Source organism: Phlebotomus argentipes, unplaced genomic scaffold (genome assembly GCF_947086385.1).
Source record: "Phlebotomus argentipes unplaced genomic scaffold, Phlebotomus argentipes genome assembly scaffold_4, whole genome shotgun sequence".
Taxonomy (NCBI): Eukaryota; Metazoa; Arthropoda; class Insecta; order Diptera; family Psychodidae; genus Phlebotomus; species Phlebotomus argentipes.
The window spans coordinates 1,600-281,210 of NW_026776174.1; the positions used below are offsets into that span (position 1 = coordinate 1,600).

The following is a 279,611-nucleotide window of genomic DNA, read 5'->3' on the forward strand; positions in this document are numbered from 1 at the left end:
CAACTGCGAACCCAACATCTGCTAGCCTGACGCACCAACCACTCAAGGACCTGTGGTGACTGATGCGCCAACCACTCAAGGACCTGTGGTGACTGATGCGCCCAACCACTCAAGGACCTGTGGTGACTGACGCGCCAACCACTCAAGGACCTGTGTGACTGACGCGCCAACCACTCAGGACCTGTGGTGACTGATGCCCAGGTAAGGAATAAATCAACAGAAATCGCGGGACAAATGTAATAGCAAGAAATGTTTTTAAATTGCACAGGAGCAACGCAATCCCCATCTCAGGCTCCAGGCGAAACAACTGCGAACCCAACATCTGCTAGCCCTGACGCACCAACCACTCAAGGACCTGTGTGACTGACGCGCCAACCATCAAGGACCTGTGGTACCGACGCGCCAACCACTCAAGGACCTGTGTGACTGACGCGCCAACCACTCAAGGACCTGTGGTGACTGACGCGCCAACCACTCAAGGACCTGTGGTGACTGATGCTCCAGGTAAGGAATAAATCAAAGAGAAATCGCGAGGACAAATGTAATAAGCAAGAAATGTTTTTAAATTGCACAGGAGCAACGCAACCCACTCAGGCTCCAGGCGAAACAACTGCGAACCCAACATCTGCTAGCCCTGACGCACCAACCACTCAAGGACCTGTGGTGACTGATGCGCCAACCACTCAAGGACCTGTGGTGACTGACGCGCCAACCACTCAAGGACCTGTGGTGACTGACGCGCCAACCACTCAAGGACCTGTGGTGACTGACGCGCCAACCACTCAAGGACCTGTGGTGACTGATGCTCCAGGTAAGGAATAAATCAACGAGAAATCGCGAGGACAAATGTAATAAGCAAGAAATGTTTTTAAATTGCACAGGAGCAACGCATCCCCATCTCAGGCTCCAGGCGAAACAATGCGAACCCAACATCTGCTAGCCCTGACGCACCACCATCAAGGACCTGTGGTGACTGATGCGCCAACCACTCAAGGACCTGTGGTGACTGACGCGCCAACCACTCAAGGACCTGTGGTGACTGACGCGCCAACCACTCAAGGACCTGTGGTGACTGATGCTCCAGGTAAGGAATAAATCAACGAGAAATCGCGAGGACAAATGTAATAAGCACGAATTGTTTTTAAATTGCACAGGAGCAACGCAATCCCCATCTCAGGCTCCAGGCGAAACAACTGCGAACCCAACATCTGCTAGCCCTGACGCACCAACCACTCAAGGACCTGTGGTGACTGACGCGCCAACCACTCAAGGACCTGTGGTGACTGATGCGCCAACCACTCAAGGACCTGTGGTGACTGACGCGCCAACCACTCAAGGACCTGTGGTGACTGACGCGCCAACCACTCAAGGACCTGTGGTGACTGATGCTCCAGGTAAGGAATAATCAACGAGAAATCGCGAGGACAAATGTAATAAGCAAGAAATGTTTTTAAATTGCACAGGAGCAACGCAATCCCCATCTCAGGCTCCAGGCGAAACAACTGCGAACCCAACATCGCTAGCCCTGACGCACCAACCACTCAAGGCCTGTGTACTGATGCGCCAACCACTCAAGGACCTGTGGTGACTGACGCGCCAACCACTCAAGGACCTGTGGTGACTGACGCGCCAACCACTCAAGACCTGTACGCCAACCATCAAGGACCTGTGGTGACTGATGCTCCAGGTAAGGAATAAATCAACGAGAAATCGCGAGGACAAATGTAATAAGCAAGAAATGTTTTTAAATTGCACAGGAGCAACGCAATCCCCATCTCAGGCTCCAGGCGAAACAACTGCGAACCCAACATCTGCTAGCCCTGACGCACCAACCACTCAAGGACCTGTGGTGACTGACGCGCCAACCACTCAAGGACCTGTGGTGACTGACGCGCCAACCACTCAAGGACCTGTGGTGACTGACGCGCCAACCACTCAAGGACCTGTGGTGACTGATGCTCCAGGTAAGGAATAAATCAACGAGAATCGCGAGACAAATGTAATAAGCACGAATTGTTTTTAAATTGCACGAGCAACGCAATCCCCATCTCAGGCTCCAGGCGAAACAACTGCGAACCCAACATCTGCTAGCCCTGACGCACCAACCACTCAAGGACCTGTGGTGACTGACGCGCCAACCACTCAAGGACCTGTGGTGACTGATGCTCCAGGTAAGGAATAAATCAACGAGAAATCGCGAGGACAAATGTAATAAGCACGAATTGTTTTTAAATTGCACAGGAGCAACGCAATCCCCATCTCAGGCTCCAGGCGAAACAACTGCGAACCCAACATCTGCTAGCCCTGACGCGCCAACCACTCAAGGACCTGTGGTGACTGATGCGCCAACAACGCAAGGCCCTCCGTCAACAGAAGCTTCTTCTGTTGTAGTATCTGAATTGCCGACATCGGAGGCTCCGCCTGTGACACAAACGGAACCATCAGTTCCTTCGTCCGAGCCCTTAGTTTCCAGTGTATCGACATTGCAGCCAACTCCAAATACGGTGATCCCTACAAGCCCGGCCCCTGACGCTCCTGCTCAAACTGAAGCTGTTTTCTAAACGTTCAGTTTTTAGTTGTAGAAAACTGAGTAATGTGTTTAGAGGATAGAATTTTGTAGCGAATTAAAGTAGCAAGCAAGCAATACAATAGAAAAATTGTTCAATTGTTGTTTCAAATTTATACTTTGTGCGATTACAAGTACAGTGGGCTACGCCCAGCTAGAATTGCATGAAAAATCATAGTGTGTATTGCCTCGCGAAAAAACAAAAGCTCAGTTTTTCACTAAAGCCTTTAATAAGATGGAAAATCTGGACAATTTGATAATGGAGCTTGATTATATACAAAATTCAATGTCTGACCAAATTCCGAGTACATCCATGGAGCCGACAAATGGAAATAACAACGTACAGGTGAGAAAGTTCAAAAGCTTGTCCAAGAGGTTAAGGACTTGGATAACAGTCGAGTTGACTGCATTTTTTCGAGTTGTTTGCGCCAAGATAACCATAAGCGTTTACTTATCACATTTTCTTTCTCCTTTTTCACATAAGAATGAAAAATCGTGGCCATCAAACTCTACAAGCGATCCCTCTCGACTCCTTCCTGGATCGGAAGTGTACCAGCAGCGAAAATATGAATGTGGCATATGTTCAAAGCGATTCCACAGGCGAGAAGGGCTTCAGGCCCACAAAACGACTCATACAGGCGAAAAACCTTTCGCCTGTAAGTACTGTGGGAAACAATTTTCCAGAAAAAGCTATGTGAAACACCACATGAAAATTCATACAGGCGAAAAACCTTTCGCCTGTAAACACTGTGGAAAAAGTTTTACCAGCGAAAGTTATCGCAAAGTACATGAAAGAATGCACACAGGCGAAAAACCATTCGCATGTACACACTGCCCGAAACGCTTCATCAGAGGCAGCTACCTGAAAGATCACATGAAGACGCATACAGGCGAAAAACCGTTCGCCTGTAAATACTGTGGGAAACTATTCTCCAGAGGAATCGCTCTGAAGGAACATATAAAAACTCACACAGGTGAAAAGACGCTGGCCTGCAAATATTGCGGTAAAGTTTTTCGGACCTACACAACTCGACACAGACATTGCCGTGAAATCCATGGCCATCGATCAACTAAAAATTGATAAAACACGCTGTCAGTCTGTTATTTTAGTAATATTTCAAATTTTTGTATTCCAAATTCCATCCAAAACCAAATTTAATAAATGCCTAAATGTGCGCCTGATTGAGAATAACTATCAACCAGAATCATGTACTTTATCTCTTGCTCTTCGAATTCCTAAACAATATTTGTGGTTTTCACACATAAAAAACGACATGGTAAAAAGCGTATCAAGCTAATGTATTCCAATATTTTAAGAATTTCTCGCCTCTCGGAATCTCATATAACTTCCATGATATTCACAGCTGAAACATGTGAAAATTTGTGGATTTTCCTCTTCAATGCTTAAATGTGAAATATTCACCAAATATATAACATAAAAAAAACATATGCGAAACATTATATGTAACCAATTTGCAAAATTCTCGTACTGCGTTGTAAATTTGATAAATAAAAGCGCTTTCGTTTTTCCCAAAGCATGAATACGTGACAGATATATTGAGGAAAGAAAATTAATTTGTTCAGAGAAAGATTCTCCTTTTTTTTATCTCGAGTAATTAAGAAACATCCATTGAATTGATTTAGTCCAATTAATTCCAAGAGGCAGACGAACTTTTCCTCCTTTTCTCATTCAATAACAGTTTGCAATCCTTTCAATTTGAATTTATTATGTTTGTCCTCTGCTGTAATTTTTTTTGCCAAAATTTTGAATTCTCCTCTTTTCCCAAATCGAACTCATTCAATGAATTTAGGAAGAAAGTCAATTAAAAGTTTAAAATTTATTATGCTTAATTTAGAGAAAGGATTTCCATTTGCATACTGCGCACTTTCTTCACTTCTGAATCTTGGAGTCTACAGCATTATGTTGCTCTTTGGAGATTTCTAAGAGGGGTTTTCTGTTAGTCAAAAAATAAATTTTCATCTATATTTTCACCATTTATAATTTAATTGCAAACTAACCATCAATTAAAGGGCTTCACATAATGTATAATTTTAATTATCGACTTGCAATTCAATTTGGACACACAGTCGTCAAAGCAAAGCCTTTGATGAACTGCGCAAAATCAATTTTTCACGGGAAATTTCACCATTTCACTGCGTCCAAATAAATGTATTCCCAGATAGAAAAATAAAATCCCTCTAATTATTATTGAATGTTGAGTTACTGCACTAATTACAGTCTGTCACATCAATCGCCAAAGTTAGAGCAACACAGCGAATATGCTGGGCAAAAGTATGCACAAGCATATTGAATGTGAGTGAGGTTGAATTAATTTAGTAAAGAGGATTGATGGGAGGGAAAATCATGGATGGAAGGAAGTAATTCAATAAAATACGACATGTTATTTGAAATAATCACAATAATTTCCTATTTGCCTATGGCTTCACTGAAAAATCACAGAGAGAGAGAGTGAGTGAATTGAATTAAAAGCTTCCCTTGAGCTTCACTCAGTCTTGTGTCGCAGGAAAGCTCGGGGGTGATTTGGGAGATCGTGTGCGAGGGTGCTGAGATTTTTTGGCAAAAGAGTGCGGTTAATTGGCAAACAATGGAGATGAATTTACTGAGAAATTATTCACTGTGCGCCTCCTTTGTGCTCCTTCTTGCGCTCGTGTCGGCAAAAGTTCTTCCCGTTGAGGAGAACAACTGCGAAATCATTCGTCATCTCAACAGTGTGTTTGACAATGAAGATCGATGTGTAGTGATCTTTCATGATATTCACGACGCCATGAATTGTCCACTGTCCTTCAACATGACAAAGAGTGTTCGCGTGACTCACGATGTCATCATGAATAGGCGCGCTTTTCGCTATCAAGACAGATTTGTGTGCAAACGATATCTCATTGGAACATCCAATGCGTCACACTTTCAGGAATTCTTCACGAAGAAGAGCAATAATGCCAGATTTCTACCATTCACGAAAATCATTCTATTCAACTCCAGTTCAGCCGAAGAGGTAGTTTTAACACAAAGCCAATTGACCTACTCCTACTTCAGTGGACTGTTCATAATATCGGCGTTCTTAGACACCCAAAAGAGACTCAATCTAGTAAATTTACTGACTCATCAAATGTCTACCGAGCCTAATGCTGCCTTGGAAGATATTTATAGCCACCAACACCCACTATTTGACGGTAGTCTCTACCCACGCGAGATCAATATAAGCCTATTTCACTGTCCACCCTTCGTGATAATCAATAAGAATAATGTAACCAACGTCACGACCTTCGACGGAGTGGAATATAACCTGGTGGATTCTATAACTGAAGGCTGGCGGAAGGGAATAACTATTCGATACTTCGACGATCACAAGGTAGAAATTCCCTTCATATCAAGAGTGTGGCTAGTTTGAACCCAAATTCATACCCCAAAGGTCAGTCCATGGACGAAGATTGTGGACGATGTGCGCGACGGTGTTTCCAACATAGGACTCTGCTCACCCTGGCTGAACCTCAAGCACTATCGCGTTGTGGATCTCTCGCACAGTTACGATCTTCAGTGTCTCACATTCCTCGTGCCCAGGCCACAAATTGTCACCCCAGCTTCCTACATCTATCTACCCTTCAGCGGAGCTGTGTGGATTGTCTACATCAGTTGCCTTATCGGCACAGCCTTCCTCATTCACTACTTCGTTAATCGCGACTTCATTCGCGCCACCCAGTTGACATCACTTGAAGTGGTCTTTCTGGAGGTCATCAACATAGCCACATCACACGGAGCCACGAGATTTCCACACCAAGTACCCATAAAGATCCTACTAGTTAGCTGGACTGCAATCAGTTTGCTCTTGAGCACGGCTTACTGCACTGGATATACATCGCTGTTGACCACACCAAGATACTCCAAACCCATCGACACTATCAAAGACTTCCTCGAGCAAGGTGAGCTAATTCGTGTAGACTTTACAGGTGTAACACATTCTCTTCACAAATTGCACTCCTAAATATGAAGATATTGGCCGTATTTATGGTTCTATTTGACAAGCACATGCACAGTAAAAGAGAATTGGCAACACACTCTAGTTATTCCAAATTCAATGCTTTTAGAATTCACAATATAGTAGGAAAAATATGCTATCGTCGAAACATCAGAATTCATATATTTACTTGATGAGACCATACACATACACAACCCCAATTATCTTGTGGGAAACAATGCAAATGACAGTGAAATCATCAGTCAGACCATAAATACGGACCATTACGAATTTGGCGTAGGATTACAGCACACTATTCGATCCTCTTAGGAATAACTTGGGGATCGCCAACGGATTATCATAGCATGCGCGAAGATATGTTAACATCTGAGAATAAGGATTTTATTGAAATTGCCAAACGATATAGTCGTGAAAGGGACACTATCGAAGAACATGACAGAATAGTGTCCAGTAAGTACGGAAAATTCGTCAAGGTACACCCAGAAATTACCAACATCGATGTGCGTTACTACAAACAAGTTTCTTTCGATTTAAGATCTTATCCAACAAGTTCGTCACTAACACAGAAACCTTTCCGAACGATGCTCATCATCTGCGACGGATGAAAAATTGCATCGGCAACTACTACACTGCGCTGATGCTTGTCAAAAAGTCTCCCTATACGAATTTCATAAGTCGCGACATAGATAAGTACTTAGAAGGTGGCTTTATTGATTATTGGTTTGAGCGCATGAATGAAAAATACGGCCAGAATTACATGGAACACTTTTTCGATGAGGACAAACAGCAGTTTGCAGAAGCGAAGAGCCTTAAAATGGAGAACCTTTCAGGAGCTTTTTACCTTTTAATCGCTGGATTTCTTCTGGGTTTTGTAGACCTTCTTCTGGAGCTGCGATACTATAGAAACTCATCAATTTAATGTTAATTACGCTAAAAATTGACTGTTAGCTTCAAGCACGAGTAATTTAAAGATTCCTGCACGAATGGATAATTTTTAAAATACTTTTTAATATGTAATGCAAGTAGTTTAAAAATAAAAAAAAAACCACAAATAAGGCTTATATTACCAATAAATCATTTAGTAATAGTGATAAGGAGATTCTAAATATTGCGATAAGAAATTTGTCGCTAAGATTTTTTAGAACGCAATGCAAAAAAGTCATTTTATGTGCAAGTTTTCATGTAAAATGAGTAGCAGATATGAGCAGAGTTTCACCTGAACACGACAAACATAAGTTACGCAATTTCCTTATCATCTTATCTGCATTGTTCAGTACATTGTGAATCACTATTACCATTTTAGGGATAACTTGGGGCGACAGGGGCCTTCGGACTGGAATGTATGATGATTTCGTGGCATCAGACAATGTTGACGTCTTAACTTTAGCGGAAAGATATATTCGCGAGCGCAATGCAACCAAGCAGTTGCGTTTAATTGAAACTAACAAGTTTGCAAAAATTACAAAGGTAATAAAGACGAATACTTTTGCGATTTCAATCTACTAAAACGATTTGCCTCGAACAGATTCTATCCAACAGATATGCAACGGACACAGATTCATTCGGAAGTCATGCTCATTACTTGCGTCGCATGAAAGAATGCGTTTACAGATATTATGCTGTCTTCCTGTTGAGGAAAAGATCTCCTTACACAGTTTTCATTAGTTACGGAATGGAAAGACATCTTGAATCTGGCATTATAAGTCACTGGTTTTCAGAAATGTTTGCTAAAGACAAAAAGAGTTACTTAGCATCCTTCTTCGAGGATCGCATTCAACGTTTTGGCGATGCTTTAAGTCTTCAAATAGACAATATAATAGCAGCATTTTATATCTTAATAATTGGATTCATTTTCTCTATTATTATATTTATAACTGAAATCTACGCGAAGAACAACACAAGAAAAGAAATCATTGTAGATCAAGTGAAGATCACAAGCAGCGTTATTTGAAATATATTATAGATTAAGTATTTTCATTTTTAGGAAAATTGTGAAACAACAAAATAGATTTGTATTCTCAAATTTTGGGGTTTAAGACATAAGAATTTGCATAAGTATTTATATGTTAACACTATGTGGATTAATTTGCACGAATTTATATTTGTGTAGTTGAGAAGACAAACCATAAATACGGCTGCTTCGCTATCTGTAAAATCCAAAATCGATATTTTACAAAATCCCGCCGATTTTCTAAAAAGTTAAAAAATTTGTGTGCAACACTTGATGAGCAAAGCAGACATGGCCAGAACTTCATCTTCGCGACATAGAAGTTAAGCATTTGCTTACCTTCTCTATGTTGGCTATTATAAATCATTGACATTTTTAGGGATATTCTGGGGCGACTTGAGCAAAGAAAAAGGAATGCAAAGGGATTTCATGGCATCGGATAATATTGATATTATAAATTTCGCCAAGAGATACATCTTAGAAACTGATCTTGCTCATCAGTTGCGCTTGATAGAAACTCACAAGTATGCAAAATTTACAAAGGTATTTCCGTAAATTTCCGTTTTTAGACTAATTACTAAATCTGTCCACCGAAGATTCTTTCCAACAGATATGCAACGGACACAGATCAATTCGGCGGAAGTCATGCTCAATACTTACGTCGCATGAAAGAATGCATGTATAGATATTATGCTGTCTTCCTGTTGAGGAAAAAATCTCCTTACACTACTTTTATGAGTACCGGAATGGACAAACATCTCGAATCCGGAATTATCAATCACTGGTTTTCAGAAATGAACTCAATATACGGCCAAGGATACATAGCGTCCTTCTTTGAGGATCACTTTCAGCGCATTGGAAATGCTCAAAGTATTTCCATGGAGAATTTAGTAGGAGCATTTTACCTGTTATCCTTGGGATTTCTTCTGTCTCTCCTGATATTTATAACTGAGATGTTCATAAGGAAGAAACCAGTAAAAACGATGGAACAGTGAAGATTATCAACTGTAAATAACACAATAAAAAATTAATATTATGTACGCATTCTATTTTTGTAAATATTAATACAATTTTCAATAATAACATTTTCAGAAAATAGTGTAAGATTGCAGTCATTTTTATATTTTTCAGGAATTGAATGGAGTGACAAAACAGCCGTTTATGATTTATTTGACGACTTTGAATCATCAGAAAATAAGGATCTCATGAAATTACCACATATTTATGTAATCCAGAAGGAAGGGGAAGAAGAATTCAAAAGAATAGCTTCAGGACGAGTTGGAAAGTTCGTCAAGGTGAGCAATTTTGCACTATCTAAAGAAATATTCAAAATATTAATCCTTATTTGTATTTTTAGATCTTATCCAACAACTATGTCACAGACACTGAAGCATTTCCCAGTCATGCTCACTATTTCAGGAGGATGAAGGAGTGCATTTATCGCTACTATGCCGTGATGCTTTTGAGAAAACGTTCTCCTTACACCGTCTTTATGAGTCACCAATTGGACAGATATTTCGAAGCAGGAATCATTCGCTATTGGTTCATGGAGATGAACATAAAATACGGCGAAAGCTACATGTCGACATTCTTTGACGATGAGATTCGTCGATACGGTCACGGTCGTGGTCTTGAACTGAAAAACATGATGGGAGCTTTTTGTGTTCTAGGCTTTGGATTTATTCTGTCTTTCGTGGTTTTTGTGTGGGAAATTCGCGGAAAACATTTGCTAAAGCGCAAAAAGAAAGTGCAAAATGACACAAAGTAGAAAATAAGCAAACACTTGAGTCTGTAAATGTACAAAAATCAGTCAACAATTTCACAATTTCACTGATTCTAGGAACAATGTGGTTTGGAAGGATGGAAGAACACGCTTTGAGAGAGGAATTCACATCGTCGGACAATCAAGACTTGATCACATTGCTAAAAAGATACGTCTTGATAACAGATCTTCAAGAACAGTTGAATAAATTAGCATCTGGAAGATTTGCCAAGCCTATTCAGGTATAGAAAGAATTAATTAATTCACTCACCAACTCTCTGACCTCGCTTTCTGTCCTCTCAAGATCATGTCCAATAACTTCGTAACCGGAACAGAAGCTCTTGAAGATCATTCTCATCACTTGCGACGAATGAAGGATTGCTATCTTCGCTACTACTCTGTCTTGGTTCTGGGGAAAAACTCACCCTTTTCCGACCACGTCAGCCGAAGAGTGGAGAAACACTTCGAGTCGGGCTTCATCGAGCACTGGTTCAAGAGGATGAACAAAATCTACGGAAAAAGTTACATGTCTTCGTTCTTCGACGACAACCACGATCACCTTTGGCACTTTAGACAAGCACAGAGTTTCACGCTAAGCGACTTGATAGGCGCTTTTTATGTCCTCCTGGTTGGATTGATTGCAGCCTTTCTTGGGTTTCTTGTAGAGATTTGTGTGTGGCGAAATAGACGTTAAAACAATCACAGAGCAGTTTTTCTTTTGTTTGTCACAAATTCAGATCGATTCCTTGGTTTTATTCTCATTTTTTTTACAGTTGTGTGATTTTTACAGGAATTCTTTGGTATGGCAAAACCGAAGAACATTCCTTATTTGATGAAATCAGATCGTCAGAAAACAAAGATCTTCTGGCGATGATGCGCAAATACGTGATTGACAGAGATTATGAGAATGAACTTAAGCACATAGCTTCACTGAGATTCGCCAAGTTTGTGCAGGTATAAAAAAAAGCTCCAAATATTCCACGGAGTTCTGCAATCAATTTCCCTTTTGCTCTATAGATTCTATCCAATAAATTCATCACTGGCACTGGTGAACTTGGCAATCATGCGTACTTCTTGCGTCGGATGAAAGAGTGTCTCTTCAATTACTACTCCGTGCTGTTCCTGGAGAAGGATTCGCCTTACACGGCATTCACAAGCTTCGCCGTGGACAGACACTTCGAGGCCGGAATGATTAGTCATTGGTTCATGAAGATGAACACAAACTATGGCAAAAGTCACATGAATTCATTCTTCGACGATGACATTTGGCCCTACGGAGATGCGCGTGAACTCGCGCTGGAAAACATCTTGGGAGCTTTCTATCTCTTAGCAATTGGTCTGACTTTGTCAGCTGTTGTATTCTTTCTGGAAATCTACAAGAAGATGGCAAAGAATGGGGCAAAAAGTCAGAAATTAAGAGCTCTTTTTCAGCTAAAATCTTACTTGAAGAAGAAGAAATAGTAAAACTACCAGTCAATTATCATTAATTGAAAAGAAAAATTATAAAACACAACAATATTAAATTATTCAATAAATCGTAGACCAAAAATAGGACTTCTTGAAGTTACTTTCATTGACTCACAGCCAGCATAAAATCCATTATAAGTAGAAGTATGTTCACAGTAGGAAAACACAATTTTTGAGAGACACGAAAAATGTCCAACGCTTTGTAAAACAAATAATTCACAGACACTTTCTTGTAGGGCTTCGCTGGGGTTGGATTGGTAAGGATGAAGGCTTGTTGAGGGAGTTAAGACACACGGAGAATCACGACATCAACATGTTGGCCAAAAGATATGTCTATGAGAAGGACAATGATCTTGTGCTTCAGTGGATTGCTTCTGGCAAATTTGCCAAATTCACAATTGTAAGGGCTTCAAGACAAAACACTCTTTGGAAACTCTTTCAAAATTATGTGCATTCTTTCAGATTTTATCCAACAATTATCTCACGTCAACTGAAAGTTTTGCAAGTCACGCACGCTATTTGCGACGCATGAAGAATTGCGCCCTAAAATACTATTCTGGGTTGATTATGGAAAAGAAATCGCCGTACAAAAACTTTCTGAGCTACAGAATTGATAGACATTTCGAAGCTGGACTCATAAAACATTGGTTTATGAAGATGAGCACACAATTCGGCAATAGTTACATGTCGTCCTTCTTCGATGACGACTTGATGCGCTTCGGCGAGGCGAAAGGACTCGACTTGGATAATTTGCAAGGAGCTTTCTATCTCTTAATCGTTGGCTTGATTTTGTCACTTGTTGTATTTATTTTGGAAATTTTTAGGAAGATTGCAAGACAATAGAAGTTTGAAAAAAAACCATAAAATTATATTTAAAAAAAAAAGATAATAATTGAATAAATATTAATTGGATATTTGAACTTTAAAAATTCTTTCCCTCAATCACAAGAGCTTAATTGGAATTTCACAGTAGAAAACCACAATTTTTGACAAACACTTAATTTTAATTCTTTATAGAAAATAATTTCTTAAAGATAGAAATAGTTAAAGTTCACATTTCCACTCACTTTTGCTATATTTTAGGAATTCTCTGGGGCGGAATTGGTCAAGATGAAGTCTTGTTGGAGGAGTTGAAACATGTGGAAAATCGTGATCTCAACATGTTGGCCAAGAAATACGACAATGAAGAGGACAATGATGTTATTCTTCAGAGAATTGCTGCTGGAAAATTTGCTAAATTTTCAATCGTAAGCAATTAAATACCAAACAGTGAAATTATCTATCTAATTTTTATTTTCTACCCTCAGATTTTATCCAACAACTTTGTCACAACAACTGAAAGCTTCGCAACTCATGCTCACTATTTGCGACGCATGAAAGATTGCGCCCTTAAATACTATTCCGTGATGATGTTGGAGAAAGATTCGCCTTACAAGACGTTTGTCAGCTACAAAGTGGACAGACACTTCGAAGCTGGATTTGTGAATTATTGGTTTATGAAGATGAACACTCAATACGGCAATAGTTATATGTCGTCCTTCTTCGATGACGACTTGATGCGCTTTGGGGAGGCGAAAGGACTCAAGCTGGAAAACTTGGAGGGAGCTTTCTATCTCATTGCACTTGGATTGTGTCTGGCCATTGTTGTTTTTCTCGTGGAAATTTATGTGCGACGCATAAGAAAATAGAAAGTCACATTCTAATCATGTCTTCAATTGGCGATAAACCCGATAAACCTATTGATTTTATCCTTGCAAATACAAATCATTCAAATTACCTTCCTTTTTAGACACAATGTGGTTCGACAAATCTACTCATCACAACTTGAACTACGAATTCGCAGCATCGGAAAATGAGGATCTCGTGAAATTAATTGACAGATATGTTGTGGAGAAAAATGACACTGAAGCACTTAGAAAGGTTGAATCAGGGAAATTTGGCACTTTCATAAAGGTAAATCGAGCATTTAAAGCCTTTGAAAACATATTGAAAGCCTTCTTTTCTCCATCTTCAAGATCTTGTCGAACAATTTCGTGACTGAAACTGAGAAAATAGGAAATCACACGTACTTTCTGCGACGAATGAAGCAATGTCTCATGAAGTACTACTCAGTGTTGCTCGTGCAGAAGAACTCTCCTTACACTGCCGAACTGAGCAAGAAAGTCGACAGACACTTTGAGGCTGGAATCGTCAGCTTCTGGTACTCAAGGATCAACACTCTTTATGGCAAAAGCTACACAAAGTGGATCTTTAGTGATCATTTGTCAGATTTCGGAGAGGCGAAAAGTCTCAATCTCAGAAACGTGTCAGGAGCTTTTTATCTCCTCGCAATTGGATTGTCTTTGTCGATTTTTGTGTTTGCCTTGGAAATGCGAATAGGAGGAAATAAAAACAGATAGAAAAGCTTGAAAAAATGTCTTTCAGAAATTGAATTTGTCAATTAATTGTCCGCGATATTCGCGCAAGTCAAAAGCTTTCAAAATGCTTCCTTTTCTAACTAAAGCGTTGAAATGATTATTTGAATCTTATAAAATTTGCCTAATATTTTAGGAATCTCATGGTTTGACAGATCCACTTATCACAGTCTTAATGAGGAATTTGCAGCATCGGGAAATGCAGATCTTATCAAATTGATTGATAAATATGTTATAGAGAAAAATGACACTGAATCTCTTCGAAAGGTTGCTTCAGGCAAATTCGGTACTTTTGCACAGGTAATTTCTTTGAAATTACCATCAATAGATTCAAATAAAAGCATTTTCCGCATTCATTTAAGATCTTGTCCAACAATTTTGTCACGAAAACCGACAGATTCGGCGATCACACTTACTTTCTGCGGCGCATGAAGCAATGTCTCATCAACTATTACTCTGTGATGCTTCTGCAGAGGAAATCTCCGTACACAAAGCATGTCAGCTTCCAAGTGGACAGACACTTTGAGGCAGGACTCATAAGTCACTGGTTCACTAAGATAAACACAGTTTATGGCAAGAGTTTCATGTCTTCGGTCTTCATTGATGACACATCGACTTTCGGAGATGCGCAAAGACTCAACTTCAGCAACGTTTCCGGAGCTTTCTATCTCCTATCAATTGGCTTGATTGCCGCTGTTTTTGTGTTTCTTTCAGAGATGAAAAGAAGACGTTAGAATTTTCTTATAAGCTCTGTTGTGTGAAGGAATAAAGATGACTTCAAATTAATGAAGATTTTTATTAATCAACGTTTAAAAACGATTATTAGTTTGTAGAATATTTTATTGATGTATTTGCACTATTTCTTCAAAAGCTTTTGTGTGAAGTACTGAAAATATGTCTCACAATCGTCTTCCAAACTCTTTCATGACTTCTTCATATTTTTTAGGAATGCTTTGGGTTGACAGAAGCGATCATCATAACTTAAACGACGAATTTGCAACTTCAGACAATAAAGATCTCATCAAATTAGTTGATCGATACGTCATAGAGAAAAATGCCACGGAAACTCTCAATAAGATTGCTTCTGGCAAATTTGCCGTTTACGCCCAAGTAAGGAGCTTTTACCCACTGTAAAAGGCTTTAATAAACTACAAATTGTCTTTCTTTCTCTTCAAGATCCTCTCCAACAACTTCGTGACGAGAACCGAGCGATATGGCAACCACACTTACTTGCTGCGACGAATGAAGCGATGCGCTTTAAAGCTCTACTCGGTGATGCTTTTGGAAAAGGATTCGCCATTGACGAAGCAATTGAGTGACAAAGTGGATAGATTTTTCGAGGCTGGCATCATAAGTTACTGGTTCACGAAGATAAACACACTTTATGGCAACACTTTCATGTCTTCGGTCTTCATTGACAACATTTCTCACTTTGGCGATGCAAAAAGTCTCACAATTAGCAATTTGTCTGGAGCTTTTTATCTTCTAATAATCGGATTTGGTTTGTCTTTGCTGGTGTTTCTCATTGAGAAGTTCATATGGTGGAAATATATTTAAATTCTGTTCAATATTTTCCAGCAGATTCACTGCATAAAGTGTATTTTGAAAAATTGTGAATAATTCTATCACGCAAGTGATTCAGAAGTGACATAAATTATTAAGCGACCAGCAAAAGTGCCCGGAATCACGTAAGAGAGCAATTTTTCACGCCACAGTTGCACAATTCCGTCGAGAGTGAACAATGGCGGGAAGAGTGTTTGCATTCCTCCTCCTCGCAGGACTTCTGCACATCCTCAGGGTCTCAGGAGATTCCACAGAGTGTCGCTTGTGCGAGAGTTTGCTGACCGATTCCGATCATTGCACGTTTCTCCTGGACGAATCCACCGAGAATCCGCCCTGGAATTGTCCTCTTGTCTTTCCCTGTGGCAAAATCATCGCCATAAACTACACATTCATTGCAAACTTTAACGCCCTCAATCTTCAGAGAGTGAACAAGTGCTTCAAATTTATTATAGCGACACAGAATTTCTCAAGATACAGCGACTTCTTCAGCGGATCTGACAAATTTGTTCCCTACACAAAAATTATTCTCCTCGAGAGTGGCACTGAAGAGGCCTTTAATTTCACAGCAGCGCAAATTAATCACATGTATATTAATGCTTTGCATGTCTTGCAGGTAAGAAAAGTGTAACATTTCACCCATAAAGTTCACCTCATTAATCATAAGCATTCAAAGAAATCTGTAGCAATTTATTAGGCAAACTGAATTGTTATGTTGAATCTTGATAAGAATGCATTTGAAAGCACGCAAATAAAATTTCATAACATGAATTGCATCTAATTAAAAATTAGACTTTACAATAATAATGCGAATGAAATGTTTCGAAAATTTACTTTTCTAGGTTTATCAAAGCCCTCTGAAAATTACGATTATGAATATCTTAACGAGAGAAATTGCGATGGGAAATCGTGAGAATTTTCCAAACATTAGCCGAGTTTTGAATGAAAATCATCTTCATCCACTCATGGACAATGCTTTCTCTCAGAACGAAATAAACGTGAGTCTCTTTCACTGTCCGCCTTTTGTTGTTGACAAAGAACCAGATAATATTGACAGGAATTCAACGTTAAACCTCAAAAGGTAAGAAGTTTTGTAACATAACAAATTCATCATTGATACGATTGATACACTTGTTGATACATGAAGGAAATTGCAGATTTGACGGTGTTGAGTTTCGTCTTATGACTTACATTACCAATCGCTGGAAACGAAGGATCTTCGTTAGGAATCCAACGCCAGACACTGGAGATTCCTGGGACGAGATTCTTATGGACTTGACACAACAGAGATCGCAAGTCGCAATGTGTGCACTGTGGCTCATTGAGAAGACGGACACAAACTTTGATTTGTCCTGGCCTTATGAACAACAGTGCATAACACTTCTTGTGCCGCGCGGTCGACGAATTCCGCGCAATCGTTACATCTATCTGGCGATGAATGAGCGAGTCTGGACTCTCTATCTCATCCTCACGCTCTTCATCTGCTTGCTGGTCTACTTCCTGATCACCTTCAACACGAACAACAGCCTCGCGCTGCAGTTCAATCTGCTGATCGAATCCACGATGAAAGTTCTCTCGATCGCCACTCAGCACGGCGTCACGCGCTTCCCCAGAAGATTCTCAGCAAAAATCCTCCTGATCTCCTGGTTCTTCTTCTGCCTCCTCATCACAGCCATCTACTCCACCGGCCTCACGTCCATCCTCACCACTTCACTCTTCCACAAGCCCATCGACAGAGTCAGGCATGTGATCAACAAGCAATTGAAGTGGGGCGACACTTTCGGTACTTATCTTCATGCAGAACTTCTCAAGTCCGGCAGTCCTCAGTATGCAAACCTAGCCGATCTCCTAATAGATCCTGACTCTGAGGAGACAGAACAACTCATCGAAGCTCGCAAATACGCTCAAGTAGTCGCAGTAAGTTCTAAATAACACCATTGCAGAGGGGATGAAAAGCCCAGAAAATCACCATTTTCCAGGTTCTCTCCACAAAATTCATTGTGGGCGCAGATCGCTTCGAGAACATCTCAGCGAGATATCGCTTGATGGACAGCTGCATTTACAAATTCTACACTGTCTTCGCTTTCCAGAAGAACTCTCCCTACGCGCCCTTCTTCAGCCAAGAAGTCTCGAAGTGCGTGGAATCCGGATTGATTCACTACTGGATGAAGTTGGCGAATGTTCAGTTCGGAAAGCGCTACACTTACTCGTTTTTCGTGAAGACGAAAGACATTTACAGCGGTCCGCACACCTTCACCGTGGACAATCTCTCCACGGGCCTGTACATTTGGGCAATTGGTCTGTTTCTGGCCACTGTGGTGTTCCTGATTGAATTGTGGCTGCATTGGCAGAAGAAATTGGAAATTCCCCGCATTCTGAGAGAGAATTGATGGGGGAAAATTTCATGAAATTTAATGCTTCTACGCCGTGCTGTGTGTTAAATCATGCTGTGATGGAGAGTTGACATTAATTATTTAGTACCTGTAGAGCTGGAAAGTGCTCGGAATCACGTAAGAGAGCAATTTTTCACGCCACAGTTGCACAATTCCGTCGAGAGTGAACAATGGCGGGAAGAGTGTTTGCATTCTTCCTCCTCGCAGGACTTCTGCACATCCTGAGCGTCTCAGGAGAATCCACAGAGTGTCGCTTGTGCGAGAGTTTGCTGACCGATTCCGATCATTGCACGTTTCTCCTGGACGAATCCACCGAGAATCCGCCCTGGAATTGTCCTCTTGTCTTTCCCTGTGGCAAAATCATCGCCATAAACTACACTTTCCTCATGAATTACAGAGCCATTCGTCTGCAGAGAGTGATTAAGTGCTACAAATTCATCATAGCCACGCAAAATTTCTCAAGATACACAGATTTCTTCTGGGGACATGAGAAATTCGCTCCTTATTCCAAAATTATTCTCCTCGAAAGTGGCACTGAAGAGCCCTTTAATTTCACAGCTGCGCAAATTAAGTACATTTATTTGAATGCTTTGCATGTCCTGCAGGTCAGTAGACTAAAGCTACTGTCAATGCATGAGCAGAACTGATTTCTAATCATCAATTTCAGGTCTATCAGAGTCCATTGCAAATCTCTCTCCGCAACATTCTCACAGGAATCGAGGTAGTGGGAAATCGTGAAAATATTCCCAACATCTACAAAGTCCTGAAGCGCCATCATTTGCACCCATTGATAGACAATGAATTCTCTCAGAATGAAATAAACATCAGCTTATTCCATTGCCCACCGTTTGTTGTGGATAAACATCCCACCAAAGCAGAGATAACGCTGGACTCTAAGAGGTATTTCGTCATAATTATCCAATTCAATAGGAAGCTTGGCAATGATTTCTCATCAAAAATCACTTGCAGATTCGATGGAATTGAGTATCGTCTTCTGGCTCACATCACCAGACGCTGGAAGCGGCGGTTTATCGTGAGAAATGCTACAGACGCCGGAGATCCATGGTTGGATGTTCTCATGGACGCTCTGGAGAGGCGAACAAATGTGGCCCTTTGCGGCATTTGGTTAATTGATGAGGTGCAGAGTATGTTGGAAGTATCCAGACCTTACGGTGAACAATGCCTCTCCTTTCTCGTGCCGCGACTGAAGCCCGTTCCACGCGATCGTTACATCTATCTGGCGATGAATGAGCGAGTCTGGACTCTCTATCTCGTCCTCACGCTCTTCATCTGCTTGCTGGTCTACTTCCTGATCACCTTCAACACGAACAACAGCCTCGCGCTGCAGTTCAACCTGCTGATCGAATCCACGATGGAAGTTCTCTCGATCGCCACTCAGCACGGCGTCACGCGCTTCCCCAGAAGATTCTCAGCAAAAATCCTCCTGATCGCCTGGTTCTTCTTCTGCCTCCTCATCACGGCCATCTACTCCACCGGCCTCACTTCCATCCTCACCACTTCACTCTTCCGCAGACCCATTCAGAGCGTGCAGGATATTCTGGACATCAATATGAAGTGGGGCGATGTTACTGATCACTTTATGGAGGAAATGCAGAGATCTGGCAATGCGGAATACATTAAACTCGCTGACCTCAAGATTGACGCCCGATCAGAAGAAGCAGACAAACTCATAAAGGAGCATCGATACGCTCATTCAGTGTCAGTAAGTCCTCCATTTCCAGTAAACTTATCACTCAATTGAATTCAATGAACGTTTCAGTTGAAACATACGCTTCACTGGAATTGTTTTTCGCGTTCCAAACTGCCAAATTGTCGCTGTAAAAAGAAATCTGTCTCGAAAATCAATAATGGAGAAGGCTATGTTCCTCAATGAGGCATAGAGAGATTCAGGTTCTTCTTTCCTTTCTTCTTGATCCCAAAAACATTTTTTTCCCAGGTCTTGTGGCGAAAATACATCGCTGGCTTACACACCTTTACGAACTTCTCCGACTACGCATCAAGTTATCGCGTGATGGACGATTGCATATACAAATTCAACACTGTTTTCGCCTTCGAGAAGAACTCTCCGTACGCCAAGCTCTTCACCCGGGAGATTCCCAAGTACATCGAGTCCGGATTGCTTATGCACTGGTTCAACTTGTACGCCGTTCGCCACGGCGATCGCGCCATGCACTCCCTGTTCCTGCAGACGAAAGACACAATGCGCGGTCCGCACACTTTCACCGTGGACAACCTGACAATCGCGCTCTACATCTGGGCCGTCGGCCTAGCACTCGCAACAATTGCATTCATTGTGGAATTGTCATATCAAAAAGTCTCACGCATGGTGAAAAACGAGGATTCTTCGTTTTATTATGTAAGAAGACGCGCAACGGCTAATTAAATTGATCATTACCTAATCTCTTAGAGGTTCACACACCGCACATCATCGACATTCCTCACCGAACGCCTATTTGTCAGCGATGTGAAGAGCTTTCGCCTGGCAATCACCACACGCCGATTGAATTTGTCCAGCATCTCGGCATTCTGCACAGGACGCGCCGGAATGGACACCGTTTGTGACGCCTTGCGCGGCAACAGCACCGGCCGACAGCCGGCAAAGCGGAATCCAATGCGCGGCGGACCACGCTTCAACTCGCGCCGCTCGAAGCACTCCTCCTCTTCGACGCCCCAGCGCAGAGATTGTCGTCGCGAGCACGTCTTCAGCGCCACTTTGGACACTATTTTATACTTAATGTGTGACTCAGTCGCTGATTTTATGGCAATTTTATGGAGTTTCTCTGCAAAACAGCAAATGCCAATTATTATCACATGCAAAACTAAACAGTAAAAGGCTTTCCGATACGCACTTGTGTTGTAAATCATGAAGGGAAGAAGAGAGTCGCCACAGAGTGAGTAGAGTAAATCGTACAAGTAACTATCACCATGTCCACAGATATAAACAGCAGCAACCTGAAAGGGAAAACATTAATTGACTTGATTTTAGAGAAAAATTGCATGCAAAACTCACGTTGAACTCCTGAAGAACCCATTCTGGCGTCGCTGATGGATCAATTCGCTCCAAATAGACGGAAAACTCCCGGAAGGGATTCTCACCGAGCGCCCACATGGCGCGAAACACCCTCACGAGCCACTCAAACTCCCAATGCAGCTGCAAACTGTCGCGCGCGAAGAACTCCTTCAGTCGCGACCGGATGAGATTGCAGCAGCGACGCTCAGCCAGACCCCAGAAGCTGCCCAGACGCCCCAGACACTCGCACACCAGCTCCACACACTCAAAATCACACATCTGCGTCGATATCACGCCACACTCGTCCTCGCGCCAGAAAACACTCTCTGAGTGATTGTCCATCGTCTTCACGTCCTCCTCCGCCGCCGCCGCCGCCACGGCCGCCGGCTCTGGCTGCTGTGCGGCGGCAGAGCTATTCTCCTCCTGCTTGAAACACATCTGATTCTGTGACGCTTCGCAGTAATCCATCGTCTCAGCACTGCCGTTGTACTGATCGAAAGTGTCCATCAATTCCGACTTAATCCTAACGATATTGCTCTGCTGATCCACGCCACTCACGCCGCCGCCGCCGTCCGCCTTCATCTCCAGCCCATTGTTCTCCATCATGATGAAGAACGTCTCGCACTCATTCTTGATGTCCGTGATGTCGATGCCGTTGTACATGGAGAGATCGGGATTCGCCTGGAAGTCCGACGTGGGCGCAACTTCAGCCGCAAAGCCACCGCCGCCGCCGCCGGTGCCCTGATTGGCCGGCCCGAGGAGAAGACACACCAGAATTTGGCACAAGTAGTACATCTGCAAGGAAACATCATGATAAATCGACTTTTCATGATTTTCTTAAGCCTTTTTCACTCACATCTGAGTTGATTTCCGCATTCCTGGCGAAGGGATTGCGCGTGAGTGTGATCAGCAGCTCCATGGCGCGCCTGAGTGTGTCCGTCTTGTACTCAAAGCTGAGCAATTCCGTGCACTTGTTGAGCAGCAGATTCACGATGCATCCCATGAACGGATTCATGGCCACAGTTTGCATTGCTCGATTGAAAGTCAACTCGTCGCCCAGGAAAACCGCTGCAAAGACGCAAAATGTCAGCAAATATTGAGAATTGGCTTAAAATCTCAGCTTTACCATCGCACAAGTGATCCATAAAGTCCAGCAAATGCTCCGACATTGTCTCTTCCGCGAGCCACGAAGCGCTAACATCAACTCGACTCGTGGTCACTTGAACGTCCCTTAAGTACTCCTCCCGCAGATCAACTATCCTGTCCTGGAAGGGAAGGAGAAGAGCTTAAGAAGCTGTTTCAGGGGGCGAAATAAGCGTCATTTACGCACTTTGTTGAAGTGAAACACGCCGTCGTACTCGATCGTGTCCCATTCGGAAGATCCTGCGCCCAAAATGGGGCAAACATTGGCATCCTTGAGAGCCTCATTCACCAAATCCACCGTGACTCTGCCGTCCGAGTGGCGCGCGTAGGTCTTGAGAGTCTTGCAAAGGAAAGGAAAGAAAGCGAAATTAGTCAGCGAAATGCCACGATTTCCCGTGGAGACTCACATTTGCCAATTCCCAGAGCTTGTAGGTGACATCCTCAGCTACACGGGAGCACGCCTCATTGGACACATCTGTCTCCTGCTTCTCGTGCTGCTCCCAATAGCACTTCACGGACTTTGTGCTGATTCCAGCGTAATTCTTGTAGCGACTCTGCCGAACGGGAAAACCACCCACAATTAGCTCCACCTCTTCACAATCACCCACCCACTCACACACCTTCTCCGATGTGGACGGCGTGGGCTCCAGGGATGCCGAAGAGTGGCCAGGATTTTGTGAGGATTTCTTGCTTTTGCTGCGCGACGCCACGGATGATTTCTTGTGAGATCCACTGGATTTTGAGGCGGACGCCTCGGCGCTACTGAAGGACTTCATCTCAGCACGCCCACAGCAATCCAGACACGGTGAAAATACTTATCCCCTTCCCATTCCTGGCCGGAAGAAAATCACCTGCCCCACACCTAACCTCAAAATACCATCGGGATCTTTGACCTCAATTTTCACAGGATTCTCCACAGCCAATCGACGCAGTGTGTGTGGGAATTCACGCAGGGGTCACGAATGGAGCATTTTTCACCACGATTGCCCAAATTTGTGCGGTTTTTCCGGCAATAGAGAGCTCAAAAGCCTAAGGAAACTCCACAAACAAAATTCACTGGCGAAAAATCCTGACAGATGTCGCCATGGCGCGATGAGGGCCGAAAGTTCAGCGGCGGATCAAAACATCAAAACAATCGACCGCGGCTGGCGGCTAAAATTATTATTTATTTATCGCCGTTGGAATAATCCCAAAATTCTTCAAATTTGCGGATTTTCATTCTTCTTGCAGGAATTTTAAAAAATTGCGAGGTGACATGACAAAATCAAACACAAATTATACTTCTTTTGCTTCGCCTCTTCGACTCTCACTCGCCAGTGGCGCCGCCACTGAAATGACAGCGAAAAAGTGTGTGCAATGCGGGCGTTTTTCTCGATATTTTCCTGGAAATGAGCGACAAAACCATCCAAAATCCCCTCTGTTGCTGTGAATACATCGACCGTGATAATGAGCGCAACCACATTCTAGGCTGCTGCTGCAATTGCGTGGATCTGGATCAGGCGGCTGACAGGTTAAGTGTCCGGAGAGGTTTTCTATGTATTTTCTGCTAATTTTCCACACTTTCCGGACAGACTCTTCCGGTGTCAATCCGTCACGCAGTCCCAGAAGACAAACATGCTGCTGACGCTGCAGGATCGCATCCGGGCGCCGTGGTTTGGGGGCGCCAAGCGAGTTGCCACGGTGGACGTGATTCCCATTCTCGTCCTGCCGGCGATGCTGTACACCGCCGCCATCAGCCTGTACTGCTCCGTGGTGATCTTCCTGGCCATGGCAGCCTTCCTGTTCTACATGTACTTCCACCTGCGACGCACGGCGCCGAGGTGAGACGACGAGAATGATGTCCTCGATTGGAATATTGATTTTCTCTCATTCGCAGGTCGAAGTTCTTTTTCCTCTGGACAATCTGGTCCATTCTCTTCCTGTGGATCCTGTTTGAGTCCACAGTGCCGATGCTTGAGCTCCTGCCGGAGGAGAATGTGGCCTTTCTGCTCCTTCTGTCCATTTCACTCTTCTTTCTCTACAAAGTGAGTTTTCTACTGCTTTTTCTGGGTCAAAATCCGTGAATCTCTGTTGTTTTTCTCCTCTGCAGACCAAACAATTCTCACAGAGTTGCCAGGCTGGCGCTCACAGTGCCGCCCATGATGCCACAGATGAGGATTCGGCGGCTCTGCTGACGCACGACGAGCCGGAGGACGCGGAATTGGGCAGCAATGTTTGCCAGCTGTGCCGGAAGCGCGTGCCGCAGCGGACGTTCCACTGCACGCCGTGCCAGACGTGCGTGGTGCGCCAGGATCACCACAATGTGTGGCTGGACTGCTGCATCGGCGCCTCCAATCATCGCTACTACCTTCTGGGCTGCGTTCTGGGCCTGCTGACGCTCCTGTTCGGCGCCAATCTCTCACTCACGTCCATCTGCCATCCCTTCCTCATCGCCAACGTGCTGGGCGTGCACGTGCTCATGCCGGACGACTGCACGGATGTGTACGATCAGTACGACATCGCCGTGTGCTTCGTGGGCAGCGTTTACGCGCTCGCCATGGCCACTTGCATGGCGCTGGCGCTGCTGCAGCAGATCTTCTTCATCTCGCGCGGCGTCACGGGCACGGAGTGGCGCCGCGGCGAGCTCAGCGGCCAGCGGCGGCACTGCTGCACAAACTGGCGCAACTTCCTGTGCGGCAAGTAACTCACCATTTACGCTTAGAAAAGGTGGAAAGAAGGGCGGTTTTCTAGATATTCTCTAGCGCGGCTCATTAGCACGTCTAATGGCACACACACAGTGATAGAAGAGAGTTTGCTCAAGAGATTCTAATCAAAAACGCACCATTAAATCAATGGAATATTTCAATGGACAAAGCGAGCAAATTCCAGGAAGAAATGAACCAAAAAAAGTTAAGCTTTCTGTGCTTTTGGCGGGTCGAAATGCACAGATATGTATTTCTAGAGACTTTAGAATAGAATTATTTAGTCAATTGATGAATTTTATGTACCATGAAAAAGAGGGTTTTTTGCACAAAAAAACCCCAAAAGTTTGAATTTCTACGAAAGTTTCTTCATTCTGTCGAGATTCTTAAGCAATGCGCGCGCAGACTTAAACACATTTTTTAGAGACGGAATGTGTTGCAAAAGTATTTATTGTATGGAAGAAGAAGAAAAAAACTACACACAATTTCAATAATCACGCCGAGTAATTTAGAGAGAAAAAGTCCTTAAAGAGCATTTACAGCGTTTCCAGAATAAAGAAAAAATCACACCATAGAAAGTCTGTGACTTTTTTCCTCAACCGTCCAATGTTGGCGCATAATCGGGCAGCAATTCCCAGATCTTGTGGCGCCAGCGCTGCCGCCGGGCCTCGGTCTCCTTCTCCAGGCGCAGGATCGCGTGCAGACGCTGCCAGTGCTCGATGGAGCGCCACTTGAGGTGCCAATTGTAGTGCGCCTCGGCGTGTCTCATCTTCGTCTCCAGCACGATCTTCTCCTGGCGCGTGCGCGCCACCCACAAACCGAAGAATCTCTCATTCAGGCGCATCTCGTACCAATCCACAGCCACCAACAGCTTTCCCTTCTCCATCAAGTGACTCGCCTTCCACAGTCGCACAGCCTGTCGCAAGACGAAAGTCCCGTGAAATGCCTCGGATTTGCGATGCTTCGCGTCCCAGATGGACTTTGTGTGTCCTCGCCAGCGTCTGAAGCAGATGCGCATGCGCAGCACGCGCCGGAAGTGACTGGCTTTCGCCTCGAAGCGTCTCTTGCGCTGCAACATCCGTCGGAACGCCGTCAGGCCGAAGTGGAGCAAGTGTCGGCAGTAGAACTCATTGGCACGCTTGCAGTTCTGCAGCCACACTTGGCGCTCCTGCTCGCGACGCAGCTTCTCCTGCTTCTCCCGGCGGCGCTTCTCCTTCAGCTCCTGCATGCGCACCCTCTTGGCCTCCTCATCTTCACGCCGTTTCTCCTCTTCTTGGGCATTCTTCTGCTCCTCGCGGTCGCGCTCCAGCTGCCGCCGGCGCTCCTTGGCACGCTCATGACGCATTGTGCGCTCCAGCGCGCGCTCCTGCATCTGGGCGAGGAACGGCGGAATGACACTGCCATAGGCAGCCAGCTTGTTCTCATCCTCCTCGTCGCGCAGATTGCTGACAATCTGCAGACACTTGGCTTTGGCGCGCACGCGAATGTCTCCCGTCTTGGCGACTTGCTTCAACTCATTCTTCAGCTCCTGCTTGAAGCTGCGCGCCTCCTCGGACAGCTTCGACAGCCTCAGCTCGGCAATCATCCTCTCCTGACGCTCCAGCTTCAGCTTCTGGTACTCAATGATGTCCTGCTGAATCTTGAGTCTGCAAGGAAAGTTGTTCAGAGAAAGAACTTCACCAGACAATTCATTGATACTCACTTGCTGCGGTATTTCTTGGTCAGGATGATGGATTCCTCCTTGGGAACGGACTTCTTCTCCCCTTCAGCTTCAGCATTTTCCTCCTTCTTCCTCACTCGACGCTTCTCTTCCCTGATCTTGCTCAGATAAGCGTCGATTTTGCCAATTCTGTCAGTCGACGAGATGCTCTTGCACTTGCTGACCTTCTCAACGGTTGTGTAGTGAAGCCACTTGAGGAAGTACTTCCGCAAGAGGATCTCCTTGAAGTCATTGTACGCTTCTGAGTGTTCCCGGAACAATTCACTGATGATTTTGATCTTTTCCGGTGAAATTTCCCCTCTTCCTTCAACTTTTGGCTCGTCTGCTTCCGTCTCAGATCGCTTTCCTGGCAGCAATTGTCGAATCATGAGTTCCTCATTGGGATTCTTCTCACTCTCTGACTCCTGAGATGCCGCTTTGATGGCTTGCTCCAGGAAACTGGCTTCCAACTCATCTTCCTGGTTGAATATCGTGGAACTCTCTGTGCTGCCGTGCGCTGTGGAGCTTCCACTCTCGCTCTCCTGACTCGGCGACGATGTGATGCCGTGGAATGTGAAGAAGGACTTGACGGTCGTCGTGGTTTCCTCACAGTAGGAAATCATCTGACGCTCCTCACGGAGACCGAAGTAAGTCTCCTCATCCAGAGGACTCTCCACAGCCTCATCCCTCACCTCTGCCACTTCTTGCGGATACGTGATGATTTCCACGCTGTCCTCGAACTGAACGGAGGGAATTTTCTGCTCAACTTTGACCACATCGAAGATTTTCGCACTCTCAATTGGCGCCTCGATCATTTTCCTGTAGAAATCATTGGTTTTCTCCTCTGTGGTTGACAGACTGGTGAAAATCTCCCCATTGTCCAGGAGACAGTAAGGATTCTCCGGAATCTTCACTTTCTTCACCTTCGGAGGGTGTTTCTTGGTCATTTCCTGTCGGAATTTAGACAATTCATTCTCAATCATATTGATTTCGATGGTTTTATTGTGACTGGTGATTTTCTCTTGCTGCTCCTCGCGAAATTCCCGAATCTTCGGTGAGGATTCCGTCTCCTTCCTGGCTTTCTTCACCTGGAAAGCAAAAGAAATGAAAAAATGACCTCAAAACCCTTCATTCTCATGAATTACCGCCTCATGTCTCATCTCCATCACCACCACAGGGTCTAGGAAGGACTTCTCCTCGTCCTTCCTCACCAAATCCGCGAGATACTCATCCGTGAAGACATTGAGGAATTTCTTAACGGTCTCCGTCTTGATATTGAGCAGTGAAACGTCATTTTTCCGCCTCAGTCGCTCCCACCGTGACTCCCGAGACTTGGGACGCACGCCACTACCCTTCCTGGAAGCACTCATTGAGGAATGGTGGAGAGAATTTGTCCAGGGATTTTATTTTTCACTGAAAAACGGAGTGAGAAACTCTGGAATCCGTTGCTAGGATATCACAAATAAATCGCCCAAATCGCCTCTCAGCGGTGGCGAGAGCCATCTGCGGGCAATTTTGAGTGAACTGTCATTTGACAGCTGTGAAAAATAAACACTGGAAAAGAGGAGTGAATTTTTGCAATTTGCACGCATTTTGGGGTCACACAAAGATAGTGAAGAGATATAATTCGAGGCTCTGCGAGATGGGGAATCAGCTCGTGGGCATTGCGCCCAGTCAAATCTTCCCTGTGGAGCACTATTTGACGGGAGGTGCTTTCTTCGAGTCAGACTTGGCTTACGAGACGAGGTGATTTTCCTGCCTTTTCCACCCCGAAAGTGGGTGTTTTTCTTACATACTTTACTCTATTTTGCAGCATGGGTAGCACAAGATTCTTCAAAGTGGCCAGGGCGAGATCCGACGAGGGTTTAGTGGTGATAAAAGTGTTTGTCAAGCACGATCCGAGTCTTCCGCTCGAGAGTCACGCTGAGAAGTTGGAGTTTATCAAGAAGAATCTGGCCAACGCCGTCAATTGTCTCCCCTTCCAGAGAGTTGTGGTAATTCCCTAGTCACCAGACAGAGAGAGAGAGAGAGAGAGAGAGAGAGAGAGATTCCCGGAAGTCACTTTTCCCCCTTGCAATTGCAGTTGACGGAAAAGGCTGGTCTGATCATGAGGGAGTTTGTGAAGCACAGCCTGTACGATCGCGTCTCCACGCGTCCCTTTCTCACCACCACGGAGAAGAAGTGGATCACGTTCCAGGTGCTGTGCGCCCTGCATCAGTGCCACAAGCAGAAGATCTGCCACGGCGACATAAAGCTGGAGAACATCCTCATCACGTCGTGGAATTGGATTTTGCTGGCGGATTTCGCCTCCTTCAAGCCCACTTTCCTGCCCGACGACAATCCCGCCGACTACACGTACTTCTTCGACACCAGCCGCCGCCGCACGTGCTACATTGCGCCCGAGCGCTTCATCCAGTCCATCGCGAACGAGGCGCAGCCCAAGGATGGGCCGCTGGTGGGCGACGGGCCGTGCTACTCGGGCAGCTTGACGCCGGAGATGGACATCTTCTCGGCCGGATGCGCTCTGCTAGAGCTGTGGTGCGAAGGCACGGCGCCCTTTGAGTTCTCGCAGCTTCTCTCGTATCGCCAAGGCGATCAGGAGCTGGTGACGAAGCATCTCAATGGGATTGACAATTTGCGCCTGAGGAACTTGATTGCGTCGATGCTGAACAGAAATCCCGCAGAGCGCAAATCCGCCGAGATCTATCTGGATCAGGAGCGTGGCTCTCTCTTCCCCGAGTACTTCTACACTTTCCTCCAGAGCTACATGCAGATGTTCTCCTCCATTCCCATCATGCCGCTGGACGACAAGATCATGCGTCTGCACGCGGACATCAAGCAGATCATCAAGATGCTCACCGGTGTGGATCCGGAGGAGCGCGAGCACGCGGAGAAGGCGCAGCGGATTGACCAGAGGAGTGAAAAGAGCGGAACTGAAGACGATGGACTGATTCTCGTCACGACTGTCGTCACGGCGAACAGCAGAGGACTTCACTATTGCAACTCCAAGCTGTCTTGCATGGAGATTCTGCAGGATTTGGCTGAATACACATCCTCAGAAGTGATTCTGGATCGCATTTTGCCGACAATTGTGAGTAAAGATGCTAAAAATGTCTTTAGTAATTCGTTTTTATCACTCTTTTATTGAATTTCACTCTGTTTATAGTGATTTTCACACATTTTAACATCAAAGACTACAGAAATAATCGTTTTCTCTTCCTCTTCAGCTGTATTTCACGAAGGATTCCACGCCTCGTGTCCGTTCCACGGCCATTGACACTCTGACGGCGTGTCTGCGAATGGTGCGACGATTGCCGCGGAGTGACGGCAATGTGTTCCCCGAGTATGTCTTTCCCATCATCTCTGGCATGGCCACAGACACGGCCAATGGCGTGCGCGTGGCTCTGGCGAGGAATCTGGGCGATTTGGCAGAGACAAGCGTGCGTTTCCTGGAGCAAACGCGTCTCAACAGTCCATCGGAGTATCATCAAGTGCGCTACGACAGAGAGATGACGGTGCTGCATGATATGGTGCAGCTGATGACGTCCAGTCTGCTCACGGATGCGCAGGGAATTGTGAAGCAGACGCTAATTGAGGCGGACATTACGAAATTGTGCATTTTCTTCGGCAAGAACAAGGCTTACGACGTGATTCTGTCGCACATGATCACGTTTCTGAATGACAAGGAGGACAAGCATCTGCGCGGATCCTTCTTCGAGTGCATCGTGGGCGTGGCGGCGTTCGTGGGCTGGACGTGCTCGGAGATCCTGATGCCGCTGCTGCAGCAGGGATTGACGGACACGGAGGAGATGGTGATTGCCAAGGCCATCAGGGCGATGTCGGCGCTGGCGGAGTTGGGATTGGTGGAGAAGCCGGCGCTGGTGGCGTTCATCACCGAGGCGGCGTGCTACATGAATCATCCCAATGGATGGATCAGACATGAGATCTGCGGATTGATCGCCACGGCGACCAGAACACTCACAACACTCGATGTGCAGTGCAAGATTGTGCCGGCGATTGCGGACAATCTCACCACGTCGCTGATTCTCATTGATCACACGGAGATTCTCATGGATTGCCTTCAGCCGCCAATTCCGCGTCCGGTGTTTGACAGTGTGGTGAAGTTTCCCGATGTTGTGCACTTCTTCCGGGCGCTGGAGGAGCGTCGTGAGGCGCGCGTGAGAGTGGCTGATGGACTGTTGCCGCAGTACGGCGGAGAGTCAGGCACGGCGATTAGAAACCTGTTCAGGCGTCTCAGCGCCGAGGGATTGACGGAATTGGCGGAGAATCAGTTGCTGGCCATGAAGAGTCACATTGTGAAGTTGAACAAATACAAGGCGGCAGAGCCGAAGAGTCTCGCTGATGGACGGATGAGTTTCTCCAGGAAGATGGGCGTGACGCATGAAGTGCAGCTGCTGGAGAAGACACACAAGGTGGACGTGAATGCGGCCAGGAAGTCTCGCAAGGTTGACGTGGACATGACGATGAATTCGGAGTGGCAACACATGTTTGGCGTGCTGGACATCAATTCTGTCACGCCATCGTCGCCGTCAAATGAGTCTGGAACGTCTGGAGGAGCGGGAAATAGTCCGCCGATGGTGAATACTCAAGTTCAGCCAACGCCAACGTCATCGCTGGTGGAGTACAGCATGCCGGAGAGGAGTTTCCTGCAGGAGCGCTTCTCGGAGTGTCGCCTGGACTTGGAGTCGCTGCAGTCGAAGATGAAGACGGAGCATTCAGTGATGGCGCTGAACAGGGATTACGATCCCTTCGCCTACTACGCGCCCATTCCGCCCAATTGGCGCCTCAAGGGGACGCTGGTGGCGCATCTGCACGAGCACAGGAGAGCCGTGACGCGTCTCAGTCCGCTGAAGACCTTCGGATCGTACTTCGCGTCCACGTCGGTGGACGGAACGGTGCGCTTGTGGGATTGCAACAAGCTGGACGGCCATCAGTCGATCAACAGATCGCGTCAGGCGTATTCGGCCAACACGCCGCTCTACTGCTTGGCGTCCTGCGACGCCGGACAGTCGCTGGCGGTGGCCGGGAAGGATGGAACGCTTCTGCTGCTGCGCATCGATCCCAATTCCAGCAAGATGGCGCTGCAGCAGGCGGTGCAGTTCGATCCGGATCCGAAGTACGACAAGGCGAACATCGAGGCGAGCGACGGGCCGGTGGTGGACATGCAGCCGCTGGATCAGGGCGCGCAGAGCCTGATCGTCTACGCCACGCTGTACGGCGGCATCGTGGGCTGGGACATCCGGGCGCCGGGATACGCTTGGCGTTTGCAGAGTGATCTCAAGAATGGCGTCATCACGACGCTGTGCGTGGATCCGACCAGCTCGTGGCTGGCCGTGGGCACCAGCGGCGGCAGGCACTCCTTCTGGGATTTGCGCTTCAAGCTGCCCATCGCCGAGATCAGACATCCGCACGATGCGCGGATCAGGCGGATTGCCTGTCATCCCACTGAGAGATCGTCGATCATCTCGGCGTCGCAGGGCAACAATGAGGTTTACATGTACAACATCGAGACGAATCACAGGCAAATGGCTCTGTGGACCAGCTCAGCGCCGCCGCTCTCCAACACCAATCCCTCCAATCATTCCGCCATCGCGCTGCTGCCCGGCATCTCGGACAGATCGGAGTTCCTGCTCACGGCGGGAACAGATCAGAGGATCAGACACTGGGACTTGAGGGATCACACCAACTGCTGTCTGGTCGTGCCGTCGCCCAAGGATCACTTGTCGGCGGCCAACACGTCGTACGAGTGAGTATCGAAGAGTTTTCCACTCTAATTTGTCTTAATTTGAAATTAAGATATATTTTCGAGCTTCCTAAATCACTCATTAAGCCTTTTGCCGGTCCAAACTATATTGAAAAATGCAAGTTTGTGAGTCTCAAAAGCGTGTTTTATCTTGAAATTGAGATAATTCTTTCATTTTGTGTTGATTTCTATAATATTAAGAAATTATGTTTATTGTTTATTCTTAATTTAAACTGTTTTCGTGGGTTAATTTGCGCTTTGAATCACGATAAAAGCCATCATTTGTTAAATTTCGATACAATTTCATAGCAAAAAGCTTCAAGATTGTCTCTAAAAGCACCGGAAGTTGTCCGGAAGTAGAATTACATGATTTTTGGCACACAAATCATTAGAATTTTGCCATAGAATATTTAATTGCATCCTGAGAAACATTTAATCACAACATTTGCAGTGAATTGAAGTGCGAAAAGCTCTTCAAAATTGTCTTGACTAACTTTTGAGGCAACAAAATGGGAATTTTGAGCTGCCAAGAGGATAATTTTCACTCTTAAACCCTTTCTTGGGCTGTTTTTCTTCCCTTTTGGCGCTAATTCTCTGCTTTTCTAACTCTGTGACTTTTCCTATAGATATCGCCTGATCGACGGCACGAAGGTGATTCAGGAGATCGACACGCGCACGCAATCCACGCTGTCGACGGCCGCTGGCGCCGCGGCGCGCAACAACAGCGAAGAAGTGCCGCGCTCGGGCCCCGAACCGCCCGCCTCGGGTCACATTGACATCATCACGGATCTGGTGCTGTGCAAGTCCACCAAGCAGACTTTCGTGGCGTCCTCGAGTCGCGACGGCGCCATTAAGATATGGAAGTGAGGATGGACTGACTTTATTCACAAAACTCAACGCGCTTAAAGGCTACAAAAATATCTTACATGCTAACTTTTTGAGACTCTGTGCTGAAGCGGCGGCTTTGCTCGCGTTCCGGTGATAAATTTGTCTCGATTCAGATCACTTGTTGCTCTCTTTCTCTGTTGTTGGGGTTTCTCTTAGCCCACGCCGCCGATGAAGGGGCAAAAGGGCAGGGTGTATCTCAGTCTGTCGTTGGCTAGTCCTCTGTTGAGGATCTTGAAGACGCGACAGATGTCTGAGTAGCTGCGACTCTGCTTGGGCGGCGGTGTGAGACTGCGCGGCAGATCTTCCTTGAAGCCCTGCGGAACGTAGAGATAGTAGAAGTCTGCGTAGATTTCGTTGCCCTATGGAGAACGGATTCCACGATCCGAAATCGTCCATGGAATATCTTCCACTTTTCTTCCTATAATAGGAATAAAATCCTCGGAATTCCAAGCTATCCTCCATGGATAAATTCCACTTTATTCCAAGCAAGATACCATGGAATAATTCCATATATATTCCTTTTGGCCATCCATGGATATTAGAATGGAATATTTTCCATGGTGATAAATCCGCGGAATATCCATGGGTTTTCCACGGAATAATTCGCTCTTTGCGCGTCCCCACGCGATTACGTCAGTCTTGTGAAATTCTTCTCATAGGAAAGAACGCGTAAGTATTTTTCTGTACTTTTCAGTACTAAAACGTTAAGTTTTTAATGGTAAACACTCTAAGTTTGGTGATATTTTCAGGAAAAGTGCTGAATGTATGCGATGGAGACGGCACAGGGACCCCACAGTCAGAGAAGACTCGAGGTTTCCGGACAACGTCAAAGTAGGAGAAACAACCAATGTAAGTATGGAATTACCGAAACATAAGAGATATATCCTGTTTTCTATACTGAACATGTCTTTTTTACAGGAAAATAGGATGCGGAAAAGCGGTTACCGGAGGATCTACTTATCCGACAGAGTGGACTCATGACAAGGTAAAAAATGTTCTTCATGTTCTCAAATTCCTATGGCGAAAATCCATGGAACATCCTATAAATAACCATGGAAGATTTCCATGCTAGAAATTCATCCATGGAAAATCCCTCGGAACTCCGTGGATCAGCAAGGAAAATCCTTGGAATTCAGCATGGAAGATTCCATGCTGAATTCCATAGGAATTTAGCTAGGATGATTTTCCATGGATTATTTCCCACATTGCTTCCAAATTTTCCATGGTGACTTTTCCCATATATGGAAGATTTCCATTGCAATTCCATTGGCCAATCCATGGACGATTACAAGGAATACCATGCAAATATACGATCAGTAATTAGTGTATTCTATTTTCCAGCATTTTTCAAACATATCCGGACCGGTGCGAGAAGACATCAAAGAGCATCTCGACATCCGGCGACCACGGTAGCAGTCGTCTAGAAGAGTAGCAGTCCCTGGGAAGCGGCATAGCAGCCACCAATGCAACGCGTCATAAAAATTTGATACACATTTGTAAGCTTGATAGTTAATATTTAATAAATAAAAATCCAAATATAAATGAGTCTTTTTTTGGATATTTTGGGGCGGAGCGCCGGGAATTTCTGGGAGAAATTTCACACATTGGAATTTCCTCCATGGTATTCCTTGTAATCGTCCTTGGATTGGTCAATGGAATCACAATGGAAATCTTCCATATATGGGAAAAGTCACCATGGAAAATTTGGAAGCAATGTGGGAAATAATCCATGGAAAATCATCCTAGCTAAATTCCTATGGAATTCAGCATGGAATCTTCCATGCTGAATCCAAGGATTTTCCTTGTTGATCCACGGAGTTCCGAGGAATTTTCCATGGATGCTATTACGCGGATAGCTTGGAAATCGTCCATGGTTATCCATTGGATATTCCACGGATTTTCGCCATAGGGTGCCGTAGAAATCACGTGACAGAACTATCATAATTTCTGACGAGGAAAACACAATGAATTCGAGAAGAACAACGATAACACTTAACTTTGTCGTGATCATCTTGGCGGACAAAGTTGAACTGAAGAAGTGTGGACAATTTCACTTAAGATTTCACCAGTTTTCTATTTTACTCGTCAATTTATTGGACATCATCTGCGCGTGTAAGGACAGAAAGGAATGACATCCACGATGTTTGGTATCATGGGAAGTCCGGCGGGTCCTTGAAATATGAATACTTCGCAAATGTCTTGGAAAGTTCGCGAGGGAAGCGGTGGAGGCGTGAGTCCTGATGATAAATCCTCAATCACACGGTGAGGAAAGCGAGGAATGAAGATCAGGTAGTGAAAATTCAGGTAAATTTCACCGTAGAGATCACGAGACACTTCCAAAAGAACTTCAAATCTCGCTTCTGATGAGGAAAACAGGGAAAACACGACGAATTTGAAGAAAATAATTATCACACTTGACTTTAATGCGATCATTGCGGATGGCAAAGAAACACTGATGCGCGTGGACAATTTTTAAAGCTCTTTTTTCTTCTTTGGAAGCTCATTTATTGGCAATTTCAAGCATCAGCATTATTAATAGATTTTTCCAAGCGCTTTAAGTATCATAACCTCAAATTTAGGGGCATTTGATCTAAAAAAAAACGCCTTTTTTTATTTGTATTGCCTTGAAAACTGACTGAGAAACAGTTTTTAAGAAATATTTGAAGATTCCAGTGGATATTTTGATGTGATTCAAGTTTCTATCGCTCTTTTGGATACACTTTGGATCATAACCTGAAAAATATCGAGTAAAATCTAGAAGAATCCTTGAAAGAAACTTATTCGGAATCTTTTAAAGGCAAGACTAATTGACAGTGAGCTGAAATTTGCTATTTTAGAGAAGAAAATCAATCAAACAGCTCTTAAATTAGGCAATTTTCTATCCTGAAACAATGTTTTAGAGGTTATGATCAATCTTAAAGCAATTAACAAAGTTTAAAATTGAAATCTCGTGATCCTTTCATTAGATTTCATTATTATTCCGCCAGTAAATGAAAATAATAACATTTAGGCGCAAGAATGAATGATTTTAAAGGTTATTTAGTTGCAAAGTTTGTCTTAAATCATAACATAACCTAGAAAAATGTAAAGAATAATTCTTTCTCTCTCATTATTGCGTAAATTTCTCTTGAAAGTTATTGAAACGATTGAAAAACTTCCAAATACTTCTACTTAGCTTTACACAATTTCTCCTCCTTGGAAAATGCATCAAATCTTGCTCTCAAGTCTAAATCAATTGCGTTTCCGTGCTCAAATCTTTCTCTGGAGATTTCACAACAGGAACTGACGAAGAACTTTTCAATCTCGCGCTCGCCAAGGCGCGATCTTGAACGCGACAATTTCAACTGATTCGGCGGAAAAATAAAAACAAACTCTTGCTGGGGTAAAATGGGTGAAGGGCGCGGGATTTATTCATCTCTTCCTCCGTCTTTTTTATTGTTTACGCCATTTTTTTACTGCTCATGTTGTTAATCGAGCTGAATCATATTTTGTCGCTCAGCACGTGTCATAAATCACAGCAGAAATCCCCGGTTTTTTGGTGTGATTCTTGTGTGTTTCTGCAGAAAACGCTGTGAATTCTAATTCGAGAACGTGATTCTTTTGCCTGAAGAGCGCGTCTCTCTGGAAAGAAGAGAGAAAAGCCCGCGCGCGCGAGTGTCTGGAAAAGCGCGGCGCGGGCTTCCTATAATCGCGCAAAAGTGTGAGCAAGTTCATGATTGCGCCGCGAGACAAGGTCAGGATGTGAGTCGGTTAAAAGCGCACAAGCGAGCTCCACTGGCCGGCATTGCGAGCGACTCACTGAAGTGGTGCAGATGCGATCCGAGCGCAGCTGATCTCTGATTTTGCAATTTGTGTGCGTCTGTGAAGTGAAGAGAGCGAAAGTGCGGTAGAAAAATGAGGAATTCCGTGTCAATTTGCGTGTTGATTGCGATCTTCGCGGTGGTTTTGGTGGATGAAGTGGCTGAAGCCAGTCCAGCGCCAATCTTCCTCCCGAAGTTCAGCAGATTCATCTCGGATTACGCCTACGGAGGCGGTTATTATCCTCGCTCTTACGGTAAGTCAACACGAACGGCGAGAGTGTGTTGCAAAAGGGCTTTTTTCCCAATTCACTCTTTCCCAATCGCATTTCTTTCAAAACTGTCGCTTTGAAGAAATCCCACTGACGAAAGTTTGCATAAATGAGATGTGATTATTAATGAACGTAATTGTTGAATTGAAAATTAGAGGATTTTTCGGGTGTTTTAGAAATCAATTACAAAGTGTAACTGATGATTTGAGTGATTTTTGTCCTCAATCAACCCAAAAAAAATCATCACAAATTTGTGTTTATTATGAAAATCGTTGTTTCGTGCTAGTTTTTAACATGCAAATGAAATAATTTACTGGAAAATTGATATTTTTCCAAACTTCCAAGTTAAATAATTTGTAAACACACAAAATTAGTCAATTTTCCGCCGAAAAATCAACGTAAAATTGACTAATTTACTTAAGAATTATAATTTCGTATTTATTCAAAGCTTTAAAATCATCAAAATGTTACAAATTTGTATAGAAAATTAAAATCAATCCAAGATCAAACGAGAATTAATAAGAAAATTGCTCTTTTCTCTCAAGAATCTTATTTTGTGTCTCTCAATAAATGCTTATTTATCTTCGGGAGTTCTTAAAACACTGCAATATTCTTTCAAAAACACTCTAATTAGAAATTACATTGAATATTCGGTAATATCGAGATAGGAAATGGGTTCAAAACCCATTTTTCCGCATCATGATTGAACTTGCGCAGAAAACGTGCATTTTACGAGAATGCGCCAATGCATAACTGGGCAATATAATTTTCAGCCATAAATCAGGTGCAAAAAATCTGAGTCATAAATCTCTAATTGCTATTACATGATCTCTCAATCCGTCCGACACGGATCCATTTCACTTTCGGTCCATTCGGCGGCGCAAGAGAGCCGCGAAGTGTGGTGGAAAAGCAGCGTTTGAGACTCTCTGTGTGATTTTTCAGGCGGATCCTATGGCAGTTCCTACGGAAATTCCTACGGATCCTACGGCCGCCCGTCGTCCGCCGACCGACAGCCGCGCGGCCGCAGCTACACGGACATCTGCAAGGTCCTGGGACGTCCTGGCATTAACACGGGCGCCGCCAGCGGCACTTTCTGTCCGTACAGCGGCTGACGATCTGCGCGCGCTTCAGTGATTCCATCGTCTCAGTCTCAAGTGAATGAGTTTAGGTGAGGAGAAGAAGAAGATGATCTTCTCTTGTTGTGCCGCGACTAAGCGCCATCACTTTCACTCTCTTTGCAGCTTCGCCAATTTTGTAAAGAGTCTGAAAATCAGTCACCTGACAATGCAAGATCACGATTCTGCGGGAAATTGTGCGCTCTTTCCGCCGTTCATCTCTTCCGCGTGCTTCAGAACTCGTTGGATTCTGAAGGTGGATGAGATTCAACTGCTGCAAATGTGTGATTCACCACGTCAAGAGCACAGCATTTCCTGCACTTCCGTCGTCTGATGATCTTCACCTGCCCACATTAGGCAGAGGAAAAACAGTTATTATTTAAATTACAACCTGCTTAGGACTTAAGATATATTGTGAAGAATAAATTATAGACAATTTCACTCTCAACATTGCGCTCAACTGACATCGGCGGTGTTGAAATTGAGATCAAGGGCCGCGAGAGTCCATCCTTGATCAACTCTGTGGCTTTGCTGATCTGGAGAAATTGCGCGCCACGATCGCGAATCACTCGATCAGTGTCAACCACGAAGATCCGTTCGAAGTTCAATGTGATCTTCTCATTCTTCGCTTGCTGGAGCTTTTCTCGGCCGCACTTTTCGATCCAGAAATCCCACAATTCGCAATGGTTTAAGAACCAAGGAGGAGATAACAAGTTCTTAATTTGTACACCACTTTCTAACACTTTCAGTACTTCAAATTTCTTCGCCAATTATAATAAATATCTTAAGGTTCCTCGCGATATTTCTGAAAGAATCCACTTAAAACTCCTTTTTTACTGACTTATCCAAACATAACCTCAAAATATCACTAAAATATCTTGAAAGATTCTGTTTGGAAGCTTTCTAGGTGATGAAATCATCTTTTATGAGTTGCCAATGAACTTTAAATTGCTGATTCATAGTCAAAATTGGCTACAAAGTTGTCTAAATAAATATTTTCAAAGTCTACATTATTCTTTTTGAGTTTGTGTTCGACTTTAACACAATTTGCAGTGTTTTTTTTGGCATGTAAATGCTAAAGATTAAAGACTTTAGTGATGTCTTCGAATTGAGCATAAGAATTAATGTGCTAGAATGTGAAATATTCAGTAAATCTGTCCATGATTCATTACATAACCTCGAAAATGATTATTAAGATTGTTTCTATGTAAAAATCAAACGAAACTTAAAGTATCGGGATAATTTGGCAGTAAAAGAAGCACTCAGGAAAGGAAGATTGTGAATTTTTGAACACTTCCACTTCTTAAGTACTTCTGTTGAGCTGTAAACTGTTTTTGACCTTAAATATCTCCCCCTTGACATTTTCTTCAATTGATCTACAAATGGAGATTCTTTTTAGTGTAATTATAATACTGAATTCTTGTCTAATTACAAGTCTTTCCACGAAAGTGATTAACAGCAGTTGCGGAGGAAAAATGGAGCAGTGAAAAATGCGTTTGTTCTTCGATTTTTCGGAATAATAATTTAAAAGTTTATTCAATTACGAAATCCTTCAGTAAAATCACAATAGAGAATGTTGGAAATCCTACTTTCAACGGACTTTTGCCATTATCTTTGCAGTGCGCGTGGACTGATTGATGATTGCGCCAATTGCGACGGATCACCTGGTGAAGAGGGAGTAGCGGAATGCCTTTAGAAGAGGCGCTTCTGGACGATGTAGAAGACGCAGGCCAGGAAGAAGATGAAGGCGAACAGCAGCACGATCTTGTCCGTGCACTCGCGCCGGCCGTACTTGTTGAGCAGCTTCCCGGACTGCGTGATGGTGCCGCCGGTGTTGACCAGCTCGTCGCGCGTGCCCTCCACGGTGGACGAGGAGGCGATGAGCGTGTCCAGCGTGGCGGCGCTCTTCTGCGTGGTCTCGGACAGGTGTCTGGAGATGGAGAGCATCTTGTCCGTCACACTCTCCTGCTGTGACACGAGACTCGAGCGATTCAGGCGGGTCTGTCTCTGGCGCAGCTCATTCTCTCCGGACGGCGTGAGCAGTTCCTGCTTGTCAGCCTTCTCGATCTCCAGCATCGTGGACACATTGGCCTTTCGGAAGGCCTGCAGAGTCCTGCAAAGGAGCCAATTCCCGTCAATTCCCCAACAGTTTTGCAAGTCACACTGATCCAGAAATACCTCGTCAGCTGCTGTCTGTGCGAATCCACATCTTTGGCCACCTCAGGATCACCTTCATCGCGCGCCCAGTCGTCCAATCGCTCTATGCACTTCCGCAGGGCGGATATCTTTGCTCTGCCCGCCTCATTGAGATTCTCCAGATCCACCAGGGAGCCCCGAAAGGCGAGAATGTCCTGCAAGAACGCCCAGACAAAACATTGCCACATAACCTCAACCTCATGTCTGATCGCTTTTCCACCACATTCGCACCTGAATTATTGCCTTCACGTGCAAATTATTATCCACAATGTCCTGCTTGAGCGACGAGAGGGTGTATTTCTGGGTATCCATTGCTATTTTCCTGCTAAAACACCAATTTTCTACCAACTAACCGACTCTCCCTCCCTCAACGTCAGCATCAACACGGGACACTTGACGAGATTCCGTCAGACTGTTGCCAGGCTTTCGCTCAAAGCTCCCTGGAAGTTTCCAACGAAGCTCTCATTGGCGGGAAGATTGCTAGATATGCACAAAGGAAGATTGTGATTATCTCGCTTTGTTTCACAAACAATAAGAAAAAATGCCAAGATTCTTTATTTTCCAATTAGATGTTTTTACACAACTTATTCCTCAAGTCGTCTTGAAGCGCCCAAGACGGTGGAATTCGTCTTTTTGCCTCTCAACGTGAATGATTGCGCTGCCATGAAAAGCGGACAGGTGAGATATTAGCGTGAAAAAATTAAATTCGCAGGATAAATTGAGGAAAATCCATGCCACAGTTCTTATTCGCGAGGATTTGAAGACTTTTTTTCCTCAAAAATCCCGCAAATTCCGGATGTATTTGCGAGTGCACGCGAAGGCGCGAGCAGAACTATATTCAGCCCCCTTTCATTTCGCGCCTCAGCCGCCAAATATGATTTGTGTGAAATTCAATAAACACCGATGGAAGCGGAGGGAAGCTCATGAATGATGATTGCGCGACAGGCGGCGAAGGAGTGGGAGTTGGGGTGGGACAATGACCAAATCACCCCCCATATTTGCCGAGCACTCGAGTCTGCTCGGCATTCGGAATGAGCTCAAGAGTGGCAAATGGGTCATTTTCCGCCCGACATCCCCTAATTTCATAATTCCATCGATTACTTCATTAAATGGATTGAGTCATGAGGACAAACAAGGTGAATAATGATGATCATTTTGCGATAGGATCATCCGGCCAGAAAAGCGCCCCCGCAATGCCAAATGACGCACTCTCAACTCATGAACCCCAACGGATTACCGCGCTCTTTGGGCGTCGCTGGCAAAGGGGGTGGAATCAAGGGGGAGATAGTATGGACACAAGCGGTGTACAGAAGTATTTTGACGTCTCGATCTGCGTCTTGACATGCTTTTTCGAGGTTATGTGACTTTTTGGGGACTAAATGGACGGAAAATGAATTTTTTTCCACTTATTAACAGAATTACGCATTTGTACTTAATGAAAATCATAATTCTAGAAGCTGAGCGGTAAAATTGTACTAAAATCACACATAACCTCAAATTTTATAAGAACTCTCATTGTTATTTAAGAATGATGGTCAAAAAGGGGCTAAAAAGCAATTTGTAGTGATTTCTATTAGTTTTCAGTAGATCTTTAGAGTGATAAAACCAAAATTAATTGCATATTTGGCTGAATATCGCTGATTGCGTCCTCTGTTGTCTATTCTGAGACTCACAGCCATATTATCTCCTCCTTGGGTGCGATTAGTCCTGGGCGATGTACGATTTAGTTGGCGGTTAACTTTGTAATTGAATCCCAAACATGGGTGTACTCGCGCCGGTGGCCGCCCTTCGGCAGGCGGCCGCGTCGATTAAGGCAGAGAATGGGACTCGAAGGGGCAAAAATTGGAGTGAAACACAATTAGGGATATGGAGTTTTGTGGGGGGATTTGATTGCTTTTCGGTTAATTCCGGTGACAGTACACACCAATTTCAGTGGTGTAATTCATCCAATATTTCACCCCAGCCCGCTCTCTCTCGCTCTGTGTCCCCAAAACCGCCGCCCCATTCAATAAACGACGGGACAATTCGCTTCCTTAATTATCACATCCCCAGTTAATCAGTTACAGGCTGTTTGTTGAGTCGTCAAACACCAACTGCCGCAGAGGAGACTGTCCGTGACGCTGGAGTGATGAGAGCGGTAACTTCCGGCCACAACTCCGGACGGAGCTTCTCAGCGTTGTCCAGCTGTCACTATGGAGAGGATGAAGTGCCGCAGATGTCCGAATTGCAATTTTCAGCACTTTTTCCTAAATATTTATGTATAAAACAGGAGAATTCAGTTCATGAAGAGGACAGAAAATTCTCATGATCAAATCTTAGAACACCTGAAAATTCCCTCAAATTGTTCTCTATCATTTTACAACTGAAGTGACGAAATTATATTTCTGTGCAAGAAAACGTACGAAAAGAATCATCATGAGTATTTGGCAGTGTGCATGGCAGATCTTGCGTGAAATGATGAAAGAAGCTCTTGTTTTAATTGTCTCGGAGGTTGTGAAGACAGTAATTTCTGAGCCCATGGCTGTAATGACGTAATAATAAAGCACAGACAATAAGAAATCGATCAAGTGCTTCGGCAAACGGAGCACACAAAAGCATTTCTAAATCAAGTGCAATTGCACACGCTAGAGCTGAAAGTTGTGCACAGCGAAGAGAAGAGTTCGCGAAGGAGTTCATCTTCTATCTTAGGTGGCTCGAAAGCCCATCCTTAAAGTGGGTGGTCTGCGAGAGAAAGACAGCGATTGCCGCGCGTTCACTGGAAGGGAGCGGAAAGAGGAAATAATGCAAAGAAGTTTTGCCACTTATGAATGCCACATTTTCACTACATCAATTTGATTTAGAGACTCTCAGCGGAAGCTGCGAAGAGGAATGGTTGGTCGGGAAAGCGGCAAAAGTGTTGCTGCACGTTTTTCTCCGGCGGTTAACCCTCTCGTGCGCTTCGGGCGCAGAGACAAATTGATTTTTTTTTTCTTCTCTCACTCTCTTAGCCAACCAAGAAAGTTTCAGCGCCGCGCGACAAAGCACAGAATGAAACACAAATTTCAAAAGTTACACACAACTCACAAAACACTCCAATTCAGTGGTGGCATTAAAATTAAAATATGTTTGCTCAGGCAAAGGAAACGCGAGTTGAAGTATTTCTATTTAGATATTCATTCAATGTGTCGCTCTATCGTGTCGAAAGTGGAGTTATACTTTTCGTCAAAATTCCCCTTTCTGTTTGGCAAACCGACTTCCAATTATAACTTTCTCCAAATTGCAATTTAATTAAGTTCTCTCACTCACGATGCAGCAAATTTGTGGCTTTTTCACTTGCCAGAAATTATTTTGCAAATATGATACACACTAATTAAACTTCCATGGAAAAACTCATCACGTTCTCACCGCAAAACACACACTTCAATTCTGTGCACTTGTTGTCATGTGAACTCATATGAAATATTCCAGTGCGCTGCACGTCTGAAAGGGTTAAGGAAGTCGCTCAGGGGGTGGTTTCTGTGTGAGAAATACGAGGAAATTAATAAGGAAGACTTTCAGAGTGAAAAGAATGGGTGTTTTATTAAATTATCAGCATGCAATTTGAGGATGCAGAAAAAGCGGAATTCAAAGCCCAACAATGTTGAATCTGAGAGGGAAGTTTAGGGGAATGTCACGTAATTGTCTTGGCTAAAGTTCGCTCAAAATGAGAAGCTTTAATGACTCTACTCCATTAGGGCATGTATATAAGAGACAAGTCTGTCTTAAACTGAGTAGTGCTTAAGCATACCCTGCATTTCTTGCCATTTTCACGCTTCATGAGCTCCATTTAGTGAGTGCAATTGAGGAGCAAGGCGAATCTCTGTTGAGATTTGTGTATGGCAGTTAATTGAGTAACTCACTGCCTTATAAATTGCATTAGTACCTGTGCCTTCTTGGCACACAGAGTCTCCTTCTCCAGAGTAGGCACGAATTTCTGTGATTTGTGCAATTGAGTTTACATTTCTGCTCTGTCTTTTCTCCATGTGCGGGCGTCTTTTGACTGGGAATTTATGCTCAAGCCGAGCTCGGCTTGCAAAGGGACATTATTCAAGGCGAGTGCCGAGTGTCTATTGCACTTAGCAAGTTGATAAAGTGCTGGAAATGTGTCTCCGTGGGTGATGATGACATGCGGGAAGAAGAGAAAAATCACAGATGCAGGAAAAGAAACTCATTTCATCGTCTCTCTCTGACTTCCTCGGCGACGCTTCGGTTTCCCTCCAGACAGCATCACAGGCCAGAAAAAAGGAGTCCAAGATTCAGCGCATGTTGTGCTGAGGAAGATTTCGGGTCATGGGTGAAGTCGGGGTGGGTTAAAATATGGTATATAATGTGAGAATTATGAGGATGTGACAAGACATGATGGCAGTGGCAACGCTCTGCTGACGCAGATAATCATTGAGGAATTTGAATTGACGACGACGGCAAAAATACGCTCATTGTTGGGTGGGAAAGAAGAGCCCTGTGTGTGTGTCGTCAAGATGCGCCGTCAATATCGTCCCATCCACCCCCCCCCCCGACTCACCCCCGGCTTTTGCCGTCATGTCGACGCGATAAAGTGAAGGGTGAACGTGGTGATGCTCTTTTGACTCCTCTCCGGAGCTCAGCTGCCATCAATCCAATGCGGAAAATTCAATAAAAATTCATAGTCATTGACAAGGAAGGCAGAAGAAGAGGTACTTAATTTTCAACGAAATTTACAACGAAACTTTTTTCCCTTTTGCTCACTAGGAAAAATGTGCAGCACATTCTTTGATGGATGAAAGCAAAGATGAAAGTTCATACAATTTTAAATCTGAGCCCCTGAAGAATTTAAACTTGCCTTTAAAGTCGTTGTAAAGTGTTAAAAATCCTGCATAGAAACTGTGGAAGTGTCAGAAAGTGGTGTACAGATTTATGGCATATTATCTTCCCCTTGATTTCTTCGAGATACTTTTCCATACATTTCCCGAAAGCCGTCAACCCTCTTTCGACGCACTACAAGACACCATCAAGACTTTGGGCGATGAAGAATCAATATCCGACTTTCTGGAGTGTAGATTCTATCTCTGGCACGGAGAGAGTCAAATTTGTGGAGTCTTCCCAGGAGAGAGGGCGGGAAAAAGACTCCTCATTTGCTTGGTGTGTGGATGAGCTTGTTATATGAGACGTTTATTGACTCAATTCGGCATCCCTCGTCGCAGCACATCCTCCGGATCGATGTGACATGGGCGAGAGATGGGTTAGTCAGTCTCCTGAGGACATTTAATGGCAACACACCCCCGCAACCACCCTCCTGTGCGTCGACAGGCAGAGCGCAAATAAATATACAAGTCTTAATTACACTGTGAATGAATGGCGTTGAGCTCTACTGAATTCGCACAAATGCCATCGCAAAACTAAAATGCGAACTCCCAGTTTGTGCAAGAGAAGAAAGAGCTCAACTTTGGCAAGAGCATCTCCAAAGTCTCGCACCCATTCCAGAGTGACACACAAAACTTCCCCAATGCCTTCTGACGATTAATTAACTCAACTTGGCACACAAATATCAAATTATTTACTATGCAAGTGAAGCTGTATTGTGGCCTCGAGTCGTACGAACTTTATCGTCTTAAAATATTGCTATGGGTGCGAATTCATTAGGCACATTCAACTGCTCATTGCCAATTATTCCCCATATCATTTGCATATGAGCCCTCAAACTATCTCTCCCATGTGAGAAACACACCCCAGGGCTAAAGTGCTTCGGCTTTTTTACCCCGACGCCACAAAACATCCTCAGGGAACACAGCCTCGAATTAAGATTATATCCAAAATGGTATATCTTGGAAGGGTTCTGATAGTTGGAAAAGCACTAAAATGCTTTGGAACATGTTCAAGAAATGTCTGTTGAAATTGTACTTTTGAATTTCTCAAAACTCTCACTAAACTATGGGAAAAACTCTTTTAAAGCTGCGCATCTTCGGTTGGAGAATTTAACTAATTCTTTCCGGGTAATATTCTATGTAAATTGTTGAGCAATACTCCTTCGAGTTGTGCAGAAGGAAAAGTCATTTGAATGCTAAATAATGTTATTTTCTGTAGGACTTCAATCTCAAGAAAATAAACAAGGAATGAATATTTAGAACGGAAGAGTTTCTCGCTTTTTCCAATTATACAGTTGCTGAATTTATTAAAATCATATAGGAAGATGTATTAGTGAATGCACGAATTTCACACAACTTTTCTCAGCATGAAATACCAGATGTTCTACTCTAGCATCAATTTGTGAGCAACCGATGCGAATTCTTTAAATTCAGAGCCAGCAATTAAACGTCTTCACCAAAATTCAGTGGATTCTCACCGGGAGAACTCACTCAGCAAATTGAACTCAATCCAATTAAGCATTCCAATCGTCACTATTTATGGCATTTGCATAATTTCACTGCAAATCTCCCTCTCTCTGTCTCTCTCTGTGTGAGGGATTCCTGAGGGACGGCAGAAGGATTCGCATATCGTGCGCTGATGCGACGGAGAGTGGAATTAGACATAATCCAACCCACTTGGGTGTTCAATCAGATTTAATGAGAGGATTTTCTGGACTTGGCAAAAAGCACGAGGCATCGGGAAGATGGCACACACTAAACCAATAATCAGTGAACGCCTCAATGACGCCGGCGAAATCTGAAATTGATTACAAAAGTTGCCACGCGGAAAAGGAGTTGAGCAAGAGAGAGAGAAAGGAGACTTTAATGTGGGTGTTAAATGAATAAATTCACTCCTAATGATTCTTTTATCTCTTCACACTACGCCAAGATGTGGGGCGAAATGTTAAAGTTCATTAATTATGACGAAGGGCGCTTTTTGGAGGTCAATCTTAAAGACAGATTTGTGGCATTTTATCTGCTACACACAAACTTATTCCATCGATTTTAATTAACACAAGACAATGGGGCTTTTGAAATATGACCCAAAAGGGAAATTGTAAAGAAATTTGTCCCTTTTCTAGAAAATATCTGGGAAGCTTTTTTATCTACAGAATTCAATTTAATTTATTGATCGAAAAGTTTTTTTCCGCACCCCAAATGCTGAATCCTTTGCATAATTTTGACGCCTTCTCGCATCTCTTCCTCGTCTGAGAGGGGGTGTGCTTTTGCCACTTTCCGCAGCCCCTTCAGAAGCCCATGGCAGGTGAGCACACAGCAGAGCGAACGCGTCTTTTTATAAATAAACCGAGATTGCTTGTATCGCTTCTGCAGATAATGGCACGTATATTTAAAATGCGGCACAAAAGGGAAGAGAGAATCTCATACTGGAGATGAATTGGGTTTGTTGGTGCGAACAGAGTGGAAAAAAATCATTTTCAAGCTCGTGTGAGTCCTTTCTTTTCCATCGCGATGGCGGAGGCTGGAAGGTTAAACGAAATTTATTGATTATGCTCTGGGTATTACATTTTAGCTCCTGATAAAGCTTTAATAATAAAGCATTGATCCTGATTATTCAAACATGATTTATTGTCAAATCTGCAGATGTGTGATATAAATATCAAATGAAATTGTGAAGATTAAATTTTCCTCCTCAGCTGAAAGCTTTAATGTTGTATGAATGTCAGGAGTTTTTTTACTTCTGCTCTCTCGAAAGGAAAAATAGTATGAAAACTCCAAAGTTGCACCGGAAATTTATTAGAAAACTGATAACATTCATCTGCAAGATTTTTATAACTTTTCATGTGCATTTGTGGAGTCCAGAAACATGTTTTCGCCAAACAAGATGACAAGTTTGCCAGATTCCGCTTGACGTGTGCGGAGGAAAGAGTGAGGAAAAGAGCACAAGTCACAGGAGGGGACTTTTCCCCATATATATGACGCAAAGAGGAGGAGTTTTTGAGGAGCGAGAGTTAAAATTTTCACTCGAGTTTATTTCCTGAGCATGAATAAATAGAGAAAACGGAGGAAAATGTGCCAAGAACGAAGTTCATATACGTCATCTCACGATAGTCGCAGAGTGTTTGAGAAAGGCTCTTTGAAGTGGCATTTCACATGAAAGTGGTAGTCTCAATACTGCTCAGGTTTCTTCTACCCGAGAGAATTAATGTACACACACGACACGTGTCCTTTCTTTTTGCCTCACAAATTGATTTCGAATGTGATCCTGGAATAATTTTCTCGCTCTCCGCACGCTAATGAGGTCACGAGGAGTAGCTTGGAAAATTAAGTGGCGTAATTGGAATTGTCAGTGAATTTTCTGCAGCAGACAGTCTCTCATTATCCCAAGGATACCCAAGGGAAAGATAGTGAAGACTATAATCTGTACACCACTTCAATCATCAGGAAAATTAGTCCGAAACTATAACGAACAACTTACTAACAACTTTATAACTGGATTTTAAAGAAATTCCCAGATGTTCTGCTTTCAGTTGTACTTTTTGATATCTACCAGATTATTAACAAGTCTGGAAGTCCAACTCAGCCAACACAGCGTGGCTGGAGACTCAAATTTGGCCACAGAGACCACAAAATACTTTCTAAAATGTTGAAGGAATCCAAAATTGCACTATTAAGTCGTAAAAATGAGATTATATTTGACTTTAGCATTCAAGTTTGAATAAAAACTGATCAAATCACAATACTTCTGCTGAGTTGTACACCACTTCTGGCCACAATTTCTCCCCCTTGTGCATTAGTTCTGCCCCTGTCGCGCGTCGGAAGTTGATATTTGGAGCAGAGAAAAGAATCATCAACACATTTGTCAGGGGAATACATTGTGCGGCGGGGGTATTAAACAATATTTCAGACAACATGTAATTTAAAGTTGGGAAAGCGTGTAATTTTCTCACAGGTTAGGGGTGTGCACACACCCACCTTCGCAGCCTGACGTCGTTCGCACGGAGCATCACGAGGAAAAAAAGTGAAACACCGGCGGAGATTTATGGAAGTGTTCTTGAATCTCTGTCATAAACTTGAAAGTTAAAAACTTGTGATTTATATCCGTGATAAGAACACATTGTAAGGGGTGGGCTTTTTTCTGGTCAGCGCGCGATAAGGAGTGAGGGTGGGTGGGGGGCACGATATATAAATTACTTGTGAGACAATGGCAGAAGTTGGGATATTTGCTAAAAGCTCTCTCCCACTTTCGCTGTCGCGCCCGAAGCTAACCACAAACTGCCTTCGGGCGGAATAATGCTTTTAATTGACCGAAAAAAAGGCGAAACATAGCGCTCACAACTGCAGCAATAATTCATTTCACCCCATCCTCGAGGCCTATAAACAAGAAAATTGCATTAAGCTGTGAGCGTAGAGCTTTTCCTATTGCGCGCCGCACATTCGTTCGCATTAGAACTGGCGAACGGCATAAGAAAATGAGAATTGTGCAGTGGAGTGAAGGAGGAGGAAAAAAAGGGAGAATACCGCACGATTCAAATGGTTTTGCCTTCGTCTGCAATACAATTTTCCTAAGCATCTGTGGTATTTCATCCATGCTTTGGGAGGGGAAAATTCAAGAAATTGCTCCACTCTGGAAGCGTCAACATGCGATGGATGTGGGTGGGAAATCAATATAAGAAAATATCTAGCATATAAAGATTCTCGCCTGACTTTCTTCTCTGTCACTATTCAATTACGCCAAACAACGCGATGATAATTCTGCAAAGAACTCGCCCGTCTTGGATCGATCCGGGAACACTGACGGGAAGCCGAGTTTGCATTCTCCAAATGATTGGAATTTCACGGAAAAAGATGCTAAAAATAATGTCCTGAATGAATAGTATGAACAATACATGTTATATGAAAATTTCCCAGAAAGCTTTTATGACAGTTAAAGGGTAGTTTGCTATCAAATTATGTTTGGTGAAAGTTTCGCGCAATTCCAAGAAATCTACGTTGAAACATTTCACGCCTGGCACTTCACCATCTCCACTCAGCGCGCCCCCTTTTTCTCAGAAAGACGGGTGGATCTTGATGGAAATAAATGATTTCCAGATAAAATATTCATATTTCACACCATGAAGCACTCCACTCTTCATTCGCACGATAAATTCCATTCAGCGCAGAGGTCAAAAGTGACATTGGGATGAAATTTTACATATTACAAAGGAAGAGAACGCGTGAATGCGATGTGAAGAAGACAAGAGCAAAGAGCTTCGTTTGTCGGCACAAAAGACACTTCCATAAACGTTTGCAAAAAGGAGTGAAATCGAAAAAATACACACATAGTTGCAGATCAAAGGGATGCAACATTGTGTAATAAAATGTCTTCATATCCTTCATATGAATTTTCTTATTATTTTAGCGTCCTCTCTGCCAAAGGCTCTTCCCTCCGCCTTTGACGGAAATCTCTGTGTGCTCACCATTGTGAGAGATCATTTTAAATCTCCTCTCATGCTTAGTGCGGGACAAAATGCATGGGAAAATATATGCTACAAAGTGTTTTCCACTCTTGGGCTTCATTTTCGGCATTATGCAAAGTACCGTCGAATAGAATTTCTTTTGAGAGCAACTTTTCCTTTTTGATCTTTCTTAATTCCTTCTAATCCACTCTCACTCGCCACATTTTCCCTGTGTTTCTCAGGACCTTTTCGGAGTGACAGAAGAGGTGATTTTCGCAAAAGTCATAAATTTGTTTCCAGGGATATTACGGAGGTCCTTTCATCAGGAGTTTCATGTGGAAACTTTAATGAATTCATCCCCCAGAGTGGATCGATAATTGAATCTCTCTCTCACCTTAGCATCCCTTTCGTCCATGGATGAATAAATTTCACTTCCTAGAAAGTGTTGAAATTGTACAAATTCTAGCAGCCAGAACAAATATGAAAAAGGCTGATTTTCAGAATGAAAATTTCCACTAATTATTATTAATTAATTCCAACTGCAAAATTGTAGTGAAAATGTTGCGCAAAAACTTTTTCTATTGGAGAATGGAGCATTAATATTCATATTTCGCATATGAATTCTATACCAGACATGGATAAAAGGATGTGCAGGAAAACTGAGTAGTTTTCCCTGTAAAGTTTCCACCCTGTGCGGCTCAACGAATATTTAATTACCCTATTAATCCGATGCAGAATATTTCATACGTGATTTTGCACCCTCAAACACACTGAAGAGTGTGCGAGAGTTTGTGGGGAAAAAATATATATATATGATATGAGATGAAATTAATTATGCTGAGGGAAAATAATCTGCACGAAGCTCACTGGCTCCCTGACAAATGAGTCTCACAAGTGGAAATTATTTGTCAGGCCAGTGTATCGAGGATATTCCGGGAGAATGGAGTGTGGCGGCGTGAGTGTGCATTTATTGCACGACCCGGGAAAACGTGACAATAGTGCAGAAAATTGTCATAAAACACAGCGGCTGCACGGCTTCACATGTCAGTGACCATGTGCTGAAGATGGTGCTCTTGCTGGAGAGCCCATGGCAACAAAGAACTGTATAAGTAGTGCCATGATGGTGTTTTCCCCCATTTCAGCACCCGCGTTTCACCACAAAAAGGCCTGCAGACCCAGATATGAGCCGGGAAAACTGCCACGGCGGAAGTTTTAATAAATTTCTCAGTTAACAAGAGATTTTAGGGTACGAAATTACCCCCAATTATATTCTCAGATGGACGCTTTTTCCCTTCCTCAACTGTGGAATGTGAGAAATCTTTGAATTCCGTCTGTGTTTTCTATTAGAGAATAGGACTCGTGATTCTTCCTTCACAATTGACAACCCCTCAAAATTTCCACTCTTCCCACTTCCGCCCTGTGTCTGTTCATGGCTCACAACCCCTGTGCGGATATCTTACCATAAAGTGCATATGTGCACCGAGTGCGGCATTAAATATCACGTCGCATAATGTCTCATTTATTTGCTAAAGCCCACACCATCAGCTGAAAAATGCCCACCCCAAATTCACCCCATTTGCCGTACTATTTGGGAGTCGATTTGTCAATTTGTGGCTCCACTTGGCGCGAGCTTTCCGCCCTCAGGAGACCGAGGGTGTGAGGGAGCTTTTACGCTACGTTCTCGAGTACACGCGCTTCCTCTACAAATCCTCCCCGCAGAAACGCATTCTCACAGCAGCTCTCTCGCGCGCTCTCCCTCTCTCAGCCTCTCTCCCTCTCTCTGGAGAGTCCATTCACCAGACGGAGTGTCAGGGGCGGAACAGGATGTGCGGCTGAGGGTGTTTTGTTGCATGGGATGAAAAGCTTTGCAGGATCCGAGGGATGGGGAGGGCTTTAAATGGACCAAATTAAAGCGAGGTGGAGAGGAAAGTTCATTAGAAAGTCGCGTGGAGTGTTTATTGTCACCCTGTGCGGGAGAAAAAGCTTCAATGATTGCATCTAGCGTGAACTTTCACCTACACGTTCACTACGAAGTGCGCCTCCCCCGTCGCCGGGGAATCATGGCGGCTGGCGAGCGCCTCGAAGCTCCGACAAAAGGGGGATGAAGAGTATTTTATAAACATCTACATGTCGCTCTCAATTATAAATTGTATCTCATTCGCGATCGGAGGCTGGAGGGAAAAAAAGCTCCACGCCGTGTGAAGTAACAAGGGGTTTGGAAGGGGGTGGCTGGTGTACGTTTTTGGGGTAAAAGCTCATGCGCACATGATTCTGAGGGCCACAATCGATACTCGCTGGCGTGTGGTTTATATGCAATTTTCCACCCCAAACTCTCGACATTCGTGCCCAAAGTGCCGGCAAGTGCAAATTTCACCTCACATGCAATTCCATTCGCGAGCATCTCAAGTGATCACTCACTGTTTTCATCTTGTTTGTGTCTCATTGCATTCCCAAGCAATTTTCCACCCGCCGTTCTCAACTGTGAGCGTGAATTGTGTGTTCTGACTGTGCAGAAGAAGTGTATTGCCTTTTTTCCTCCTCATCCAGCGGAGAGCGGTTTGTAGACAAAACACAGTGTTGAGTTCACAGCGCCCAGTGTTTGTGAAGGAAGATTGGAAATTTTTTTTCCACTGTGTGCAGACTTCCTCTGGAATTTTCCTCTGCAACTCACGAGAGAGATACTCGAAAATGTAACTCAACGGGGTGAATTCTATCAGTGGCATCATCTGCCTCGTGCTTGAGAGCTTTCCACCCAGTGTCGTGTGCCTGTTGAATTTTTAAACATCATGTATACTATATAGATAAATCCGGGCTGGGTGAGTTCTGCAGCCCTACGCCCTGAAACACCACCCTCACATCCACTCCGTTATGATTGAATTATTTGAAATTTCGCCATCCCAGGCGGCAGATGGAAAATTTCCACCCGATTCACGCGCACTTTTCAATTTAATATTAATGAAGATTAAGTGAGGTGCCCATTTACAAGTGAAGACGCGCGACACTTCTGACACCGCGCCCGAAATCCCATCCTGGAAAGGACCACTGTGACCATTCATGCATTACTTTCCACCCCCTTTTTGCCAGCGCCCATTTGGCACCTTGAATACAAATTAATGTATTCTCTCCAGGCCAAATTGATAATTCCTCAGCGCGCGCGAATTCCACCCTCTGACAGTGTCAATCAGTCACATACATAATTGAAAAAAAATTTATTGATCGCCAACATCTCACGGAGCGAGAGTTTTGCTGGGATTGTCACGATGGGCGGCGGTAGAAATTCATTTGCAAATTAATTCACACCAAAGTCCAGGCGGAAAATCCACCGACAGACAGGACTGAAGGGGGGAAAAGTCTGCAGACTTCCGTTGGATAAAGTGGATGATGATCAGAGTCTTTCTAATCTACCTCCAGGGCTTTGTCTTGGCATGTACAAAAGAGACTTGGTATTTGTCTTTTGTGCTTCAGACGCTCACAGAAAATCTCTCTTTGACTCTTTGTTCTTCACCTCACAGGCCAAACTCCTGTAAATAATCAAAGAGCTGTCCTGCACAAGGAGAACAATGAGCAGTTGGAAGCGGTGATTTTATTTATTAAAAGATCTCTCGCTGAATAGGTTATTTGGGGCGTATGAATAGAAGTGCAGAGAGGAATAATTACTGCCCAAAAACCTGCACACTCGATATTTAATAGGATTAGGTTCACGGGATATCGTTCAACCCCCCCTAAAAATAGCACATCGCACGGCCACAAAATCCCTTCTTCGTCTCCAATGAAATTTCCATGAAGTGGCTCGGACATGTGAATTAAAAGTTATGCGATCAATTGAGAAAGCAATTACTATTCATGGGGGCGAGTTTCAGGGGATGTCGTAAGTTTCATCTATCTTTTCTTCAGCCACACCGGCTTCATCCCCATCGGTGTGAGTACATTTTAGCGTACAACATAAACCCCTTCCTCCGCATCCCGTGTGAGAAAGCTCGCCCCCAATTGAAAAGCCCCCAAAATGAAATGCATGCAAAGTCAATTCATCCTACATTTATGCACACTCTGAGAGGGCGAGAGAGACTCTCCCTCTCTCGCTTTCCATGAGGGATGTGCGCTCTCGCTGTCGGCGGAAAAGCTCCGAGCGAGTCATGAGTGTGATGTCAGTTCAGTGTGGATTGTCGACGGTGGCGGACGTGTTGGGAAAAGCGCTGGAAAACACAGCCAACCTCAATCAACCTCCTCTATATTAAGACAGCTCCCGGCTTCCCATCAAAGTCATCCTTCATCTTCGCAAAGAGAAACTTCCCCCCGTGCAAGTTTTCCCAAGGGAAACCCGCGTTCGTGTGTGTGCGTGTGTGTGGGAAAAATCCCTGGCGGGTGAAAGTTGAGAGCTTTGCCGAAGGAAGGCCTCGAAAAGTTCATTGAGTGATTAGTGGAGAAGAATTCCGATCGAGTACAGAGCATCGCAACACTGTTGAGCACAACACACTGAATGATGTTCCACGGAGGGCGCGCATATGAGATTTGAAGTCTAAGCAACATTTACACAAAGTTGCGGTGAACTCTTGAGGAAATAGTTTCAATGTTATTCCACTCATCACCCAAAAGAGATTTAATTAACTTTCCCAACCCCGTCACGATTCTCCTGAGAGCGCGGAAACTCTTCATCAAACGAAACCATAATTGCTTGTATGCGAAACATCTCTTCATCCCCCCGGGAAGTGGTGACAAAAAGGGGGTGTCTTTTGACCTGCTTAACAGGGAGAAAAAAAAATGTGTGCTGAAGAATTCAATTAAATTCTGCGTGTTAATTGACCACCACAATGAATTTCACTGCGAGGATGAAAGTTTGAGTGAAGAGGACTTTTCTAATTTTCAATTATTGCCCCTTTCGCCCCCAATTAATTTCCCCCCCCCCCCCCCACCGCCAAAGTAATGGACATTTTCCACTGGACAGTTGGAAAAGGAAGAAGTTTGTGGACACTTGACAGGAGAAACTTTTTAAATTACCACCAATACGACAGCAGATTTGTTCACTAGCGAAGGAGGAAAGAGGATTCCTGTTTTAACCCCACATTTGAGAGAAAGTTTCCATAGAAGAAATTTGCATTCTGCAGTGAAAATGCATTTTCACAACTTGCTTAATTCACAAGCGCACACCTGAAGATTTCGGGAGTTCTCTTTGATTAACTCAATTAATGCTTGAATTTTGATGTCTATCAAAGTGGTTAACAGGTGAAGTAATGACAATAATTCAGTTTCCATGGTGAATTTCTACAGAAAGTCCTTTTTCCTAAATCTATCGATAAATAAGTAACTGGCGACGACAACCCATTATGAATGTTTAACCGAATTTTGGTCAAAGGTTTCGCACCTTAATAAATTATGCCTCAGTTCAATCTATAAAACTTTTTTTTGCCGAACAATTTGTAGGAGATTCAGAGCTGCACATCCCCGAGGAGAGTGTTTTCCTCAATCGCTACAGGCTTTTCCTTTTTCCTCAACTCCTTTGCCACCTCTTTCCTCCCGCCCGCTTTTTTCTCTCCCTTCTCTTTTGTGAATTGTTGTGCTGGTTGGAATTTTTGGGGGGCGAAAACACGCACTTTAGGCCGAAAAAAAGGCGCCCCAGGATGTGTACTGGAAGGATTCAGCCGAAAATTAACAGGATCATTTGAGGAATCCCTCACACCTTGTCTTTCGGGGGTTTTCCATAAACATTTCGTCGATTTATATTCCCACCGCCAGTCTCTGCATTCACTGAATACTCGGCGGATCAGGTCGTCCTGCTCCTTGTGCTCTCCTTCGTGTGATTTTGTATTCGATAGACGACCGTTCGGACATCCTGAGGGTGGTTTAACTTTGGTCTAGCTTCTTCCCTCTTCGCCACATCTGAAAAGCTCAACTGGCGGGTGGGGAGGAAACTTTTCTTCCACACAATGCTTATACTTGTTGGCTTTTCACTCCTTTTTCTCTCTCGCATTTCCTCCACACACAGCCCCAACTTTCGCCAGAGCTGGAGAATGCCCGTTTTGGGTGGGCGGCCCAGTGTTATTTTCCATCACAAGCCATTCAAACCACCTGTGAGCATTCTGCGGAGCTCCTTTCCGCCGCCGCGCCTTTTCCCAGTGACATTTCAATCTGTGCTCAATCGCTGGAGCAGAGCGGGAATTATGCAAATCGATCGTCATATTGAAATTTAATAAAAAAGAACGCCATCAATTTGCGTCCAATATTTTTTTTGCTCATCGCATTCAGTTCTCATTTTACCACAGAAAGTTTTCCCCGCGCACACTGAAAAATCACCCGAGGGAAAAGTTGATAATGACAATTTTGATTTGCCACAGTGACGAAATGATGAAAATGGAATGATTTGTGAGGATATTATTTTCAATTTTGTCGCGTGAATCCGCATGGCTAGAATGTTTAATTTGCTCAATGACCGAAATTACCAAATATGAACTCCAAACTTTAATTAATTCCGACAAAATTGAACTTCAACGCATCATCGAGGGAGAGAGGGATTTTCAATTTAATGCCGATGCCAGAGAGGATATTATTTACAAATTGACATTCAAATATTATAAACCAAGAATTGCCCGCATTTCAATGGTGGAAAATCATCAACTATGATTGGCCAGGAATGATGAAAAAAGTACTCTGTCTCTCTGTGGCATATATATTAATTGCTGTGAGACTGAAGGAAAAGTGGAAAATTGGGTGTGGAATGGAGGGAAAGCGGCAGTGGTAGCAAAAAGAGTGTCCCAGTCACATCATCTCCGGCTGTATCATTTACAGAAAGATCAAAGAGTGGAAAATGCAGCGGGACAACTTTGTCGAGAGCCCAGTTAATTGCATCTCCTGATCATATGGTTTTTTCCCATTTCCAACATTCACACACAGAGAGAGAAAGACAGGAAAAAAAAATGAGACATTTTACATGTCAAAAGCGCCAATATTTTCCACCGCAGCACAGTGAAAAATATACATATAATTCCGTCAGTCATGAAATATTAAATAATTGTATCCATGCGCACAATAACTGGGGAGTTTATTTGATAAATAATAAATGAGCTGAAGAGAATGATTTTTTTTCAGTATGGATGAGAGGGAAAAAAAAAGTTTTTACTATATCGTAAATGCAAAAAGAGTGCGCAGGGAATTTTTATGGGCGGAAGGAAAGCTGCTAAATATTAACTTTGCAGCAATTAAAAAGCTCTCATGGCACAAACATCCCATTTTTCCAGCTTCCGAGGCTTCCAGGCTCAAATGTAATTTCCCTCCTTAATCCACTTACAGCTCCACAGTGGCCTGTTATAGCGAAATTCACACACACACACACATTGGAATAATATTGAAACTTTCCAATTGCCTTTCACTGGCTCCCCTGAACAACTTCCCCAAAGCGCCTCATAACGAATTTCCAGGGATAGATTTTGGAGTTTAAAAACTTTCCACCACTTCTCCCCCGCACACTCCGTGGACCATTCAGTTGCTCGGGGAGGAATTCCTCTTCGGCCTTTTCGCCACCCCAGAAATGTTTATGGCGCGCACAAAAGTTGCAGAGGAATTTCCGCACACACAACACAATTCCTTGGCGTAGTCTTCTAATGTGTGTCTCCCCCCAAGGTGTGGACGCCCAATGAGAGCGAAAGTGTGACAAATTTGGCATGTGTGTAAATATTTTTGCATCACTTGAGGACATCGTCATGTAATGAGAGTGGAAGTGTGCAAAAATGGGCGTTCTGGGCCATCTTTTGCTGGCGCTGCACGTCCTCTGCCTAGGAAAAGGTGAGTCTCACATTTCATATCACAATCTCACCCAAGTGTATTTCCCAAACTTTTTTTTTCTTCATATCAATCCCCCACCCTCGCGCGCACGAGCCCCTCAAGAGCATATATAGTTGAGTGTGGAGGGAGGGGAAAAGTTTCAAGGATGACGAGTAGAAGTTTTTCCGCTGGAGAATCCGCAAGTCTGAGCGAAGAAAATACATCCATAAATATTTTGTTAACGTTGCAATATCGCTCAATTTTCCCATCAATGAATGAGATTTTTCCGCCATTCATGCTCTCCCAGGAGACACTTTTTGCGGAGAATCAATTGAAAAGTGGTCTTGGAAGTGGTGGAAATTAAGAGAAAATCTCTTTCTATATTGCAATGCAATTACGGGGAATTTAAAGAATGATGACGACACTTTTCAGGAACATTTGTAGCAAAATTCCTGTAGAGAAAATTAATAAATATATACTGCAAATGGTGGATATTCAAATAAGAAACTTTGAACAATCAACAGTAATTGCCTCTCTTCTCTTCCAAGCACTCTTGTCTCATGCTTAGACACTTTATCCTCCAATATTATCCCCTCACAAGGCGATAATTGGATGACACTGGGGACATTTCGACAATATCCGGAAGATTGCCTAGATAATTCACAAGCCCTCAACTGTGCTTGATCAAAGTGTGTCCTCATCTATGGGCGAATTGCCTTTGATCTTTGCCTTTGCACAGAGACTGTCCAGGCATGATTGTGCTTAAATTACAGACTTGTTGGGAGAGAAATTGCAGCTTGAAGTGCCCCAAAAGGCCGTGAACTGTTTTGGCCACAAATGAACTGTCGCCAATGGAAGACGAGGAGGAAAAAGGTTGCGGCGGAAAAACTATGCGGGGATCAATGAGCGTTTCTGTGTTATCTGAAAATGGTGAAATTGAGTGCATGTGGATTTTGTGTTGGGAAACAAGTTGGAGAGTTGGTCTCTGGTGAGCTTCCTAATTGAACATGTAAAATGGCAGGCTGAGGAACATAATTCCAGTGTAGGAGCAACTATTTGAAGGACTACGAGATGCTCTCGTGCGGTTGGATTTCACCGGAGCACCTCTGCATCGATATCCCCGGGGCAGTTTTGGCTTCGGTGCACTCTCGAAAGCCCTCTCACATGCGATACAGTCCTCGAAAGTATGTACTTTCCCAACGAAAAGTCCTGCCAGAGCTGAGGAGTGCTGCTGAGTTGTAGATTAAGGATCACTGGGAGGCAAATTGGGTCGAAATTAAATCAATTTCGACATAATTTGTAAGAATAATCCGACCAAAAACCGTTTAACGAAGTTTTTCGTATTGATTTCAAACTGAGAAAACGAAAAAGTCAAGATTATTCGGCTTAAAAATATCTTTTTCTTGTGAAAATTAACTAAAAAGGAAAAAATACCTTTGAAGTCATATTCTTTTCATACTTTAAGATCGCAAAGTATCGGAGAAATTGTCTAGAATTCTTCGCAGTTTCTCAACTCTACTTTTAATTTTCGGAAATGGTTACAAAGGCAATGATTATTTATAGAGTTTGTGTAGGGATTGAGATATAAAATTGCAACCTTATGAAGAGATTTTTCCCATTTAGGATAGTTCACATATAAGGTTTTCTTCCACACTTCCAGCCTTGACTTCTCTTGGCCGAATGGCTTCGGGGTATTTCTCCTTTATATGATTCTTGCACAGAACATTGCGAGAATCACATGGAAATTCAATATATCAGAGCAAATATCTCGAGGAGATGTGTTCATCTTGTATTGGCCACATGTGAGGGGGAAATTTCAGCGGAAATTGCCAACAATCTGACGTAAGAAGTGGATTTTGATCGAAAATGGAATTATAACTTTTTATTTCGTCTCATCGTCAAATATTAAGTTCCTTCTGTAGCATTGTTTTTCCACTCGCATCAGGATTTTTATTACCCCACGCAAAAGTGCGCGGGTGGAGAATTATTATGCAATACAACATCTAAAAGTTTACTTTATTATGAGGAAGATAAAGTAAGGTGTTGTGAAAAGTTTTCCCATTTGGAAAATTTCATCCATAAATGCATGGAAAGCTCACACTATTTTTCCTACTTGTCGCAACACCCCAACTTTCTCACCGGAGAAATACAAACAATATCCAAAGTTGATTTTTATTCTCATAATACATTTTATTGACTGCCTGCAACTATGCATATAGACAAGCTTTTTCCTGGCACTGGGGCGAGGAAAGTTGTACAATTTTCCGGACCACAATCCTCTCTCTCTCTTCTCTCTCACTGAGGTGTCATCTGGTTTCTTCCCATTCTCAGGGTGAGACAACGGCGAGGCGGAATCCCACCCAATTCCCAAAGTCCATCTTCCTGAGATGGCGAAGCCATGCTTGACACTGATGTACTTGAAAACTGTCTCGGCAGAACTTTTAGAATCCCCTCCTCAATTCTCCACACTGACACAAACCTCATCTTCTTCCCCATTCAGGTGTGACTTCTTTTACAACTTTCGTATAGACGGCAAAAACTACTCAATTCTCGTGCCAACTTCACATGATCTCGAGTTAAGAGACTTCCTCGATGGTGTGTGAGATATCGAGTGTTGGCACTGACTTGAATTTAATGTGAAACAATGACACGAAAAGAGTTTAAAGTTTCCCCATCAGACTGGAAAGAAGGGAAAAAGTGTGTGTGTGTGAAAGTTGCAGCAAAGATAAGACAACCATTACATGAGCTTTTAATTGAATTTAATGAAAGATGCTCAAGAATTCCCGTCTGCACAGCTCCCCAGATGACAAGAATGAGTTACGGAAGCAATTTGGAGCAGGAGAGCGCGCTGTAACACTTTCTTCACGCCGATAGAGCTGTAAAAGTTTATATTGTTGCTCTTGAAACGGAATAGAGAACGAAATAGAGGGGAAATTGAAGGGCTTTTCAGTCGCGATTCCGCCAAGGAATGTGGCTGATACATTAATATATGGTAACACATGGAGGCCAAGAGAGGCCAAGAAGTGAAGTCTACTGTGAAATCTAAGTGAAACTGAATGCCTCCGGCTAATACCCATAGTTTAATTGAATGACATCATCTTAATAAGCTTATACAGAGACTCTGACAAGCATTGTGTGGCCGTTGCCACTAATAATTTATGATTAGCCTATCAATAAGATCGTCTTTTCGCATTAATCCCCCTCCGTGATCCGGAATATGAGATTTCAGAGGTTCAGTGGGTGTGAGAGGGTGACTTAAAAAAGCCACCCCTCATTTTCCACCCCACTGACTCAGTGTGCACTTGAGTGCGACACTCCGAGCGGCAAATAAGCCACGAGAAGTGATTGATTGTGTCCCTCCGGGTCTGCTGAGAAAGGCCACCAATCATCCTAATTGGCGTGAAAATATTCGTGTGCAGATTTAATGAATTTTTTCTCTGCATCGCGAACGCAAAGTTCACCAAGGGGGAGATAATGTGGCTGAAATCTGGACAACTACTTTCTGACTAATGAATTTCCAAATATTAAGACAGTTTTAATTTTGTCAGCCTGAAAACTAAACAAGCAACTTAAATTTAGAGATTGTAGAAGTTTTTAACCGATAGTTTTGTGAAAACTGCTTTGAATCGCTTTTTCTGAAATTTTTCAAACATAATTTTAAAAAAATAACATCGAAAAACATTTAAAATATACAAAACATTTGTTTTCAATAATCTCAATTGAAGATTTCAACTAAAACATTGGTAAGAAGATTCTTAAAATTAGACTTTACTCAAATCTGAATCACATTTTTGAGGTTATGTTTTACATAACCTAGAAAATTTCAGAATTATTGCAAATAATCAAACACTTAAGCTTCTGACGACAATATCTCCCCCTTGTCATCGACTTTCTGGGCGGAAAATCATGAAATATTCCCTGGGAAATTAGTAGTAATTCCTCACTGGGGCATTTTCTTCAATGCGGATTTCAAGTGCACCACTGGAGAAAGGGGAATTTCCACGTGGGTTTCACACAATTAACAGACGACGGAATCGTTGGGTGGAAAAAGTGTGCAAAAGTGGTGCGAAAAAACCAATTAAGAATTTTCCTCTCAAGTCATGGCTGGAAACTCATTTTTCTTCCCGCTTCCCGCTCGGCTCAGAATTCATTTCTGGCCGGGACGCACATATAAAACAATTACTATTTCATCGCACAAGGATGAAATTGAATAAAATAGATGTGCACACGAAGACTTTTATATGCCGTGAGCTTTTGTGGAACTTTCCCGACGGGGATGGAGAAAAGAAGTGTGTGCAAAATAATTGGCTTCTTCTGAAAATTTCACGCCACACTTGCAGATGCTGAGGGTAATAAATGTTAAATGAAATTGCACATTACGAGACACCCAGTCACCAAAGGCAAAATCACCATTTCATCCCCCTTCGCCGCAGTGTCTTCTGGCGAGGGGCGCACGAAAGCACCTTTGCAGCACACCGGGGCTCGTGTACTATTCCTCCGGATGGGTGGTGAAGTGGAACATTGAGCCTCTAGGCGGATTATATCACATAAAATGTATCGAAACATATGCTGTCGCCCTTCCCCTTCGCAAAATAAACCCGCTGCTCCAGTTGATTTTGCCTTCCACCAGAAAACACACTCTCGTCGCCGCACCAGAGTTGTAATCCGATTAGATTGTGATGCAAAAGATCGCAGAGAAGGAAAGTGGATGATCCCCACATTAAAGCGCGTCTTTCCATGTCTTGCAGCGTTTTTGTTTCGAAGTTTAAGTCGCGCGCTTTAACACTAGAAAGAAAACACTGGTCAGTCTGACCAATTAAAAATAGTTCATAAAGACAATTTTACACCTCAAATTGGGTTTTCCGCACATCGGAAAACGCGTTTTTATTCATATTCTCATTAAAAGAGGTTCAAATTGTACGAAACTAGACCATAACCTCAAAAATGTTGTTCAGATTTCAATGATATCAATTTTAAGAATATTCTTATCACATTTTGAGTTAAAATCGTCAATTGCGACTGTTGAAAATAGATATTTTGTGTATTTTAAAAGTTTTGAACATTTTTTGAATGCCTCTGAATGTTGATTTTTAGGTTATGTTTGGAAAAAATGTCCAATTAAAAGCAGTTTTGCACAGGATCTTTCAAAATTTCTTATTCAAAGTTCTTACAAGACGATCAAGAAGAGTTTTTACAATTCCAGAAGAGTTTAAGAAGATTTGGCCACGGTGGCCACAAAGCGCTTCCGAGTGTTGCATAAAATTCAAGCTAAATTGCCTGCACTCTGCAAGACATTGCAGCCTTTTCACCTCAACTCTGTTTATCTCTCAGGATGGGATTTTCTCTCGGTGCCCATAAATCTTCTCCCAGAATGAATTACAACTTGATTTGGTGAGAAGATCTGCGTGTGACCGCGAATTTAGTGGATGGACGATGGTTTTTATCGAGCAACACATTCACACTCATGCGGGACTAATTTATGCGGTCACATGAGAAAAAGAGCAGCTCTGCCCCAAGAGAGATTCTCCCCAATATTTTCTGGGGTGACGCCACACAAAACATGACCTCAAAGACAAGACGACAAAGGGAGAGAGTTGGAATCAAATTAAATTACACCCAGAGATTGAAGATAGTCCCAAATATCGTTAAACTTTGCTCTATCCACTGGGCAAGACGGACTTTTTTTTTCTTCTCCTACAGTGCGAGACCCCAAATTATCACTATCGTGAGGGAGGAATCTGTTTTTAGGGCGTAGAGCTTTTGGGGGTGCGAATTGGCGGCGAAAATTCACTGAACAAATCGTGATTTATCCAATCAATCTAATTCATTTACACCCTCACAGCATGGATTTTCACGTCACTCTTGGCCTCTTGTGAGAAATTGTCGGGCACTTGTCCCGGGGGGTGGAGGAAAAAATCAATATGCGCCCTTGCATAAATAGCTACATCCTCCGGCGGAGATTTCTGGGCCTGAAGTAATCGAAAGCTGAAGCTTGTGTATCCCAACGGAATGACACAGACACGTAACCACACTGATGGTGAAGCATTTGTGAAATGAATTTCCCTTTCTGCCTCAATTTCCCACCTATCCGCACACATTTACGGCCAAAATCTCTTTCTTCTCTCACCCCCACGCCCTCACTTGCGCCACCCGCAATCTTGAGGGTTGGCTTTTCGAGTGAAAGAACGTGATATTGCATCTGTTTCCCTTGTTCAACACCGGCTTTCGCATCCACTTGCAGTGCGACTCAAAATTAATTTTGGCTCACTGTGTGAGGAAATTATTCCCTGTTTTTCCACCATATTTATTCAATGAGCCCGCATGTATTTGTTGGCACAAGGCGACAATGTTTACTCTGGACTTCTTCGCAATATATTCACCGGGGCAGATTGATAGGACTGCGATCGAGGCATCTGCCCTGCTCGACGCATAGTTTATTATCTCACCCACGCTCCACCTCACGACAATGCCGCCCTGTGCTATGTATCAGGGTGGTGTTATGTAAAAAAGTAAATATTGGGTGACATTTCGTCCTGAGAATCCGTGTCCTTCTCATCGCCTGTATGTTTACGGTGTCATTATTTTAAATGCCCACGCAAAAAGTGACTCAGATAAATGGTGGAAGAAGTGACTCTGGGCTTTTTCGCCCCACTATTTCTCAGCGGCGTGCTTGAGTGGCGAAAATTCGGTAGAAATGAAAAACCTTCCGACGAAGGTAAGAAATTGCTTGAGTGGATAATATATTGGAACCACAAGTTTTCGCATAAGGAGAAGGCAAATAAAATCAAGGGTATATTTTCTGTAGGGAAATCTATTTTATCTGTAAGGAATAATATCGTAGCATGGTCTCAAGACTAGACACGTGACGCCGCGAAATGCCGCCCCTGAAAGGGAGAAAAGAGGATTTAAAGAGCTTATTGGTCCCTATTTCATACTATTACTGTTAATTTCTTGTTTATTGTGGATATAACAGGAAGTTTTGTAAACTTTAGCCGTATTGTACTATGCTCCTCTTCCTCGAGATCAAACTATGTAGTCCCTCCACTCTGTGCCGAAATCCACACGTTTCATCGATAAATTCAAAAACAAACACTGCTAACTTCACTCCGCGGATAACCTCTGGCGGCCATATTGCCGTCCTGATCTGTCATTCTTCTATTGTGTGCCGTGAAAGAAACACGTTTTTTCGTGAAAATGCGAGATCACCAGGAAAAGCTGGATGTACGCGAGCAACTGAAGTGTTTTAAGCGAAAGCTTAAAAAGCTCAAGCGCCAGGCGAAGGAAAAGCGCAAAAAGCGCGGTAAGTATCGCAGTAATTGAGCGATTTCTCTGGAAACTTCTAGAATGTTCCAGCAACGAGAAGTTCCGGCAATATGGCGGCGATCACGCTGCAGTGTTCTTTGAACACAAAAATAAGAGTTGCCACTCTTATAAATGAGTCACACTCATTTAATTTGCGCTTTCTGCCAATCGTGAGTCATACTCACAGTGTGAACGGGGTTTGATCGCCCCCCGGTAAGTAGTTTTGAGCCGAAGGCTCAAGTTCACACACGGCAGAAGAGAGTTAAACTCTCCGGAAAACTAGTTGTCACTAGTCTCCGCCAGTCATACTGGATTTTGCGCAAATGCAGCTCATCAAGGCCTCCTTCGAGTTCATCATAGTTGACATACTTCGTCTTACTTTGAACTGCAGGGAGAAGCCGCTCGCCAGGCCGCCGGGAGAGGAGCAGGCATCGCAGCAGTCCGGACAGCAGCCGACGATCCAGCGTCAGCAGTCGTGACAGCAGCCGTGAGAGTAGCAGTGAGCAGCCCAGATATCGACCGAGAGATAGATCGAGATCTACAATTGCGTCCACAAGTCAGCTCAGAAAGAAATCTTCTTCCATTTCTGAGAGAAGATCTGTTGAGCTCACAAGCTCTTCAGAAAGTGAGGCTAAGAGTGCCACTCCCTCACCTTCTAAGACAGGATCCGTAAGTCCTGAAGGCTCTGTACGTCCAGAAGATCAGAAAGACACAGCTGACCATGTCACTGAAGCTGAGCAAGAAATTCTCAATATTCTTGGCGAGAATCTCTACGGCAATCGCCAATTGGCCCCAGATGTCATTCCGAATTTGGCGATGCGGTTCGAAGAGATTGTAGAGAAGGGATTGCCAGAAGAGTCAGTGAAAGAGCTTTTGCTACAGCTCACACCACCCAAGAACTGCCTCAGATTCGAGCCACCAGTTCTCAATCAGCTGGTGAAGGTCATAATGCACGACGCTATTGTTGCCAGGGATGACAAGATTGTCAAGAGACAACAAAAGATCACTTCCGCTCTCTCAGCGGTGACTCGAGTGATAGTGGCGTTGTTGAAGGAGAAGGCTCTTCCCGGATGGAGTGAATTGATGACACTACTGGCAGGCGCAGGCAAATTGCTGTCTGATCTTCAACATGACGAATCTGTAATTCGCAGAAATCTCGTGATTGCGAATGTGGACGTGTCGATGAGGGATGCATTCCAATCTACAACAACTGATGAGTTTCTCTTTGGGAAAGACTTGGAGGAGACGGTTAAGACCACCAAGTCAATGCAGTCGACGGGAAGAGATGTCAAGAAGAAGGATCCGAAGCCAAAAAACTGGAAAAACCCGCCGCGCAATCAGCAAAGGAAATATGCGTCAACTGGCGGGTCACCGAGGTCAACGAGGAAGCCGCAACAACACCGTCAACGTCAACAGCCATCCAGGAAATTCAGAGACAGCCGAGGGGAGAACAAGAAGTCATATCACCGTCGCTAATTAATGTAAGAAAACCTGCAGGGCGCCTGCAGTTTTTTAGCCACGCCTGGAATGACATAAGTAGCGATAAGGTGATCCTCTCTTGGTTAAAAGGATACGAAATTCCTTTCAATAATCATGTAATCCAAGATAATCCTCCATCAGAGGATGACTCATCAGCTTCTGAACTTGCTAAAATCAAAGATTTGGTGGAGCAATTGATTTCAAAAGGAGCAGTAGAAGAATGCTATCCCGAGAAAAATCATTTTATTTCCAAAATATTCTTAATCCCAAAGCCAGATGGTTCGAATCGATTCATTATCAATCTGAAAAGACTCAATGAATTTATTGATGCGCCACATTTTAAAATGGAAGACGGCAGAACCGTCATCAGACTCATGTCCGAGAATTGTTACATGGCTTCTATAGATATCAAAGATGCTTACTACTTAATTCCTATTCACGAGACGCATAAAAAATATTTGCGATTTCTGGTTAAAAGTACTCTTTACCAATTTACTTGCATGCCCTTTGGATTAAACGTAGCTCCTTACGTTTTCACAAAGATCATGAAACCTGTTGTCTCCGCTTTACGCCAACAAGGAGTCACATTGGTAGCTTACCTAGACGATTTATGGATAATGAAAATCCTATTCGGAGTGCGCAAAAAGCGTGAGATGTACAGAAGAGCTTTTGATCAACTTGGGGTTCATAATTAATTATGAGAAGAGTAAATTGAAGCCGTCTCGAATTTGTAGATTCTTGGGAGTTGATTATAACTCTCTAAACATGACGGTAGAGCTACCGAATGACAAGAAAGCTAAGATTAAAAAATTGACTTGTTGATTGAAAAAATTGAATGTTTTGCTGATGGTTATAAAGACAGTCAAATTCTTCTTCGTATTGACAATACGAAATTTGGATCTCCACAGATAGATCTTTTTGCTTGACGCATTTACAATCTCTTGGAATTCATATTTTTTCTATGCATTCCCGCCGTTTTCAATAATTCTACGAGTCTTACAGAAAATTCAGTATGAAAAGGCCGAGGGAATCATGATTGTCCCAAAATGGCCATCTCAGCCGTGGTACCCAATTTTTCAATCAATGATTGTTTCAGAAGTAATCTACTTCTCAGCTAATTCATACATTCATTCTTCCATTGACAGCGAAACCAATTTCTGGAGAAAGATTACCCTGGTTGCCGCGATTATATCAGGGAGAGCTGCATACTAAAAGGGATTCCAGAACAATCTCATGACCTCATTCTATCATCATTGACAAACTCATCATGGAAACAGTACGAAGTGGGCCTCAAGAAATGGTGGAATTTTTGTTCATCCCACAAGATTAATCAATTTGATCCGGTTGTTCCAGAAGTTTTGAAGTTCTTGAGTGAAGAATTCAGTAAAGGAGCCCCATATGGGACACTCAACGGATATAGATCAGCAGTAGCGCTACTAGCTGGAAATTCTTTAGCCCAAGATGAGTATGTGAAAAGATTTTTTCGGGGTGTGAGAATTGCAAGACCGAATAAGCGTAGATATGATATAACGTGGGATCCACAAATTGTTTTGGATTTCTATCGTCAAATGCCACACAATGTTGATCTTTCTCTTAAAGATTTGTCACACAAACTAATAATTTTGTTAGCATTAGTAACAGGACATCGACTTCAGACATTCTCGCTTATTGAAATAGATAAAATCAGAGTTTTGTCTGACAGTATTGAAATCAGAATTGTCCGTAGAATCAAAACTTCAAGTTCAAGTGATCATCAACCAAATCTTGTGTTGCCATGCTACAATGAGGATTTAAGTATTTGTGTAGCATCAGCCATGAAGGCTTACATTCAGAAAACTGAATTGATTCGCGGAGATGTAAAAAATCTCTTTATTTCTTTTAAAAGACCACACAAGGCTGTTGGAGCTCAAACATTGAGTCATTGGGTGAAAAACATCTTACAGAAATGTAATATCGACACCACAATTTTCTCTGGGTACTCTACCCGACACGCAGCCACTTCGGCTGCAAAAAGATGTGGGGTGGACATTGAAATAATCAAGAAGACAGCAGGGTGGTCCAAAAAATCGCAAACATTTGCGAATTTTTACAATTTGCCACTTTCTCAAGACAAGGAGAGATTTGCCAAAGCTATCTTAGATGGAAAGTGAAATGTATAACGGTGATCTCCCAGGTTCAAGAGAGATATTTTCATATTTCTTAAATAAACTGAAATAAACTTGTTAATTCACATATAAAGCCGTAACGAGCTATAAACATCTACATAGTTTGATCTCGAGGAAGAGGAGCATAGTACAATTTAATGATTAAACGAACTTACCAAGTGAAGTTCTATCATAATTGTACGAAGCTCCTCTTCCGAGATGATCAAACCCCACCCGTTATGTTCCCAGACTTTCTAAGTCTAACCCAAATACTAAATCGTTACGGCCAAACTTTGAAAAATGACAGATCAGGACGGCAATATGGCCGCCAGAGCTTATCCCCGGAGTGAAGTTAGCAGTGTTTGTTTTTGAATTTATCGATGAAACGTGTGGATTTCGGCACAGAGTGGAGGGACTACATAGTTTGATCATCTCGGAAGAGGAGCTTCGTACAATTATGATAGAACTTCACTTGGTAAGTTCGTTTAATCATTAAATTAACTTCCCCTTAAATAAGCTTTAGAGTTAAAGGAACCTTTTCATTTTTCAAATACACTTCAGCACACTATTTTATGAGCACAGAATCGAATGCGGAGAAGGTTCTCGACGAAATACCACATTTTATCCAGCACTACACACTCTATATGTTTCGAATATGTGGCAAGAGACTTTAGAAAGGGTATATGATTAACATAACATATACACTGCGAAGAAACCTCAGTTAGTTTCAATTAGTTTTAAAATCTGAAACACCCTCTCCTAAATGAAGACTTTCGTAATATACTTGAGTAACCTTTTAAACTTTACGATCATGGCGTTAAGGGATATTAGACCTCCTTATGACTTCCTACCCTTAAAACTGTCTCAAGTTGACAATGTTGTGCGCAGTGTAGCATCTGCTGAGATGGTGAATTGAGGAGACAAGGGAAGTTGAATGTGAAAAGTGCCACTACATCCCCATAAATTCCTCCCTTTTGTCTGTCCATTCAACCTGGGCGCAACATGATGGCGAGGAAGACCAGCGTGGCTTTCTATTGCCATCATAATAATTGAAATTTTTCACATTTTCGCCGAGCACCTGAGCTTGAGAGAATGGCTCAGGAGAGAAATTGAATACGTCCGTGTCCGTGTTAATGAGTAGAGATACCTTTTCTTTCCACCTTGCATGGCCTCCGTGCGCAATTCTCTGGTCCCATTTAATATTCTTGATTAATTACACCAGATACGTGGCCGAGTCGGGATATCGTGATAAACATTTCATTTTTTTTTTATTTCGCTCTCTCGTGCCCACTTGTTGGTCGGTCGCGGCGCGAAAATGGTGAGGTGTGAAGGTATCCTTTTGCCCCATCTCTGTTGACATTTACAAGGATTGCCCTAATTGCGAAGCTCTTTCGCAAGACACAGCATAAAAGTCACCTTCGCTGGCTTCTTGGGGGGGATATTTTGGGTGAAATTTATTACCAAAGTGGATTAGATGGAGCAGTTTCATGTTGAAAATTAATGATATTGCGAAAGTTCAGTCGGGGGTGGATCTTTTTGAAAGGATCCCGCCAAAATACTTTGCTCACGAGTCCATCAATCTCCTTTCTATTCAGTTTCTCGAGGCTCTCGCTCGCTTTTTTCCGCCGCATATTTGGGGCTTTCAGCGTGGCATTCCGGAGCCGTGCTTTAAAGTGAATTGCAAGAAAGAAGGAACATGCCCTCGAATCGTGGTTACACATGCTAAGAGGACAATGAACAGGAACGTGGTCGGACTACAAATCGCCGTCTATCAGGACACACCATCGGCCCATCTGGCCAGATGTTTGGGGCTTCATACACGATGGGGTTTGCGTGAGGGAATCCATCTGAACTTTGCAGATATGGTGCCAGAGAATGTCGCACTGCTGGCGACTGCCAAGTGACTCACCATCGCCAATATACCACGGAAATCCCATTGTAAAACCCCAAAAAAAGATTCTGCTTGTTTACTCTCTATTACACACGAATGGAGAGTCTCTGTCCAGAGAGAAGAAATCATGTTCTGTAGCACAAGATATTCAATTTTTCAATCTCCTAACAGCCACGAATCCTCCCCAAAAAAGGCGCCCCAATTTCACTCCAGCCGCACGCAATATTGCATTGTATTTTCGCCAAGATGTTCTCACACATTTACGAGATTGAGTTGCTTAATAAACCTATCATTTAAATACTTGAGTGCTGGCCATGGTTGGAGATGAAAATTTAATTTTCTGAAAGCATCCCCTTCATTTGGAACAATTTAATTTGGCTAAAATTCGCGCGTCTGTCTCACATTATTCTCGGCTTTTTTCTACGCCGCGCTCGCCCATCTCTATGGCGATTACTTAAGGCTCTCCCTCTCGCCTATCTGCCGCCCCAAAAGCACCCCAGCGAGATGAATGGATAATACAGCGCGAGATGAGCATTTTACATTTTCAAATTGAGACTATTTACAATGCCTAATCATTAAATTAAGCATTCTGAATGTCGCTCTGCGTCGGAATTGTCTGCCAACAGAGAAATATTGAAGTCATTTCCATGCTTTCTGAATAATTGCACCAAATGGAGCACACAATAAACTTTCCCCACATGGCAGAGCACTTTTGGGGGCACATTAATCGTGATTTCGTTGAGTGAATTTCCAAAAACGAGCACCTCAACGGCCAGAATTACTCCTTCGAAATGCACTCTTTTCCAAGTTATAACTGCCATGTAAATCTTTCATCTCTCCTTGTGAAGGAATATCAATTTGTTGTGGCGAAGTTAACTCACGATTTCACATGAAGTATGCGGTAAAATGAAATTCCAAAGCAAGGGAAGTCGCAGAGTTCCTTCAAAGACCGCGCGCGCTGCAAGAGAAAACGTGGCTCGAATTCACGCTAAAGTGTACACATTGTGTAATCTTTTCATGCAGAATTAGCATATGAAGAGCGCCAATTTGCTCCACTGAAGAATTCATATTCAATTCAAGGGGATTAAGCAGAGAGAGAGTGAGTGGTATTTTACATTGGCATTTAATCCCGCGCGCAGAATTCAACCACGCGAAGAATCCAAACGTCGAGGGCAAAAGAATGGAGTTTAGGAAAACTTTCTATTCGCTATGTTTGTCCGAAAATATGAGCGCTCGCGAAGGGGTTGCAAAAAGTGCTGACTCGACGATGGCGCACAGAGGAGAAATGTGAATATGTGATGAGAAGAGCAACTTTTCCTTGCCTCTGCTTATTACCTTAATTTCACAAATTTCCTCCTGTGTAACTTTTCAGCGGAATTTCCATTCATATATAAACATCAAATATATGTGGCGGACTTTAAATTTTAAATTCAAACCACCTTCTATTCTTCTCATCTCCTTCTCTCGCGTCCAGCGACCACGAAATTGCATGCATTTTTCCACGCCTCACCTCAAATATCTCTGTGGAAAACAGTGGAAAAATGCAGCAGGTCGCATTATTAATATTTCCAGGTATGACATTCCCTCCCCTGTTGCATTGAAGCCGCCTTGGAAGCCGCCAAGTCATTATATTTCATTTGCCTGGAACTCTGGAGATCCAATTGGATCGTGCGGAATTTGCAATAAGACTTCATCATTTTGCCATATGGCATAACAGCCAATGCACGTATGATGGCAATCGATTTGAGTTATTTAATATTGTGTACGCTGATGGGAAGATAAATTGGAGATATTGCAGAATTCCCTTGCATTGCGAAAGTTCATATAAGTTCAGTACTTTCCGCATTCCGAGAGAATTGAATTTCCCGCATTTTTCACTTTGTCTCCGATCCAGTAATTTTTCAAGTGAATAATTCAGCTAAAACGTGAGAGACGAGTCGATGTATTACACCTGAAGGTGCTTCTCAAGACATTGACATCGGATGGGTTTTGAAAGGAGAAAATTCGTACATCGAGTTTCTTATCTAGACCATGAAAGGCTGAGGAATGAAATCACCGCGCATTCAAAGGTGTCCAAAGACTTCATTAACACTGATATTATGGAATGTCTTGGGAGTATATTTTAGAAAATAACCAAATAAGGTTAAACTCAATCAAATTTTAAGATTTAAATATTTGAAAATTGAACTATAGTTCTGTATTTTCCATTGAATTTTGCGTTTTGCGCAAATAAAGTTTGATAGATTGATGTTTTTCATATAATTCGTGGTATTCTTGGTTGTTTTTGCATCCTAAATATCAAATATTCTGAAGAAATATTTAATTAATTCTCAATGTGTTTCACTCGGAATTTTTCCCAGAAAAAATCCCCAATGTGAACTATTTCCAAATTTCCCTGCAATGCAAAGTGGCGAAGGAGAGTAAATTGTGACGGTTGCCTGGGTCGCCTTTCGTCCTTGTCACTGATAAATTCCTCCGGAGGAAGTGGGTCCAAAATTGCGACAGAGCGAGGATAAATGGAAGAAAGGTGTACACAAAGGGGGGTGCCTGAGTGGTGTATTGAAGGGAAATATAATGTGTTTGTATAACTAAAAAGTGAACAGGGAAACAAGCTCGCAGAGTCATTAATAACTTTAGTCACGTCTCCCAAGTCAAATGGATAAGACTTAGGATGAATTTGAGCTTTGCTGGAGAAACTTTATCTTCACTTATCTGCTAAAGACGTCTTAAAGGCGTGGCGACATAAGGCATACATCCAGACAAACCAGAGATTGCAGAAAGAAAATAGATAACACAAGCAGGGATTCTCTATATTGATTCAATTTGCCGTCTGTGTGTGTTTGAGACGGAAATTGACTTTCACTCCATGGGTGAATTATTATCGAAAAATTTACGAGCGTCGAGAGAGAGAGGCGAATTTAATAAGAAGGTCATAATTTTCCACCTCATTCGACAATGCCGGCATAAATACGAGAGGAGATTCCGCATTAATCTTAATTGCATTTCTGTCCTCGTCCTTTTTAGGTGTGAGACTGCTGGATCTGCAGGGGCCGGTGTTCCTCCACGAGCCGCCGCATCGCGTTGAGTTCTCCAACAATTCCCTCACGACAATCGAATGCTCAGGCAGCGGAAGTCCTGCACCAGAGGTGAGTCGCTCGCGCGCCCCCTTTTACGACCTGCCCAAAATCACCCTCCGATATTGCCCTGTCTTTTATGATTTCGCCAACAGAAGCTGTGGCTGTTAATTTCTCGACGTGCCCCATCATTCGCGCCGTAAGAAAGTAATTAAACTGCGTAACTACTGTAATCCCTCCTAAAAGCCAGCATATTTGAATAGGGCTATTTTATTGCCATCACGCCGAATGATTTTTACTTCACTTCCTCCAGATATGCGGATAATTAACTCCGTGTATGTGTTGAATCATTAACTCCTATGAATTTTGACAGCTGTCAATTGTATTTTGTAATTCAACGTCTGTGAATTCAACGCGTAATTTATGTGTTAAATTACGACGGGTGAATCGAAAACTGTAAAAAGTCGATTTTCCTTAGTTTACGTCTTATGTATTTTTTAAAAGCTCTTAATCTGTTTTATTTATAAAAAGTGTTGAGCTTTGTATATAAAAGGAAAAAAGTAATAAATATTATAATAACAATAAATTAATACAATATTTGTTATATTTTTTAATTTTTCACTTCAAAACCGTGAAGAAAAGTTCATGTAATGTATGAAAAGTAGATTTTTTAGAGCATTTCTCGACTTTTTTCTTATAAAATATCCTCAAAAACTATTTAAAGCCGACTTTGGAAAGTGATATTTTTATGAGTATTTATTAATTTTGTTATATTTCAGTCAAAAATAATAAATACGAATACAATTAATAATAATGAACGATTAGAAGACTTTTTTTTAGGTGAATCCGACAAATTTTCCAGCAAAATTAACGCGAAAATTTCACCAAGCGCTCCTGAAAAATGACAATTTTGCCTTTTCAAAGTTTTCGATTCACCCGTCGAATTCGAAAATCATCCTTCCGTCAACTGCGCAATTGCCATTGTATTTATTCTACTATTAATTTGTGTGTTTAATGAACATTACTTGGGGTGAAGTAATGGCAATAATCATGTTGATTGCTTAACCAAAATAGGGAACATTGTGCGGCAAAGTTGGGCGATAAGGTTGCGACTCGGCGAACAATAAATAAGCTCGAAGACACACAATTTCAAGAAAATCGCGTGTACTTGTTTACATGAAGACATGAGCAAGTGGCAATTAGGGATATTTTGATGTGTTTCTCAGTTCTTCCCTGTGGAATGAATGTTCGTTCTTTAATACTCTTCTCTCGCTACCAAAAACCCACTTTTCCGGCCACTTGGCCTGCCTTCCAGTCTCCCGAATGAGTGGCAGAAGTGTTCAGTGGATGCGTACATGAGAAGTAGCACTCTTCAGGGATGAATGGAATACTAAATAGGCAGCGCACGGACATGCAAAGCAACCCCTTTGGCTGGAATGCTGTGTGACGTGTGCGTTTGAGTGTTAACACAGCGTGCATTTCATTAAATTTTATATTGTGAGCATTTTATCAGGACGGAGGAATTTGCATATTTTCACCATCTTCAGCGCAAGAGGGACTTCAAAACTTGAGTCGTGTAGCATATTTTTAACCGCAATCCTCTCTCAGCACACACACACATATTATATTAATTTATTCTGCGAAGGTGCGGGAAGGAAAAGAATCCCTGCTGAAGCCTTCTAGAGCGAGAGAGTGAGAGTTTATTGTGCGCTGAGATGTTGTGAGAAATTCTCAGAATATTGCGCGGTTACTTTTTTATTGGCACTTTGAACTTGTTGAATTTTGTCTGGTGATTCTCAAGAACTCCGCGTGTGAAGAATCACTGAAAAATGACAGTTTTTTTTCGATCAATTATTATGCACTTTGGCAAATGGGAAGTTTAATTGTACAATTCCGCCATGCGTCAATTTCCCCAGTCAATATTAAATGATGAATTCACATGAAATTGCATTGCTATCCATAAAGCGCATAGGATAAATTTGCGAGCGTTGAGTGAAAAACTGCCGTGTCGACGGAAAAGCCAATGATGAATTCTGGAACGGATGGCAGAAAAAGGTGGCGAAGAATTGAATTTTGACGGTGTTAATTGGATGTTAAGTATAAAATCATCATTTCCTGAATTCACACGCCAGAGTGAGAAGCTCACAAAAGCTCCCATAGGGAGGAACTCATTCATTTTCCATGTTTCGCATTTGTTACACATCCCACACCCCGCAATCCATCAGCAGTGGCGGAGTGTGGGCCAAATTGATGATTTCCTACACCATTGCCGGGGCGCCTTTTGCCATTGCCAGGGAAAAGGAACGAAATATCCGTTCTGGGCGATAAAACACTGATAATGATCTCTAAAATTGGAACTTAAATCGATGGATAAAATCCACTTCTCCGCATTTTCCATCTTACACTTTTCCCAACAATCAAACTTCTTTTCTCCCCGCTTTTTTTCTCCTCTTCCTTCACACTCTTAAGATTAAAACGCAACAATGTGCAGACCGTAAAGTTCCACGCCAGAGAGCGTGTGGAAATGGACTCGGCGAGCGAGAGAGTGAAATTATTTCTGGTGCCGGCGACTGAAGTGCTCGGCGTCAAATGGAAATTTCGCAGTGTGGGTTGGAGCACCATGTCATTTAAAAGGGGTAATAAACCCGGAAAATCAAGAGGACAGAAGAGACAGAGGCGCCCTGATGAATATTTGTTCCCTGAAGCGAGTAAGCACAGTGTCAAGTAGCGCACACACAATGGGGCCAGAAGGGTTGGGTTTGATGTACAATCTTCAGCAAAAATCTTTAAGAGTCTGCTATATATCACTCTCGTCGTCTTCTCCAGCCACATGTCATGAAACACACCCACTAACATTTCAATTTTTTCCTCGCACACCCACACCACGCCAGCCCAGCGAGGGTTGACGCACACAGTATGTCCGAGAAGCCCTAACAGCTCCAATTTAACACTCAGAAGCACTTTGTGGCCACCGTGGCCAGATTCTTCGCCTCCACGATTGCGACTGCCGTCGTTTTGGGCTGTGAAGTCGGCGGCAGCCGCAAACGTGGAGGAGGAGAATGTTATTTATTTTATTATTTGAACTGTAACTGTCGTGTTCCACGCACAAATTATTACTTTTATTATTAGTTTACTTCTAGATAAAGCATAAATAAACCTCCAAAACCTTCGTGCGTCAGCAGAGACATCTATCAGACAGAAGAATGCCGTTAAAATATGAATAAAGATGCATATTTCAGCGTGCAAGAAATCCCAAATTGTATCTTGATTAACAAGAAATCACTTTTTCCCCAGAAAATCCGGTAAAATTGATCAAATTAGTGAATTTATACAAGAGTTCAGCTTGATATTTTACCTGAAACTCTGTGAGCTAAAGTATTAAAGTGACTGTAATTTTTTATTCTTCAACTTCTAAAAATATCTTTCTGTCAACCCTCGAAAAAAATGCCATTATCAATCATTCTGCTCTCTTTTTTCCGTGGTTAATTTATGATTTACCTATAATATATTCAAAAAATACCCCTCAATTATGCAGCGCCCAATTAAAGTTGCAGCCAAAATTCATTATCCAGCAGTCGCTTCGCTATAATATCAAAACTTTTATTTCCCTCATTTACTATGTGCCATTGTATAAATGAACTGAAGCACTGCATCGGGTGTGGAGAATTGAAAATCGATAAGTCGGGCGCGCTCGAGGAGTGTGAGTTTCCAAAAAGGCGGTCTTTCATGCACCCCATCCCCATCGCCATATCCCCGGCAATAATGGTGTACAAGAGAGCATTGATACATTTTTTATGAGTTGCACATTATGTTGGCATTGTTTTCAATTATACAAAACACCCATATAGGCGAAAGCCAGCACGATACATTGTCGTATATGGTGATGATTATGTGATACTATATTTGTCGCTAATGGCCAACATATAAGTGCAAAAGTGCCTTGTGCAAATGCTCCAGGGCCTGAGTGGGTGGCAAACTCTTAGGGGCTCAGGTGGTCGGGCGTCATGATTTCGCCGTAAATGCTGTATTAGATACAATTGAAACTTTTCAGCATTTTCCACCAGCTAAATTCATCTACAGGGGCTTCTCAATTCACATCGAATAGAATTCCCTTCAATGCACTTCACATTTCAACACCGATTTCCCGTTGTAGGGCTTCTCAACTCTCAGCCAAGGAGGAGTTAATGTGGGCTGAAGTGGTGTACAGATTCGTAGAAATATTTAAGAAGTGGAAATGTTGCATATTTTTTAGGTTATGTGACTGACTTAGGACTGAATAACTTCTTAAAGAAGAAATTATTGCGCCTAAATTGAAAGTATTTTCACTTTATTGGTAGAATTGCGTATTTCTCAATGAAAATTGTGTTTTTTAGGGTAAAAATGATAAAGTGTAACTTAACCTCACTTTTTTTTAAATAAACTCTTGCGAATTTGAGTTACGCAAAACTGCAATTTTAGCGGAAGAAAATTATAAAATATTGTGTGAAAACGTGAGTTTTAGAGTTTTCAGTTAGATTTTGGTTAGATTTTAGTCAGATTCCAGTTATTAGTTAATTGTCTTGTTATTATGACCAAAATAGATAAAGAAAAGAACAATTGGAGAAAGAAAATCATGAAATTGTCTGAAAATCGGACTTAAAGAGTTGTCAGTTAGATTTCGATTAGTTTCTGGTTAATTTTCAGGTGATTAAACATAAAAATCACCACCAAATTTGACAGAATATTGCTGATGCTGACATCTGTTGTCAGTTCAGGGATTTTGCAAACAGTTTTCATCATATTATCTCCCCCTTGAGCTGAACATATTTTGCGCGAGTCAATTTGTGAAAATAATGTGTTGAAAAAAACATGTTTTTCGCCATTTTTGCTGGGATAAAAATTCTTCATTATATTTACCTTCCATGGTGACAGACAGGAGCGAATAGGCAGACAAAGAGCTGTGATGCGGAATATTAAAAGAATGGCGTGTGTGTGTGGCTTTTGTAATTAAGGCATCCGAAAAGGGGTTGCCATTTGCACTAATAAGAAACATCAAAGATGAACGTGCTCTCTTCACCGCCTGAGCGCCCAAGATTGAGGCAGAGCCAGATAATATTGACGTGATGAGATGCCTATTATAATTCTTACGCACACACCCACACTCCAGCCATCAATTTACATATGCTGTGCTCCTGAGGTGGAATACATTGGGCGGTCTGGGAGTCGTGCGAGCTTTTCCACTTGACTCAGCACACGTCATCATCAGCATCTTCCCTCGCGCCGCCACCCCTGCCAACCGCCGGAGGCACATAATCACAGGGAGTGTGTGATTTTTCTCACCCCGCACACCCTCGGGACTTATTTGCATTTGATGGCATGTAAATCACGAGAAAATCTCATATCCTGGGCGATGCAATTGTAATTTTCCACGCGTGAAACCCATTGATTGCACAGGGAAATCCTCAAGCCCAGGATAATTCGGTACAAAGTGAAATCCCCTCAATCTGATAAAGGGGATGGCGGGGGGGAAAAAGGTGTGAAAAGAGGGTCACGTTGAATTTTGCATGGAAGAGTGTGGAAGTTTGAAAATTTTATGTCCACATTTAGGATGGAGTCCTTGTCTTTCTCCACTTCACTTGCCACAGAGAGCTACAGAGCGTCCCCTCAGAGCACAATAAAGCCAAAGTGAAATTGAGTCCCTGGAGGAAAATTCCAGCCAGAGCAAGTGAAACAGGTCAACAATAAAATATATTTCTGACTTGATGCAACTCACTTTTCCTCACAAACTTCCAGCCGCCCAACTCGCTACTTTACCCGCCCCCAAAAAACATGGAAAATATTCAGTCGCAAAACAAGCAAATCAAGGGGCGAATCACTTGTGCAGCCGATGAACCCTGAGAATTTTTCAATCAGCCCTGAATACTTACTCTCTCAAGTGTTTAAGTCGATCGGAAAAGGAGCGTTTCTCCTCAATCTCAATCTCAATCGCCGTGCTATTGTTTGTTGCTCCATGAAATGTGCATTGAAACTTTAATGAGGCACATTTATTATCCACCAAGAGTCTGAGACTCAGAATCGATTCATGGAGGGAAAATCTTTAAGAAGTCTTTACACTTTTGCACCACAATTACATGTTCGCTCACTCACAATAATACAGAAAAGCAACACTCATTCCTCAGCTGAAAAGCCCCTCGACTGCCCACTTTGCCATCACCCTAAAACTAGAGCGACACGTAATAATGAAAATGCTTTCTCCAGCATGATCGTCATGTGAATGTGGGAAATTTCAGAAAGTATCTCAACGTATCAAATTCATTTTAACGAACGACGCTCTCCTGTATCACATAAAAACTTTTTTTTTATTCATATTCTCTATGCAAATTGGAAGAGGGAGAGAGAGAAAAAAACAGGGAGAATCGTCATTATTTCCTCCTCATCACAAATATGCGAAATTGTTGTCAATTTGGAGCATTTTTTGTCCTCCATTCTCGTGAAACACAGGAATTTCAGGTGGAATTTTTGCTTCATATTTCAGGTTGAATGGTCACCCGTGTTGCCCCATCAAGATTTGGTATTTCCACTGTCAAATGGGAGTCTCCTGTTTTATCCTTTCTCCGCCGAGAAGTACCGTCACGAGATACACTCAACTGTCTACAGGTAAAAAAAAAGCGAAAACACGACAATCAATGGATCAATTCCCACTAAAACGAAGGAGTGTTGAACTTCAAACGAATTTTTGCCAAAATGATTAAAGTACTTCCAAGTATCTTTCAATTCACAGTCAAACACAGAGATGTTAAACTTCTCTGAAGATGAAAAACAGCCTTTCCTTTTCGCATTAAAACTAGGACTAGAACAGTGTTTTAGAGTTTTATGCGATTTCACATTGTGTAAGAGAAAGAAATTGGTGAAATTCGAGTTAATAATTGGTAAATCCCTGATAAAAAGAATTTTGTACAAATATCTTTCATGTTTATGCCTGAAAATTATAGTAACAATTGCAGATTGATCTATTTTTAAAAGATATTTGCAGATTTAGATCTATTATTCTGCTTTTTATAAATTAATTAAAACAACTTATTGAAGTCTTGGAAATATTACAAATCCAGGCTATACAAAATGGTTTAACACATGTGTGACTCAGAATAGCAAAAGCATGTGTTAAATCAATATAACACATGTTTTACATTTCTTGTGTGACTGAAAATTGCTTCACTGAATTAAAATTAAAGTAAATGGTGTTGTAACACACATAGTGTGTTGAAAATTTGAACACAATCACGATTTTAATCCTCACATGAGTAATTCAAAATACCAAAGACTCTTTTAAACCACTGTAACATCCCTGAGTTTCTCTGGGAATTGATCCTCAAATTGAAAGACTCAATTAATATTGTTTTATCCGCCTTTTCTCTCTCCCGTTCAAAAGGTGCAAACTGAAGAATCTGGTCGGCACGATTATCAGCCGTGAGGTTCATGTCAAAGGAGGTGAGTTTGTCGGCAATTAATGTGTACTCTTGTACCTCATAAAATGTGTGGCATTTCACCCCCCGCAACAATATATATAAATTGTCATGTTTCACCCCCAAGAGGTGCTCTTTCTCGCTCTCCCGAGAGAGATATCGCAGCCGTGTAAACCCACTCACTCTCGAGCTTGTATCACACAATAATCTTCCGGTTGTCGATATCATTTTGCCTCGAGATAAACGTTTCCGCTCTAGGACGTGCAAGTCCAATTTTCATCTCTCCGGGTACATGCGAAGGGTGTCTGGAAATTGTATTTTCAGGATATCTCACGATTCTCCATGTGATTGTGTGTGGCTTCAAATATTTTCTTATCGGATCATTGACTTTGAACCGTCGCCGCCCTATAAGGGCGATTTAACCCCCCCCTGGAACTACACATATCGAATGCCTTTCCCTCCCACACACACGTTATTGTGCCACAATAAATCGGATTGTCTCTCCAATGTGTGTGTGTGTGTGTGTGTTGGTGGGGTTTATATCAGGGAATACAAGACATTTTGCTTACTGGGTGAATTTTCGAAACAGCCGGCTTTAGGGTTAAATCGTTTTGTAATCAGATAGGGATTTCATATTGTATGGATTATCATAGCACAAAGTTGGATGACTTATACGACTTTCCTTCACCCAGAGAATCTCTAAATTCAAATCAGCATTTTCTCCAGATTCTTTCATCCACTCCACATAATCACGAAAGGGTGTGTGTGTGGGAAAAAGAAGAGACAACTTCCCAGTCATTTGATGAATTTGAATTAAATTATGTACCTGATTTCCCTTCATCCCCTTTTTGTGCGCACTCACAAAAGCACCTCGCAAAAAGGGGTGGAAGAATTTGTTGCATGATTCATTTGGCAAATCTCACAAATTGCGAAACACTCCGCGACAGACAGAAAAGTGGTAAATTGCAAGAATGGCACATCAGTGAATTCATGTGACTGTGCAGAAAAACATGTTTGCATAGCAAATTATTAGATTTGCTATATATGTCACCACGCGCACAACATTTGGGATTCTTTCTAGCTCTTGTGGCAAATTAAATTTCTCCACCAGAATTGCGCACTGACGCCAATGAGGTTCTCTGCCACAGTGAATTATGGAATGCTCTTTGGGGAGGAAATGATCATTTTACTGCAACATTACACTGTTTCATTTTAATCATATTTCGCACATTAAATGACTGAAAGACCACCAAAATGTATATGGCAGGAAAAAGGGTGTCATTTTGCTGGATTGCATTCAGAATGGAGTGAATTCTGCGAATTTGACAGATCACTGAGCGATATTCTATGAATTCCGTCAGAGAAAAGCTCCAAAACGCGAGCTTTGACAACACACGCGATTGCATAATTTGTATCAATTCCCAGTGCGATTGCTTAGCATTAGAAATGGGACATAAATTTTGCTTCCCTATTGAATAATTCAACATTGTTTCCGGTGTAAGATTACCTTAAGATGACAGTTAACTATTGAATATTGTAATTTCCCACCCCCTCCACGAATTTCCTCTCCACCCTTATCAAAGACAAATAATTGGCGCAAAGGAGAAACTCGAGATGTGCGAGTGTAAATTGATAATTAATTGAAAATGTATCAAACGACAGAAAATCACAAAGCTCTCTCTCTCTCTCTTGGCTCTTGTCGAATTGCATAATTTTGATTTGACTTTGATAGAAGCCCGTAATTTTGCACTTTGAGCAAGACTTTGAATAATTCCGCATGTGTGAAACGCGCTGAATTTCTCCCAGGGTTGAAAGTGTACTGAAACACACGAATACGCTGTATTATCACTAATTTATACGATGTGCCTAATAACGTGCGAGACATGAAAAGGTCGTGAGGCTGAAATTCATCGCAATGGCAGCAAAACTATGGGAAGATTATGTGTTCTTCAGTTACATTTATTCAATTTTCACTGGAGAGATTTCATCCCCTCATGTTATAAAATATTCTCTTTCATAGACATTTTCGGTGAAAATTTTCTGGGTGGGAAAATGTGCCAAATGGGGATGAAATTTGAGGAGAAATTTTTGTAGGGTGAAAGAAAAGGAGAGCAGAAAATATAGAAGAACTATAAAAGATGAAGAATTTTAATTCTCTCTTTCAATATTGAAACACCAAAGATTTTCCAGACTCTTTCACTTCACTTTCAACCCAATTCTTTGCCATCAAATCCAATTTCGAGTGTTCAAGAGAAGAGAGAGTGAGAGGGTGAAGAAATAATAATGTCTGCACCACAGAGTCTCCGCAAACCATTATGTGATATTTACTGAAAAGTTGGAAGCAATAAAGTTATTCTCCTGACTTTTGCAACTATGCAATGGACACAAGTCTATACAATGCATGATATGTGGACTTTCGAAATGTATTTCACTCTGTTGAGTACCTTGTTCGCCAGCCACGGAGAAAACGTGAATTATTCGCCTTATTGTCACCAAAATGCGCTTTAAATTTCTTCAAGGAAGAAGTGAAGAAAACACTTCCAGGAATGAATTCAAGGGGGAGATAATACAATCAGAAGTGTTGTACAACTCTGAGTGAATCATTTGTCTCTCAGATTAGCGTAATTCATTGATTTTCTAGTGATTTTTCTTAGAAAAACAAACAATTTGTCGTTTTTCTTACTCTTTTTTTATGTTATGTGACTAATTTGAGACAGATTTAGCAAATTATTTCATTCCAGAGACATGGAAAAACTCTTAATCATTGGTAGAATCAAGCTTTTGCACGCCAGAAAAGTTACCTATTATTGACTCTCAGACGTTAAGAAATACTGTAATTTACGCTAAAATGTAACATAACCTTAAAAAAAGCATTAAAGAGTTGGAAAATGTACATTTAGAAGAATTTATAACCTATTTTAGGCTGAAAATAGCTATTTTAACCCAGAATTTTCCTTAGACAATTTTTAAGAACATTTTAGGCGCTTTATTTTCCCCTTGTGTGAATCAGAGTTGAATCTTGGATTGAAAACTAAACTTTACTCTAGAATTTTCGCATCTCTGGCAAGAAAATTTCTCGGTGCACTCTTTGCACGAGATGCAGTTTAAATGGTGAATTATCCTCGGCATTTTACGAGAGCGCAGAGGAATTTTGATAAAAATTCCATACGTTTGTACATTTTGCCACAATAATTCACAAAATATATATCTCCCACCCACCCCAAAGAGCTCTGCATCTTCCCAACAATTCAGCGGCGAGGCAGCGGCAAATGGTTGAATTTATGTGGGTGGATAGGCACATAAAAATCAAGTGTGGCGGTCTTGGGGTTAAACCACTTAGCATTTTCTCTCTGTTCTCCGGGTGACCTTTCCTCGCAGTGTCCATAAAATGAGAATGAAAAATTATTTTGTGCGCTCGTGAGTGAGGAAAACTGTTCCCCTCTATTGATTCTACACCCCCAAAGTGAAGAACGGACAAATTTTGCTTCACTCCTGCAAAGATTTCCGGCCTCCACTCCACCCAAAATGTCAGAGATTTTTCCATTCTTGCCGCACACTTTTTTCTCTCTCTCTCTATATTTACTTATTCATAATGAAAGCCCAGACGCAAGGCGATACAGTGTACATTTCTAGGGCAGTTTCTGGGGCGTATTTCGGCATTGTTATGCTACTCCTTGGGCCACCGCGGAGCGTAGAGAATAGCAGAAAAATGGCAATAAACAATAGATTCCACCCATTCGGGCACGACCACACAAGAGCTCAGCACACATACATTTTTCACCCTCTGGATTTATTTTCACTTCAACCCCGCGCTATTGAAATTGATTACAATGGACTTTTCCAATTCAATTAAATGGAGGGTCTATTTTCCAAGTAACTTCCATCGAACAATCGCTGCATGCCAAACTTTCCACTCCCCCACTGTCCTTTGAAGCTCAGTGTGACCTTTTTTTTTAAATCACAGGCAAATAATTGCGAAGAATCATTGTTATTTATTGTGATGCGCCCGAAACCACCCGGCGCCTCCACTTGCGTCTGAGAGTGTTTTGGGGAAGTTTCTGTGTCAAATACAGAAATCATCGCATTGCCATCAAGTGATAATGATGTTTTTTGTAGAGAGTAATTTCCTTCTAATATGTTTCTTTCTCGCGACTCTTCAATCTTATTTTTTCCTCCACTAAATATAGCACGTAACAATTCTCAAGGGGGAGAAAGTATGCTTTAAATGTGTACATCGCTTGAAATTTTTCGACTTCATCCGATATTTCTGTAAAAATCCACTTAAAACACAATTTTCTAATTGTATTTTCTGCCAATAACCTCTTTTTCTCCCCAATCTTCCTTCTTTTTGACGTTTCTATGTCCCGATAAGAAGATATGCATGGCCTCAAATGCTTTCAGATTGTTTTTCAATTTGAAAGCTCTCTAGATCACAAATTCGTCTCTTACGATTTGCCAAGGAGCCTAAAATTGCTGATTCTGAGTCAAAGTCGCCCAGAAAGTTGTATAAATAAACATTTTCCAAGTTCAAATCGATATTTTAGAGGTTATGTTCGAGTTTAACACAATTTGCGGTGTTTCTTGGCATCAACGGAGTAGAATTGTAATATTGACTCTTCAATTTGTGAGTAAAGAAGCACTTCTTAACACTCCTGCTCAGCTGTACACCACTTCTAACTGCATTATCTTCCCTTGAACAATCTCTAAGAGCTGAAAAACAAGGACTTTTAGGGAAATTTCTTATTCTCATTGAAGCATTTCCCAGGGAAATGAGGAGCCATTAATATTTCTTGGCGATATCTCTTGTCCTTGATGCACACAAACGTCTTGGGGTGGCGACAGAGTGGGAGGGAGGGAGAGAGAGAGAGATAAGATGGTGGAAAGTCAGAGAGAAGGAATAATTAGAAAATACATGGCAATTAACAGAAGGAAGAAACTGCTCATTTCTAGTTGGGGACTTCTTCCTTTTTTGTATCCCTCCAGAGAAATGTCTTCAACTGGTATGGAAAAGTTGAATGGGGAGAAAGCCAGGATGTATTCTTCGGAGGATAGAAATGACGGTTTTTTGTCCGTCCCAGCATTGTCTCGAATTATTTTCTGTACGGAAAAATGCGACTGAGGGATGCGCATTACTTAACAATACATAGAGAGAATATATGGAGGAGATTAATTAAGAGAACACCAATTTTCCCCCAGCTGCCCAGAGATATGCGAAAAGCCCAGAGTCTGTGCAAGTTGGCAAGAGCTTTAAAAGCCATACCTTTTTTCTCTCCTTCGCCATGCTGTGCACCGTTGAGATGGGCAAACAATAGAGGAAAATCCAGCTGTTTAGCATGTTTCAAAATAAAAGTCTAATTGCTGTTGCGGACGAGGAGACGCCGCATGGAGGAGACAACTTGTAATTCCACTCCTGGGAAAATTACTTTTACCAGATAATTACTTTTCCCACCGCCACCCCTTGTACAGTTGCATAATGACACTCACGTGAAAGTATGTTCTTTTCCTTCATGGAATTCCCCGCATTCAATGATGCTCGAATTTCTGCATCTGACGCGCGATCGATTGTGGGGTGTTTTGGGGGAAAAACCAACCAATTGATCACATTTTCCCTCAATTTTTAACTTCTCACTGTTGTGTCTCCCAATTTGACACACATTCACAGGCGAAACACTTTCCTAGTGGAATAAGTGGTTGGCAAATCTAATTTCAGAGAATGTCATGATGAATCAAGTTGTGTAAATTCAATAGCCAGAACATTGAGAATCATCCGAAGCGACCCATCACTCCCCTATGGTCACTGCTGTGCTCCAAGGGAAAGAGAATATGCCTTAAATCTGTACACTTCTAGAACATGAATTTGTAGTCTGTTACTACATTAATTCCCGAATTATAATGAATCTCTTATGTTTCCATTAGATATTTCTATAAGAATCGACTTGAAAGTGCTATTTTTGGACATCTTTTCCAACCATAACCTCAAAAATACAATTAAGAGAGCTTTTAGAACCATATTTGAAAGATTTCTAAATCACAAAGTCTTAAATTTGCTGATTCTCCGTCAAAATAGCCCAGAAAGTTGTCTAAATGGGCATTTTTCAAGTAGAAATGACTATTTTTGAGGTTATGTTTAATTTTAGTACAATTTGCAGTGTTTCTTGGAATCAAAGGATCAAAAAAGCACTGTTAATTGCTTGAAAATGCTTAATTCGACTAGAGCATAATGATTTATGTGCTAGAATGCGAATTATTCACTAAATCTGTCCTTGATTCATTACATAACCTAGAAAAAAGATTTTTACGTTTGTTTCTGGGTGAAAATCGAAGGAAATCCAAATAATTTGGATGATTTGTCTGTAAAAGAAGCACTCAGGAAAGGAATATTGTAGGTTTTTCAACACTTCCACTTCTTAAGTACTTCTTTTGAGCCGTACACCACATCTGATTGATGTATCTTTCCCTTGCTTTGGCCACTCTTCCAAATTCTCTGTCTCTCTCGATACAGTTCTCCCCAGTGATTGCCTCTCGTCTCCACAAATTCAATTGACACAAAAATTCTAATTAAATTTGGCTTCACTTTTCCATCTGCGAGGGCGGCAAAGGCGACCCTAAAAAAGCACCACGTGAAGCACCACAAATAGACATGAAAAAGTTTTCTCTCCCTCTCAGCCCACACAATATTTAGCACAAATCGTGCGGTAAATCACAAAAATGGACAATAAAAGCTCATGCTCATGGAGGGTGGTGGTGTTAAAAAAGTGAGACAGAGAGAGTGGCATTGGTGGAGGAAGAAATTCGAAACACGACTTGCATATTTAATTCTCCACCACGCGATACGTGTTTGCAGACAACGGATTATCAAAAACCATCACGTTCTTTTCGTTTTCGCTAGGCATATCTTCGCGCCACTCTCTTTTTTCGTCGAACTCTGCAACCCCCAATGCAAATGGTGATAGAAGTGAGGTGAGAAAACACACATTTTCCCATCGCCATATATGATTTCACGATTGGCCTAAGCATTCGGCTTTGAAAGCATATTATTCCACCCAATTGCCGTTGTTTCAATTCCACCAACCCCGCAACAACATCGCACGAAGCTTTGGCCTACAAAGTGACACCCAATTTTCAGGAAAGTTGCCGTGTGTGATTCAACCCTCAATTTATAATCCTATTACCGCCAGTTAAATATGGTGAAATATCAGAAATCAATCAATCAACCTAATCCATAATCGTTTTCAATTATCATCTCCATTGTAGAGTGAAATAATTAACTAAAACTTTATTGGGAATATCGCCAGAGAAATCTATGTTTGAAAGGATGAAAAATCTCGCGGGAAATAGTGAAAAGATGCTCGTTGAATCAGGAATGGATTCCTTTCGTCTCGGAGAGTGATTGAAAAATGTGAAAAGTCCTCGTCGCAGCTCAAGAGGCCCCACAGGAATATTATATCTCAATTTGAGTAGTTAGTTTTACAATGTATTCCAACCCGAGACGCGAGAGAGAAAACGTGAAGATGCGAATCACACCGTCAGCTTCTATATCGCGGGTATAAATCATTGAAATTTGCACGTGAAAATAATGCAAAAATACGACGTAACAAATTCACGAGGAGTTTCACAGAGTCTAGAAGACAGATAGACAGATTTTGAGTGACTTTTCCCAATTGAAAAAGCTCTCAAGCTCTCATTGCATGACACCGATAAATTCATTCCAATTGATGATATTTAAAACAACAATCTCTTCTATAGATTGAATATAGAAATTTCACTCTAGTCTCTCAACTCTGTTGGTGCGTTTTTTTGCGTTCCGCATGACTTCCCTCAAGAGCTTTCCCACCATCAGATTTTCTTGGGCACGCGGGTGTGTTTTCGCATCCACGAGTTGGAGAAACGACAGAAAAGCAAACATATAAAAGCAAGGTGAACATGACTCTTGAATGATGACTCAATAAAATATGAATTATGTGCCATAAACATAGATAAAGTCATGTTCAGTATCACACGCACCAAGCAGCAAAGCTCCTTGCCTTGATAGAGTGGCTGCGATGGTGAAAGCTCAGGAGGAACTGTGCGCGGTTGATTGATTAGTTTATCTTCTTTGTTCTGTCGGATTATTCTGCAATTTTCCTCCATCCGGGCTTTGCGTGAAGATTAAAAATTAATTAATGCGATGCATCATTTGAGAGCAAATTTAATTTATCGGAAAATTCAATATATACAAAACTCTTTGCGGACGTGAAAGTTGTGGGGGGGAAACTTTCTCACGAAATACGATCGTGGAAAATGGTTGTGTGAGAAAAGGCTGAGTGTCGAAAATATGGAAATTTCCATCCCCCCACCGCAGCTTCTTCACCATTGGAAATCTATTTATCTTCTGACAGAGGGGATAATAAACTACACAAGCAAACAGAGTCGAAATGAAATTGTGTGCGTAAGACAAACTTCTGAGGTCCCACATTTTCTCCATTTTCCCCATGAGGCATCCAAGAGTGGAAGTCTTATAATTAAGGCAAATTCATGCTTTTTGACTTGTGTAATGTTGTGAGAGCGCGACTTTTCATCTTCTCACTCATGCATTTGTCTTTTGGCGCTTTTTTCCCGTGCCTCGGCTTTTGCGAAATCACTCTGGGAAAATTCAATTTGGCAGAAATGAATAAAATTGAGGAGCAGAAGATACGCGAGAGCCCGAGACAGACGAGGAGGAATTAATATTTAATGTTAGGCCAAGGAGGGAATTTTTACCGTGTGGACTTGTTTTTTCATGAATATGAGAGATTCCACTGCCAGATGTGATTTGGTCGGAATGGAGAAAAAAAAAAAATAATTTGTAGAGCACCGGGGGGGGATGAAAAACATCCCGGAATAGCCGAGATCCTCTCTTTATTGTCTCTGTAATTCGCGTTGGCAGCAGGTGTTTGCGCCACTCGCCCAAATGCACTCCTCGCCATGGTATTAAGCAAAAACTTCTTGGCTCTCCGCTTTTTCGCCTCCACCGCGAGCAAGTCATAAAAATTCTTGTATAATAAACACGAAAGATAGAGAGAATGGCACAAGAAGCATGTTTGGAAGCTTTCATGTGGCTCTTTTTTCGCCGGCGCAATGCTAAACCCCACCAAGATAGAGCTGAATTAGAGTGTACATAGAGCAAATCTAGAGAGCATTTTGGCACTGGGAAAATACAAGAGAACTTTTCTGCATGTTTTCATACTCAAGATATACTTTTTTGCCATAAAATTCCGTGAACATTTTCCCAGTGAAATGTTGGCGGCGAGTTTGGGAAACATTTTTGTAAAAATTTATTACACAAAGTCATAATAGAGAGTTTTTCCCATGCGGCAAATTCGTGAATATGTCACAAATTCGGGCAATTACAGTCTTTTTTCTCTTCCATCCTATGATCAACTCCGAATTTATATTGCAAAGCTGGCAAAGAGGTTTAACATGACAATATGCTTGAGTGTCGTTAAGGGTTTATAAAGTGATACAAAGTGGCTTTTGCCATTAAATCCTCACTCCTTGGTGAGAGATTCTGTTGGAAATATTTCTTCAAAGTTTTATTAGAATAATTACAAGGAAAATTTGCCTTCGTTATTCAAACATCCTGAAGGAAAGAGCGCTAAAACGTAATTGAGCTGCGATGGGAGATTACGTTCTCGCATCAATAAAGTGCCTTGAGCAATTTGTCGACATAAATCTCAGAGAAAAAAGCCATCTTAAAGACTTTAAATTGAAGTGTCTTGGAATTTTTTTTTCTTTACTCAATCACATGAGAAATGAGCTTATAATGCAAGAAATATGTTCCGTGTCTCTCAAGAGAAGATTTTGTCTCTCCTGATTTGTTCTGGGAAATCTGGCAGAAATAATGGTGAAAGATTATAAAATCAATACAATTGGGAAGAAGAACACATAAAAAAAAAGATTGAGAAGGGAAGAAATCAACGTTTGTCATGAATTGAGAAATGACGTGGAAATTTTTTACAATCAAAATTATATGACGAGAGTTTTCACAATATTTCGTCTCAACTTTTATCATTTTCCAACTTTTATTCTCATTTATGACCAAGAAAAACTCTGTTCGGAATTTCCTCTCAAAAGATCATTTTATGCTAATTTGGGGAATTTATTTTTACTGCCTCTCCAAATTGTTCCCATCGCTCGCCTTTTTATTGAATTATTCGCACTTCATTTGAATTAAGGATAATGTCTTTATTGGATTTGTAAATGCGGAGCTTTGAGGAACTGACCTTTTCGAAAATCCACTAATTCGCGCCAGCTTCGGAGATTAGCTGAAAATCCTCCTAAAGTGTCTCACGTGAAGATTCTCTTCTTCACGCCAAATCTTCGAGAACAGTTTGTATAATTTTATTGATTCTCTGTAATTTCGAGGGTGAGAATTGAAGAAGGGACGTTCAGAGCTGTGCCAAAAGACGATAAAAATCCATTTCACCTGGTGAAAATTGTATCTTATTCCGTGGCAAAGTGAGTCTATTGATTTTTAATTTGCCCAACTTCAGCACTGATTGTCCATTTCAGTGTCTGTGATAGTCAAATTGAGTCGATAAATGCCATAGCAATTTCATTCCTGGGAAACTTTTCGCGTTATTTTCATCCCCTTTTCCTGGAAATTTGCACACACGAAATGTCTGTGGGAATTTTTGCTTGATTTTCATGTTTTTTTCCCCATTGCACATTTCTCTTTTTTCAGTTTTTAATTACCCTCTAGAAATGATGCAAAATTCCTCATACATTTTTCAAGTATGCAGAGTGTTTTGATGAGAAATAGCAAGTTCTTGGAAGCAAAATGAATATAATAAATATTTTTGAAATCACAAGCGGCACTTCAAAAAAGAAGCTAACTTTTGCCTCCATTTCAGCCTCACTTTGCTCGCGAATATGAATTGGTGTGGAAAATATAATACCGAAAATGCAAATGAAAAACTTAGAGGCAGAAATCAAGAGGCAAACATTTTAGTCAGAAGTGGTGTACAGCTTTAAAGAAAGTGATAGAAATTGAAAGTGTTAAAATATTTCGAATATTTGCATTGCAAAAGCTTCTCAGAAGAGCCCAGAAAAAGCCCTTAAATTCATTCAAGTGTCTGAAGTCTTAAGTGTTGAAGAAAATCAACAGAAAGTGGTGTACAGATTTCAAACCTTTCATCATCCCCTTGCCAGAAATCTATTTGAGTGAGTGAAAAATTTCATCAGAGAGAGAGAGAAAAGAGTTTTAAAACTAATAAGGAGAAATCTGGGGGAGATGAAAAATGTGTTAAAGTGCACAATTTGCTGTAGAATTTATTTAGGATTTTCCCATCCTTCATCGCCTGCTTTTCACCACATTTCCACTTCCTTTTCGCGTCAGTGAAAAATTAAGGGTTGAACTTATGGTTGAATACAAGCCATACATGGGAGCTTTATGATTGATTTCCCAATGAAAATCTCGGTTGGAAAGCGTGTAAATTCTGTGACAGTGGCAGAAACTTTTGCAATAAATCACCTCAAGAGAGCTGAAGCAAAGTGATGTGAATTGCAATCTTGCATCTTGTATTAAATGAGTTTTCATTTCTTCTCTCATGATTTTGAGCTTTCATGTCATATATATTTCCCATTTCCCAAACCTTCCAACACATCCATTTCCCCGGAATTGAGTGAATGGCGGCGCCATGGGAGCTTTTGAAGTAAGTCGAAAAACCACTTTTGATGCACTCAAAGCTGAAGCATTAGGAAAAAATTTGCAAAATAACAAACAAATACGTCAACGACATAGCTTCTCTCTCATCCATCAAAAGCCGCATGAATAGTTCACAGAAGCGGAAGTAACATAACCATTTTAATTGACATGCATTTGCATTGAATATATATATTTTCACCCTTGCCAGCTTCGCAGAGGAAATAAAATAAAACGTGTAGTCTTATTAGGGATTGTGCCAATAATTGAACTTCCCACGATTGCAATGAACATAGTGAACACATTAAGCTCATTTCATGGTGGAAAGCTCTGTCTTATGAATAGATTTGCCAACTGGGAAGCACTCGTTTTCGCACACAAGCACACAATTTAAAATGCTTGCTGTGAAAGAGCTTCTCTCCTTTCGCCATGAATGCCTGAAAAGTCTCCGAGAGTCACACACATGTGAGGATAGTATGAAATAAATGGAATTTAATTAGTAAATTTGCATTCAGCCCCCATTCATGCGATTTATTGTGCACACACACACACACAGTGGCGTGGGTGGGAAGATTACGCGCGTTTGTGGCTTTTCCATTCATTTTACATTATATGCGAAATGCGACTTTTTCACTGTAGCACAAACTACCGCACAGATTTTATGATTTTATGTGGCCCATTGAGATTTCAACGTGCATGATTTTGGCACGAATGCGGGAATTTTCGCCGGAAATTTGGATAATATTTTTTTCTCTCTCTCTCGCTGATGCTCTAAACCACGCACGTTTTATGCACAATTGCTGGCAACTAGAATTTAGTACAGCAAACTCTGATTCTTCTCTAAATAATCAAATTGGTGTTGTTTTTATAAAGGAAATACAGAAAAATATATTTAAAAAAAAACCATCGTATTTTAGAGAGATAAGAATGTGCACATAAAAGAAGAAAATAAATAATTGTGAATTCAAATAGTGAACAAAAAAAGTGAATAGATATTAAAAAAATTGAAAAATTATTTTTAAAACTTAGAAAAGTTATTGCTCAAATTGTTTAAATATAAACTGAATATGAAAGAAGTCTGGAAAAATACCATTTTTAATACTAGGAATTTAATATTATAACATTTGTAGAATAAAAGGCATTTTTTCACAGAAAAAATTAGAAGAACAGTAAAATTTCACTTATATTTTCAAATTTTCCACAGAAAAAATTAACAATTTTTTGCATATTAATTTGTATTCTATAAAATTTGTAGCTAAAAATGCAAATTACAAAATTTCATTCAAAAATTCCAACATTTCACGAAACTCGAATAAATGAAATTCTTCGCATTAAGCGCTAAAAAAGGACAACGACTTAACACAAGTTCAATGAAACGTTGGAAAAAAATATCATTTGATGATGTTTTGATATTTTGAAATTCCCTCTCGCGAAACTTTGACCCAGAAGAGGAAAAGCTCAGCAATTTTCCACACAGATCCTGGCTGAACGTACTGCTCGTACATCACATTTGTTGCCCCAAAGAATCACACACAGGGATATTTGCGTGCAAAAAAGGGCAAAAGAGGGATTCTGTATGCATTGTATGTACAATCGGTGGCGAAAGGATACAAGGTTACATAAAAGGGGAAGCGGATTACCAATTCAAACCCGTCCCAATATATAGTGCGCGCCTTCTTTTGCCTCTCTCCGAAGATAAATCACTGGCAGATGTTTGCCTGAATTCAATATTTGCCAAAACATCATGAAACATATATGGCGAAGCCCCAGGAGAGCAAGTGATGATCGACTTGAGCGCTTTCGCAGTTCCGATAAGATTTGTGCGTTTTTTATTCCCACTCAGTTACTCTTCTCGCACTGCCTGAGATGGGTGAGATCGGACCTTTTTCCACACCCCCCATCGACGAGCGCCCAGAAGCCCACCCCCTGTCATGCCATCGACATGCAGGGTGTATTAAGATATCCGGAGAGGCGGCAAAAGGAGCTTTCAGCACGCTGTTGCATTCGGGGCGCTCTTCCGCAGGGGCGGACGAGCAGAGGGTGGATTTCAGAGCATTTACCCCATCGTGTGATGCCTCCTCAACCCCTTAATGCGATATAAATCCGATACAGTGTCTGAGGATGGAATCTACATGGGTTGAAATTGTATATTTATGAGCTGAAAATTATCATGTGAATTGCTTTTTGCCCACCAAAAATACATCTTTCTCTCTCTCTCTCTCAGTTTAGATGAAAACTAATAAATATGCCAATGCATGTTAACACTCTCCGCTCCACCCTCTTTCTCCATCTGCCCACACTTTTCCTTTCCCTTTTTCCCCCTTCATCTGCGAGGGGGCGGAGAGAAATATCGGACGCGATGGAAAGAAAAAGCTGAAAAGCGCAAAGTTACTTCTGCACTTTGTCGTTTTCTTTCATGGCGGAAAATTAAATTAGAGTGTAGAAGAGATGAAAGAGGAAACATCGAATTATGAAGATTGGAATCGCCCCCCTTTTTTCTGTTCTGAAAGCACTCTTTTTGCCTTTGAAATTACCATAACGATTTTTGCTACGAAAAAAAATACACTAATTCTCTTGATTTTAGCAGTAATTGGAGTGCAGAGAATACGATAATGATCTTCTTCTCTTCGGGAAAATCTGGTGGAAACTTTGTAGAGAGTCTCGAAAATGTTTTAACAATCCATGCTTAGTTGATTAATAAAACACAATCCAAATAAACCCTTTTGAAAGCTTCGCTCATGTAAAAATTTCCATAATATTCCATGAAAGCTTTTATACTGAGAAAATATTTCAAGAATTCACGCACGAGTTTCACCGTATAAAAATACACGCTAAAAGCATCGCTTTCATGTGAAACATCTTGAACAAATATGAATTGGCGAGATTAAAGAGAGATTAAGTGGGCATTATCAGCACGAAAGTTGTGAAATTTTTGGTTGGGGAAGAAATATTGCAACGTTTGCCTCTTTTGTCCCACTCACATCCATCTTTCCAGAGAATCTTCGCTCGCCCAGCGCAAAAGCAGCACACGAAAGCTCTCTGTAATAATTTATTAAAGCACAAGAGGGTGGACAATTTTTTCCCCAGCACGACACATTCTCTAATATCATTCTCCTGCCGGCGAAATGGAAAATAAATAGAATCTTATCACTTAAGGAGAGTCGCTCGAAGCCATTTAAATATCAGATTTCCATTCTCTCTGTCTCTCGATTTGTCCTGGGCGCGAAGGGAATGCTGGATGGACAAATTCCACGACAGCGAGCGAGAGAGAAAAAAGGATCTCGAGACGTCCATATGGATTTGTGTCTCATCCCCCCAGAGAGAGAGAGAGGGTGGCGTGATGACTGGATTGAGCTTGAGCGCGGATAAGTCAAAAATTCACACTTTAGCCGAGGGTGGATTTGCCAAGGAGAGCAAAGGCCAAGTGTTAGGAAAACACTGCATTGCCATTTAGCATGATATATTCATGAGTTTTCCCCGTTTTAGGATTATTTCACGTCGTCACCTCGCTTGACATTTTCGCACATGACGCAAAATGGGGTGGGCGGGGATGGGTGGCAAAACATGAGGCGAGAAGAGGATGGACGGAAGTGGGTGAAAATTTCAACCCTTCTCAATCATTCACTTTCCCAACACTCCACGCCACTCGCATCACCCCTGCAGAATCCATTAATTTATTCACTGAAATAATGCCCCGCAGTTGTGAAATATTTCTCATCAAAATGCTACTGTGAAGCATCATAAATGCGGAAAAGCATATGGAGGGCATTTTGCTCATCTCCGCCACGCTAAGCCAGCACAATCACGCAAAAGCTCCATCATGCTGCTGTTGGCCAATAAATTTGTGCAAGAAATCCGAAATGAAAAGTGTGGGACAAAGTGAAGAACTTCAAATGGTTATCAAATGCCCAGGAGCTTTCCGGAAAATTCAAAGCTCGTCAATATATAGAGTGTAAGCTCAAGATGAGCTCTTCTCTACCAAAATGTGCCCAATCTTCGTCTGTGATCAGTTGCAAATATAATTAAGGCGCCCAACATCAAAGGGCGTCTCTTGTCCCCCAAAATTCACCCCCGCAGTCGAGCATTATTTATTTGTTCTCACGCAAATTGCACAAATGCCATCACTTGAGTGTTGACTTTTCATCTCCTCCACATGCACTTCCATCAAGATTTCCACTTGTTTACCCCATCTAGTGGAATTGCTTGTGTTGGCATTTCGACAATTGAGAAATTTCCTCATTACTCGTCGTAAAAGCATTTCATTGGGAATCAATGTGACTTCCGTTTGAGTGCGCACACACACACGTCAGGAAATAGATTTCCAGATTTCCACTTCCTCCATAAAATTTATTTCTATCTCTGGTGCGAGAGAATTTTCTCATCTCTTTGCCTCCTTTCGCGGCATAAATATTGAAAGGCCGCGGAGAGGGTGAAATGGAGAGGAAATGGCTGAATGTATTACCGGCAAAAATAGGTAGTCGCAGGGTGAGTGGAGGAGCTTAAGAGAAAAATTCTGTTCATAAACCCCAAAATACCAATCATAACTCTCTTTGGGAGCACTGTGCGGAATTTTCTGCACTTTCCCCGACCACACACAGAATAACTTTGCGCCAAGGGGGAGATGTTCCGGCCGGAAGTGGTGTACATGTCAGAGGACGTCTTAGGAACTGCTGAAATATTCACAATATTACTTTCCTGAGTGCTTCTCTGAAGAAATAGAGCAATTCTTTGATACATTTTTGACTTTTCACATAGAAATAATCACACTTGTGCTTTTCTAGGTTATGTGGCTAGTTTAAGTCGGATTTAACCTCCAAAAACAACAGTTTTTTATATTTAAATCACTGATTTCAGTCAAAAAGACTGTCAAGAATAGAAAAATCATACATTTTCATGCAAAAAATGTCTCTGTTCTGAATTTTTGCAGCTGCGAATTGTAAAAAGTCACACATAACCTCAAAAATAGCATTTCAGGGATTTTATGCTGGGAAAATATCCACTTAGAAGCTGATTTTTAAGACTTTAAACTCAAATTGGTCTAAGAAAGCTTCGAATTTGGCTTCTAAATGGAATTTTTGAAGATTAGCTGATATTTCAAGTAATTTGCTGAAATGTCATGAAGTGGTGTACAGATTCTAGCCACATTGTCTCTGCCTGGGTTTTCGTCAGGCTTGGAAAATAAAAGCTCATCCTTGTGCGCGTTTGAAGCTATTTTTAAGCCCGGGGGAGCTTTCTCAGTCGGCAAATGAGTGGCCAAGCATGCATAAAAGCATCGTGAATATTAGATTGCGAGTTGAGGAGTGGCAAATATTCCCTCGATAATATATATACATATGTATATAAGCAAAAAACACAGCAGCGTAAATTCAATCGCAGTTGAACTTTGTGATACAGCGTTTCGAGCATGTGTTAATTATGAATTTGCCTGGCTTATGGCACCACCACCAGCAATTGGCCACAGTCTGGGGGTTTTTGGGTGGGCGATGAATTAATTGAAAAAGCGAATTTTGATTAATTATCGAGTGCGCGCGACGCGCCATGGTGAAATTGATGTGGTCACAATGTATTTTTCAATCATTTAGAGCGAAAGTGGCGCAAAAATAATCAACTCAAATCTGCACTCTGGAGCATTTTATCAGCAAATTCACAGAATTTTTTCCACACCCGAGAGAGAGAGAGAGGTTTACATTTGCAAAACTAATATGCAATCAATCATGAGCTCATCGCGTGGGTGGGATTTCGAATGGGGAAACTTTAAAAGCTCTTTTTCCACCCCCACGAGGAAAAACTCCTCGGGAAAGGACACACTCGTCGAATAACTCTCTATCCCTGGTAATTAAGTGGTGAATGGAAGTGGGTGATTAAAATAGAAAATTTCCACTCTGCATTTCAGTTGTTAATCAGAAGTACACGGTCCAGGTGCACGATGAATACGTCATGACGGGAAATACGGCGGTTCTCAAGTGCCAGGTAATTAATTAGGATAAAATTCGACCGCGCGGAATGTGGCAAAGTTATTGCGCCACACATATTATGCAAAATGCAAAGTCGGGTGGAATTGTGCTGGGCAAAAAAGCTCCTCACGTATTGTATGTTGTGTGTGTGTGAATTCAGGTGCCGAGCTACATGGCGGACTACGTGATGGTGACGGCGTGGGTGCAGGACACAGGGATGCACCTCTATCCCAACACCGACATCGGTGGCAAGTACACCGTGCTGCCCAATGGGGACCTGTACATCAGCAATGCCGGACCCAGTGACGGCTTTAAGACTTACACGTGCCGAGTGGTCCATCGACTGACAGGTAAATCCATCATTTCACCTGCGCTGACTCCACTCCAAACAGGAGATTAAAGCTCAGACCCCATTGACTGTGCTTCAGAACTTGATGAATGATTTTTTGAGCGCTGTTCGAATGCAAAAATCTACAATTCAATGCCTAGAATTGTATTTTAAGTGAAATACAGTGCCATAAGACGATTTACAACAGTGTGATTTCATGCTTTAAGCTCTCTATTCATACAACTCCTCAAAATACGTTCAGTTCCTGGGGAAAAACTACAGAATTTGTCGATCATGTCAATTGCATTGTCACGTCCATTACCCCAAATTGACAGTCTTTCCACTTGAGCAGCGACACCTAATCTTATACCATTTTGCCCGCAAACCGAGAAAATCGTATTATCTCCAATTGATATTTAACAGTGGATTTTCTGCACCACTAATCCCATCCCAGATTTATTGTTCTCTCCCAACTTTGGAATAGAAAGATTCTGGCGGATTTCAAAACATCATTTTAAAGTTCCACTCTCTGTGGATACTTCCAATCAATAGCAATCCCAGCTGCAATGGCACGAAAGAATTGCTGGTGTGTTTAAAGCTCTCACATTGACACAAAGCATTATAGGGAGGAAAAGCTCTCTGTGGCAGACAATTGTGCTGGACTGTGTGGTGATTTTATCCGCATTATCGTGCGTCAAATCACCCGATTAAGCAACAAGACAAGCCATCCAGTTGATAGTTTGAGAGAGAGAGTCTGCTGGTGGTAAATTCAATTAAGTCACACTTGAGCTTGAGGAGTTTTCCGCACTGTCACGACCGCTCTTGGCGCTCTCTTTTCCTCAATCTTGGGCGAACACCGCCAACCCCCACTGAAATGGGGGTCTGTCGCAGCCGTACTCTCAATCAAATCCACGCGACAAAAGGAGGCAATTTGCTAAAGTGATTATGGCGGTGAAGAAGAGCGAAGCCAATCTCTCTGTCGTGCATTTTCTCCGCATCTCATCACTTTAATTACTTGTCTCCTGTGTGGATTTATCTCATCGTATTTGCCCAGTGTTTTATCGCCATCCACACCCTTTTCCCAAGCGTGATTAGCTCTCCTTTTGTCACTCACCCAGTGGACCCATAATCCCCACGATGCGGTGCAATATTGTGGAAAATTGAACGCACACCATTTTCACCATTTCTCCCCTTCTGCAGGTGAAATGCAGGTATCGGCGTACCCGGGCAGGATCATCGTGACCGAGCCCAAGGGAGTCGTGCAGCCGCGGATTAACGTTGAGAAGCACTCGTCACGCCATGTGACGCTCAACGGACACATCACGTTGCCTTGCGTGGCCCAGGGACACCCGGTGCCCACCTACCGCTGGTTCAAGGAGGACAACGAGCAGCTGCTGCCCGTGCAGCTCAGCGACCGCCTCACGATTCTGGCGGCGGGTCTGCTGAAGGTCCAGAAGGCGCGCCTCGAGGACACCGGCAAGTACCTCTGCTGGGTCAACAACTCCGCCGGCGAGGAGACAATCCAGGTCATGCTCACTGTTTCAGGTAAGGAAGATCAGAAACTGTCCTAACCTCACTTTTCTGCTACTATTTCGCCACTATATCACTAAAATAGGCCATAAATTGAGCTATATATTTAATTAAACTCAGAAATGTTCAGAAAAGGCAAAGGATTCGATAAATAAGTCTGGATTAAACTGATGTCTGACATAAATTTTGAGGTTATGAACCTAAAAGTAGCAAATTTATGGATTTGAGCTTATGAAGAGAGCTTTTTGTAGTTATTTTCGCCTTTCAAATTGTAATTTTTGCTAAATTCCCACATTTTGCAGTCATTTATCTTCCAAAAGTGCCTTTAATTGATTGCATAACCTCAAAAATACCAAAAACTCTGTACATCACATGGTTTAATATCTCTCTCTTGTTACGCATTGCGTCTCAGTTGGTTCATAAATTATCATTAAGCTCTTCTAATAGTTCACACGACAATTTCCCATCTAAGCGTGTGTTCAAACTTCCCTTGCGCGCCAATAAAATATGGAGTTTAATTTCACATTAAACCCTCGCCCAATATCGCCGAGTGGAAAGAGCCTTGGCAAACTTTCACACAAACTTAAATTGAAAGCAACATTGAAATTAATAACGGAGCCGGAGATGGAGTCATGAAAATTTAAGAATATTGCTTTTGAGAATTCCATAAAATTGCACTGGAGCGACTTCGTCGCTGGAAGCAATCTGAGTGGATGGATGCGATGGGAAATGATGTCTAATGGCATTTCTGGTGTTGTTTCACACACGAGCAGCTCCGCTGACGGCCCACCTGCAGCCGCAGGTGCAGACGGTGGATGTGGACAGGGACGCCCACTTGCAGTGCATCGTGTCTGGCTTCCCCGTGCAAGACATCGTGTGGCTGCACGATGGGAAGCCAATCCTGCGAGACAATAGAATTGAAATTCACTCTGAGCCACCGCGAATCATCATCAAGCGGGTGCAGAAGGACGACCAGGGAATGTACCAGTGTCTTGTGACAAATGATTGGGAACAAATTCAGTCGACGGCTGAATTGAAGTTGGGAGGTAAGCAATTTTTCCACTCACCTCCTTCTTTTCCGCCTCTTCTCAGACAACGATCCTGGGGCAGAAAATTGTCCTTCCCACACGACTCAATGGACATTTGTGGCAAATAAGACACTGAACACCAATACAAAACGATATATTGTTTGGGGTGGAGGGAAATAGAGAAAAATTGCCTCAATTCATAAATTTTGCACCAAAACGAGATAAAAGTCGAGGGGCATCGCGCTAAAGAAAAACACTGATATGTTCTTGTGTTCTACATTATCAGCTTTTTATTCTACATTTTCATACAGCACGGAAAACTGGATGAAAAGATGGTTAAGCAAGTGAAACTTTCTGTTTTTCTTGCTGAAAATTGAGCTTAGATTTCAGCACATTTTAGCTGAAAGCAACGCGATTTTTAAATGTTTCCTGGTTTGGTGGAAAACATCCTCAATATGCATAAGCTTTATTGTTCTTAATCCGAATTTCCCTGTACAAAAACTCTTCCCTGAATTCTCACCATCCGAAAATCCATTTCACCTCCTCCGCATTGGGATTTAATTAATTAATACACGGAGAAGTTTGCCAAACAATGAACTTTTCTCCCATCGAATTGAGCCCCTCGACGGGACATTTTGAACGGCCAAAGAAAGCGCCGAGAAAAGTTCCTCCCGATGGAAATTCACCCACCCTTTTGCGGAGTGAATTTACGTATATCGGGGAAAGATTGTGTCTCTCGGGTTTGGCTAGAGAGAAAGAGAGAAAATTGTGTGGTATTGTTGATTCACTCCCCAGATGCATCACCGGAACTTCTTTATTGGTTCTCGGAACAAACACTCCAGCCAGGACCGACAGTGTCTTTGAAATGTGTCGCCACTGGGAATCCCCCGCCGCAGTTTCAATGGACATTGGACGGATTTCCGGTGAGTCTAGCATCCGCTCGCATCTTTGGCGCTAACAATGCAAATGACGATGGAACGCTTGGTTCTCCTCTCCTTCCCCACCCACAGATCCCGGACAGCTCACGCTTCCTTGTCGGACAATATGTGACCATTCACGACGACGTGATAAGTCACGTCAATATCTCCAACGTTAAGGACGAGGACGGCGGCGAGTACTCGTGCACGGCTCAGAACAGCATTGGCAAGTGAGTGTGACCAATTGGTCGATCGATAGGACCTTCTAAGAATTCCCCCGAGCAATTATTTGTACAACATTTAAATAAAGCCACCCAGATTCACAGGAAGAAAAGCCTTTCCGACTCTCCCTTAAGTCTACATTTGAGTTCAGGGATACACAAAAAAAAGAACGGCAATAAATCAATTATGAATGTAAGATATTTAAATTTAGATTCATCGCTTCTTTTCCAATCGAATTGCCATTCAGTGGATTTTTTTTCTCCTGTTTAATGTCCTAAAAATAGCTTTTCTTTCTTTCCTTCATCTCTGCAGGGTTTCCCACAGCGCCAAGGTGAACATTTACGGGCCGCCCTTCATTCGCGAGATGCCAAAGATCACGGGAGTGTCTGGGAAGGATCTGGTGGTGAAGTGTCCGGTGGCGGGATATCCGATTGACAAGATCCACTGGGAGAGAGACGGCCAGACGCTGCCCATCAACCGTCGGCAGCGCGCCTACGCCAACGGGACGCTGATCATTGAGCAGCTGCAGCGGCTGGAGGACGCCGGGACGTACACTTGCATGGCGCAGAGCCGGGAGAAGCAGACGGCGCGGCGGAATGTGGAGATTCAGGTGCTGGTGCCGCCCAAGATAATGCCCATTCAGGCCATGACCAACATGCTGCGCGAGGGCATGCGGGCGGCAATCTCCTGCCAGATCCTCGAGGGCGATTTGCCCGTGAGCTTTCGCTGGGAGCGCAACGGGAAGCCCGTGATTGGGACGGGCAACGAAGTGATCCGGCGACTGGATGAGTACTCAGCAAGTCTGGTGGTGGAGCACATCTCCTCAGAGCACTCCGGCAACTATTCCTGCATCGCCAGCAACGTGGCGGGAACGGAGAAGTTCACAGTGCCGCTGACGGTGAATGTGCCGCCAAAGTGGGTCATCGAGCCCAAGGACTCCGCCGCTCAGGCCAGCCACGACGTGATGCTGTTCTGCGAGGCGGACGGCTATCCCAAGCCCACCATCACGTGGAAGAAGGCGATAGGGAGCAGTCCGGGGGAGTACAAGGACTTCCTGTACGAGCCAAACGTCGTGCAGTACGCCAACGGGAGCATCCACTTCAAGAAGATCACGAAGGAGAGCCAGGGACACTTCCTGTGCGAGGCGAAGAACGAAATTGGCTCGGGGGTGAGCAAAGTGATTTTCCTCAAAGTCAACGTGGCCGCTCACTTCGCCACGAAGAACAAGCAGATCTTCATCGCCCGCAGCAAGCAGGTGCACATTCAGTGCAACGTCCAGGGCGACACGCCAATCGACCTCAAGTGGCGCATCCAGAATTCACAGCAGCACCTCGATGAGTCCATCGACGCCAGGTGAGTGTCGCCAAGAGCCAAATTCGCGCTTTCCAAGGGGAGAAATGGTGTGACTCGCGTCTGTACACCACTTCTCGTCACTTTCAAAGTTTCTGTACAGAATCCCAATGACTTCAGGCACTTTTAGAGCGCTTGGAAAAAAAAGCATTTTCACTTCATTTCCAACCAATTTATCACTTTCACTTCCCCTAAACTGTACACCATTTCTTGTCCAATATTTCTCCCTTGGCGCAATTGAAATGCACTGCGAGACGTGAGGCCAGAATGTCTGGCAATATTCCTGATTCACTTTCCGTAATTATTGCACTGTCGTGGCTTCGTAACCTCGACTGGATCGTGTGATAATTTACGAGCGGAGGAATTAAGCGAGTTCTCACAATGTTTTTTCAAGCCGGACGTAAAACACCCCAATTGAATTTGAAGGCGGAGCGTGGCAGTAAAAACCACCATTAAACCCCCATTAATAGATAAAAGTCCGAACGTGCTGAATTCCAAGTGGCTCCTCAGCTGCATAAATCACCAAAGCTGCTGCAATGAATCTCAACTGACGAGCTTTTTTCCACCCTCTTTTCTCACCTCATTCGCACAGGTACACGATCAGGGAGCAGACTCTGGACGATGGAATGGTATCGGAATTGGGGATTTCGCACACATATCGTCAGGACACAGGCATGTACATTTGTCAGGCGAGTAATGCCTTCGGACAGGACGAAATGTCCATCCACTTGATAGTGCAGGAAGTGCCAGAGCCACCGAAGAATCTGCGAATCAACGCCCAGCAATCACGGAGTCTGCAGCTCTCGTGGAGCACGCCATTCGCCGGCAACAGTCCAATTGAGGAGTTCCACGTGCAGTACAAACTCATTGCGGACACGTGGCAGACGTCGGAGAGGATCACGGTGAGTGGCTCCCAAACGGTGATCACGATCTCCAATCTGAGGCCCGCGAAGACGTATCACATTCGCATGGCGGCGGAGAACAAGCTGGGCGCGTCGGATTTCTCGGAGATTGTCCAGGTGACGACACTGGAGGAGGTGCCTTCGGGGCCGCCGCTGAATGTGCGCGGCGAGGCCAGGAGCTCGACGGAGGTGTTCGTGTCGTGGGAGGCGCCAGAAGTGGATCATCGCAATGGGAATCTCCTGGGCTACTACGTGGGCTACCAGATGGCCTCAATGCGCACCGAAGTCAATCCCACGCAAGGCTACAACTTCAAGACGGTGGAAGTGCGATCGCACTTCGGCGGAGAAACAGCTCTGGTGAACCTCAACAAGTTCACTCAGTATCACATCATCGTGCAGGCCTACACGAGTCAAGGCAGCGGACCGCAGAGCGAAGAGATCCTGGTCAATACCCTAGAAGATGTCCCCACGAGTCCGCCTGAGAGTCCCAAATGCGACGTTCTGTCCTCCACTTCGATCTACATCACGTGGTCGCCGCCGAACATCGATGGTCAGAATGGGAAGATTAAGGGCTACAAAGTGTCCTACATTTCAGTGGAGGATCTGTACGAGAAGGATCCCCACATGGTCAAGTCCAACAACCAGTACCTCACTGTGGACAATCTCAAGAAGTTCACCAACTACACCGTCTGGGTCTTGGCCTACACCAAGATCGGCGACGGCGTGAAGACCAAGCAATTCCACTGCCGAACCCACGAGGATGTCCCATCAGCGCCGTCAGCCATTAAGGCCATCCCAGCATCCAGCACCAAGATCATCGTGTCCTGGCTTCCACCGTTGAATCCCAACGGAGAAATTGTGAGTCCAACTCTCAGATTAACACAATGCAAACGCCTTTATTCATTCCTTAATCAACCTTTCCAGACTGGCTACACATTCTACATGTCTGTCTTCGAGGGTGGTCGCGATGAGGGGACGCACAAGAAGATCCTGGGACCCTACATCGAGATGCACGAGACGCAGAGGCTTCAGGATGGGGCGACTTACCAATTCTGGCTCACAGCCTCGACGAAAGTCGGCGAGGGCGAAAAGACCAAAGTCGTGACGGTGCAGCCGAACAACAAAGTTCCCGCCAGGATTGTGTCCTTCAGCAGGAAGATCGTCACGCCCTGGAAGCAGGATCTGGTGCTGCCGTGCAAGAAAGTGGGCCTGCCAGCGCCGGTGACTGTGTGGCGCCAGGACGGACACTCCATGGATACGAACTCCAGGAAGTCCATCGCGAAGAACGGCACCTTGACGATCCGCGATTGTCAGCACGCCGATGGCGGGAACTACACGTGCAGCGTGGAGAATAATTGGGGGAAGGACGAGATTCTCTATCATCTGGTGATCAAGGTTCCGCCAGATCCGCCCAATCTCACCGTCGTCAACACGTACACGGACAGTCTGCTGCTGGAGTGGACGGACAACAAGAACGGCGGAAGTCCCATTCTGGGCTACGTCATCAACTACAAGCGCGACAATGGCGATTGGGAGGAGCTGCAGATCGACTCGAAGACCAATTCACACTTGCTGGGTAATCTGTGGTGCGGCACGCGATATCAGCTGTACATCACGGCGCTGAACAAGATCGGCACGGGCTTGCCGTGCGACATCGTGAACTCCTTCACGAAGGGCAACGCGCCGGTGCAGCCCAAGCACAGCCAGATGATCACGAACAACTCCACGAGCGTCACGTGCTGGCTGGACTCCTGGGGCGACGGCGGCTGCGGCATTCTCTACTTCGTCATCGAGTACCGGCCGTTCGGGCGCTCGCACTGGAACATGGTGGCGGGTCACGTGGCGCCCACGGAGCGCATCTACACCGTCAATGATCTCTCGCCGACCACCAAGTACCAGCTAAGAGTCACAGCGCACAACAACGCCGGATCCACGATGGCAGTTTACAACTTCACCACGCTGACGCCGCAAGGAAGTAAGTTTGGAGGGTGATTCGAAGGACCTCAGAAAGGGTAGAAAACAGTGAAAAGACAAGATTTTCTGTATTGAATCAGTTGAAGAAGGTTAAATTCTCAATGAAAACCTCTAAATACGAAACTTTTCGACTATAAAATTCAATTTTAGGCATTTTGATTGAAGGTTTGATTGATTTAATGGCTGTTCTTGATTTTTATTAAGTAATCTGTGATCGCTACTGTTATTTACCCTGTGGGACTGAATTTCCGGCTTAGGATGGCAAGTGTAAAGTTTTCCTCTGCTGCTTTCAGTCATCTATCCAGGCGACCATCCACCTTCGGTGTCGCACAATTTGGGCGAAAGTTCCTTCTATGCAAACTTCAAAGTGCTCCTGCCCGTGACACTCTCCATTCTCATCCTCCTCAGCCTCATTGCGGCGGTTCTTCTCATCCGAAAACGAAGTGAGTAACACCGTCAAGTGGGTGGAGATTAGGCGAAGTTCTTCGCATTCTTTTGCCTCAGTGGAGAAAATATCTCTCGAAATACTCTCTCGAGATGTTTGCGGGGAAACTTTTGCAATGAACTTAAGGAGGATTTTAAAGTGTGTTTTGTCCCTTCGTGATGTAGAAATGAACGCACAGAATCGAGTGCCATCGTCATCGATCTCAGAATCACCCTCGCTGGCCAATCTGCAGAACAAGGCGAACAGGGATCAGCAGTACTTGGCCGTGAGGTGCAATCAGGGCAGCAACAGGAACAGCAATTCCGCGGATTCGGGCAGCTTTAAGGCCGAAGGCAACGAATACATCGAGGACATCTGTCCATATGCAACGTTCCAGCTCAACAAGCAAACCTACAGCGAAAGTTCGTACAGTGGAAACGTCTACAGCGGTCCGTATCACTCCGTTCGCGGCTCCTTCGTCTACCACGACGTCAAGACGGATAGCTATCACGTGAGTGTGGATGAAGCTAAGATTTCCGAAATTCCTCCACAGAATCTTTAACACTTCAGACACTTTTGAACGCCATTGAAGGCATTTTTCAATTGTTTTCAACATTTATTTTTGACTTATTATAATCTAATCTAAGTTTTTCTGGCTCAAAAAGTTTAAGCTCCTCAAATGCTTAGATTTCAGATTGTAAGAATTGACCTTAATGTCCCAGGATTTGTTGAAATGCTTAAAATACCAACTTGTGAGGTTATGAATCCACTCAAGAAATCCTTCTTGGGATAATTTAAATCCTTTCGAATCTAGGAATGAGTAACTGGATAATAAAGTTGAATTTCCCATTTTAAAGCACAAATAGTGGAAAAAACTAAGCAAAGAAATAATTTTCTACACTGAAATGATATAATTTGAGGTTATGATTGAATTCTAAGCTTTTTCTCAACGAATATGAAGTTTTTTTCGAACAGAAATTCTCAATTCTGCTAAGAAAAGGATAAATATTCTTAGTTTCAACACAAATTTGATGATTTTGAGGGTTTTTTAATCGTTAGAATCTGTTTATGTTGATCACATAACCTAGAAAACCAATAAAATTGACTTTCCTAGGCAAAATTACTTAGAAAATGCCTCAATTTAGTAAATATTTCACCACTTCCAATTCCCAACACGTCTATCACATCTACCCCTTGAATGAAGCCTAACTTGTTGATCTTTGTTGCAGAGCAAGGAGCCTGAGTACACGAAAGTCCGCCGAAAAGGTGGACGCCTGAGGGATCCACATTCGGAGAGTCAAGGTTTGTCATGCACAAAACTTTCCACTCATGTTGGCCTTTGAGTTAGCTTTTCTCCTCATTTTCGTTGACTCTTCATTTCTCATTGGGCTTCATGTAGTTGCTTGATTTTTCATTTCACCCCCTTTTAATTTTGCTATATTTGATTTGGTGTAGATGCAAAATTCTCATCCTCATCTAAATCATCAGACACAAATTGATAGTGAAAGTTGTTTGTTGACCAATTGGCAGGTGTTGATTTTGAGAGCGAAAGCTTTCACAAAAGACAAGAAAGAAAAAAAGACAGTCAAGATAAAATTAGAAGATCATTTATGTTTATTGTGAGCGTCCTGAGTCGTTGCGCAAAAAAGAATTGGGCTGAAGAAGAAGAAGTTATCAAAATTGTAGATTTGGCAGTTTTGTCACTGAAAATCTCCCCCAAAAGTTGTTTGAGTTTCTTTAATTTGTTTACCTTATGTGACACAGATTTAATATATATATATATATATTAATTAATTAGGCAGAAGAAATCTGTTTCTGTTCCTTTTTATTCCTTCTCAAAATAATGACATTCAAAAGCTCTCATCCAGGCAATTGTTCTAAAATCATCCAAATACCATCAAATTTTAGAATCGGACAATCCAGGTTCAACAGATTCCGAAGTGAGGAAAATCTTAACGCTTCACATACCAATTACAGAATACGACACCTTGGGCTCCGAATCCGACAACGAATTGACCTCTCGGGCTGTCAATCAAAAGAAATATCGACCACAGAGAGGTAAAACTTTCACACCCTCATCACTGATCATTCTCGCCATTATTCATTCTCTCCCCCCAAAACCACCCCCATTCGTTCTTTTCTTTTCTACTTTCAATCACCACCCACAGTCATTGTGTGTATGTTTTGCCAAAAAAATATGTGTGTGTCCACTTTTCTCACATTGTTGCCGACGGAGATTCTCTCTCTCACCCCGCCCAAGAGCTCTCCTCTTTGCCCACCAGCCGATGATTGACCGCTGCGTCCTGCCCAGAAGTCGATTGAGGAGTGTTGTTGAAAAGTAAATCTCTTGAGCAAATCACTCCACACGAGCGAGTGACTCTTGATTTGCAGCATTTTTGCAGAGAACACCACATTTACTCTCACATCACATCATTGCAGCTCTTTCTTACCACATTTACAGTGACTTTTAGTGAGACGTTGATGGCAGGAGAAAAGTGACGGTGAAGTTATTGAATTACGTCCGCCAACGTCTCACGGCTTTGCGGATTTTGGTGCTCTCTAAATTCCGTGTTCGAACACTTTTGTGGGGCGGAAATTTTGTGTTTCAGAAATCTGACGTGTTCAGCCATAAAGTCAGCCGATTTGTGCTTTGAAAACATACCAAATCACACCGAAGATGCTGAAAAACCTATGAAAACTCAATTTTCCGGGCAGAATATGAATTTACGAATAAATAATATCATTTCTCTGATGTTACAGACTTGTTTTCGAATCACATCGATTGCTAAGAATGTGAAAAATTAAGCATTTCGATAACAAAACTTAACAGTCCAAGCGGTTGCTGTGGAATGTTCCAGCTGAAGCATACGCTTCACTGGAATTGTCTTTCAAGTGGCTAGTCGGCAAAAGACTAAAGCATCTTGAAAAATTCAAGATTATTGTGTTTAAAAGCATTTAGAGGCAAGAAATACATATTTTCTGGCGTTTATTGTCTTCTATGACACAGAAAACCATGAAAACCATGAAAAAATTTCTCAAGAAAATATCGATTGTGTGCAGGAATCGAGTTTCGGTCACGTAATATTGAACGTCTTGCAATCTCCTGCCCTGAAATGTCTGAACGCAAAATTTCCGCCTCACCAGAGATTTCATTCACCAAAACACGAATGCGCAAAAGTGTGTTAAAATGCCCAGTTTACATCGAATTCGTCTCACGCTCTCTCCTCTCGTCCTCTCCCGCACAGATTCCCAGGATGAGACGTCATCATCGTCGGAGAATTCGCCGTCGAACATATCAACCAGGAAGGTGAAGCCACCCTATGTGGCACGAAAGGGCGCCAAAGCCACGCAGAATCTGCCAAAGAGACACGTTCGCAGCTCCAGCGGCTACTCGAGTCACAACGAAGAGACGACATTCAGGTGAGCGGCAAAAGACGACAAATTGGACAAATTCTCCCCCCAGAAAGCGCGCCCTCTTCCCACCACCAACTTCCCCAAAAACACCCCCCCCCACAAAACACCACGGAAAAAGTGGCCCCGATTGAAGATTCTTTTCTCTTCTTGTTCAAGCATCAAAAGAACTTCACACCTTAATCCTCACGATCTCTCTGCTCACGATGAGCTCTTTAGATTCTGAATGTAAGTCAATGGCAATATTTTGCACTCAAGCACACCCACTTTTGTCACATCTTTGTCTCATAATACTCTGTCAATGTCTCAAACTGCACACGTGAACGCGACCAAGAGAATGCTCGGAATTCACAGCGTATTTTTGTGAATTTCCTAAGTAATTGCTTCTGGGGTTTATTCAATAACGATAACTTATTTGAGTTTGCCGTCGAGAAAAGTGCTCTCAATCATGCAAACTGTTCAATATAGTATTTTTCTTTCTAAATATTGCATGAAGTTTTGAGTGAGTGGCGCAATTGAACTGAAAACCAAGGAGGAGATAATATGGCTAAATTTGGAAGTGTGTCAAAATTAAAATAATACGTTTTTCAATGCTTATTTCTTATCAAATTAGCGTAATTATTTTGATTCTCTTTCAATTTTCACTTTTAAAGAAGTTATACAAATGCTTTTCTAGGTTATGTGAATGATCTTGACCAAACTAACATTCTAGCACATGAATTCTTATGGTTTAGCCTTGTGTTCAGCCGTAAACAAATAAAATGAATCGCTAAATCACTTTTTTGAACCTTTCGATTTTAAAAAGCAACGAAAGTGTGTTAACATAACCTCAAAAATACAATTTCGGAACACTTTCTGACTGTTTTGAGTTAGAAAATCAGCAATTTTGTCTTTAATATCTGATTATAATAAGATAAATTCTTCTAGTTTTCTTCTAGAAGTATTCTAAACCAAGTTTGGAAGGGTTTCTTGATGATATTTTTAGGTTATGGTAAAAAAAAAGATGCTCAAGACTGGTTTTATTAAGAGCAGAAAGTGTTTTGCATGCAAATTGAGAATTTTCAGAGCGTTTTGTTAAGATTTTAGCCACATTATCTCCCCCTTGATGAAAACTAATCGGCAAATTGATTGAATAAAGTTCGAAATCAGTTCAATTTACTTCTTTCATGAAGAATTACTCTCTTTTCATCAAACAGTGACAATCCAATTATTGTGAGAATTTTTCTTATAGCAATAAATCAAGCATGTTCCTTAATTACTAACTCCTTAAATTTCTCTAGTCTAGATTTCTTGCTTCCTGTCGAACTTTAAATTTGTTCGTTTTAATCCACAGAAAGCAATTAACTTTTGTAATTGAACTTTGGAGAAAATACACTACTAAAAGTCGTTTTGTTGTTGAAATTTTACCATGTTCTATAATATCAAACACTTGCTTTCTCATCACTTGATTGCCATATTAAAGTTTCAAGGAGTTTTCCCAGCTCTTCTCACACTCTCTCTCTCTCTCACTCACTCTCGCTCTCTGAAAATGCAAACAACTGTAGAGCGAGTTAATAATTAATTTTCCTGCGAAAGTAATTCCGTCCCAACATTATTGAGCAATTTTCTCTCTTTTCTCGACTCTTTGCAGTATATCGAACTATCCGAATTACTCAGACGACCACATAAATCCACCGCATCACTTTCTGGATTCGCCCTCGGCGGCGGGCGGCGACAAGAAGACCGGCCACTCGCCCAGGATTCGCGCCACGCAGAAGCTTCAGCGGGAGGCTTTTCAGATTAATGTGTAATGAAGGGCAGCGTGCGAAGGCTGGACAGTTATTGAGATTATGAATTGTTAAGGGCGGAAAATGCTTTGAGGAAAATGCGCGCGATTGATTATGACAAAGGGATGAAGGAAGGAGAAGCACTGTAATATACAATATGAGGTGTGGAATAAAAAAGGGTAGATAGAGATATTTTTAGCTCAAGAATTTGTTGATTTTATACGTTTTTACTAATGAATATTTGAGCATATATATATTTTGAAATTATTCTGTACATAAATTTAAAAGAAGAAAGAAAAAAACGTATTCGATGCGCTCCTTGACAAATTATATGTAGTTCAATTTTATAAATTGATTTGACTTCACTTTAGGAGAGAAAAAAAACGTCTAGTGATGAAACATTTATGATTATGACATATCTTGAATAGAGTGAAAGGTTGAAATGATGAATTAGAGACATTATTTGTGACTAAAATCGAATAACATTCATTCATCCTTCATGTTTCGAGAGCACCTTTTGTTGCGGAAACAGCCAAAAAAAAATAGACAAGGAAAAGCCACACAACCTGACTGTCTTTCGATTTTGTAAAGAAAAAAAAAGGGATATTTTAGCAGAGCAAGTAAATTATTGTAAAATTTAAGGGCATTTATTGCGAGTATTTAAGCGCGAAGTGGAAGGATTGTGCCAAGATTTTCTATGAGAAAGAGAAGTATATAAACTCGTTTTCTTTTCTAATACTCCACAACTTGACGCTCTTTTTCGCCAAGAGACAACACAAAAAATAACTTCACCAAATGATGAAAAATAGCCCAAGATTGTAACATTTTAGAGATGACAATATAAACTTAACTAAACTAAATAGTAATTATGAGGATCTTTTTTTTTTGTTACGCCAGGAAGATTGCAAACACAAACAATGGAAGGAAACAAAATATTACTACAATTGTAAGGAAAAGAGAGAGAGAGAAGAATATAATAGGAGAAAAAAGTATAAAAATATTCATATATTGAAGATATTGAACAATTTAAAGAAAATATAAATAAATGTGCTGAAGAAAAGGAGTGAAGGATTAATTAGAGTGACAAGAAGCTGAGAAATTCCCTTTAAATTCTCTTATATGACACAAATTTAATCATTTTAATCATTTCTTACTTAATTTTTCTTTCAAAAATTGTGCACAGAGAGAAATTTGAAGAAAAAAATAGTTTTGATTTAAGAAAAATCCTGAAATTGCTTCAAGAATAATTCCTGAGTTGATATTTCAGAACTTTTTAGTGTATTTTTAGGGAAAGATGATGAGAAATATTAAGAAAAAACCCACATTTTTGTTAGATTTATTTAGAAAATTCTTCATAATTCTTCCTGTCTTGTAAGGATAATTTTAGAGAGAAGAAAGTGAAGAGAAAAACCCGGCAAAATGATAATAAATGTTAATCGATGAAGAGAAAAATCACGTGTTTTTAATCAATCACATTTATTACAATGCAGTAGTTTGAAAGTTTTCATCTCCGTCCAGTTGTTTTTCCTCAATATATATATATATGTATATATATGTATAACATCGAAAAAGTTTAATAAGGGATTCTTCATCAAATGTTCTCTTTTCTTTTATACTTCCTTAGGTACATAATTTACATTCATAGAAAAAAAGCTAATATGAATATCATTTCTTTACTCACAATTTCACGCTTTCACGCTAAAATAGACTCCACATTTTCTTTATTTTTCTTTCTTTCTTTCCTAAGAGAATTTTACACATTATACAAAATAACAATTGATCTTTCCCTACACTTTTTCATCTCCCTCCCGCTTTTCATCGCAGCATTTCCTCCTTTCCAATCCCCGCTTAAGCCTAAATATAGAGAAACAAATATCAAAATATTGAGAAGCAAGAAATGCTCATTCATTCCCACATGTTTTTTTTTTATATACTTTTGTAGCGCTTTTCTTCCCACCCTCGAAAACTTGGCCACTCTCGATTGTTGTTTCCACATTTCTGCACATCCTCTCTGTGACGCTCTTGATGGTCTCGCACAAGACGCTCTCTCTCTCTTCGCTCATCCTCAAATCTTATGGCAGATGAAGTGTATTTTCCCCCTCATTAGCTTCACGTCCACTTTCGCGCCGCGTGACAAAATCCTCCGTCATCCGCTCATTTCACTCACAATCGCTCCTCTCAGAACATAATGGGCTTATTTTTGCACTGATCCACAACATATTGCGTGAAGCGTTTGAGGAACTTTGGATACTCTTTTTTGTACACAGCGCGCAGAACTGTGGCTGGCGCCCACCCACCGGGATTCACCACCGAGCAATACGTTATCTTGCACGATAAATCCTTCCTCGACACCTTCCCATTCACCGCCTCGCCGACGTACGTCTGACAGTACAGTATCACGGTTAAATAGATGCGAACACACTTGCCCGTATTTGCTGGCTGCAAGAGAGACAAACAGGGAGAAAATGTGTAAGGAAAACACCATATAAAAGGGACGAAAATAATAAGCTATCAAAACAGCTCAATTTTCAAACATCAGACTCTAGCGCCTCTAGCGGTGGTCAGATAAACTTCTGTATCTATGAACATTTGTAGAGTTTCACAAGACCTTTCCAATGACACCAAAATCATTCAAATCGGACGATAAAAAGCGAAGTTATGGCTATTTTAATTTCCAGGATTTCCACCCTCAAATCTAGGATCCAGAAGGATCTAGATTCGTAAGTTCGTTGGTTCGTCAGAAAGGTCTTGAGGTCAACAATAACATACTGAAATTTGAGGCAAATCCATGCTAAAGAAGCTGAATAAATGACGAAAATGTATTTTAGAGCTGTTCAAAATGGTGGATCAAATGGCGGACTTACCGGATAAGTTTCATGCTCTGTGGAATGATTGCAGACAATCCAGGCATCGTGAGAGTCCGGATCCTCAACCTCATCCGTCACTCGACGCATGTGTGACCAAAACAGGGCGTCACGCTGACTGGCTGGCCAGATGCGCTTGTGTGTCTGCAGAAAGACCAGAGTGTCTGGCGAGATTGTCTCCAAAATGGTCATATTCTCCAGCGTGGCTGTATTTCCAAGATGGACAAAAAAACAAAACAAACAAACACACACACATTAGAAAAAGAGACTTAATTAATTTTCTCTCCCATCAGGCAAACGATGAGATTCTTATCAGCGAAGCACACACGAAGAAGGGGGAAAAAAACCAAATTGATGGTGCGAGACAAACAAAAGCACGTCGAGACAGGTGAGAAAGCAATTTGCCACAAAGAAAGCACAAAAATAGGTGATAGAGACAGATAATAAATGATAGAAGCGCTTAAGGTCAATCAATCAAGCAATTCTTGTGCTATTTTGGGGTAAGAAATTAAAAAAAAAAATAGTTTCATTCTCCCGAAACGGTTGATTTTCAACCCGCGAAAAGGATTTTATACACTTCAATGTTCCACATCAGGTGGCGCCCTTTGATCAAAAACCTCAAAAACCAATATGGCGATTGCGTGTGATTACTTTTGATGCTTCTTTTGTGAGAGAAAATCATGAATTTCATCCAACAAAAACCACCTCACAACGCCAAAAATCCCGTGAAGAGTAAGTTGAATCCCTTCTTCAGCTGCCCGACAATCTTTTATCCTGTTGATTTTGGCAGGAAACACGAGAAATGTCCCTGAAATCAGTGAACAGCCGAAAGCCGGCACGAGTCGAGGAATGCTGGAAAACTTCTTCTCCGAGACAGGATCAGGATTCCTCAGACCACCGCCGGCAGCAGAGGCCAAGAAGCCACATGGCAAGACATCAAGAAATCCCGGAAGTGGTCAAACAGCAGGAAATAGCAGTGCTTCTGTCGAACCTCACGTAATTCTGGGTAAGAAACTCTTCCGGAAACACAACAAGAGAGATTCTCATGCGATTCTTCACTCTTCCAGTCATCACGGAGGGCAGAAACAACGCCCGGGGAGAAGTGGGAATCGCTGCCATTGACATCAACTCCCCAACGCTGATTCTATCGCAGCTGAGCGATGATATGTGGTACACAGGAACAGTTATCAAGATCCAAATGCTGGATCCCGTTGAGATAATCGTGCCGAACACAGTTCTAACCGAGGATCGCCTCGTGAAGGACTCCAAGCTCCTGAAGATCATCTTCAAGGCCTTCCCCAGCGTGAAGATAAAGCCAGCAATGAGGAAGTTCTTCAACGACGTCGAGGCTCTGGAGAGCATCAATGAGCTCTGCTCCTCGCACTGTCAGAGCGTCAAATTGGCCCTGGAAGGGAAGTATTACGCTCTGGCGGCGGCCGGAGGACTTTTCCGCTATCTCAGGACAGTGCTGTGTGTCGTCTTTGCGCCGAAGAGCCTCCAGATTATCTACGAGGCCAAATACGGCTCAATGATGATCGGTAAGATTTCAGTTATTTCCTCCAGAACTTCCTCTAATCTCTGTTTTTCCCTCTCCCAGACGTCGAGACGTCGAAGAGACTGGAATTGGTGGCTTCGTTGATGCCGAGAAAGAGCAAAAACAGTTGTCTCTATCAACTCCTGGACAAATGTGTCACAAACATCGGCAAGAGATCACTCAGAGCGCGCATCTTGGCGCCCTTCTGTGACGTCAAGCACATCCAGGAGTATCAGGAGACCGTGCAGGAGCTCATTGAGAATCAACCACTGCTCGAGACACTGCGACAAGTGCTGAAGAAGTTCAAGAGTGTGGACAAAATGCAGAAACTCTGCGTTGTTGTCTCCCAAACGGACGCCATTCGAGCGGCTGAGTTGATGATAAGTCACATAATCACATTCAAATCCTGCCTCGAAGCCATTCCTCAGCTCAATGACATCCTGTCGTCGCTGGTGCACAAGAATTTCGACGTGATGCGTCAGGGTTTGGAGGACACGCGCTACAGCAGCATCTTGGCGGAGATCAACAAGCACATTGTCAGTGATATTCAGCACGAACGTGGCCAGAAGCAGTTCTTCCAGCGCATTCACGCCGTCAAGGAGGGCAGCAATGTCTTCCTGGACATCTCCCGGCGTCTCTACTATTGTCTGCTGGAGAAGCTGAAGACGTACGTGAAATCTCTGAGTCAAACACACGAAATGTCCCTCGAATTGACTCACAACACCATCAGAGGCTATCATGTGATCCTGACTTTCGACACCAAGAAACCTCCGCCCAACATTCCGACGGACTTTGACATCATTTCTCGACGTGGTGGGAAAATTCTGCTACGAAATGACGAAATTGCGAGTTTGGACAGAAGAATTCGCGATGTTATCAATGAAATTCTCATCATCAGCAATCAAGTGATTGATAATATGCTCGTGGAGATTCGCAAGGACATCGAGTGCTTCTATATGCTGACAGCGGTGATTCTGGAGATTGATCTCATTCAGAATTTCGCCACTTTGGCCACCCTCGATGGCTACACATGTCCATCATTTGGCCCTGAACTCAAGATCACGGACGGCATTCATCCATTCCTCGAGTTTGGCTACAATCACGTCTCACCCGTGCCCAATAACGTGTGCGCCACGTCGGATTACAACTTCTTCATGATCACCGGACCGAATATGGGCGGCAAGACGGTGTACATTAAGACAGTGGCAATGCTGCAAATTATGGCACAGATTGGGGCCTTTGTTCCCGCCACACAAGCCACTTTTCGCATCTGCGACAAACTCTTCTCCCGCATGGGCTTCGAAGACACCGTTCAGCGCGGCGTGTCGAATTTCGATCACGAAGTGCGCCAGACAAACTACATCTTGAGGAACATCACGCCGAACAGCGTCGTGATTGTGGACGAATTGGGACGCAGCACGAATCCACGTGAGGGCAAAATCTGGGCGTGGGGAATGTGCGAAGAACTGGCGGGCTTGAAGGGATTCAGCAACGATGGGAGATACTTTGAGCGTGACACAGAAAGTGTCATAAATCCCGATCAGGCGGCGAAGGATGTGAAGAAGCTGCAGAATATCACATCTCCCTTCATCTTTCTCACCACACACTTCAAGGAGCTGACAAAACTGCCCGATTATCACTTCAACATGGTCAATCTCTATCTCGAGGCCACGGAGAATGTCCAGGAGAATGGTCAAGTTGTCCTGGATTACACGCACAAAGTGAAACTCGGTGTGACGCCGCTGAAAGCCTACGGATTGTCCTTGGCCAGACAGATTTCATTCCCCAAACACGTCATTCCGCGGGCAGAGGAATTGTACAAGAAGCTGGAAAGTGTCAGCGAGAGAGCAGAATTTGAAGACAATCCTGAGAAGCCTGGTTGTAAAGACACTCTGGAGAATGAGAGGAAACTTTATGATCTCTATGCTAATCTTGCAAGTATTCTCCGATCAACTTCAGAGTCATCAGAGGATTTTGTGCGACAAGAAGTGGATAAGATTCTGAAGAAGTTCATCGAAACGGCAGATCCTCAATTTCTCATGAATGTGAGGACAAAATCTGCTCCTGACGTTCTCAATACATCCTTCTCCACCGTCAGTGATGAGAATCTTCCACGTAAATCCAAAGTTGCCCTCAATCTTGAGTCAATTCGTGAGGATTTAACGAATGACAGAAATCTTAACAACATCACAAGTGTCTTTAGATCGATAATAAACACTCCAGTGGAGCAAATCCGGGAGATTTCCAACGTCAGCAGTTCATCAGTCACTTCATCACCGCCCAAGATATTGCCGGAAGAGAGAGAAATTGTCCCGCCTAAAGTGCAGAAGAAATCTCCGTCGATTAACTTCAATCTAAGAACACCTTTCAAGCCAAAATCCATGGAAAATTCATCAAATCAAGCAGCCAAGGAGGTTGATTTCTTCAACACGACCAAGAAGACATCCTCAGATGACTTCTTCTGCACACCAGGTCCATCTCGCGATGGAAGAACTACTAAAGACAGCAGTGAAATTGTGAATATCCTGACTGAAGATGATGATGAAGAGATCCAGAGTGAATATGAGATGGTTTTGTCATCGCAAATCGTCCTGACGCAGGACAATAGTGAGGAATTCTTCAACTCAAGCACTTCCAGATTCAAATTGGATGAATCTCCAGATCATGACAGTGAAGATTTCTTCAAGAAACCGCCAAGTAAGACTTCAAGTGATCCGTGGAAGAGGAATTTCAGTGATAACAAGGCAAGTGATAAGGAAGATTCAATGAGTTCAATCAGCAAAATAACTCCCGTGAGCTTCATGGAACGCTATCGCGAGAGTGTGATCAGAAGAATGAGTGAATCGTCGTCCATTCAGCCCATTAAACCGGACAAATCCAAGTGTCACATGAAGCCCAGCATCACACACATTCCCGAGGTGAAGCAGCTAATGATTCGACAGCAAATGCAGGACGCCATGTCCAGGAGCAGTGGCGGAAGTGATGAGAAATCAGGTCAGGATGTGAGTGCGGAAAGCACAGCGACCCAAATGAGTGTCTTAAGCGGGAGGAACAATTGGTTTCCGGACGTTGGAACTCTCCAGGAGACGCAATCTTCAGGATCAGTGTCAGCAGAAGCAGAGGAAAGGCCCAGGAAGAGGGAACGCCTCGTGTTGGATTTGGCTAAACTCTATGAACTAGAAGACAGTGTCAAGAAGTAATAAATGCTCTGTCAAGAGCAATTGATCAATCAATAGTTGATGATTTCATGCGCGTGTTGAACAAATGATTGATAATGATTCAAATTTCCCCAGAAAATCCCAATTACTCCACTTGTGGCTTAATGTGTGCGCATGCATGATAGGGAAAGCAGTTGATAAGCTTTGTCTTCTCTACTCACTCTCCCAATCCATTCTGTACTCCGGGCTGAAGAAGTAGTGGCACATCTCGCGCGCCGTGACGCCCTGGACGACGTGACAGGCCTTCAGCGGGTCGATCACCATGCCGTTCACCTCCTCCTCGCGCCTGTACATCTTCATCTCGCCCTCGTCGGCGAACAGCTGCCACCCATTGCCACCCTCGCCAACGCCCTGGCGCGCATGGCTCAGCTGCTCCACGCACATGTGGTCGATCTCCTGCCACAGCCGGTGCGTCTGCGCCTCGCCGCCAGTGCCGAACTCCTCCTCGTCCACCGCCGCCACGGCGTCCTCGTCCGGATAGGCGTCCGGACAGCTGAGCTGCGACTGCAGCTTGAGGCGCACGCGCATCTGTGTGTCCTCCTCCATCTTGTCCAGACCCGACTCCACGGCGTCGAAGAACTCATCCTCGGGCAGCGTCGAGTGAGGTCCTTCCTGCAAATGGCACAGCGGATATTTGATCGCAAACAGACTCTCAATCTGATGTGTTGACAAATGGTAAATGTTCTGTATTTGCCGAGAACATATTTATAGTTTAAATATGAGGAATTTCACGTGTAAACAAACTCTAATAGTTCCATCGCTCGAGACAAGACAATCTCATATCAGTAACAAAACTCTGCTGATACTTTAGGAATTCTCACACTTAAACCGCTGACCAAATGACTGAACACAAGGAGGAAATATTTCGATAAATATTACAAAATGTTCAGAAATTTATACAATTTCATTCCCAGAAAGTATTTTACTAACAAATTAGCTCGTTTATTTGAATTTCTTTTGATTTTCACACAGGAAAAATTGAAAAAATTGATATCTTTGCTTTTCTAGGTTATGTAACTGATTTCAGCACATAAAGTCTTATGATTAAGTCGTAAAATTTGCTGTTTATTAACAAAATTAAGCATTTTCATGCAATAAAAGTCGCTATTCTGGATCTTTGAAGCCAAGAAATACTGTAAATTGTGCTAAGATCGAACATAACCTCAAAAAAAGTCATTTAAACTTAGAAATTGACAATTCAAGAATCTTTCTGAACAATTTTGAGTTCATTAGCAAAGCTCAGCAGTTGATTTTGTGTTCTAGAAAGCTTTCAAACAGGGTTTTTAAAGATTTCTGCGTGATATTTTTAGGTTATGGTGAAATAAGTAAATTTATCATATAAAAATATCGAATGAAAACTTCAGTTTGAGGCAAATTTTCTCCCCCTTGACTAAACACAAAGAAAGACATTTTTATGCAACACGCCAGTCACATTATTATGCTGAATTTTCAGCAATCAACGAAAAATTATGTTGTCTAATTACATAAACTTTCACATGGCCAAAAATGACACTCTAAACGACCCATTTTCTGCCTTCAAGCATTCCTTTAACTTCCAACCTTTGACTATGAAAGAGAAATTATGGAATTACAATGTGTGGATTTGCATGATCGCATTGAGTAATTTCATCACAGTTTTTCCAACATTTTTGCATGCTATTCGCCAAAAGAGATTTAATCTTGCCTTTTGACACACAATAAATTGACTCACACGATAACTGGAATTGGAAGCAAACGAGAAAGTGTGATAAGGCCAAACAGACTGACGCTTATATTTCCTATCAGTTACAATTGTGCATTTTTCCCTCTTCTCACCATCAAATGAACTTTACAAAATGCCCAGCAAAACCACTATTTTGCCACTGTTTTATTATATAATAAAACCCAAATCGAAATTAACTTTATTCTTCCGTGGCATTTGTACCTTTTTTTTTATATCTTAATGACATCTATAAGTTGATTTTTCTCTCTTATTTTTTTCTGAGTAAAAGTAGCACACGAAAATCTTACAAAATATACAATCTTTTTGGTGAAGAGAAAAAAAAAGTATCAATTTCAAAATCAAATTTCTACAGACATGAAAAACCACATAATCAAATCTCCCTCACAGAAAGCCAACATCATCATTTGCATCCATCATCATTCGAGTGCGCATAATTAAATTTTATCAGCAACGACAGTTGAATGGAGATGCAAAAAATTGAATTATATCCGTCATTTCCGTCATGGAAATTTATTCTTGGCTCGAGTTTAATCTCTTTGGCGGTCAGAAAAAAACACTGAAAATCACTCTCTTCACTTCCTTTGCTCACAATTCTGAGACTTTTGCTACAATTTGGGCTAAGCAAATTCATCACATTAGCCGAAAAGCCATTGCAATTCGCTCTTTGACCCCTTAAAATGTCTTCACTTACATTCTTCCTATTCCTGAAGGCCTTCTTGTACAATCCCAGAGACGCCAAGGAGGGCATTTTGCACTGTTTTCCCACTTTTCTCCCCTTTTTTTATCAAAACACAGAAATTCACACCAATTTGAACAGCGAGAGAGAGAGAGAAAAACCTGCTGAAAAGCCTCCAGTTGGACAGTCGCGACCGTTCCAATTGAAATCCAACACAAAACTGATTAACTCCGTGGCGATATTGACTCTCATTGGCACTCCGGACACTTTTTCGCCGTATTGTTTTCACCTCTTTCTGACCACCCATTCATTGATACGCTCCTCCGCCGCCCCCCGCCGCCCCCCGCGCGCGCTGGCCGAAATCACAGAGTGTTTGTTTGGTGTGTGATTTGAACTGCGCCGAAGAGTTCAAGAGTGGGCGCCGAAGAGCCACCAATTTTTAACACCATCTCTAATTCAATTGACAGCCCGTTTTTTTTGGCCACAATTGCCTCCAATTGATCACTAATATTCGCGACAAAAATTTGATAAATACGATAAATACAATCAAATTTCGGAATGCGACGGTCAATGCCAAGAGGTCAAACGAAGATTACAGCGAGAGACTCGAAAAGCATCGAGTCTATGGCCTCATCGAGAGATTAGCCACGAAATAATTGCTCTCATTGATAAACCACTTGTCATTTAGATTAGATGTGATAATTCAGAGTGATTTGCCAATTAGTTGAAACTCAGTAGAATGCTACAAAAATTATAACCTTTCCAAAAAACTCTTTAGAGGCTTTTTTTCTCTTATTCTTCAGCAGAGCAAGAAATAACAATCAATGTCAAAATCTTCCACATTTAGGGGAAAACGGGGCAATTTTACACACTTGTTGTTTAATAAATGAAGCTTAAATTCAAAATGTGGCAATTTGAAATTGCAGTAAATCTGACTGATTCGCGCGTTTCTCCGCGTCACCTTCAGTGCTGCCACTATCGTCAAATAATGGTAACAGCGAGGATCTCGTCGGGAGGAGAAGGCCGCCATGACAGTGGCATGCCCGCCACAAGCTATCCAGGAATACCAATTGAGCAGAGCTTGGTCTTTTGCCGATTGATATAGTGAATTCGATTTACATGCAGAAATCTTTTATGTTCCCCTGAAAAACCTTTGAAGATCATTTGAAAATAACATGTTAAGGCGGTACAAAACGATTTAACACATGTGTCTATCGGAATTGCAAATATTTTTATCTAATGTGAATGAATTTGGTGAAATTTTAAACATATTTGCAAATTTAACGCTTACATTTGTAGTCCAGAATACCAAAAACTGTTTTAAATTCTTTAACACATTATATAGTTTTAGTGGGAATTTTTTACTTTGAAATTTTGAGAATTCTCTCATCGACATAAGCGCCTCTTGTGGTAGTTAAATGAATTTCAGTTGTTTAATTAAGTTTCTAGGGCTTTGCAACAGCTTTCCAATGAAGTCAAGATCATTAAAGATTTCAGGCGTTTTAAGTGAATTTCAGCAGCTAAATTACTCTCCTTTCCCCTAAATTTTCGTCTTTTTTTTAGGTTTTTCAATTTAAAATTCCCGCATTGAGCAAAAAAATCGTTGCACATAGAAAGCTTTAGGATTTCAGCATATTTCGCGCTCCTTTTACCACCAAATTCTTCACCCAATTTTTTCGGCTGTGTCTCAATGACCAATTAAAAGATTAATTTACAAGAAAATAAAATCCACCACAAACCAATGTCAAAAAAGAGCAAACAAATATCGACAAATCCTCTCTTTTTCCCTCCCCACGCATTAGATGCAATATAAGTCAATCTTGTGCGCCTCAACATTACGTCAAGTGGGTTAAACGCAGAGTTATGTCATGGAAAATGCGTGCTTTGACTCCCAAAAGTGATCAACACTGACACACTGACTTCCAAAACTACACATTTTCCACCACATTTCGCCTCTCTTTCGCTACCGCTTCTTGTCATCTCTCTTTCATCTCAAACTCCGCGAGTGAAGAAAGAGACATTTTTGCCTTTTTCACTCTCTTCAGATCGAATCACGCAATTGACAGCGACAATCTAACGTCTTTCTTCCCACCTTCTTTTCAAAGCTGTGAGCGAAACACACATTTTTTCGTGAAAAAGAGGGAGAAAAGCCTCATAAATATTATTTTAACATCTTTTTGTCTCCACAATTGCTTTCACATGTGAATAAATTTGCATAAAATGTGTGTCTTTGGCATCACTTGAGTCTGCAAATCAATTTTATTTTTTCCATCGCGGAAAGCGAGAGTAAAGCAAAGGCCGTAATTTCACGTATATGCAATTTGATCCACTCACACCTGTTTCCCTCTCACACTCTTCGCGGGGACATCAAGAAAGTTATTGAGAGGGTCATAAAATTGATGTCACCACACATCATATAAAGTGGATTCTTTCATATGAATCTCCACACACATTCATCTCTTTCTCTCTCTCGCGTGCACGCGACAGCGCCGCTTACATAATGTCCATTTCACTTTGACTCCTCTTTCTTCTGCATTGACGAAAAAGCCATGGGAAATGGATGGGAAAATATTGACAATAGATTTTTACTACAAGTGCTGCCTTTTTGCACACTTCATTGTCGCGCAATTCCGCATGCAAATAAATCAAGCGTGCGCGGATCGTCTGTCATCAAACTCACCTCCATGTCAGGGCCAGGAAGGGATGAATTTCTCACTCTCTCGAGTCTCTCCTTCACTTGTCTGCAAAGCAGTAACAATAGTTAGCAAAATCCTGTGATGCCTGTACAAATTTCTCTCTCTCTCTCTAACCTGTAGAGATCCTCAAGTCTCTTCCTCTTCTCAATCTCCCGATCGAGTTTCCTCCGCCAACTGTCATCTCGCTGGGCAATCATCTCGAGACAGTGCTGAAGTGTGGACAGAACACCAGCTGTTGTGGCTCGGAATGTTATGGCTTCACCCTTAAAGTCAATCGGACGCAATCCGTCAACCATCTCCAGTGGTTGTCCATCTCTCTGGCCATTGATCTCGGCACAAGCATCGAAATACCTGCAAGAATCCACACAAAATACACCATTAAAAACCCATTAAGCACACCCAAACAATCACTGAGAAAGAGGACAGAAATTCACAGAGAGAAAAAGACCTGAAGATTGATTAAACAACACAACATTCGAGGGAAGAATTCTAAATTCTAACAATTATGAACAGTGTTTTCATATCTAAACATGGCAAGAAAATGCTTTATTTCACTAAAAGTGCTCAAATACAACTCAATTTGATGAATATTTACATTGTCTTTTGAGACATTTTGCATTCCACAATTTTATCTCAATTGCCGAAAATAACACTGATTTGGAAAGAGAATTTCATATTCTACAACACTTCCGAAGATATAAAAGGTGACAAATTATTGCAAAATGGTCTAAATAACAATTTTTTACAATGTTATCAAAATGTACTCAAAAAACACTAAATTTTCCTCGGATTTTCAAAATTCATAGCATTTTGGAAAGGTAATTCTGCAACCTATAACTCTCTGGAACATATTATTTGTATCAGAGCACGTTTTTACCTGTTTTTCAAAGGTATTTTGACAAACTCCTTTTTCCGAATGAAATATATTCATAACATCGCTATTTTTCCACGGATTTTCAAAAACAATGACATTTTGGAAAGGTCAGAAAATGATCTTCAACTCTTAAGAACTAATTTCTTCTGTTAGATCATGATTTTGCTTATTTTTAACAGTCTTTCTTCCACCAATTGTAGAAAGAAAAATCCATTTTCCAACCACATAAATACAAAAAAACACTGACAATTGAACAACACTTTGATGGTAGAATGAGACACAAACCTTCTTAAATTGTGACAGAGGAGCATTTACGAAATATGAAAAGGAGTTAATAAATGAATTTTAATGCCTAAAAACTCTCGAGATCGACGAGAATTCCCGCGACACACTTTTAGCCAAGACACACAACACACAATTTCTCACCTTTGAAGCGTTTCAATTTGGCCGTAGAGAATGTCTTTGAACGTCTCAATCTCGTGCAGCTTCTCGCGCAGATTCCTGTTGGCGCGCTTCAGGCTGCTGCCGCTGGCCGTGGACAGTGTGGTGGATTGCAGGGACACGGAGCTTCCGTGGCGCCTCAGCGACACGTCGCTGCTCGTGTCCGTCTTGTAGCTCTGCAGCACTTCGATCCAGTGCGTCTTGTCCTCCGGATTCTCCGCCCGCAGATACCACACGCAGTTGCTGATGGACACATCGAAGCGACACTCATCGAACTCATGCGACTGCAGAGGAAGGAAGAAAAGAACAGAGATTCGTCAACAATTTCCTCTCCAAGCTTGAAATTCATGCATGAAATTGGGAAATAATTGTGGAAATTGTGTGAATGAAGAGAGATTTGCCCTCAGAGTTTCATTGCCGCGCGCGTGATTGGCACGAAGGCAGCTACACAAAACATGTACCGAAATAGCTGCAATACTGGTAAATCACACACGCGAGAAACATCCCAGAAATTGAACGAGATAATTGATAAATTGATGATAGAGACATATAACAAGCCAAAACATTTACACACACTCACACACACACGCTCACGGCATCGGAAAACATTCTCCCATATGGAAAATTGATCAATAAATCCCAATCAATGCCTCACTCTTCTTCTCCTCCACGCAGCATTCCATCATAAATCCACACGACACGCACACAGCCACACAAAACACACCCACAACAGCATTCTCTCGTAAACAATTCAGCCGGAGAATTCGCAACATTTTCACCCCCCCTTCGCAGTGGCCTTTTATTCGGCCAATTGGCCAAATTGGCGAAGCAAAACGCTGGCCGAGAAGGAAAATAAAAACTTTTCCAAGTGCTGATTACTCATTTTTTCTTCCACTCACTCTCAATTGCGCGTCTCTCTTCAGCGATAAAGTGCCACCCAGAGAGAGATAAGGCTCTCCAAGTACACAACATCAAAGGCAATTGGAGGCTTTTGGAGAAAATATTCTTCAGCCAACATTCGATTAACTCAAGATCGCACACGCCATGCAACAGTGTTAACGCTGAGTCTCAATATCAGCTTCAAATTTTTTAGTTTTTACCGAAATTAGGATCAATTCCCGACCGGAATAAAGGAGAAACTCATTCCCACTCACATTGTGTGACGTGTGACGCTTAACACATGTTATCGTGTTAGCAGAAAAGAATCGAATTCGACAATTAAACTTCTCAATTGAAATAATTCAGCACTAGAAAGCACTTTGTGGCCAAAGACAATGACCAATATCTTACATTTCGCGTAAAAATCATCAAAAAAGTTAATTTGTTTATTTTTAATTCGGAATTAACCAAAAATTATCCTCCAAAGCACTTGTCAATTGGCCAGCATGGACAGATGACAGATGTCAAACCTGTCATCAACCAAAAAATGTCGTTAGAATATGAATGAAGCCGAAAATTATCTTTAGAAATGTGGAAATCGCGTCGAAAAAGGTTCAATTAAACGTCAAAAACATCATTTTGACATGACATATTGTGAAATATCAAGCGAAAACACATCAAAACATAAAATCTGTTGCTCAGAATTGAACCCAAGCTTTATAGAATTTGAAAAAGACTATTTTTCTCTATTTAAAATCGACATTCTCCCCATAAAATCATCCCTTCTTAGCTTCATCAATGAAAGCAGTTTAGAAGACAGTCAAAAGTGCAATTTCTCTTCCCTTCATGCAGAAGATATGATGTGAATATCATTTTATTAATGCGATACACTTTCACAATTCCGCCAATTTCCATTTATCTTTGCCAATAAAACCAGATGATTTATGAACAATTTTTTGCCGCGATGATTCCACAAATGCGCAAGAATCATTTGTGCTATATTGAGGAATTCAAGTGTACAAATTGACACACAACACTGATGATGAATCACTCGAACGAGTGTCCAAACGAGCGAAATATAATTCAATTAATTCCGTCGCATGCAAATGCGAATGTCGTAAAAGTGGAGATTTCTCAGACGATGGAATGCTGCGGATTCGAGGGCGGCGTTTTGAGTCGAGCCACTTGGCATGGGACGCGCGGATGACTCCTCACGAAGCGGCCCATGATTAGGGGATTTTTACTGCCTCACCAGCACACCGGCGTTGCGTGCCGAGCGCGAGAATCTGTCTGTAGAGCAATTGATGGGCGATTGGGAGGCATCGCGAAGGGTGACTGGCGCGGCCGTTGGATTTTACGATGGCCATTCTCGCATTTCCGCCCGTGCGGCGCTCGGCGGCGCGCCCACAGCCCTGATTGTGCGGCTGTGCGCGCGGGAGCGGCGGGAATTCCCGCGCTCTCTCACCTTGATTGTGGCCTTCTGGAGGCTGATCGCCCCGCGACAGCCGAAGTCGCTCTCCTGCTCGCTCTTGTAGTACGACAGCGTGCCATCCTTCAGCACGATGAACCTGGGCTGCCAGCCGTGGATGTAGTTGGTCCACTTGGACAGATATCCCTTCAGCTCCGGCGTGTCTGACTCATCGCTGTTGCTCTGCGCCGAGTAGTCCTCAGCCATGGCGCGGCTTCCTGGGCAGCGATGACTCGACTGGGACGTTCGCGCGCGCTCCCGAGAATCCACTGGGCACTGGGGAGAGGAAGTGGCACTTTCTCATCTTCGGCGGCGCAAGGGGGCGCTCGCCAGTCACTCCGCGAGATTGCACGTACCAAAGGGTGCCACCAATTCAATCGCACATCACACCACTTTCCAGCCCTGTTTTCCCACTCTTCCGCCACTCGCAACCGCACCAGCACTATCGGGACAATCAATTTCCACCTCCGCGTCAAATCCACACCGACCAATTTGGGCGAGAAAACCCACGAAAAGTGAAGAGAAAACTTTTTTCACGCAAAATTTTCTCGATTATTTTGACACAACACACACACACACGCGCAACGCGCCTTCGGACTTCCAGATTCGAAGATGCTCGAGTGCGAAAGAAAAAAACCCTCCAACAGCACAACCGTTCGAAATTGAAGCGCCAAAAGAAAAAGCTCAACGACTTTCATCCACATGCGATCTTTATTACACAAGAAAATTCATCTGAAGTGTGTGTACAATAAAAAGAAATTGATGGCCTTCGATCGTGACTATAAAGTTGTGCATCTCCCAGCCAATATGGCCACAGTGCAACGATAGATTTTTGGAGAGCTTTTCTATAAAGCACACGCGCGCGTGCTACATGAATTGACTAAAATCGTGTGTATGAACATCATTCTCTGCGCTGCTCTCCTCCTCCTTGTAGTTTTGGTATTTGTGATCTATGCTACTCCTGAAGATACTCTTGGGGCACTTTTTGTAGTACGGAAAGCACTCGCCCGGCCCCAAAACGCCCTCGCCGACCCGTTGCGCCGTCACGTATTCGTCCAGGAGGTGCGAAAAGGGACTCTTGGAGGCACTGAAAGCAGGGAAAATCAGTGAAAATGCTTCGAGTGACTTGAATAATGAGAACTCACGTGAGAAAGAGCTTCACAATCTCTCCAAACAGTCCAAAGTTGTGAAGTTTCCGTGAGTGAACTTCGCAGATCGCTCTCAAAATGCACGCCTTGCCATCCAGCCCAAAAGTGCCGAGAAGATCCTCAAGAGCCACATATAAGAGAGCTCTTTCGCCACCGTGAAAGATGAATTTGTGCTTCTCCGGGAGTTCAGGTGGAAAATCATCCGCTTCTCCGTCCATCATTGTGATTTTGAAAGGTGAGGATTTATCCTCTGTCGCCTCAGCTTCCCTCCTCTTGCGTCCCTTCATGTAGGACGAGATGTAGTTGGAGAGAATCATGCCTGTGGCTCTGCCCATTGATCTGGCAAACACATTGGGCAGCACACCGAGGGGATTTTCATTGTCCGTGAGGCCCAATTTGTCGAAATCAACTGTGCACAAAAGACAAAATGTCAGGAAAACAGACGAGAAAAAAACCCAGGAAAATCTTACTGGTCAGAGGCAAACTGATGGTGATGTTGGAGAAGAATCCTGGCGGAGGATGTCGGATTAGCGGCAAGGCCAGAGTGGGTGAAATTGTCAGAGAAGTTCCTGGCGGCAGAGCCAATCGTCCATCCTCTGTGATCCAGATCAGACGCTTCTGTCTGGAATGTGGCTTGGCGTCCCCTTCCGGCACTCCTTCTCTCTCCGCCTCGATGTCCTTCACCTCCTGCGATCTGACTTGCCACACAATCAGCACAATCACGAGCGGTAACCATCGCCAGCGCGCCTCCATTCTGTCTCACTCTTTGAGCTGAAAAAGAGAGCGAGATAACATCTTATTATGCACTCCTCAAGATCATGAATGAATCGCCTCACGATCACAGGTGAAAATCACGATCATCTGGGCATAATAAACACTGCTCTCAATTCCCAATTGAGACACAATTCCGTCTCTCCTTTCACTTTTCTCTCGCTCGAAAAGCGCCGACCGACAAGATAAAAGATCCTCTCCGCTTCTGGCTGAGATCATTGAACTCCAACGGACGCGCCAAGGGGGAGAAAATCTGCCTCAAGTCTGTCTGAAGAATTTTATCCATTTTATTGTAATCTAATTTAGGCTTTTTCATCTCAAGAAGTGGCTTAAAAACCGTAGCTTTTCAGTGTAAAAAAAAATTACCAATATTTCAACTCTTCCTCAAACTTCCACTGATATTTTCCCCTTTGGGATGCAAGAGATTTCTCACCGTGAGTTGAAAGCAAAAGTGTGAAATTTATTTGCACACAAAGTGCGACAGAACGAACAATTTGTAGGTCAGGATGATGTGTCAATGATTAATTTTCAGTTTTAACGAAAGTCTCCTCCTCTTCCTCCTCCTCGCCCCCCTCGAAGTCCTGATCCTGCATTCCCGCTTCCTGGTACTGCTGATACTCGCTGATGAGATCATTCATGTTGTTCTCCGCCTCGGAGAACTCCATCTCGTCCATTCCCTCGCCCATGTACCAGTGCAGGAAGGCCTTGCGCCTGAACATGGACGTGAACTGCTCCGACACGCGCCGGAAGATCTCCTGGATGGCCGTGGTGTTGCCGATGAACGTGGCGCACAGCTTCAGGCCACGCGGCGGAATGTCACACACCGCCGTCTTGCAGTTGTTCGGGATCCACTCCACGAAGTAGCTGCTGTTCTTGTTCTGGATGTTCAGCATCTGCTCGTCCACTTCCTTCATGCTCATCCGTCCGCGGAAGATCGCCGCCACGGTGAGATAGCGTCCGTGGCGCGGATCACACGCCGTCATCATGTTCTTGGCGTCGAACATCTGCTGCGTGAGCTCGGGAATCGTGATGGCGCGGAATTGCTGATCCCCACGCGCTGTCAGCGGCGCAAATCCCGGCACGAAGAAGTGCAGGCGCGGAAAGGGAACCATATTCACGGCCAACTTCCGCAGATCGGCATTCAGCTGGCCGGGAAATCGCAGGCACGTCGTGATGCCGGACATCGTCATCGAGACCAGATGATTGAGATCACTGTACGTCGGCGTCTGCAGCTTCAGCGTGCGGAAGCAGATGTCGTACAGCGCCTCGTTGTCCATGCAGAACGTCTCGTCGGTGTTCTCCACCAGCTGATGGATGCTCAGCGTGGTGTTGTACGGCTCCACGACGGTGTCAGAGACCTTCGGCGACGGCACCACCGAGAAGGTGTTCATGATCCTGTCCGGATACTCCTCGCGGATCTTCGAGATGAGCAGCGTGCCCATGCCGGAGCCCGTGCCGCCGCCCAGGGAGTGCGTCAGCTGGAAGCCCTGCAGGCAGTCGCACGCCTCCGCCTCGCGACGCACCACGTCCAGCACCGAGTCCGCCAGCTCGGCGCCCTCGGTGTAGTGTCCCTTGGCCCAGTTGTTGCCCGCGCCGGACTGCCCGAAGATGAAGTTGTCCGGCCGGAAGAGGCCGCCGAAGGCGCTGCTGCGCACGGAGTCCATCGTGCCGGGCTCCAAGTCCACCATCACGGCGCGCGGCACGTAATTTCCACACGTGGACTCGTTGTAGTACACATTCAGCCGCTCCTGCTGCAGATCCGTGTCGCCCGCGAACTTCCCATCAGCCAGAATCCCGTGCTCATCCGAAATCACCTCCCAGAACTTCACACCAATCTGATTGCCACACTGGCCAGCTTGAAGATGCAGAATTTCCCTCATTTCTCCAGAGTTTTTCGACAGAAAAAAAATCAGCGTGAAAATTCACCGAACAGATGCTTTTGCGTCTCACTGGCTACTCAGATTCGCTGTGCTAAATTCCAGAAAAGTCTCCAGAGATCGGAGAAACTCAACTTTCCTATTGACCCACAAAGGAAACCACTTTTTGCGGACAATGAGGAAACCGAGAACGGGTTTCAGTGGCCAAGAATGGCGAGAAAGCGCCCAGAAGATTCTATACTGCACATCTCGGGAAGACGTGGGAAACTTTCGCGCCAGAATTGATGCTTGATGGATTCATAGTTTAAATGCTGGGCGCCAGTGGCGCTAATTCTCATCCTTGCTGTGCTCAAGGGGAAAATATTTTCCCAAAAATGGTGTTATTTTCTTGGAAGCTTCTTTCCTCACTAATCTACGTACTTTAAGCATAGAAATAAATATGAAAATCTGTCCAAAAATGCGGGAAACTGCTTGAAGTTAAGCAGTAATTAAGGCAATTGTACAGATTTTAGCGATTTTAGCCTCTTATTGGTTTGAATATCAACAATAGAATTGAATTTTGCAGGTCAATTTCTGCATCTTCTCATCAAACTGTACTTCGATCAGAGAAAATATGCATAATAGCAAATTCTTGACTGAAAGTGGCACAACTGAAGAATCAATTCAAATGAAACCGAGAAGGAAGATGAGCTCTCAATCTAGCGTGAAATCAACTCTGAAGATGATTCTGTGCAAACGTGACGACAAAACGGCGAGAATGCCATTGATCAGTGACTCAGAGATGCATCAGGTGCTCAAGTGATGAATTTACGGCCGAGGAGGAAGACTTACGTTCCGGTTTTGATGATATCCCAGACACTAATGAGTCTAGTGTGGATTGAGATTAAGAAGAAAATGAAATTTTGACGAAGTAGAAGGAAAAACTGTAGAAGCGAAATTTCTGGGTCGCACAATTGCATTGACAGAGTGTTGCGGATGCGCATTATAAATTCGTATCACAATTAGCTTAAAGTGATTATTGGTGAATTTTATTGGATATCTATTGGCACTGGAGAGTTAGGTACCTTTTTTATGGCCACGAAGAAACACACACAGAATGCGCACGATGGCGACATCATAACGGAAAAAGCGTGGCTGTTGTGCAGAATTTTGTGTGTCAATTCCCCAGAATATTCAATTGACCCACCTTGACGCTGGATGCACCGACAGAGACACTTTAATGGCATCGCGTCCGCGAGCGAGAGGAAGTTGTGCAACAAGTTCAAGGTTGCAGCCATTTATTTGCCAACGCGTTGCATGAGATAACAAGACGGCGCGAGGGCGAGAGACTCGGCAGACTGATGGAAGCTTCGAAATCACATTAAAGAGATGTGTGAGAATAAAGACAAATTGACGTGATTTAAGAAGCTGTTAAAATCAATCTCTGTCAAGGGGGAGATAATATGTCTGAAATCTGGGTTCTTCTGTTTCAAGAACAGGCTTAAGTCCCTCAAATACTTGAATTTACGATTTCTGGACAGACTTCAAGTCCTTTAAGCAAATTGAAAAGAGGATTCGCAACAAAACACAGCTCAAAACTCTTCCGTTTAATTGTAAAATGCATGAAAGTCCTGAAAATAACATTATTTCCATACGAAAAAGTATTTTGAGGTTATGGTCAACTCGAAAACTGTTTTCTATGTACGCGTATGATTCTTTAAGTGTAAAATCTCACTTCTTATTATAAGATGTCTAGGATGTGAGCAAAAATTGGTATTTACTTATTTAGTTCCACTACAATTAGTCGCATAACCTAGAAAAACATTGGAACTCATTTTCTTTTGCCAAGTCTTTTGCAGAATTGCCGGAAGGAATCCAAGAAAGTGCGCTAATTTGAGAAGAATGCTTCTCATACACAAATATTGCAAATATTTCAACACTTCCTTACTTCCGCTTAACTGTAAACCACTTCAGAGCCATATTATCTCCCCCTTGGTGACTGCACAGGTTTTACAAGAGGAGGAAGATCACGCGAAAAGGGCAAGAATGATGTGATCATAACGAGTTTATGGCATCGCGAGTTGTGCTGCAATCGTCTGAGTGTCTCTGAGTGGGTTCATTTCGACAAGGAGTGCTTGAGAAACAGAGAGAATTTGTCCCAATTCTTCATCGTCTGCAGTCTGTGATTTTCCCTACTTAATAGAAGTCGATCTCATCAATGAATTATATATGATGACACTTATTCTCAAACTTTCATTGGTTTTATTTGAATATTGAGACACCGTTGATAAATCTGGGTCAGAACACGCTTTTTTCCTCATGCGCGCACGCAATCTCGTCTGACAAGAAGGAGAAGAGCTGATGCCCGAGAAGCTGCCCAAGAATTTCGATCACAATCACCTGTTTTCCAATATCCCACTTTGTCATCTGTGTGGCTTAGAAAGATGGAGGAAAAAATGCGGTGATGCTTAGAAAAACATTCCGAATTTTTTTCAAATTCACGCGCAGACGAGAAAAAATGCGCTGATAATTTTAATGAGTTCCTATTTTGTTGCAAATGATACATTATTACTCAATGTCTGATCACATTTTGATTGATCTTCGAGGAGGAAAAAATCTAGATCACTTGCAGAAAAAGCAAATGAGACAATTTTACGATTGTCTAGTGAAGAAACTAATACAGTAATTTCAAAGTGACCTGCAATGAAATTACACTGAAAATATGATCGTCACAGCACGTTTAGTGATTTATGCGATTTATGAATAAAAAGGGAAATTAGATTGACTTTTCACTTGGTTAAGAAGCTCAACATGTGCGCGATTAGCAATTTCTCTCCACGGGCATTTTAATATGAGCCAATAAAGTCCAAAGTGTAGACAGATTATCACCTGTGGGTGGCACAAAAAGCGCGCCCCACGTCGCGATTTACCGACTATGCACTACTTAAACAGCAATAACGATCAATTTTCTCTAAACATCTCTCTTTCCGCCACCGACAAGAAGAGTTTGATTAATTGTGTGTGAATTAGTCGCGGATTTATGATCTGTGGCATATTTGGAATGAGACCGTTGCGATCTGTGGATCATCGGACAGATCCTTCGGCTCTGGGACAGGATTGGCGGCTCTCTTCAGCGCCATTCTTGGGATTAATTGCTGCGCCAATCAATTAAGCACGGGCAAAAAGTATTACAGAGTTTCTCAGCAAGAAACCCTAGATTTGCTTTTACGTAACTATGTCATGATCTCATGAGACTTGAGGAAAAGATCGTCCGCAACAGGTTGTCGCGCTGCAAAAGGTGATCGCAATTGATCATATTGGCTATTTATGCACTGCGACAGGCCAACAATGTGTGCCATCAAATTTTCGCCCTGCAATCGTGACTAAAATGCTCAATTGACGAGCACAAACAATGGGTAGATATTATCACGTATAAGAAGTGAATCAAATTCGTACGATCGCCACTTTTGTTATTTGACACATTTCACCAAATCGCGCGCTCGCGATCGTGAGGATCAATGATCTTTCTCGGGGGGTTTTTCGCTTACTTCTACAATTAGAAGAGGCAATTTAATCCTTGAGATTTCAGCTCTAAACTGCTGCCTTATCACTTTTTATCATTCTTGCACTCTCAGGCACACTTTTCCATAATCACTCTCGCGCCACAAACTCACACGATCCAACTTTTGCGCGCAAAAGACTTCCGCGGACTCGCGATGGTGTTCCAGCGACAGTCGATATTGAACTGCACGGAGAGAAAATTGCCGTGGATGCCTCTTGGCGCTGAAGAAGTTGACCAAGATCGACGTCATCGGGCTGATCGCACGACGTCTTCCCCACCCTGAACAGCCTGAACCAGCCAAATGCTCGCGATATTCTCATCGCGCACACAAAAAGCCACTTCGCGCTCAATAACTCTGGCAAAACACCAATTCCGGCTAATTGAATTGCCAGATGAAATGATCGATAAGAGTGTGATAAGATTCAATTGTTGGGAAATTGCCCGACCACAGAGCGTCCACTTCCTCGTCAGTCGATGCTTTTGCAAGCAAGAAGAGTGAGTGTGCTGAATTGTGTAGATTTCTTCATTCAATCCATTCAGATTGTCTTACATTTTGTTGCATTTACAGCTGTTGTGACTTCTTCGGTAATAAAGTCCGGTAAGACATAAACTCCGATCATCTTTATTGATCTCTTTGTTGATCTGTATCAAGATTGCAATTTATATGCCTGGATATATTCTTCCCATTGTTGCTAATAAATATTCAAGATGAAATCCGAGGCGTGAATGGATGAATTTTGATGTCCTCTTGCAGATTGATTCCTTAGACTTTCTTGGTTTTTCATTCCGTCTTTGCAATATCTTGTGCTTCCAAGTCAAATCAGGAGAAAGAGGGAAAAATGAGCCAGAGAAATCCTCCGGTTGTGCTGCGCAGCAAGAGCATGAGATTCGACAATCGCGGATCATTGGCTCCCATTGAGGATCTCGTGCAGTGTGGCATTTGCTTCGATCGCCTGCAGAATCCCAAAATGCTGGCGTGTCAGCACACATTCTGCCACAACTGCCTCGAGGCGATCTGCAGCGGCGGCAGCAGAAGAGAGTGTCCGACTTGCAGGATGACAATTACGGCCCATCTCGGCGATCTTCCCACCAATCTCTACATCTGTTCGCTGCTGAAGCTCCTCGGAAATGCCTCCCTATCGCCAGTCACTCAAGTGGTATGGAATTCCCAGTAAAGTGTGCCTCTTCGACTTATCACTGATGTACAATATAATGAGAGTGATAAGAAGCAGGGTGACGCTGATTTTTATATACTTTCTCCAGCAGGAAGATCGCTGCGTGAGGTGCGAAATGGTGCCAAATGCCGCCCACGATTGCTTCAGGGATTGCAGCCACTGTCGCCAGAAGTTCTGCCAGATCTGCTGGACGGCGCACATGGGCGATCTCAGCAATCAGCTCAGCAACTTGGCGGATCAGCTGAAGAGCGCCGAAGAATGTCTAACGCACAAGTTGGACGGCATAAAGGTCAGTTAGACAATGCACTATTAAAATCTGGCACAGCGAGTGAGAGAGAATTTGAATGAATCCATTGAATTTTAGGATCGCATGGAGCAGCTGAGGAGCCACGTGAGTCAGTTCGTGGACAGACAGATCCAGGAACTGCGGAGAAAAGAAGTGCTGGTGCTCGAGAGTGCGGAACAGATGATCGGCGAAGCCACAGCCAAATGCCAGACAATTGTGGATGCAATTGAGAGCACAAAGAGAGATTTGAGTGGGAAAATTCACCAGGAGACGAGCACGTACTTCCTCCAGATGCACAAGAGAGTCTCCGGCATCCTTCAAGATGTGTCCAAGTGTGACGACACGCGGATGATGTTCAACGAGGAGGAGTTCAGGATTGAGTTGAACAATCCTGAAGGTGGCGAAGAAACCGAAGAGGATTCGCCAGAGCAGGAAGACAGTAATCCGCTGGAGGACAAGGCCAGCCTGGTGAAGTACATCATGTCGAGGGATCTGAAGCCCAAGCTGTTCTGGGGCAAGTGTCCTCGGCCGCTGGGCGTCTTCCTGGCGCCCTGGGTGGATGAGATCATTGGCGATCAGCTGCTGTACATCGCAGGATCGGACAGCAAGATCATCTTCGCGATTGAGCGCAAGAAGGGACGCATCATCCACAGGATCTTCCACGAGGACATGATCTATCCGCACAGCATCGCTCTGTCCAGTGATTCCCAGGAGATCTTCGTGTCTGACAAGTGGAAGCACTGCATCTTCGTCTTCTCGCGCCACGGCGAATTGCAGCGCGTGATTGGGGCGAAAGGTGATCTCGAGGGATGCTTGAGATCCCCCGAAGGAATCGCTCTCGGTCCCGAAAACACCATCTTCGTGTGTGACACTGGGAATGATCGCGTGCAGTGCCTGAACAGGATCACTGGACAGATGATCCTGCAGTTTGGACAGGTGAAGAAGACGCAGATGATTGCTTCCGCACTCCAGAATACCATCTCCAAACTGGCCGACCTTCAATCGCCCACAGCACTGGCTCTGCACGGGAGCAACATTGTCGTCCTGGACAGTGGACACTGCAGAGTGAAGATCTTCAACGGATTGGGCGAGAAAGTGAGCGAATTCGGGAAGATGGGCACGCAGAAGGGACAATTCAAGTATCCCGAAGTCCTCACGATCGGACCGCACGGCTTCATCTTCCTGGGCGACAGTGGAAATGCCAGAGTTCAGGTAATTTTACTGTAATTTGCTGGCTTTTCAGCAAGACTCATTAAGCGATTCCCTTCAAGATCTTCACCAAGGATGGACGCCTGATCAAGACAATCGGAGGACGAGGATCTTCCCGGCTGTTCAAGTGGGTGTCTGGAATCCACGTCACTCCAGACTTGGAGGTCATCGTGAGCGACTACAAGAATCATTCAGTGCAGATTTTCCAATGAAAAGGGCAGAAAATGCAAATAAACCTCTTTCTCTTCAGTTACATGTAATAAATCACTTATTTGCCTAAGAAGAAGTGGATCTTTGCAAATCCAATGGAAAAACTACACTTTTCCATACAAAGAAGGGGAAAAAGAGACCAATTTCGTACTTGCAAGAACAATCTTTACTCATAATCCTCATTCATCAAAAATCAAGATTTGATAAGATTTCTACTTTTCGGGTATTAAACACAATATAATTAACTGTAGGAATCATCATTACTCATAATCTTCATTCATAAGCTGTGCCATTTCCTCCTGGAACACAATTTCGGAGATTTTCTGCTTCATGAGGATGATCTTGTCCGGAGGCATTTGCTTCACTGTCGCCGCCATGGAAGCGAAGAAAATGTCCACAGCGGAGGAGAAGTCATACTTGGGCATCTTGGACACCGATTCGCCACTCTCCCTGCGACCCCTCTTCCCGTCGTTGAGCAGTCTCTTCGCCACGTATCCCGAGGAGCGTCCCTTGGACTCCACAGGACGCAAGTTCTCATAAGCACTATCTTCCTCTTCCAGCACTTCCAGACAGTAGACCTCTGACGACTCCTCCTTGTCCTCGGCACACTGTTCATCCTGGGGCATCTGCTCCTCAATCTGGACCTCCTCCACCTGCTCCAGGATCTCAATGTCCTCCTGAGACTGGGGAAAAGTGGAAGGAATTCGAATAAAATATCAGAGGGAATCCCAAATTTCCGATATTAATCGATTATTGTGACCCCAGAATCGGCGCCACGGAGCATTTGATATCACAAGATTCCGAGAAGGATTTCCCCTATTCTCACGCTCACCTGCTCATCCTTAATGTATCGAGTCTTATCACTCTTATCGTCGATGTCAATTTTAATAGAAATTGGCCTTGTTTCCTGCTCCAGAAGCTTGTGCTTGATCTTCAGGTGGTTCCTGGCGTTGGTTGTGTTTCCTGACGTTTTCACTACTTTCAGACATAAATTGCACTGTGCCGTCTTCTCGTCAATCTTCTTGAAGAAGGACCACGTATTTGAAAGTAGTTTTCCCATGATTTTCACGGAGATTGAGGAAAAACAAGGGTTTTTTACACAACCAAACACAGCGATAATTTGACAGTCGATGCAAATAAATCGATAGACGCCAGGGGTGGCAAACAGTTCGGCCATAGGCCACAATAAACCCACTATTCATTCAGTTCGGCCATAGCGCAGAATTTTCTGAATATTTCGCATTTTCCGCTGTTTTGATTCACAATTTTAAGTACTTGTGGGACATATGGGAATTTAAAACATTTTGTGATTATAAAAATGCATTATTTATCTGTATATTTTCCAATGAAGGCATATTCGTGAAATCGATGAGATTGCAGTCAACGGTTTCTCAGTTCAAACGTCATTTGTCCATTTAAAAGTTCCAGACGTTCCGCCAAGCTGCGATTTCTGTATTTTCTACACTTTATAAGGATATTTCCCGTAATATTGTTCAATCTGTGCATGTATAAGCTCTTAATTCATCATATCGCGTTGTGGTTTCAGCGGAAATTGATGTATTTCCACGTGAAATTGTATGATTAAAAAGGACGCTGAATCATAACCTCACTTCGGGAAAGTTTGTGTTTATTAATTGTTGGTTTTCTGCATTGTCTCAGGAATTGAGGGGCTAAAGTGCTTCTAAAAGCAGGAGAAATGAGTACGGAAGAGGAGGAGAGGGCGCCGGATGGGATGGAGGTGGACTTTGAGTTGCAGATGTCAGACGATGAAGAAGGTGAGGAAGTCCGGAATTGTCCGTTAATGAGAGAGTCTCACTGGCGCCTTTTCTGTATTTTCAGGAGGCACACGAATAGGGGACATCTACATTCCACCGCCGGTGCCACCGTACTGCTCGGCAGAGAGCAAAGGGCCCCGCTTGATCATCACACGCATCGTGAATGAGAACTTCAAGAGTTACGCCGGAGAAACGATCCTCGGACCATTCCATCACGTGAGAAATTCGCTCTCTGAGAAGCTGAGAGACTTTTCTCACCGCTTGTTTGTCATTCACAGAGCTTCTCAGCCATCGTGGGGCCCAATGGCAGTGGGAAGAGCAACGTCATTGACTCTATGCTGTTTGTTTTTGGCTACAGAGCACAGAAGATTCGCTCCAAGAAGCTCTCAGTGTTGCTCCACAAATCCGCCGCCTTTCCCAACGTCAATAGCTGCTGTGTGGCAGTGCACTTCAAGGAGATTGTGGACAAGCCAGATGGGAGCTTCGAAGACTTGCCAAACTCGAGCTTTGTCGTCTCGCGGAGCGCCTTTAAGGACAACTCCTCATACTATCAGATCAACGAGCGTCGCGTGCAGTTCAAGGAAGTGTCGCGTCTGCTGAAGAAGCACGGCATCGACTTGGATCACAATCGCTTCCTCATTCTGCAGGGCGAAGTGGAGTCCATTGCCATGATGAAGCCAAAGGTGGTGAATACGGAGACGCACAAGAATGAGTGTGGACTGCTGGAATACTTGGAGGATATTGTGGGCACGTCGCGGTACAAAGAGCCCCTCGTGAAGATCAACGACAAGGTGGTGATGTTCAATGAGGAGCGAACGGGGAAGCACAATCGCTGCAAGTTGGCTGACAGAGAGCTGAAGGATCTGGAGGAGCCATATGAGAAGGCAATTGAGTATCTGAAGAATGAGAATCAGCTGATAAGAGTGAAAAATAAGCTGTTGCAGAAGAAAATTGGCGACAATGTGAAGGAGATGATTGAAGATGAGGAGCAAAAGGGTGAAATTGTGGAGGAGCTGAAGAAGCACACTGAGAAGTATGAGAAGCTGCGCGATGAGCGTGTGGAGTTGGAGGGTGTTGTGAAGAAGGACAGTCAGGAGTATTCTAATCTCGTGAAGAAAATGAAGGCGCAGCAGAAGCGACATGAGAAGATATCTTGTCAGTATGCTGAAGTTCAGTCGCTCATGCAGTCGACGAATGCGCGGCGGAAGGAGGCGATGGCGCAGGTGGAGAAGGAGAAGGAGAATCTGGAGAAGCAGAAGGCAATGCCGGAGAAGACGAAGAAGGAGATTGAGGAGTGTCGAGAGAAGATTGAGAGTTTGTCGCGCGACAAGGTGACTCAGGAGGATCTGTTGGCCAGCAATCTCGCGAAGCTGGAGGATGCGACGCGGGCGCTGAATGAGCAGCGTGAGCCGCTGGAGAACAAGATGATTGGACTGCAGGAGGCGGTGAATGCGGATCGAGCGGCACTGCAGGTGGTGGAGTCGGAGCTGAAGATGGTGCAGTACAATGAGGTGATGGAGGCGCGGAAGTACAATTCGTTGAAGGTGGCTTTTGAGGAGGCGCAGCAGTCGTTGAGTGAGAAGGAGGAGAAGCTGCAGGAGGTCACGAGAGTGCTGCCCAAGGCGAGGGAGGATCTCAAGAGTGCCGAACATGAGCTGAAGGAGTCCAAGCTGGAAGAGACGCGACTGCGTGAGAAGATTCAGCAACTCAAGACCAATGTTGAGGATGTCACGAACAATATGCAAGCTGCCCAGTCGCGTGACAAGGTGGTGAATGCGCTGATGCGACAGAAACAGTCGGGCGACATTCCGGGCATTCTTGGGCGTTTGGGGGATTTGGGTGGCATCGATGCCAAGTACGATGTGGCCATCTCGACCTGCTGTGGTCGGCTGGATAACATCGTGGTGGACACGGTGAATACGGCTCAGGCGTGCATTGAGTACCTGAAGAAGCACGACACTGGCCGGGCGACGTTCATTGCGCTGGAGAAGGTGGATCATCTGCAGCAGTACTGCGATCAGAGGCAATCCTATCCGGAGAATGTGCCGCGTCTCTTTGATCTGATCAAAGTGGAGGATCCGCGGGTGTCTGTGGCGTTCTACTTTGCCCTGCACGACACACTGGTGGCGACGGATCTCGATCAGGCATCGAGGATTGCTTACGGCGCCACGCGCTATCGTGTCGTGTCACTGCGCGGGGATGTGATTGAGCTGGCGGGCACGATGTCAGGCGGTGGGAGATCAATGATGCGTGGACGCATGGGACAAAAGGTGGCGACAAAGACATCCGGAGCCACGCCAAAGTCTCGCCGAGAGATTGAGGGCATGCAAGAGATGGCAAACAATCTTCAGTCAGAGCTCAACAATCTGCAGATGCATCAGGGTCAGCTGACGAGGCGAATCCACGAGCTGACCACGTTGATTCGCACCAAGGAGTCGGAGGAGAAGAAGATGCTGCTGGATATTAAGAGTTTTCGCCAACAGTTGCCGCACATGCGTGAGCAGATGGAGCGTCAGGAGGTGAAGAAGAATGAGACGCAATCTGATCCGGAGCGCGTGAAGGCGCTGGAGAAGCAAATGGGCAGCAAGAAGTCGAAGTTGGAGAAGTCTGAGGAGGTGGCAAAGGAGATTTCTGATCAGATTCTCCATATTAATCGGAAAATTAAGGAGATTACGGACTCCAAAGTGAAGTCAGTGAAGATGAAGATTGAGGAATTGTCGAAGAATATTGAGAAATTGGCTGCACATGTGAATAAGATGATGGCAAACTTGAACAGTGCTGGACACACGAGGCAGAAGCTGGAGAATAAGATTAAGAATCTGGAGGAGGAGATTCAAGAGGCGGCGGATTGTATCAAGAAGAAGAGTGAGGAACGCACGGAGCTGGAGCAGGAGGGTGAGAAGTGCAAGGAGGAGATTGAGGAGATGAAGAAGGAAATTAAGGAGGCGCAGAGTAAGAATGTGGGAGCAACGAAGAGAATTGCGGAGATACAGAAGTTGGAGGGACAGGGAAAGCTGGAGAAGGTGGAGATTGATGACAAACATCAGGCCATTGAGAAGAGGATTAAGGAGCGCAAGGATATGGAGCACAAGTGGACGAATCAGATGAAGAGTCTCGAGCTGAAGGAGGTTCCGGGAGAGACGGAAATGCCGCCACTGAAGACGTACACAGAGAGGGAATTGGAATCGTACACACTCAATGACATTGCCTATCAGATAACGACGATGGAGGACACTTTGAGGAACTCCAAGCCCAATTTGTCCGTGATTGAGGAGTACAATAAGAAGCGTGAGGTGTATTTGCAGCGCGTGATGGCGCTGGAAGAGGTGACGAAGCGTCGCAATGACTTTCAAGCGCTGTATGATGATGTGAAGAAGAAGCGCCACACGGAATTCATGCAGGGATTCACCATCATTGCCAGGAAGTTGAAGCAAATGTACCAGATGATCACACTTGGCGGGGATGCCGAATTGGAGATTGTGGACTCGATGGATCCCTTCAGCGAGGGCATCATGTTTCACGTGCGTCCGCCCAAGAAGTCCTGGAAAATCATCTCGAATCTCTCGGGTGGCGAGAAGACACTCTCATCACTGGCGCTCGTCTTCGCCTTGCACTACTACAAACCGTCGCCTCTCTACGTCATGGACGAAATCGATGCGGCGCTGGACTTCAAGAATGTCTCAATTGTGGCTCACTACATCAAGGTGAGGCTCTGCGAAGGGATTCGTTGTCCTTGAGTTGAATAATTTCACTGTTCTTCTCTCTTTACTTTCACAGGAACGCACGAAAAATGCCCAGTTCATTATCATATCCTTGCGATCGAACATGTTCGAGTTGTCTAATCATCTCGTGGGCATTTACAAGATCAACGACTGCACGGGATCAATAACAATAGCCAATGTGGAGAGACCTGTGGATGCCGAGGAGGAAAATGCTGAGAACAATGAACTCCAATTGCTCTAGAGAGAAGTAGGCCTTGATTTCCACCACAATCTGTCAAGCGCTATTCCAGAGCCTCCTGAATATACTTTAAGAGAATTGTCATATAGGAAGAAAAACAAACTATTTTTGTCAATAAAATGAATTTCATATACCTCAAAATATGATTTTCTTCACTTTCTCCGCTTCCTTCCCTCGGGCTTCATGCGACGCTTCTCATCCATTTCCGATGGCAATCTCAGGCCCAAGAACTCCTTCGAAGACACTTTCAGTCCCAAATAGATGGCGAATTCAAAGAGTTCCTTCCTGTTGGTCGTCTTCAGCTGCTCCACCATCTCAGTCACGCTTATCTCGAGCTTCTCTGACAGCAAAATGCCCAGGATGAGGATGTGGCAGACGGCTTTGCGCGTTGTGTAAGCCGTCTTCACCACTTTCGACGTCTTGGGCTCAATGAAGCGCTTCCGAATGTCCATCTCAACATTGTCACAGATGTCAGAGAAGCTCACGTGTGTGAAATTCTGCCCCCTCCTGATCTTCTTCACGAGATTCATCAGGGCATCGAGATAGATCAGCGCCTTGATCTTCAGCAGACTCTCCTCGGAGTCCAGTTTGCTGGATTGCTGAACTTTGCGAATACGATGAAGGACAAAGTCATTGTCGATCCTGCAAAAAACAGTGGATTTTCAGACATTATCTTCAAATTGCAGGCTTTGTGGGATGGAAAACTTACGGAAGCTCCTCTGGAGGTGTCTTTGTGACTTCCTGAGCCACACTATCGAGCTCTGACAGCAATTCCGGCGACAGAATCTCCACCACTGAATACAATTCCCTCACATTCTTCGCATCCTTGTTCATGGGCGGCACAATTGGGCTCTCTGCATTCTCCCCGAAGTCAGGAGTGTCTTGCTCATCCTTGACAGCTTCACTGTGACTCTGAAGTGTGCTGTCCAGATCGTCCTTCACGATGTCCACATTCACTTTCATCCTGTTGTACTTGTCGAACGCCTTAATTGCCCTCTTCCCACCGAACTGCATGTACAGCGAGCGCTCGTTGTCATCCATGGCCGTCCGGACGGCGCTGTCATTCCCAACCTTGAGCACATGTTCGCTCAGCAGCGAACACGTTTCCACCTGAACGAATCTCATCTTGTTCGTCACGCTATTCCGGATGGCGATGAATGTGTTCATCTGCGGATCTCGCTCCACATTTCCGATGTACGCCGAGGCGTCGCTAGAGACAATGAGCTTCTTGGACTTCTTGTCATGCTTATCCACTGCCAAGTGACACTCGAGGTTCTCTTGCGCGCCGGGCAGCAAATCTCCATTCTGGAACTTGACTGGAATGAAAATGTGAAGGATTAACTGTTGCTGATTAGTTTTCTGCGGCATTTACTCACCCAGAATAGGATTATTCGCGGATTTTCTAAGTGTTGTCACGGCAGAAATTTTACTCTTCGTGCGCTTCATGTTGTTTTCCTCACACACGTGCGCGTCTGTAAAACAGCTGATTGCCGTGCAACGACACCTGGTGGCAAAATCAGTGCCTGGAAAATCGCGCTCAAACACAAATAAATCACGCAAAATGCACACATAAAAGTACTTAGGAAATTTATTTCACTCAATTAAAGCATTTAAACTACGAAATCACGATGGTATACAATTAAACTTTGGATTTTTCTCAAGATGATCTCTGATCACACACCTGGTGTGGAACATTTGAACTAAAATCGTCCTTTTGCCGGATGAATCGCTTCCGTGACGCTCGCGATTGTTTGCACATTTTCAGTGTTTGTGAGGGAAAATCGCCTGGCATTTCTATTATTCTTGATGATCTTGATTGGTGCTGGAGTTTTCGTGTCAAATCCATTGAAGCTGTAGTGTTTGCTCTTAATTGTGTTTATCACTTGCTGCAGATGAAAAAGGTAAGAAAAATGGCGTCTAGTTGGACACAAAATGACTTACAAGAACTAATTTGATCAGGAAGACGGCGAATGTGAGGAAGCAGATCGTCATGAGAGCGCCTTCGGATGATGGAAAATCCATGTGTCCTTCTGGACTAGGTATGATGTGTCTCTTGACTCTCTTCGGGGGAATTTCTTCGGCTGGCCAAAGAGCGTTGATTTTCTTTTCTGCAACACAAAAGAACATTCAGGAAACGACTGGATGAGATTCACTTAATTCCTGCCCACCTATTTCTCTCAGTAGTTTGTCACGAATATCCTTGAGGTATTTCAGCTTGTCCTCAATGCTTCTCTTTGTCCGATTCATGAAAGAATCTTGGATACTCTTGAGAAAGGCGAAGAATCCGCTAAAGCTAAAGTCTCTGTTCTGCTTCTTGATTGGCTTTGCTGAACTCTCCGTGCTTCCTGCCTCTGTTGTTCCGACTGTTGTCATTTCCGGGGCTTTTGTGGGGGTGAAAGTGGTGGTTTCCGGTGTCTTCTCGGGCATAATCCATGAGACAGCAATTGCAGGACTTTTCTTTGTCACCCACTCGCGATTCACATGGCTCTTCTTCCACTCATAGTGCTGGAAATCATCCAACAATCCCTTCTCACTCACTGCCAGAGTGTCTCTGAGGAACTGTGATCCACCGAATGCCTGTCCAGATTCACTAACACCCTGTCTCTCGCCCGGATCAATGGAAATTTTCACCCACTCGGCGTCAATGGGTGGAAAAATGCTGCTGAAGATTGCAAGAAGCACACAAATCGTCTCCATCCTCAGCGACAACTCCATTCAAACTGGCATTTGGGAGACTGTCGTGTCTCACTTGAGGAATTTTCACTCTTCACTGAGGCATTCACTGACTCTTGCGCTGGAATTCTTGAAGATTCTCCTCAACTTATGTACGACAATCTTATTTTTCTTGTTGCTCTCACAAGACCGAGTTGCGTCATGATGCAGAGATGATTTAGATATGATTTTGTGGATTCACTCAATCGCCAGCAAGTCAAGCTAAGGTTCAACAGATCCTGCGGATCCAGGAAGTTCATAATTAATTGTAGAATTTCCTCAGGTAAATGCAAGAGTTCCATGAATTATAAAGACAAGAATTTAGACAAAATATGTGTAATAAAAGCTGAGAAATCACACAACTGACACACTTTGATTATGCTCACTTCCAGAGCGTGAAAACTGCCTAAGCATTTCCCATGTTTCGCTGATGGATGAAGATTTCATTTTGATCCCACCCACACAGTAATTGTTCCTTGAGTGATTATTTTAACAAATTAGTGACACTTGCTCAGCTCGATGTTTAACATAATTTCCATATGAAACACAGACACACTGGTGTGATAAACGAGTGGAAAAGAGCGCTAATGAGATGAAAAATGCCGAAAAAGTGTGGGGGTGATAATTCATCACAATTCTTCCCCCCATGTTTGTTGGCGCAAATGTGTACTTCTGGAGGTGGATATGATTTCCTTTTGAGATCGTTAGCACGTTATTCGCGCGGAAAATCATCTGTATTTGTCACTTAGAGACAGATACGACACGACTTTCTGGGCTTAATTTGCATTTTTCGCTGTATTAAAAGGTCAATTGGAGGTATTTTGCTCTGAAATTAGGTTGGAAAGTTGTGTAAATGCGCAACATGAGAAGAATTCTAGTTCTTTTTGGTTCAAATCATTCCATAAATTCGAATAGCTACAGATTTAAATCATTTAAACGTTTAATTAAGGGAATTATTTACTTTAAAACTTTCTTCTAATCTGATTTTCTACTTGAGAATTGGAAAGTCAATGTTTTTTTTCAGTTGGTTTACCCTAAAATTACTGCAAAACCATGGGGTTTTTTTTTTAATTCAATTTGCTTGCAAAGGGAAAAGTTCTAAATTATTTTATTGCTCCACACAGTCATTAAGGAAAGAAAACAATAAGTGTGGTTAAAATGAAATTGCTTCATTTTCTGGGTGGGGGGGAAAACAACTTTAATTTAACAGAGAGAGGAGAGAAAAGAAAGAGAGCAATCTATTATGGAAATTATTTCAATTTATTTAAATTATCATTTGCCATTTGGAATGCAGAACAGCAGAAACTTGAGTGAAAATTGTGATAAAAGAAGTGGACTAGAAGCAATTCATATGCAGATCTTTTCACCTTCTACACAAAGTGTATTAATTTCTTTTGCATCTGCAGGGTTGATTTCATTATGATTTCCGCCACTCACATTCCTCTGGAAGGGCACAAAATGCACAGGATGACTTGTGAAAATTGGATTTACTCTTTAGTCATGCCATAAATTTGCATAAAATAGACTCAGAGGCATTTTAGGGCGGAGGATTGCGATCAATTAACCCAAGTTTGGCTACTGAGTTGAAGGATGAGAATATTCAGATTTTCAGAGAGAGAAAATCATGAGCCAAGGGGAAGATAATATGGCTGAAATCTGTACATCACTTTCTGACGCTTCCACAAATTTGTATGAAGAATCCTGAACATTCGATTGTTTTGAATAAGACTAAAATCAACCAATAACTGGAATATAACTAAAATCTAACCATAATCTAACTGAAATCTAACCGAAAACTAACTGAAATCTAACTGACAACTTAAGAATTCACGTTTTCATAAAATATTTTATGACTTTCTTCCGTTAAAATGGCACTTTTACGTTTTTTTCTTGATTATAATCCTTAATTTCGGTTTTCTTTTTTATCTCTTATTCAAAATCTTTACAGTTTATTAAGAAAAATTGAGGTTCTGTTTCACTTAAACATTTTTTTCTTCTAAAATCACGATTTTCATTGAGTAAAAATCCGCAATTCTATCAATAAAGTGAAAATGCGTTCAATTTAGGCTCAAGGATTTCCATTTTAGGATGATTTTTAGTCTTAAATCAGTCACATAACCTAGAAAAATATGTCAAAATTAGAACTAGGACAAAAATAATCAAGAGAAACTTCAAAGTTGTGTAAAAAATATTGCATAAAATGCGACACTTTCACTTTCTAAGACTTCTAATGATTTCTGTACACCACTTCTGACCATATAATCTCCCCCATGTCATGAGCTGCTGTGTGTGTTTCTGAGCTCATTAGAAATGTCTCTCTTTCTCACCTGGATTCTCAGACGGTGGAGAAGAAGGCTGAATTGAATTTCGCTCTGGCGCAACTTAATACCTTGTGTATTGATTAGATTTCAGCCGAAGAGTTTTCGCTTTAACAGGATATGTTCACATTATTATTAAACTTTTTGGCGATAATGAGGCACTTTCGGGCTGATCAATGTCTTAAGACGGCCAACGCATAAAGAAAGATTTGATGATTTTTTCTTGTGGGAGACGAAAAATTTTTATTTCAACACAAAAATTCATGGTGGAAGACAGAAAAAAAATCATTCTTGTACAAACATTCCATTCTTTCTTGGTTTTTTCTTGGGTTGGATTGTCGAAGGAAATGAAATTAATGACTACAAATGACGATGGAATAAATGGAAAAGTTCTTTTTCGTGTTATTCTTGTTGCCTTTCTCAAAGGACAAGGAGGAACATGAAATTTGGACAGAGACTCGTGAGGAGAGAGAGAGAGAGAGAGAATTGCGTATAAAATAGATGATAAGTCAATTTGTTTATATACAAAATATAATTTTTCCTTCGATTTTATATTATTCTTGTTCTATGCTTCTTATGCCTTCACCGCTAACATCGTCTTTTTGTATTTCTATGGGTTTTGTCACTCTCTGTGTGAAATATGCTTGGATGTTGTTGGGCAACCTTTAATTACAGCAATTTAGTAATTAATCATAATATATATGAATTTATATCGACAAACACACTGACATTGAGAACAATGATTATTAATTTTCATCTTGATGGGTTTTTCCTTTTATTAAAGAGCCAAAGTTACTAATTAGACACATCATTGGAGCCTTTAATCATCCTTCTCTCTCATTTAGGTACGTTACAAAATATAAGGAGCTTTAGCTACACAGTGATAAAAGGAAGGTTTCCTTAATGTCAGAGGTCCCTTTTTAAAGTTATTCACAATGCGTTTGGAAATGAATTTCTCTTCTTCTTTTTTTCCTCTTTTATTGTAGTGATGTCATATTATTCAATTATTATATTCTATTTATATTTCATGCTTTTTAGAGTTTAGACATGTTTTATTGTAAGTTTTTCTATCGGCATTTCTTTACACATTTTCCTTTAAAAGATTGCTAAAGTCACTATTTTATTTTTTGGCCACTTTATGAGCATTAATATTGAAATTTATCTTTCCTTATTTTCTTCGTGCTTTTTCTCCGATTTCTCAAAGTGTGTTGATCAAAAAAAACAGATGATAAGAAAAAAATCACATGAATGTAAAAACAGAAATTTTAAAACCTTTACAATTTTCGACCAATTCTTTTGAAAATCTTTACTTATGAATGTTTTTCTTTTACCAATTTGAACATGCATAAAATACAGGCACTTTTTAGTACACAAGAAATTTCGACACATGAAGTGAAAAAAGAGAATAATTTTAAGCAAAAATGTCCTTTGAAGGTTTTTATTTTTTTTTGTAATATCAAAGGTCACACGCAATTTTGATTTAAAAAATGTTTTGAATTTATGTGCAATTTGTGTAAAAAATTTTTACATGATTTTCGTTGTTATCCAAAAAAAAATCTCTTAAGGAATGTTAATGTATTTTTCTTTTCTTCCTTTTCAAATATCATTTTATTAATGATTTTAGATTATATATCTTTTCTTTTTTGTATGTTTAAATGAGAGTATTTCTATGGGATACAGCTTTTTATAATTCAATAATTATGTATCTCTTTTAAAACCTATATTTTTATCTTCGATATAAATTGTATTTTGCCAATAAACCCATTATTTTGGTTTTCTTTGAGAAAGATAAATTCATGTTTCATACTTCTCTAACTCACTTTATCCACTGTTTTTTCTTATGTTTTCTTTCTTGAAGCAATTCTATCCACTCTTGTGGTCATATGAGATTATTCATTCCACAAGAAATATATTTCATTAATCATTTATATCAGTAATCTCACATATTAGTGTGTAGATTTATAAACCTATATTTTGAGACTTCTTGTAAGTGGTTTTTCTCTTAGCAAATATTCACTCTTGGGCAATTACATCAATCATTCTTATCATGTTGCTTCTCTCTTGTAAATCCTATCTCATTTTTTTCTTTAAAATTGGTGTATAATGCGCGTGTTTTTTTTTTAATAATTTCCTAGTAAAATTATTAACAAATATATATTTATAGTGTTTTGTTTTTTAGGCCTTTGCAAATTTACACAATGTTCCACGAACCCATTTCATCGCCTTCCCGCGAACGGCGTCGATTTTCGGGGAGTGCTCCGGTGAGTCCAGGGGTCAGGGTCCTGTGGCCGCCCAGCGGGCATCGTCGGACTCATGTGTGAGATATCTGATGCCCACGGAGGCCTCCAGGGCGCGCAGATCATTCCATGTCTGGGAGTCTTGGAGCCAAGTGTGCTGCAAACTCTTATCCACCGTGAAGCGCTTTCGCTGCTTCACTTGCAGGAGATTATTGATCAGATCAATGGCTGTAATGTTGGGATTAATGCCACGCATTATTATTATTGTCTGTCTGAGCATCGAATTTGCCATTGCTTGTCTCTTACCATCTGACGAGATTTCCTTCCACGGATTTGGTGGATACATAAATGCGGCATTTTGTATCTGAACATTGATGTCTTCGTCCTCGTTGAAGGGAAAAGTGCCACTCAGACTCACGTAGATTATCACACCGACACTCCACATATCCAGTGATCGATTGTATCCCTTATTCCGCAGGACCTCAGGTGCCAAATAGGCCGGTGTTCCCACCACGGACCTCCTAAAGGACTTCTCCCCAATGATGCGAGCAAAGCCAAAGTCACACAGCTTCACTTGTGGGAATTCATTGTCAGATGATAAAAGAACATTCTCCGGCTTGAGGTCACAGTGAACGATATTCTTACTATGGAGATGCTTAAGTGCAACAAGAATTTGTGTTATGAGAAACTTTGTAACTCGTTCACTCAATTTTCCCTTTTCACTTGACAAAATCATCTCCAGCATGTCATTCTTGAGTTTCTCCATCACAACAAATATTCTCTCTGGTGTCTCGAACATTCTCTCGAGATTCACAACGCCACAGTGGGAGATGTTCTGCAGAAAAAAAAGATGTGGAAAGAGTGTGTGTGAGAGAGGCAATGGAATTGGGTGTCCTTTCTGTGTGTATATTTTATGGTGAAAATTTTTGCTGTTGGAATTCTTTGTCATCCCAGATACGCTTTTCATCTGCCTTTGATGTCATTTCAGTCAAGCATTTTCCGCAATGGTCTCTGATTACATAAACAGGGGCTCTTATGTGTGTGTTATGAGATTTGCCCTGGGTATGGATTTAGTTGAGTGTTTGTTGTTGGGTATTTTATGATAAAATAAAAGCTCACCTGAAGGATTGCAACTTCATTCTTCAGCTGTGCCTCCTGCTTCGTTGGGAATCTCATTTTGTCAATCACCTTTATGGCAACCTCTCGATGTGTCTTGCGATGAATTCCACCGTAAACCGTGCCAAATTGTCCCGATCCGAGCACTTCATCGGGGAATATTTGATAGAGTTGTCCCATATCTTGGACATTCTCCTCATTGTCAGTCGCCGAGGTCTTGGTCACGGGCATGAGGGCTTGCTTGATGGCAGTCTCCCAGCTTTTGGCTAAGTACGCACCAACTCCACTGTCGGGCGGTGGCAGTATCATCAGTTCGCCATCCTTGAGCGGATCCTGACCCACGTAGTAGTCAACAGTTGCAGTCCTGATCTCGAAACAGTGATAAACATCGCCCACCAGTGTTCGCGCAGTGTCCACGGCCATTATCTCATTCAATGGGATCTCCTTGTAGTACTTGCTGCCCTGATCCGAGACGAAGAGCGTGATGGATTTGGAGTCGAGACGCCAATAGTGACGCTTCACGGTCTTGTCTTTGTTGGTGAAGTGCACCAGCCAGCCTTCCTTCATCGCCCGGTCGCCGCGTCGTTTGGTGTGCTTCACGGACTGCACGATTCTCATGAGGGGTATGTTGGCGCTGGGGGAGGATGAAGAACTGACACAGGGTAAAGTTTGAGTTGGCAAAATTGAATCTCTTTCATTTAATGCTTCTCTGCAAATCTCACTGCAATTTACAGAGGCAAGATAGAGAGAGTTTATGACTTGAAGACACCCAGTTGAGGGTTATATCCTTGAGCCATTAAGCATTAATTTCAAAAATTGAAAAACGTCTCTCTGTGAGACAATAATAAAACTCCGCGCCATTGGAAAATAGTAAAATAATGACTATATGAAGTGAAAAGATGATTACCATTGAAAGAGGGAATATATCATGTGCGGCGCTGAAGGTTTTTTGCGCGCGCTCAATTGAATGGCGTCTTGAAATCCTTCAAGTTTGCTCTTATAATTCGAGACTCAATCATCTCTCAACTAAAGTTCTGGCAAAGGGGAAAATCACTCGCCATTTTAGACCACTTAACTTTGTGAATATTTATAAATATGTGATTCTTCGTGATTTTCATTTATTTAGTGATTATTTTCTCCACAAATTGCCGCTAGAGGGCAGCAGTTTTTTAAACACTCTTGATAATCTGTAATTTTTTGAATATATTTAAAAAGACACGAATAAATCACGAAAATTGTCACCGCGACGCTTTAATCTTAAATTTCCTTCTTTCTTGAACATGAATAGCGTCCCCCACGCCTATTTTGCTGCCCTCTGGCGACCATATGTGGAGATAATGATCAAAAATCTAAATATATTGAAGTTTTGATTAAATATCCCAGAAAATCTTTCAATATTTTGCCGAAAATACTTAAGTTTCAATCGCCTTGTGATTTTCCCCTTGATTTCTGGCTATTTTGTGTGTGTGCAATTTGGCGCTCACCTGGATTGCCTGGACTGTTCGGAAGTGGCGTCGAGGAGGTCGAGTTCTGGCTCATGAATGGTACCATTCACTTTAACTGGTGGCACATTCTGTCTATGATTGTTGAATGCATTGTCATCGAAGTCACTGTCTTCGAATTCGTCCTTAAAGTCTCGTTCGCTGCTGATGCTGCTATCATTGAGGTCTGGAGCAAATGTATCTAATGGGAAAAGACAGAGTGTGTAACATTGTCAACTATTCAATAAGCAATTTTGGGGCCACACTAACCAGTTGAGCAATCTCCAACACAATCTTTTGGCACTTTGTCCACACATTTCTTGTGAGCATTGTAGTGACAGTCGCGACATTGAACGCCCTGCTTGAAGAGACCACGGAGGAGTTTCTTGCAATATTGGCACACTGTGGGTCGTGTGTACGAGTGCAGGAAGAATCGATGTGGTATGCTTATTCGGCCGGAATTGCTACTGCCATAAGAATGGCCCGGAACTGGGGATCTATTCAACTGGAATTTCGGGGGGTGAAAGAAACGAAGAAAGACGCTCTATAAGCACTTTTTTGCACATAGAATATTTCAAGGGAAGGGGAAAAAGATGGAATTTAACAAGGCATACACAGTGACAAGATCTGGAATTTCACCACAAAAAAAAAACAACGATAAACCGCCAAAACAAGAAAAGAAAAGGACAAAATAAGCAAAAATTTTGCAAATCATAATCATTTATTGGGTAAAAAGAAATGGTTTTTTTTTTTCATTCTTACAAAAAAAAATGAGAAAGAATATTTGCTAGGAAGACACAACCAAAAATATAAAAAAGTATTACATTATCTTCATAATTTCAGATCTTATCACTTGTAGACCCATCACCAAAAAATACTTCATCACTTTAATCCAGGAGTAATTCAATATTTACAGAGTATTTCTATTTGCACTTCCACCTTTCTCAAAGACATTCACACATCATGCCACTTTTATGGAATTTCTGAAGCAATTGAAATGTATTTTTTGCAGTTACAAGTAAAAGAAAAGTTGTATCAAAGCATTTTCCTTCATGTCAAAGGGAAATGTGCTTTGGCGAAAATTGTACAGCAGAAATATCTCCAAATTGGCTTCTTTTTCTTGCGCATTAAATTCAACGAATCACCCTGTGATTGAGGAATATATTTTGAGCAATCTTATTAATTCACAGGCACATTGGCAGCCGGTTCTTTAATCACATCACTGATTTGGTCGAATTCTTTTGGGTGTTAAAGTGTTTCAAGAATGTCTTCTTATAGCTGTGAAAAGTTGCAACATATATTATTGGTCTTGCTAAAAGCCACATTAGTGACCTGAATATCAATTACTCCTGCATTGAAAGGTGAAGTTTTAAGAGAGTATTCTAGACAATTGTTTATCCTTCTAAAAAAAAATTATCCTCTATAGAGAGAAAAGGATTGGACGGATTAAGGAAAAATCATGTGAATTTTTGGAATGTTGAGTTGTCAATTTCTTATGTCATTCATCAATTGCTGCATCTTTCTTACCAAAGACGATCCCGAGCCGGTCGTTGATTGATCGTCGGCGAGGGAGGAGTTGTTGGAGCAGCCGGACGGACATCGTGGCGGCTGCAATGTGGAAGTCTTTCGCGTGGGATCTGCCGATCGATGGCAGTTGTTTGGAACTTTCACAACACACCTCTTATGGTAATTCTGTCCACATCCTACATGGTGAATTGATATGGATTCTTATAATTCTTATTCTGCAGCAGCAATTGCACACAAAAAGCCACTCACCATCACATTTCAGTCCTTGTCGGACTAGACCGAACAGCATTTCGCCGCAAAAGTCACAGAAAGTGGGTGCCTTGTAGGAGTGAACAGACAGTGAGTGAGGATAGACTGTTGGTATATCTTCTCTGGTACTCCCACTGGAATATGGTAGTGCTGCTTTGTTTTTTTTTTTGCCCACGATTTGTGAGAAAATGAAAGAGAGAGAGAGAAAGAGAGTGGCGCGTAAGTTGTGTTGAATTTCTTCAAGACAAGAAGTGAAATCTCACCATTTGCCGTCAGTACAATTTCAATGAGAGTCTCATCAACAATTTCCGCCGCTGAATTGACCAGTTGGAGGACATTTGGGCTATTGTAGTCGTGCCGAAATAACAGTAGACGATCTGCCAAGTGGCTTAGGCCATTTTCAGGAATCTGCAACAGAGAGAGGCAAAAAGACCGGAAATTATTAATGTTTCTTCCTTCCCCATCAATTTCGTGAGTTCTTTCACATTTTCTCAAGCATTTTCTTCATCTACACACACATAGAGACACACCATTTCTTCCTCAATTACACAAATCCAATGCTCCACTTCTGGAGAGAGAGAGAGCGAAGGAAAGAGAGAAAAAGAGAGAGAGAGAGTTCAGTGCATGAGGGCAACTTTTTGCCAATTGAACTCCAATGAGGGTGGAAATTTGCGCAATCGATTCACTTGTGAATGTTAATGGAATTTCAAATTACACTCATAAATCGATATTTCAATTGGAAGAATATAATCTGTAATGGGTTTTTCTGATTGACGAGGAAATAAACTGGAGATATGTGAGAGATGCTTTGGCATTGCGCACAGACATCTAATTAAAGTTGTGAGATTTTCATATTGATAATAATTCTCCATAGCGGATATAATTTATTCCTATAAGCGCAAACTTTTATCTGGAGATTGACACACAAAACCACACAAATTCAACACTGGCAAAAAAACATCACAAGAAATCTTAGACGATTTTTCGTTCACATATTCACGAAGAAATCACGAATTCCGTGCAATAATGAATCAATCACAAATTGAGATCAAATGGACGTTTGAATTATTTGCCATTCCACTGCTGATCAATTGTTCAGAGCAATTTGTCCCTCAATCGGAGGTCAGTTTTCTCATTCAATTTTCCCTACACTTTCCTCTGATGCGGAATCACTGCTCGGGAGAAGATAAGCAGAAAAGGGGGAGAGAGAGAAAGGCAAGATGATGAAACAATTTTCCCCGTGAAATCACAAATGAGAGAACATCAACGCCAACAGTTTGCGGTGTTTTGTGACTGTTTATACCTTAATTGTTGATATTCAGCGCGGTGGACAAAGTTTTCTATGCGCCTCTTCGGCGGCGCTTGATTGTGTGAAAGCCCAAAGTGCCAATTTACACACATTCGAAGCACATTATAGTGATACGATAATGATGCTCTTGGAAATGTGCTTATCAATTACGCGTAAGAGTATTACGTGTGTGAGTTTAGTTTGGATTTTTCCTCCATTTTTTCGTCGATCGTGTTTCACATGTCTCTATACGTCATGTGTAGTACAAACATTGGGGAATGCACACACCCCCGCCTCGCTTTTATCATATCATCCATCGTGGGGCAGCACTTGAGAATGCTCTGTGTCACAGGGCATGTGCTCATCTCCTGTATGTTGTATGTAATCTGGGAAGGGAAGGGAATAAGGGCAAATGAGCGCCACCGTCACGTTGAGAGATGCTCGTTTGCCACACACAATTTCGTATTGGGTGGAATTTCCTTGATTAGATAAAACTGTTAGCATTGACATATTTTTTCTTTCAATCATTCCCGCACTCCGTGGAAAATCTCTCCACTTCTCTATACGCTCTATTCCTCATCGTCATCGTCAGCTCAAGAAGCGCTCCTACTTGACTGACTGACGACTGACTCGGAAAAGTGGCGGCGGCGGCGGCGAAGGAGAGGAAGGAAAAAAACACAGTGGATGGGAAGATGGAAGAGGGCCAGGAAAGGTGGAGGTAGTGTGGGAATAGCCGTGGGGCTGATGATGGAGAGAGGAAGATGAGAATTTGTGACGTGAAACACATGAGTGGAATATAGAGAGCGAAGAGCGGACGCCAAAAGAAGTTGTGTGTTTGGGTGAAGATGAACAACGAAATATCCCTATTATTTTATTACTTTTTTTTCTGCCTTCCCCTCAATACGCCCACCCTTACGGTGTACATCTTCAATTTCATCTAATGAATTGACTTTGCTTTCCCACCACCCGAGAGAGCGACAAATTGATGGGAATTTGAGATGATTTAAAGTCGCTATTTGATACATTTTATGCTGAACTATTTTTTTCAGCCCTTGAGACACACACATAACACACAAGGGGTTGCTAATGTTGGGGATGCAGTGTCACTTTTAGCTTGAGATGCAAATTCAAATTCTCTTCTATTAATATTCATTTCATTGCAGAGCGATTTCGTGGTTATTCTTGAAAAATAAACAGATATTTTATCTTGTTATCTCTTCAAAATTTATTTATAAAAGAATTGTGAACAATTTTTAAAGAGAAAATGCGAATTTCTTAGCTGAAAAGCTTGTCAACACCAATGAATAGACGATATTACTATAATACTTGATCTTTAATCGGATATTTACGGTTTTACGCAAGGTTTTACGATAAAAACGAGTGTGAAACTGGAAAAATATCCTCAAATTCCATTTTCTACCCTCAAAATACACTTTTTCTCACAGATTTATTTCTTTTCTTAAAGTATAAAGTACAAAATTCTCTATCACGTAATTCTTTCAACGCTTTAAAATCTGTCTTCAGACTTAAAATTTCTCCCGAAGAGACAATTTGACACCTAAAATCTATTTTTCTCCTTCATTTTCCACTCTTTTTCTCTCTGGACATATTTTCTAAGATGTCTAAATCTCGAACGGAGCTTTCTTCGGACGTAAGATGCTGAGGTGTTCAAAATCTACATTAGCAACCCTTCGTAGAAAACTGTGTAAAATAAACACTCCTCTATATGTCTTGTAGTGTAAACTTTGTGGAGTTCTGTGGACAGACTCGGAGGTGGTGTTCTGGGAAATTAATGATGTGCAATTCACTTAGAGTTGATTTGAATTCGAGATTCATGCCTATCATGGTGGTTGTTTTGGGCCATTCCAGATAAATTCACCCACGATTGAATTGAAGCCAAAGTACCACTTGTGGCATGCCACTCAGCACTTTCTCGGGGATTTGATTAAAGGATTGTGTTACAACAAAATGCCTTGTGATTTTGCCATGACAATTTTCTTGTGCCTCGTGTGCCTTAATTGATTTCAACAGTATGTAATGTTGAATTGTTCTTCGAGTGAACCATAAAAATGAGTGAATGATCGAGGAGAGATTCGCATTTGGCATGTTTGACTGGAGATTAAATAATAAAAAGAAAAATTACTCAAGGATGCCGAAGGAGAGGCGTGTGGACAATAAAAGTTTATCTCCAGGAGAAGGGTAAAGAAAAAAAAGAGGAAGGAAATTTGAGAGGGAATGAAAAGAAATCAAAGTGATTTTAGTGTGTCTCCTTGAGTTATTTCCACTCTTGATGCTTTAGCCAATATTAATTTCATTGTATGAAAATGTCATAAATAATTCCTTCTCACAAACACAGCATCTCAAGAGCACTTTTATAGATTGAAGATTGATTAAATTGTATATTGATTAGTCATGATTTGGTACTAATTTCTGTGATGATAAATTGTATGGTGAATTTATTTTTATTATTATGGATTTATATAAGAGGGGATTTTCCTCTCAACTGAATTCCACTGAAACTTATCAGAATTTTGCCGAGTCGTGCTGTGAAAGTTCAAATAAATCTTACAAGCTTCTTCCATTGGCGACTTTTCGCATCACTGAAGATTAGAGAAACTTGCGTGGGTGGCTTCTTTTGCCACCCGCAAATCATGCTCCAAGACAAGCTGTGGGAACGCTCAGTGGCGGTAACTTTTGTCACTCGCTGCCAATTGATTTCTTTTTATTGTTTCGCAGCGCCTCAATTGTGCTGAGTGTTTGTGTTTGTCATGATGTGATCTAATTCTGAACAACGAAAAAGAATTCTATTCTCTTTTTTTTCACCTAACAAGGTAATGAAGGAGGCAAAGTACAATGACAAGTCGCTGACAAAGAGTGTATGCTTTTGACAGTGCCTAACCAAAGGGGGAGATATTATGGTCAGAAAGTGGTGTACAATTCAGCAGAAGTGTTAAGAAGTGGAAGTGCTGGAATATTTGCAACATTAGGGTGTTTAAGAGCTACTTTCGAAGTAAATTAACGCAAAACTTGAAGGTTTTTCACACTATTTTCCTCAATATCAATTTCTAGTTTTCTAGTTTTTCTAGGTTATGTAACTAACTTTAAGCACAATTTAGTGACTAAATATCATCGGAAAACACAATTTTATGCACTCAAATTGAATTAGTTCATATTCCTTAGCAAAGTTCAGCGTTTGTGATTAAATATTAAACTGTGTTAATTACGCTAATATTGATCATAACCTCTAAAATATAGTTTCAGACTTGGTTTCAGGATACAAAATTGTCTATTTGATTTTCTACTCTAAAATAGCAAATTTCAGCTCATTTGTTGGCAATTGCTGGGCTTTATTTTAATGTATCTCAAGGTAATTTTTAGGTTATGATCAGCAGCGTATCCAAAAAAGCGAATAAAAATTTAATCACATTAAAATATCTGCTGAAAACTTTAAATATTTCTTAAATTCTGTTTCTCTGTAAGTTTTTTCAGGGTCTTACGAGTAAAAATTTAGTAGTTTATGACAATTGCGGCCTAAATTTGAGGTTATGATACTTGAAGCGGTTGGAATGTAAGGAAAACATATGTTTAAGGCACTGTATTATCTCCCCCTTGTGCCTAACGTCTTTTTTTCCCTGTGTGCACCACAAGAAGGAAGAAAAATCAATGTGAACGGAAGTTGAAAGCTTTGGTAAATTGCGCTCGGAGCACTTTGGTTGCTACACCCTGTCAAGGGAAAAAAATAATGTGGATTGGGGAAAAACAGCATTGGATGTACGACATTCCACAGACAAAAAGGGAAGAAAATGTGAGTGATTTGACAATCTTTCTCACCTTTGTGTTGATAAAGTCACACGCCCTGTCCTTGAGTGATTTGAGATTGAGGGTTGGAATTGCCACAGTCACCGTGTCACGTAGATTGCCGAATTGAAAAAGAAATGTAATTTCTGGATCCTCCATCTTCCCCAGGCGATTTTGCACGTTCCTCTGGGGCGATTGTCCTTTTCTGCCTCTCAGCCACTCAATGATGGCACGCCTCTGTGCGCCTTCAATGAGTTAAAAAGTCCTCCTCTCTCTCTCCCTCGTCGTCTCCCTCCTCACTCTCGCCTTCCGCTAATCTCTTCGCAATTTTCACAGCTTCACCTGAAAAGAAGGGAACAGAGGAGAAGAAAAGACGTGGGAGATGAAATATAATGTGATTAATGTGTTGTGTGTTGTATGAAAATCAATTAAACTAATTGGTACGTAAATGCAATTAGAAGTGCTATGAGGAGAAGGTAAATTCCAGCTTCTTGATGTCGAGATGGGTTGAGAATGGAGTGAGAGAATGTAGAGGGAATATTCTCATTTATATATTTTTTTCTTCTTCCTTCAATAAACACCCTCTCAATGGTGGCATTGATGAAAAATTCAACACGGAGAAAATGCGAGGAAGAATTTCATTGAATTCTATGGTGACTCCCTCCTCAATATACGTTATAATTTCTTCTTCTATTTCTGTCTGTGATTACAAATAATTTTTCTACTGCTCTTTCTCATATAGATTTTTCATCGTCACTAGCAAATCTTGCATGTGTTTGACTGTTAGTTTTTTCTTCTTCTTTCCCGCTGCGGCTAAAGAGCAAACGAGAGAGAGAGAGAGAGGCAATTGAAGAGGGTGGGAAGTGGGCATTAGCAATCATGACTCTCTGAATGCTATAGTGGTGTCCTTGACTCATGGTGTTATTTAATTGTTTTAGATGATGAAAAACATTTTCTACAATTTTTTTTTCCAATACATCTTCGCCCGATCTCGTGGGATTTGCGCTATTCCACAACACAACACAACACACACTGGCGGCGCGTCTCTATGGCCAACCTGTTAGAAAATTGTGTGGCAGCAAAAGCTCATTGATTTTTCCCTCATTTTTCGCGCAAATTTTGCACCTGCCCATCAAACACACACACACACACACACACACACAGACACTCTTTCGGTGGTTGGTACAAATGATGTTGAAGTCTTGTGTCGTGAATTGAAAATTAATTACCACTCTGTGCTTATTTGCCCCTTCCACACTCTGTTGTTCTTTTTCTCCCAATGTTTTTGCGCCTCTAATTAATGCCGGACGGTAAACAGTTAGAGATATCGGTACGAAATGTTCTCTTTGATTATTGGGTGGTTTGATTGGGATTTCTAGAGCTATATTTTACAACAACACATCGAGATCACCAGAGTGGCTGGAAATCAATCAAAGAAGCAGCGGTTTTCCACGCTGATCTACCAACAATTGACTATGTGACTTCTCTTTATCTTCTAATTTTCCAAGGGGCAGATATTATGATCGGAAGTGGTGTACAGTTCTCAGAGAAGTGTTAGAAATTGGAAGTGGCGAAATATTTAGTGTATTTCCACTGAAAAAGCAACTGTTTCAACAAATTGAGCCATTAAAAAATCTTTCTTACGGCATTTCTAGGTTATGTTGATTGATTTAAAGCAGATTCTGATGGTTAAATGACCCTAAAAATTATCAGAATCAGTGTTTACTCTGAGAATATGACTCTTTTTCACGAAAATCTTCAGATTAGTTAAATTTCAGTGATAAGAAACAGCTTTAAAGTCAATCATAACCTCAAAAACTTAATTTAAAGTGTAAAAGAATGTTAACCTAAGTTTTTAGTAGAAATATTGAGATTTTCGCCATATTTACTCATTTTCAGGTTTTAAAGCATTAAAATTAGTCTGAGAAAGATTTTTGAAGACACAATCATAACCTCAAAATATAATAAGAACTTTTGTAAGCAAATTCTTATAAATGAAATCTAAGATTCTTAAATGTTTCAACATCTTGAGACGATAAAACCTGGATTACATTGTGATAAGAAAATGCATTTAAAGTCGTTCATAAGTGCCTAAAGTGTTACAGATTCTGCAGAGAAATGCCATATTATCTCCCCCTTGTAATTTTCTTGATAGGCGCGAAATGCGCGCCTGTGTGTGCGTGTGTTTATTTATGCCCAAGTTAGATTTCTTTGAGACGCACAGCCTTTGCGAAATTACCAAAATTATTTTCCTCTAGCTCTCGCACATACCATTAAGCAATAAATTATTGTTATTCTGAAAGCTTTTCCTCGTCGGCATGAGCGCCCTGTGACCGAAGCGAGAAGGAGTGAAGAGTCAGTGGCACGAGGAAAATCGCGAAAATTTTCACATTGCTCGGTCCTTTGCTCATCCAGTTTCAATATTGTGCTTGAGGGGTTGTTGTTGGGGATGCTCCCACCATTGGGCGGAATGGGAGGAAATTAATGATTTTTTTTCATTATTTCCTTCGTGTTTTTATTTTCCTCTGTCGTCTCTTTTGTATTTGGGTGAAATGAAGAGAAAGAGAGTGAGAAGAGAGGAAGAGAAGGAGCGTATAAAATAAAAAGAAATGAGAACTAGAGTCTTTCAATAGGAAGGAAAAAATATCTTGTGAGGGGAAATGAAATATTTTCATTTTTTTCCATATTTCTTCTCTCTCTCTGTGTGTGTTGTTACTTATGCCCGCCACTGATGATGATGTTGTGTATATATAGAAGAAAAAGGAATGATTCCGTGCCAAGAATAAATATCACTCGAGAAAAGAGGGGCAGCAGTGAAGGGGATGAGAAATTCATGGGTAAGGAACAACGGGAGGAAAAAAAACAGTGAGTGTGGGGGGAAAATTTGGTGGAAAATCGGTCAGTGGTGGGAGAGATGATGGAAAAATTAGAGATTTCTCAGGAGATTTTGTAAATAAATAATTCTAGCTTTTCACGTTTACATCTGACTCTTCAATTTCTCCTCTTCTTCCAGCTCCCACTAAAGGCACTGAGTGGTTCGGCATCTTGAGCATTTGACCCCTCTTGAACCTCTAAAAGCTTGAAAGAGATGATGTCGAAGAAGGACACTAATTTCTCTACAAGGACACCCTTCAATGATGCTCAAATAATTCTTCAATGGAGGGTTGCGTCTCTGCCCAAGTTTAGCCGTGGGGTTGCGTTGGATGGCAAAAAAAACGTACTTCGAGAGCCGGTAGAGCCTGTTGGTCTATACGCCTCTCGCTCACACTGTCTGTTTGACTCTTCAGTCAAACACACCTTCGTAAGCACACAACAACAACACACACTTTTGCCAATGGAATCTCTGAATGCTGACGCACTGAACTGAATTATTGAATGGTAAGGTCATCAAACACGCATTAAAATTATATTGTTTAAAAATGGTTGAAAGAGTGAAAGAGCGAAAAAGTCTCGCACATGTATGCTCTCTCGCTTGGTTTGCCGTGTGGTATTTAAGTGTAATATCCCGTTACCTTTCTTTCGAGTGAATGACAAGAGGCGAAGAAGCAACAAATTCTCTAATGTACTTCCTCACCAGACGAAGAATAAAATCTCTTCTCTGTCGCTTTCTGTGCCATCCCATAAAGGAGGTCACACTGAGTGGAATTTGATGAAAAACCACAAGTACAGTGGGTGGCAAAAGACTAGACACAATAAGAGATGAAATGTGAGTCACAATGCTGATGAATCTGGCGAACCAACTGTTGATTCTTACAAGATTTTAGTTGAAATTCTCTAGCCAAAATCACTGCAATTCTCTGCATTCCTTCACAATTACAATGCTCAATTGTTAATTTTACAGTGTTTTTTTCTCTCATTTTCCTCCAAATGAAGAATCTCGAGTTTGAGTAAAACGAGTAAAACTTGCAATTGTGCCAAGTAAGCTAATTAGAAAAGCACTTCTTTTCCAACTTGCATTAAAGTAGAAAGAAAAACTTTTCCATTCAACGTCCCAAAAACAAGGGGTTTGTAAGACATTCAAATTACGTGTCTGAAACTCGATTTCTCGATATATCGATCGATTTGACGACGCCATCGATTATCTATTGAGGAATTAATCTTGGTTTTTCATGATTTTCAGTCTCATAGAGGACAATAAATACCAGAAAATATCTATTTATTACCTCTAAAGGCCTTTAAACATAAGAACACAAGAATCTATGATAATTACTATTTATGAGCGGACTTAATGCTGCAGAGATTTTGATTCTGACTTTCCCTGTTTTCCCGGATCAGGAAGAAAATTCTGCATCAGAGAATATTAAGACGAAATTTTGATATCAATTTCAACTCTTTGAGGCCATTTCTTGTATTCAATAGTTATCCAATATTCTCTAGCTGTTTATTTTAGTCCCTGTTCCAAGCCTTGTGTCGTCCAGTGTGACCCGGCTCGTTGAAGTGAAATAGAAGGGTAAATTTCATGTGAAAATTCGAGAAGAGAGAAACTGAAGTGATTCTCCAGAAGCTGCTTTTCCCTCCCTTCATCGTCCTATCAATATTGATTTGCAATGCAATGCTCTGGCTGGGAGATTGATAATTGAATTTTTTCCTGCATAAGGAGTACAGGTGGGGCACTTCACGCGATAGTTGATGGTTTTTTTTGTGATAAAAAATCATGAATTATTAGGTACTTTTCCACCTCTCGACTCACCTCTGTTGCTGCTGGTGTGTCTCCTCTCTCTCTCTCAACTCTCTTTCTGTCTGTCGTGATGCCACTGAAGAGGAGATGTGTGTCCACTGTGGGGTGGGGGGAGGATGTGTAGCGCGAGGTAAAAAAAAAATCACACAGGCACAACCAAATGAGTGTGGAAAATTAAATGGAAAAAAAGGTATAGAGAGAAGGTGTGTTGTGTAGAGTTGCAAAAAAAAGAGGAAAACAGGAGGAGAACCAAGGGGTTTGTTTCACATATAAAATTGATTCTTCTTCAGGGGGATGGTTTTTTATCCACCAACTTCACATGCTATCATTTGGCAAGTCACTAGAGGTTATTTTCTCTGCTTGTCACACAATTGGTTATTTTTTCACATTGGATTGTATCTTCTTGTTTTGACACGTTCTGTACTTTTTTTCTCTCTCACTTTCACCAGGAGGGTTTTGAGCGTGGATTTTGGGGCTCCTCTTCCACACAACGCAGATGAGGAGAGGATTAAGAGTGTGGCTGTTCTGCTGGTGTTGTCGTCCACACACAAAACACAACGCAGCCAGAGGACGCGCGATGATGAGCGGAGGAGCAAAAAAAAAGCGTAATGAGATTGTGGCACTGAAAATTGAGTTGACAGATAAAAATGCTACGCGCGATGACACGAATCTCTTCTGATGGAATCCACAACTTTGTGTGTTGGCTGCTTGACGAGTTTCTCGGGGGAGAGCGCGAGATCTAATGCCTCTTTAGCCGTGAGGAGATGTGTGTATGTGTGTGACTTTTCCAAATACACTTAATTCCTCTGGACGCGAGAGAGCGAGACACCCATTTTCTGCATGTATGTGGCGAGAGGAGGTATAAAGATTCCGCCGTATATTAGATGATGATGAGAGAGAAGAAGTTGATCACCATGTAGAATATGAATTCCGAAATCCAAAAATTCCCTTCACAGAAACACTGCACAAACAGGAGCCACAAGAAATTTCTTCAACTCTCTCTCTCCCTCTCTTTTCCGTCTTGGTTTCAGGGACCACTTCGTGCCACGCAGCACAATTTCTTGGCGGCTCGCTGGAAGCAATCGTGGCAGCGCCAGGAGCACCAACTTCACAGACAACAACTGAGTGCCTCCATTTGCGCGACTGGGGGGCAAAAATGCCGAGCGAACCAACTAGTCTGTTGAATGGAGATTCTGTGACTGACTTGTGTGCTCCCGGTGTCTCTCTCTCTTGCTCTGGGTGAGTTTTTGAGAAAATTCTATTGCGCTCTGCCGTCGTTGGACGCGTGTGTGTGTGTGTTTGTGTGTAGTATTTTGGGGGGATACCGCGCTTCCAGCACATATAGTCATCTCTCTTTCACACCCACTTGGCCACGGAGAGATGTGTCTTTGGCGGCTCCGTTGGAGAATACACACGGAGGGGAGAGACCGGTCAAAACAGATCCAACTTCATGCTCTCCATCTTGACATTAACACCCATATTCTTCCCCATATATATATATTTTCCCCGTGTGGAGAGAATGGCATAAGAAAAGAGAAAGAGCCAAAGAGAGTAGAGAAAACGAAGTGTAATCAATGCCCTTTCGGCAACTCAAAGAATCAAGTGCGCTGGATTAAGTGATGTCGAGACAGTGGCTCCTCGACGGTTAAATGGGGACGCGCGCTCCTGGGGAGGGAAAATTGAGACACTAATGACCATGGCCAGCAATTGAGCAACATGCTATTGAACTCTCAACGCACAAGAGAAAAATGTGCCTCAGCTAAGGCGGGTTTTCTTAGGAAATTATTAGGAATTAAGGTGCTGTAAAAATTCTCCAATTACCATGAAATTATGGCAAATGGGGCAAATGTCTCTCTTTTTTTTCTTGAGATAATTTTGGTCAAGAATATATCTCAAGTTATCTTGTGATTCACACTGGACAAGATTATGACTCACCTTAAATCTCACCTTAAATCACTAAATGAGATTTCATCGCTGTGAAACTCAATGGGAAAGCGTGAAATTGGCGTGTTGGATGAATCATAGGCATCACAAGAGAGACACGAAAATGCAAATTTAATAACTCTCTATCAAGTTTCTGTGGCATTCATCGAAAGGAGTGTTTGATCTTGAAGGAAGGAAGGACAACAGATGTCGAAGGCAATTTTAAGTCATAAATTTGAGTAGAGAATATTCAATTTGACAAATAATTTCGTTTAAAATGGTTGTGCAAGTTTCACAAATTCACTTATCGATGGTGTCTTGTTGACGAACAGTGTTCATTAAGTTAAGCATGTTTGTTAAACAACACCCAACTATTCAGAAAATTGAAACTTTTCCTACCTGAGTGTTTGGAAATTATTAGTAGTTTATGTAAATTCTTCATGCATGATAAATTTGTCTTCATTTTCAGTTGGAATTTTGAGAGAGAAAGAGAGAGAGAAAAATCGCTCATTGATATTTATTTATTCAAGAATTTATGCCAATAACTTCACTAATTGGGTTAAAATAGTGATGAATTTGGAGAAATTATCCAAATGATGTTCTCTGTCAACTCATTGTAATTCCCCTTGAGAATGCGTTAATTTGAATACTCGAGGGAGACAGAGACAGAGAGTGAGAGGGAGCAACAAATGTAATGAGGTTTTAAGCTGTATTAATACATTTTCGCACTTGCTACATTTCACAAACTTATCCTGTATTTTGTTTGAAGGATTCTCGTCTTGTTTAAGACAACATTCTCAAGTTGGCACATCTTAGAACTAAATCTTTATATCTATGCACATTGACGAGTCTCTTATTTAAATACTTACCATATATATATATACTTTTCGTGCATCTTCCGTTGCTGCTGGAAATCGTGTCCATTTCACTTTGACAATTTCTCTTTGCAAATGCAAGTATATATCACTGAAGGAATTTTAAATGTTCTCTCTGTATTTATCCTTCATTTAATGAAACGACAAAGTGAAGTGCAGGAGGAGAAAACGGTGACGAGAGAGAGAGAGAGAAAATAGAGAAAATCAATGGTGAAAATCCTTGAATTTCCATGGTTGTTTCAAATTTATTCCCTTTTTCATCATTTCCATCACTGGAAATGCTCTCCTTTTTTCCACATTCATGCACTATTTTGATGTGTCAGGAATATTTTAGATGAGTGAAAAGCTGAAATTATATTAACATTGTTTGTGGTTTACTCTTGACTATATTTTTCCATCTATCGCGCGCTTTTCCACTGGCATTTGGATGGTGGGAAAAAAGTAGTAAAAAATTGATATTCTCGAAAATGCAACTCGTGCAATATTTCAACTATGCTCAGGGGTGAAATAATTTATTTATCAGCCCTTTCAGGACTGTATCATATAGTTTGGGGGTTGGTTTTTTTGTTCTGGTGGAGAAATAGCAGAAATGAAGAGTTGGGAAAATTGCTAAAATTTATTGTTTCCATATCGAGACAGACGTTTAAATTCTAATTCACTCTGTGTGCAACATTCTGCACAGGTAGACAAATTTGTTTTTCATCTGGATGTGAGTTGGTTTTCCCAGTGGTGAAAAACATCTCACATCTCTTTGCATATTGGAGAAGACAAGAGACTCTCCGTAAACTGTCTGGGAAAATGGTTCGAGAGACGCTATAGGAAATAATTCATCGGGAGACGAGAAGAAACTTGAGTGTTGGCGTCAGGAGAGGAAGAAAGGGTAGAAAGGGATGAGAAGCAAGGGTGGTATAATGAAATTGGAAATGTTGGCTACATTTCTGTCCGATTTCTCCTCTTTCACAGCCTTCCAATTCATCGTCATAGTTGGTGGTTTCTGGTTTGCTGGCGAACACATCCCCAAGCCTTCAGTTTCTTCCCACCCCCATTTCTGGTGGTGTGAATAATTAAAGAGCTTGTGGGGATGGTGTTTGATTGTTATTGAGACACATCAATGAATATGTCTCAATTTGTATGTCATAAGAGTTGCTGAATATTGAAATTCTCAGTGTTATCATTTTATTTTATTCATTAATGCACAATTCGACGGGTAAGTCGAAAACTATCAAAAGTGTCCTTCTGAAAGTTGACGTCTAATCTATTTTTGGAAAGATCTATATGTCTTCCACCACGTCAATAAATATTAGATTAAGTGCATCGGCAATAAAATGAAAGAAATCAGATTTATCTTACAAAAGTTGTTCACTTTTTATAGATTACGAAGCATTTTTCGACCTGGGCAGTATTGAAAGTCGATATTTGATGGAATTAGAAGAGACATTTTAGATTTAGTGGCTTTTTAATTTCATTTATTTGCAATTATTTTAGAGATTTATACAAATAGATATTTTTCTGTGCTCTTTTAGTTGTTTTGCTTCCTTAAATCCGCTTTTAATCAAAAAATATTTAACGAATAATTCTAAACTCTGAATAAAATCAATGAAATTATATAAATTATTAATAAAATATACAAGAAAAATGTACAATCGTGAGTTTGTCTATCAATTCTGCACATTTCAGTTAATATTTCAAAACCTAATCAATAAAATCCCCTGAAAAGTATAGAAAATAATTGGAATTATCAAGCAATTTTGAATTTGAAGAACGGATATTTTGGCTTTTGCTTGTTTTCTAAGCACCCGTCGAATTAGAAACTGTGTCTAGTCGTCTCTTGAGAGGCCTTCAATCCATTAGTTATTTATCAGGTGATATTGTACTTCACGTGTTGTGCAGGAGAGAGAAAGAGAGTGGGAGGGAATGAAAGGATGTTAGAGACATATGGGATATTGGACAAGAGACAAGAGAAGCACGGTCTCAATAGACAAGTTGAACAATAAACTAATCAGACTCAACTGAATCCGAAAGTCAGGCGGAGAGAACAACAGTTCGACACTCCAGAGTTGTGTGTTTGGGGAAGGAAATCGCTCTGAATGGATTATTACTTTGACCAATCTTCCCTTAATTGTGACAGAGTGCAAAGTTGGAGATCATCTGTTATGCAGTGAATGAGCTAATGGACTAAATATTGATAGGCCACTCTTGGAGAGATAGTCCCAAAACCGTAAAGAGGGTTTTTGGCTGTTATTCCGGTCATAAGTTCTGTGTATGGCAAACATTTGCATGAATATCTGAACATGTGGAAGACCACACACACACACACACACACACAGTAACCCTTGAACTCACTTCATGGCCTTCAAAAAGCTATACAGAAGAATATCTAATAGGATTCGCATTAGGAATTTATCAGGACTTCACCATAAAAGCGAATGGGAAAATCTTCAATTTTAACGGTTAAATGCTCTCCATTTGTAAGTCCTTATTTTGTGTTATGTTGGGAATATGTTGGGCCTCTTGGGTAGCAAACAACGAGCATTTATTACACAATTAATAATTGAAGATGAACACTTTAATTTCAGCAAGAGTTATCTGACACTTTCCTATCAAGCTTTCAATGTAGAAACTCTCTAAATACAATTGAATAATCACTTCTTAATTTAATTTAATAATCCTTCTTCAGCACTGTCACTGCTGCTCTAACAACACCAGCGATGAGATTACGCTGAAAAGGCTAATATAATTTGAATTAGATGTAGTGACAGCGCTGTGAAATGTCCAAATCACATCCAATTTCATTGTCTTTAATTAAATGCAATTCACTCAATTGAATATCCGTTTTTTCGTCGCAACCTCAAGTGAAATGAGAAGTTGAGAAGAGAGTGTGAAGAGAGAAGCATTGATGATAGTGACTCTCTGGTGTTACTGACATTATTGCCATGGAAATATTTGCCAATATTTGAGGGTGAATTTCCAAAATGCTCTCATATTTTGTGAAAATTTGCATACATGCAAATTTGCTAATTGCTTTCAGTTATTGAAAAATAACCACAGAAACTAATGAATGGTGTTTAATTTATGTGCATACAGATGTACAAAAGTGCTGAGTGTAATTTTACAAGGGGGAAATAATATGCCGACAATCTGTACATCGCTTTGTTAGGGATCTTTACCAAACATAACCTCAAAATTTCACTAAGAGATCTTCAAAAACTCAGTTTAGAAGCTTTTTAGGTCACTAAATTATCTGTTATGATTTGCCAATGAACTTTAAATTGCTGATTCACAGTCAAAATTGTCCGGAAAGTTGTTTAAATAAACATTTTCAACATCTAAATCAATATTTTTAAGGTTATGTTCGAGTTTATTGCAATTTTCAGTGTTTCTTGGCATCAAATATTCAGAATTTCTCTATTTATTGCTCAATTCTGCTAATGACTAGGAATCTTTTCTATCTGAGTATAAGAATTGTTGTCCTAGAATGCGAATTATTCACTAAATCTGTCCTTAATTTGCTACCTAACCTATAAATGTGATTATTAGGTTAGTTTTTACGGAAAACATTCAAAGAAAAAGCTCTCATGAAAGGAATATTGTAAGTTACCCAACACTTTCACTTCCTAAGTACTTCTGCTGAGCTGTACACCACTTCTGACTGTATTATCTCCCCCTTGTAATTTTGTGGAACTTAAAATTCTGTGCAGAAAACTTGCAGAACTGATAATTCTCCACAAAATGGTCAGCATTGTTAGATTTCTAATTGATCACAAGTTCTCCTGAGAATTTCATTGGAGCGTAATGTTGCCAATTGAAGATTATGTCTGTCGATAAATTTAACACGTAACTGTTGGAGTGAGTCAATATAATGTGGGTGCTAAAGCTTTGGGATGTGTGTAAGTGAAAGAGCGGAAATTGAAATTTATCTCAATCGAAAATTCCGCATGTATGAAAGCCCCAGAAGTATTATTATTATAATATGTCACATGCGCGATATGTATGTGAGTGTGTTGCAAGCAGTCATTCAGCTATGCTAGTTTGGGAGTTTGGGAAACTTTCCTCCGTGGAGCACATCGTATGAATTGAATTAGCAACTCACTGGCGCGGTCATGGCGGTGTAGTTTAGAGTGGAGCAGAGTGAATATGAGGGGTGTTGAGAGAAAGATGCGACTGGAGTGTTTGAAATAGTGGATATTTTGGCTCTTTGCAAGTTGGTGCTTGCTCTGCTGAAAGAAGAATGGACCAGATAAAGGAGGAATTGATCAAGGCTGATCCCTTGAGCACGTGGTGGCCGTACATTGCGGCACTTGTGGTTGGCATAATTGTGACGGTGAGGTGAGTGTTGGCTGAGGGCTTGTGAGGGATTTTAATTAAGCTAAACTTGTGACTTCTTGCTGGGCCGCCTTTTAGGGCCATCATGGGTGGACAGAGGTGTCCATCTGAGAACAAAATTGACGGTCTCGTGGTCGTGATGACGGGCGGCACGGGTGGAATTGGCTGGGAGGTGTGCAAAGAGTTGTGTGCAAGGTCAGGACATGTGATATTGGCGGTGAGAAACATGGAAAAGGCGGAGAAGATGATTATGTCACTGAAGAAGGTGCAACCAAATGCTAAAATTGAGGCAAACTACATGGATCTCAAGTCCTTCGACTGTGTTCGTCGCTTCGTGAAGACACTCGGTGAGTTTTCTGATTGATGTCCATTTTCCACCCACCCCCCGAAACATGCAATCATCATCTGCTATTTCCTGCCTTTCTCTCTCTCTCTCTCCGCAGAGACCAAATGCAGCCACATTGATATTTTGATAAATAATGCTGGTCTAATGTTTCACCCATATGAATTAACCGCTGATGGTTTTGAGATGCATTTGCAGTGCAATTATCTGGGTCACTTCCTTCTCACTATGCTCACGTTGCCGCTGCTGCAGAAGTCACGACAGGGACGAATTGTGAATGTGTCAGCACATGCCCACACAACGGCGAAGATGGATTATGAGGATCCGCTGAACATCGGTCCGTGGGCTGCGGCGTATCATCCACGAGATGCTTTTGCACATGCAAAGCTCGCGAGCATCCTCACGACGCGCTACTTAGCCACGCGTGTTCTGCACACCACCAATGTCACGGCGAATTCACTTACACCTGGCCTTGTGCGTGGAACAGGACACCTCGACAGGTGATTTATTTTGCTCCATCCTATTTGCGTGCCCCCGTGAATCTCTCTCTCTCTCCACGCCAATTTGCACGTTGTGCTATTTCGGGAGAAACAGACTTCCGAGATAACTACACGCTGATTGCCTCCCATTGCGCACAATGTGGCAAAGGTGAAAGTTGGGGCTTCCGAATGATAAATACTCCTCACGGGTTTGCTCAAGAATTACTCCAGTATCCTCAGTATTGATTGTGGAGCTTCCTTCAATGTTTGAACATCAAAGGGAATTTATATCCGTTCACGGTGTATTACTTTGGGTCTTCTGTTGCGGAATACTGTTTATCATTTTGTACATATCGACACCAGATTTTTGGTCTGAGCGAATGGCTTTATCAATAGGCGCGTTGGTTTTTTTTTGTACACACCAGAGAATCTCGTATTAATTCAGAAAATGTGTTTGATTCATTGATTGGGGAAATGCGCTTGGATGAAAAAATACATTCAGCATAATCCGTACAATTTTATTTCCATGGATTACCTGAAATATATGTCGACGGGTGACTCGAAAACTATCAAAAGTAAATAATTTAGCGTTATTAAAGCTATGAAATTTGCAAAATTTACTTCAAAACGCCTTCAAATTGTCCGTTAAAGTGAAAATATTGATCTGTATTTATTATTTTGTGAATATTTCAGTTGATTTCATTGGTATTTATTGGAGTTTTTGATTAACATATGGTAAAATTCATAGAAAATCTGAAAATATTACTTTCCAAAGTCGATTTTTAATAGTTTTCAAGTACATTTTATCCAAACAAGTTCTAAAAAATCAACTTTTCATACTTTACTTGAACTTTTCTTTAAGGTTTTCAAGTGAAAAAAATTAAAAGATATAAGAAATATTCATAGTCATATTCATAGACTTTTCATAGTTTTCGCTTCACCCGTCGAATGTGATTTTAATGGAAATTTATTGATTCCCGCAGCATTTGTGCTTTAAATAATATATTTCAATTTCCTAAATGAACTTCAGGAGAAGGAACTAAACTGTGAAACAGAGAAAACATTAATTGCAATTGTATCATTTCTCATTAATCGCAATTGGGAATAAAGTAGATTCATTGATTGAGGATAAATTGCATGTGGGAATTGGAGCCAGAGGAGCCCCATTTCGGATGGATTTTCCGATGGAAAGAGGGAGGGAAAGAGAGAGAGAGAGAGTGTGTGTGCGATGGAGGGAAAGCACAGTGATAAAAGCTGAAAAGATACTGCGATAGACTGACTAATAATTCCTTCTGTTTACTCAGCTCACCCATCATGAGGGCAATTTGTGCCAAAGTCATCACATATCCGTGGATGTGGCTGTTTATGAAGACACCTTCCCAGGGGGCACAGACAGCCATCTATTTGGCAACAGAGCCGAAACTTAAGGCAGTTTCTGGGAAATTTTTCAAGTATCAATATATTTCTTGTATAATTTTCACATATATTTCACCCGATGGTGAATCACTCATGTTCACCCTATTTCAATCATCCCTCTCTCTCTCTCTTGCAGTGATTGTGAAATTGTGGAATCGTCTGAATTGAGTCGGGATGATAAATTGGCGGAGAAGCTCGTGAAGGAGAGTCTGAAAGCCGTAAAAATTGAAAAAAACTAAAGCTATAAAGGGAAGATCACAATGAAGTATGGATTTTTATATACCCAGTGAAATATATCAGTATCTGACTTCTTTTTATTATATTTTATTTAATAATTTTATAGTCTTATTGTTTACATTACGTAGCATTCAGTTGTTCTGCGTAATTCTTTCTCATCCTCATTTTGCACTGGAAATTATGTTCATCTCGACAAACTCCTTGAAAATTCTGTTATGGTGAATTTTTGTGCATAATATGTGGTTTTTTGCTAATATATATACAAAATTTATTCATCTAATTTTCTTGTGTGTTGAATGGAAAAGAAAATCACGGTGTTGAGTGGAACAATGATCCCATTATTGATCTTTGAGTGATGACTACACATTTTCTTCCTTATTCTTCTTTCTCTTTTAAAATTCTTGCGCTCTTTCTCTCGTCCTTATTGATTGATATTTCATGTTTAATAAATTTTTCACTTGATAGAGAAATTCACAAATTCTTCCTACTCTTTTTTTTCTTGTCGTGAATAAAAAGCAGGGGAGAAAAGATTCAATCACTGTGAATTTAGATAACAAGAAAATACTCGTATCACTTTCTTTTGACTTTCCTTCCTGTTTCTCCACTGAAGTCTTATCCTCAATGTATAAATTTCTTCTGTGATGTTCTCTGTCTGTATAGAATATTAAAATTGAAAAATCATGCAAGTTTGTTTGGCAATGCGCAAACCCAATTGAGAGTGTTATTGGAAGGAAGAAAGATCTTCTAGAGGAGTTTTCTCTTCAGTGTCGGAAAGCTCAAGTGAAATTGAGATACAAGGTATGCTGAGGGCATTGATTCTCTCTCTCACTCACTTTTCACTGGAATAACAATGCCATTTTGTTGTAAAGGCATCACACTTTGGTTATATCGTTGTATTTGGAAATTTTTTTTTTCAATAGCAAAATGATCTTTTATACAGAAGAAAAATGAATTTTATATGAAAGTTTCTCCATCGTGCTTTTTATTTCTCTCCTTTGAAGAAATACTGTATACAATTGTCAAGGGAGATTTTCCCTTTTTCATCGCATCTCCGGGCGGCCCGCCTAAACCACACACACCGCACACAATACTCATAAATCAGAGAATTACATTTTCGTTTCCTCTGTTACGCTCTCCTCCTTTTTTCCTGTGGTGGAATGAGAAGAAATCAGCGGGAAGACGACTGTGATGAAAAACGCTAAGAGTGAGTTTTCCTGACTGTCGAATTTGTAACCCGCAAACTCACTTCCCTTGCACTAAGTCTCCACATTTCGTCCTTTCCTCCCCACGCGAGGGGGGAAGACGTCGTATCGGGAGCAAATTCAATGTAGTAAAGTACCATTATGTATTCCAGATGAATAGAGATACCAGAGAAGCTGTATAGCTGTTCATTCATCTCTCGTCTCGGGTATTGATTCCTGATTTGTTAGTTCTCAACTGAAATTTGTTGCTGCTCTGTCGATGGCAATTGTGGGGATAGTTAATGATATAATTGGGGAATTCTCTCTCTCTCACACCCCCTTGTGGAATATTAATAATTTCTCGATTGGGGTTATTAATTGAGAAATTGCTTTCTTACTGCGCCATTGAATGCCTTGCTAGATTTCTAGATAAGTTCTATTTTGGGATTGTGCGCTAGATGGAACTTTGAAGTACTAATTCAGGGCGATTCGTTTGCCATAATTTGATGGATTAATGCGTTGTAGATAATGTAATTTGGGGAGGAGCAATTCTTGCAATGAATTGTCGAATAGAATAATAAATGTGTCTTGCTAAGCCAAGTTAAATATTGATAAGGTTTTATCAGACTGTTTTAGGCTACTTACATATCGCCGGGTGAAGTGAAAACTATGAAAAGCCGATTTTTTATTAAGTATTTTTGGAGCAACACTAATAAATTAATATTTATCCAAAAAATACGACTGAAAAAGAATTTCATATGTCTTTTTATAGTTTACGACGTACATTTTTTCAAAGAAAATCATTCTAAATTATAGAATTCGCCTAAAATATTCTTAGATTTTGAATAAATAAATTATTTTCATTGAAAACTTTGTAGAAAAATTGATTATTTAGAAGTTGTTTGGATAAAATGTGCTCGAAAACTATTAAAAATCGACTGAATAATTCAGAAACAATTATTAGAAAGTATTTTGGGGATTTTTATGTCAATTTGGCAAGTTTCGAAGCGATTTTCACACAAAATTTTCACTTCGCTTTCTTGAAAATTCATGATTTTGCCTTTCCATAGTTTTCTGTTAACCCGTCGATATGTAAATGTAGCTGATAAAATTAGTATTTTTATCATTTTATTCATTCTCACGTGTGAATTATAGAGAATGTGAGGATTAATTGCCTCAATTTCATTGAATTCTTTTTCTGGAATATTTTTCTGTCTTTCTTGCGTGACTTGTAAGACATAAACTCCAGTATTGGATTGTCCTGTACGTGCTTTGGAGCTGTATAAGTTTGAAAAGTTTATATAGTAAATATTTATGACAATTTCCAAGGTAAGAAGATTCCACTCTAATTATCTCCTCAAACAACATTGTTTGAAACTGTGGAATATTACAGACGCTGAAATATTCCATTGTCGGGGTTTTACGTTACATATAGTCAAATAAATCTAAATACTAAGTAATGAATTGCATAAAGTTATGGTTGGAACACAATATTAGGTAACTTTTGATTCTAATTTTGTGTGAGAATTATTATTACGGTTGCCTTTTGCTTTAACTTTTCTGTTTGTGCCAGGGAAAGAGCGCAGAATTTACGACAATTCTCAATGTTCCTCCTTCCAAAACACAGTCACTATAAGAGCTAATTTCAATTTTATTAAGAGCCCCTTTTTCTCTGATTGAGACTAAAAGTTTACACACACACAAATATCGCGGAAATTCGACTACTCGAGCCAAGATTTGCGCTGTGTGTCTCAATATAAAAAATTCATCTGTAGAAATCTTTCCAAATGGAGAAACCTTCATACAAATTGGACTTTTTTCCCTCTCCTTCTTCCCTTTCACATATTCCAGGGAGAGAAAAAAAATGTGTGTGCTAAATGCAAGAAAAAAAGATATTTTGATGAAATATCAATACTGGGCCGAGAAATTTCAATTGCGCATTCAATTCTCGGAGTGATTTTCACAATCAATTTCTCAATTTACATAAAATTGGAAAGCTTTTATATATTTTCAATATTCTCGCATCATTTTCTCAATATTGCGTCTCGTCGTAATCACATTAAATTTACTTTGAATTTCGATTTTTTCTCTCTCTTTCTCTGTTTTTTTGTTTACTCTCATCTCTTGTTCAATTGGTTGACCAATTAAACTTATAAGCGAATATTATGTTATTTTCTCTCTACATTTCCTAAAAATGTTACTTGGTCAATTTTTTGTCGCTAATCTTTCTTCTTTTTTTTCAACTAGATATTTTTCTTCTTTTAATAATTTTTATATAACAAGGCAATGGGATTTTTTTCTTTGTGTATATTATTTTACAATGATAAGTTTTTCTTTCTCTTCTCCCTACGTAACAGTATTAGTATTCTTCGTCACTTATAAAATCTCTAAATTGCAGAAACTACTGTAAAACGTGCTCTTTGGTGTATATTTTTAAAATATTATAATGTGGGGAAAATTATGCAAAATTGCGCTCAAAAGAAAGGATAATTTTACAAAAAGTCTTTATTTGTTATTAGAGAAAGTGAAGTTGATTTAATTAAATATTGTCTGTTGAGTGAAAAATTCTTTTTGAATTCATTTACAAACATGACTTTGAGTTGGAATCGACATTTGAAGTCAATAAAAAGACTTTTTTTTATGTCATGACTTGAAGACGACCGAAGAGCTTAAGTGGTTTCTGCTCTAAAATTGAATGGAAATGGAATATTTAACTAGAAAATAGACTACAAATTTACCTAAAATTTCATTACAAATTTTTCCTTTTAGCAGAAGAACAACGTGAATTATATTTATTGTTCATATTTATGGGAATTTGATTATAGAGAAGGGAAAAAATTCACTGCCCCATTTCTTTTGTGTATTCAATTTCTTTTCTGTTCTTATTGACTTTAATGGAAAAAAGGAGCGTTGAAATGAAATTTTTCATTAATACTGCATTATTTCATTAATTTCTTTGGATCGCGGGAAAGGAAATTGTGTGCTTTCAATGTATTTTTCGCGTTATTCTTAACTAAAGAGACATTTTATCTGCAAACTTCTTGCATTTTTCCATACATATTATTTGTGGTTGTAGTAAAAATGAGTTGCGTCACTTTTTGCTGACAATGAAGAAAGTACAGAAACTTTCTTAGATGTGCATATCGCGAAAGCACCTTGTCAGATATCATTTCTTTTGAATTTTTCAATCTCTCTTTTCAATTATCCTTCCGTGACTCTCCTCTTTCGGCGCTTCTGTATACCTTTTTTGTTCAGGTAAAAATTTTAGAATATTTTCTTTCAATATATAAATACACCATGTGAAGAATGCGAAAGAGAGTGGGGAATATCACAATTGGTAATTGGTTTTTTTTCTTCTTTTTTGCCTTTCTGTCCACTTTGCACGAACATTTTCCCGCTGAAACTTGAACAAATTTATTCTCAGGTCGTCTTTTGTGAGCTCTCTTAATTGAAAATGAGAGCACAATGATGGAAAATGTTGAGAGCAACTCACTATATATATATAGGATAGATGAAGCCAAACATCACGGAAAGAGACGAAGATGTTGAAGGCGGAGGGAAAAACTTGGGAAATTTTACGATATTATAGAGGGATTTTTATTTGATATGTTGGATATATGTGTTCAAATGTGAATTAGGGTGTGGGTTATTTTATGGTGAGGGTTGAAGAGAAGAACATGCGACTTATCGTTTTTGAAATTTTAATCTTTTCCCCACACACATAATCCGCCTCCTTCTTTTCGGCAATTTTTCCACCGCTTCGCCGAGGATCAGATTTATGTTGTGTGGAGGATGTCCTCATGCTCATCATCTTCCCACCACCACTGTCTCTCATTGGGGTTGGAGAGGGTGAAGTATATTTGAATTTATCACACATTTCATGCTCATGACTCTCCCTCAACTCTCGATGCCATTCTTGGTGGTGGTTTTTCCTCTTTTTCTCTCGGCTGGCTTGAAATTTTGCAGGGTGTGCGAAGGGGGGGGAGCAAGAAAAAATGGAAAAAATTTTCACTTTCACTCCACGGGTGTTGTCTTACACACAATTCATTCGACAAGTGTGAAATTATCATAATTGTATTTTTATTGTTCTTCTCGTCAATTGTTCCAAGTGGGAGAGAAAGAGAATTTTGCGGGGGAGAAAAAAAAGTCTCAACACGGATGAAAGAAAAATAAAATTAGGCGCTTATAGCAATATTTTGGCGTCATTTGGGGGATAAATTCACTTTATTACACTCTCGAGGAAATGTGATGTGTGTGATGGGCGAAGAGAGAAAAAAAAATTGTGAGCAAGTCCTTAAAGAGGGTAAAATTAACAATGAGTTTCTTAAACTTTTCCCTCCGGCACTCGAGCGTGGTGGGGCGAATCTCCACACATACACACACTTTTTATCCTCATGAAAATCTCATAAATTTCTATTACACAAAATGTACCGCGAGTTGAGATTCTGTATCACAATGTTTCACTCAAAAAAAATTGAGTGAAAATTAAGTGGCGAGCTTTTGGCATCAGACATCGGAAAGTTTATTAAACTTTTAAAAATATTGACCCAATATTGTACCATAATCAATTTTGCCATGAGTTTAAACATGAAACGCTTTATCAGAAAATTTTCATCTTGCTTTTCATACACGAGAATCTTGAGAATCTTCGACGGGTGAATTGAAAACTATGAAAAGTCGATTGTTGTCTTGAAAAACTGTTAATCTGTTCTAAAACTTATTTAAAAATGTTAATATTTTCATGCTTTTCAGTTTAAACTATAAAAAGTCGACTATTTATCGTTTATGCCGTACATTTTTTCTAAGAAAATTGTCTCAAAAATTGTAGTTATTCCTTTCAAACCGCCTTTTTTTATAAACATATTGATGTTAGATTCTCAGGGTTTTCATTGAAAGCTCTTAGAATTCAAATTAATAGATTTTTTGACATATTTTTGAACATTTTCACTCAAAAACTTTAGAGAAAAGTTCATATAAAGTATGAAAAGTTGATTCTTTTGATCTTGTGTGGATAAAATGTACTCAAAAACTATTAATTAATTTCAGAAAATAATTATTACAAAGCAATATTAGCATTCTAATTGAGTTCTGAGGTAAATTTGGCAAATTTCGCAGCAATATTGATGCTAATTTTTTATTTTTCATAGTTTTCCATTCACCCGACGAATATATACTGTTCATATTAAGTATCTTCTCTCTGTGTGATTTTTTAAAATGTGTATTTTAGCTCTATTTTGTGACCTTGTCGGTAATTGAGTTCCACTATTGCTGAACATTTATGCAAGTTTGCGAATATCCAATCTATATACTTATTATTGTGGTTGTGATTTGTCTTCTCCAAACCAAATATCCATTTGTGACGCTCTGTGTGCGTCTGTTTTGTGCGTGGGAAAACAGAGAGAAAGAGAGGAAAATGATTTGTTGGGGCAAATCGATTAGTTTTTGTGCAAATTTATTGACTAAACAGATAAGATACGGTGGAGAAGTAATAGTGACAGTGTAGGAGAATTTCAGACTGAAAGTGAATTTGAGAATATTTATGGACTCATCGAAGGAGAGAAAATAATATTTTACGATGGAGAATGAGAATCTTCAGCAAATACAAATTTAGTGTGTGACATGGCAGAAAATATTTTCAAAATAGCCCCCAAATGACATAAAGTTATAGGTTTGTCGTGTGCAAAGAGACCTTCAATGGTGCGCCTCGTTGGCAGACGAGAAGGAGTCAATTTTCTTTGGGTATAAGAATCGGTGTCCAAAATTCACTGTTTTATTATCATATTTCTTTTTTCCTTTGCCTCTGAGCGGAGAAACGATTTATGTATTTTATTGAATGTGATTTTTCCCTGTCCAAAATGCTAAAGGAAAATGGGAAGAAAATTCATTTTTCACTCCTTCTGGTATAAATACCAGAATTTTCACGCCTTCTTCTTCGTCTCTTTCACTACCTTTTTTTTTGGCCTCCATTCGGTTTCGGATTTGTCGAGAGTACTCAAACTGATTAAGTGGCGACACGCGATTCAATCATTAGAATTCTTCCCTGATTAATACATCTTAATTGTTTTCCACACTCACTACAGATTTTCCTTTTCCCTTCACTCCAAATAATATATAATACACACCTCATGAGAATGATCAATGAATGATTTTTAATGATAATTTCTCGATATGCTTTTCATTTGACATTTCTTTCCAGAGATATTCTTTGTTAAATATATATAGTTTTTCTCCTTCTTTTTCTTCTTCTTCTTCAAGTCAAATGGGGACTTTCTATATTCACAATTCTTCCTTTCTAAACGCATTTTATCAACTATTTATCTTGTTAAAATTCTTTTTTTTTTGCCTAACAGGAAAACTTATGTTTGTTTTCTCTTTATAATGCTTTCTCTCTCTATTCAAACTCTACCTAAAATTGTTTTGCACTTATTATAAAAAATTGTTAATATATTTTTTTTCATTTAATTTAAATATTTTGCATCTTGCATGACTAAAAAGCGTTTTTAGCGCTGAACCTCAAATTTCTCACCATCAATCTTTTCACGGAAATTTAGCATTTGATATAAGATGTAATTTAGAAATGGAGCGCAAGAAATTTTTATATTTCTCTTTTTCTATTTCTTTATATCCTAACATCTTTCTTATCTCTCTCTGCGAGTGGGATTTGGTGCGATGTGTGAGTGTGTTTGTGTGTGAGAGAAAAGTTTTCGTGATTATCCTCGGAGGGAAATATAAACATTTTCTGCTTATATGACGTACAACTCCTGTTGAAATAGGGTGGGGAAATATCTTGGTTGAATTATCCTTTGGAGAAATAAAGAAAGTTTAAGTGCGTTGTGCGATCGTAAAATGAGGTTAATTGCAATCTCCTTGTGTCTCCCTGTGGATTTCATTTAATCCTAAAAGTGAATCTAATGATCCTCTGCTGAAGTTGCTACGCCTCATAAAGCGCATCTCCTGAAAGCTCAACACAGAGAAGTCCAATGAAAATGTCGCATCTATGATGGCATTTCTTTTGGGGGGAGGTGGGAAAAAAAGTGGGTGGCGAATGTGGCAAAGAATTAAGTGCGACAAAGGGAAGGAGAGAAATCCTTTAAAAGGATTATTTTTATCCTTCCACATTCTCTGTTTGACCCCATTTAAAGCTTGTTTTCTTCCCAAACTCACCTCGAGTTTATCCCTCTCTGTGCACTTTTGGAGAATGTTTATATTTCGCCTCTGTTGGAAAAATTCATCTCGCGCTGTGTTGTTGTTGCTTGTGCCAAGGGGGATATAACTAAGCACATTTTATGACACGCCAAGAATGCAATTTTCCTAATGGACCCCACAAACTGTCACATATGCTCAAATTCTCGTTTGGAAGGTTGTCAAGAAGCACAGAGTGGACGCCACAGTTGCTCTACTATGACATTGCAATATTTCCCAGATATTTACGACAGCAAACTGGGCTTTACTCGCGAAAACTGAAGTGGTTTTCAATATGTAGCATCAATATTAACATGGAAGTTATTGCGGATAACATAAATACTCTGCACACAATTTATTAAACATCGGCGTCGTTGCAATATAACGTTCAAAACATTTTAAATAAGCTGTCAAAGTTATGGATTCGTAAAACTGCGTTGCAAAATTACAATTCATAACAATTACGAAAGCGCGGAATTTATCTTCTGCGAGACCTGAAACGTTTGAAACGTTTACGTTTGAAGCCAATTCATATTTTTTCCGCGTGAAGACAAGAAAAGCCGAAAATTCACGGGAAAACCGAGGAAATAGACAATAATGATGTTTTCTATGTAGATAAACACATATTTATTGGATTTTTCTGGCTATTTGTGCACATTTAAATGCATAAGATTAAGGTTATGTGTCCCGAAACACGCTCACATGAGCAAATCTTCAATCAACAGCTGAAATTCGTATTAAATAAGCTTAAATTCTGCTTTGCAACGCCTTCTCGATCGTATTCCATTCGTACTTTGTACTAGCGCCACTGGGCGGCCGCCAATATAAGCTATGAAAACGTAAAATTGCAACTTGTTTTTCATTAGAATCATTCTGAAATATTTCCGGTTCAAATCCAATTTCCCCAAATAATGCAATTTGTTCAATTTGTATAGTTTCACTGTGGAAAAAATAAATTATTCTTCTGCGGATATTTACAAATGGTTTACAATGCAGGTTTTCTCTGATTGTTGCGTGGTTTTCCATTTAGTTTGGGGAAGAAAAGAATGAGGTTATGTGAATAGTAAATGAAGCTCTGCAAAGACTCTTATACAATTTGTGAAATATAGAGAAATCCTTGTGAGCAAAGAAAAGCAACAAAAATACAATATGAACCACATGTTCCCCCGAAACAATCCAATTTGAAGGGAGGACTATTATATTCTTGTTCTTGAAATTCAAATAGCACAAGACAACCTTCTGTGTGTGTGTGTCCTTTCATTTCACATATGCGATAGTTTTCGACGTGGCACAATTTGCCCACATTTCTCTTGGATAGTTTATATGGCAAATAAGTTTGTTCGCCCCCTTTTAAAGCGTCAGAAGAAAATGCTTCGTACATCTTTTTTTTTTCTCCTCCACGTTTATAATGTAATGTGAGATTATGGCGATATCTCTTCAATTTACTTAAAGCCGAAGGGAAAATATTCTTGACTGTGCTTCGGCAGAACCTCAAACATTGCCATTTATGCAAATATGAACTGTTGATGTTGCTGAAATCTGTGCCATTTCGCACGTTCTTACGAGGGCCATTCATGTTAGATAATTTCGCGAAAATCTCCCCGAATGGCGTGTCTCTGTGAATTGCCTAGTTATGCCCCTCCTTGTTTGTCTCTCTCCCCATCCCCCGGCGGGGTTCAACAGAGGGAGACGAGAGTGTCTGTTTTTTTTTTAAAGTCAAAGGTGGTGCGCGCGTGAAGAGTGTGTCTTTAAGAAGCAGTGTTGTGGTATTGTGTGTGTTGCTGTTCTTTTCCTTCAAGTCCCTAAATTCTTTATATCTCGCGCAACATTGCGAGGAGAGATAGAGAAAATGTGCTAAATTTTGCAACACTCCATCCTTGAGGATTCTCTATCGTAACGCCAACAATCTCATTGTTAAGCGCAAAAGGATGTGAATGAACTTATGGTTAAATATTAAATTTGTAATTAGTGTGTTTTGGGCGTAAAATATTTTCTTTCTTTCCATCCTCTCTAGTTATCGCATTTTGTGGCTAATTGCATTGAGATTAAGATTTAGATCCAAGAGCGCAACTCTCTTATCAATTCTCAAATGTCTAATTCGAAAAATATCTCTATGATGTCTAGCTATGTGGTCGGTGTCTCCGCCGCGGAGGACACATTGTTGTCTGAGGTGGAGAGTGGACGACACAGCCCGATGCGGACGACGCCCGCGGGCATTCCCTTGAGGATACTCACCGCCTGATCCAGTGTCCGGCCGTGGAGCTGGTGGTCCGCGACGGAGACAAGTCGGTCGCCCGGGAAGATGAGATTCGTCGTCTCGGCCGAGCCGCCAGGTATCAATCCGCGCACCACAATCACAGTTCCCTCGGGATCCAGTGGATCCTGATAGTCGAGAATGGAGAACCCGAAGCCACGCTCCGTCTTCTCAATGTCAATGTACATCACTTCTGTGGTCCACAGCGCCAGTCCGGACACCTGCTCGACGCTCTTGGAGCGCTGCTGGTCCGTCAACGTCGCCGTGCTGGAGGTGTAGAGAGAACTCTCCGATTGCGCCTTGGTGAGGAGATTCTGGAGGCTCTGCAGCCCACCGGCCAGGATGCTGCGCGCCTCAAAGGCCTCTGGACTCTGGGAGGTGTTGATCACAGACGGTGGCTTGTGACTGCGAGCGCACACAAGCTTCACATTCGTCGGCAGCTCCTTCAGCACCTTCACCACATCGGTGTGCTTCAGCCCCTGCAGTCGGTGCTCGTTGACTTGCAGCAGCTCATCGCCGGGCTTCAGCGTGCCCTCGCGACCCACCGGACCCTCCTCCAGGATCGAGCGGATGTAGTGGTGCGGACGCATCTCAATGCCGCCCTCCACCTCCACTGTGCCCTCGAGGCTGATGCCCAGGCCGGAGAGCTTGTTGATATGTGCCACGACGATCTTCAGGTCGGGAAGCTCGCGGTTCCACTGAGCCGTGGCGGAGTCGCAAGTGGGCGTGGGTGTGGGCGTTGTGTCGGACTCTCCTTCGGAGGCAGCGCCGTTCTCCACGGCGAACACGTTGGAGTCAATGGTGGTGTTGGACTCCAGTTCTGGCTCGATGACGTTCGGGTCCCTGTCGATGCTGATGATACTGTCGACATCGCCGCCGGCGTCGTCTGTCGGTGGCATCCACGGCAGCACGGTGATTGATGGTGAGGTGGGATTCGATGGGGGTGGATTGGTGGGCACTGGGGGCGGGAGTTGGGGTTCCGTGAGCGCCAGCTGGAGGTGCTCGTACTTGCGGCCACGGAGGAAGCGCTCGAGTGTTAAATTGACAGCGATATCGGTATTCCTCAGTATCTCCACGGCCTGATGATTGGTGACACCGCTCAGTGACTTGCCATCGACAGCCACGATGCGATCATTAATTTGGATCTTACCACTCATCTCAGCGGCACTTCCCTCAATGATACTCTTCACGAAGATCCCCGAGAGATCCTCCTCTTCGCACACGTAGCCCGCCACTGTTATCCCGAGACCGTACACGTTCTTGCGCAGCTCCACCTGATACGTCTCCGTCTCGGGCAGGTCCAGGTAGTCGCTGATGAGGGCCGGCGGTGAGGAATCGGGCAGCAATGGCGGGGAGGGAAGATGCAGCGGAGGCATTGTGGCAGTCGACGGGGACACAGTGCAGCTGACTGTGTCCTGGGTCACGGCGATCACCTCCACGGTGGCCTCGAGGCCCTCCACGAGGGTGGGCGAGGCAACCAGGAGGGTCGCCTGCGTGTATCCGGCTGTCTGGAGGAGCTGGCGCTCAAGCTCCTCCGGATCGGAGAGCAGTTTCGTGGGAATGATGGGAGCGTGCGTGGCCAGTGACTGATAGTCGGGTGACGAGGGCTCCACTGGTCGTGCCACGATGAGGCGCACCTGGGCGCCAGTCTGCCGCAGCACCGTGGCCACTTGCTCGGAGCTGAAGCCACGGAGATTGACCTCGCCAATCTGCAGCACGTGATCACCGCACTGGAGGCGTCCGTCGCGCTCGGCCACGCCGCCAGGAATCAGCGCCTTAATCACCACACCAGTGCTGCGTCCGCCCACGAGCATAAAGCCCAGTCCGTTGCCGTCGTTGATCAAATCGATGACCTCCACCTGGGACCACTCGGTGCTCAGGACCATCTCCGCGCGGAGGCTCTATCTCGCCGTGTGATCGTCCCGGTGGACGACCATCTAAGCACCGGCGTCTATCCGGGTGCTGTGAGCGAGTTTATCTGCTTCCCCGGGGACTCTGTCTCACAGTGCCCTCATTAAAACTTCAGCACAGCTCACACTCCTTACTCACGTCAGGGAAAGTTCTCACTGCGACGCGCGGGGAACAACAAAGACGAAGCAACAGAGTTCTCCTCCTCGGTGTACAGCAACTCTTTTGGTTGAGTTTCTCCACCACCACCACGATTTTCCTTTAATTTTTCAGCGAGAGAGCGCTCACTGGATATTGTATTCACATGGGGAATCCCAGTGTGAGGAAGAGCAATGAAGCAGCACTGGGAAATTGTGTGAATTATTTCTTACACAGCGGAATTCTCTGTCAATCACTCCTTTTCCTATTGTCACTTCTCACATGAATCACTGTACTTTTGCTCTTTGTTTCCAGCCGGAAGGGACGTTTTTTTTTTATTATCGCTCCACTGGAATTGTAGGCAAAAATCCTCTCTCAAAAAACCACACGATTTTCCGCGTTCTCTTTGCCGTCTGTGTCAATTTCACCCTGTGAGATTCGGCTTTTTCACATCTTTCGCCTCTTTTCCACCAGCCGGGGGGAGGAGAGAGAGTGTGTGTGGTGGAAAAACAGTGAAAGTTTCCCGTGCGAGCGCTGTGCCCGAAAATGTTGGCTTTGTCGGGGGTTGTGTGGAGAGTGGAATCAATAGGGATACACGCAGTGGTATTGTTTAATTATGTAACTTTGTAAAACTATGGAAATTCAGCACTTAAACACCAAGTGTGGAGACACAATTTGTCACTATTGTCAACTTTTCATTCTCTTTGCGCTCTCACTGATGGGAAAGTCAGCTTCATTTTCCTCCAACTCTTTGCCACAGCTATTCAACCAGTGTGTGTGTGTGTATTGTATGATGTGGTGGAAAAGGGTTTTTTTCCTTCCTTCTTTCTTCCACCCTTTCCCGGAGTGAGAAAGAGGGAACTTGATGGTCAGGAATTGTGCCTACGCGACAACTTCAAAGTCCTCCACCAGCAGAACACACACACGCTTTTCCACACCAGGAATAATAATAAAAGTTATGTTGCCTCAAACACACGAACGAAGTGTGTGGAGATGAGTAAGGAAAAAAGCCAGATTACACGGCAAAGAATGGCTCTTCACACTGATATTTCCGGATTCATGTGACGCAAAATGCCTCAAAATTGTCCCTCACACTGTGTCCAATGTCCTGTCGGTGGCCACCACACTAAAAATTTCAACACGAAGCAGCTCCTTCCGTGTCTGCACTGCGTTTACTCCGTAAGCGTAATGTTCTAATATGCCGTCTCTCCAATTCTGACATTCTCACTCAAGTTCTTTTTGCACTTTGCCTCCTGCTTTCCCTCTCTTTCACCGACTTTTCCTCCACATCACACTTTTCCTCGTGTTTTCCCAACACACTCACACCCCACCGCCCATGATAATATGTAGTTTTCATGGCGCGCGCATGCTGGGGCGCCGCTCTTCCCGCGCCACTTCCATGTCCATATATATGTATTCATGAAAAGAAAAGCCCTCATATGTATTCCACATTCGGTTGCCATGTCGATTTCGTTGGAAGCATTTTGAGGGAAAACAATGCGCAAATTCTGTGACGCAGACGATGTTCGAAATGAGTGAAACACACACCATTTATGCTGTGTCCTCTCCAATTGCGAATTTCGATAGTTCACCCTGTTTCAACTCCGCATATCCTCGAAAGCTCTCTCTCTCTCCCATATTTGGGTGACTTTTGTGTGGAATTTCTCCCTTCATAATTCACGTTGCAGAGATATAGTCAATTTTCGGGACGATTCTGGGCAGATTTCGGGGCAAATACAGGAGAAGGATAAAGTTGTCACACGACTAAATGTTTTCAATAAAGAGACTCCTTAACAAAGTCCCTCGGCAGGCTTTGCAATTGAGGTAAATTGTGTGGTGTCCTTTTGACCTTTTTTCCCTCCGTCATAGATTTTCTCCCCAAGGATTTCTCAGTTTGTGGGCATATTTTGCGCAAAAGTTCAATGGATGAGTGGCATGATTCCTCCTTCTATAAAGCATTGTATTGGAACTTTCCTCAGTACATAAAGTTTGTTTAGATTTTTCTCTATATGTGAGTTTCTTGGCCTCTTTTCTCCAACACAACCTCCGTAACTTGTTGCGTCACTGTGCGTTCCGGAAATCAATCCTTCAACTTGCAAATCCCTTTAACACTCTGTGCTGGTAAATTATGCTCTTGCCAAAATACTGCCAACACAGAAACTGAAGGAAAAACAAGACTTTACTGAATTGAGAAAAAGCAATCTTTCGAGTGTATGAGAATTTATGATTCTTGCAGTTGAAAAAAGGATAAGCTTTTCATTCTCCGTGAATAATTCACTACTCTTTGGGGGCCAATTAACCATAATAATACTTCCCCTTTAGCGGAACAACAAGCGAAGGCCTTGATTTTGCCTCCCTCGATGTGAAAAATAGAAATTATTATTTAATATGCATGAAATGTGCGTCACTGGCTGTGCTAGTTTTGTATATTTTCCCACAAAATACTTTAAAATTCCTTCAACTCATAGTCACAAATATCTTCTCATACATCTTATTTATTGATCCACTCATTTCAATCAATGTTTCAAAAGTCTGTGCTTACTGATATGTGTCAATTTTGGTTTATATTATACTAAAAAAGAAGAGTGCTTGCAGAGTTACTTTGGTCGTCGTGATTTGATCGCTTGGAGTTTTCTGCACAAAACTTGATTATCCAGCTGTATTTGGCGTTCGCGCTTCTTCCTATTGATTGCTGCACTTGAAGTCCTTGAATTTGGCTGAAAGTCCTGTAATCAGGAAGATCATGATATGCAATTTGTGGGAATTCTGATTGAACTTGCAAAAAAACTCACACTTTGCCTGAGAGAGCAGCGACTTGATCCGGCTGGGCGAAAGATTCTCTCCATGAGGAGGCGGTTTTGCCTCTCAATCTCCCACATTTGGTCATTTGTGAAGGTCAAACTCTGTCTTGTGCCATTCTTGAAAGGTCTCCGTCGCATGGGCGGCAGGGAAATGTCATCGAGGGCAGAATGGAGGAGGCTGACGTTGAAAAGGTGAACTCCCTCGGGCACATTGCTTTGGATTTCCACCTCAAAATTTGACTCATACTCAAAGGTTTCCTCATCATAATCCTTCTGTGAATCCACGAGATTTTCCTCGCGACTCTGCTTGACACTCTGTCCAGTGGTTTCTGCATTGTGTTGTGGTTCACTGACTTCCTGGACGGAGAGATTTGATGATTTTTCCGATGTTGCCACTGATGCAATTTCCTCCTCTGGGATTTCCTCGTCCTCCTCCTCCTCATCGGCAGTCTCATCAATTAATTCCACCATAGTCTTTGGGGTCTTTGCCATAATCACACAAAAGTCGCCTCTCTCTCTCTCTCTCTCGTCCAGCCCCAGGAGGGATTAATGGATGGGAAGGAAGGAACAGAAAGTGGGAGAAAGGAAACGGAAAAATACCACCAACTTCCACCTGGCAACTGGCCAGTGAAACTACTGAGAGCGTCACTCGGAGGGCGAAGTTTCCCTCTCTGGTGTGTGCTTATATGGCCGAGGTGCTGTTGAGTGGACACGGAAAAAAGTATCGATCAAACCCTTGTTGAAGTTCGTTTGTCCTGGGCCGTGTGGGTGCCGCGTTTTAATCAATAAATTTCATATTCAAATATTGGAGTTTCAAATGACTCTCCTCTTCATTCGGTGACACGAAATTCAACTGCTCACTTGTAAACGCGCTTCGCGAACTCCACTTTCCGAGTGACCAGACGTATTATTCGCACGGCAGGACGGTAAATTGTGTGCTGAAGAATGGGTTGGAAAAGCACTTTATTCATTGGTTGCTAATAATGTTATTTTCTCTGTGGCATGTTGAGGTGAATGTAATTCAACGGTGGTCATTAAGTATGTATGAGCAATCGATAGACAAACTGACGATTTCTTTAAGTGATGTTCCCTCTTTCAGATCGAAATCTAGGTCTTTTCACCGCGTAAAGCAGAACAATCACACTGGCTTCTTGAGCTGCATAATTGTGATTACAGAGTAAATAGAATCTCAGGCAAGAAACTAGTTCATTAAAGTGAATATCAGCTAATATTTATTCACGTTCAGACAGCGGGATCGCGAAGAGATGTCTTTGGACTAAACTATTCTCGTGAAATCTCAAACTACTGCACTGAATTGCGTGCGACAATTTAACAAATAGCGCAATAAGGGGAAAATCACTCGCGATTTCAGACTATTAATTTTGTGATTATTCAATATTTCGTTCGATTATGCTTAAAAATATTGAAATATTTGATTATTTTCTGTATATTTTATTAAAATTAATCCGATTGATTATTTGTGGCAAATTTTCTGACTCTTTTATGCTATTTAAAGTAGAATTTTAACTAAATATTCTGAAAATATTTAAATATAATTAAATTTATTTAAATATTTGGTCAAAAATATTAAATATTGAATTATTTTGCAATTTTACTTGGAAAATATTAATTTTTGATTATATTTGTAATTCAAATCAACATTTAAATATTTTATTGAGATCATTAAAATCCCTCAAAAATTGTCCAGTGACTTTCCCCGTGTTTTCTATGCAGAAAAGATTAATTTCCTGGGAAAAGGTGACCTCAATGGTTGCATTGTTTGCTTTGAAACGAAAAAAAATCATCTCGCAAATATTAGCATTGTTTTGTAAATTACTGTTGATTATTGCAATTAGAAAAACAGCTTTTTTTTGGCAATTTTGCTCGTGTGTGATCAAATTTTCTCCCCCAAAAGAAGCTGACTTAGTGTAAAATCGCCGAAGTAATGGTTGATGTGTGTCTTGGCGAGAATTCTAATCATCTCTTGTCCTTGGTCACGGTCTCTGAATTTTCTTTCACTTCACGTGTCTCAATAGCTCGGGTTTTTTTGCGCTGGAGTGCAGAGAGAAAAAAAACATAAATAATTTATAGTGTGACACAATTGTATTTTTTTTTGCCGTAATGCTTGATTTGTGGACACAAATTGCATGAAGATACAGAGCTGGCAACAGCAGCGATCGGATCGAAGAGAGATCAGTGCAATGATACACATTTCCATTGGAATTCCGTGATTAGAGGTGACTTAATTACAGTGATTGAGACTCATTGTCGCGCGCTGGAGATTTCAATAAATACACTATAAATCTTCGTGATTGGCGCTGGTGTCCTTTGATAAGGGGGAGGATTTAAAGAGAGAGAGACTCCTCGCGGTGTCACCAAGGATTTCCTTCTCGCGAGCACTTAGATTGCGACTCTCAAGTGGAGATGTATTGAGGGAATGACGGTCGTGTGTCGATCAAAGTCGGAGTCCGCGCGTTCGCAAGAAAAGAGGGGCGCGCTCTGTGAGACTCTCTGTCTCAGCAGAATGGACTTTACATGCGCTTTGGTTGCTCAGTCGCTAACTTGACCAGTGGCAGTTCGGTTGTAAACTTCCTCCAGTCAGTAGAATTGGTGGAAAAACATCTCTGTGATCTTGTGCTTTTCTTGCCCTCTCAAGGATCTTCAACTGCAACTCTTCACTGGGTGACTTTCCTTTTTTCTCCTTCACGCTGAAGTTGTTGTTTGTGTTGCTGAGTGGATTTATTGAGCAAGGATGGGCAACTCAAATTCGATATGTGCTGACAAGAATGACGTGAATGGCCACAATGGGTGAGAAAAATTCGCATCATCTTCCATTGATCACCTCACATGTCGCGATCACTCGCTCCTCACATGTGGAAGTGTCGCTGTTGTGTCTCCCCAATTACTCACCCGATAATCGCGAGCTGTCTCTTCCCCATATATCAAGATGCATCCACTGTATATTATGTAATTTGCAACTGGTTTTCTACAGACTTTGCGCGCAGAGATAAGGAAAATGTCTAGGCACTTGGGCGAAAGATCACACTTCGATCAGCTCTACTATCGGTGCTTTTTTCCTCCTTTCTTTCTTTCTTTCTGCTCTGGGTGAAAATGGTTTTTCACTGCTTCTCATAATTGTCGTGTAATTTCATGCCATTAAAATTATTAGAAAGTTTTGTAATTTCTACAATTGTCGGAAGATTACGAAGAAGTGAGAGCAAAAGGAGGTTCATTGACTTGAACATTTTGGATCTTTTATTCAATTCATTCAATTCGATGATATTGGTGCTTTTTTTCTTTGACTCAATTGATTGATTTCATAATGAAGGAATGAATCAGTGTCTCAGTGTGATCTTGAAAATGTCTTGAATCCATGGAAAAGAATAATTTTTGCATGACTAGAAAGAAAGACACACAAAGAATTACAAGTTTTCACGCATGAAAGAATTCATAACAAAGAATTTTTTTCACTTTGCGCGTGTTTAAAATCCGGGAGTGATTAATAAATGTTGGCAAAATTAAATTTGCGTAGACACAAAATCAATGCACGTGTGGTGAAATATTAGGAATTAAATTTAATGGGGCTTTTTGGGAAATTGAATTTCACTTTGGATGCAATTTGATAATTATTTACCAGCAAAAACAAATTGGGAAATTTGATTATATAATCAAATCGATAATCATCAAACCTCGCGCAGAATTGAAATTAATACTTTCATTGCAAATTCGATTGAAAATAATCAGTTGTTTGATGTGTTTTCCACAGAAAAACTCTATGCTGAGAAAATTATACGATTTTTTGGATTGAATTCACGTTAAATCAAACTTGATCTTGTAACTGGTTTCTCTCTATCACGTTGATTATAACTAAATTGCATCTTTTGGTGATAAGAAAGATGATCCCAAACGTTGCATCTTTCAGCGTTTTGTCGGACTTATCAGATGATTTGCAAAGCGACTGGCAATAATAGCTCAAAGAAAAAAAACATTCGCAAAAAGAACTTCTCACTTGCTGAACATAAATCTTACTCAAACTGACTTAATCATCATCGCCAGTGAATTTCCCGCAGCTTTAGCGATTTGTCATTATGAGAAGAAAAATAAAAACTCGTCTCTCCTGAAATGCCTGAAATTGAATCAAGAATGACTTCCCAGTCGATTGAGAATCAGGTGAATGCGGCGTGATGATCGCCGTTTTGCTGAGAAGAGACACGCAATTGATGATGAGTTGTTGTCTTTTTCATGGACGAAAATCTAATGGACAGTTTGTTTTTATTGTGGCACTCTGGGTGTGTTGCCAGGCAACACATGTTTTATCACACCACCCATAAGCTTTATCAACCAGAGCACAGAATTTTTGCCTCACGCCGAGTAAACACCTTTCGATGTTTAATTTCCCGAGAAATTGTCTCAGTTGTCTCATGTTTTGATTGTTTGTGCGCTGAAAATTGTCTCTTTTTTTTACCCTTCCTCTGCTTCCACTAAATATTGATTCAATTGACCCGCCGAATAATGTCGAAATTATTCCATCCATGGAGATCAATTTGTTGTTCCCTGGGCGATTGGCTTTTGTTCGGGGGCCCGATGAGCAAAGTGTCAGTTTGTGGGCAACTTTCCACGCATTCGAGCCTCTCTCTATATTGCCTGTTTCACCTTCTAATACGTCATCATCTCTCGCTTTTTACAGTGTGTATCGCAACGGCGGAGTGGCAGCCCATCGTCCCCACGAGACGCACGCGCGAAATACAGAGACAAAGCTGGGCCACCAACACAAGTGCTCAGGCAGCCCATCAGGAGGTGGAAAATCAGTCGATTCATCGGCTTATCGGTTAGTTGGCAAAAATCTCTCACACGACACTCATCTTTCCCTGGGCAATCTCTCTCTAACACCGAAAAATTCCCTGCTGTCTCTCAACTCTGTCCCTTGAATCTCCCACAGTCGGTGCTTCTGTACGAACATGAGTGACTACAAGAGTTTGGATCGCGTGGGCCAGTGGCCAGCGGGTGATTTTCACGATTCCGAAATCCCTGGATCTCTCTCTGGTCTGGACAGACTCCGGAATGGACGATACAACAAGGTATGTTATAGAGTGTGTAATAAAAAGTTTCCATTCATCTCTCAAGAGACACTTTCTTCTCCTCTCGTCTCTTTGATTGTCCGTGAGACGCAGAGAGACAAGAAAGCGAAGAAACTGACATTTTGTGCATGGAATTTTACCAAATACTTCCCCCAAAAACCCAAAATTAAACAACACGGGAAATGAAGTGGCAAAAGTAGTGTTATTGTGCCTTTTCCTCTCAACATTCTCATTCTCAACAGAAAGAGAACTGTTTTTAGCTAAAACCAAATTGACTGCAGAGGTCATTGAAAGTGAAAAACCTATTTTGCACCACCCAAAAGACCCACGAAAAGAAGGGGAAGGAAGTTTTCTATTGATTGTTTTGAGCGTTTTAAGGCTTGAGCGTAGAAAATGCGGTGAAAAAAGATATAATATTGGCGGAATGCATTTCATTTTTTTTTATTTCTTCAACACTTAATAATTCAACCGTTCAGATGATGAAGGAAGGAAAAAAACCCACAAATTTCGGTATAAACTGATTTTTTTTGTCTTGGCAAATCACTGAGCAACAGTGAGAGAAGCAACAGAGTTGTTTGGTGAGATCGTAAAAGTGTTTTTTCGCGAGCTGAAAGGAAGTGTTGTTGATGTAAATTAGAAAAAAAATATGCAATTAGATACTTTTTTGGCAGTTTCATTTGAAAGTCCGCCTTGAACTTCCCAAATAGTGTGTTTTCCGTGATCTTTACCTTCTCGATCACGATGGGGATCAGTGCGTGTGGCACTCGAGAGTGGCGTGAAGAAAAGGCATCGCTGTGTTGGAATGATTTTTATTCAAATGAGCATCACGATACGACTGGGTGATCTATTTTGAGCCTTTTCAGCACAATATTCTCAGTATGTACAATGTCACAGATGATCGTGCGAATGCATGATTGGGAGAAACCTTCCTTCAAGTTCATTGACGATCTCTTGACGCGCAAATTTCTGTGTCATCTCTGACTGTGATGGGCATCTGAGTATTGCGCCATTCAAGACACTCTTCATTGAGCAGTGTCACGATCGCGTAACACGATGATTTCCATTTCGACGGGTGAATCGAAGAGTATGGAAAGTAAAAAAAACCCACAAAACACCTTCTAATAATTATTTTCTGAATTATTTTCATACATTTTATTGGTATTTATTGAAAATTTTGACAAAAATATGGCAAACTTAATAGAAAATCATAAAATATTACTTTTCAGAGTCAATTTTTAATAGTTTTTGAGTGTATTTTATCTAGAAAAGTTCTAAAAATCAACGTGAATTAAGTGAAAAAAATATAAGAAATATTCAGTCAAAGTCTAAGAACATTTAGGAGAAATTCTGGAGATTTATAATTATTTTTCAAAGCGGTTTTTCATATGTTTGACTTCAATTTGAGGCAATTTTCTTAGAAAAAATCTACGACGTAAACTATGAAAAGTTGACTTGTCATAGTTTTCGATTCACCCGTCGATTTGTCCACAGTGACTAAGACAAAAGCACGTCAGAAATGGTCAATGAATTCCCAACTTTTCCTATTACTTCTCTGCAAAAATACCCACTGATCAATTACTGAATTTCCTGTGTTGGGGTTTTTTTTCTTAGTTTTAGCCTGATGAACGCACAAAAATATATCTTTTATTTAATTTCACCTTGAATATGATGCTTTGTATGATGCAAAAATTGACGTAAATTTGCTCAACATAGTTTTTTCTTACACATTTTTTTTTTCTTTGAGGTAAATTGAAGAGGAAAGTGAGTTGTTTATATGATTCTTGTTGCCTTCCATGAAATTACATCATCAGAGAGAGAGAAACACTTGGCTTACGATGATCGTGTGCCACAGAGAGAGAGAGAGAGAGAGAGAGAGAGAGAGAGAGAGAAAACCTACAATTTGCTATTAGAGCATTTTTATTGTGTGATTTGATTCATTCCTTTCAATCGTTTATTATGAGATTTTGAGCAATTTGTGGGGCTTCTGACACTTTCAATCCTCCTTGATGACTTATATGATGTCGCATCAGCCAATTTAACTACTTTACCAATTTAATATGCTAACATTGAAAGAAGAGAATTTTTTCTTTTCCAATTAGTAATGCCATATCGATGCGTAAGGCATGTCAAAATAACTTCCCTTTGTGAGTCAAGTTTGCCATAAAACTCATTCTATGGGTGAAAGGAAGTGTAGAATTGATGAATATTGTGGGAAATAAATGATTTCCAATGTAGATTGAACGGCATGATGAAGAGATGGAAGAAAAATAAGGTGTGCGATTAGAATTGCAATTGACATTAATTTAACATTCGCGCGCGCGAATTGTTGAATGTTTAACGTTTATTAACGTTCTTTTTCACACACTCGTGGGACTTCTCTTTTCACTCCACATGCGTTCAATTTCTCGAGCCACTGCTCGACATGGTGTTTGACCTATTTCGTCAGCTGATAGGCGATTAGTAACCTTTTCGCTGAGTCTCGCATTGACTGAGAAAGTCGAACTTGAGCAGTCTTTTTTTTTCTTGCCACTCCGATTGTGTTTTGTCTTTTGCAACACGTGACTTGGAGTCTGGGAGGAATTTTTTTTTTTCGTTCATGCTGAGACGCACATAATATAGAGCAAGTTTTTGTTGTGTTGGAAAAGTGTCTTGAACTCTCTCGTGATCGAGAGCGACTGGAGGACAATTCGAGTGACTTTGAATGACACATAAACTCTCCATATGTGTGGGATTGGATTGCATTTAAAATCTCTTTCTGACGTGCAATGATGTCTGTTAAATTCGATCACAGGTGTTCACACGCGTCACATGCTTAGCGAGAGAGAGAGAGAGAGAGAGAAAGACTGGAAGACGTGAATGAATCCCAAGGATGAAGGAGGAATTTAATTAATGCATTCTCTAAATTCCTCTCCGTGAATAATTCTTTTCTCGCTTTAACGCAATTTTATACCCTGAGGAGTCGTTGTGACTTTATTTTCATAACATTTTGAATAAGCTGTCAAAAGTATGAATTCGTTAAAATGCGTTGACAGAATGTTATTCATGAAATTTATGAAAATGACATTTTCAAGTTAATTAACACAAAGTTATTGGATTTAAATTGTCATTTGTGCACATTTCAATGCATTAGATTGAGGTTATGTCTTTTCAGACATCCTGAGATCTTTTCCGAGGAAACTTATTGGCTTTTCAAAGCTTTTCAAGTGTTACAGTGAAGACATCTTCGTACTATTTCGTCCTGTTCGCGTTTGACAGCAGAAATTCGTATTAAATAAACTCTTAACTGAAGTTTGCAACGTCTTCTTGTTCGTGTTTTATTCTTACTTAACACTAGCGCCGCTTGGCGGCCGCCAATACAATCTATGAAAAGCTGTAAAGTTGCAACGATCCCTCGCTCTTGAGAGATTATGGTGAGGTGGGAAGAAAGGTATTTGAGGCATAAAACATCGTTGATAATGCCATTATCTCCTCTGTCCAATCAATTGTCGCGATATTGATATAATATTCACTTAAATTGGGTGCTTTTTATTGACTTATTGAGCCATTGCGTGCTCGAGAGAGATAAAAGATACTCAGTGTCATCTTTCGTCAATTAGCGAGACACATTTGTTACTCATAATATTCCACCTATAGAAGTGACCCATAATTTTTCCTCCTGACCCTGTTTACCAATTCCAGTACATTTCCATACTGTAAACTACTCTTAAAGTTATGTTTTTGACTCTCTTAGATGTTCATGTCATGCTCGAGGGCATTACAATGGTGTTGATATCCAATTTACTGATCTAAACGACCTGATATCGAGAGTGGAAATATGTTTTCTCAGTATCACTTTCAGAAGCCATTCTAAAATTGAAGGGCCAACATTATTAAATCAATCTATACACACACTCTGTGTTCCTCCAGCAATGAAGAGAGAGAAAAAACATGTTCTTTTTCTCTGTGACCTTCTTTTTGTCGAATGTTTTCACGTTGTGTGCGATATCTGGACACTAATTGGCGTTGTTGTATAATTGCTTTCCATGAGGTGTTAATCCATGATTGAAGATTGGTGAATTGCGACAATTTGAAAAATTTTGTCTCTACCTTAATTGGTGAATGAATTGTTCTTGTAATTTGTTACTCATGCAATTGCTATAGAATTGACCTAGAGAGAGACTTTTTGAAATTTGCATCTTTTCGCCATCAACATACTTTTATGGGTGTCTCAAAATTACACGGGCAAAACCCACAGAGTCAAATGGGAGATGATTTTTTTTTCTGTCGTGGATGGAAAATTGCGCTCGGGTTAATTGAAGGCTCTCTTTACTGCTTGTGTGCCATTAAAATCACTCAGCATTTCCACAAGGGGGCTTATTAGATGGAGCATTAGGAGAGATAATATGCGTTCTCTCCTCTTGTCAGTGTTTTGATATCAAGGCGCATTTTATATCGACAACTTGATAATTGCATTTTCTCATGTTTGTGAAGAGAGAAGAGAAAAAATAAAGATCGACGTGCATGAAAGAAGTCTGAAATTGCATCCAATTATACAATAGAGTGTAGTGATTGAGCGTGTTGGGACTGCTGAAATTGGGCTTAAGAGTCAAATTGATGGCGAATAGATAGCAATTAGTGATAATAAAAATTTTCTCTGTCTATCATTATGCTAATGTTGGTGTCTTTTTGCAGGGTTTGGCGTTCACGAGGAAGGAGAGAATGATGCTGGGCATTCACGGACTGCTGCCGGCACGCGTGAAGAGCGATAGTGAGCAGGTGGAGCACTGCGTGATACTGCTGGATCGTCTGGAGAATGAGCTGGACAAGTTTATCTACCTCATGAATCTGCTGGATCGCAACGAGAGGCTCTTTTTCCAGGTCATGCAAGCCAACACAGCCAAGATTATGCCACTGGTGTACACACCGACGGTGGGATTGGCGTGTCAGAAGTACAGCATGATCTATCAGTGGCCACGCGGGATGTTCATCACGATCAAGGACAAGGGACATGTGTATGAGATGCTGAAGAATTGGCCGGAGCACGATGTGCGGGCGATTGTTGTGACGGATGGCGAGAGGATTCTGGGCTTGGGCGATTTGGGAGCCAATGGAATGGGCATTCCGGTGGGCAAGTTGGCTCTCTACACGGCATTGGGTGGCATTAAGCCCCATCAGTGTCTGCCAATCACGCTGGATGTGGGCACAAACACGCAGTCCATCCTCGATGATCCACTGTACAATGGGCTGAGGCAGAAGAGAGTCACTGGCGAGGCGTATGATGAGTTCATTGAGGAGTTCATGGTGGCTGTGGTGAGACGCTTTGGGCGCAATTGTCTGATTCAGTTTGAGGACTTTGCCAACGCGAATGCATTTAGGCTGCTGGACAAGTACAGGAATGACTATTGCACATTCAATGATGATATCCAAGGAACTGCTGCTGTGACTGTGGCGGGAATTCTGTCATCGCTGAAGGTGACAAAGACCCGCATGAGTGACAATGTGCTGGTGTTTCAGGGCGCTGGTGAGGCTGCCTTGGGCATTGCCAATCTCTGCTGCATGGCGATGGAAATTGAGGGCTTGTCACGTGAGGAGGCGAAGAAGAGGATTTGGTTGGTGGATTCGCGAGGATTAATTGTGCAGAATCGTCCCAAGGGTGGTGTGACGGGTGAAAAGGTTCACTTTGCCCAGGAGCACGCGCCCATTGACACACTGAAGGAGGTTGTGGAGACAGTGAAGCCATCAATTCTCATTGGAGCTGCCGCAATTGCTGGTGCTTTCACGCCGGAAATTCTCGAGATGATGGGAAAACTCAATGAACGTCCTGTAATCTTTGCCCTGTCCAATCCCACCGCCAAGGCGGAGTGCACAGCTGCTGATGCGTACAAGTACACCGATGGACGTGTTATCTTCGCCTCGGGATCACCATTCCCGCCAGTGGAGCACAATGGGAAGACATATCACACGGGACAGGGCAACAATGCCTACATCTTCCCCGGCATTGCTCTCGGTGTCATCTCGGCTGGCTGTCTCACCATCCCGGAGGAGGTCTTCCTGATCTCTGCCAAGGAGTTGGCTGATCTTGTGCGTGCCGAAGACTACGAAGTGGGCAATGTTTATCCGCCGCTGGAGCAAATTCTCACGTGTTCTGTGAAAATTGCCGAGAGTGTGATGAAGTATGCTTATGATAAAGGATTGGCTCAGGTTCAGCCACAGCCGGAGAATTATGAGGAATTCCTGAAGAGTCAACTCTACAATCTCACCTATCCCAACTGTTTCCCGGCGGTTCACGAGTGGGATTAGGTATCTTGTCCTGTTTTCTTCATTCATTTCATAACTTCTTTCACATCTTTTTATTTTCTTATCCTCACAAAAGGCAGTTCCGCTTGAAAAAAAAAAACGCATCGAATTGTTGTATCGAAATTTGAGGAAAAAAAGGATATCGAGTGATATAAAACGTTGGCAAAGCGAACGAATTTATATACAGGGCGAATATTGATGTAGAACAGAAAATTGGGAACAAATCGAACAAATTGAGAATGTTGCATGTTTTTTGTCTCAGTATTGAAATTTCTTTTAAATAAACATCTTTTAGTGAAGTGTGTGTGCCAAGATTTATGAGCGGAACTGTTGCATCTTCATCGTTTCTCTCTTTTTTTCGTCTCAATTGTCTCAAGAACAAATTATTTTTTTATTATTCCAACATTTATTGCAATTTAGCGAGTATAAGAGAGCAGAACAATATATATTTGGAGAAGAAGAAAAACCACTCATTTTTTCGCTTGTGTGGCGAAAGTGGCCGAAGCAAAAGAATTTTGCGAAAAAATCACAAATGATAATAAATTATTATATAGAAGAGATGCAATAAAGAGTGTAAATGTTAATATGATAATACACAAGTGATATTTCTACTCAAGAACATCTTCAGAGAGTAAATTTTGAGGTGGTGGAAGACTAAAGAAGAGTCCAACTTGCTGCTTTTCCTGCAGAAACTCTCGATTCTCCTCGTACTTTCCAGGCTTTGCAGGACGCTGAGCTTCGTCATCGGACAGAGAATCGTTGGATTTCTCATCGAGACTGTCGGAAAATTCACCGTCAGACTCTTCGGCGAGTGTGACGCCGCGAGATTTCATAAATTGCCTCTCGCGCTTCTTCATGGCATCGTGAAGAGGATGAATGCGCTTCCTGAGTTGCACAAGAACTGGCTTGAATGATGACTTGATCAATTTCTGATTCACTCGATCGTATTCGTAGTTGGCGAGATCAAAGTCAGCCTCTTCCTTCTCCCACTCCTGATCCTTCGATGTGTCCAGATGGAAGAATTCATCTGTGGCAGGAATCACGGACAAATCCTCAATCTTCCGCGATTGTTGCTGCTCAGGCACGAGCATTTGGTAGTCTTCGATGGCGTTGCTGGGCAAATTGAGGATCTTGTTGTAGATCAAGTGGAGATTTTCAAACTCCAAATTGATACAAGTGAAGGAAACACTGAGAGCTTCAAAGGCTTCCTTCATCTTCGCCAATTCCTTCTGCAGGGATTTCTCATCTTTCGCCCTGACTCTCTGCAAATCCCCATCGAAGAGTCTCAACTGTGTGACGAGAGTCAAGAGCTTCGTCACAATGGCTCCTGATGCGGATTTCAGGCAGTTAAATTGACGCATCTGTCCTCTGATGTCCTGACAATCCGTCGCAGTGAATCTCGTGACTTCCGCCGAAGGCGGCTGAAGAAAGTAGTCAAGATTCTCAGAGTTTTCCTTCAATTCTTGCTGAATTTTCACCTGAATCTGCGACATCTTTCGCTCACAAGCTGAGAATCCATTCTCAAAGAAAGTCATCGTCAGTGCGATCTTGAGAAGAAACTGTGATTGAATGTAGAGGAAAATATTGAAGAATTCCTTGATATGCTTGACTTCAAAGTCCTCTTCAGTCTTCTGGAAGTAGTCACAATTCTCGAGCTTGTCCAGTGACTGATAAATTCCCTGATATTTCACCGGAATCTCAAACTTCTGCTCAAGATATTGCGTGTTTCTGTAGAGTAATTGAGTCACTTCCCTAACAGATTTGATGGTTCTCGCTGTAAGATTGGCTTCCCATTCGTCTGAACACTTGATCTTGCTCCTGAACAGAGACATTTCCTTGAGAAACACCATCTGTCTGCGCAGAAAAGCGTCAAAACCATTGAGATCTTCTATGAACTTCTTGATCTTCGACACTTTTCCCTGATTCTTCAGATCTCGATACTCTTTCACCGAAGACAGCAGACAATATCCAGAGGCAAAGATCGGCGGCAGCAGAATCAATTTTGACTGTATCTGGGCAGCTTTTAGCATCTCTGTCAGTCCCAGAGAACCCAGAAAGATTCCCATCGACTTCTTGAAGGTGAAGCAGTGGGAATTGACAGGTTTACACTGAGGCGATTGAATAACATCTTCCAGGATCTCCTGATGATCCACCAGTAATCTCTTTGAGGTGAGTATCTCAAGGACAATCCCGAGAAGTCCTTCCTGAAGAAAATACCACAATCACATCGTTTGTTCAAGGAAATATTGATGGATTTTTACCTCCTTCTGGGATATTTCTTGAAGGCACTTTTTGAGTGTCGAACTCATGGTGAAATAATCACAGATTCTTGTTAAAAGGAACACAATCAAGCAATTTGTCCATTGACTCGCTGTTTTGCGTGTTTCTAATGCTCATTCTCTCCAGAAATTGCGGCTTTTCCCAGCTCGCGGAAGCACACTTTCTTCCCCTTTCGAACTGTCACTGGATCAGCTGTAAATTTTGGAGGGGAGAAAAATGACGAAAATGACCCAAAATTGATGATTCAGTTTTAGTACAGTTTGTTTTACTTGTAAATCAGGAATTTCTATCCAAAATCCGAATCACTTTCGCGACTCTGTGCCGTTTCCTTCTTGTGCTTCGAGCTCACATTGAGATATCGATGGTAGAGTTTTCCCTGCGGAGCTCTTGTGGCTGATTTGCTGCGCGGCACATAATAAGTGTCCGCGACTTCCGATGGGAAGGCTTTGATGATCTCCTTGATGTAGTAATTAATCTGTTCCGCGGACATTTTTGGCTCCATCGCCATGTGAAAGTCAACGATGACTTGACTGAGATAGCACTGTTCCTTGTTGGTCAGGACGCAGTTCTTCTCGTACGAAGACAGGAGTTTTATTCCCTTCAGTGAATTCCTCAGCAATTCTCTCAAATTCAACTCCTTGGTCTTAATCGGTGTCATTACTTTTCCGTTTCGGGATTCTGACGATGAATCTCGGCGGGAATACCGTCGGGAACTCCTTCGGGATCTGTCTACGCCGTCTGCGGTCTGTGATAATCCATCCGGCATTAGTGGCTCGAATCCGTTGTGTTCTTTCCACCGTCGCAGGCATTTTCTGAACAGAATCTTCTCTCCCAGCTGACTGTCACTGTTGAAGATCACTTCCATGTCCGCCAGAGTCATGTGTTCCAGATGATCCAGCTCCTTTATGCCACAGTAGATGAGACGTTCTATGGTTCTCGGCAAAAGTCCCCAGGATTGGAAGACTTTCAGTGCGTCCATTTCTCGAGCAACACTCGCTTGTTCTTCCTTAGGTCCAACGTCCACAAAGCAGATGTTCACCGATTCAGTCATATCCCTGTGAATGGCCTCTAAATGATAGGAATCCTCTTGATAAACACCAGAACAGCGCGTCCTTCGCTGACACTCAACAAAAAAAGGGGAATTAATTTCACCTAAAAGTTAGAACAACGTGTTTATTCTCCCCTCCAGACAATCTTATTCCCTTTTCCACTGCAAGTAGGCAAAAACATGGATTTATGAATACATGAAATTATGTTTATTTCTGCCAAAAAAACACAACATATCGATAATATTTGTTGCATTCCATTTTTTGGCCTCAAAAGCCACTGAACCCAGGAGTCACAGTCAATTCGGAGGGGCGGCAAAGTGACCCAAACTTTTAGTACAACGTGTTTTTATCATTATGCAACGAATTGTAATGACTAAAAAGTACAGAAACTTTTACAAAATAATGAACCAAACTACCTAGTTTTTGGAGGTATTCCCGTCTACTCTACTTATTTTTCTTTACATATTACTTCGCTCCCGCTGAAGTCTCGCGGAATAGGCGCGCGATATGAGGTTCCAAGAGTCCATATAGCGATCCATGCACATTGCAATGCATTTCTGTGAGGAATGAAAGAGCGGTGAGACGATTTTCCAAAGTCTGAGGAGATTCTTACCTGTTCTGAGGAATCCAGAGATGTTCCTGGCTTATTAATGCACTTCCTAAAGCACTTTTCAGTCATTTTCTGGGAATGAGAAGACAGAAAAATTAGGTTATGTTGTCATGTTGGGACGATGAATGATGTTTTCTTACGCCTAATAATTCCTGTGCCTGTGCAACAGCAACTTGCTGCTTCACCTGATCCATCAGTTCATCCTTCTGTGCAGATGTTAGACTAGTTGTGTCCATTTTTCCGTGGGATTTTGCCAGAAAAACACCGCAGAAAAGAAGTCCAAAAATCACACCGGGAGCGAATGTCACAATTATTAGTACAAGTTTCGTCAGCTTTCGGAGGGGAAATTCCGTGGAGTGGAGAAGAAAGTGGAACAGTTTTTGAATAGAAGAGGAGAAATGTAACGTATTTGAAAACAGTTTCCCATCAAATTCGTAGTGTTGTTTCTTTTGGTAAAATCTCCTTACACAATTAATCTTTCTTTTTAGCATAATTTCAATGTAAATTATGGTAAATTACAAATTATCATCTAAGCAGTACATTTGTAAAAATTCCTCTTGACTAGCTCTTTATATGTTTGCATATCAGCAAAAGAAGGAAAGAATCTAATTTTGAGCCTTAATTATTGCTTCTCTTTCACCTAAATTTTAGGGATCTCTCTCTCTCTCTCTAGGCCACGGTGGTGGTGGTGCTGAAGCTCTCGCGCACTGTTGTGTAGCGAACAGGCGTGGTGAAGCCGAAATCGCTCTGCTTGAGCTTCTTCTTGATGTACACAATGCCACAGCCGACCGCCAGGCCGATCGTGACGACGGCGATGACCGAGAAGATGGACAGGAGGATGGATTTGGGCCGCAGGAACGGCGCTGGCTCGTAGATGGGAATCCTGGGCGTCCTCTTGATGCCGTCCATCGAGCACAGAGGTTGCTTGAAGAGGTCAGACAGCAGAACGCCGGACAATTCGTACGGCAAGTCACACTTTGCATTGTCATCGCTGTAGAATCCCTTCCGGCCGTGGTGCTCCAACTCCAGCAGCGTGGACAGCAGCCGACAGTCGCACAGCCAGCGATTGTGCTCCAGCTTCAGGAGTCTCAGCTTGGGAAAGTCATTTTTCTCATCCAGCGACTTGAGTTCGATGTTGAGTGTCTTCAGTGAGCAATTCGAGAGATGAAGTTCCCGCAGGGATTTCAGCGATCGCAGACTCTCCATGTCGAATTGTGCCAATTGTGGATTGTCGCTGCACATGAGCATCTCCAGATTCGTGAGCTGAGAGAATGTGTGCTCGCGAATCTCAAGCAGATTCGGCATGAAACTGATGTTGAGATGCACCAAATTGGTAAGTCCCATGAAACTCTGCTCCGTCAGCTCTTCCACGGGATTCACACCGATGTAGAGTGACTTCAGGGACTTGCCGAGGAGCGCCAGACTCTCGGGAACAGCGTGGAAGTTGTTGCCCTGCAGCAGGAGTTCGCGGAGTTTGGGTTTTCCCCGGAAAATATCATCGGGAATGGCAGAGAGACCCATGTAAGAGAAGTCCAGATGCTGTATGGGAAAAAATGAATGTAATTCCGATGCAAAAGTACAAGAACAGCGTCTTTTCTCACCTCAATCTTGGGCAGTGAACACAGAGCTGCAAGAGTCATCGGGTCAAATTCAACCATGGGATTATAAGCGAGCGAGAGAGTCTTCAGTCTCGGCAGATGCTCAAAGATCTTCCTCTCCAGGCTGCGAATCTTGTTGTGGCTCAAATTCAGCTCCTCCAGATCGATTGGCTCGTATCTTTGGGTGCTGAAGCGGCCGCGGAATGTGTCAGAGCGCAGAGTTTCGCCCGAGAGTTGATTCCAACTGAGATCTAGTCTCAGAATCCTTGGAACATCGATAAATGCGTCCACCTCAATGACGCGCAGCTCACAGTGGCGACAGCTGAAGTACATGAAGTGATCAGACTGAGGAAGACGGTGGAGAGTTTTCATCTCATTTCCCGAAAAGGACGCCACGACAATTACGTCTGCAAGTGCAAGAGAGGTGAGAGAAGTTAGAAGTGTTTCTCAAGCGTCTGAGCTTGTGAATTACTCACCGGAAGAGCCCTCAATTTCTGGCCACTCCGTAGGAACGTTGTGCATGCTCTTGGCTGAGCAATCGATGAGGTAGTGACTGGAAGTGGGCTGTGATTCATGCAGAGCGCAGTGACATCGCGAGCAGATCTCCTTGCCGGGCTCAAAGGGTGCATCGTCAGCCTCCATCGCGGCTCCATGGGTGAAGAAGGCGGAGAAAAGTGCGAAAATCTGCAGAGAGATGTTGAGTGACGGTTATTTTCACGCATTTTCCCCTTATTTTTGAAATAGTTCCCACTTCTAATCACATTGGCGCTGATGATTGTGACTTCGTGAGATGATTAAGAGTGTGTTTTTGGCCAAGAAATATGGCCGGGAGTTGATTTTCTCGCGTCAAAGTGTCAAATGATCGGTTAAGAAGTGATTTTGGTGTGAAAAATCATGTCCGGCGATATCATATTACTGATTAGAAGTGTTTTCAGCGGTGCGATAAGACGATTCGTCTGCGAGAATATGACAACGACTGCGCGACAGGGAATATGTATGTGGGGATGTAGCTCAGGGGCAGAGCGCTCGCTTCGCATGTGAGAGGACCCGGGTTCAATCCCCGGCATCTCCAGTTCTTTTTTCAACCGCATTTCGCCCTTTTTTGCACTCTTTTCCATCCAATTCTCTTCACAGATGTTTTTTTCTTTAATCTCAGGCACGAAAATGACGAAAATGATAGCATTTAGTGAAGTTTTTTTTGCTACTTTATTGGCTTCGGATGCAAAATTGTTGTTGTTTTGAGGGAAACTTTGTGGGGTGATAAAAGAGAATGAATTCTCGTGAGAAAATACACACTTTAATTGCCCCAGTAGTTTTGCATTATATCGCAATTATATCCATCAAATGGTACATGCAGGAGAGATGCAAAATGTTTACATCGGTGAAGCATTTGTGAGTTGGTTGAGGGAATTTTTGCTCGATGGGGAGTTTTGTATCGCGCTCAGAGGAGCTTATCGTTTTATCGTTATCAATTTGTCAATAGAATTTTGCGAAGAGAGGAAAAGACGAGAGAGCGCGCATGAGGAAGGCCAGAAATGTGTTTTATTAATGTGATGATGATGAAAAGAAAGCTTCAAATTCAGCACTTACAGCAATTCGCAGAAAAATCCTCATTGTTTCCGCGTTGTCCTTCTGGGCGGAGAGATCAGAGTGTGTGTGTGTGTGAATTCCTTGTATGACGAATGTTGAGAGGACAGATAAATTGGTCTATTTTTGGTTGTGCTATTTGTCCAAGAGTGTGTGTAGCGCACTGGCTACAATAAATCACGAAAAAAACACAGTCTTTTCACGGTATCAAGGTGGAGAGAAGAAGAAGAGAAAAAAAAATGTTTTAAGGTGAAGAATATTCTATTTCGTTATCGCGCAACGCACAAAAATTCATGTCACAATTTTCTCATGCTTTCCTCAGCTTCACACCTCACGATCAGCACGCGCGCGAGTGTTTTCCGCCAAGGAGATTTCGCTCACATTGCCCAGGAAAATGCACACAAAACACCATAAACAATGGGGGAGGGAAATGCACCAGTGGATATGCTTTTCCGAAGATGTGCTGAGCAGCGGAGCAGAGACGATCGCGAAGGCTTCCAGTGACAAACTGCTGGGATTGTTGCTCACCTCACGGATTGTGTGCCGCTGTTGCGATAGTGAGTGTCGAGTCGCGGCTACAGGATGACTCAGCGTGGCTCAATTGGCTTCGCCGATCAACAATTCCCGGGAATTTCTCGCCGTCGCGGTGAATACAGCGCGAGTGATTAATGTGTGAGTTTTCTTGCTTATCTCGGCGCTCTGGAGTGTGTTTTGCGTGTTTTGTGGGGGGAAAAGACACTCTCAGAATTCATTTTACTGCTTTTCCCGACATTTCTCGACTTTCCGAAGCACCTTGTGGAGATTCACTTCAACGCAGTGTGAGTTCGATAAACAAAGACAAAATTCGTGATAAGAAACCATGCCCAAAGTTCACCTTCTGAATTCAAACTAGAGAGAGAGACAATCTCCCGAGGGCTGGCATTTTAGTCTTCTTCAGGCTGTCCAAGTGACCACAGACAGACTTCTTCGTCTTCATCATGCTTTATAATGATTTCTCTTCACCCGCCAAAAAGATGGAATTTGATCGGCAATTTCCTGATACGCTGCGCATGTCGCGTGTCTGCGCGATAATTGCAGTGCTTTGAATTGCGATGCCCGAAAAAATATCAGCCGGCAAAATGTTCCATCGTCACGGTGTCACATTCAGGTGTGCTGTTGAGCACCTGGGGAAGGTGATCACGGCTGATCAGTGATCTGCAGCAATTTGCGATGATTCTCAATGCAATCTGCTCACATTTCCCATTTAAGGTTCCACTCAATGGCTTTTTCTCTGTCCCAGGAATGCTGCAGATATTCTAATAATAACTTATATCTTATCGATTTTTTTCAACTTACGATCACTAAGACATAATTTTCGCTGGTTTCAACGAACAATGGACGCAATCTTGGACGCAATGGACTCAAGAGTGAGTCAGACTTTGGAGTCAGATCGCCACGGCTGCTGAACTTTTACTTCTCCAGCGCAAAACTTACATGCCGAAATGTTGTAAAATTTGCAAATTCCTCTCCATTTCCCGCGACGACAATTAAATGATGATGAAGAAGTATTAATGAGACTCCCAAAGACGCCATAGAAGTCACGATTGATGGTTTTTTACTGTGCGAAAGCGTTTTCTGGCCGATCAATGACATCATGACTTCCAGCAGCTTACAATCTTACAATGTTTTATTGTTTTCACTTCATTTTCCTCTTGCTCGGCTTGTTTATGTTTTGCCAATGAAGAGATTAGAGCAATATGGCCAAGTGTTAAATCTTAACAGACACAAAGTTACACAATTTCACACTGAAAGTGGAACAGCGTGGAAAAAAATCCACAGAGTTTTGATGTTATTCATTAATTTATTGATTATTTTATTATGGAAATTTTGTCCACAACGAATTAGAAAACTACTCAAGAGTTTCTTAAGGAGTTCTAGAGCAATTGACTCAACGTGATGCAACATTATTTCACTTTACACACGTGTAGAGATTAATTTACAATTCTTTACCACTCAATAATCATACGCAAAATATTGGTAAACATCAATAAGTGAGAGCGCGCGAGTGAAATTATTCCAGAAGTAACTGGAAAATGAGGAAAATTCCACCTGATTAATTCTTGAGTGCGACAAAATTATTGAATTTCAAGAATGATGCGCAATTTCGATGAAATGCATTGCTTTCGATGCGCGTGGATTGATCTTATCACGCTTATCTTCTTGTTATCTAGTGAGTTTAAGAGATTGTTGGAAATGCCAATGAGTTTTACGTCAATTTTCCTCGGCAATCCTCTTGAAATTGTGAGTATATAAAGTGAATCGTCGCCTTCAATTGGCACATTCATTCAGTGAAGACATCCGAAGATGTTGACTGGCACAATGTTGAAGAACGCAATCTTCCTCGGACTCCTCTTCTGCTTCGGCAGCGCCAGCGCTGGTCTCCTCCCACGAGGACACGGACGCGGCTTTAGGGCGAATTCGAATAGGATTGTGGGCGGACAGCCAGTTAACATCGAGGAGATTCCCTACCAAGTGTCCCTCAACTACTACGGTTTCCATCTCTGTGGCGGATCCATTCTCAACGAGAACTTCATCCTCACGGCAGCTCACTGCACGGAGTAAGACTCCTGATGGCAATTCTGCAAAGTGAGTTACTAACAAACTCTTCTTTCAGCCTCGATGTCAGCTTTGAATCCCTGAAAAGCGCCTTCACCATTCGATCTGGATCAAATCACAGTTCTGTGGAGGGTCAAGTTCATGCCATCAAGGAAATCTATCGTCATGAATCTTACGATGGAGAATCGCTGGACTATGATTACTGCATTTTGGAGCTGAAGGATCCGATTGTCTTTGACGACACTCGTCGTCCTGTGAAACTTCCTGCGGCTGGTGAGCCAATTGAGGTCGATTCCATGCTGAAGACTTCCGGCTGGGGCAGCACGAAGAACTATGCGGAGTCCAATTATCACGTTCGCGCTGTGACTGTGCCGGCAGTGGCTGATTTCGAATGCAGATTCCGGTACGCCACATCCGACATCACCGACAGAATGTTCTGCGCTGGCTTCCGCCAGGGTGGCAAGGACTCCTGCCAAGGCAAGCTATTGCATAGTTGAGTGTGAAGATGTATTACTAATTGTGCTCTTCTCTGTGTGCAGGCGATTCTGGTGGCCCAATTGTGAAGGATGATGGCGTTCAGGTTGGTGTGGTGTCTTTCGGTGAAGGATGTGCTCTTCCAGGTATCCCTGGAGTCTACGCAAAGGTTTCCACCGTCCGCGATTGGATTAAAACCATCGCAGATGTGTAACTTTTGAATTGTAGACTTTAGCGTGATATGTATTTATTTGAAACTGTAATAAATGAACTGGAAGAATAATTCAAATCTTTTCTTACGCCAAGAAAGTCACTGATTGAATTTAATATAGTTTGAATTTCCAGATAATGACAATGAAACGATAAAGAGAGCTGAAAGCAATTTCACAATGTGTTTATTTCTCTTGATTTCTATGCTGAAATGTAATTTGTCAGCAAATAAGCAAGCAAATAATGCGCCATAAGAAACCATCATTCGCCACTCAATCTTAAGCATGTGCACAAAACATTTATCTTTCTCACTCTCTCTCTTGCGCATAGTTTTTCCTAGAATAGAGAATTAGGGTGTTTGACCGAGAAAATATTCTCATTTTTCTTCAGAATTTCCCCACCACAATTGTGACTTCGACATTCGCCACTTAGTTACCGTTTGACAAGCGATGTCTTTTGGGGGGGAGCAACATCCCCCAGAGGGATTATTGAACTGCTTAATTGTGTCAGGAGGAAGCGAAGCTTGTTGTCAGGAGGAATGACACTCATCTCCTTTGTTTTATCTCACCATCATGCTCAATTTTCTATTCATGACATCGCATCAGATGAAAATATCCCGGGAAAATTGGAAAACTCCATCAATGATGGGACGTGATGATGTTTTGAAGGGTCCTTTCTGCGCGGGGTGTGGAATATAATCCTGGAGCAAATTTTCAGGATTGTTGCTCCGCAAAATCCTTTTTATAACAAATTCCCTCCAATCTCGTGAGAAGGTGAACACTTTGCTCCATATTTTCCAGCAAAGAAAAAGCTTAGCAATGTTGAGATGGAGATTTTTATTTTGATGTTTTGCTGCTCTGGTTGTAAGTCAGAAAAGCTTCTTGAATTTTGGTGGAGGAAATCTATGTTGGGGGAGATTGAAAGTTTTTTTGTAGTTGTTTCCATGGGATTTGGTAGGATGGAAACTTTGTCTTATAATATCTCAACAGAAGCATTAAATATATGGCGTGTGTTTCTCTTTGAATATTGCAATTAGATGGGTTTCAATGGCAAACATTGAACCAAGGCAGCAACAATGAACTCATCATCATTGTCACAAGGACACAAGGATGGACTTGTAATTAATTTTCACATCAGCTGGAGTAGAACTTTGATTGACCATTCAATATCGTCGCTCGTGCATGTGTTTGTCCTTAAAATTTGATTCTCCTCGAACTTGGGGGATATTCGATGTGGAACATCCTTTGATGGCCCCGCACAACTTTCTCTCTCTGGGCAAATTCATGGGAGATTTGCCAGGATTACAATATGCAAATTGAATGTCGTCTGGACTGGAGTGCCTGTTAAGTAACACGAGGCATTTCTTCTTACAGCTTAACATCGTGAAGAAAGTGATATAATCCCTTTGCCACATCTCCTGAGCTGATGGACATGAATAATCCTTACATTTTTTTTCTTGCGGCATGTGTGAGGAATTTTCGCTGTGGCGTAGAAAAGTTATCCACGAAATGTGAAAGTTTCTTTCACTGTGGCATTTTCATGAGATAAACTTTCGTCTGGCATGATATTTTTTCATTTGCAATTACAATTAATTGAATTATTCGGAGAATCATCTTGTGGAAATGTGAGAATAGCCAAGAGAATCAACATAATTCACTCACCATATATTCTAGAGAAAATACATTTTCTTGCCAGAGAAATTAGGTACTCTTTTCTTACTATTAATAGGAACTTTAAGTGATGTTTCATACACATATTGTGGCAAAAAGCTCAGTGAAAAGCTTCTCCATGACATGAAATTTTCTCATCAATACAACATTCTAGAAAAGGACACTTTTTGTGCCATGAGACGCGTTAAATTCAATTTAATTCTTCCTTTTCTGTTTTATATAATTTTCCTCACTTTCTGGTGGCAAAATGTGGCCGAATTTAGGTCAATTGTCCATGAAAATCGCGAAAAGATGAGAAGAATGAGAAGAATTTTTGCTACATTGGCTTTGTTTGCGTGCAAAAAGGGTTGAAACAATGCAATTTTGACGTTGAATTAACATACTAAAGACTCTAAAAGGATTGTCAGAAAACTTTGATGTTCCACAAGCGCCCAATTTCACACCTTTGAAGTGAGATAAGGTTTACTTTCACATTAATTTTCATATAAAATTCTCAATTAATTGCACATGAGTGGCTGGGAAAATTCACGAACTTGAATATGAATGTGGCAAAATATGATTTTCCGACGCAAAATAAGTGAAATGGAAATATTATGGAAGCGAAACGCTGTTGGACATAAATACGCATTGATACTGCAAATAAAATCTTATATGATATTTCACATATTTTCCAATATAGCTGACAAGGAATCACATCATCACCGGGAGAAATGAAAAGGAAGGTGTTGCTGTTGACACGTGGTGAGAGAATTCTGGGAATTCCACCAGACATCCTGATAAGAAATTCCGTAAAATATTCATTTCAATTCCCATCGAATGATATATCCTATTTGGCAGCATATTTCCAGAATTCAATAACTTGACAGAGAAAGCTGACAAAATGAAAATAATTCGTCGCTTTGGAGATTAGAATCATTTTATGCTAATTAATATTATTTTTAACAACTTTCCACTTTGGTTTTCCACCATGGTTTTCACGGTCTCTCGTCACTTCTTGACTTCTTAAAGAGACGGAATCCGTGGAATTCGTATCGCAAGACGTCGAAGGGAGAGAGAGAGAGCAAAAACATCCCCATCCGATTGCGTGAAATTATTATTATTAAATCTGTGTGAGATTTTTGGCAGCTATTTATAGATAAGAAATACTTGAGGGAGAAATTTGAAATTTCACTTTATAATCGCTTTTGCACTCCAAAGTTACCAGAATATATATATATTTGTACGTATATTTTTTATTTATGATTGAGAGGTGAAATTTCGAGGGTGAAAAACAATGGATGATAATATAAAATTAATTTTACACAGTCGAGGAGGTATAATTAAATCTATTCAAGTGAAAAGTCTCGAGTCAAACTTTGCTTGTTCATTTTGCGCAGTTTTATGGGTTTAATTCCATGAAATTATATATATTGCGTGTTGAAGAGCTTCTTCAATGCAGTGACGATTGATGAGTGAACTTTATCGAGAGTGTGTAGAATCAATAAAACAATTAAAATGTTTATAGAACGATAAATGAATTTCGAAGAAAGAATTATTTGTTGCTTTTGCAGAATTTAATTGTTCCTGGTGGAAAGTTTTTAACTCGGAAGCTTTCAATTTAAAGTTCTGTGCTAATTAAGTTTTCCCTCTTATTATATTGTGAGAAGATGAGAGAACAGGAGAAAAATGAAGATTTTATTTTATAATTTTCTCCATTCGTTCCTCATTTCTTAATTATGTGGATTTTTAATCCACCCTTGTCGCATGCGAAGGAGTGGAATGACCGCAATCACAAGAATTCTCCGCCATTGAGACAAATTCAAGGACAAAATGGTTAAATTAATAGGGAAAAGAGGCAAAGTGGAGAGATTCTTCTGATTCTTATATAGAAAAATCATTTCGCATTTGTAACAAAGAGTGGGAAAAAAATCCAATGTGGATTAGAAGGAAAAATTGTAATTGCAAATTTTCTACCGCACATCGTTCTATTATCATATTTTTCTCATACTTTTATGACGTTGACAAAAAGTGTCTCACTTGAAGCTCTCCCAAGATTAGCATGATTGTGTGAAAGTTGCGAGAGAAGGAATTAAAATACTTGAGAAAGTACAGACACTGAGGGGGAGCTTAAGGTCAACATCCACACAAGTTTTCGTTCATCTCCCAAAGTGGTTGAGGAAAAGTTTTTAGTTTATTGAGATACCGTGAGGACATCTCAACTTTTATTATATTTATCACATTTGTCCCATCCACTGACCACAGATAACTTGGTTACGGCTTTCACCCTCAAGTGATAAGAGCTTTCTCCTCATGCTGGAGGAGAAAATGCTTTCGCGGTGAGTCTGCGCCGAAGAGACTCAAGATTGTCCCCTTCTTTGACTGAATGTGTGGAGATGAACCACAGAGAGATAGTGAAGAAGTTTGTACATTTAGTGCCTTTCTGGCGTTCTTGCCGAAAAGTCTTCCTGCTGTTTCATTGAATGAATGTTGATGGAAAAAATACGCGTCGAGACATTTATGGTAAAAATGTATTCTTTTGCCAGAATATTTATTAATTCACCCACTTTCATGACACGAAATCTTTAATTTTCAATCATCACACACAATTAAACAATAGACGACTTTCTCTCAGAATAATTCACACATCATTAATTGGGGGTGATTTTGGAGTCAATGGCATAAAAAGTTAATTACTAGGGTTGTCGCAGCAGGTGCGAGACAGGTTGAAAAGAGCATTGTTGCAGTGAAAGAGACTGAGGAAGTTCATTTGCATTTAATCCATGACAAGAAAGGGTGTTAAACAATAAAAGTTCTCGCCATTATTAACGTCCAATATCACAAGTTCTTCAATCTTTTTACCTCGCTTTATTTAAAAACCCTTCAACACCTTCCATCGCCACCGCGACTGGGTTTGGTTGACAATGAAGAGAAGTGTTATATGTGGAGATACTCAGAAGGGGTTCTAAAAATAGGGGCTTTTTTGTGTGCCGAGTGGTGTGAATCAATTCTTCTAATGTGTGCCAATTTTGTTCGATATTCATCGTGTGGATATTTTCACTCAAAGTCTTTCTTTCTCACAGAAGAATTTGCCGAGAGGCTTCCAGTTTCCTCGTGGAGCTCCTCTTACGGGAAATAAATTCAATTAACAACGGATCCAACTGAACTTCTATTGATTTACTCTCACATTGTAATTTGTTTAGTCTTTGTCTACATCGAATCATGACCTACAATTTGATTTGTTAGATTGGACGAATAGAGGAGAATTGTGAAGAAAAGTTCTTTCAAATATACAAATATTCTCCATGGATTGTTTTTAAGATTATCTCAGCATACAAAACTATAATATTTCTCCTATTTTTCTCCTTTTTAAGTAGATTACACTGATGGTGACTCGCTATTTTTATCCACACGCCATTAACGATAAGTAAATTGACGTAAGACGGAAGATATGTCGTGAATCTCATCTCTGTGTCGATGAAGTCAAGACAAAGAACAAAGTGAATCCCTTCAAAGACTTTCTATTTATTTATTTTCCCTCGATTTTTCCGTTGTTCTCTCTCGGAGAAACCCTTTCGAATTAAAATGTAAAGGCATTCTTTAATCCGAAGAAATGAGGAAAAAGCTTTTCAACCCTCATACTTATCTGGGTATCCTTAAGATGTGACCACACAGTAAGATCTTTTTGCTAAATTTCAACTTAATTCCAGCATAATGATTTCCGAAGAAAAGGCATTTGTTCAATTATATATTTAAATGGCTATATTTGAATTCACTCTTGGCTGTTTAATTGCAGAATTATGGAATGTCTGTATTCCACAAGACACACGTCATTCGCACTTCTTCTCTCTCTCTCTCTCACACACTCCATATAGTTTTGAGTGAAATTGCGCGAAAATTCGCCACACCGTGAAAATTGGATATTTACATAAATTTTCCTCTCATGTACATCGCAAAAACTAATTAAGGCGATGTTCTGCCACTTCTTCCGGGGTTAGTTGGCCTGTGTGTAAAGACGCTTGACACTCATTGACTTCGATCCTTGGCGCCTTAACTCCCAAAGGATGAGAGAATTCCCGGAAAGAGTGTCTCATCAGAATTCACATACACAAGCGAACGACGAGGGAGGGTGAAATGATGTGAATTGCGACATTTTTCACCTTTCCCCAAATTAGGGTAATTTATCATATTCGACAGAGGAGTCGACAATAGGAAAAATCACATGTTGAAGGCACATTTTGGGGACTTTGCTGAGATGTTTTGTTCCTGGGCAAAAACATCTCAATGCTTGACATACTTTTCGACAGTAATGAAATTTAACAAATCATTAATTTCGCCTCTCTTCCTGTGTTCTCCCAGGGAAGGCACGTCAATTCTGCCTCAAGTCTCAATGGGAGGGTGGAAAAGTCCAAATGAAGCACACAAAATGGTGAATGAGCGCCGGCGAGAGACCCACAAAGGGCGTGTTCTCGATGAGCAACTTTCCGCATTAGCAACAGAGAGATGAAAATAATTTAGTCGCTCGCTACCACCGTAATACTGCCGATTAATTGAAGTTTCATTAGACATGTGGTGTATCGTTTCGTGTATGAGCGAAACTTTATCAAAGGTGGAGGAAATCTGCCAAAGTCTTTGCGGAAGAAGAGTAAATTGTGGAAAATTTGATAAGATATAATTAAGACAAAATTGAATTATCAACGCAAACATGTGCTTGATTCACCAATTCATAGGAATTCCTGCAAAAAATCTTCAGGATGAATGCTAAATTTTCTCTTGACCCCAAAGAAATCTATACATAAAGTTTATTTCCTTTTTCTACGCCCTCTTCAAAATGAACAAACAACGAATGATGAACATAAAATCCCTGCAAGACATTGCTGCAAAATGAAGTAATAAGGATATTTGTTGCTCTTTTTGCTTCTCTATTTGTATTTGTATTTGTGTGGGCGGTTTTATTGGCAAATATTAAGCTTTACTACATTTTTTTATCAGAGACACTCTTTTCCCATTTGTCCGTGAGGAAAAAAGCACACTGAACGATCTAATTTATTTGTATAGAGCAGCAGTTGCAACTGCGGAGGATTTAGTGAGCAAGAGTAACTCCAAAGTCTCGTAAAGCTCGTAAATAGAGCTGTTTTTTTACCCCCGAGAAGTGAGATTTTTAATTAGCCTGCATGCTCTTGACCAGGCGTCTCCACTGCATTAGCGGGAAAGAGGCGAAAACGCCGAGAGAGGTCGCTCGCGTTCGCCATGCGAAATTCATTCAATGTCAAAGTCGGACAGTGTTTGTGGCTTGTGAATTTCCTCCGGTGCGTTTTGCCTCGATTTTCCCACGAAATTTAGTGCTATTGGCCAACGAGTAACCCACCATGTTCACAAATTGCGCTAGAACTGTCAATTCGCGATGCCTCCTCAAGATTCTGGTGAGGATTTATTGATTTTTTCTGTGTGCTTACGCAGTCCGTCACTTTGCGTGACAATATTGCATAACAAGCAGTGTTTGTGGTGGAGATTTGCGAGGAAAAAATCCCAATTATCGCTCCCATACATCCTCCATATCACATCTATTGATTCTATTGACCTCTGCAAAGTATTGGCAATGACTTCTGCGGGCAGTTCCATTAAGAACATCCTCAAGATATTCGTTACGAACGCTCTTGATTGCTTGTTCCTTGGCTTGTTCTTTCCGGACAGTGTTAATTGGGTGATTATTTTTGCAGAAATTCAACTCTCCGGCACTGCCAAAAGCTTCCCTGTCCACCGAGGCGACGTTTGAGGTGAAGGAATTCAAGCTGCACAACTTGGAGGAGGGCCCAAAGACCACCGTGACTGTCACGAAGGAGGATGCCGTCGATTACTACAGCAAAATGTACACTCTGCGACGCCTGGAGACGCTGGCGGGGAATTTCTACAAGGAGAAGATCATCAGAGGCTTCTGCCATCTCTACTCCGGCCAGGAGGCGTGTGCCGTGGGCATGCACGCCGCCATGCGTCCGGAAGACTCCGTAATCACTGCCTATCGCTGTCACGGCTGGACTCACGTGATGGGAGTCAACGAGCTGGGCGTCCTGGCCGAGTTGACTGGTCGCGAGAGTGGCTGCTCGAGGGGAAAGGGAGGCTCCATGCACATGTACGCCAGGAATTTCTACGGTGGCAACGGAATTGTGGGAGCTCAAGTCCCTTTGGGGGCGGGAATTGCCTTGGCCAGTCAGTATCTGAAGGGAAAAGGCACCTGTTTCGCCTTGTACGGCGACGGAGCGGCCAATCAGGGGCAGGTCTTTGAGGTGTACAACATGTCGAAGCTCTGGAAAGTTCCTGTGATTTATGTCTGCGAGAATAATGGTGAGTAGCTAATGGTCTTGTTAGAATCATCATTGTGAAAGTGGCAAATGCACAGGGAAAACTTTTCAACTTAATTGCTAAACCAAATGCTGATAACATTTCAGAAGTCTCTCCACTCTAATACACCATATCTTGTTGATTTAATTGATTCGGTTGTTGGTTATTGTGTTGTCCTCGGGGACAGTTTTGCCATAATTGAGAGCGAGTAAACAATTTTCAAACTATCTTGAGCTTTTCGCAGTGGTTCATTTGTTTAAAATGCTTGTGGTAAGTTGAGTGAGTAATATTGCTAATTAGCGTATCTCTTCTCTTCGCGCGACAGGATATGGAATGGGAACGAGTGTGGAGAGAGCTTCGGCGAATACTAATTACTACACGCGCGGTGACTTTGTGCCCGGGATTTGGGTTGACGGAATGGACGTGCTGGCTGTTAGGGAGGCATCACGTTTTGCCATTGAGCACTGCGAGTCTGGCAAGGGTCCCATGGTCCTCGAGACCGCCACGTATCGCTACTCTGGCCACTCAATGTCCGATCCAGGCACGAGCTATCGCTCGCGCGATGAAATCCAGGAGGTGCGACAGACACGTGATCCCATCACGTCGTTCAGGGAGAAGATTCTGAATGCGGAGCTCATTGACTTGGATGAATTGAAGGGGATTGAGGCGAAGATACGCAGTGGCGTCGATGAGGCTGGCAAGAAGGCGAAGGCTGACAAGGAAATCTCACTTGAGGAGCTCACGGCGGACATTTACGCCAATCCTGCGAACTTGGAAGCTGTCCGAAATGTGACACCACTCACACCTCTTCAGCACAAACGCCTCGGCAACGCAGTTAATTTATAATTGAGGCATAATGGGAGAAAGACAAATTCCTGCTGTCACCGTCAAGGTAAATTGCATTCATCTTCCTCTGCCACTCTCTTCAATCCACTCGCTCACTTACCAACAATACCTTTAAAATCATTCGTCTCAATTTCATTGGAATTTCACACTGTTCAGAAGGGTTAAGAGTTTATTATATCAACACTTTTCAGGTATTTTGACTGCATTTTAGGGTGCATTTCATTTGAATTCCCAACACTTTCAGTAGAATCTTTGGAGCACATTTCTACACAAGAGACGTTGAGAGCTCCAAAAGTTTTATTTTTGATATTCTTCCTAATTTCGATGCAATTTCCATTAAGAAACTGAGAGTTTTTTTTAGAGATGGACACTTTCGCAATGTACTGTAAATAAAGACACGAAGTAATAAGATGAAAAGAATTGAAAAATAAAGGGTGTATTTAATACAAAGTACCTGTCATTTTGTGCCCCTGAAAATTCACTGAGGTTATTTTTTTAGGCGTTTAAATTAAATTTCTCCAGCGTGTCTCTTGCGGTGAGTTAAATTTCATCTGATATGACTTCACATCATTAATCTCGCTATCATCCTACTTATTTATTACCGGCGGCTCTTTTTCTTGGTACTATTTTTGCACGAGAACATTTCAGCCCAACGAAATTCCGATGAAATTTAATAAAAAGACGCGTGAAGATAAATTTGTCCTCAATGAATAAAATATATTCCTTTTTCGAAGTTCTTCTGTGGAATTTCTTCGCTTCTGACAGGCGAATATGTAATGCTTTGAGTGTTTCTCTCTCTCAATTTAACACATGTGCCACTCTTTTTTCGACACGGATTCCATTGCCGGTTGACAAGGATTGCTGGGGGTTCGCGTGGCAGGCAGGATCAATGTTCAGGGGGAGGGGAGAAAATTCGGGGTGTTAAATATAAAAACATCAATTTCACAGGGAAAAAACACATGCTATAGTCAATATTCTTTGATATTTTATTGACTTTCATGTTGTTGAATATATTTTTCTCCTGTCAACTCAAGATGAAAATATACACATCTTGTTAATTTGCAAATATATTGATTGTTTTCTGCTATCATATTACTTTTGCCTTAGCCTGAATAAGGACATCTCTTGGATATCCATTATAATGTAATTGTGAAATCTTGAAGAATAAGTTGACGTTAATATCCTTTGAGGTATAAGGGTTCGTTTTTCACTCTAAAGAGCGTCTCTTTCGACCCATTCAAGTTTCTCGCTATGCGGAAAGATTCTTGAATTAATTAGGAAAGGAAATTTTAGACGGAAGTGGAGGGTAAAAGGATCTTGGCAACAGCTGATAGGGATTCTCCCTACCAGAAAAAAAGAACATTTCGCATTGTTCGTCGTCTGTTTTGCTGTGGAAAAATAGTGGCTAAAGAAATGCGGAACACAAAAATGTGTCTCTAAGATGGAATATAAATGACGTCAAGGGTACGGAAGGGATGAAAATAACTTCATCGTCAGATTTCAATGGTGTGAATTGTTCTTATAATATCTCACGATTCGCTGTAATGGAAATTCCAAAAGGACATTCAAAGGGGGAGATAATACAGTCAGAAGTGGTGTACAGTTCAGCAGAAGTACTTAAGAAGTGGAAGTATTCAGAAACTTACAATTCTCCTTTCTTGAGATCTTATTTCACTGACAAATTATCCAAATTCTTTAGATTTCCTTTGGATTTTTTACGTAGAATCAATCATAAAAGTTTTTTTAGGTTATGTATCGAATGAAAGACAATTTTAGTGAATAATTTGCATCCTAGCACATCAATTATTATGCTCAAGTTGCAGAGATTGCTAATCATTGGCAGAATTAAGCATTTGCTTAGAATAAACATGGTTTTTCTGAACATTTGATGTCAAGAAACACTGGAAATTGTATTCATGTCGAACATAACCTCAAAAAAGAATACTTTTTGGGCAATTTTGACTCTGAATCAGCAGTTTTGAGTTCATTGGCAAATGATTAGAGATGATTTTGTGATCTAGAAGCTTCGAAATGGAGTTTTTGATGATTTCTTAGTTATATTTTGAGGTTATGGTCGGTAAAAGATACCTAAATAGTATAATATCTCCTCCTTGGGACATTCAAAGGCATTTAATTTAATTGTGTCACCTTTAATTTAATTCTCTAAGACATTTGAGAGACCATTTTCACGTCATAATGTGACAGTGTTTGATTTTCCAAAGCCCAGAATGTGTGGTAAAGTTGTCGTGAAAGCATTCAGGAAATGCTGCTGTACTTTTCGAGCAAATCTCTTTGCTCTCTATGCGAAATGTGTGTATGTAGAATTTGAAGCGAGAGTACAAAGTGTAACTTTCTGAAAATCCTGTCTATCGTAGTGGAAAACCTTTTACTCTCTATCCAAAATGAAAAGTCTCTGATAGCATATAGATGAGACCTTCCGAAGGAATTATACTGGAATATGGGTGAAAGAGGAAACTTTTTAGTATTCAGCAAATCTCATTTTAAACTCTCCGTGTCTCCATATCTATACATATTCTCCGTGTATATAAGGAATTATCCTCAGATTGTCAGTATCGGCGCTTCTCTTTACTTGGCAAAAAATATCGCATCTTGAATTCGCATTGAATGTGCTAAGATGTCGCAAAGAGGGAATTTATATGTTGAATTGTTTGCTTATGCTGGCATTTATTTAGTCTGGAAGAGAGCGAAGGAATCAACAATTTACTCCCTTTCATCCTCTTTTGATTGTCACTCGAAGGCACGTACGAGACATATGATTTGTGTGAAACAATTGGATTCTATACTATTCAATTCCTCACGAATTGAAAACAATCTACATATTGATTTTTGCCAGCGATGCTCATTTATTATTTTCAGTGTCATCATTTTCTTTGGGGAATATCGTTTCATTTCACCGCGTGATCTCAATTATTGGGAAGTTTTCTCAGGGGAAATTGAAAGTTCAAGTTCTACAGTACATAACATTGTTTTGTGTGTGTGTGTGTAAAAAGAAATGCGCCAAGGTTCAGTTTAACACTGAATTCTGTTGCCATTGATTTTTGACCCGAAAGAATTCTTCCCACTTTTGCATCCAGATGGAAAAACAAGGACACAAGCGACATGAAAAATAAGGGCAAACATGTTTGAAATGACGATAAATGGTGAGATTTTTGCCAGTGTGACTTGAGAGAATTCGAAATGTGGGCTTTTAACTCAGCATTTCAACTTTTATCATAGTAAATACGCCCATTCGTGAATAATAAAACATATACGAAATGATATGAAAGTGAGCTGAATGCAAATAACATTCGCTCTAAATCCTGTTCTACTCGAAATACATATTATTCATTCCATGAATGGCTGTTCAAAAGGGATTTAACTTGAGATTTTATCCATGATAAAATTCCACCAACGCGCGCAATTCATCAATTTACAACCTGTTGTGCTTTTCCGGGTTGTGTTTTCTTATCATCTCTTGCCAAGCGTCCTTTTTGGCATGGGATGTAATTAGAAAGTGGCTTGCAGAAGTGCGGATTGTGTGGGAAATTTATTAAGAATAGTGTGCTGAATTTGTGCGCTTCTTTAAATTTACAACACGTTTCCCTCTTAAATACTGTATTGGAAGGTTTCCAGAACAGGAAACTCTCTTGTTTTGGCCCTAAAGCTCTCCACGTTCCACGATTTTGTGGCGAAAAGAGTTCAGCTCATAAATTGTACGACAAGCAGTTGGAATTTCTTTTTGGCAAATGTATTATTTATGATAGTTTAATTGTTCTCTATGATTTATTGAATAGCTTTATAGACTTGCGGATATGAGAATCATTTCAATTCAATTTGATGCTCATGAAAATCTGTTCATGAATGAGAATTTTTCGTTTTTTTCGACCTTTTCAATGTTCATCATCAAACTATGTTGAATTTTAGTGTGTGTAATTTTGAATTAAAATTGAACCATAAAAGTTTTTGCAACATCAAAATATCAAAAGTGAAATTGGAGGTTTTTCCCTTATCGCGCGAGTGGCGTTTTATAAAAGTTTTCCCGCGGAACTCCAAATAAATTGGCAAACTTTGGCGGTTTAATAAAACTATCTCACGTGAGAGGCAGTAAAAAATGCTAAAGATAGAACTTTAGAGGTTGATTTAAGCCATAGTTGTGATTGCTAAAGTTCGTGATAAATAGCAGTCAAATGTCTTCTTACAGTCTATAAAATTTAACCACACTATCTTTAGTATGTCGCATGATTTAATTGGATTTCGACGAACACCTTCCATACAGAGAACACTCATTATGATTTTCACCAGAGCGGAAATTAATGTATGGAATTTCATTCAGGAAATCCTGCTAAATATTCCTTTGATGGGGTTTATTCACGACACGCTCAGATTTTGCCAAGTGCGTGAAGATTCTGTATCTTTATTCCCCTATCTGGGAAAGCTTTTTGCCGTGGGTTGAGCCACGGTGTGTGGTGCTAATGTGAAGTTTTGCAAGTCAATGCCTGTCGCATAAGACAAACAGTGTCAGTTTAGGGAGGGAAGAGGTTAATCACATACGCATGAGATTCCCCAATGTCAGGGAGGAGGAGGAGAGTTAATCTCCATTGAGATTCTGAATTTCATATATTAAAACACAAAAAGCCACAAGAATTTGTGACTAAATTGAAATTTCATCACACTCTTAATTAGGGGGTTTTTGCCATGTGCTGCGCGACTTATCGTTCATTGTTGATAAATCCCATGAGATTTGTGTTGTGATTCCGGTGTAAAATTCACAATATTCTAGGTTTTGCATAGAGCCATTGCTGTCTTAAAGCGATTACAGACTTGCTGATGATCCACGGGAGGTTCAGCGAGAGCGCGAGTGTGTACGACTGACAGTTCGCTTAGCCAGAAAACGCGAATAATCCCTCGATATATCGAAGGTTCAGCCGATTTTTCAGGGGTTCGCGACGGCAGCGCGCTCGTGCGAAAATGCGCCGAAACATTGTACGACCCAGAAAAGGCGCAAAATGGCGAATCTCTCGCGAAGGATTTCCTGGATTATTAAAATCATTAAATTCTTCTGCGAATCATCAATTTTCGCAATTTTAACGTAAAATTTCACTCCTTTGAAGTATAAAAATCAACTGAACACACCAAACACAGTGTCGCTAGTGTCGACAAAGAAGTATAATCCCTGAGTGTGTACGGTGACAGTTCAGCAACGAATGTGACTAATCCATATTTTGAGTGTGTAAAGGTGCAGATCAACCACGAATTATCGCTGATCTGATCTTTACACACTACAGGCTCATCCACGGAGGATTGATCCGAGTTCGCGCCGATTCGTGGATCATCAGCAAGTCTGTAATCGCTTTTAGTTGATTCCGTTGGAATTGAAACCACAAAGCTCTCTCCTTGAAGCTCTTCTCCACGAGCGACAGATATTTCAATATATTTTATCTATCTGTGCATATTTGTGGCTGATAATGTCACATTTAATTAATCAATAAATGGGCAGAATTTGAAATGCGACACGAGCTTCGCAAGTGAATTATTATTGCTCTTTTATTTTGCGCTTGTGTCCACGTGTGCCTCTATATTCGTTGCAAATGGACCTTTACACGCCCGGTTAAGACACTTGCCAAACGTGAGCGGGAAGTTTGTGACCAATTTATTTTACTCGCATTCTCTCCCATGTCGCCCCAGACGCCAAGACGAAGAGCAATAGTGTTCGTAGGTCAGAGACACACTCATCCCAAGCATTTTTACACCGTCTTCACTTCCATAAATCCACCCGCCATTTCTGCACAATGTGAATTTCTGAACGAGATTCAACGTAAAAGCTGTTCTTCAAGGATTCGCTGTACAGTGAGAGGCGGATTGTTAGAGAATTTATGATTTGGTGTTGCCTTTGAGAGATGCCTATGTTTTTGCTCATTTCTCCTGACGTGCGGGGCAAATTACATGAGCAAATTTGCACATTGAAATGCAAATAATGTTCACCATGTAGCAATTTTAATCATAGATCTGAAGATGTGTTATAGTTTAATTTGACATGCGGGAAGTTTCACCCTCTCAAACTTCAATTTCATAATTAAATTTGTGCTATTAATGTGTGCGAAAATATTTACAGTGTCTCTTCGAGAAGAGAGATAATTATGACGTGGAGAAAGTGGAGATGATGAAAATTCGCTGTGATCGTCCATTCTCAAGTGTACAACACAACTGCACACCCTTCGGATATTTATGCTTTGTCGGCAACCGCATGTGGTATCATATAATTATCCTTTGCAAGGATCCTCCACCATAAATTCTCAAGACAACACACACCGACCACATTAATTCCTATGCACTTAGCAATGCGATGTCTTGGGGAAATTTAGCTCCATCGCCATCGATTCTGACGCCTATGGAGAGCCTTTGGCGCGTCTTCCCTGAGAAAATTAATTTGTAGCATTTTATAGCGTCATAAATGAAGAAGTTATGCGTGGATTTTATTTTATTTCGTTAAATTATTATAAATAGCGCCAGAGAAGTTAAACTATTCTCAATGTGTTGTTGTGTAATTGATTGGAAATTAACTGATTTCTGTCGAGGAACTTTTCATCTACCGATTAATTCGTCATTCGACTCTGTGTCTAAGCCAGCTCATGCCATCATTTGAGAGATGTTAAAGCCTGTGTGGAGTTTTAAAATGCCTGCAAAGTTAAATAAACAAGAGCACTCGAATAAATCATGTGAATCGGAGAGCAAGTCAAAACAAGATTTGAGTGTATTTATGTATTGAGAGAGAGAGGTTTTTCTCCGGTGGAAAAAAAGTGTGTACATATGTTAAAAGCCACGTGATGCATGGTTTTGATGTGATATTGTCGACAACACCTCTAGCTTTACATTAGCAAATGTGTAATTCTTATCACTCTGTTGAGCAACAAGTTGCTCCTTCGTGGTTGTAAACGAGAAGAGCTGCTGGTGGGAGAAAAATGTGAGTGAGAGAGAGTTGGAAGGAGTCTTCACTTCTCCATCGGCACACAGTGTGGTGAGACTGCGCAGAGGTGGAAAAGTCGCCCCTCTCGATTTCCCGCGCTCCGTGGGTTTGCTGAGGGAAATTCAAAAATTCAAATTAACATCTCAGTTTTGCTCCAACTCCGCTCACATGTGGTTTAACATCGCACAAATGTGAGATTTTTGTGGCTTTCCGCCAGTTTCTGTCGCGATTTCATGGTGAGAACATCACAAGTGGAGAAAAAATTGACTCCTAAGAGAATCAAATTGACAGTCAATGCTCGAGTAACAATCCTAATAGTGCGAATCGCTTCTCAACATCGTGATGTTCCATTTAATGGTCACACAATAGATGAACTTGGAATACATTTAACAAATTTCGTGCTTCAACCTCAGGTTTTGCGGGAGTGAAGTGGTGTTTTTTTTTATATTGCTGGAACTTGTGGCTAAAAGTGAAGTGTGAGACTCCTGAAAGTTTCTTTCTCCTTCATCAACAAGTTAGAAAAAGGAGTTTTTCTACCACGCAAAAAGAGGTGTGATTATATCGATAAGGTGGAAAATTTGTGTGCTTTTTTATGATTGTTCACAAAACTTTGGTGCTCTTCGGAGGAAACTTTTCACCCTAATTAATTAGGAAATGATTGACAGGCGATTCCAGAGAATTTTCACACTCAAATGCTTCTTTGTCTGTAAAATTTCCAAGATCGCAAAAATTCTGTGGCAGTGTTTGATGGTGAAATAATGTGCAGAAAATTTCTCTCTGGAAAAAAAAGAATATTAAACTTCACTTTGGCAGAAAAAAGGGGCCCAAAAGTATCTCTTGAAGATGGAAAAAAAGGATTCTCAGAATTTTTCAATTACAACTTGATAAGATTTCTTCTGCAATATTCTTTCTGAACTCATTTGTTGAAAAGAGAATGATTTAATTAAGTTTAATTATACTTTTTTTTTCTCTGCTGAATTTCTCAAGAATCTTGACACAAAAGAATCGCTGCACAAAGTGTTTCTCCTTCACAATAGTTGGACGAAGTGAAGTTCTTTGGACTTTTGCGGATATTCTTTTTACAAAACCTCCAGATTTTCTCACCACAATAACTTTATGCCAAAGGATTTTCATATGCGAGCTTATTCGGGGAAATTGGGAAAAGAGAGAGAGAGAGAGGATTACAGAGGAATTTTCACAAGAGGCTTTTAACTTCTTTATTGTAATCGCGTTATAGAGCTTTTCCCACAAGTGCAAAATGGATAAAAGAAATCACAAAGTGCCACAAATTGCGATTTCATGAAGTAGAAGCTGAGATTTCTTATCCTCTTATTTGTGCTTTAAGGATTTTTTTTCTCTATATATACTGTAGCCAAAAATTTCTGGTATGCTTTTGAGCCAATTTTCCGTCCATTTTCGCACAGAGAGAGTATTCGTTGTAAATTCCACAAGAGTAGATTAATTAAATACAAAGTGGATTATTAAGATGCACACTCGACATTCTGGCAGGGATTTTAGAAAGTTTCAACAATTCTATTGCTTTACTTTTAGGCCATCTTTAACTTTGAACTTTTAATTAATCAAGTGAAAGTTCAACATTTGCGAGTGAAAGACAAAGTTACATTAATTGTTGCCATAGTAGTGCAAACGTTTGCAAGTTGTTTTCAATAAATTCCACATTCAATTGCGTAATAGGATTAAGCCATAAGACACTAGAAGCATTTACATTTCGAAGCAGCATAAACATGCCCTTTTATTTCGATACGAACGCATTGTGTGTGGGAGAGATTTGTTTTAATATTGCCATTGTGTAGGCATTGAAATTGGTATCTAACGACTGATGACGAGAGTGAAGATTTTCCTAGAAATTTCTGTTCTCATGAAAGTGTTAAAAGGAAGAAATCTCAGCGAGTACTTATGTGTATTTTAAGTAGCCAATTCTTTGATCATTCAGTGTTAGTTTATTGAGTTCTTTTAAACTCAATAATGTGATATCTTTCATAATCCTTTTTGTAACTAATTTTAAGCTGTATTTCTGGTGCAACGCATTGTTTGCGAAGCGTGAATAATTTAGTTTTAATTGAATAATCCCGAGACTATCGACTTGTGGTCATTAAAAGGACTCAGGATGAGTCAACGCGGGATGGATAATGAGAGTGATAGTCTGAAAAGTTTGGGAGTGAGACGGAGTTTGTCTGCTGAACCCTCAAAATTTATCCCTCATTATCCTCAATTAGTATGATCATGAGCCTTCCCTCATTCCCTGGAATGTGTGTGTATGTGTCATCCCTTGCCAAAACTTTCGTCTGTTTGGGGAAGAGTGTCAAGTGGCTTTAGAGCGACTTTCGATCTGTGACATTTGTGATCCGTTTTGAGGCCTCTGAGAATCTCTGCTCTAATTGATTTCCAATGACTCTTCATGTACTCGATGTTGAATAAATCAAAAGCTCCTTGTCTTGTGGAGCTTTCAGGTGAAAAGTTCATGACTAAATTTAGATCATATTGTTGCTCCATCTTCAACTATTGCCATTATACTCCGAGTCAAATTCAATTGCATACTGGAGAGAATTTGGCGTGTTTTGCCAAATGGTGTGGGTGGAAAGTCATTGAAAGCATTAATTCCCATCTCAATGCCTTTCGGAGGGAAATGAAACCTCCAATCTCTCGACTCTTGTACTTCGGGGAAAAGTATTCCTGAATTTCATGACGCACTTGAGATATATATTCCTTCTCGCTCGCGAATGTCACATAGAAGGAGTGTACTGAATAAATTGCTTTTCATACTTCACTGAATTAAGCTCTTATACTCTTTCTTCCATCCCCGCCTGGATTGCCATCAAGTGGTATTTTATCTCCATTTGACTACCAGATCCACGATGAGAAATTAGCACATAGATTTGGTCAGGCAATAAAGCCTTTGAAGATGTCCTCTGAGCCATTTCTTAAGAACAAAAATTACCTGTTGGACATGAAGATTAGCAATGAAGAAGAGGCGTTTGATTTAAATTGTAAAGCATCTCGCAATAAAATGAATTTCCTGAGAAATTAACTTTGTCGGTGCATTAAAGATGATGTCTCATCATGTAATATTTGCCTCAATGCTGAAGATTTACTGCCACTTATCCCTAAGCATTCATTTTGTAACTGAAGAAGAGAAATTCCTCTTCGTTCCCCCGTGAAAAAAATTGAGTTACAATTTATATCAATGAAAAGGGAAATATTGGGATTTTTTTTTCACCCGCCTCTCGATATCCAATAACCGACAATCGATGAAATTCATGCTGAGGAATGCGTGCAGAAAGCGAGAAATGCGATAGACCAAAAAGGCTACCTAATTGAATTTTTGTCGACATTGGAGAGGAAGTCAATTTCTCATGGAGTCCAGATGGGATTCTCTCCACTGAATTGTCTCTAATTCAGTCATGCATTTCGGAGCCATGGCTATGCTGTTATGCTGCAGAGGAAGAGCGATTTGAAATCGTTTCAAGTGCCTTTTTTCCATCCCCATTTGAGCTAAAGTATTACAACATTGTTGAACTGGAGTATTGTTCGTCTAATTCAAGTACACTTCAGCAATTTCATTTCTAATTGCGCCATAATTTTGCCCTCCTTTCGAATTAGAAAAACAACAAAAAAAAATGTTGGATAAATATATTGAGAGCTTTTGAAGTTAATTTGATCTCATTTTTAGAGATAGAATAAATTGTTCTCCCCTTCGACGGTCTTTCGTCAGGAATCTCTCAGGGATCATCAATCTTTGGTCATTTCTTCTGAAGAGACAGTGTATCCGGTGATAGATATCCAGTTCTTAGTGCTGAAGAGTGCTTGAGTGAGAGTCTGTGTCCACTTAATGGGGTGTGTCTAAAGTAAATTGATAGTTTTTGGGTTGAAAAATTCACAGATTTCTTACCATATTGAATATTTCATTTCCGTGTAATTCACAATGTGTTATTTGAAATCGTGGATATATTCTCCAGATGGTGCAATAGAAATGTCACTAGTGTTGACCTAAATCTGTCATGGATTTTATAACAGACACATATCTCGAGAATGGATTGAAAGAAGGAAAAATATAAGTGCTAAAAAGTGCAAGATTTTAACTTTTCACGTGAAACTCAACTTGGTTCGTCTATAATAGTAATTTGATGATGATTGATGCTCGTGAAAAATTTTTAATAATACGTGGAAGAAGTTTAAGGTCAAGTCTCCAGGTGATAGAGATATGAGACAATTCTGGTGAGAATATCTAGATGAGTTTATTAATACAGACAGAATGCGTCACAAGATAAGTTTCTCTATGAATAGAAATATTTCACCAACGAACAACTTGACTTGGGTTTGACCTCCTTGACATCTTGTGGTTATTATGAAGAAAACAAAGGAAACCAGAGGAGTTTGACCCTTAATTATTGACTTATGTTTATGTAATACATAAATTTGTCACTTTAAAATATTTTCTGGGCGTTTAATTGCTAAATTCTCACACTTTTCCACTCACACTTGACTCGCAAAATCTCCCATCGAATCATCAAAGTTATATTGTTGGAAATTTCCATGAATTTCCTCTCTCTAAATTATTCAGAAGCGATTGGAACCAACCCACTCTTCGGAAACACTCAAATAATTACCCAATTGTTTAGCTCCATTGTTTTGGCGCGATTTTCGCGCCCCTCGAACATTCGGTCGTGTGGAAACCATTCATGGATTAAATCTTTATGTTTTTAAATAAAATATTCATGCTGCATAACATGGATATTCATTTCCCTTTCGACATCCTCTCGTGGTGGATTTTGTACACTTGATTTTGTGATTTGGGCGTGAATTGAATGCTGAATGAGTCCTGAAAAGGGAGCGTAAAAAAGAAAGTTTGAGCGAAAACATGGTAAATGAAAATATGTCACATATTGTCTTCGATCTCATATCGTGGTGTGTTTTTGTGGTCCTCGGGGCAAACATATAACTGGTGACTTTAGCTGCGTGATTTCTGTGCTTTCAGAGACCATTTTCTCATGGTCTTGGCCATTTTAACTTGCGATGTAATGAGAAAAGCTATCAAAAAGAGCGACTGGGGAAAATAGAAAAATAAACACGAGGAGAGAAAACAAAGTCTATTCTTTTGAATTTTTGTCTTCAAGATGTGTGGCTTGAATTTGTGATCAATTTTCTCCATTTTATTTATTCTTCAATTTATCAACTCATCCTCGGTGACAGAGTGCGAGATGAACTAGATAGATTTAGGGCAAAGTCATCCGGGAGGATGAGTGAATCGAGAGAGAGAGAGAGTGTCTTTTGCTGTCGCCTGATTGATTTAATAATACAACAATCTCGTGTATAATTTCATGGTAATCTCATTTTCATCTCAAACACGTACTTGTTCATCGCCATTTGCCCTTAATGAGAAATCAATTGGCGATACTCTGAAGGGACTCTGCACGCATGCCAATTGTACTTCCATGCTGCTCTCATTCCTCACAATACCCACGGGATTTTTCCCGAATTTCCACCAGCGTTATCTTTTCGGCATTGTGTCGATAGTATTAGAGGATTTTTGTTCGGCGCATTACACTCGATTTTCAATTGCTTTTCATGGCTTGAATTGTAAATTGATAGCACATGAAATGGCTGTTTGTGATCCGAAAGTTTTAAGGTATTATTATTTATCGATTTGATTCTTACTGTTTACCACTGTTTCCACGTGAAAATTCGCGCATTTGCAGAATTTAATATTCTCTCTCTCGCTCTCTTCGATGTTCTTGAAGCATTTTGCATTTATCATTTCCGTGCAAAATTGCTTCAAGATATTCTTTGGCAACTTTTCATGGAAATTCACTTCTTTTTTTTGTTCGACCCCCTTTTGCATCATTTTCCTTTTTGTGTGCAGCTGCTTGGCCGAGATAACTCTTCTCTATCGAATTTCTTACACATGGCGTGTGCCTTTCATAATAAATTTCGTGAGATATTTTTTCCTTGGTTCAAGAGAGAAAAAACACACGGATGTTGCTGATGGCCGATGAAGGTGGTTTTTTGAATGACTGCCTGTGTGTAGAGTACGAAAAAAAAGACGAAAGCGAGTGAGAGAATCTATTTAGATGGGATAAGATGAAACATTTTGCAGAAAAATCTCTGAAGCTCAGCCACAAAGTGCCTCTTGCCGGATACTTGAGCTCTTCTCACCTCCTGGATTTATCTCATGCGTACGGCGGCGAAAAAAAAGAATCGTATTATGCTGTGATGTGGCTGAGAATGAAAGAAAATCAATTTACATGTTTCAGACATTGCAATATTTATAAAAGATATTTTCGCCACATTGAGTTAATTGGGCGGCCGTTTTTTTATTTCGCACCATTTTGGCGCATGCTCGAATGGTTTATATCGCCACAACATATCGATAACATACATTCTACGTGGTGGAATCGTAAACATTACAGTACAAGTGTTATGGAGAGACTGGCAGGAGAAAAATAAGAAATTCCTCTGCATGTGAAAATCACTTGAACATTCAGAATTCTCCTCGCAATTTCACACCATTGACCTCTTTGTGATTCGCCTGCCAGAATGTTTGAGGGTTGAAATGTATGTAAAACAACCTTCTTTCTCCATCACAACTATAGCTTGCGTGTATTTACTGAGACGCCAAGAGATTTGATGCTTTTGCTGAACATTAAACACTGCCTTTATTTCCGCATGTAAAGTGCATTATATTTTGTGCTGATGTTTGCATAAATGCTCTCCTTGTGATACTTTAAAAGCGCTAAAATTGGAATTTTGTTAGGGGGTTTGATGCAAAAGTGTGTTTGATCTGGCGCATAAATCAGTTACAAAGGGATTTCTCAAAGCCATGAAAGACTTTTTTTGCATATAAATTAGTTATGTACTGTCGTGGCATCTATGTAGCATGTAATTCTATGCGATGTGATTGACTTTGAGAGCAAAGAGCACTCACAAAGAAATTAATCTTGCTCGTCTTTCACAACACCGACCAATTAATAAATCAATTGATTTCACCCTCCATTATTGACAGATTAATTTACAAATTGTTCGAAGGAGGAAAGATTTATCGTGTATTTGTCGTACAACGGTGGGCAATGTTTCTGAAAGGCAGCTGAGCCCCTCTCAATCAGCACCCACTCGAAATAAATGAAGCATTGCGTCTCATTTCACTACACTGTATTACGATAATAGCCCATAACTATGAAAATTTTCCTTACCACCTATTTTTGTACCACATGCGGTGTTTGTGGTTATATTTAATTCCAATATTTTTCACTGTTTATACTCCAACGGTGTGTTTTACAATAGACAAAGTGTGTGTTTTTCTGCATTCTCTTCGGGGAGAAAAGAAAGAGAAAGAAAAAAACACAGAGAAATATAGTTCCATGAAAAGCATGAGGGCTTTGCAAGGGTGAATGAAGCGAAATTTATGGATAATTTGCGGTCTGAGGAGAAATAAGAAAGCCAGAGGAAGTGAACGGCAAAGAAAAGCAATGATGTGGAAAATTTAAGATTTTTCCTCAGTGCTGCTATCGGTATTTACAGGAAAACTCCACCGTTCATACCGGCAAAAACATGCTGCTTCAAAACTATTCACAATGACTTCCTATACATTATTCATATTTCATAGATGTTGTGCATAGATACGTGTTTTCCCAACTACACATGTATGTATTTCTGAAAGTTGTCTAAGTAAAGTGATTTAAATTTTCTTTGGGTATTAATAGTTCCTTTAAGGATACTTCTATAGCAGAATTGCATCAAGTTTCTGTACAAAAATTCAGCACATTTTATTTTTACTATAAAGTTTATCAATATTTGCCAGAATGCAAATATAGAAATGCGCACAAATAGACTTTTCATATTTATCCGACGCTTTTGCTGTACTTTTGTGTGTTGAAAAATTTTCAAACTGCTTCCGATTGAAATACTTTATTTGCCTTTTATGAGAGGATTCCAAAAATTCACTGTGAACATCAATAAACTGAGGTATCGCTACGAAATGTATTTTTTATACTCCCATTGAATAGGATTCTAGTTGAAATAGACAATAAATAAAAATTCCTAGAAACATTTTGTATTCACATTCATTGAAAAGTTTCGCCATTCCCAACAAGAATTCCACAATCATTCATGGAAAGTTGATTTGAACAGGAATTTTCCTCTCCATAGAGATGAAATCTGTACCAAAATTAGTCACACGAGAAAAAGTTTTTCCTGGAGAACATCTCTGATATCATCAGAGAGCAAAAGGTGTTGGAAATTTATTTCCGTGCACCGTAAAATGGGTGAAATACAAAGAGGAAGTTGTAAAAGCGCCCAAAGCATTTTGTTTTGACATTTATAAATTGTCTAGTCTTATTTCAATTCGGGGAAAAAAAAATCTTTGAAGCCGAAAAATAGAAATTCATCAATTCAAGATGACTTTTATTGAGTGACAATGAACTTCTTCTGTCACTGTGAATATTTGCCAATACAAATTGCCAAAAGCCATAAGATAAATTACAAATTAAAATATCTTTAATTTTAACATATTCTGTGTGAATTTTTCTGCTACAGTTTGAGTAATTTTTCACACTCTTCAATATATTTACGCCCACATTCTTAGCTGACTCATTAAAATGCATGCAAATATTTGAGTGAACTCACACAAATATTTTATAAATTGAATTTGCCTCAGTATTAACATTGGAAGTTTTCATATGTAAATGAAATTTCGTAATTTGCATGAGCTCGGCTTTTAAAAATTTTTGCCAATTCCACAAAAATCTTCCACGAGAAATATACATATTTCAGAGGAAAATTCACTCACATCTTGTTTGCATATTTTACAGAGTCTAAAATGCATTCGCTTAATGTTGGGGAATTTTCACGAAAAGGAACACACAAAAAATATTCTTTTGATTTTATCTACGCAATCAGACGAGAATTCACAATATGGAGTTACAAAGTTGTGGATACAAGAGTTTAATTAAGTGTTCGTGGCGACATTCAATCTCAGACATTTCCCAAAAAAGTAATAATGTGGTAAACCTGTAAAAGTATTTATAGCTTGAGGGTTAAAGTCATTATATATCTTATAAGCTCTTCACAATTTGTCTTCAATACGTTCAAGTGACTCTGTTCCTCAAGGCGTTTGTCCTGAAAAGACAAAACACACAATGCATATTGTTAGAAAATGATAGAATCCTGAGAATACGAAGTCTGTCAACTGAATAAGAATCTCATATGCCGTGTTCTCAGTATGATTTATATATCGGTGTAGTGTAAGTATGTAAATACATAGCAAAGCATGTACTCTGGCTAGAATATTTTTAGTTTACTTCCTCGATGTGCAGTCTGTTGTACAAAAATGCACAATTGCATTTGTGCAAACTCACGTGAGAGGAACTCTCCAAATAATACAGTATTACATTCCTGGTTCTCAGTTAAAAAATTCAATGACGTGAAATTGCACGGGATTCGTTTTAAATTTTTAATCATGAGTTACGGTGAAGTCAATTTGAACCAGAATTCATTTGACGGAAAGTTCTTATTGAATTGAGTCGCGTTTTCACGAAAGATTGCCACTCATTTATCATGGAGTTTAGAGAGAAGATCATATAAAAACCGTCGAAGATGATGATGAAGGATGATGATGACGATATGGAAATATTGTCGTCATCTCACCTCCTCGTTCACAAATTTGTGCTGAAGTCAACCCCTTGTTGATGAAGCTCGTGAGAATGAAGAGATTCATCAATTTTCAATAAAGAAGATTTTGCTTTGCATCTCATGCTAAAAGTCTTTGAACAAAGAAAAGTTCAGTTCTATTGACTTCTATGCGGTTTGTTTGTGGCATTTCAATTATTTATTTATTAAATTCTGATGTGATATGAGTGAAAGAAGGGAAAGGAGTTGCTTCTTCTCGAAAATGAGAATGAAATGAAGTGTGGTTAACGAGATTTTCATTAATGGAATTTCAATGAAATGATAAATATTATTACAATCATGTAAACTTTTCGATTGCTTCCTGTAGCATTTATAGATAGAATTGTGTTGTAAATTGTTCAGTCATAAAATTCGATACTCACGCAGAGATGTTTTAATTGAACTCTAATCTTTCATCGATTTATGTGATGAATTTTGCAACTTTTCCTATCACAATTTATCTATTGATTGTTTGAATATTTAATGCCTTTTGTTCTAAATTGAATTCTAGCATGTATTTTGATTAATTGACAAATTACTTTGCAACATTTCTCCTTTAATCCATCAAAAATCCTTTTTTTTTTACAGGATTTTCAATTTTTCCGGAGTACAGATTTCTCAAAATTCAATAATCCCTTCGGCGTTACGCTAAATTGAATGTCGTATATCATTCATTCAATTGAGCATTATGAGAAAATTTCCTCGAAGCAAATATGATGAATTGTGATGGAATTTTTTTTGGGTCATATTTTCACGTAAATGTCTCTGTAAATGCTGGAAAACATCACATGGGACAAAAGCTCACCCAGTGTGCATAATGTGAGTGAGGATGTATTGATGGGAAAAAAAAACATTTTGAATAAATTTGTGGAAAGCTTTGTGAGCAAAAGCGTCTGATGATCATTTTTCACTCATTTCGAGTCGTGTGAAAATTCAGATGAAACCGAAGGAAATTCAACTCATACATATTTTCGCGACGGCGTGAAGTGTGAAAAGTCACGCTCTGACGATGAGAATTGGCAATAAAAATTTTATGAACAAATAAAATTAATACACTTTGCCATAAATCACATAATAAAAGTATGTGGTGTTGTGTTGTATTGTTATGGATGGAGAGAAAGAAATGGAATTTTGTGCCATTGTTGGGTCCGTTTTGTTGCCACCGAGTCAAATGATTGGGAGACGTGGGGAAAATGTGTATTTAATATATATTCCATCGTGGGGGATAAAGTGTCCTTTTCCCACCTCTCTAAATTCCGATGCCGTTCGCCTAATAAACAGCGTGTGAATTGAGAGGTATTGAGGGAACGTCCAGAAGGAAAGCCACTGCAGATCGAGAGTGGCATCGAGAGAGAGTCCCCGGAAAGGTGACGGGGAAAATCCCTCCTTAAGCACCATTAAAATTGATTTCACCCAGAGAGTCATGTGAGTTGAGGCATGATGGGTGCTTTAGTAACCATCTTAAAAACTTTAAAGTGTGTATTAATGAAGAGCTTTTAGCACACGACGTGTCGTAAATAACACTCGTGGGATATTATTGGAAGAGCGTCTGAGTTGAAGCACACAATATCTTTTACTAGCCTCTTAATTTGTTTTTATCATGAGCTATTTTCAATTTAATTTACGACCTTCGACACTTTTGCAAAAATTCCCTTTTTATGATCTGAATTAATCTTCTGCACTTCACCATCATGCCCAGTAAATATTGATTTTTTCTCATCCATAACGCGTGAGCAACATTTACTGTGCAAAAATGCTCTATTGAAAAATTTCTCACGGTAAATTTTCTCTGTGATTTAGCGGAAAAAGACATCGTCTAAGTGGAGAAGGGGCACGAAATTTCACTTCCTGTGGAAGTGGAGATTGAAAAATTCCTCACTCCTTGTGTTATTCACCCCCTTCCAATTTCATTTGCCATGTCATATTGATTTTCGCGAAGAGAAATCCCTCCGAAATCCTTGTTTCACAACTAACTTCGCGGAGCCTCTTGTCTTCATTGAGGACTTTATTGAGGAGATATCGCGTGCAATTGCCCCACTTGTTTTTCTTCACATTTTTTTTCCTTTGTAATTCAATTTGAAATTTCTCTTTTTCAGACACACAAGAGCCGACAGTCGCTATGATGACGGTGAAATCAGTACGCCGAGGATTTACGTAATATTTCTTCTTAATGCCCTCAGAGTGAGGGTTTCATGAAAGGGAGAGAAATCAGTGTTTCACAAGTGAAGACGTATCGCTGAAAGTCTAGCAAATGCAATTGAATTTCAAGACGACAGTGTCAAGGGGTGTAAAGCATTGAGTAATTTGACTAAGTTCGCTACAATTGAGACACCTTCGCTTGACTTTTTGCACCGCACCGTGCAGAGCCCCTTGGCAAGAACCAAGACAAGAATTCTCCCTGATAAGGCACATAAAGTGAAACTGAGAAAGAAATGATCAAATAAGAGAGAGCATCAAAGTTGGAAAAATCATCCAAGTCACATTTACCATTTGGAATCTAAAAATCTCTTATGAATATATGATAGAGTGAAAAATCGCATTTCATCGTGAAATTTAATTTTCAAAAGTTCCTCCAAGTGAAAAAATGTGGTGAGAGTGAGTGCAAACTTTTGTCACCTTGTGCACAGCGTGAATGGGGGGACATTTTTGCTGTGATAGAGATGTGAGGGTGAAAGCAAATCACCTCTAAATGGAGGAGAAAACTGCAAAAGATAGTGACTTGTGTGAATTGATGGCAGTGTGTAAGCGTGGGTGATACTTAGTGCGGCTCCCTTTGAGCTTCTTGCTCGCAATTTTCACTCACTCATTCTCTGTCTCTCTCATGTGCTTTGCACAGCCAGGCACAATGATGATGCATCAATGTTGGCAGCTTTTGATCATACTCACGACAGTGACTGTCTTGTCTTGTGCCTCTCGAGATGCGTCGAATTCAGTCTATCGGAGCGAAAGGCATTCCCAGACCACAGACCATCGAACACAGAGCATTCACCGTGAGCGGACGCGACGCAGTCATCTCATGGGATATTCGGAGTCTGTCGAGCACATCACGGAGAACAATACAGCACTGTCCAGTGAGGATATAGACCAGTATTTTGTGGATCTGATGACCGCACCGGCGGCGACTTCTCACATTCTCCAGAACGCCACATGCATTGAGCATGAGGATCCCGATTGTGTCATCAATCACAATATCACGTGCGTCGGCGATCCAGTGTACTGCAATCTCACCTACGATGAGTACATGAGTCTGCTCTATGACTACATCTATCCCACAATCCCAGAGTGGATTCTCATCTTCTCGCATTCCATCGTCTTTGTGATGGGACTGGTGAGTTTGTTCGGAAGTAAATACAAATGATTCTTAAGCCAGAGTGGAAGACATTTGATTAGACATATTTACTTTAGTAGGGTTTTGTGGTGAATTCTAGGGGAAAAGCATTTCATCTCTCAATTAATACAGTTTGTGTTGCTTCATCGATTTGCAAATTGAATTGAAAATTCCATATAAATCCCATTTCATCAGGCCAGAGAAATGCAAAATTATATGAATAGAGATGCATAAAAGCTCTTAATTTATATAACGAGGTGATTTCAGTGTTATCATCAATTCACTGTGTAACTCTGTATGCAAACATCCAAATTACCAAAAAGTTATTTAACGGGAGGAAAATGTGGTGATAAACATATTGCAAGTATTACACATGAATGCTGAAATAAGAGGATTAGGAGCAATGTTTTTAAGCATGAAATCTCTCTGTAGAACAGTGAGTTGTGATGTGTAAATAACTACAAACACGTGGAGTGATAATTGAAATGAATTTCTTTCTTATTACATCACATGAATCCCTTTTAAATTCTACACACATCAAGAGCTTAAGTCAATTAATTAATGAGTTTTATTAGCAAAGCTATTAATTTTTCAGAAAGGGTTCATTCCCGAGGGAAGTCATAAATTACACATACTCCTTGGCTCTCAGTGTCAAAATATCCCTCCATTTACATCAGCAAATATGCCGATGATTAATTTTTGAGCACAATAAATGTGGGAATATGTTGAAAACACATTCTGGCCTTTTTCGTGTGTGTTTATCTTAAAGCCCCGAAGGCAGAATGTGAAAATAGGTCTCTGGTGCTTCGTCTGTCGTAAGTTTAATGTTATGTCACATTTTGTCCTATATAGATAATCACAATCGATATGGTTTTATGGGGGTGGTCGCCAAAAGAATATTCCGTGAAAGGAAGACTGAACGGAACAGTGTGTCAATAAAATTCCTTAAATAGTAAGACATTGTTGAGCATCATCTGCCTGTTCGACTATGTCTGGGTGTTTTTCTTCATTGGGGGTTGTACAATCCTTGTCCCTTGTTTAATTAGAAATTGCTGTGGTGCTCAAATGAACTCCTATATTATTGGACTAGGAGGCTTTTATGAACTCATAAACGCAGTCTGGTCTCTGTCGCTCATCCTCTCCCCTCAGCTGTTGTGCTCTTGCTGGACCTTTGACCAATTTTGTCGAGATTTTTGGGGTGGGTGGACTTTATTGGGTGTCGATAAAAGCATTTTCAATAGTGCCCCAGTGACTATCGGATGAATTTTAATTAAAATCATGGACGAAACCCCAGCATTTGCATTCAACTGTACAATTTATATGTGCTCTCTATGCTCATTTATAATTTCAATATGATTAAATTCTTCTGCACATATAGAAAAATTACATGAAGGGATTTTCCGAATTCTATGATCAGATTCACTGTCAAATCTTCTCTCTGTTTCAGGTGGGAAATGCTCTGGTGTGCATTGCTGTGTATACAAATCACAGCATGAGAACTGTAACGAACATTTTTATTGTGAATCTGGCTGTGGCAGACTTTTTTGTGATTCTCTTCTGTTTGCCACCGACGGTGGTGTGGGATGTGACTGAAACGTGGTTCATGGGGAAGACAATGTGCAAGATTGTCCTGTATTTTCAGGTGAGTCTTTAATTCCATATATTGATTTTTTTTCCCATATGTTCAGCAGAGGTGAAATATTTTCAGCATTTATCCAATTACCTATGATTTCCCATCCTCTCTGAATTATCCCAATAATTTTTCAATCCAGCTGCGGTGTTGAGGGTGTGAAAATTCAATTGTGTAATGAGGGAAATTCGTTTGGGGGGTGAGATAATTGTGAATTATCAGAGAAATGTGTGGGTGTGAAAATTTGCTGAGTGTTAAATTTAGAGTGATTTTGTTGCTAAAAAAAAATTGTAAAATTCATCTCACACGTGGAGTAGAAACCAAAAATTAATAGACTGGAAAAGCATATATTTAGAGAAATTTCATGTAGGTAGAATTATTTGGCATTCTAATAAATGTACTTCCTCAAAAGAGGTTAAGTGAATGAATGCTTAGTCATTGGAATTCGAGGGAAAAACATTTAATGAATGTTTCTACATATATACTCAAGTAATCACTCCCACTCGCAAAATATCATAAAACGTATATTTTTCCTTGAATTTGACACACGTGCCTTTTTCACGATGGTAAGAATTCTTGAGAACCCTTGTCGCAAAATGCGAATACTCTTCAATTGCTATCGAGAGTGCTTTTCAACATGTTTACAAGCTAAGGGAGAATGTAGCGAAAAATAAGCGTGAAACTTTTCCTTTCTCTCTATCGACAATTCAAATTGAAAATGTTCCTTCAGGGAGGAATTTAGCGATTTTGTTCCATAACTCTTCCTACAAAGTTAAAAGAATAAATGCAACATAAATCTATGTGGAATTGATATTTTTACTTCATTTTTTGCTTTGATTTTTTAACATTCTTTTGCATGAAACATTTTATCCACACCATTCACAAATGTTTCCCAATGATTTTCTCACCCTGTGAAACTGCAAATTTAAATTTATTGGGAATCATACTTGGGGACACAAATAAAAGGTCACCAAGGAAACTTGGTTATTCTGAAGTGTTCTGGATCCGTCATTTTGCCTATGCAACAATTTCTTGCGTGTGACAAGGGTTGTGGAACGTGAGAAACTTAAGAGATGCGTGAGGAATTGTGTAAACAGGAAAAAGAATGTGTTGAAAGTTTTCAGTGGCAATTTGTGGCTTCAGCAAAGGAAATGGTGTGTGTGTGATATAAAAAGGAGTTTGAGAATATCACGTCGAAATGTGATTGATGACACTGCAAAGTTTGCATTCCTGGAGAAATTCGCTCGTAGGTTTGAGAATAAATCATCAAGTCATATCACGAATTGCGTCACGTTAGTATATTTTGCATAAAATATCTCCCACTGGATTCCAATTACGCCTCCAAATCACTACTCCATCCATTTTACTCCTCCGGAAAACGCCCACGGGAGTTATTGAGCTCTGATCTCAATTCCAGTGCTTCTGAAATGGAGAGCTTTTTTTTCCCTTCGCGCATTTCAGCACTAGAATTTTCTCCAATGAGTGCTAATTGAGATTAATAGTCATTGTGAAAAATTAATTATGCAGAGGAATGAAAATGAGTGGAGTAGATAGAGAGAAAAAAATAAATTGAATTAACGCTGCTTCGTTGATTGAAGTGAATTTCAAGGGATGTTGACTTATGAGTTGATCCGTGTAGCACTGAAGAGCTCATGTAGTTTTTTATCGATGCTCTGTACTGTTGGGGAGACTGATGGGGTGAAAACTATCAGTATTGTAAGTGTTGAAGATGATGGAAATCACCACAAATACTCATCCCTTCCGCAACCCCATAATTGGTGGAAGAAGCATCGCCACAGAGTTCGTCAATTCACACACACAGCATAGGTTGTCGGGGAACGGATGAGAAACGAGAAGTCATCAATCCTAAGATGGCTATATATGGGGTAGGAATGTGTGAAAGTCCTGAGGAGATGAGCTGAAATATTCTGTGGCTGAAGGAAATCTCATTTTTTCTGCCTTCACCCTCACTTTACACCCTCTCATGATGTGTTTAGAGATGAACATCCTCGGCGGTGAAAGCATCGGATGATTTCAACGGTGCAGGAATTTCACAGTGAATTTTCTATCCTGTCATAAAGGCATTTATTTAGTGCCTGAGCGACACAATATCAAATACACGCGAAACTCATAAATCAATTGGTCGAAGTCTCATATTTCACGGCAGAGGAGAGAATTTACAAGTTTTTCACTGAACAACGAAAGCTCACATCTGCTCGCGATGCCACTTGGCTTTTTCCTTCAATTTAAAATTAATTATAACTTTCGCCATTGAGAATTTCTATATTGTCACTTAAAACCTTAGTCCTTAAATGTAATTTTATTTTGCAGTTTTGACCATGAAGCACTTCCCGTGCAATCAATTATATAATTAAGCTTAAATTACACTTTGCGGTGAACTCAGTGGGTGAATGACTAATTTATTACCCGGTAACAAGTTTGCGGTGTCTAATACAACTTACAATTATCCTGATAAATGAGCTTGAAGCTCGTGTTGGGATAAAGTGCAGGGATTCACTTCTTTGTTTGTGCTTCACAGCATCCCAAACGTAAGAGACATGCGAGTAATATTCGCTGCTCGTAATTAGTTTTGAGGTTTGCATATGTTCCACATATGATTAATTAAGTGGTGAGAAAGTGAAATACAATGTCGCAAAATAGAATGTGTTTTATCTCCTTAATTGGCTCTATCCTGGCCACTCCTTGGGCTATTCAGACACTGCGACAAAAGGAAGCTTGTTCAGCTTAACACTATGAATTTATTGATTGAGCTCTTATCTTTTAATATATAGTCTCTGCAATAATAATAATAATTTGGAAAGAAAATTCAATGGATCCTTGAAATTTTTCGCTAGCGGAAAATGAATTGTTTAATGGGACTTTTTATGGGCTGATGCCAAATGATGGAAATTGCAGTGATGGTTATTGAAACTTTCGAGGCGCTAGTTTTACTCACCAGAGAATCCTTCATTTCCGGATCTAATTGCCCATCTATGCGATGTTACATTGATCTGCTAGCATTCTCCTCGCCGACACATTAGACGTTTTGAACTTGCGAAAGCAATTTCCGATGTTTTCATTCTCTTCCATAACTCTGTGCTATTGAATTTCAAGGGAGACGCGCCACGGATGCACTCGTGGTGGCTGTTGGAGCCCACAAGCGACCACATTTAAACTACTCAATGGGACGGGTAATGGGAAATCTCACAGCTCGTCCTTTTCCACCACCAGAGACTCACACGAGAAAATTTCTATGTCTGGGCATTGTGCAATTTTCACAATTTATTAGTTCGACTCGTTCGACTTTAGAGTTGGTGAAAGCTTCTTGTGGCTTCTGTCATAAAACTTTCCACGCACGATGACGGCGATGGAAGAAAAAAGAGTCGTGCATCTGACAAGGGAAGAGTCTGAGATGCTCTTTGAGCCATTTTCCCACCCACTTGAATCGATTTTTCGTCACATTTTAATCATCACCGCCGACCCTAAAAGTTTATCTCTCTCTCTCTCTCTCGCCATTGGCGACTGTGACGAACGAAGTGACGGTGAATTCTGTCCCATATGGCTGATTACCATAAACAATTTTCCAGGCTTTTCATTTACGATTTGGTGAGCGATTTAATTATATGTTTTTGTTGTTCATCAACTTCTGTTGTGATTCAGGAACACTTCCAAATTCCTCTTTGGTCAATTTTGTTAGTAATAAAGTTTACAATCAAAGACATTTTTCAAACAGTTCACCTTTAAAAAATGTATTAAAATTGTCGCATATTTTCTTAAAGTGTCCCCGAAAATGAGGGGCAATAAAATGTCCCGTAAATCTCAGAAAATCTTGTGCTGGACCTGGATAATAAAAAAGACATTTTCACAGACTCCTCATCAAGATCTGTTGTCGTCTAAACTAAGAAGCTGTGGTCATCAAATTGTCTTATTTCACGAATGACTTCTCAAGCGTCCCAACAATTAAATGACCTCTTCTAATTTGGAGATAATTGAGTGAATTAATATTCCAGAGGCTTCATTTGGCTAAAATAGCAGTTTCCTCCGCACTTGTAATGCTTTCTGTGACATGTCTTCGCATGCTTGAAGTTCATACCATCAGTGGGTATTAGCAAGTTTTAATCGTTGTGGAAAAAGTTTCTCTTAACATGTGTGTCTCTTCCGTCCCTTCATTGGCATAGAATGTTCTCAATATGGTCGGCTTTTGCTCTCCACTCGTAGTTTTTATTGTGGAATGTGGTTTTCGTCAAAGCTCCAGTACTCCATCTTGTACCACATATATTGTATGCCACGTAAAAGCCTCTCAGGAAAAGTTTGAGAGCAGCACAAGCTTCACATTGACCTTGCCCTTCTGGCCGATCGTCTCTCCCTATCGCAATTTTCACACAGCCGGAAGGCAAATATTTCATACGGATAGAAATTCATATCGCTCAACATCTCTATATAAGGGATGGCAAATGGACTCTGTGACATATTTTAAGACTGTGGAGGGTGTTTTTTATTGGCTTCTCATTAAAGGGACTTTTGCGTGTGGCGGCAGTAAAATAAAATATATCAAATGCAGCACAAATTTCATTTCCCAGTCTTGACGACACACATTAAAATTCACCATTAAAGTTGGTGAAGGAAAATGATGAGTGATCTGGAATTATCCAGCAAATATTTACTTTAGGCACTCATCCCTCCTCGCATGTCTGGGGTGGAAAATTTGTGCAGGACCGTTGGACTTAGAGGTTCACATTCCCACCATATTTATGCCCAGGGAAGAAATGGTGAGAAGGATCAAATAGAACAGCCCATAAATGAAATGGCATTTTGATGGCTTTATGGTTTCACTGTGAAATTGCTTCTGACTTCGATTGCGAGAGCCGAAAATTTCTTACTGAAGAGATGGCTAAAGTGCTGCTCAAGTGGAATTATGAAATTTTTTTTTCGCTTATTCATGATGATATCCATGATGATATCTTTCGAATTTTTTATGACAAGTGCGTTGGGGATTTTAATGATACATTTGCCTCATGGGAGCAATTTGTGTGGAAGTGGTTTAATTTTTGCTCATAGCTTTTGTCCCATATTTCCTGACACAGATTTTTTTCGACGTATTTTTTTTCTTGGTCAGCCTTTGAGCACAGAAAGAAATTACTCGTGGAAGCCGGAGAGGCGCAGATAAGGAAATCTCAAGACGAATCATTTAGAAGTTCATCTCAGTGCCTTCATGTTATCTTCGACATCAGCTCAGTGGGTGTTAAAAGCTCATATGAACAGACCCTCCTTCTTGTCTTTCTGTTGCGACGGCAAAAATACACCCATTTGTCGATATGTTTGTGCTGTGATTGTCTCAAGGGGGCCAAAGTGTCTCTTGTTTCTTCATCACTCCCTTATTCCATGTTATTGTTATGATAAAAAATATGAAACCTTCCCATTTGGTTCCTTTTATCATAAGTAAGTCTCTTTGTTATTCAATTTCTTGCGTCACTCTTCGCAGGCAGTCATTTCTCGTTTGGCACGTTTTAGATATTTCCCTACATTCATCATTCACCTTTTTTTCTGAAGAAAATGCGTTGCAAGAGTAATTCTTGTGATCCTTGTTTTTTTTAGCAAGCTTATGCATTGGTAATTAAACAGATGGAATGTTTGGGAGCATTTAGGAGAGTATTTAAATGCGTCCTTTCTTCAAAGAACATCTGCATAAAATCCTACAAAGAGTTCTTTTAATCGCATTTTATGTTGAGTGAAGATTGGCAATGGAGAGTGCATAAATTTCACGTAAAACACTCTTTTACGATGTTTTCTACACTTTCACGCAATTTCCTTTGACACACCCGCAATCATTGTGTCAAAGGTGGTATTTTGTGTGGAAAATTTGTGTTTATTGCCCTGTGCAAAATTCCTTAAGAGCACTGTAAAGAAAGTGAGTGAAGGTGATTGAAGACTGTGGATCGCATTTGACATAATCTATAAATTGAGTGTAAAGAGAAACACTTGTGAAATATTCTCAGGAGGGAGTATTTTTCATTCTATCTCTTCACACCTCTTTCACCTGTTCACACTGTTCGCTGGTGCCCTTTGGGAGAGGGTTGTTGAGTACAAGAAAATCAGCGAATTTATTCGAAACACTCATGCAATGCTTCAGGGAGTTGAGTAACGGTGTAATGTTGAAGAAATTTCTTCTTGTTATCCCTTTCTCACCTTTTCTCCAGTACACCTGTTATTACCTTTCAGAGAATTTTCTCATTACACTGCTTCTGTAGACGATGCAATTCTTTACAAGGATAGCGTCATGTAATTTTCTTATCTTTTCAATTATTTACACAAAGAGAATTCTTAGGATTGAACAAAAGAATGTTCTTGGTCACTGTGTAACCTTTGATTACGAAATTCTGGAAATCCTTGCTAAATTATGGATATTTCTTAGATTAGGGACATTTTCACTATTTCTTCAGATGCATAAAATTGTAATAATTGGTAATTTGTAAGGATAACAGAGAAATTTCTCGTGCATGAACAATTATGGAAATTCTCATTATATTGTTTGTTATAAAATTGCATTCAAACGTTCCTTTATGTTTGGTAGATTTTTTCTTCTTCTTTTTCTCATTATGAAACGAAGAAAGTACAAAGACATCTAAGTTTTCTTTATGTGTCACGTTTAATTTATCGTGCATTTGCACTGCTCATTATTTCGTATGGAAATTTATAATGAACTTCATTTCCCCATTGTTTTTCCTTTCTCTACAATACTGCAAATGTTACAGAAAAGGACCATACTTTGGGTGTGTGTTTCACTGTGACGAGAGGCATTTCAAAGAAAAATGGATGAAATTTGGTGGAAAAGAAGGAGTACTTTGAGGTGAGGGTATTTCTCTAAAATAGCATCATAAATACAAATCAACAAGCTGCCTCAGGAGAAAGAGAAATCACGGGAAAATGTTGTGAATTGAAGGGATACTACGGGATTGGGTAAAAGGAGGATTTTACACTCCACTGATGGGGCCAGAAAAGTAGCAAAAAAAAAAGAGAGAGAAGAAAAAAAAGCGTCAAGAGGCAAGAAAGTGTGGGAAGAAGAGAGGAAAATTACGATAAGAATGGTAGCTTTTACATCCACCCACCCATGAAGAATATTTCCCACAACTGGAATACATCTTCTCAACACAAAGAGGGTTTCCTCTCCACCATTCTTAGCGCAGCATCAACCACTTGGTAAATGGTCCTCGAGAGAATTGTGAATTATTGACAATTAGATATTTTGCTCACCAAGCCATTTAACTTTCACACACTTTTGCCACCCACTTGGGTGGTGAGAGTGATTCTTGGGACTTCGATGAAGCTCATTTTTATCCAAATGCTCGTTAAACACCCACTATTTGAGCCTTCTTCCTCTCCTGTAAATCACGCTCTCATATCAGTACGCTTCATTGAAAGTTTGCCTTGTAAAATCCACGAAATTTCATTGATTTATCTTCAGAAGTGATTTTATTTTCCAATACAAAATATCTGAAATTTCCATCAAAGTTATTTTAAAGCGATATAAAATTATAATGCGTCAATTCAATAAAATTCACACGAAATGCTTCCGCTTCAACCCTTTTTTTTATCACAACATTCGATGCAATTTTTGATTGAATTGTTCGTGGATATTTTTTACAGCCTTTTCACCACAATATTGTGGGTAATCGTTTATGTCAGATTGTGTTAAATATCAACCAAAATACTGATGTGAAATTGAAAAGCACTTTTGTGGCATAATTATCATGTCAACATTGGGGATTTTCAGTGGTAAATCTGCAATTGAAATGAACTTTCAAGCCAAAACACAACGAAAAACGAAATTGAATGCAATTTTATTGCAACCAAGACAACAATGTGATTCCTCAAATGTCAGTTTTCATAAAACTTTTTCCCTTGCTTGTCAATTTACTATAGAATCTTTGCCATTGTTGTGCTCCAGAATCAATGAAAGAAGTGACAAATGAAGACATTTATCATATACTATTATCACATCTTTCTCCCAAGACGATACACTGAGACAGTCTGAAGAAATGCAAGTATGAGAATTTTTATGGGATAAAGATGGATACAATAATTTATACAATTCACATTCTATCATCTCTTGAATTATCTCCAGACTTCGTTTTGATGATTCTTCTTGGCTCTTTTGGTCCTCCAACTCCATCCAATGTTGTGTTGGTGGGAGAAGAGATGTTGAAACACAATAAATGTATTTGCTTGCTTCTCAAATTAAATAAGTCAATTCTTTGCTTGCTCGTCTTCCCAATTGTTTTTGCTTCAGTGGATAAATGCATTACAGAAATCCCTTCACACTCACTATTTTCATCCATCTTCTTTGCCATGATTTCTGTCTGCTGAAAGCAGGCATTTATATATAAAATACAATTTCTTTTAAGACACATTCCATTACATTTTATAATGAATGACTCAGGAAATTCAAGCCTTGCTGCCACTGATCTGCAGAATGTTTAAAGTCTTCCACACAATATGTAGCTTTTTGCTTCTTGGAAAACAAATTGAGAAAACAGAAACGTTCACCGTCTGCACTCATTTCCCTTCATCCTCAGTACTGTACTTGGGTAGCTTGGAATACTAATTAGACGATGAAAATGCTGGGAAAATTGCACGTATTGGATTACTCTGCATATATTATTTGACGTTCACCTCTGGCTTCGCACATGTTTTGTGCTAAAAATCAAATTAAACACGCCAAAAAGTGTAAATATTTTAATTAGAATCACAAGATGAGTTTGCATTTGTGTATTTGTTTTGTAATTTCAACATCATTTATCACACAAGTGACAATTTTTAACAATAAATCATTTTCAATATTTTTATCAGAGGAATTGTTTTATTTTTACACCAATTTGCATACACCTAATAGAAAACATTTTGCATAATGTCACTCTTTTTGAGTTTGTATTCTTAATCTCCAAACATAAACTTTCCTAACATTCCGACACACAATTTTTCGCAATTTACTTAACACATTCTGTAGAATGTTTCCCTTACACGATATCATTTTCACTGCCAAGAGTTGCTTTCCTTTGTTGGAAAATGTTGCCAGAAGGAAAGAGAGTGTCTCAACCACACTGGGAAAATCTTGCTTATTTATCTCCTCAAGATTTTGCCACATCCTCCATTCTGTCTCATTTCTCGTGGAGTTTATTCTGCACGCCACAGGGAGAAAGCTCACCAATAAATTCTGCACAAGTGAGCAACAGTAGCGAAACTAAAGGTGATTTTTCAGAAAAGGAAATTTAATAATTGTCAAAGAAGTGTGAGATAAACTGAGAATTTATTTTCAAATCGCATATCAAAGCTTGATGGCGTTGGAGCTTTTCACAATATGCTATGTTTGTATGATATTTAGCCATGCGATATTATTTATTCCATTGTAACCCAATTTTGAGAGAAATTTGTCATCAGAGTCACGCCTTTTTCCCCCATAAATTAATGTCCCTCGTATTTTGGGAGAAGTCTGGTGCAATGCGATGCATTTTTCTGTCTCTCGTTGCCGACAAAAAGTTCTCGCCCATTGAATTTCTTGCCAAAATGTCTACTTAACATAGGGCTTTGCATTTTTGCTGAAATTTATTTGGCTTTTCTGACCTTCCTCACACTGGAATTTGTCTAATTTTCTCACCATTTGTGTACACATTTTACACCACAAAAAAATGTACACAGAATCTCAATTTAATAATCATCTAAATGCTTATTGAATGTGAAATAATATGAAAATCATGAGATTCAATTCGATGCCAGAGAAAAGAAATGTGAAGGAAGTTAGAGAGAAAAAAACATGAATGAGAAACATTGAAAGTCAAGAATTCAATTGAGTTATTTTTGTACTTTATACCATAACATTATTCGTTTAATTTCTTTTATATAAACTAATAATATGACGCTGAACGTGGAGATTTGCTGTGCAAACGGCTGAAAATAAGAAAAATCTCTCATGCTGTTTTGCTATGAGTTTAAAGTATTTCGATTTTGTTGACTCTGGTTCTGTTTAAAATTGCGTTTTAATTGACAGAATTTCACGACTTTCACGAGTTCGTTTTTGCTGTTGAACACTTTTCTATCGTTTCTCAATTTGTCAAAAGACGGCACAATTTAATGATTTTAATTCGTCAAATTTGTGGCGATGGATAAATATTTTGTCAAATAATATTTATGAAAATGCTTGAGGGCTGCAAAGCTGTTGTAAAGAAAGCTTTCAACGTGTTGTGATTTTCGTCAATTCCGTTCAACTTCGTGCCAAAATTTCCATTTGAATTAATCGTTGCCAAAGGCAAAGTTATTGGAAAGTTTAGCGGAAATCAAAATTACCCCTTTCCGCTTCCGATAGCGGTCAATTGAATTGTTTAACATATATTGCACAGAGGGTTCAAAATTATTCAATTTTCACAGTGTTTTTATTCAATTAGGTGTCTGTTTTACTACATTGTGTGTGTATGTATTGCAAGATGACATGCGTAAATTGATGACAAAATTGATGAGATTGAATTATTTCGTGCATCGCAAACAGAAAGTGTCCAACAATGGCAGCAGCGGGGATGAAACGCGTGAAAATTGTGGGGAAATTGTTGGTGGAAAACGGATGGAACTATACATTGCATAAGCGCTCCACGTGGTGGCGAATGATGCTGCTAACCAGTAAATTAAACTCTTGTTCGGATGTCAGAGGCATTTGTGATAACATCATCCGGTACACTTGTGCATGCTTACTGTCACTTTCGCCCATTCTCAGACATTCTTCCTCATCTCCATCAGCAGCATGTTAGAGGTGAAAGGATGGTCGGGAATCGGATTTTCACGCCCAGATGCCTTCAATTATTCATTTAGATGAACAGAATTCCCATTAAACTTCCCTGTTGGAATCTCCGTACTTCTTGATTAGGATCACTTTGATGGAAATTGGCCTCATTGAAAAAGAAAACAGCCAGGCGTCTAAATTTTGGCGGACGAATTGATCAGATATTCTGCTGAATAATTTATTTGGCATAAATCGCTCCTTGGCGACGCCTTCCAGACACACACTCAAGGTGACTGAAAGATAAAAGCAATGTGAAAACATCTTATTTCATCCCAAAAATAATTCATTTAACTTTTTTTTCTCTCTGTTCAACAGACTTGCCACCAAATTCTTCTCTCTTGTTCAATAATAATCTCTGTGTTTCACGGAAACTTCTGAGAAAATTTACTGTGCAAAGTTCTTTTTGGCAAAGGAAACTTGAGAAAATCATCATAGCTTAAGTTTCCCTGAAAGTTTTCCTCGTCAAATAGTTCCGTCAGATGATTTTCTCAGGGAATCTCTTGGGGTAAAATTTCAAGAGTGAAAGTTATCTTAACTACAACTGCAGAACGTTTACATTAATTGTTTATAACTAATTTTCCTACATTTAATTTGCTGAAGCTTAAATTCTCATTTAATTAGCTCATTTATTGAATTGTTTTGACAAGCTTTGTGGATTCAATTATTTAATTGCTTTCGTGCTTTATTATTTCTGGTGAACGTATGAAAATATTTACGCATCACTGCAAATATGCTAATAATTCCTATCAGAATTTTCATTAAATTCAACTAATCTGCATGAGATCAATGAGATAAATTATTATTGATTTCTCTCTCTTAATTGCCGAAGTATTTAAAACATCTCGATATCTCGATAAATAAAAGTTATCCTTGTTGTGGAGATATTGAGTGAGATATGAAGTCATGCGTAGAAGTCTGGAAGAGGAAAAAATTCCTTTTCTTTGTCTCTCTCTCCCGGATAATGTAATATTTGTGTAATTTCGCTGTAGGAAGCAATTTGGCATGATTTATTATGACTTTTTAGCTACTGAAACATTTGTCTCTCATGGGAAATGTATAAAATACTGTCGTGATAGGATATTCTTTGTAATTTCCACATTTTTTCAGAGGGAAATTTGTTTATTAAGATGTGAAAGAACAATTTTAAATGACTTTTAAACACATTCTCGTCGGAGCTTTAAGCTCCTCATGCGACCTCCGTCTGTGCCATGAATGGGAAAAAGTCAAGTAATTGAAGGAAGAACCAAAATCTTCAATATTGCAATTTATTTGATGAAAACTCAGGCCCCAACAGCGTGTTTGCTTTGGCAGAGGAACGAAAAGAAAAAAAAAATTGGCGGAAGAGAAAAATGATGCTCTTAGCATCATGCTGAGTTTATTTCCCATTAGATTCACTAATCACGTCGATTTACATATTTTAAGCTTTCCCGATTAAATCGCAGCGCCGCCCTTTTGGACCTTTTCTTTTGTGCAGAAATAGGCGCCTGAAAAAAATTTGGTGTAAATTGAACATTACAATTAATGGTGAGGGTATCCATGAGGAAAGTTATGTGCAAGACTCGAGGCAGCATTTTTGCCATGCGCTCCCCTTCGAAAACCATAAATTTTCATTAATTCTCATTGAATTTGCCTAAGACAGCAGCAAGTGGGATGGAAAAAAATGTTGTGTAAAATTGGTGATTACGAATATTGCACTTGTTTAAAATGCTGTAAAATTTTCCCAAGTATTTTAATACTTAAGAGATTCACGTTGAGGAATTTTCCATCCAGTATTTGAGTGTTAAACGGACATTTAAAGTAAATAAACTGACAATGCTTTGAGGGCAATAAGTTAATTTATTTATAGTCTCTGTTAATTGTTAATAGCGTTAATTACTGTGACATATAAAACATTGGCTAACATTTCAGCTTATCCGGTGTATTTATTTCATGTGCAGCTTCATGACCTGAGGTTGTTTGTTTGATGTGCAACATGTTGAAGTGAAAAAAAACATCAGAATGAAACCCGAGGGTGTTTTTGGGTAATATTCTCGTAAATTGACGCAATTTATCATTCCCTGACACTTTTTGATGGGTATCGATGGTTTGTGCACGACGGGGAAATTTGCGTGTGGGAAATTCAATTATGTGAAACTAGTTGGGCGTCTTGTTCTCGCACTCTGTCACTGGGTGAGAAAAATTTAGCATAAGTGCTGTGAGGCGGAAATGTACGAAAGACATTCTTAGACATGGCTTTCGTATCAATTTGATTAAATAAATAATATTGGGAATTCTAGTGTGAAATACCGACTGTGGGTGTGGAAAAAGTGCCAGAGTTCGGAAAACTCTCAAGAGGACTCACGGAAGTGCTGAGGAACGTGATAGAAATAAAAAGAATTCAAGAGTCACTCACATGGTATTCTAGAATATCGACTGAGAGTGCTCTAGGCTTTGCGAGATTAGTGGAAACGAGGCGCGATAGCAGAAGAGAGAGAGCCTAAATATCTCTCGGAAGTGCGTAGTCAAATACAGCCAGGAATTGAATGACAGTCTAGCCTTTGAATTCAATCATGTAAATTTGATTTACAACACCCGCAGGGATGCCTTGTGGAAATCACTCAAGGGAATTTCAGATTTTGGCTATAACGATATTGACCTTCCTTTGAACTCTATCCAGGACAGTGACGCCTTTTTGTGCTCTTTTGTACCATGAGATTTTGTGTTGAGTAGAGAAATTAAAATACATTTATGCACTATGTGGTTAATACTAATAATTTGTGCAGAGTTATTTGGGCGTGAAACGTGTCCAAAATTGAATTTAAATGCTTTTAATATGTGTTCATAGACTCACTGATTAAATTTACTGTCAATTTATTAGATATTATATCAACATATCACAACCAAATATTAATTTTGGGTGCCCAAAAGCATTCCACACTGAATAGATTTTTCTCATTTTCCGCAACTAAAGGCGATTGACCGCTTATCATTAAAGGTATTGTTCGTTTAATTGAGTGACATGTGTTTTGCTGTGGAGAGGAGAGCAAATGCCCTGAACAATTAATATCAATTTCCGCAGAGTCTCAAGATGAGTGCTTAAGACATGAACTTTGCAGAAGAACACAAACCTGAAGTGATGGTGTGTCTTGAGAGTGGTCGGAGTGTTGGCGGAGACAACATTTCCTCCACTGAAATCACAATGATGAATTGAATTGGGTGTAATCCATGAAATTAATTCCTAAATAAATAAAATGGGCCCTTTTTCATTCGCTGCCACACTGGTGTAGATCTGACGCGATGCGGAATTTCAATTTATTTTAAATAGTTGAGGGGAAGTTTGATTAAAATGTACAGCATCCCAGTGGGTGAGTTGTTTGAGTGTACACGCGAGGAAAGTTAATCAATATGAGCTCTATCAATGTCACACAGAGGCTAGGAATTGAAGAGGAAATGAAAGGAGAGAGAATTGAAAGTGAAAGTCAAGTGTATTTATATATAAATAATCTTGGGGGGGTGGGAAATGAAAAGGGAGAGAACTCATTGATTCTCTTAACGCCTCACTAACTGATGAGTCTGGCGCTTCTTTTCGTGGGTGTTGAAGGAGTGATTTTCTGTGCGAATGAGTGAAAATTAGGGTCAAACACCCAATCTTCCTTATGCCCGAACTTGATAATCAGACAACCAGGCAACTCTCTTGTATAAGGAGAGACTTTTTCGTCTTATGGTGTGGGTGCAAAATGGCAAAAGGGGCAGAGTTAATTGGCACTATGGCCATACTGATTGTAACTCTCGTTGTCGCCCTTCTCAATTTTCGTCTTTTTGCCCAAGAGCCCCGAAGAACCCAATGATATCAATATCACTTGCTACCGCCCCATAAACCTATCATTAATGTAAATTTCCTCAAGCGAAAGTGTCAGATTTAGAATATATCCACAAGAGACCCAGTTATTCAATGGTTTTCAATGAAACTGCCGAATGAATGGATCCGAGGAGGAGATAAAATGTGTCAATCCCATTGAAGGTCTTGTCACTTTTTCACTCAGGAAACTCTTATTCATGTTAGGAGAGACTTTCAAAACACAATTTTCTATTTGTTCTCAAGACACAAAATTCAATTTTGCCAATATATGAAAGTGACCTCAGAGCCTTTCACTTTTCTTCTTCATCTCAGACATTCATACCGCCCTTTCGCACAAGGAGCAATGGTTTTGATACTGTCAGGAGAAGCGAAACTGATTAAATTTCTTCCTAAACTATTTAAATCAAAACTTTTCCGAAAATTTCTCCCCCAAATTCAATAGCAGAAAAGTCAATATTTACTTGTGGGCAGGGATTTTTCATTACATTTTCAATCCCGGGGTGGAAATATAAATAGAAGTTTAGCAGATAAGGGAGCGCATGAGGTTTTGTTATTGACTTTACCTGTTGCTTACATTTTCTATACTTGAAATTTGGACATTTGTTGTATAATTCTGTTTTTCAGAGTCACACAAATAAAATCAGCACAAACAATATATAATAATTACTCACTGTATCGTATGATGTAGGTCACATTAAGCTATTCTTTCTCTCTCTCTCTCTCTCTCTCTCTCTCTCTCTTGAAGCGCTTTCATAATATCCTTTTAAGGAGCACACAATGAAGCGTCATTGACACAAAAAGTCGGAAATTACAAATTGAAATATCGTGCAAATGGGATATTCTTGGGTGCTTTCGAAGCCACTTGAGTAGTCTGGCGAGAGGGATGCCAGGGGCGAATCCGGAAAAGTCCGACCGCCCATTCTGTCGCCACTTGACCATTACACTGTGATTGATTCACCCTCGTTAATTTGCGTCATCCAGTGACGCTCTTTTCATCCTCTTTCTCTCAATTTTTCTGCCCTTAAAGCCCATTGAAAGTTGTCCCATCAGCAGCCATTCACTGGGTCAGCGGTTCATTGGGAGCGGACAATTCAATTACACATCGGAATTACACGGCCTAATTCATAATTTCTTTCCACCTAATCATATTTCGATGGATCACTTTGTGAATTGGCCTGTGCGTGGGGGGGTTTTCACTCAAGGATCGGCCGAAGATTTATGATCCGTAGGACCATAAATGTTGCTGATTCATGTGACAGGAAATTAGTCCTTTGGCAGCATTTATTGCCAATTCTCCTTGTACGTTGTTACTCGTGCAAAGGGGGCCGAATTTCATGCGTTGCTTTCGTCCCTTGTCCACAGGTTTGCTGTAATTAGTCCTTGACACTGGCCCTCAACCTCGACTGTGAGAGGACAGATTATTGCGGAGATCACAGAAATGAATGCAAAGCAATTTGATTGCCCTATCGAATGTGAATGATAAAATGTCAGGAAATCAACACATCTCTGTTCATAGTGTGTAATGTTTCCTTAATGAATCAATAGAGCGATGTTATTGTTAATTCTCTCATCCATATGACAATTGAGCTTTTTGACCGTCTCACATGTCACTCCCTTAGGGGCTTTTCATGCTTTCATCGTGATGATGTCAATTGACAAATGAGTCACGCACCAAAGAAGCCTCAGCCTCTCAGAATAATCAGACAAATTAATTTGATTTCCTCTCAATTATTTCATTATCATTTGACCCCTTGAACTCTGTGTCTACAGGGGCTTTCGCCACAGCAAGTCTTCAATTTGACAATTTTCCACAATAGCCCCGCATGAAGAAACAGTGGAAATTCACAGGATTGCTCTTGAGCATGAGCAAATTAACGTATTTTCTTCTCTCATTCTCTAATTAACGCAGAAATTGTTCATTTGCTTTCTTCCAAGAAAATTTGCAATTTAAATTTTGCAGTAAATTCTCTTCTGAATTTATGGATGAAATTCTTTATAAATAATGTCCTTCAGTGACAAATAAATTTGCGTGTGTTAAAATCTATTGACTTTCGTGCGTCGAAGTTGTTAAATTAATTTTCCTGCGTGCGATTGATAAACAAAAATTTACAAAGAGAAGCTGATAAAAATCATTAACAAAAGTGTCATTCACATCTTGATGAGAGCCTTTTTTCAGACGCTTTTTTTCGTATATTACACTCTTACTTGTTCTGCTGCTTTTTTTCCACTCTCTCTCTCTCTGGAGCAGAAAATGCGTCGCGTGGCGGGATAAGAAGAGGAGGAATCCACCGGAGTGTCGGCGTGGCACCTCCCTCCGGAACAGCCCTCCAGTGAATGCTCTTTGTCACGGCGTCCAGAATGGAAATTAACCCCGCAGTGTGTATAAATTTAAGAGGGAGGGAGAAAAAAGGCACCAAACAGCTCGATTTAATCATTAAAAGGCTCTCCTCTGTGTGCAAATGAATCACACTTTGTCACGTCCATTCTCGCCTTTTTGATGAATATTTATTTTTAGACGAAAAACACCAAAAGAAGATTTTTCTTGAATCTGTCACCAAGTCCTCGACAATTTGAACAAAGAATGTTAACACTTGGTTGATACTTCGTCCTTTATTTTATGGCATATAAATTGAAAAAGATATGAAATTAACTGTTCATTTTTCCCATGAGATTTGCAATTTTCGGATGACAATCTGGTGATTCGATTTTGAAGAAGTATTGCTGAAAGAATGTCCAAATGTACTTGTTTCTGATTGGGTAGTTGATGTTGAAGACAAAGCAGAGCTTTATAACAGTGTCGAGGCACTTGATAAAGGTCGGCAATTGATACAAGATTCCATCGTAATCCACGTAGAATTCAAGGAGATTCTCAAATGAATCGCCCACGGCAATTATTTTCGGCTCTGATGGATCCCACTTCTCTCTCTCATTGTCCAAATTCATAATATCATCGATGACAAGCACAAGATCTCTCTGAGCGTCTGTGATGGAGATCTTAATGCGTCCTGGCAGCACAGGAGGATGCATAACAGCGTGGATGAGAAGAGCAGTAATGCAATCCTTTGTGTCTGAAAGATTAAAGCATTGTAAGCAGAAATTTAAGGAAATCTCATCACATTTAGTACCTTTGTTGACATCGAAATTGTCTAGTAATTCCAAATGCTTAGAACTCCATTTGTCTTTGACTTCTGATCTGTAAATGGGCTGGATTTTCTCACAGAATGTATCGTAATTGATAAGTAAATCCACTGACTTGTCTGGATACATAACAGCAAAGTCCACATCAATCTGCAAGAGTGTGTAAAAGGAGATTATTTACAGGCCATGAAAGTGCATGAAAATCTTCCTTACAAGCTCAAAACCTTGAGGATCGCGATATCTCGGCCATTTCTCAATTGACTTTGACGAATCTGCATCATTGCGGATTTCATTGAGACGATAAGGCGAAGATTTCTTCCACTCACTCACAATATCCTCCCACGGTTCATTGATATTGAACAGCAACTCTTTAATCGCGATATATTCCTCTGCAAACAGATTTAACAATAATGTGGTAAATAAACACAAAAATGTGACTTTAAGTACCTTCTGAGTGTTCCAACTGAAATCTCATGATACTCGGAGTCATGTTCTCATAGATCGGCGTCTGCATTTGGTAGCTTCCGTAGGTTCTTATGTTTTGGACAATTGATTCCTCATCAGCGCGCGTTTGACGCTTCATGTTGCAAAAGCGATCATACAGTTTTCCCCGCGGTGCTCTTCGCATCTTGTAATTGGCTGGGAGATAGTAGGTTTCCTAGAAGCGCAAGGATGTGTTTTTTAAGTAATAATTCAAGGATATTTCAGTGACTCGCTTACTTTGCTCTCCGTTGGGAAGAGTTCCTGAATTTTCGTTGCGTAGAACATGTAAATTTGCGCCGAGAGTGGCATTTTGGTCATCAAATGATAGTTTGCAACAACTCTAGTGAGATTGTTTTGATCAGATTTCCCGAGAATATTGTACTTGCGATAGTTCTCGAGGATCTTCTGTCCTTGGAAGGATTTCCTCAGTTCTGCTTCCAGGTCAAAGTTGTCCTCGAAGTTGCGCGAAATCTCGGAAAAGTCCAGATTTGGCGTTGTGGGCATTTGGCGGTATGTGGATTTGGTGTTGAGTGGAATCATGGGCGGAAACTTGGCTTTGATGCTGGCCGAGGAGGTTTGCATCACATGTGGAGATGGTGGACTGATATTGTGGAGCTGAATGGGTTGATTGGACTTGGAAATGATTGGCGTGAGAAGAGGCATCGCGACTGTTTTCAGGAGCGATGAACTCGCTTCTGGGGATGAAGATCTCGATGACATGGGCGATATGGAGAGGTCATCCTCGATATCTAATGTTTTCACTCTTATCGTGTCACAACACACCAGCGATGGCAGCTGAAGAGGAGAGACGACACAAAATGAGATTTGGCCTCTCGATAAACATTCATTAGATGGCCTGAGATTGGGTCTTGAGAGTTGGAAAACTCCGTCTTAATTTCTTTTATGAGATTTTCCATCAAGTCAAGCATAGCATGAGTTGAGAGATGTGTTTTTGGGGGCTAAAGTACAAAAAAAAGAAGAAGAAAGAAATGAGAAAGAGAAGAATGTTACCTTGATCTCTTCGCGCCAATTCTGCAATTTGTGTCTGAAAAATATTTTATCCCCAATTTGACTCCTCTTTGAGAAGATCTCATTAATGTCGTGCTGGTGCATTTGACGCAGGATGGCCTTATTTGTGATGCCACAGGTGATGAGAGTCTTTATGATGTTCGGCGAGAGTTCCCATTCTTCATACAGATTTATTATGGGATACTTCTTTGCGCTGTATTCTGTCGACTCGACCATCTTTCCGGCACTGAGAAAACGCACCGTCGTCGAGTGATGATGATGAGAACAAAACGTGTTGAGTCAACAAAGTGCGGAGAGTGGCAGAAAATCAATTTGTTCCTCTCTGCGACTTTTATCACATTGGCAATTCAACCAACACGCAATTTCACTCGCGAGATTGTTGATACAACAGATGCCGGCGTGCGATTACGCAAAGAGACTCAGTAGAATTGTGTAATTCACATGTAATTGGCGCATCAAATATTGAACAACAACAATCTTTTTTCCCACAACAAAACACTGTGTGCCACTGCAACACACTCGGCAGAAGACTTTGGCACAACTGACGCTGCCGAGGCGAATCGTTGGCGCACGACGGCGGACCGAGCATGAGCGAAGCACCAAAACAGCCAAAGAAACTTTTCAACTTTACCATCAGACACTGTAGAGCCGCACGAAAACATGTAAAGACGCTCTGTACACTGTCAAGTGCTCTTGGCTTGCTCTCTTCCTCAGCGCCATGCGGCCTTCTCGTGGGGCTCCGTTGGGGAAGGCAAAGATAACACTTTGTCAGCCTTTTGGCCCGCCGCGAAGTGTTTTTTGCAGTGTCAATCGATAAGCAATGCCAGCGAGTTGGGATGTTGAATTGAAAGAACTTTATAAAATCAACGAATGTGACCCGAAGATACATTGTTACGTCGTCGGCGCGAAAGAGGTTTTGTATGTGTTAATTTGAAGGGAGTTTCGCTTCACTGTTCTTCGCACATCGCGAAGGGCTAATCATTCACCGCATTTCATCATTTATTTTTTACGTCTTGTGTATTTTTGAAAAGCTGTTTATTTAGAAATCCTCTTTATCCAAATGACTTAACTTATGAAAAATCGATTATTCATCGCTTACGCCGGACATTTTTTATTAAGAAAATTGTCTTAAATTACATTTATTCACATAAAATAGTCTCTTTGATAAACATATAAATTTTAGATTTTCAGAATTTTCCTAAAAAATTCTTAGAATTTGAATAATTCGATTATTTATCATATTTTTGAATTTTTTCCCTTGAAAACTCTGAAAAGAAAATCATGTTTAATATGAAAAATGGATTTTTTTAGAACTTATTTGAATAAAATGAACTCGAAGACTAAAAAAAAAAGACTTTGGAATGTTTTTCAACTAATTTTTGCCATATTTGAGTCAAAAATTTGAATAAATACCAATAAAATCAACTGTAACATTTATAAAATAATTATTACAGAGCAATATTAAGTGTTTTCAAGTAAATTTGACAAATTTTTCAGCAATATTAATACGAAATTTATAATTTTCACTTCTACAAAAGGACAAATTTTGACTTTTCATGGTTTTCAATCCATGAATCTTATGTGCCCATAAGAAAGACTAAATACAATTCGTTTATTAGTATAATTAATTGGGTATGTTTTGTCATTTCACTTGTAATTCCTTTATCTGCTCTTCTCACTCTTTGCAGACCGTTTCCGTGACTGTTTCCGTGCTAACGCTCACCTTTATTTCCATCGATCGATGGTATGCAATTTGTTTTCCTCTGCGGTATGTGTCGACAAATGAGCGAGCCATCGGATCAATCGCCTTTATCTGGCTTGTGGCACTGATTTCGGGTAATTTCACCATCAAAAGCGAGTGGGCAAATTGCTTCAGCTCTCTCACACTACAACTCCTGCCGATTAATCTATCTTTTGTGATTCTGCAGACATTCCGGAATTCCTCACATTGACCACACAGCACAAGCAATTGAGGTTTGGAAGCACTCTCTTCACGCAATGCGTCGCACAGTGGGATAATCAGACGGAGAAGAACTTCCACATCGCCCGATTCGTGATGCTCTACACGTGAGTTTTCATGTCCATGTCACGGAATTTGCCAAATTCCTGCAAAGGCGCTTTTGCCGAGGGAGTTTTGACTGGGGTTCAGTGATCAAAGTGGAAGCATTTTCCAACGATAATTCCATCCATTTCCATCAAAAGAAGAGCCTTACGTTTGATATATATATTCATTTGAGGAAGAGATTGAGTTCCTTCAAGTCAATAAAAAGTACTTTAGTTACCGTTTAATGGGATTTTTCAGTTGCTATTGGAACTTATTACACAAGTTTTAGTGAAGATATCCTTCAGAGAAACACTGGAAGGACAAAAATAACGACGACTGGAAACTTTGTTTACTCAAACCTTTCTTTCTTTCAATAAATTACAAGTTTTGATAGTGATTTATAGAGATAAAATAGTCATAAATTGAATGGCTAAATGTAATTTTACAATTAAGAGCTTATAATAGATAATAATATTATATTTAATAAAAGGCTCGTAAATTAATGTGATAATAAATATCAAAATGTAATAATTTCTCTGTTATGTGCGCTTATTTGCCTAATTACAATTTTGCACACATACTGAATAATGTATTAATTAGGCGAATAATAATTAAATTCATAAATTTTGCTACATTTGGTGAAATTCAAAATTGTCGTCAAAAGTTTGCATAACTCGAAGATTTCCTTTTGCCAGAGCAAAAGATAGAAATTCATTAGGATAAATTTCCACTCTTAAACACTTCAGCTCAATTTTAATTAATGAATTAATAAAAATGTTGCAGATTTTCAAGGGAAAAGGGTTACAAAGGAGCAATTATTTATGCTTTTCCTCCAATTTAGATGCTTTCTTTCAAAGAAAGTCATCATTCGCTCATTAAAATGAATTAAATTACAATGCAACACTTTCTCAATTATCCTGCTTAATTATTTTCACACTTGTTCTCTTTGTTTCTTCGCCATCAGTTTGCCGCTTCTCATAATGACAATTGCTTACTTCCAAATTGTGCGTGTTTTATGGAAATCCGACACAATTCCTGGCCATCGTGAGTCGCGACATCATCAGCAGTATAATTGTGCTTGTGAGTTGATCTTCTTTAGCAAGTATTTCGCTGAGAATTGAGGCACTGAGACAGTGATTTTTCCTCGTAGATCTGAGAAACTCCGCAGTTCCTGCCAACTCCGGCACAATGGGTCAGCTGAGGATGAGACGAAAGGCCGCCAAGATGCTGGTGGCGGTCGTTGTGATGTTCGCCTGCTGCTATTTTCCCGTCAATGTACTCAATGTCTTAAGGTAGGGATTTTCCATCTGGAACTCCCGGAGACGATTTTGCATGAAGACTGCGACGTTCAATTTCAGATACACCATCGATATTGGCCAGAGTGAAATCATTTCAGTCCTCTCGCTCTTCTCGCATTGGCTCTGCTATGCGAACAGCGCTGTAAATCCAGTCATTTACAATTTTATGAGTGGTAAGTTGAATTTACAGTCAATTTTCCTTCTCCTATTCAAATGTTATAAATTCCAGACGGATTTTAATATCCAGTTTACTTTATGACATCAAATAATTTTCTAAATCCTCAAAGTGAAAAAGCATTAAATTCTGGGTGTAATTCTAATAAGTGTCCCAATTCCCAAAGTCAATCTTGAAGTCAATTGATTTAAGGGCATGGAAGGAGTTGAAATTGAATGGCTCCTCAGGAGAATGTTCTGGGAAAATATATATCTTTTAACCCTCAGTCAACAGTCAACTTCATTGAATTACTTTCTCAAGTATGACTTTGGAATTAATATGTTTAAATTTTGTCAATATTTTCACATTTTACGCTTTGATGCTTCGGCACGCAAAATTCCTCAATATATATTTTGAGGAAGAATGTTACATTTTGGGCTCTTCTAATTTGCTTGCCAAGGTTGAAAAAGTAATGTGAAAACCCTGGAGGATTTTTGCGTCCACGTAATCCTGATTATAACTGAACATAAAGCGGGGAAAACCGTGACAATGTTGGTGAATTTCTTGGCCGAAATTCTCGGGATTACCGCAGAAGGCAATAAAAGTGGATGTTTTATTGTCCATGGAGTGGCGTGGAGAATTCACGCACTATCTCTGCCGGGGTCAAGAGCCGACAAATGCCCTCGTTGGTTTCAATAACACGCCAAATCCTTCCTCCGCAGCATCAGATGTCCCACAAAACAGCCTCCCAGAGTCAACACGCTCTTTGGCAGTCATGCAAATTTGAGTGCTGTAGTTTTGGGGGATAATCCTGCTTGTATCGTGAGATTCAAGGTGTGTTCCTGCTTTTTTTGATACTCTCATGGAGAGAGAGGATAAAAGGAAGGCTGGGGGAAAATTAAATCAGGAAAATCTCTGGCGTTATTCAGTCACTCTTGGTGTCTGGCGGAGCAGCGACAAAAAGAGTCCCGAAGTCTGAATGTGATTTTGATAAAAAGCGACGCTTTGCAGAGGCGCGTGGCATTCTAACCATTTCTTGTGCTTTATCCCCTCTTTATATTCACTTACACCCCAATTTTGTCACTTTTGCCCACTCTTCCCGGTCCAAAAAAGGATAGAATTTATACCATTTCCCTTTTTGTCTCTTGCGCATCGTAATTTGACGGAAACAAGATTTTGGTTTATTCGTTCTCAAGTTTTATACATTTTATCCCATCGGCTTGTGACTGAAAAAATAGGGGAGGGGAAAGGAGGAGGAAGAAAGAGAGTCCTTTGGGGAGGGTTGGGAAAAAGGAGAGAAGATGAAAGGCCTGAGCAAAATCGATGGATTGTATGGCATTGTTCAGAACAGAGAAAGAGAGGAGAATTAAATGAATAAAAAAAGAACAAATTTCTCTCAAATAGAAGACTTCTTTGACGAAAGTGGGGTTTTGTTAGGCTCAATGGACAGATTTTCCTCTTTGACGAAATTGTGAAATATTTTTCTTTCGCCGGACAGAAACTTGTCGTTTTTTTTGACGAAAATGTCAAGAAAGACATGAAAAATATTATTTTGTTACTCTCAAAGCTAATGTGATTCTTTGTACACAAATCCAAGGGGAATATATTATGAGACGAAGTGGTGTACAGCTTTTGTGGAAGTGTTAGGATTAGGGAGTGTTTTAATATTTCAAATATTTGCACAGAAAAAGCTTTTTCTTCAACAAATTTAGACATTTCCCATGTTATTTTTCTTAGGAATATTAATTTTATTGCTTTTATAGGTTATGCAATTGATTTAAGACAGGTTTTTGAGGTTTTTGAGGTTTTTGTAATTCAATATCCCTCAAAATTATCAACTTTATCTTTAATTTGGGAATATTTCTCTTTTTCTTACATGAAGTTGAGCTTTTCTGTTCGGAAAACTTCATATTCATTGAGAAAAATCTTTAAAGTTAAACATAACCTCAAAAATATCATTTCAGTCTAGAAGATTATCTATTTTCTTAGTTATTTCTGCGGTTTTTGCTTCAAAGTGGGAAATTAACCTAGTTATCTTGTAGAGTCAATGAGATATTCGTTGTATTTACTCATTTTTCAGTCTGAAAAGATTAAAATTAGTCCAAGAAGGGTTTTTAAGCTTGATACATAACCTCACAATTTGGTCAGAACTCTTCTAGGCATATTATCTCCCCCTTGCACAAACCCGAAACGAGAATTCAACGTGCGTTTCTTGCGATTTATGTGTCGCAATCAAAACTCTTCCTGAGTAGAATTTGTTAAGGAGTTTGTTGTGTCCATAAATAATTTATGCGGATATTAATTCCTCATTCGCACTGTGCCATCAATTTTATTAATTGCCCTTTTTATTTGACTTGTTGTTCTGTGTGTGTGGGAATTTATGCATAAAACAAGCTCTCTTTTCTATCTTGTCAATTGAGCGAGATGTGAAATGATTTGAATAAAGGAGCATCAATTCAAACGAGGCGGATGGAAAAGGCGGTAAATTTTATCGTTCGGAGGAGGGAAAATTTGCCTCTGGTTTTATCTCTTCAACTCTCCACTTTGGCAGTGAATATCTTTCTCTGGATTCTCTGGACAAAGGCAGTGATGATTGTGCGAAAATTTCTCCTGACCTTTCACCCAATATTGCTCCTTGGGCGAAATCAGATGGAAATGCGTCTCTTGCGCAAGGATATCACTCTGCATGATGTCTCACTGAATTGGGAGTGAGATAAATTTGTCATGTGCATGAAATATGTGAGGTTTTCTATTAAATTGAGTGATTTAACAGAATTCTTGGTGGAATTTTGTCGGTCATTTGGTCAATGTTAGGAGAAATTAAGGAGTTTTAAACACAGCTCGAAGGGCATAAATTATGAACACAGGAAGTCTTGCCAAACCGAAAGTTCTCATTCAATTTTTCAGCGAATTGAATTTTGGAGGAAGTTTCCTAAGTCTCAAAAGGAATTTCAATACTTTTGAGGCCGTTTAGCATCGTCTGGAAGCCAAAGTTTCCCCACAAAATTCAAGGGCAGTGAATCAGCAAGCAAACTTTCCTCATAATTCGCGAATTTGCCAAATTGTTCTCACCCAGAGAACACAAGGAGAGCTTTCAAAGTTCAAATTTGTGCTGAACATAATGCTGTGCTCGGTTCATTGCAGGCAAGTTCCGGCGGGAGTTCAAGAATGCTCTGGAGAAGTGTCGATGTTGTGGCTCTGGCCGAGGGCGCGTGGAGGATCGATCGATGTACCACAGCGCCCACACGCCGGGAACAAGGCTGAACAACGTGAGTCCCAGCTCCAGGAGCAACTACCAATTGGCCAGCGTGCGCGACTTCACGCGCCAGCAGACAATCCAGACGTCGTTCATCGAGAACGGCCACAATAATCACCACCAGACGCTGCTGGGCGCAGACGAGAAGGCGACACGGCGATCGTCACGTCCCTGACGGGAGCGCCTCAAGCTCCGCGTCTCGTGGGTGACTCGCGGCCGTCTCAGCAGCGTCGACGAGTCGCCGCCTCTGGGCTGAGCATTCCTCGCATGCCTCCTGGACGCAGAGTTATTCTCCGTGCCAGAGGGCTTGACGAGGGTGCTCTGAGACCCCTAAATGGGGTGAAATCTGGGGGCATGTGTAGATATAAATCATCTGTGAGTACACAATCTGTGGGAACATTGGTAGAGATTCTAGCGAGACAACAAGAATAAAAGTCCTTTAATGTCGCACTGAAAATTGACAATTTCGTGCTTTCAAATCTGTAGTTTTGATCCTGAAATTTTTGTCAATTTTCAAGTGAAAAATATAATAATTCTAATATGGAAAAAAATATAGTGAGAACAGTAGAACATTCCCATCAATGTGACAAGGAAAGATAGTGCTCAATAGAATTGTTTTTATTTTCTAAATTCTCCGGGCAAAATGCTCACAATTTTCTGTATATACGTAAGACTAATTGAGACTAAATTTTACTAAGTGTAAAAAGAAATTTTAATGTTAAGAAACACTGAAGAAGACTTGAGAATCAAGAGCACAATTCAACCAGTGAATTGTTTTGTGAGTTTCTCAAGAATTCTCTCACGGCACTAAAACATACATATAAATTCTCCTGCTTCTCGAGGACTTTCTTGGAAAAATTATCATGAAAGTTTGCCATATGATGAGGAAATTCACACAAAATTTCCCTGGATATTAATACAAAATTGGATCAATTAAAACATGGAGCAAAATTGAAGTTAGTAAACTTAGAAGTATTTTTGTATTTAAACTTACCAAGGAAAAATCTCTTAGAATTTAGCCTCAAATGTATTACTAAAGAAATAACTCAAGACACTTTGTAAATGGTTAATGTGTAAAAAAAAGAAAAGAAAAATAGTCTCAGTATGATTAGAGCCTAAGTTTTGCTCTCAATGATTTTCCTCTTCAAAGACTTCCAATTAAATCATTGAGACCAAAGAGAGAAAAAATCCTCCTTTCAAATCCTGAGACTTTTTCACAATTTCCACACACCAGAAAATCAAAGGAAATTGTGAAGAAGAACAATTTTTGGCGAAGGAAAAGCACTTCTATTTGTTAGCATAAATAAATTTTATATCTGTTGTCAAAATCACAAATGAAAGGCAGAGAAAAGAAAGAAGCATCTTATTGGTTTTGAAGAAGTTGCTCATATCAAATACATATTTTAATTTTAATAAAATGACGGAGAAAATATGTGTTGAAAACACACAAAATGGAAAATATAACTGTGAAGAATCTCACTGTGGGAGATAATGAAACATTGAGTGGATGTTTTTCTCAATTTCAACTCATCCTTTCGCGGCAAACGGAATTAAGGCCACTCGGGAGAATTGTGTTATCAGGATTTTTCAGCACACTCCTGCCAAGCGCACGCAATGTGGGAAAAGTCACTGGCAAATTTAATATAATAATGGCATTGAAGTCTCTTCCTTTGATTCCGTGGAAGTTTTCCCTTAACTTTTCAGCGATTGTGTTTGAGAAATCATCGAAAACAATTATCGCCCATCAAGGGAAAATACCGCGCACTTAAAATGCTTTTAATGGTGTAAAATGGGGTCATAAACCTTAACCCGGAAACCCAAAATTTCCAGGAAGACTGACTGGGCTAAAGTGTTTTCAATGGAGGAGAGAAAAGAAGAAAAAAACACCCTTGAGCAAGGATTTTCAGGTAAAGGAGGAAGGCAATCAAGAGGATTTGTGAGGCAAATACTTAATAGCTCTTTACACGCAACTCCTCCCTTTCCTTTCTGGGGTGGTTGAGAACTCCTGAAATTCGTCCTGAAAGAAGGTGGCAAGTATTTTCTTCCCACTTAATTTGACGTTCATCTCCAGAAGGAGTTAATTTCGCGGGTATGAATTATCGCGTCAGCTAAGATGATGGCTGATTGTGTGCACTTGAGAACAAATACCCTTCAATTTATCCAATTTCCCAGTGGGATCGACAAGGGGTTGCATAAACTGTGACGCAATTTGGAGGCAAAACAGCAAAGTGACTTTGTTGGTCTGGTTGTGATTTTGAGTGGCTTTCGATGCAGGGTTTTGATGGAACAAAGAGCGACTTGAAAAGCTCTCCCAATTGACTAGATGAAAGGTGAGTTGCGTTTATTTGCATGATTGACTTCAGCTGTGATTCAATTTTATGGCTTTTTACGCTTCACCGACATTTTGTCATTATATAAATGTGTTAAAAATTAATTTAAATAAATAATTCAACGCAGCTTTTTCTCTAATAAAATTCAAATGATATTGTTCTGCTTCAACAATAGTTCTGCTGATTCTCCTTGTGGTGAATGTTTCAGTGCAGATTTTTATAAAATTGCTATTGATTTGTGGTTTCATGTTCAATTGACAGTTTTTGAAACAATTCAGGGCTTTTTGCTACAATTTTCCCTTCATGTCAATTGCAATAGTTTGTCAGAAATCTTGCAAAGTTTCAACTTTCGTCTACAATTGTGAAAACACCAGCAAATTGGCCAAAGAAGTCAATTTTGGTGGCACTGTCATTTCCATTATTTGCACATCCAAAGAAATCAACCCTAAAAATAGCCCCAGAGAGAGAAGATCCTTTTTTCCGATATCACGTTTTATATTAACGTAAAAATACCTTCATATCCTTGGAATTTGTAATGGGAAACCTTGCCCTTCGTTTCCTTGTCAAATTACAGGAAGGTGAAAAGCCGTCCTCGATAGACTCTCTATTTATCAAAATTTATGGCAAAGAAAATTTCTACAAACATTTTTCTGTCAATTGAAAAATGGAATTGAGTTTGGGGGTGGAAAATATGAGACTCACACGTTCCTTCGAGTCATTTCCTGTGGCTTCACAGGAGCAGCTTCAACACACACTTCACCTTAAATACTCTCTCTCTGCTGAATCCTTCTTCTTGAGTGGAGAAATCCACCCACAGTCTAGTCAATGAATTTACATTCAATCATTTTCCAACATTGCCAAATCACTTCTTCATCCAGTTCTTGTTGTGCTAAAACCTTAAGAGTTTCACTGTAATTCAATCCACTCACTGGTTTATCTTGCAATCTCAGTTTGGGGCATTTTCTCTCCGGAAATTCATGCCATCATCACATGATAATCGCTCGCTTGACCCCCGAAGATTGATTCCTTTCACAGACACACAAGGTGATTCACCTCCTCTCAGCATGGGTGAGGAAATGAGAGGAGTTCAGACAATTTCCACGCAATAACAACACCCACGCATGTAAATTAATATTTGAATATTTTTGCAGTTCAGCGAAAAATAGTTGAACAAAAATAGATACGAAGGAAAAAGTTTATGAGATTCGATCAACGGAGAGAAACTTCCTTTCCAGACACTTTTGGGGTGAGTTCGGATTCCGTTGAACTCTCTTCACACACTCCCTTTTGGCGCTACTATTGTGATGATAAGCATGTCAGCATTTTGATGTTATATAATTTCATCACACAAGCATAAAAAGCTTATTGAAAACTTGCAACGGATCAATTGAAAACAAATAGAGCCTTTGCCGATGAGCATAAGAAGTGACAGCTTAAGCTCAGCGTCTGGATGATGACTAAGATGCGCATCATATGCATACAATGCAGACACAGCGTATGCACGACAGCTGAAATGCAGAATTCGCAGAATTCAAAGTAAAAGATTTTGTGTTTTCTGGCAAAAATATTTTACGACAGAACAAGTTTGCTCAATATTTTCACAACTCTTTCATTTATTTCTAAGTAATTTTTTTCTCTTAAACAATCATCATTTTTTTCATCATATAATAGTTCTTGTTTTTCAATTATGTTCATCATTCTAAATTAATTTACGCATAGATTGTTGGTGTGTTTTTACACACACACACTCCAAAAAAATTCTCTAGGAATCGACAAAATCATTCTCTTCGTGCTATTTTTTTTTCTTTTCTCCTTCAACAAAATCTCAACTTTCTTGGTCATTCCCACAAAAAAATGAAGAAATCACATCAGAATTTGTGATTTGTCCATCAGAAAGAAAAATAAAAACACATTTGTGGCTCTTCATCAGCACTTTCTCATCAATTGAAAATATCTATGCTCAGTTTGTCAGATAAAAAATAAACATCAAAATCAAATTCCAAAAGAAAATATTCTTCTGGAATTCTCTTTTCTCTCTCTTTATTACAACTCCAAAAACTCCTTTTACTCCTTAATGCAATACCACTTTTTACTCGTTACTCCTTTTTCTTCTTTGACTCTCATCAGCATTGTCATCTACAGGTAAAGTTTTTCTCAAAAAAAAAATCAAGAAAATTTGATATTATCATGACGTTACAGATAAAATTTCAGGACAAAGAAAAATAACTAAAGTAATGCATGGAAGAGATAAACTAAAGAAAATATAGTAAATTGATACAGGAAAACAACATTTTCTCTTTCTCTCTCTTTCGCTTGTACTTCTACGATAGAACAGAAACAAAGAATAATGCCTAAATAAAGTGGAAAAATAAATTTTTTGAAATATCAAGAATCGTCTTGTTTTGTTTTCTTCATCAAATTAAATAATAGTTTTTTCTTCTCCTCCTTCTCTTTCCTGGATCTACGATTTGGTGTATTATTAATCAATTATACTCATTTTGTAGCTTTTTTCGCCTTCAAAGTTTATATTCTTTATACAATTCTCTCCTAAAATTGAAATTCCTTCCATTCACAAGTTTGATTTACAAAAAAACTACGCACATTTCGATCAATCCCACAAAAACACGGTTTTTTTTTAACACAAATATTTGTCAGAAAAGAAAAATTGTGGAAATTCCTTCTAATTGATATTATTGTTCTTCCATTTTCCACATTTATCCAAACCGTGTTTCTCATTTGTTATTCTAATAACCTCATTAATTTTATTTCTTTCTTAGCAATTTCCCTTTTCATCTCCTAAAAAACACCACCAAAATCAAGATACTTTTCTGTGCAATATTTCTCTCTCTCTAGCTGAACAACTCTAGCCTAGAGCAAATTGTCACTTTATATCAAAATTTTGTCTATAAATCATGCAGAAATCAATAAGTAAAATGTAGTCAAACATTTAGATTATTGCTTGCAATTTTCAATCAATCCAAATAAATTGTGTGTTTTGTGACTGTTGAAATAGGAAAAAACAAAACGCACCACTTTCTTGAGAGATGAAAAGGGAAAGAGAATAGTGAGAGGGATGTAAGAAGGAAGGGCGGAATAGTTACAACTGCAATTGTTTAATAATAACCAAATCGTGCTGAATCTCATCTCGATAGACTATGAGATCGTTCACGGCTGCTATTTGACGAATTTGCCAAATCCTTGTCGGCTAACCGCTGATGTGGCGGCAATTTGGCGAAAAATGGATGACGAAGAGCCTCACCTGCACAGGGAAAAGACATATTATTCACCATTAATCGCAACCATAAGAGGATGACGCGGAAATAGAATGTCGGAAGAAGATGTGTTTTGTTGCAAAATGCAGACAAACGAACGAACGCAAATAAGAGATCCAATTTTCACCTCACCTAATGTCATGCGTTGACTTGGCTCATATTCAAGCATCCGCTTTATTAAGTCGAACAACTGCACGTGATCCGAACTCTTTGACAACATATACTTCTCAAGTGGCTTGCAGTGATCACGCACGTACCGTCCGGCCGATGATTTCTCATCCCAATTCAGCTTTCCATGGTAGAAGTACTTTGTCTTTGTCTTCCTGCAAACGCACAGAGAGAGATAAAGAAGAATATAATGTGAGGAATTGAAATCATCTGCAAGGTTTTCTCAGTGTTTTTTCTGTTCTCTTTTATCTTGTCATCCCACAAGAATTTATACGCGGCGATTGTACAAGTGAAGATCTCTCTCACTCAAGTGTAGATCACCTTGAGCGATCGATCATGTTTTATCTCAATTTATTACCAAAATTATTATTATTCCCAAACCGAACAAACTACTCACTTCACCTACAAAATCCACATGAGATCGAAAGCAATCAACATAATATTGAGAAACCTATTACCTTCCGCAAGACAGGCAATCATGCAAGTATTATTCGTGAAAATAGCACATTTTCGTGCATTCTCTGCCGACTTATTTCCTTTCAAATCATTTATGTAACACCAAACATTCACTCTAAGCCAATCTTTGTTTTAAAGAGAAGAATGATTTCAAGATATTTTGGAATTTTATCATCATCAAGAAGATGACTAAAGACAAGACATGAAATAATCTTTAACATGAAATTGCAGTCTTGACATTCGCATTTCCTCCAAACATGTAATTATCTTAAGTGAAGAAAATTTGTCAGAATCGCAAAAATCATATGTTTCCATTATTTTTCTTCACACGCCAAGGCTGAATGAATGGTATTCGATGTCTTAAAATAACACAAACACACAAAATGAATAAATTACAGAGAGACACACACAGGAAGATCTCGATAAAGTCTAATTCATCTTATAATTGCCTTGACCAGGAAGATTGTTTCTGTCATCTTGTAATTACATGATCGCAAAGAGATCTTCAATGTCTCTCAATGAGTTAAAATTTCAATACTTACTTGGCCATTCGATACGGAATTGCTCCAAGAATTCTCTCCATCATAGCCAAATGTTCTCTGTTATCGTGCGTTTGGAAAAGTGTAATTCCCAAATACAGCTCAAACATGATGCATCTGCAGAAGACAATAAATAAACAATAAATAAAAAGCACAAATGGAAAAAATTGTCATGTTTAATGAATGAAAAATCGAATATTCAGCAAATTTTTCTAAGAAAAATGCCTCAAAAATTGCAGTCAAACGCATAAAACGCCTTTTCAGAAAATAATTTTAGACTTTCAGAATCATCCTAAAATGTTTTTTAGACTTTGAATGAATATTTCTCATATCTTTTAATTTTTTCAGTAAAATCGACTTGAAGACTATTAAAAATTGACTTTGGAAAGTCATATTTTCAGATTTTCTATTAAATTTGCCATGTTTTAGTCAAAAATTTCAATAAATACCAATAAAATCAACTGAAATATTCTCAAAATAATAAATACAGAACAATTATTGCACTTTAACGGACAATTTGAAGGCGTTTTGAGGGTTTTTGAAGTAAATTTAGCACATTTCGCAGCTGTATTAACGCTAAATATTAAAATATCTCACCCAATTGACCAGACGTCGCACGGTTGCGACCATCCGAGTTCCAAGATCACTTCTGGAGCACGATAGTGACGCGTGGACACAATTGTGCTGTGATGTTCGTGGTCAAATGTGGCACTGCCAAAATCAATCAGACGCACATCGGTGCACTTCACGAAGTGAACATCGCGGCTCTTCTTGAGATTGAACGTCGTGCTGTATTCGGAGTCCACAAACAGGATATTCTCCGGCTTCAGATCAGTGTGTGTCAACTTGTTGTCGTGGAGAAACTTCACAGAGTATATCAATTGGTATGACATGTGGCGCACATGATCCAGTGGATAGGGTTCATAGTTGTTTTCCCTCTGAAGGAAGAAAAGGGATGTTAAATTGCACTGCAATAACATTAAAAATATGAGCTTAAGACTCACCAGAAAATCGAAAACACTCAATCCCAGCATCTCGAACGCAATACACATGTGCCCATGATAGTTGAACCAATCCAGCATACGAACACAGAGGCTGCAAAAGAGGATTTAGTAGAGAGAACATTACAGTACTGTTGTTTTGCGTACAATCGTGAAGATTGTGGCGGCTCTTTGCCTCTGCTAAAAACCACAAAATATACTGTAAAATTACCATGAGATGATCATTAAAGACGATAGCGATCGCGATCATACAAAATATTGCATTAGGCTTTTATGTTATTCCCCTACACGATGTTGTCCAAAAAAAGAACAGTGATCGCATATTTCGCAACAATTTTGGCCAATATCAATTAATGAAAATAAAAATATAATATATTTATGCAGAAAAGTATAATTCAAAAGATAGGTATTTTCCTTATTTGATATTTGAACACAGAGATATAGAGAGTGAGAGACTTAATGCAGTCTTTTCTTCTCATTCCGCACTGAACTTCTCTTGGGTTTTGATCTCTTTACTGTTCATTCAACTATATCACAATATTTCTTTTTATTCTTCCCTCACACTTCTTTTAATGATGATTAACACTTCTCAAAAGAGGTATTTTGTATGCAAAAAAATTGTCACTCACTGTTCACAATTTGGATCCTTCTCCGCAATCTTCTCCAATGCATTTATCTCAAGCTTGGCAGCTTCGCGATATTTCTCCACATTCTTGATGATCTTCAGAGCCATACAGTGATCCCTAAAAATAGAATAAAACCTCATCAGCACACACGACAGAGTCAGTGAAACTAATCACATTATGAATTATATATTGTATAGAGAGATTCTCGTCAAAAGTCATAACTATTCTCGTGTCACTAAAAATAGTTCATGAGAACAATAATTAACAAAATATATACTCACATCTGCAAATCCTTGACCTTAACAACACGCCCAAAGGTTCCTTCACCCAGTGTGGCCAGAATTTTGTCTGAAAGAGAGAAATCAAGCGAATTAGTCCCAATCTGACATTGTCGCCTTCCCCAAAAAAAGATATTTCCTTTCATCATTTTTTTCTTTCTTTTCTTTTATCGTTCACTTGGGGAAAACAGGATATTTTGCTTTTTCAAACTAATTAATTAACGCCTCAGTAATATAAAAAAAAATCCTACCAATAACTAAATTTTGGAAGGACTTCTGTGAACCCACAATATTTTCCTCTTATCCTGATCATTTCGCGATTATTCATTTGGCTCTTATTTTCCCCCCAAACATCA

General features: G+C 40.9%; 30 protein-coding genes, 1 long non-coding RNA gene and 1 other non-coding gene across 44 annotated transcripts in view; 15 read left to right on the forward strand and 17 right to left on the reverse strand.

Annotated features, from left to right (window-relative positions):
- The first annotated feature begins 15,893 nt into the window (after window positions 1–15,893).
- Window positions 15,894–18,102, forward strand: LOC132257773 (uncharacterized). Its single transcript, XM_059754804.1, has 4 exons — window positions 15,894–16,328; window positions 16,699–16,793; window positions 16,870–17,629; window positions 17,692–18,102. Exons 1-4 carry the CDS (start codon window positions 15,894–15,896, stop codon window positions 18,100–18,102), a joined length of 1,701 nt encoding a protein of 566 aa, XP_059610787.1.
- A 173-nt stretch (window positions 18,103–18,275) lies between these two features.
- Window positions 18,276–20,509, forward strand: LOC132257775 (glutamate receptor ionotropic, delta-2-like). Its single transcript, XM_059754805.1, has 4 exons — window positions 18,276–18,710; window positions 18,773–19,005; window positions 19,075–19,828; window positions 20,063–20,509. The coding sequence occupies exons 1-4, from the start codon at window positions 18,276–18,278 to the stop codon at window positions 20,507–20,509; spliced, it is 1,869 nt and encodes a 622-aa protein (XP_059610788.1).
- Window positions 20,453–23,352, reverse strand: LOC132257528 (uncharacterized). Its single transcript, XM_059754478.1, has 8 exons — window positions 22,900–23,352; window positions 22,687–22,833; window positions 22,467–22,619; window positions 22,263–22,401; window positions 21,993–22,204; window positions 21,137–21,931; window positions 20,976–21,078; window positions 20,453–20,906 (listed from the first exon to the last, which is right to left on the reverse strand). The coding sequence occupies exons 1-8, from the start codon at window positions 23,053–23,055 to the stop codon at window positions 20,530–20,532; spliced, it is 2,082 nt and encodes a 693-aa protein (XP_059610461.1). The 5' UTR covers window positions 23,056–23,352; the 3' UTR covers window positions 20,453–20,529.
- Window positions 23,353–23,586: 234 nt separating this feature from the next.
- LOC132257639 (palmitoyltransferase ZDHHC23-B-like) lies at window positions 23,587–25,481 on the forward strand. Its single transcript, XM_059754627.1, has 4 exons — window positions 23,587–23,789; window positions 23,851–24,099; window positions 24,156–24,303; window positions 24,369–25,481. Exons 1-4 carry the CDS (start codon window positions 23,668–23,670, stop codon window positions 24,960–24,962), a joined length of 1,113 nt encoding a protein of 370 aa, XP_059610610.1. The 5' UTR covers window positions 23,587–23,667; the 3' UTR covers window positions 24,963–25,481.
- Window positions 25,482–25,555: 74 nt separating this feature from the next.
- LOC132257776 (golgin subfamily A member 6-like protein 6) lies at window positions 25,556–28,029 on the reverse strand. The gene is made up of 3 exons (XM_059754806.1): window positions 27,805–28,029; window positions 26,663–27,747; window positions 25,556–26,606 (listed from the first exon to the last, which is right to left on the reverse strand). The coding sequence occupies exons 1-3, from the start codon at window positions 28,027–28,029 to the stop codon at window positions 25,556–25,558; spliced, it is 2,361 nt and encodes a 786-aa protein (XP_059610789.1).
- Window positions 28,030–28,198: 169 nt separating this feature from the next.
- On the forward strand, window positions 28,199–33,416 carry LOC132257476 (phosphoinositide 3-kinase regulatory subunit 4-like). The gene is made up of 5 exons (XM_059754390.1): window positions 28,199–28,405; window positions 28,473–28,653; window positions 28,743–29,750; window positions 29,887–32,426; window positions 33,050–33,416. Exons 1-5 carry the CDS (start codon window positions 28,302–28,304, stop codon window positions 33,288–33,290), a joined length of 4,074 nt encoding a protein of 1,357 aa, XP_059610373.1. The 5' UTR covers window positions 28,199–28,301; the 3' UTR covers window positions 33,291–33,416.
- Window positions 33,417–33,672: 256 nt separating this feature from the next.
- On the forward strand, window positions 33,673–34,947 carry LOC132258128 (uncharacterized). The gene is made up of 4 exons (XR_009468265.1): window positions 33,673–33,980; window positions 34,061–34,160; window positions 34,230–34,296; window positions 34,653–34,947. It is a non-coding gene; the product is annotated as an uncharacterized LOC132258128 (long non-coding RNA).
- Window positions 34,948–40,003: 5,056 nt separating this feature from the next.
- LOC132257778 (vesicle transport protein SEC20-like) lies at window positions 40,004–41,074 on the reverse strand. Its single transcript, XM_059754809.1, has 3 exons — window positions 40,923–41,074; window positions 40,674–40,846; window positions 40,004–40,608 (listed from the first exon to the last, which is right to left on the reverse strand). The coding sequence occupies exons 1-3, from the start codon at window positions 41,001–41,003 to the stop codon at window positions 40,188–40,190; spliced, it is 675 nt and encodes a 224-aa protein (XP_059610792.1). The 5' UTR covers window positions 41,004–41,074; the 3' UTR covers window positions 40,004–40,187.
- A 29,402-nt stretch (window positions 41,075–70,476) lies between these two features.
- On the forward strand, window positions 70,477–115,025 carry LOC132257777 (cell adhesion molecule Dscam2-like). The gene is made up of 20 exons (XM_059754807.1): window positions 70,477–70,572; window positions 71,261–71,498; window positions 74,581–74,702; window positions 81,145–81,266; window positions 82,039–82,097; window positions 99,628–99,704; window positions 99,849–100,038; window positions 101,217–101,561; window positions 102,320–102,592; window positions 103,370–103,497; window positions 103,585–103,721; window positions 104,026–105,066; window positions 105,656–106,823; window positions 106,890–107,940; window positions 108,233–108,382; window positions 108,549–108,874; window positions 109,593–109,665; window positions 110,272–110,421; window positions 111,609–111,783; window positions 113,405–115,025. Exons 1-20 carry the CDS (start codon window positions 70,477–70,479, stop codon window positions 113,562–113,564), a joined length of 6,081 nt encoding a protein of 2,026 aa, XP_059610790.1. The 3' UTR covers window positions 113,565–115,025.
- A 47-nt stretch (window positions 115,026–115,072) lies between these two features.
- Window positions 115,073–130,514, reverse strand: LOC132257442 (ceramide transfer protein-like). Of its 3 annotated transcripts, XM_059754334.1 has the most exons (8): window positions 130,270–130,514; window positions 129,911–130,189; window positions 127,552–127,850; window positions 126,366–126,602; window positions 126,236–126,296; window positions 121,318–121,768; window positions 116,405–116,610; window positions 115,073–115,979 (listed from the first exon to the last, which is right to left on the reverse strand). In XM_059754334.1, exons 2-8 carry the CDS (start codon window positions 130,118–130,120, stop codon window positions 115,719–115,721), a joined length of 1,725 nt encoding a protein of 574 aa, XP_059610317.1. In that variant the 5' UTR covers window positions 130,121–130,189; window positions 130,270–130,514; the 3' UTR covers window positions 115,073–115,718. The 3 variants fall into 3 exon arrangements, with proteins under 3 accessions (XP_059610317.1, XP_059610316.1, XP_059610318.1); XM_059754333.1 differs by having other exon boundaries at window positions 129,911–130,514; XM_059754335.1 differs by lacking the exons at window positions 126,236–126,296; window positions 126,366–126,602; window positions 127,552–127,850; window positions 129,911–130,189; window positions 130,270–130,514 and adding an exon at window positions 123,571–123,815.
- LOC132258734 (mutS protein homolog 4-like) lies at window positions 117,085–121,138 on the forward strand. The gene is made up of 4 exons (XM_059756185.1): window positions 117,085–117,136; window positions 117,195–117,410; window positions 117,472–117,942; window positions 118,002–121,138. The coding sequence occupies exons 1-4, from the start codon at window positions 117,085–117,087 to the stop codon at window positions 121,136–121,138; spliced, it is 3,876 nt and encodes a 1,291-aa protein (XP_059612168.1).
- A 108-nt stretch (window positions 130,515–130,622) lies between the features above and the next one.
- Window positions 130,623–131,814, reverse strand: LOC132257780 (uncharacterized). The gene is made up of 3 exons (XM_059754811.1): window positions 131,532–131,814; window positions 131,059–131,470; window positions 130,623–131,000 (listed from the first exon to the last, which is right to left on the reverse strand). Exons 1-3 carry the CDS (start codon window positions 131,812–131,814, stop codon window positions 130,781–130,783), a joined length of 915 nt encoding a protein of 304 aa, XP_059610794.1. The 3' UTR covers window positions 130,623–130,780.
- On the reverse strand, window positions 131,755–133,715 carry LOC132257502 (tubulin beta chain-like). The gene has a single exon (XM_059754435.1). It carries the CDS (start codon window positions 133,710–133,712, stop codon window positions 132,354–132,356), a length of 1,359 nt encoding a protein of 452 aa, XP_059610418.1. The 5' UTR covers window positions 133,713–133,715; the 3' UTR covers window positions 131,755–132,353.
- Window positions 133,716–137,737: 4,022 nt separating this feature from the next.
- On the forward strand, window positions 137,738–140,200 carry LOC132257705 (RING finger protein nhl-1-like). Of its 3 annotated transcripts, none has more exons than XM_059754717.1 (5): window positions 137,738–137,848; window positions 138,005–138,407; window positions 138,514–138,714; window positions 138,790–139,923; window positions 139,983–140,200. In XM_059754717.1, the coding sequence occupies exons 2-5, from the start codon at window positions 138,090–138,092 to the stop codon at window positions 140,130–140,132; spliced, it is 1,803 nt and encodes a 600-aa protein (XP_059610700.1). In that variant the 5' UTR covers window positions 137,738–137,848; window positions 138,005–138,089; the 3' UTR covers window positions 140,133–140,200. The 3 variants fall into 3 exon arrangements, with proteins under 3 accessions (XP_059610700.1, XP_059610702.1, XP_059610703.1); XM_059754719.1 differs by having other exon boundaries at window positions 138,066–138,407; XM_059754720.1 differs by lacking the exon at window positions 137,738–137,848 and having other exon boundaries at window positions 138,347–138,452.
- A 125-nt stretch (window positions 140,201–140,325) lies between these two features.
- LOC132257786 (uncharacterized) lies at window positions 140,326–141,259 on the reverse strand. Its single transcript, XM_059754817.1, has 2 exons — window positions 140,963–141,259; window positions 140,326–140,813 (listed from the first exon to the last, which is right to left on the reverse strand). Exons 1-2 carry the CDS (start codon window positions 141,188–141,190, stop codon window positions 140,391–140,393), a joined length of 651 nt encoding a protein of 216 aa, XP_059610800.1. The 5' UTR covers window positions 141,191–141,259; the 3' UTR covers window positions 140,326–140,390.
- A 282-nt stretch (window positions 141,260–141,541) lies between these two features.
- Window positions 141,542–145,884, forward strand: LOC132257912 (structural maintenance of chromosomes protein 4). 2 transcript variants are annotated; one of them, XM_059754968.1, is made up of 5 exons: window positions 141,542–141,705; window positions 141,790–141,905; window positions 141,970–142,121; window positions 142,184–145,609; window positions 145,683–145,884. In XM_059754968.1, exons 2-5 carry the CDS (start codon window positions 141,827–141,829, stop codon window positions 145,866–145,868), a joined length of 3,843 nt encoding a protein of 1,280 aa, XP_059610951.1. In that variant the 5' UTR covers window positions 141,542–141,705; window positions 141,790–141,826; the 3' UTR covers window positions 145,869–145,884. The 2 variants fall into 2 exon arrangements, with proteins under 2 accessions (XP_059610951.1, XP_059610952.1); XM_059754969.1 differs by having other exon boundaries at window positions 141,542–141,905.
- Window positions 145,885–145,976: 92 nt separating this feature from the next.
- Window positions 145,977–147,338, reverse strand: LOC132257913 (uncharacterized). Its single transcript, XM_059754970.1, has 3 exons — window positions 147,242–147,338; window positions 146,575–147,181; window positions 145,977–146,507 (listed from the first exon to the last, which is right to left on the reverse strand). Exons 1-3 carry the CDS (start codon window positions 147,309–147,311, stop codon window positions 146,018–146,020), a joined length of 1,167 nt encoding a protein of 388 aa, XP_059610953.1. The 5' UTR covers window positions 147,312–147,338; the 3' UTR covers window positions 145,977–146,017.
- A 163-nt stretch (window positions 147,339–147,501) lies between these two features.
- LOC132257971 (uncharacterized) lies at window positions 147,502–148,865 on the reverse strand. The gene is made up of 3 exons (XM_059755053.1): window positions 148,034–148,865; window positions 147,807–147,973; window positions 147,502–147,751 (listed from the first exon to the last, which is right to left on the reverse strand). The coding sequence occupies exons 1-3, from the start codon at window positions 148,578–148,580 to the stop codon at window positions 147,566–147,568; spliced, it is 900 nt and encodes a 299-aa protein (XP_059611036.1). The 5' UTR covers window positions 148,581–148,865; the 3' UTR covers window positions 147,502–147,565.
- A 2,246-nt stretch (window positions 148,866–151,111) lies between these two features.
- Window positions 151,112–168,474, reverse strand: LOC132257485 (serine/threonine-protein kinase D3). Of its 3 annotated transcripts, none has more exons than XM_059754399.1 (10): window positions 167,282–168,474; window positions 162,625–162,933; window positions 157,769–157,913; window positions 157,506–157,658; window positions 157,257–157,432; window positions 156,000–156,234; window positions 155,733–155,931; window positions 154,252–154,900; window positions 153,439–153,967; window positions 151,112–153,360 (listed from the first exon to the last, which is right to left on the reverse strand). In XM_059754399.1, the coding sequence occupies exons 2-10, from the start codon at window positions 162,748–162,750 to the stop codon at window positions 153,170–153,172; spliced, it is 2,403 nt and encodes an 800-aa protein (XP_059610382.1). In that variant the 5' UTR covers window positions 162,751–162,933; window positions 167,282–168,474; the 3' UTR covers window positions 151,112–153,169. The 3 variants fall into 3 exon arrangements, with proteins under 3 accessions (XP_059610382.1, XP_059610383.1, XP_059610384.1); XM_059754400.1 differs by having other exon boundaries at window positions 157,506–157,655; window positions 167,282–168,473; XM_059754401.1 differs by having other exon boundaries at window positions 154,252–154,882; window positions 167,282–168,473.
- A 5,620-nt stretch (window positions 168,475–174,094) lies between these two features.
- LOC132258007 (retinol dehydrogenase 11) lies at window positions 174,095–176,909 on the forward strand. The gene is made up of 5 exons (XM_059755099.1): window positions 174,095–174,393; window positions 174,469–174,737; window positions 174,834–175,233; window positions 176,517–176,663; window positions 176,765–176,909. The coding sequence occupies exons 1-5, from the start codon at window positions 174,296–174,298 to the stop codon at window positions 176,865–176,867; spliced, it is 1,017 nt and encodes a 338-aa protein (XP_059611082.1). The 5' UTR covers window positions 174,095–174,295; the 3' UTR covers window positions 176,868–176,909.
- A 9,586-nt stretch (window positions 176,910–186,495) lies between these two features.
- On the reverse strand, window positions 186,496–189,368 carry LOC132257785 (patj homolog). Its single transcript, XM_059754816.1, has one exon. It carries the CDS (start codon window positions 189,366–189,368, stop codon window positions 187,353–187,355), a length of 2,016 nt encoding a protein of 671 aa, XP_059610799.1. The 3' UTR covers window positions 186,496–187,352.
- Window positions 189,369–191,155: 1,787 nt separating this feature from the next.
- On the forward strand, window positions 191,156–203,923 carry LOC132258550 (NADP-dependent malic enzyme). 3 transcript variants are annotated; one of them, XM_059755890.1, is made up of 5 exons: window positions 194,844–195,137; window positions 197,017–197,157; window positions 197,269–197,407; window positions 202,079–203,686; window positions 203,760–203,923. In XM_059755890.1, the coding sequence occupies exons 1-4, from the start codon at window positions 195,082–195,084 to the stop codon at window positions 203,684–203,686; spliced, it is 1,944 nt and encodes a 647-aa protein (XP_059611873.1). In that variant the 5' UTR covers window positions 194,844–195,081; the 3' UTR covers window positions 203,760–203,923. The 3 variants fall into 3 exon arrangements, with proteins under 3 accessions (XP_059611872.1, XP_059611873.1, XP_059611874.1); XM_059755889.1 differs by lacking the exon at window positions 194,844–195,137 and adding an exon at window positions 191,156–191,352 and having other exon boundaries at window positions 202,079–203,923; XM_059755891.1 differs by lacking the exon at window positions 194,844–195,137 and adding an exon at window positions 195,357–195,471 and having other exon boundaries at window positions 202,079–203,923.
- LOC132257843 (cilia- and flagella-associated protein 97) lies at window positions 191,944–192,981 on the reverse strand. Its single transcript, XM_059754882.1, has 2 exons — window positions 192,321–192,981; window positions 191,944–192,254 (listed from the first exon to the last, which is right to left on the reverse strand). Exons 1-2 carry the CDS (start codon window positions 192,819–192,821, stop codon window positions 192,126–192,128), a joined length of 630 nt encoding a protein of 209 aa, XP_059610865.1. The 5' UTR covers window positions 192,822–192,981; the 3' UTR covers window positions 191,944–192,125.
- Window positions 203,924–204,033: 110 nt separating the features above from the next.
- LOC132258552 (uncharacterized) lies at window positions 204,034–206,054 on the reverse strand. Its single transcript, XM_059755892.1, has 2 exons — window positions 205,945–206,054; window positions 204,034–205,887 (listed from the first exon to the last, which is right to left on the reverse strand). Exons 1-2 carry the CDS (start codon window positions 205,990–205,992, stop codon window positions 204,292–204,294), a joined length of 1,644 nt encoding a protein of 547 aa, XP_059611875.1. The 5' UTR covers window positions 205,993–206,054; the 3' UTR covers window positions 204,034–204,291.
- Window positions 206,055–207,340: 1,286 nt separating this feature from the next.
- Window positions 207,341–207,949, reverse strand: LOC132258555 (mitochondrial import inner membrane translocase subunit Tim13). Its single transcript, XM_059755895.1, has 3 exons — window positions 207,763–207,949; window positions 207,626–207,694; window positions 207,341–207,569 (listed from the first exon to the last, which is right to left on the reverse strand). Exons 1-3 carry the CDS (start codon window positions 207,856–207,858, stop codon window positions 207,471–207,473), a joined length of 264 nt encoding a protein of 87 aa, XP_059611878.1. The 5' UTR covers window positions 207,859–207,949; the 3' UTR covers window positions 207,341–207,470.
- A 64-nt stretch (window positions 207,950–208,013) lies between these two features.
- On the reverse strand, window positions 208,014–210,923 carry LOC132258553 (tsukushi). The gene is made up of 4 exons (XM_059755893.1): window positions 210,811–210,923; window positions 209,697–209,904; window positions 209,224–209,627; window positions 208,014–209,161 (listed from the first exon to the last, which is right to left on the reverse strand). Exons 1-4 carry the CDS (start codon window positions 210,832–210,834, stop codon window positions 208,292–208,294), a joined length of 1,506 nt encoding a protein of 501 aa, XP_059611876.1. The 5' UTR covers window positions 210,835–210,923; the 3' UTR covers window positions 208,014–208,291.
- On the forward strand, window positions 210,221–210,292 carry Trnaa-cgc (transfer RNA alanine (anticodon CGC)). Its single transcript has one exon. It is a non-coding gene; the product is annotated as a tRNA-Ala (tRNA).
- Window positions 210,924–213,095: 2,172 nt separating the features above from the next.
- LOC132258554 (trypsin-7-like) lies at window positions 213,096–214,159 on the forward strand. Its single transcript, XM_059755894.1, has 3 exons — window positions 213,096–213,404; window positions 213,461–213,879; window positions 213,942–214,159. The coding sequence occupies exons 1-3, from the start codon at window positions 213,151–213,153 to the stop codon at window positions 214,088–214,090; spliced, it is 822 nt and encodes a 273-aa protein (XP_059611877.1). The 5' UTR covers window positions 213,096–213,150; the 3' UTR covers window positions 214,091–214,159.
- Window positions 214,160–220,985: 6,826 nt separating this feature from the next.
- On the forward strand, window positions 220,986–223,367 carry LOC132257727 (pyruvate dehydrogenase E1 component subunit alpha type II, mitochondrial-like). 2 transcript variants are annotated; one of them, XM_059754748.1, is made up of 4 exons: window positions 220,986–221,155; window positions 221,453–222,074; window positions 222,397–222,963; window positions 223,109–223,367. In XM_059754748.1, the coding sequence occupies exons 1-3, from the start codon at window positions 221,102–221,104 to the stop codon at window positions 222,915–222,917; spliced, it is 1,197 nt and encodes a 398-aa protein (XP_059610731.1). In that variant the 5' UTR covers window positions 220,986–221,101; the 3' UTR covers window positions 222,918–222,963; window positions 223,109–223,367. The 2 variants fall into 2 exon arrangements, with proteins under 2 accessions (XP_059610731.1, XP_059610730.1); XM_059754747.1 differs by having other exon boundaries at window positions 222,397–223,367.
- Window positions 223,368–230,038: 6,671 nt separating this feature from the next.
- On the forward strand, window positions 230,039–271,773 carry LOC132257725 (orexin/Hypocretin receptor type 1-like). The gene is made up of 9 exons (XM_059754746.1): window positions 230,039–230,431; window positions 241,659–242,890; window positions 244,338–244,532; window positions 265,522–265,669; window positions 265,762–265,900; window positions 266,842–266,957; window positions 267,028–267,169; window positions 267,236–267,348; window positions 270,474–271,773. The coding sequence occupies exons 2-9, from the start codon at window positions 242,384–242,386 to the stop codon at window positions 270,758–270,760; spliced, it is 1,647 nt and encodes a 548-aa protein (XP_059610729.1). The 5' UTR covers window positions 230,039–230,431; window positions 241,659–242,383; the 3' UTR covers window positions 270,761–271,773.
- Window positions 261,782–264,354, reverse strand: LOC132257597 (uncharacterized). Its single transcript, XM_059754571.1, has 6 exons — window positions 263,816–264,354; window positions 263,042–263,599; window positions 262,769–262,979; window positions 262,535–262,710; window positions 262,309–262,471; window positions 261,782–262,251 (listed from the first exon to the last, which is right to left on the reverse strand). Exons 1-6 carry the CDS (start codon window positions 264,047–264,049, stop codon window positions 261,830–261,832), a joined length of 1,764 nt encoding a protein of 587 aa, XP_059610554.1. The 5' UTR covers window positions 264,050–264,354; the 3' UTR covers window positions 261,782–261,829.
- A 2,735-nt stretch (window positions 271,774–274,508) lies between the features above and the next one.
- Window positions 274,509–279,611, reverse strand: part of LOC132258153 (dual specificity protein kinase CLK4-like) — a 21,252-nt gene continuing 16,149 nt past the window's right edge. For all 3 annotated transcript variants that reach the window (XM_059755289.1, XM_059755288.1, XM_059755290.1), the window contains 7 exons: window positions 279,259–279,325; window positions 278,981–279,094; window positions 278,355–278,445; window positions 277,948–278,288; window positions 277,354–277,467; window positions 276,315–276,510; window positions 274,509–276,169 (listed from right to left, as the gene is read on the reverse strand). In XM_059755289.1, the coding sequence (XP_059611272.1) occupies window positions 276,056–276,169; window positions 276,315–276,510; window positions 277,354–277,467; window positions 277,948–278,288; window positions 278,355–278,445; window positions 278,981–279,094; window positions 279,259–279,325 (1,037 nt within the window). In that variant the 3' untranslated portion in view covers window positions 274,509–276,055. The remainder of the gene's footprint in view (window positions 276,170–276,314; window positions 276,511–277,353; window positions 277,468–277,947; window positions 278,289–278,354; window positions 278,446–278,980; window positions 279,095–279,258; window positions 279,326–279,611) is intronic.

Bases quoted from the DNA above. Each gene is read 5' to 3' on its own strand.
- LOC132257773 (XM_059754804.1), top strand. From the start codon at position 15,894: ATGGCGGGAAGAGTGTTTGCATTCCTCCTCCTCGCAGGACTTCTGCAC. The intron at 16,329-16,698 runs GTAAGAAAAGTG...GCTTTCTCTCAG, and splicing joins ATGCTTTGCATGTCTTGCAG to AACGAAATAAACGTGAGTCT. The intron at 16,794-16,869 runs GTAAGAAGTTTT...AGGAAATTGCAG, and splicing joins TCAACGTTAAACCTCAAAAG to ATTTGACGGTGTTGAGTTTC.
- LOC132257775 (XM_059754805.1), top strand. From the start codon at position 18,276: ATGGCGGGAAGAGTGTTTGCATTCTTCCTCCTCGCAGGACTTCTGCAC. The intron at 18,711-18,772 runs GTCAGTAGACTA...CATCAATTTCAG, and splicing joins ATGCTTTGCATGTCCTGCAG to GTCTATCAGAGTCCATTGCA. The intron at 19,829-20,062 runs GTAAGTCCTCCA...TTTTTTTCCCAG, and splicing joins GATACGCTCATTCAGTGTCA to GTCTTGTGGCGAAAATACAT.
- LOC132257528 (XM_059754478.1), bottom strand. From the start codon at position 23,055: ATGAAGTCCTTCAGTAGCGCCGAGGCGTCCGCCTCAAAATCCAGTGGA. The intron at 22,834-22,899 runs GTGTGTGAGTGG...CCCGTTCGGCAG, and splicing joins CGCCGTCCACATCGGAGAAG to AGTCGCTACAAGAATTACGC. The intron at 22,620-22,686 runs GTGAGTCTCCAC...TTCCTTTGCAAG, and splicing joins AGCTCTGGGAATTGGCAAAT to ACTCTCAAGACCTACGCGCG.
- LOC132257639 (XM_059754627.1), top strand. From the start codon at position 23,668: ATGAGCGACAAAACCATCCAAAATCCCCTCTGTTGCTGTGAATACATC. The intron at 23,790-23,850 runs GTTAAGTGTCCG...CTTTCCGGACAG, and splicing joins CTGGATCAGGCGGCTGACAG to ACTCTTCCGGTGTCAATCCG. The intron at 24,100-24,155 runs GTGAGACGACGA...TCTCATTCGCAG, and splicing joins CTGCGACGCACGGCGCCGAG to GTCGAAGTTCTTTTTCCTCT.
- LOC132257776 (XM_059754806.1), bottom strand. From the start codon at position 28,029: ATGAGTGCTTCCAGGAAGGGTAGTGGCGTGCGTCCCAAGTCTCGGGAG. The intron at 27,748-27,804 runs GTAATTCATGAG...TTTGCTTTCCAG, and splicing joins TGGAGATGAGACATGAGGCG to GTGAAGAAAGCCAGGAAGGA. The intron at 26,607-26,662 runs GTGAGTATCAAT...CTTTCCTTGCAG, and splicing joins ACCAAGAAATACCGCAGCAA to ACTCAAGATTCAGCAGGACA.
- LOC132257476 (XM_059754390.1), top strand. From the start codon at position 28,302: ATGGGGAATCAGCTCGTGGGCATTGCGCCCAGTCAAATCTTCCCTGTG. The intron at 28,406-28,472 runs GTGATTTTCCTG...TCTATTTTGCAG, and splicing joins GACTTGGCTTACGAGACGAG to CATGGGTAGCACAAGATTCT. The intron at 29,751-29,886 runs GTGAGTAAAGAT...CTTCCTCTTCAG, and splicing joins ATCGCATTTTGCCGACAATT to CTGTATTTCACGAAGGATTC.
- LOC132257778 (XM_059754809.1), bottom strand. From the start codon at position 41,003: ATGGATACCCAGAAATACACCCTCTCGTCGCTCAAGCAGGACATTGTG. The intron at 40,847-40,922 runs GTGCGAATGTGG...GCGTTCTTGCAG, and splicing joins ACGTGAAGGCAATAATTCAG to GACATTCTCGCCTTTCGGGG. The intron at 40,609-40,673 runs GTATTTCTGGAT...GCTCCTTTGCAG, and splicing joins CACAGACAGCAGCTGACGAG to GACTCTGCAGGCCTTCCGAA.
- LOC132257777 (XM_059754807.1), top strand. From the start codon at position 70,477: ATGGCGTTAAGGGATATTAGACCTCCTTATGACTTCCTACCCTTAAAA. The intron at 103,722-104,025 runs GTGAGTGTGACC...TCATCTCTGCAG, and splicing joins GCTCAGAACAGCATTGGCAA to GGTTTCCCACAGCGCCAAGG. The intron at 108,875-109,592 runs GTGAGTGTGGAT...TCTTTGTTGCAG, and splicing joins TCAAGACGGATAGCTATCAC to AGCAAGGAGCCTGAGTACAC.
- LOC132258734 (XM_059756185.1), top strand. From the start codon at position 117,085: ATGAATTTCATCCAACAAAAACCACCTCACAACGCCAAAAATCCCGTG. The intron at 117,137-117,194 runs GTAAGTTGAATC...TGATTTTGGCAG, and splicing joins CGCCAAAAATCCCGTGAAGA to GAAACACGAGAAATGTCCCT. The intron at 117,411-117,471 runs GTAAGAAACTCT...TCACTCTTCCAG, and splicing joins CGAACCTCACGTAATTCTGG to TCATCACGGAGGGCAGAAAC.
- LOC132257442 (XM_059754334.1), bottom strand. From the start codon at position 130,120: ATGGCTGAGGACTACTCGGCGCAGAGCAACAGCGATGAGTCAGACACG. The intron at 126,603-127,551 runs GTGAGAAATTGT...GGATTCTTGCAG, and splicing joins CAAATTGAAACGCTTCAAAG to GTATTTCGATGCTTGTGCCG. The intron at 121,769-126,235 runs GTGAGTTTGATG...TGCCATTTGCAG, and splicing joins TTCCTGGCCCTGACATGGAG to GAAGGACCTCACTCGACGCT.
- LOC132257780 (XM_059754811.1), bottom strand. From the start codon at position 131,814: ATGGAGGCGCGCTGGCGATGGTTACCGCTCGTGATTGTGCTGATTGTG. The intron at 131,471-131,531 runs GTAAGATTTTCC...TTTTGTGCACAG, and splicing joins CATCAGTTTGCCTCTGACCA to TTGATTTCGACAAATTGGGC. The intron at 131,001-131,058 runs GTGAGTTCTCAT...CCCTGCTTTCAG, and splicing joins ATTGTGAAGCTCTTTCTCAC to TGCCTCCAAGAGTCCCTTTT.
- LOC132257502 (XM_059754435.1), bottom strand. From the start codon at position 133,712: ATGAGGGAAATTCTGCATCTTCAAGCTGGCCAGTGTGGCAATCAGATT.
- LOC132257705 (XM_059754717.1), top strand. From the start codon at position 138,090: ATGAGCCAGAGAAATCCTCCGGTTGTGCTGCGCAGCAAGAGCATGAGA. The intron at 138,715-138,789 runs GTCAGTTAGACA...ATTGAATTTTAG, and splicing joins ACAAGTTGGACGGCATAAAG to GATCGCATGGAGCAGCTGAG. The intron at 139,924-139,982 runs GTAATTTTACTG...ATTCCCTTCAAG, and splicing joins GTGGAAATGCCAGAGTTCAG to ATCTTCACCAAGGATGGACG.
- LOC132257786 (XM_059754817.1), bottom strand. From the start codon at position 141,190: ATGGGAAAACTACTTTCAAATACGTGGTCCTTCTTCAAGAAGATTGAC. The intron at 140,814-140,962 runs GTGAGCGTGAGA...ACTTTTCCCCAG, and splicing joins GATACATTAAGGATGAGCAG to TCTCAGGAGGACATTGAGAT.
- LOC132257912 (XM_059754969.1), top strand. From the start codon at position 141,827: ATGAGTACGGAAGAGGAGGAGAGGGCGCCGGATGGGATGGAGGTGGAC. The intron at 141,906-141,969 runs GTGAGGAAGTCC...CTGTATTTTCAG, and splicing joins GATGTCAGACGATGAAGAAG to GAGGCACACGAATAGGGGAC. The intron at 145,610-145,682 runs GTGAGGCTCTGC...TTACTTTCACAG, and splicing joins TTGTGGCTCACTACATCAAG to GAACGCACGAAAAATGCCCA.
- LOC132257913 (XM_059754970.1), bottom strand. From the start codon at position 147,311: ATGAAGCGCACGAAGAGTAAAATTTCTGCCGTGACAACACTTAGAAAA. The intron at 147,182-147,241 runs GTGAGTAAATGC...TTTTCATTCCAG, and splicing joins CGCGAATAATCCTATTCTGG to TCAAGTTCCAGAATGGAGAT. The intron at 146,508-146,574 runs GTAAGTTTTCCA...TGTTTTTTGCAG, and splicing joins ACACCTCCAGAGGAGCTTCC to GATCGACAATGACTTTGTCC.
- LOC132257971 (XM_059755053.1), bottom strand. From the start codon at position 148,580: ATGGAGTTGTCGCTGAGGATGGAGACGATTTGTGTGCTTCTTGCAATC. The intron at 147,974-148,033 runs GTGGGCAGGAAT...TTTGTGTTGCAG, and splicing joins CAAACTACTGAGAGAAATAG to AAAAGAAAATCAACGCTCTT. The intron at 147,752-147,806 runs GTAAGTCATTTT...TTTCATCTGCAG, and splicing joins TCCTGATCAAATTAGTTCTT to CAAGTGATAAACACAATTAA.
- LOC132257485 (XM_059754399.1), bottom strand. From the start codon at position 162,750: ATGGAGGATCCAGAAATTACATTTCTTTTTCAATTCGGCAATCTACGT. The intron at 154,901-155,732 runs GTGAGCGCCAAA...ACCCTGTGTCAG, and splicing joins GAACAGTCCAGGCAATCCAG to TTCTTCATCCTCCCCCAGCG. The intron at 153,968-154,251 runs GTGAGCTTTTAT...TTTTTTCTGCAG, and splicing joins ATGAAGTTGCAATCCTTCAG to AACATCTCCCACTGTGGCGT.
- LOC132258007 (XM_059755099.1), top strand. From the start codon at position 174,296: ATGGACCAGATAAAGGAGGAATTGATCAAGGCTGATCCCTTGAGCACG. The intron at 174,394-174,468 runs GTGAGTGTTGGC...GCCGCCTTTTAG, and splicing joins GGCATAATTGTGACGGTGAG to GGCCATCATGGGTGGACAGA. The intron at 175,234-176,516 runs GTGATTTATTTT...CTGTTTACTCAG, and splicing joins GGAACAGGACACCTCGACAG to CTCACCCATCATGAGGGCAA.
- LOC132257785 (XM_059754816.1), bottom strand. From the start codon at position 189,368: ATGGTCCTGAGCACCGAGTGGTCCCAGGTGGAGGTCATCGATTTGATC.
- LOC132258550 (XM_059755889.1), top strand. From the start codon at position 191,297: ATGTTTTCAATAAAGAGACTCCTTAACAAAGTCCCTCGGCAGGCTTTG. The intron at 197,158-197,268 runs GTTAGTTGGCAA...AATCTCCCACAG, and splicing joins GTCGATTCATCGGCTTATCG to TCGGTGCTTCTGTACGAACA. The intron at 197,408-202,078 runs GTATGTTATAGA...GTCTTTTTGCAG, and splicing joins GGAATGGACGATACAACAAG to GGTTTGGCGTTCACGAGGAA.
- LOC132257843 (XM_059754882.1), bottom strand. From the start codon at position 192,821: ATGGCAAAGACCCCAAAGACTATGGTGGAATTAATTGATGAGACTGCC. The intron at 192,255-192,320 runs GTGAGTTTTTTT...TCCTGATTACAG, and splicing joins GCTGCTCTCTCAGGCAAAGT to GACTTTCAGCCAAATTCAAG.
- LOC132258552 (XM_059755892.1), bottom strand. From the start codon at position 205,992: ATGAGTTCGACACTCAAAAAGTGCCTTCAAGAAATATCCCAGAAGGAG. The intron at 205,888-205,944 runs GTAAAAATCCAT...TATTTTCTTCAG, and splicing joins AAGAAATATCCCAGAAGGAG to GAAGGACTTCTCGGGATTGT.
- LOC132258555 (XM_059755895.1), bottom strand. From the start codon at position 207,858: ATGGACACAACTAGTCTAACATCTGCACAGAAGGATGAACTGATGGAT. The intron at 207,695-207,762 runs GTAAGAAAACAT...TCTCATTCCCAG, and splicing joins AGGCACAGGAATTATTAGGC to AAAATGACTGAAAAGTGCTT. The intron at 207,570-207,625 runs GTAAGAATCTCC...CATTCCTCACAG, and splicing joins CTCTGGATTCCTCAGAACAG to AAATGCATTGCAATGTGCAT.
- LOC132258553 (XM_059755893.1), bottom strand. From the start codon at position 210,834: ATGAGGATTTTTCTGCGAATTGCT. The intron at 209,905-210,810 runs GTAAGTGCTGAA...ATCTCTCTGCAG, and splicing joins GGATTTTTCTGCGAATTGCT to ATTTTCGCACTTTTCTCCGC. The intron at 209,162-209,223 runs GTGAGAAAAGAC...TTTCCCATACAG, and splicing joins GTTCACTGCCCAAGATTGAG to CATCTGGACTTCTCTTACAT.
- LOC132258554 (XM_059755894.1), top strand. From the start codon at position 213,151: ATGTTGACTGGCACAATGTTGAAGAACGCAATCTTCCTCGGACTCCTC. The intron at 213,405-213,460 runs GTAAGACTCCTG...CTCTTCTTTCAG, and splicing joins ACGGCAGCTCACTGCACGGA to CCTCGATGTCAGCTTTGAAT. The intron at 213,880-213,941 runs GCAAGCTATTGC...CTCTGTGTGCAG, and splicing joins TGGCAAGGACTCCTGCCAAG to GCGATTCTGGTGGCCCAATT.
- LOC132257727 (XM_059754747.1), top strand. From the start codon at position 221,102: ATGTTCACAAATTGCGCTAGAACTGTCAATTCGCGATGCCTCCTCAAG. The intron at 221,156-221,452 runs GTGAGGATTTAT...TTATTTTTGCAG, and splicing joins GATGCCTCCTCAAGATTCTG to AAATTCAACTCTCCGGCACT. The intron at 222,075-222,396 runs GTGAGTAGCTAA...TTCGCGCGACAG, and splicing joins TTATGTCTGCGAGAATAATG to GATATGGAATGGGAACGAGT.
- LOC132257725 (XM_059754746.1), top strand. From the start codon at position 242,384: ATGTGCTTTGCACAGCCAGGCACAATGATGATGCATCAATGTTGGCAG. The intron at 244,533-265,521 runs GTGAGTCTTTAA...CACTCTTTGCAG, and splicing joins AGATTGTCCTGTATTTTCAG to ACCGTTTCCGTGACTGTTTC. The intron at 265,670-265,761 runs GTAATTTCACCA...GTGATTCTGCAG, and splicing joins GCTTGTGGCACTGATTTCGG to ACATTCCGGAATTCCTCACA.
- LOC132257597 (XM_059754571.1), bottom strand. From the start codon at position 264,049: ATGGTCGAGTCGACAGAATACAGCGCAAAGAAGTATCCCATAATAAAT. The intron at 262,711-262,768 runs GTACTTAAAGTC...ATCTGTTTGCAG, and splicing joins TCAGTTGGAACACTCAGAAG to AGGAATATATCGCGATTAAA. The intron at 262,252-262,308 runs GTACTAAATGTG...TTAATCTTTCAG, and splicing joins CAATTTCGATGTCAACAAAG to ACACAAAGGATTGCATTACT.